The sequence below is a fragment of the Meleagris gallopavo genome, chromosome 3, assembly GCF_905368555.1.
Source record: "Meleagris gallopavo chromosome 3, MGAL_WU_HG_1.1, whole genome shotgun sequence".
In the NCBI taxonomy this organism is placed as follows: domain Eukaryota; kingdom Metazoa; phylum Chordata; class Aves; order Galliformes; family Phasianidae; genus Meleagris; species Meleagris gallopavo.
Window position 1 is genome coordinate 62,384,645 of NC_139406.1, and position 288,358 is coordinate 62,673,002.

The 288,358-nt window shown below is 39.2% G+C and overlaps 1 protein-coding gene and 1 pseudogene across 21 annotated transcripts; both read right to left on the reverse strand.

The window, feature by feature from the left end:
* Nucleotides 1–22,873: 22,873 nt before the first annotated feature.
* On the reverse strand, nucleotides 22,874–52,380 carry LOC146544747 (uncharacterized; annotated as a pseudogene).
* A 774-nt stretch (nucleotides 52,381–53,154) lies between these two features.
* On the reverse strand, nucleotides 53,155–213,121 carry EYA1 (EYA transcriptional coactivator and phosphatase 1). Of its 21 annotated transcripts, none has more exons than XM_085221271.1 (19): nucleotides 212,897–213,121; nucleotides 135,555–135,604; nucleotides 134,032–134,159; nucleotides 132,121–132,183; nucleotides 120,064–120,147; nucleotides 118,129–118,198; nucleotides 117,608–117,753; nucleotides 113,335–113,472; nucleotides 106,860–106,942; nucleotides 106,246–106,432; nucleotides 96,235–96,377; nucleotides 94,980–95,063; nucleotides 88,388–88,477; nucleotides 66,243–66,301; nucleotides 65,890–66,050; nucleotides 65,601–65,715; nucleotides 65,188–65,309; nucleotides 63,163–63,263; nucleotides 53,155–55,345 (listed from the first exon to the last, which is right to left on the reverse strand). In XM_085221271.1, the coding sequence occupies exons 3-19, from the start codon at nucleotides 134,153–134,155 to the stop codon at nucleotides 55,265–55,267; spliced, it is 1,851 nt and encodes a 616-aa protein (XP_085077397.1). In that variant the 5' UTR covers nucleotides 134,156–134,159; nucleotides 135,555–135,604; nucleotides 212,897–213,121; the 3' UTR covers nucleotides 53,155–55,264. The 21 variants fall into 21 exon arrangements, with proteins under 21 accessions (XP_085077397.1, XP_085077377.1, XP_085077378.1 ...); XM_085221251.1 differs by lacking the exon at nucleotides 212,897–213,121 and adding an exon at nucleotides 141,299–141,361 and having other exon boundaries at nucleotides 96,235–96,374; XM_085221252.1 differs by lacking the exon at nucleotides 212,897–213,121 and adding an exon at nucleotides 141,299–141,359 and having other exon boundaries at nucleotides 117,608–117,750.
* Nucleotides 213,122–288,358: the final 75,237 nt, after the last annotated feature.

Here is a 288,358-nt window from a genome sequence, read left to right on the forward strand (position 1 = left end):
CTTTAAGTTACCAACACGTAACAGAATTTTGTAATAGCATTGACATGATCAACATTTTATCACTTGCTTATTTACTTATTACAGTTATAGTTAGAAAAATTTCATCCTGCTTTATCCCAATCCACAACAGCTTTCTTTCCTCACTTGTTCCCACCTCATCTTGCTGCATCATGGAAACAATATGGTTAAAATTCAAATCACATGTAAAAATATAGAATTATTTAATTTGTTTGTTTATTTATTTATTTATTAATTGTCCAAGAAGCATTTCACAAAAACAGCAAAAGAAACACTGAACAAAAATGGTTAAAGGGTCCTTTCCTGGCTTGAGAATTTGGTTGAGATTTCTGAGTTAATAGCTCACAGTGATTGAGCTATAACAAAACCACTTCATCCCCAAGACAACAGAAATTATGAGATAAACTCTGGAATAAAATCAAGGATTTTTGTGGGGAAACTCACGTGGTCCTGTGGAGCAAGAAGATTTGTAAGAAATGTCTTTGAAATCAAAGTTTATAAATCACTAGCGTCTATAAAATTTGTCTGCAGATGTTATAAAATGCCCCTTCTGTTTGATTGCCAAGAAGGTAAACTGGAAACACAGTAGATGTATAATGAAGGCATGCAAGGATTATCAGTGTTATGTACGTGGAGGAGAAAACCTTCTGTTGATCCAACTTCTGCTGCTGGTATCAAAGTACAGACATTAAAAATTACCTCTGACTCAGATTAGTCCTTCTGCATATGTGTTGTGCTCTACTATTTGCTTCTAAACGTAATTTAAGAATTCTCATCAGAATTTCCGATCCTTTTCTAATCTGCAATCTGCAATCTACTTTGTTAGAGCACCATTCAAACCTCTTCTCAAATTCTTGCACCACTGCTTCATGACTTTCTTGATTTTCTTTTCCTCCTTCATTTTATCTAGTGTCCTATGCTTGGGAAAGACTGCATCACCTCACTTCCACCCTTTTTTCCTGTGAACAATAGCTAAGTGTTAAAACTTACAAAAAGGTATTATAGGTGCCAAGGATGACGCCTGTTTTCCAGCCATTATCCTACCACTTATGCAGAGTTTCACACAGACTGGAAAAGTCCTTATCTAGATGTAGTAATACAAAAAACAAGTTAGCTGGTGACATGAGCCTTGAGAGTGCTGAAGCAGAGCAAAGTGTTTGTAACACATACCAGGATTTCCGTCTATGGCCATTTCTTAGCCTAGCTAGCTGTTGTTGAGTGCCACGTCCACTGATATTATCCATAACTGTTACAAAGTATTCTCTTCTCATTACGAAGAAGCTGGTCAAGCATCCCTACCTGAGTTCTTTCAGCAAGTTTAAAGACATGCCTTCACTTGGCTGTCATAGATCTTTGCTTTTCTCAGTTTTCTTGGTCACATATTTAAGAGATAGGAGTAATCCAGAGACCTTGACTTTGGTTTCAGTTAAACAAACTAGGTGGGTATATTTTTTGCAACAAAGATCCACAGTTCCACAGTTATAAAACAATTTTATTTTTTTTTTTCTCTGTAGAATGGAGGATGGGGAAGTGACACGTGCTTCCTTTGCTTTCTTTGCCTCTCATATGGATGGTTGGGCACATGTGAAAATAAAATCTGGCTGGGAAATAATTCACTGAGTTTAAGTAAGTGATGAAACAGCATGATGTATAGACTTAAACAAATTGTTCAGGCATGTGCACATAATGGCTCAGATATGTAACAGGGCATTAAGAAATCTGGACTTCTTACCATATAAAAATGTGGTATATATTACTGAACCACTCCCCTGAGCATCTGTATCAAAGACAATGCTTTAAGACTCTCATTTTCACTTATGCCACTGAATGTTTTGTGATAGAGAGGGAAAGAATTCAAGCTCAGCATTTCCTGCTTTTGCTTATTTTTAGAATACAGAAGTACTGTATACATTTGTGAAACTGCTGCATCAGTACAAAGGAACTTATGCCAGGCTGCTGTAATATTGCAGCAGAAAGAACTGAAGGCAAGGATCAAAGCAGGTGGTCGCCTGAGAGAGCCTCCATCTGGCTGCAAGTGTGAATGAAGAGGGCATGGGGTGATAGCGGAGATGGTGATTATGCAGAGCCCAGGAACATAACCTCTTTCTCATTTTTTTACTTTGTTTGCTTCCATTTCCATTGGCTGGAGAGACAGTTTGGAGCAGTCTGTTGGGTTTTCCAAGATGTTTTTAGTGATTGAAACAATAATTTCTAATTTTCCTTACTTGCACTGTCTACTTCAGCTTCCCAGTGCCAAAATATCATACTCAGTTTGGAAATAAGAGAAGGGGCAATGGTGGAACAAGTCAAATTAGAACAAATTGATTTAGCATTAAAAAAAAGTCATCTGCTATATAAAGTTTGTAATTATTTTAGAAGGAAATCATTTACAGAGCTGCAAATGAAACAAAAACATTTGGGGCAAAGTAGCTTGACATCTAAAGAGAGATGCCTCTTGCAATGAGGAACAGCAGCTCCCCTACAGCTGCAGAAATAGAGTGCCATAAAACATACAGTTTGAAGTACTCATAGGTTTAGTTTTCGTCTCACTGAATATGTTTCCTCCCGTGTTCTCAAAGATCATTATCCAAAACTCTACAGAACCAAAAAGAACTTTTCAAGCTCTGTGAATCTTCACCGTTGATCTTGAAGTTTGTGATTCTTTTCAGCCATACTCCACAACCAATCCATCATAAAGTCCCTGAAATGAAGTTCTCCCACAGTAGAGCACAACCAACTCCCATTTGTACTCAAGCCATAATGCTTCTCCCACTCTTAGGGAGAGTCAGATTTTCCATTTATCATGGAAGATAACTTCTAATCCAACAGACATAAGAACCTCTACACTGTACATGTGCTAAAGGAACTCATGTTTTTCTCTTTACTTTACTGTAGTTCATACTTTATTTCCAAAAAAATTGTCAAAATATTCCAGCAATCCTATTCATTTTGCATAATACAGTTTTCATTTCCTTATTTCACTCTTTATGGTTGCTTCCTCTAGTTCAAATCTTTTTACGTTCCCAAAACTACATGTACACTTTTACACGCTTAAGGTCTGTCTGAATCCTGACTGTGTAAGAGGTATCAGTATATTCACATGTGTATATGTTCAACACAGGTCTTCTGATGACATATATCTTTCTGCTAACTCTTTTGATTTCTTTTGTTGTGACCATATCCCAAGAATTAATTTCTGCTCTTGTCAGGTGTGCGATTCAACTACAGCATGAATTCACTGAAAGGCTCTATAGCACTTCAAAATGTACCACAAAGTGATTTTCCTTCCACAGAGGAAAAAGGTAAGTCGTTCCTAAAACCATTGCTAAATTATCTGATGTTGGCAGTGATTCAGAGACTATCTACAAACAAAATTATAATCATTATGCCTCCAGTTTCCACAGGTCTGGCCAGAAAACATTTCTCTCCCAGACTATATCTCATTTCATCTTGTTTCCTTTGTCCCTCTCACTCTCTTCTTCATATTTAATTTCTCACACTTCTCCCTGAATCATTTTCTCAGTCTTCACTTTGGCTTCCTATTCTAATTATACATCCATCTGTTAATAACAGTCAGTGCAAGAAAATTCCAAATCAACCTGATTTGGCTCAAGATACTGGGTTGTTTTTTTTTCCTTTTCTGAATAAATCTCAGGTAGCTACTGAATTCCTAAATATGGATACTAAAACCTGTGTGTATGAACTTTTGTTCCTAAAATAAGTATCTTTGTGTACAAATATAAGTGGTTATTCAATGGTTTTGAAAATCTGCAGATGCCTCTGAAGTGCCAAGTGTTGCATTTAGACACTGACCTATTCAATAATTTTAACTGCAGAATTTAAACATTTACAATATCCTCAGTCTTCCATAAGGGATTCACAATCTTGTGTAGAAATAGATGCTTCACACCAGTAAAGTTTTAAATTACTACATTCCAGCTTAGGGGAGACAGGGAACAAATCTGGCTGAGTGGGGATCTTCTAGTCAAGGAAAGGGATAATAAGGAAATGTGCTGTTAGTGGAAGCAGAGATGTGTGGTCTGGGAAGAGAACAAGCATGCCTGTAGAAGTGAGATTAAAAAAGCTAAAACTCAGATGAAATTGAACTTGTCAAGGGATGTTAAAAATAACAAAAAATTATTCTGTGGGTACACTGGTCAGAAGAGAAAGGCCAATGACAGTGCAACCCTCTGATAAGGGAGAAGAAGGGAGAACTGGCAACAACAGTTACGGGGAAGGCTGAGGTATTCAACAAGTTCTTTGCTTCAGTATTCACTGGCAGTCAGGCTTCTCATGTCTCTGAAACTCCAGGCAGGGACTGGGAGAGTAAAATCCCTCTCAGTGTAAGCAAAGAGCAAGTCTGAGAACACGTGAGAGTGACCACATACAAATCTATGGAGTTTGATAACATGCATCCCAGGATTGTGAGGAAACCGGCTGATGTGGTTGCCAAGCCAGTCACCATCATGTTCAAAAAGTCATGGATGTCAAGTGAAGTTTCTGGTGACTTGAAAAAGGGAAATATAATTCCCATTTTTATGAAAGGCAGAAAGGAAGACCTGCCTGGGGAACTGCAGGCTGGTGAGTGTCACAACTATGCCTGGGAATATCATTGAGCAGATCCTCCTTGGAGAGATGTTAAGGCACATTTGAGATAAGGTGATCTGAGACAGTTGTACTGGCTTCACCAAGGACAGATTGTGACTGATCAATCTGGTGGCCTTCTGTGATGGAGTAGGGGCAGCAATGGATGAAGGAAGAAAACTAATGTCACCTACTTGGACATGTGCAAAGCCTTTGACATGGTCCCACATGAACCCTTTCCACAAGGGTTCTAATGATAGAGTGGAAAGGTTACAATAAATATACAATTTGTATTTTTGTATTTCTTAAGGACTTCAGCATAGGTAAACATATGCAGCCATAGCCTGAAGAGTAAACTGAATGATGTCATGTTTCTTATAACATGTTTAATAGAGTTGTTTCTTAGCCAAGTTAATGACATAAGAGTTCAAAAGGAGCTGAAAGTCCCTAATTATTAACAATCCCCTTTCTAAATAGTATATAGAAATTTGAGAAATCACTCTGAAGAGAATTATTGGTCTCTCTAATCCATTCTTCTTCTTTGTCCTGCTATTCATTAACCATGCCCCAAAATGCTCTGCACTCACTGCTGTTAAACTCCATGCCATTTGAATCTTCATCTTTTGTTAGACTTCAATATCCTAATTATGATTTTAAGTGAGAAATCTCTCAGTAAACCCCAACTTAAATCTACTTCTCACTTCTAATTTCATGTCACAGTGTAAAGAAGACATTGGCCATGACAAAGTCAGCCTTTTTTATATTATATTTGTTACATTTAAATTGTCCTGTCAACACCATTTTTCAGACCAAGGACATTCGAGCTCTGCAAAACAAGAAACGGCTATAATACAGCCAAAAGCAAAACCAGTAAGGAATTTTCAGAAAGGATCTTTTGGGAAGATTTTACAATGTTAATTTCTTTAGTTTGATGTTCATTATTTAATTATTAATGATTTTATTTTTTTAGACCAGCCAGAGAAATATGAACAAGAAAAACCACAGCTAGTACCAATTGCTATGTGGGTTTTATTGTGCTATTTGTAAATAGAGTTTTGGTTTTTAGATTCAATCTCTTTCTCTAGAATAGGGGTCAAATGTAAGTTGGGAAGATGTAGGTAAATTGCTTTTTTTCCCCATTAAAAGTGATGAAGAACTTCCTTATACAATTTAAAAGACATGCTTGTGGTGGTATGTGACAGATTGTCTCCCCACAATGCATTTTTCTTTCTAAACATCCTGCCTGTTTGCTTCAACGAGTTCTGAATTGTCTTATTTGTGCCCCAAGGGAAAAAAGTCAGTTGTCTTAATAATTCTGTGTTTTAGGATGTTTTAAAAGACTGGTGTAGTCTATGAGGAAGATGCACTCTGTGGCGCATTCATTAGTTCCGGTCCTAGTTGTGGCTGCATTCAGAGAAGACGCTGGAAAATTATAGAGGCCCCTAGTGGGCTCAACACCTGTGAAAAGTAGAGAAGAATACAAAAGTCTGCTTAGGTCTTCTCCTGAAATGGATCTGCATCATGTAGGCCAAACCCTTCAGGCTACAGAAGTGTTCACTGGTTCTCCCAAAGTAGTCATAATTGAAGAACAACGTTTAAAAGTGTTAATCAGCTGCAAGTAAGAATGTTAAACACTTCCAAAAACCATGATGTTTTTGAAACAAAGAAGTGCCTCTCTACACCCATACTGGCAAATAGCTTCTCTCTTATGTGCATGACAGCAGATGCAAAGTCTATAAAAGGGATTAGCGGATGAAAGCCTCAGGAATTTTGAAATGAAGTAGTGAGGGAGGAAATTAAACTCAAAAATTGAGATGCCAATTTAATCAGTTCCTTCAGAACTGATATGAAATGCTAAAACCAAATCAGTTGTTTACCAGTACTATCAGTATTTTGACAGCTGTAATCCACTAGATTCTCAGGACTTAGTGCAGCTGTCAGCCCAACATGATCCCTACTCTTAATGAAGTAAATATATTACCATATGCTGTAAAAACCTGACCATTCTGTATGTTTAAATAAAATGCTTGTCAATGTAGTCAGTGCCGCTTTTTGTGCATAGACCCTTGAATTCAATTGTGATTGTACTGTATTTTTGCTTTTGTAGTAACCATGGTTTCTTTAACTGCAGATATAAGCTGGCAGGCATATTCCCCAGCTGATATACCTCGACGTGGTTCCAGCTCACAAGTTCATGTTAGGACCAGCTTTAATAACTAATAGTACAAAAATCTGAGAATACCGCACAAAGCTAGATGACAGATGCTTGGCTTTCTTCCATGAGTTGGTAAATGAAAAGATACAGCTTTCTGAACAATCTTTCTCAGATACCTCACCATGCTGAACGTTCCCCAAGAATTCAATCTCGGCTGAAAACATTTGTTTTTCGCTTTGTTCTGATCCCTATGACATAAATATACCTTATTAAGTCCCAAGAGTGAAACGCTTTCCTTTCTCAAAGCTGGGATAGAAGCCACTCTTTAAGGAGCAGCCAGCAGACAACCACATAGGACTTGAGAAGGTGACCTTTCATGTGCTTTGGCAAATAAAGCCTCTTAGCATCGTTTTCTATACAGGACTAAAATCTGTTAGGATAATTAGCTAACTTAAAAGACATATCTGTGACTTTCTCTGCCTTAACAAGAGGCAAGAGTGAAGTAATTCAGGATGACTCAGGATGATTCACTTTGATTAACTGCATCCCTAGAAACTTGCACTCATATTTTGTGGATTGCTACTAAAAAGTGCAATAGGAAATAGGCTCAGTAAGGCAATAAAACAAGGTGGGAGATAGGCCACTGCCAAAGGATTATGTGCATTTCTGCCAATGTCAAATTTTGACAGCAAGTGAAAGAAAAGGAATCAAATGTGTTCTATAACTAGGTTGCAAGATAACGATGCTGGCTTTGAGCAAAGAGATTTTTACAACACAGCAGGTGATGCTGGCTATATGCAAAATATAATAGGCAGGTGGATATGACTAATATTATTGTCAATTTATTTTTTCTTAATACTTAAAATAAGAAATGTTCTCACTTTTTGTTATTTTGGAGAATGGAATTACAAAGGTTCTTATGAAACACAGGCTTTCTGAAAAACCCCCAAATGTCTGGGCCCAATATTTCCTCAGTGTTTGAGTATATCCAGGTCTTCTTCTGAAACACTTTTCTGCCTTTCTGAGTGTCAAAAGTGATCTCGACAGCTCTCTTTGATACCAGAAAATATTCCATGTGGGTGCAGCTTGTCACTGGCAAAGATGATGCAACCAGCACAAACTGACTTAAGGAGGTGACTGGAGGCAATGGCTGCTCCACATGACAGGGCTGCTGTGGCCTTCTTACCTGCACGAGTGTGGTTATCCCCATTGTGCTGTGTAACAACAAAAAGGCACACTGTGCCCTGTCAGCTCAGGTGCCGCATGGCCAATAGGACATGCACAGGCTTGGGCTGCAGCTGACAGCCTCAGTGGCCCCCTGCACCTGGCACCCACACAGTGCGGCTGGTGCAAATAAGGGCCAGATGGGTGAGGCGGACGCACAAAGTCTGTGAACCCACATGTCAGTGTCTTCTGCCCATTCATCCACACTATGTAAATCTCTCAGTAAATCCAAAGCATCTTCCATCAATACTAATCTTACCTGAGCCCACTGCCTTGGCCATGCAGACAAACCTATGGGCATCTACCTGTGTGCAGAGGGAATACCACAATCTTTAAGCATCAACATACCTTGAACCTTGTTTTTGGACTGCTGAGCTGCCCCTGTAGGCAGCCCTGGCTGAACTTGTTCTTTATTTGGGCCTAAGGATAGCTCACTCTGGTTAAGCAGAGGACCCACTTGTGATCTTGGATAAGGGAACCTGAGCATCTCTTGTGGTGAGCACAGAGCTGCATGTCTCTACAGCAGAACATGAGCATAACTTCTGCCCACCTTCACCTCCTGATACTCATCCTAGACTGAAACACTATTCTAATAGTATTCTGAGACTGGCTTAGCAACCAGCAAACCCTGTAATTTAATCCTACTCTCCTCTCAATTCACTATGTGACTTTGTTACAATCCATTCATAACATGCACAAAAAACATTTTTAAAATTTTTCTAGCTATTAAAATCACAAGGACTATTTTTTAAATGTTTATGAACTATTTTGAAAATATTAGATGCTAATGATTAAGCACTTACACTTTTGCCTCTCCTGGAATTCAGTTTTGTTGCTAATTCAGATGGAGGATTGGGCCCTAATGAAAATTTGTTTTCTGCATTTAGATAATCACCAGATACATAATTATATCTACTTAGTTTATATTTTAATATGTTTTATTTTTTAAATGTTATTTGAAAAAAAGTAACTATTTTAAATATAATTTAATTCAATTATTTAAATTATTAAAATATGCAGATTGGAAAATTAGAAAATTAGAAATTACTATTGAAGTCTTCATTACCTTCCCTGGCACTGGTCTCTTTTGCTATTTTGTATGTAGCAGTAGCCATACTGCCACATATGGAAAGCACAATATACATTTTTCTTTCTGTTAGTGTGCATTATATTCTCTTCATTATAACAAAACATCTCTTCATCAAATGACTCCCAAGATAACATGAACTCTGTGTTGTGATCTAAAGGGATTGCATTATATGTTTGCCTGAAGCTTTCATTATTAATAGACCTTCCTTAGCTAACTGACATTCATTTGAGACCACTGGATTCCTAAACTTCCCTGTCCCTGCAGTGTTAACTCGAGATTCATGGTCTCAAGTAGAATGGATAAATCAAATAAAATATTTTCATTATGGGATCTCAAATGCTGCTAAGCTGACAGTAAAATAGACACAATAAAATTATATTGAAATATGTTTCTGTAGAACAATATGGTTTTATTCCCCAGTTTATTATATTTCCCTATTACTTCAATTTAAGCAAAACAATCATTTATTCACTACACTTGGTTCTAGTATTTTAAAGTAAAAAATAGTAGTAACATCATTATGTTGTATTTGTAATCAAATTTGCATGGAAAGATCTTTCAAAAATTATTTTCATGAATCTTTGAACAGTGTAATTAACATGACAGGTTTTTATACAGTAGTGTTAGACTGCACCAGCTATACTATGTCAGTCAGTACAGACGTAATATGATTCTCTGGTAGGGACAGGTATGAGATTAGTTTTATGTCAAGGCTTCCTTTAGATTTTTCCATAGACTGTGATGAATGGCTTCTCTTTTTAACCTGTCTTGAATCCCTCCTGTGTTTTGAGTCACTTTGAGGTCTTTTCCTTTGTTTTCAGCACTTTGAGAAGCAGAGATTGAGAGGACACTCACAGAAAAATCCCGACCCTATGCAGGCAATGCCAAAAGCTCTGATTTCTGGGCACCAAAACGTCCTGAAATTCATCAAGGTGCAGCAGACAGCTAGCAGCAACAGTGTAAATCTGCCCTTTGATACTCTTTCCACCTCTGAAGCTGATTTTTGTACCACAAACCATGACCATTTCTTGAACCTTCATAAAATACCTGGGTGTTTATAGTGCACAGTATGTAGCAGAGTACCCAGGATTCACTCCTAGCACAGCTCAAGTATCTAAGGGAATACTCACCACAGCTTTTCCCTCTGTTCCTGCTAGTTCAGGGGAACATGGAATCCCACTCGGGGCATGTGCCAGCAGGTGATCTAACCCTTAGCAATGTCCCAGCTTCATGGCTGGTCCTGAAATCCTCACAATTGTGTCATATTGCCCTCTGTGGGATATTTCTACCAGAGGAAAGTGGTGTGGCATGTTTTCAGAAATACAAGTCCATCATTTTATTTTCTATACACTCAGTGCATTCTTTTTTATTACATTAGGCAAAGACTACCATGCTTGTACTTAACACTTAACGCACTTTAAAAAGAGTGATGATAAGATATGTGCAAGGCTATTTCTGTACACAAGCTTTCTGAATTTCCCTTTGAAAGCAAATCACTCTGCCCAAATGCAAATAAGAAGATTGCATCTGATGTGTCACCTTAGGAACTTAATTGAAGAGATTTGAATATATGCCTGGAAGTATCTTTTTCCACTGACTACAGGAAAAGTCCAGGTTAATTGTCTGGGATAAATTATTCACTCAAACAAGGTTCCTGAACTTAAGACAGTATGAATGTCTCTATTGCCCAATTGAGGAAACTGGGTGCCAAGGGCAATGGCACCTAAGTGGAGGTCTTGAATCGCTTCCTTACATTTTGTGTATATCCAGCTACTACTTAATTGCCAGGATACATGGGCAGAGGGCATAGAAACTTAGAAATATCTAACTGTGAGTAAGAAACAAATCAACAATGAGTAAATCTAGAAGAGGATATATTGAGGTAGATTACTAAATGTGGGCAACCAGCAGCTGGGGACACAAAGGCATTAGCAACCAACATTTGGAGAAAGAGTGAAGAAAAAATAAGTCAATATTTGCAGAGGAATGTGTTTTTATTTTCTCTATTTTCAATAAAGATTATTTTGCTGTTTCAGACTTTTCCTCCTGGGAACAACTTTTCCATACTCCATAGAGAGGGACACTTCTGAAAGTTGTACTTCTTTTTGATTAACTCAAAACAAAATATTGCTTTCATCTAGAGGCTTGAGACATATGTGAGCCGTGCTTGTGTTTCATGATGCCATCCCCTCAACGAACCAGGCTGGGCGTTCACAATAGCACTGCATCCACTTATACTGTGGGATCCACTAGCCACACACCAATGGACAAACACACTACTCTGTGGAGGAGCTCAAAGACAATCAAATATATAACATTAATTGCGCTTGGGATTTAACCAATGCAGGACAATATCTCACAAAGCTTCATGTGTTTTTGAATGTTCTGAAGCACTTAAAAGGTTGTAGCAACTCACGGAGAGTTAGGCTAACACTAAAACAACATGAGAATACTGCGCAAGAATAATATGAGCTCTTTTCCCATAGATGTCTGCAGCAACTGACATGTCTGCATGCAGAGCTTGGTGGTCTCTCTTCCGTAGTGTTTCAGACAGCACAGCAGCAGCTGGTGAGGGCACTCAGGCTAAGTATCAAGGGTGCAAAGCAAAAGAGAGGAAGAGGTATCCTTTGCTGTCTTGTGCACAGGAGAAACTGGGAAATGTCACAGCAACAGCAATCTGCAGGCTGCAGGACAGACCTGAAAGGGCTGGTGGTGACATTCCCCAATGGAGAATAAAGTACTCGCACTGTTTGCCTGACTTGAGAGGGAAGCCAAGGATTTAATCCATGGGGAATAAATTATACTCATAAAATATGAGGCATCAACTAATGTAATTAGCTCAATTTAGATGCACTATTGACATGACACTAGCGCTTATTACTAATGAATACACTACTAATGAATCATTAATGATGGGAGTATCTAGCTACCATGCTTATGAATGCTTTAGTAGGGAAAGGTGGAAAGTTCATTTAAGCTGCTGGATTTTGTAGGCCAGTTTATTGTCTTACTCTCAAGCTTTCTGTTCTGCTATTCTGAATTAGGTTTTTGAACAAAAGGAAAAACATGTGTGGATGTTTGAGGAAATTGGGTGCCAAGGGCAATGGCACCTAAGTGGAGGTCTTGAATCGCTTCCTTACATTTTGTGTATATCCAGCTACTACTTAATTGCCAGGATACATGGGCAGAGGGCATAGAAACTTAGAAATATCTAACTGTGAGTAAGAAACAAATCAACAATGAGTAAATCTAGAAGAGGATATATTGGGAAAAGAACATTTAAACATTCAGAGGCAGAAGAGACATTCTCAGAAGGTGTTTGCAAAAAGAAACAGCTGCAGAAGTGTGGAATTGTGAAGAATAATGGCTGTAGGAATCTCTGTTGCTGAGTGGGCCCTATCCTGAACCTCAGCCCTGATCTCAAAAACTGGACCTACTCAAGCAGGTGCACTGGTAGGAGCAGAGATTCTGTGAGCAGAGACATGCCACCAGTGTACCACATGACCTGAGTTGTAAGGAAGGGAAGGTTCTTATGAAGCCTTGTGCAAGGTTGTTAAAGTTCAGCTGTGACTTTTGGTACAACAGAGTTAATTACAAGCCCTAGTGTGGCAAATTGATGTTTTTAGAGTGTCAACTCTACTTGATACAGGGAGAGTTGGATAGGAAATAACATTGTTATATAAAGACCTCAACTCCACCTTTCCCATTCTCCACTTTTTCCTCCATGTTGAGTGTTTTTCTGTTGCATGCTACCTGCTGCTTAATGAAAACATGAAGTTTCAAGTCTGCTTTGAGATCTTTGTCATTTATACCAGTAAATGCCTCATTAATACTCCTCCCATTCTGTTCTTCACTCTGCCACCCCTTTTCACAACTGATTTAACTCTGGAAGGTGGGCAAGAAAAGTGCAAAAGCCACCACCACATTTTAGAGGCAGCTTTCAACGCTATCCTGGAGGCCACCTTGGAGTGAACTCATCATTTATGCTGTAACATTTCTCTGCTAATCAGAGAGCAAGTGTACTTACAGAGATGGATCTAGGAGGGCTTTCAAGCCTTTCTCAGAACTTGTTAGCTACACCAAAGGAGAGATGCTACTCAATGAAATAGAACAGGAGACTACTGATCCTGAAGGCATGTCATACTTTGTATTAGCAAGACTAACCGGAGCCTCACCAAAACCAACATATTTTACAACCTGTTTGCAATATGAGCAGCAGGATGTGTAGATGTGGCTTCTTCTGATAAGCTGGCTTAGTTTCAGTTGGAAACTATTCAACTGATGGGATTTTGCAAGCACAGTGTTACTGCTCGTTATGTCCTTGTTAGTTGTTTGAAGTTTCTCTAACATCAAAAATTGTCCATTCAGGATGGGGCACCTTCTAGAAAATAAAGTTTTCAGTTGAAAATGATAATTTCTTTAAATTTTGAGATATTCAAATTACTTTATCAGTCCAGAGCCCAGGCAACCATGTTGGCACCTTCATAGAGATCCTCTCCATGTAATCCCAGTGTAACCTCCATTATTCATTTTCAGAACCAAAACCCATCCTGGATTTCTTGGTTACATTCTACTGTGTAATACCATGGTACTTAAGACAAAGTCATGTGTAGGAAGGAAGGACACTGTTGGATGTCAGACGAATAGAAATTGCATAAATATTGTCTTAAAAAGAAGAGTTGTCTACAGTAGTTATCTGCAACAGTACTTAATTAATGCAAAATCTCCCTTTGATGGCAATGACCCGGGCACAAAATGAATAGTTTTGAGTAAGATGACTTGTAGAAGGCTTTGTTTTACATAAACCCACAGCTTTTTTAAATTTCCACTTGACAAGCAAACAACTCTGTCATGAAGGCAAAATTTAATCTTCTGTTTCAGCTTGTGCATTGTTTCTCCCCCTCAGATTCACTAATTCAAAACCAAATTACATTTATTCGGGGGTAAACTTTTTATGAGCCTAAATCATATTTTGTTCTGAATTCATAAGCTACTATCTGATCTTTCAGGGCAGAAGTGCATCTCCATTGCAACCCCACCAGCCAATGAAACACAACTGGTCAGGATGTTTCTTATTTCCTTGAAACAGCCCCTTTTGCATCAGTTCTCCTCCTCTTTCTTAGCCCAGATTTCTTAGTCACGTAAGCCATAGGAGTCCACAAATCCTCTCTGTACCAGATTGTTTCAAACTATTTTGCCACATATCAAGTTCTTAAAAACAGTGAACTGCAAAAGTCACACAGTATTTACAATTTATGAACCGAAACAGTTTCTTATTTAGATGTCATTTGATTCTGAGTAAAACAGTAACTTGTAGAAAGACCATCCTCTGATAAAAAACAAGAACAGAACAATAGTTGAACATGTGGTGCAATAGTGCATAGATTTTGTAGTAATTCAGCATGGTATATGGATTTGCAAAGGAAAACAAATAAACATCAGGAAATATTTCTTGTAAACTAGATGGTTTCTCTGTGCAGTCTCCTGGCTTCTCTTTCTTTCTTGAATTACAGTATCTTGGAGGAGATCGTAAGTGATTCTCAGTTCAAAAGAGAGTACAATAATTCCCCTGGAAGTCAGACTTCCAATTTTTTGTGTTGTGCCATATGTCAGGCAGAGTGTTACAATCTAGGCTAGAGCAGATAAGAACTCTCAAAATTGGAGTCTTCCCCTCTTTATAAAACATATAAGCATTTGCTAGCATTTGCTGCAATTTTCCCCAGCAGAATTTTTCAGTACGAATATGCAATAAAATGCCATACATCTCCAGTAAGAAATGAGTGTATGGAGATTGTAAACCATTAAGGATTGCACACATTGCAGTCTTGAATCCATACCATGATGACTCAGGTTTCAGGATCAATGCTCTAATTATCCCAAACTTAAAAAGTATGCTAAAAAATAGTTTTATGCCAAATAAAGGAGAAGAAAATGGAAAAGACATTTGCAGCGTGAACAGGCATGCCTGTGCCATAAAGACTGGGTTAGTTTCAACAGAGTTATCAACTGTCACTGTCAACCCTGGGAGAGTTTAATCATTGTGGTACTGATATGTTCTTAAGTAAGAGAGGTGCCATTACTGTGTTGTATTTCTTTCAAAAAGCTTCAAAAAACTCCTTTCTTGGAATGACTGCCCTAGTTTTAGGTAGCTGATCCTTGAGAACAAGCACAGCATTTGTTGCCCAGTACAATTTAGTGGACAATGTGGTGATGGGTTGATGACTGAACTAGATGATCACAGTGGCCTTTCCCAACCTTAATGATTCTGTGACTTCATATTTAAATTCTGCGTGGGTATTTTGTGCCATTTGAGTCATGCACAGTGTTAAAACCTTTGGAAGGATATAGCATATAAGGAAGGCTGTATGTCCTTGTTTATCTGAGTTCTGCTCCCCAAATGCCAAATATTGACAGTACATACACACAGATGAGCAATCTTTGTGTCAGGTTAGACCTACTGCACATGTGTGTGGACAATGTGAATAGTAAATGTATGGAGAGTCTGATACTGATTTAAAGCATTGTGCTCCTGTACATAAACTTCACAGTCTGCATACATGTACTTCTAGAAGGCAAATTCTCAGTTACTTTTGCCTTCTCCAAGGGGCCATTCTCAAAAAGTTATTTTCATTTTAGATGCCTCATGGAGGATGATGTGTTGTGTGCTGAGTTCCTCTGATAGCCTGGCCATAAACACAGTATGGTCAGACTTTAGGATAGTCTGAGCATTTGTTAGAACTTGGTGTCTGAGCAGAGCTTCAGAAAAATCTGGGCCCACCAGCAAATGCTGAAATATTCGAAAACCTGGTTCACGGTAGGCATTTTTCCATGTGTTTAGCGATGTGCTTTGAACAGAAAATGAAACAGCAATATTGAGAAGACTGACTTCAGGATGGATTTCAGCTTCCAGTGGCTGAGCTTCTGGCTAGCATCTCCCAGCTGAAGGGTGACCATGCCATGCCCCCTGCCCAGCACAGCTGCGAGTGCAGCTCACACATTCCAGTGCTACCCATGGACAGGTGATGCTGCATAGCTGGAAAGCCTGTGGCTCCAGCCACCCGCTCTGCCCAAAGACAAGCTCAACTAGCCCCAGAGCTCAGCTTAATGCATCTGAGAAAGGATTCCTTGCATTGCGATTTTGGCCATGTTATTTCAGTGCAGGGCACACGTATGTACAGTTCTACATAAAACTCTGGTGTTTATAGTTGTGCACTGAAAAGTGGACTGTGGTACTGAAAGCAGAGTTTGGTTGCAGCAGTAAATAGTCCTAAGAAGTCTCATATAAGAAACAGTTTAAGGCTTGTAGTGCCTGTACAAAGATGTGCATATCTTTCAGTCATTCCCTGAGTATCTCACATGCTGCAGAAGCCAGTGTCTGAAGTATGGATAGAGTAAATTATCAATTAGTACATTACAATTCACTGAGAAGAGAAACATATCTCTCCTACCTCTGATATTTGAGTAGTCTTTTATAGTTATTACTCTAGTGGTGATTAAATACAGTTCTGTGTATGTATATGAACATGTTCATATATTTCGAGAAGCCACTGCAATTATTCAGTAGTGTTCTCATCTATATTTGAGCTAGTGAATATTCTTCATGTTAATTTATTTATGTGTGAAAGATCAATATTAAATCTGAGTTTTATATTTGAGACCTTTTGTATATTTTCTTCTGTCTTCAAAAACGGATAAAATTTTAGGAAACTTCCATCCTCCCAACATCTTGCAGATATGTCAGCATTTTTTGCCGTTTGTTGCTGATGGAGATTTGCTTCAAGAGAACAAAATGGATTGCCAGTGATGATGAAATTTATGTGGTGGTTTTGTGATAAAATAACATCCTTCTAAGTCTTCACAAAACCCACAGGTGAGCTCACACATATCAATGAACACTTCTATTGCAGTTATACATTACTGTAATGACTCTAAATTTTTTTTGTGGTAGAACTTAGCACTATCGAAAACACATTTTTTAGTCAACTGAAGCTGATTTACAGCATAGTTTATAGCAAATTTCTGATCAACACTCTTCACTATTCCGTCTAATCTTGTTCTTCCCTCTGTTCCTTTAATCAGTCCTCACCGTCATAAAACTGGGCCAATATCTGACTTTAAGGTGACCTCTCAAGTGCTTGGTGTTCACATTGGCTTGAATCTGGGGAAAAAGAGTTCACGCAGGCCAGCAAACATGAGTACCCCACATAAGTTCCCGAAATAGCCATGATAATTGTTTTCATATTATCTGTGGTGTAACTCCACTATGATGTATTTACTGCCTGCTCTGGCAGAGATGCAGCGGTGTTATTTGGGCAAGTACATGTCAGACATTCCTGTGTTTGTAATTATGGTTCCTTGCACATACCAGATGAGCTGAAGCGTGGCACAAGTGTCTGTGTGTTTCTTCAGCCTAAATCTGTACAGTTGCTCCAAGCTTTCACCAGTCTGGCAGAAGAATCTCTTGTATTCAGCCTTTCCTCTTCAGCATGTAGACATTTTTATTAAATTACGAGAGTGCTGAAATGTTGAGACCATCTTCTATACACCTGATACAAATCAAAAGGCCAAGTTTTTACTCATAGGAGTAGTTTAATTAATTTCAATGATATCTTTTTTTGTTGTTGTTGTTGTCATATTATTCCTGCCGTGTACGGGCAAACATTAGGAAGAAATAAGACTTTTGGTTTCTGTTATATTTTCTGTGAACGAATGTGACATAGCTGCAAAACTGGGAAGTGAACCTTGTGAAACTGCTGTGTACCACAAAGGGTACTGCCAGGGAAAGCCTCATTCCAGTCACATTAAGGGGAAACCTGAAGTATAGGTCAAGCATCAGAAATATGGTGTATAACCACAAGAATTCCCAGGCATATGCTGCTAGTTAAATGGTTTAGAAATTTTACTTCTTACATAAAATCTAATATTAACAATATATATTTTTTAACTTCAGAACTCAAAACACTGGAAGAGCTCTTTATTTCAGCAGATCACCATTCACATGCTGTTTTTTTTTTTAATTTGTGATGGAAGACTGAAATTTATTTCCATTGCAGAACTTAATTGTGTTCTGTGTGAAGAACCACAGATGAGTTGGGAGTGTAAGGTATTTTTTCTAATTAAAGCCAGGACTTTTGCCTAATTAGATCTGAGTAAGGATTTCAAAACTTGGGTCTGACAGCTTTTGCGTGTGTGATAATTTTATTGTGGCAAATAAATTAGATTCAGCCTTATGAAGTTACATTCATTGCAAGATGGAAAAACAGGATAAGGCCAAGACAACTTCATCGTTGCAATTGGTTGAGCCCTCTTGAGAAATTTAGCAGTCTTGGGAATATTTTGCAATAAGAGCCCATGTCCAGGCTGCAGTGAGGCTGTGATGGTGGATAAGGGCTCTTTCCAGATATTATAGCCATGTTCCTTTTCCTCTGCTGGAACTTACCAAAAAAAAATCCCTGGGGATGGAAAAAAACACACTGTATGATATATATGATGTATGCTGGAGGCTAAAGAAAATAAAAAGACTGCTATGATTGTTGTATGTCAACTCATTCTGAGTAGTCCTTGAGTCGTCTTTTTAAAAACAAACTACCCAGAAAATATTTACAGTTATTTAAGTTCCCCATTGTCTAAACAAATTTACTCATTAAAAACAACTAAGTACTAAAAACAAATGTACCCAAGCATGTAAACTGAATGCAAAAATCTGCCAGTCATTTGTGAAAATGGTTTTGATTTGACTATATCTAAATTGGTAGGGATATTATTTTCTCTCAGAACTACTGATGTGGTTTTACATAAGGGGTTTAATAAAATAGGTGGCATTAGCAAAATGCAAAAAATCTGTCAGGGATGTTATCACATAATGCTGAGAGGAAGAAGCAATAAGCACTGCACGTTTCTTTGAGTCAAATGTACCCCCTGTCCTTTCTTATGAGAGAGAATCCAGGGCTAGTCTGATAAATGTTCTGTTGTTTATGAAAATAAGTAACATAAATGGTACTCTTATAATTCTATTTATCCTATAACACACATGCAGGTCTCTCAGAATGAGACCAGGGAAGCAGTCCCCAGCAGTTCCTATAGCACTGCGAGTGCCCTTGTGCATAATGATAAGCAGTGCCTACAGACCTTGTTTGTCTCATTACTGAAATGTAGCATCTGTTGCCCAAAGTCACAATGTAAATAAAGATCTCTTCCATTTGTAGGTGGGAGAAGAAGCAAAATGGTGAACTGAGGCAACAGGGGTTCTTAAAATCAAACCTGGCCTGACCAAACCCTGCCCCTGCCGAGAGATGTCTGAGTCCACATGTGTTATGGTCAGACTATGAGAGCTTCCAATGATGCACTGGAACAGGTTGCCCAAGGAGGTTGTGGATGCCCCATCCCTGGAGGCATTCAAGGCCAGGCTGGATGTGGCTCTGGGCAGCCTGGTCTGGTGGTTGGCGACCCTGCACATAGCAGGGAGGTTGAAACTCGATGATCATTGTGATCCTTTTCTACCCAAGCCATTCTATGATTCTATAATTCTGTAAAGCACAGGAAAAAAAAAATAAAAATCATCTCCTGTAAGAATCTCTCCAGGAATAAATATCTGTTTATTTCTTACAGAACCACTGGCACTTTCATCTGTGTGTGACTTGCAATATGCTTCTCTGATTCACAGCAAAGAAAGATGTTTGTGATTCCAACTGGTTTATAAGTGTCATCTCATTATTTGTTATTGGATCAAAAGTGACAATACCTAAAATCTGTAGAGGTATGAGAAGTGCTGGCTGCTTCCTGACTGTTCTGTCCAACAAGAAGGCTGATGTTTTTTGTAAATACAGATATCTCAATTTTATGTCAAACCTCATTTTGGGCAGTATCAATTAAAAACATTACAGATCTTTAGTGAAAAACAGAATGTACTGCTTCCAATTTGCTCAATAAAAATACCATTTAAATGCAGTGAGAGTCAGTCAATATTTCACAGACAAAATTTTTCATTTCAGCAAAATATTGTATTCTGTGGAGCAAAAGTATTGGTCAAAATCCTGGAGCTTAGCACATTTCCCACAAGAAGAAATGACAATCAGGGCTCATTCTGTGCATAGTAATTGCATTGCTAAATCTTTGTGGGTAGCTTTCATTATACCTTTCATTATACCTTTCCTGTGCAGTATGTTAGTTAAATTAGGGCAGTATTTACTTAAACAGTTAAACACAGTAATATACATATTGGCACAAATCTGGAACAAGACTCACTGGCTTCCAGAGATTTTGTTAAGGATTCATAGTGTTACTAACAGAGGACAATACTGGGCGCTTCTTCTTTGCTCTATCTGCAGATATAAATTATAAATCCCCAATTTGGGCTCTTCCAACCTCACCATATATTAATCTATTTCCCTAATTGAAAAGCTTTAAGACGCATGCTGAAATTTCTGGCACTGGGGTTTAGTATCTCCTTGGATTCTACAGGGAGATACTAAAGGATTCTGAAGGGTCATTCACCCTTCAGAGACTGGGAGCAGCTTTGTAGCAGCAGTTCATCACTGACTGCTCTGAATAATCAGTGCCCACTCCACTCTGCAGTAATTTTAATTCTTCCATGTCATTTTGCATCGCCACTGCTGTCCTTGGACAAAATCTCCACCCCTCACCTCCATGCCGACCCATTGTGTAAGCAGCTCAGTGGCTCTTCTTCACCTATGAGACATGCACATGGTGACAGAGTAGTAGTTATGTAAATCACAAAGCACTCTGTTGTCCTATTTTGTTTGTTTTCCAGACATCTTGAGTGTTAAACTATTGTTTGCAAATAAGGGGTTGCTTTTTTTTCTCTCCCAGAACTGCACTGTACCGGCTGCACTTGCAAGGAACCAGTTGTGATAATGATGAAATCTGGACTCAGCATTACAGAAGCAGAGGAGAGCTGTCAGCCTACTTTCAGACCTCATCCCTCCCTGGCCAAATACATCCTCTTGCCACACAGGAGCTTCTCGCACAGGCACCAAGTGGGAAGCATGCAGGGTTTGCCTCCCTTATAGGCTTAAATGGATTTGGCTGCAATTATGTTTATCATTTTTTGAAGAAATTTACATGTGGTTTTCTGCTGTGAAGTACACTGGAAAATGTGTAAAATACCATAGCCTGTGAGATGAGCAAACCCTTTCTCCTTCAACAACATCAATGATTTCCAGCAAAGGTAGTGCCTAGCTGCATATGTTTGCAATAAATCTTCACCTTCTCCACATGATTTGCTGTCTGTAGGAATACTGACGCCTTTTCTCAGTAAGAACTTTATGGTTTGATAGCCATAAAGAAAAAGCTGGCCTGCTAGAGTGGTTACTGCATACTCTTACCTCCTGGTTAGGCAGAATTTAAATGTGTAGAAATGCACATACAGTTCTTGTCTGTAACTCAATCTACAGGAAATGTTTATTTATAAGCTTATTACTGTGAAGATATGTATCTTAGATCAGCAGTGCTTTAGAAGTCCCTTTTAATAGTACAGCAATTAGTAACAGCCTCTGGATCCAATCCTCAACCAGAACCAACAGCTCAGGACCATTTCTGTTCTTGAGTACCTCTCTGCACACTGTTCACAAAAATCAAAGACATGGGTATGTGCTATTTAGGAGAAAGATTTAGTAAAGAATTTAGTAAGAGACCAAACACTTCTGTAATATCCCTTGCAATCAGGAAAAATGTATGTTTAAAATCATAGTATCACTGAATCATTAAGGTTGGAAAAGACCATTGAGTCCATCGGCCCATCACCACCATACTCCTCAGACACACGTCCTTCAGTGCCATAGCTCCACATTTCTTGAGCGCCTCCAGGGATGGCTGCAGGTTTCTTGAGTACGTTCCTGGGCAGTCTGTTCCAATGCCTTACCACTCTTTCTGAAAAGAAATTGTTCCTAATATCTAACCTCAACCTCTCCTGGTGAGACTTGAGGCCATTACCTCTTATCCTATCACTGTTACCTGAGAGAAAAGGCCAACTCCAACCTCGCTACTACCTCCTTTCAGGCAGTTGTAGACAGCAATAAGGTTTCCCCCAAGCCTCTCTTTCTCAAGAGATTTAAAAAGGGAAGGCAGAAGAGATTTAAAATCACTACATTTAATTTCAACAGAAAAATTCTGACAGGAAACCATAACTATGAAAGCAGGGGCCTTAGCTTGAGACACCTGTGCTGCAAGTACAAGATTGCTATGGATAAACAGGGAACTTTTCCTGAGGCTCCAGCAGAACAAGAGAATCTACCTCCTCTGGAAGAGAGGACAAGCAAATTAGGGAGAGTACAAAGAAGTTGTTAAGATGTGCAGGGAGAAAAGACAAAAGTCCAGCTTGAATTCAAGTTGGCTGTTGGGGTAAAAGAGAATAAAAAACTCTTTTACAAATATATTAACATTAAGAGGAGCGCTAAGGAGAATCTCCATCCTTTACTGGATATGGCAGGAAATGTGATCACTGAGGATAAAGAAAAGGCTGAGATTCTCAGTGTCTTCTTTACATCTATCATATTTGAAAGTCAGACCACTTATCCTCAGGGTACTCTACCCTCTGTACTGGAAGTCTCAGATGGAGAGCAGATCAACCTGCCATGATTCAGGTGGAAACAGTTAAGAGACTTACTACTCCACCTGGACTGCCACAAGTCCATGGGGCCAGATGGGATCCACATGAAGGTTCTAAGGGAGCTAGTGAAGGTGATTGCCAACTAACTTTCCAATATCTATCAGTTTTCCTGGTCAACCAGAGAGATCCCAGAGGATTGGAGGCTTGCCAGCGTGACTCTCGTCTACAAGAAGGGTTATAAGGAGGATCTGAGGAACAGGACTGCCAGTCTGACCTCAGTGCCTGGTCAGGTTATGGAGCAGATCATCTTGAGGAAGATTACATAGCATTTGTGGGACAAAGGAGGGATCAGGCCCAGATACCATGGGTTCACGAAAGGCAGATCCTGTTTTACCAACATGACCTCCTACGGTTGAGTGACCTGCTTAGAGAATGAGGGAAATACTGTTGACATAGTCTACCTTCAGCAAAGCCTTCAACACTGTCTCCCATAGTATTCTTCTGTAGAAGCTGGCAGTCTATGGCTTGGACAGGTACACTCTTTATTGAGTAAAGAACTGGTTGGAAGAATGGGCCCAGAGAGTGGTGGTGAATGGAGTTAAATCCAGCTGGCAAATGGACATGAGTGATGCTTCCCAGGGGTTGGTACTGGAGCCTGTTCTGTTCAGTACCTTTATTGATAATCTGGATGAGGGCATTGAGTGCACCCTCAATAAGTTTGCAGATGACACCAAGTTGGGAGGAAGTGTTAATCTGCCAGGGAGTAGGAAGGCCGTACAGAGGGATCTGTTCAGGCTGGATTGCTGGGCTGAGGCTGATGGGATGAAGTTCAACAAGACCAAGTGCTGGGTCCTGCACTTTGGCTACAACAACCAGAGACAATGATATAGGTTTGGGGCAGAGTGGCTGGAAAACTGTGTAGAAGAAATGGACCTGGGGGTGTTGGTTAATGCTCAGCTGGACATGAGCCAGCAGTGTGATCAGGTGGCAAAAAATGCAAATGGCATCCTGGCTTGTGTCAGAAATAGTGTTGCCATCAGGAGCAGGTAATTGATCATCCCTCTTGGCACTGGTGAAGCCATACCTCGAGTACTGTGTTCAATTTTGGGTCCCTCACTACAAGAATGACATTGAGGCTGTGGAGTGTGTTCAGAGGACAATAAAGCTGTGAGGAGTCTGGAGTACAAGTCTTAGGAGTGTGAGGAAACAGGGATTATTCAGTCTGGAGAAGAGGAGACACGGGGGAGACCTTATATTTCTCTGCAATTACCTGAAGGGAGCTTGTGGGAGCTGGGCAAGGTGGGAGTCGGTCTCTTCTCCCATGTAACTAGTGATAGGATGGAATGGCATCATGTTGATCATGTTGTGCCAGTGGAGATTGAAGTTGGATGTTAGGATACACTTCTCCAAAAGAGTGGTCTGGCACTGGAATGGGCTGCCCAGAGAGGTGTTGGGATCACCGTCCCTGGAGATGTTCAAGAAATGTTTATATGTTGTACTAAGGGACATAGTTTAGTGGAAAATATTGGTAGTAGGTAAATGGTTGGACTAGATGATCTTAGAGGTCTTTTCCAACCTTGGTAATTCTATGATTCTATCTAATGTATAGCTGGGGAGTCTGTCACTCATTCTCTGTACCGTTAACATGAACCTTTTCTCCCTGAAATCCTATATGATTTCAGCACAAAAATCTTATTCATGGAAAGATGTCAGTTTTTGGCAAGAAAATGAAACCATAAAATGTAAGTTTTTCCAATTGAAATATTCCAGAAGAGAAAAAAATCAATAAAATTAAGTATTGTTTAGACAGTGATTCTGTTTTCCTATTTGATACATTCTTGGAATGGAAAATGTAGAATTCACTCACTTACTTAAGATCCAAAATTTCATTCATTTAGTGTTCTAGTTCTTCATTAAACATATTTCAGCCAGATCAGTAGCATTGTACTATGGTTTTGCTAGTCATATGCTGTAGGGTAGTTTGTTACCTCAGTTACATATTTTGAATACCACACACATGCATTACTGTACAATGGGCAGGAACTTTTCTTCTGGATATTCCCTTACACTTACGATTGACATCCTTAAATGCTTACTCCATTTGTTAAATACTTGTTTATAATTTAATAATGCATTCCAAGAAAATTGCTTAGAGCATCAGGTACTTGGAAAGTCTGCAGAGCAAAGCCAACACATACTTGTACATACTTCATGGCCATTTTCCAGCACATTGCATATTTTCCTTGTCCTATTCCTTGCTTTTGCAGCTTATTAAAGTAGAGCTTTCCTAAAATAAATGTTTCTTTTAAGGACTGTAATCTCTTGAGCTGCAGATATAATTTCTGTCCTATTTGAGGTCTGCACCTACAGTAAGAAACATAGTCCAGTCAAGAATCAGAGCTCATGACCATAAAATCATAGAATCACACAATCATACAATCATAGAGTTACAAACTCATGGAGACACAGAATAACAGAATCATAGAAAGGCTTGGGTTGGAAGGGACCTTGAAGATCATCGAGTTCGAACTCCCCTGCTGCAGGTAAGATTACCACCCACCAGATCAGGCTGCCCAGGGCCCTAATCTAACCTGGCCTTAAATGCCTCGAAGGATGGGGCATCCACAACTTCTCTGGGCAGCCTGTGCCCGGGCCTCACCATCATCTCAGTGAAAAATGTCACCCTGACATCTAATGTAAATTTTCTCTTTTTTAGTTTAAAGCCGTTCCCTTTTTTTTCTATCACTGTTAGACCATGTAAAAAGTTCATTTCCTACTGTTGATAAATTCTCTTTAAGTATTGGAAGGCCATTATCAGGTCTCCTCTAAGCCATCTTTTCTCTAGGATGAACAAGCCCAGCTCCCTCAGCCTTTCTTCATTGGAGGTATTTTTCCAGTCCTCTTATCATCTTTGGGGTCCTCCTCTGGACCCACTCCAAAAGCTCCATTTCCTTCTTAGCTGGGGACTCCAGGCCTGGACACAGGACTCCAGATGGAGCCTCATGAAGTCATGAGAGATTACCACTTCCCTCAGCCTGCTGGCCGCCCCTTTTGATACAGCCCAGGAAACTGTTGGCCTTCCTGGCTTTAAGTGTTTAACATGAGTTGGCTCATGTTAAATTTGCCATCTACCAGGACCTCCCAGTTTTTCTTGGCAGGGTTGTACAAATATCTGGAATTGTTTCAACCCAAGTACAACACCGTGCACTTGGCCTTGTTGAAACTCATTAGGTTCTGGTGGGCCCACTTTTCATGCCTGTCCAGGTCCCTCTGGATGGCATAACTTCCTTTTGCCATCTCAGCTGCACCACTCCGCTTAGTGTACTCGATCTGATCATTTGTGTAATTGACAAAGGTGTTAAAGAGTACCAGACCCAAGACTGGCCTCTGGGGAACAACATCATCACCAGCTTTCACCTGGAATCACTGATAACAACCTTCTGACTGTGACCATTCAACCAATTTCTTATCCACCAAATAATTTACCTGTATCAAACCTGTATCTCCCCAGTTTAGAGATAAGGATGTAGTGTGGTACCACCTCAGAAGCCTTGCACAAGTCCAGGTAGATGACATCCATTGCCTTCCCTTTGTCCACCAATGCTGTCACTCTATCATAGGAGGCTACCAGATGGTCAGACACAGTCTGCCCTTGGTGAAGTCATGCTGGCTACATCAGACCACCTCCTTGTTTTGCATGTGCCTTAGCATAGCTTCCAGGAGGATATGCCCTATGATCTATGAGGTGAGGCTGAGGTTTATTTCCCAATAACTTTTGTTCTTGCACCTTGCTGATTTTCTCTTCACAGAGAGGATAAGAAATGATTGTGTCAATACTGTGCTATATTCCGTAGTAATTTTTCTAATGCAATGGAATTTCTATTAAGGCTCTATAGTGAGGCTAGAGGAGCTTTTTTTCTGCAGGTGGACATTGTCTGCAAAGCAAAGACAATCATCCCTGCTGCAGAACCCTGCCAGGCAGAGAGAAAGTGCAGTCTCCTGACCTCCTCCGTGTTTGCTACATGTCTGAAGCAATGATGGCTGGCATGGTACTGCCCATACAGCACAGGGAATGGCACGAGGGGCAGGAAGGAGTGTGAGAAGGCATCAGGCAGTGCCTGCTTGGACCAGGATGCAGCCCGAGATGCAGCCAATGGCACAGTTCTGGCTGGCAGTGAGGCCAAGGATCATGGACACAAGGAGAAAAATCAATAACTGCCTGCAAACATCCCTGGTTGATAGGTGAGCTATCCCAAAAGCACTTGTCGAATGAAAAAATCACAGCTACTGAGGAACTCTGTTGTAATTACAGTGTGAAAAATAAGCAGAGACTTTATGACTGACTTCACCATTTTAACATTGCCAAGCAGCCCCAGAAAATTAAATTGGTTTGACCTGACTCTATGACCTGTGTTATTTTTCAAACATATCTTACTCTTGCCAAGAACATTCCTTCAGGAGTTTGTTTATCAAATGGCAATTATTTTAACATTATGAGCCACGAGCCGTCACTAGGCTAACCACAGATTTATTACTGCGATAGGCAAAGAAAGCAGCCCACCAGTTTCCAGTGGGTGTTGGATTGTTCTGTCCCTGGAGCCAGCTTGCATCTGGGCTGCTCCCCTCACGTGATCAAGTAACACCACAGAAGACTCAACAGGCCCTTGCCCATGCCTCTGTGACTTTATGGATCCCCATCAATGCAGTGAGGCTCTGTCTCTGCTCACAGCGAGCTACTCCTGTGGGAGGAAGAACTTCAAGCAGAGTAAATACAAATCCTTGGAAGAGTTCTCTGCATTGCTTTATTTTCCTGTGGACTGTCTGAAGGGTCACTGAAGACTTGAAGCTGGAAGGGACCTCTGGAGGTCACCTACTCCAATCTCCTAGCTCCAGCAAGGCAAATGGCACACTCACTCAACTTTGCTGTTCCCTTCTCTAGGACTTTTTCCATCCTATTTTAATACAAAGAACCTCAAAGCAGTTATTTAACAGTTTGGGTTTTCCAGGTGAATAGCTTACCTGTTAGAAACAATTTGAGCACTCGTAGTAACCTGAATGACTTGACTTTTGGCTGGTGCAAGTGTGGAGAGTGTATTTCCTCAAAAGGCAGAATGCTGGCTTTTCTGTTGGTGGAAGGTTGCTGAGGCAGAGGTTGGCAAGACATCACATGTACAACCACAGCCGTTGACTTCAGTGGAACTGCTCCCGAGCTGAGGGTTAAAGAAACTAAGCCAGCTCTCCTGGCTTTCTGCTTCACTCTGCACAGACTTTTAAGGCACAATTTCAAAAATATGGTTAATTTTTTCTTAAGCATTAAACAATACTTCATCCTGCTGCAGGCTGATATAGCGAGACAGGTTCACTTTTTACGCCAAATTAAAAAATAAATCTGTCCCCAGTTTTCACCTGAAGCTGACATTTCCCTTGCTCTCTTTGTGTATAAATTGCAAAGTGGTAGCCTAAGGGAAGACGTTTGAAGAGCTCAATGTTTATAAATGGTCTATATTATATTTTATATATATAGGCAGCAGCTATAGTCTCTGCCTTTTGGCCTGAGGGGAAGGCAATGGTTTCCTGCATTGTGGAGCTGCAGCTCCTGTCTGTAAGCAGGTACACAAAGCTCCCTTTAACTGCCTCAAAATGAGCAGTGAGATGAAACATGCCCGCTGATGGTTAACAGATCTGTCCCTGAAGGCTGCTTTCCTCAGAACATGGCATTTGTTTACACTCAGCTAAAGCTTTTAGCATTTTCGGGCCTATAAGGGGATTTGGCTGGTAGCCCTGCTGCTGATTGTCATATTCCCTAGCTAGAAATGTCAGTTACCACTTTCCTTTCTTCTTCCGTTCATTACACTTTTTTGTATATTTTCTCTCTCGTTCCCAAGAATTAGTGATGACATGTGCCATTTGCATATTACTGTAGTCCTTCCAAGGGATGTGAGCACATACACAGCTTGCAGCTTTTAAGCCTCTGGGGATTCAGGGGACCAGGGCTACATAATGTCATCTGAATACTATTTGTAGCATCTTGCTTATAGAGAAACCTACTGAAAAAGAAGAACTGTTCAGCTGGAACTGATTATGCACAGATATTTCTTTTCTTTCTGATCTACCACTGAGCATTTTCTCTGAGGATGACAGGAAGGCATTTTTGGAAATCTATCACAGTATAACTAACTGGAAGGGTCTCGGAGCTAAAACTATTTAACTTACTCTTTTATTACCACACAGCACTGAGTTGCCACACAGCTGATTTCTCAGGTTTCCCCTTGGCGAGCCCTTGTGGGGTCATTGCTCCACAGGGCCTGCCTGAGAGCCACCATAGGCTTTCTCTGCTCTCCTTCTGTCTTAACCCCTAATGTACAGGGGAGAAACACTCTCAGAAAATAAGATCCCCTAACATGCAGAATGTACCATGGTGCCAGGCTGAGGCTCAAGCCCACAGAACAGAATCTTTCATCTTAGTCAGATGATGCAACCCAGTTGCTGCTGACACACCTTTGGGATTTCCTAGCCTAGTTCCAGCTGCTCATTCCAAGATCCTAGCTAGACAAGACCTCCATTACCTATTAAAGTTCTTCCCAGGGTTCATTCACAAAGTGCTCTGACAATGATGTAAGCTAGGACTGAGGAGCCAATGACCTGGGGGAGGCAGGTAGGAACAAGCAGCCGGGAATCAGTGGCAGTTGACTTCATTTGCCTACCACAGCTTTTTGCAACACCAATCTGGAAGGTTTTAACTACGCTGGAGTTGTTTTACTTTTGTCAACCTAGCTAAAAGTTAGAAGCTTGTCCTAAATCATGAGCTAAGGTCCTTTCTCTAGAAAAGGGACAGGCACTACCAGAAGAAAGTTCATGTCTCAGGTATGTGTCTTATGTACTTTCAGAACAACTCAATTAGATCACCTGGTTGATGGTGATGCACAGGTTGGGGCAATTAGGCTATATGGATTGGTCATTTAGGGATCTGTGGAGGCTGTCAAGTTACTGTCTTGTCCAGATTTTAATGCCACTGCCAGACCAGTGAACATTCTGCAAGGGATTTATCTAGGATGTGTCCTCCTCCTTGATATGAGTTAGAATTTCTGCAGTGAGATAGGAGACTTTCCGTCACTCCCATGCCACCTGTCATGCATACCATTGCCATTATTGCCATTATTTCTGTGCTGACAGTCAAGCTGCCCTATCCCAGATAGTTACATTAGACTATCTTTCTGATCTCAGGTGGCTAAAATCTAGGGAAATTAATTGCATTTTAAAAGGATAAATATGTTCTAGTCATGAGCATGCTGGCTATGAACAGTTAGATCAGAGAACATTAGTAAGTAGCTACAGCAGCAGGAAACTCAGCTCAGGCTACCAAACCTGTCCTTACCAAAACTTTATCAAATACTCAGATCAGCACTCCTTTTAAGCAGGGTTGCATCCACAGCAGTATCCGGTAGTTACTCAAAAACTAAGGCTGCATCACACAAATAATCTATGTAGTAACGAAATGTGAACGATCCTGTTCCCCTAGTCAGCCCCCAGATGAGGCTCCAGATTCTCTTTTACAAAGATTCTGACCTAGACGGACTGACATTTATTAAAAGACCCACAGTAATCCCAGCTCAATTTGTGGCCAGGCACTTAGCTTTTATGTATGATGTATTAGAAAATGAGGTTGTTCCTCCTCACACTACAGGTTTCATTTTACTCTTCTTTGTGAGACATTCCTCCTTTTCAACCTACAGTCCTGGAAAGCATTTCAGAGTCTGCCCTGTTCATGTGATAGTTTGGTAATTCTTCAAGAACCAGAGAATTAAAAAAAGTGACACTGTTCTGCACTTTGAATTCCTGAGGTGTATGTCAGGGCCACTTGGGTTGTTTCTATTTTGTGCCAATGCAGAAATTTCAGAGGTAGCTTATTTGATCTTAGTTGGTAACTAACAATGCAACTACCTTTCTAATAATTCAGCTGGAACAGCTGAATGTCTGTGTCAGTATGAATACTGCAAAAGGAGAACCTTCCTGACAAAATCTTTGTTGCAAATGCCCTGCAGGAACTTGCACAAATTGTGCGTACAGATGGCTACTTTTTTCAAAGACACTTCTTTGGATTAAAGCTCTTATGCATATATTCACTCATTATAAAGTATAATGGCCCTGCCATTCAGATAAGACATACAGAGATTTCAGTAGGCACTTGGCGCCTTTGAAAATTCACTTCTGTATCTCAGAGAGAATCAAGGCATGTATACTTTGTGCAATGGAGACTTCTGGTGTAGCAGCAATTTGAGCTAATGCCATGGGTGTTATGCAGGGGACTGTGCCTAAGCTTACTGTTACTGCTGAATGACAAGTGCTTTCGGAGGAAATTGTGAAGGAGGTAATATTCTCTCTGTTTCAAATAACCTATCAAGATATAGATATTTTTAGTACAATCTGTTAAAAAAATATCTATATCTGTTTTTTAATTGTAAATTACAATGTACTTGCTAGGCTTCATATCCTCCTGCTATCCTCTGGACAGTCCAGAGAAATCTCTGCTAGACACCTCATGCTACACAGCCCAGCTGCTGTCGGATTCAGTTTCATTAGCCACTTCCTGCCTGTTCTGTGCTATTACTGGGACTCTTAGTTATGCTCTGTCTCTTCTTCCAGTCCACTCTGCCTCCCCCCGCTCCCTCCCCGCGCCATTTATTCTCAATAGAGTCATATAGTGCAAGGTACATCAACTCCGGTGTCTTTTCTGAGCAGTTTTCAAAAGAACTGATGCTCTTAAATCATGCACAGATGAACATATCCAGTTTCACAAAAGTATACATAAATTATTAGGAAAGAAGGAAAATTCAGGCAATGACCTTAGAACCAGCAATAGCAGGTCTGCGTTTGTAGGCTGTACTTCACAGTGCCTGACAGTGCAGTGGAAGCATTGATAGAGAAGGGAAAAGACTGCCACACTTTTGGAGAATGGATGCTGAGCAGGAGATTAAGGTTGCATAGGATTTTTCTCCCTTTACTTCATTACTACTTTTCTTAAAATGTCACATTTCAAGATTGATTTGACTTCCAAATGATTGATTCATTTGTCCTTTTTGTTAATAAAACACAGACCAGTCATTTTTAAGTGCACAAAATAATTTTTGATTTTGCAAAAGAAAAAAAACAACCCTCACACACATATATACATTTTTAGAATAGATGTATATCCTGGCTATCCTTGAATTTGGCATACAAACAGTCCCATGGTCTGAAATATTCTTGCATCTCAACAACCCAGTGAAAAGTCTGCTTTCTGTTGTCCAGATTATCACAGCTAAGTATATGTGGCTTTTAAAAAAGCACAAAGTAATTGTTTTCCTATCTGCCTCTCAGTTTTCTTCTGCCTTGGTGCATGGTTGTGTAAGTAATCTGAGATGAATGTTCAGCCTCTGAGGGTACAACTCTTCTAGAAAATTAAAAAGTGGGAAGGAATGTTCCAGGTATCAAACTTCAATTGCTCGTAATGTTACATTTTTAAAAAGGTCCCAGAGACGTACCGAGGCATGGTTCGAGGGCTAGCAAGGAACAAGAACCCTTCCCAGAGGGTCATCTGAATGCGGGAGGGCAAGAGTGTGATAATGTGAGCACAAGTGTAAGTTGTTCTCAGTGCCTGAGAGTGGTTTCAAGAATATTTAGTTTATTAATGGAGGTACAGTTTGAGTGGTGGTAGGAGATATCTACCACTTTAATACATGAAGGACATATTAAACACTCATCTCATTTCAAAGGAACAGTTAATGGACCCACAGAAACTTTGATGTGCCAAGATACTTAACCAAGTAAATAGCCACCATGGCAGGCAGCAGTGTAACTCATACGCTTGAGGTTAGCATTTTCCTTTCTGGACTGAAGCTAAAATGTGAAAGCTTTGGGCTATCTGGTCTCTCTGAACTTGGGTCTTCACAGGACGGTGTTTAGTTACATTATGAAAAGTATCCAAGGAGAAACAAACTCAGCCCCAATTCAGAAAGGAGCCCTTTTGTAGTACATCCACTCACTCTATCTGTTCCGACAGGTTCAGCTTCTGGACAGTGGTGTTGTTACTCTAGATCTGACTTGTATAGCTTAGAAACACGAAAAGTCACCAATGAAACCTCACCTTTCCTGCCTCAGCAGTCTGATGATAAGACCTGCATTGTCATACAAATTTGCATCTTTGAAATTGCACAGTTGAGGGACAAAGCCCATACAGATGAGGGCCACAGTGACTGACTCAAAACTGACAGCTGTCATTCATATATTAGTTGTAAAGCAGACAAGTTGATGAAAAGGGGAAAGTTTCACTGAATTTTAACCATCTGAAAGCTATATTTTCGATACAATCTTAATTATGTTTTCTTTGAAGGAGGAACTTCTCTAAAGGTAAATTTTAGTACCTCAAAGAGTGGGCTTAAAATGGATGACTTTTGAAAGTCCCTTGATGTACACTAGGCACCTTTTATGTAGCTACAAGTGAATCCTGCTTTAAATCCTTACACTGGGATTTGAATATCTTTCTAGAAGTTATATTCTGTTTCATTTAGATATAGCAGACCTGGTGTTGCTCAATAAAATTGTGTGGTCTGTGATCACATAAGAGGGACTTCACAGCGCCTCTGGGTTTAAAAGCTACCGGTAAATGAAATTTTGTGAAGAGATAGCATACATTAAATGAAAGAAGCATGACATATAAATAAATATATATCTATACATATAGATGTCTTGGCATGCCCAGGGCCTACCACAATCCAAAGCCACATACTTGGCATGAGTTTTGACATGGCATCATTTAATATTGGATAGTCTTTGCAGAAGCAGCCAAAACAACAGTGTTGGTTTGAATGTGGGTTTTGGTTGCCCTTGTTGACTATAAGAAGTGTCAGCAGAAACACTGACATAACACAAAGAGATTCTGATGGAGACAACTGAGCTGTGATGATTGTTTTTTCATATGAAACTGTGGATGTGGTGACAACTCTGGCAGACTCAGGGCAGCCAAGCACTCACTGCAGTTGACTGAGAAATAAGATCATTCTGCCAGGATAGATCAGAAGGGCATCTGTTAAAGCTGACAGAGGTTTAGAAAAGACAAACATTTCCTCACCACCTTTACCATTATTTATCAGTGATGACAATTGTCCCACTCTTTCACTCTCCCCTTGATTCCGTGCCCCCAGCAAAGCAAACCGTACATCTGGATTTCCCAAAACTAGGGAAACAAAATCTCTGTAAATTTCAGGGAAGTCTGCTGATCAGGGCCAAAGGCAAGAGGCTGCAGACAGGGAAGGCAGGATAAGCAGCCAGGAAAAGAGCAGTTTTGCTATTTATTCAGACCACAGAAAGCTCAAAATGATGAGAGCAAACGTGGCATCCCAGTGAGGACCAGTTTGGAGATGTAACCTCAGCACTGTGCACCTTGTCTGTTGGTGTTCTGCTGTGGCGTGCATGCATAGCACCAGTTTCAAGAGGAACAGAATAAGTGGGATGCACAGAGGTTCCAGGGAGTGTCTGTTAGAATGACACGATGATCAGTTCAGCCTGATATAGTAACAAGTAGAGAGCAAGCAGCCTGAGTGTGAAAAGACAGCCCTGTCAGAGCTGTACAGCTTGATTATAAATAGCTGGGCACGTGGTCTTCTACTACTTATTAAAGACAATTTACCTCTCCTTCTACTGCAGATTAAAATGCAGCAACTTTTTAGAAAGAAGTCAAGCAACTCAGTCAGACGAGGATTTTCCAGGTCCAGAGAGCACACGAATCTCGAAGTGGGAAACACAAAAGTTAATTGCTGTTTCTCTTCTCCTGCCCCTTTCCCTTGACCAATTTGTCATATCTGATTGAGGCTGGTTGATTTTATAGTGCAGATGACAGATCTAGGCAGGCAGCACTACTTATACAGTAGAACTAGCAGGGAAGCCCAAGCAAATCTGTGCCAGCTCATGAAGTTAAAACAATTTTGCATATAAAAAGGAAACCATAGCTAATTAACACCAAGCAGGTGGTCTAGTTGGAAATCTAAAATCCAGACTGGGTCACAAGGGAATATGGGACTTGGCAGATGAAACTGTAACTAAAATCATCTCCCAAGACCAGCCAAGTGAGAGCAGAGCCAATTACCCTTACGAAAAAATATGCCTGTGCCAGTCATTTCTGGGAAAAACAAGCCAAGGACAAATGACTGCAACTCTCAGAATGAGCATGATTACATTTAGTCTTCAGGGCTTTGTTTCTAAAAGGGTTTTTCGTTAAATGCCAATCTTATTTGGTCAGATTGATGGTGAGATCAACATCAGTCTTCATGGTGCTTTAAGGAAATCTGCAGGGAAGAAGATGGCGGTGTCCATATGAAAGCAAAGAGGAGGGTGTGAAAATTTATGTTAAATTTAGGTGAGGCTTGAAGGAGGCAATAGACCCTGCTGAGTTACAAAAGTAAAAGCAGATACCAACAAAGCTGGCTGTGTATCAACTGCAGTATCAGAGACTGTAGCTGTTACCAAAAGGGGGGAGGACTTTTTGTCCAGAGGAAAGAAATGGAGAAAGTGAGATTTGTGAGGTGAAAGGCTCCGCTGTTATACTGAAAATAAGGACTGATCAAATACAAGTATGGTGTCTTAAACCTTACCATGAGTAGTGTTCATGCTCTTGGAAACTGAACACCCAGATCGTGTTTTCAATTGGTGGTCCTCGGGGATACAGAAATTATTCCCTCCCCTCAAACTCCTGAAATGTAATCTCATGACATACTGAAATGAGAGAGCAGGCTGATGGGGACTTACCCACAAGTTAGAGAAAGAGCTGATAGATTTGGACTTTTAAAAGCTTATGAAGAGCTTGCAAATGTGTAATGTAACAGTACGTACAAAGCCCCAGCTTTTTCTTTTACTGAAGGTACATTCTTCCATTCATCTCACTATTCCCATGGTAGAGTTCTCTGTGTGAAAAAATTTAACTGTGCATATAATGCATACTGAGAATACAGCCTGTAGGGTCAATTGCCTGCAGTTTAGTGGAGTCCTTTGGCAAGCAGTTCAGTGAAGCGCTAATTGTAATCAGTGAGCAGGAAAGTAGATCTTTAGCTTTAATCAGCCTCATGGTACCATTTATTCCCACTAATATAAATGCTATTATGGTAATTCTATAACAATTCATGTTTATATTTTACTAAGATTATGATTGCTCTCCTTTGCATTGCAGTGCTCACATGCAGTCGCTCATACCATTACATACATATGCCTCAAACACAAAAGGTTCTTAGCTGGTCCCCACTTGCATGACCTACTGATACCAACCAGCTGGAGCCTATGTACTGCGTGGAAGGCTTGCCTTGCAAATATTACTTAGTCCAATTTAGACATGTACAATGCAAGGCCTAAAATTCAAAGGGATCGGGATTTGTTGGTGAAGAAATTTTGCGCCACGGAGCAAGGTTTTTTGCCAGATCCAGCTGGACTACTTGAAGATCTCCTGTCCCCATTTTCCACTCCTGTCTCTCCAAGCTTTTTCCCAGCCATTAATTCCACATCATGCAGGCCACTCAGGGTCAACACAGCCAGATAAAATGCAAAACTTGTCAACATGGTAGCATGGTTTGACCTAATCCCCTAGCCCCGTGCTGAAATCAATTATGAAACATTCACCATGCTTACTGCAGAGGCTGTATTGGCATAGCAAACATTTGTCACAGTGAGTAACATCTTCTGGCACCACAAAGTTTGCAAGGTAAATGTGTCATGCACAGATGAGAAATGAGCCTGATCACAACACCTTACTCCAGGGACACAGAAGAGAGAAGTGATGTGTCACAAATGGCACTGAAAGCTATTTCCTCTGGAAAATAATAAGAAGGAGGGGGAAAAAAAACAGAATGAGAGGACAAGAAAAGGGAAATGTTAATGCTGGTAGTTGAAGTAGCAGTATGAGAACATATTTTATAGCACTGAATATATGAGAAGAGCTGTCAAACTTCTCTATCAGACTAGGAATGGACCATAGAGAGCTATATCTATTTCATCAATAGAAAGGGAAAGTTTATTCCCCTTTTTCATATCATATTCTCACTAACATACTTTTCCCAAGACATGGTCCCCTGTAACTGCTTCTCTTATGTCCTCAGTTCATAAAACAACATACATATATATACTTTTAAAAGAAGTGCAATCTGATAGCTGTGCAGGCTGTATCTCTTTTCTTAACATGTTCTACTTTAAGGAAAATGCTGTTGCTGTTTGTTATAGACACAGTCTCTGATAATCTAGCTCAGCACCATCATTTTACAAATCTATACCATTGCTGACCTGCTGCAGGAAGTTATGCAATAAAATCATTTGGGATTCTGGTGTAGTTTGTGCACAGTGTAATGGTGGGCTAATTATGTAGTTGTTATAATCTCTATAGAAATACTTTTCATTTCCTTGAGGGAAATATATCTGAATCTTTAAGAAGCTCTGTTGCTTTTATTAAAATTATTCTCTTGGACCATAATCATACTTGTTGACTCAGGCATTCCACTGAAACTGAACTATTATAAAACCACCCTGTGGTGATCTTTGTGAAACTTTTAATTATTGAGTTAAATAAAACATCCATTGTCTTTTAATGATTAAAATATATCTCTGCACTCAGACTTTCCCCAGAGTTTACCAGGTGCATTCAAATAAACACTGAAAGACAGCTCTGTTATTATCATTATTACATTTATAGTGCCAGATAAGTGCCTCTTGTATTCTAGAGAGAGATAAATAGAAGTCTAAGTATGCTTGGGCTACTTAGCAATGTAAATGAAAATCACAGGAAAAGCGATTCTAGCAGAATGAAACAGAAGAAGGTCAGTGTTCGACTCCCATGGAACAGAGCTGATAGCAGTGCATAGCTACTGTGCTCCAGTTAGAATGTTAATTAATGTGTTCAGCATAGGTGACACAGCCAAATGCCATCTCTCCCCAATTTTACAAAGGTGCCATTCCTGAAGCACAGAAAAGCAATGCCCAGGGCTGGACTATTCCTCTGCAGAATACAACTGCTGTTCATATGGCTCCAAGCCCAAGCACACTGCAAATCCCATTATGGCTCTGTTGTGCCTGAAGCCCAAAGGAAGAAAGGGTCCAAAACGGCCTGGGAATCACATTATGGAACTTTTTGAGTTTTGCCCAGAGGCCTTAGATGCTCCCGTCCCCTCATGGCATGTGCCAGCTGCATGCGTTCAGGGTCCCAACTCCTGGCAGGGGCACTGGAGCTACTGATGCTTTGTGAAGCAGGAGTGGTCCTCAGCAGGGTGAAATGCCTCACTGAAGCAAATTCTCTTCTCCAAGTCTAGCTAGAAGCATGAAAACATCATTAATGTCTTCGCCATCGGTGTTGCTGCTTTGCAAAAATTGGAAGTTAAAACAATTAACCATGTGATACATGCTTTGATGATACAGATGCTAGTGCTGAGCAGGACCAAAAACAGCCTTTGGTTGAAGTCAGACTCATCCCATTGGCCTCTCTGTGGTTCAGATGATGCCAGCTTTGCTGCTCCCTGACAACCGTCAGGGACAACAGTCCATGCAGATGATAGTGTTACTTTCTCCAATTTGATCACATGTGCCAAAAAGATGGAAGCTTGAAGGCTGTTCTCCTTTAGAAGAGAAATTGAAGAAGGAATAAGGTAGCTTGTATGAGCCCTACACTAAGCAAAGGGAGATACACTTGTTTCTACCAGCACCTATTTTAGTGCAGTTTTCCCCAAAAGCACTCCTTTTCCTCATGATCACTCTACTGAATCAGGCTATTCTTCATCTTTCTCTCTGCTTCTCAGCTTTCTGTCTCTGCCTTTTGTGCAGATTTTTGTACAAGAAAAACCCACAAACACGTGGAAACACATATACACAAATCCAGCTACATCCTGCATAATGTAGGGCCAAAGCCCAAACTGTTTATTTACATGTTTATTTACATTTTGGAGAAGGATTTTACATCCTTTGACCGGAGCACAGGTCTATGCTCTGGGTTGGTAGGCTGTTAATACTGGAGCCATGAAGTTCCACGTAGCTGCTTAATGGTTTCTCCCATTGCTGGGTATCACCTTAGCCTACTTCCTTCAGTAAATTCATACCCAGCCTGTTCCACACTGCCTGCTTCAGTGTAGCCCTTTCTTGGCCAGCACGATTCCTTCTGCACATTGCTCTTTCATTTCGTATCAGATTTGCTGCACATTTTGTATATGCTATGCACTATGAAAATCAATAGAACAGGTTGAACAATCAAATGCTAATGAATAACAACCGAGACTGCAGCTGTTTCACTTTAAGATGCTTTTAATCTCCACTAGCGAAGCTAACATCATGCTTCTGAATGACAGCAGACACCAAGTCAGTGCCATCACCACTGGCAAAAAATTGCTGAGCAATCTGCATGGCTACAAGATTGCAGTGAGTGATGCAAGTCTATTCAGAGAAACTCCTGCACCAAAACCAAGGAGTCCCTGTACAATATCATTTTCAAACACCCAGATTCATGGAATCATTCCACAAAGTGACTACACCAATGCAGCCCAGACTCTTTCCATGTCTGCCTATTTGCCTAGGGACACGCAGGAAAGTGCAGGGAAACCAGCTCGAGGTGGGAAGTCACTGCACATAAATTACAGCACACTAATCCCTTCCACAGATGCTCTCATTTGGGTGTAAAACGGTTATTGAAGTTCCATGCCACCCTTGGCAGGATTTATTTACATTTCCTGTGTGAGCCTGTGGTTTGATGTTTCAAAATGGTCAGCAGCAATAGTAGCTTAAGAGAAACTTTCTCAGTTAAAAAAATAGAACAAAACACCTTTTTTTTCTTTTTTTTTTCTTTTTTTTTTCCCTTAACTGATTTTTCAGCCGGATCAGTTCCCCAATCTTATTGACAGTGAAGCTGCATAAATGTCTGGTAGCATGTTGGAAGCTCTCCTTTTTTATTTAAAAAAACTTTATTTTGAATACACTGAGATTTTGTGCCCAAATTTAATTTTGAGCAGTTCAGGGTGATCCCATTGTAATTAATGGCCAGTTCTGCCCCACTTACTAGCATACTAAATGCAAAAGTAATTTCCAACGAATGTCCTAATTAGCTAGCTACATATGCACATGAATCTTAAGACATAAACAAAACTGTACATTCAGAAGCTTTCTTCTTTGTCCTATGCTTCATCAAACCCATTAAGTACTTTCACAGTGGAAGCAAAGCCCAGTGCAGGATCAGTGAAAGAATATGAAGTCATTGCAGTCACTCTTTGGTTAGTAAAGCATAGTTCAAGAAGTATAAAGCTTACCTCCCTGAGGTGAGTAGGTACGTTGGATTCAAAGCACCTCAGAAAGGCAGGCTGCCTAAACCACACATACCTTTACTGAGAAGGTTGGCTAGAGAAGTCAGGAGGTGCCTGGAAATAAGACTGAAAGCAATAGCAAGTCTGGGAACTCATACTGAGAGTAACACATAGAATTGCAAGTCTCTCTTATCAGTCTTCTACCTCCGAGGGCTATGTGGAGATAAAAGAGTTCAGGAAAGGAAGAGAGGATTTGGAACTAGAAGTGTGAATGAACGTGTACAAAGTGGAAGGAAAGTATACTGTAATACCAACTTGGAGTAGTACCTGCTTCCAAGATCCCCAGGAAATGGCCCAGGATTTGGCCATGTCAGGAATTAAACATGGAGGTGATTCAATCCCTGTCATGGAGATAGACTGAAGAGTCTTCCTATAGTAGGGAAAGCCTGATTAACTCTCCAGCTACTGAACTGGGACTGCCTAACTGAAGAAGCAATGACATTTATTCCACAATTAGCTGTGGTTGGGCACACTGGACAAATACTGGGAGAAATTTCACGATAGTACCTAGGACTGTCCAAGAATATTAATCTCCAATATCTCTGTTGCTAAAGAATGAGAATATATCATTCAGGTGCATTTGAAAATGTTTGAATTTAAGAATTCTCTTTCACTAAATCTATTATCAATTTAGGATTATTTCAACATTAGTCAGTAACATTCTTTGAATAATGGACTAGTTTCCAGCTCCCTGGCAAAACTCACCTTGATCTGTGTTATCATTTAGACTCCATCTGAAAACACCATTAATTTAAATAAGCAATAGAGACTGAAATAAAATTCCATTCATGCTTAACTCTCCAGTGTGGTTTTGAAAAACCTTTCTTCTTTAGCCAGTCTTATGTTACATGCTGGATGGTCTTTGCTTTGACCACCTCATAAAAAAAGGCTCATAAATACTTTTCATGTGTTATTTAAACTAGCAGTACTCCCTGAGGCACCATGCTTTTATTTTTAAAAAATCCTTTGTGTATTCCGAAAGCATTTCTCAACCAGTAGCAGAGGTAAATGTATCTTTTAACCCAGGAAAGCCATGTTCTGTCAATATCAGACCACAAATTTTCTTTTTCCATGCTGATAAGGACAAAACATTTCCAGCAACTTCCACCTGATTTATGTGCTTTCCTTCTAAAAATCATCAATTTTTGAGCGTAAGTGAAAATAATGGGAATGGTTCTGCTTAACTTGATGCTTTCCAAAATGAAAGGTGCATTCCAAGTTCCCTACCTGAGGCACGAGGAATGGGAGCCCCCCACTGCAGTTGCCTGGCAGCTATGGGGGAAGGCATGAAAGCAGCACCTGGGCTGGCTGGGTGGGAGCCTGCCTGGAGCAGAGTGGTGCTCGTACAGGTGTGGTGGGCACTGAGAAGGGAGCAGGTGGGTAAGTGGGAATGCAAAGTTGCACCTGGCATAAGGCATGTTTTGTTCTCCTCACCTGACAAGCATAGATATCAGTGGAATTAAGACCTATTGCAAGCGGAAGGACCTGTTCACGGTAAGAATGGAAACAAAAAATACACAGCAATATTTATGGGATATTACATTCAACCAAATCAGATGTAAAGGAGAATTAAAACCAGAATGGTTAGAAACCAGATAGCCCATGGCAGGGTGTTGGGCTAGATGACCTTAAAGGTCCCTTCCAACCACTCTACGAATTGTTATTATACAATTGGATAAACACAGATACCCCAGAAAATCTAATGTGGTTCTTCCACATTCTGTTCTCCTCACGATTGACTTCCTGGCAAAGTCAAAAAACCCAACCACTCTTTTTGGATCACAGCCCAAGAGTTTTCTTCTCATCAATTTACAATCTGTGACTTTCTTTGTATTATCATGAACTGGGGAAGAAATGACATCACTCGAGTGAAGCAGGTGTTCTCATCCCAGCCTCTTTGAATGACGCAGGCTGCTGTGCTACAAAAAAGGGCTGGTGATAAAACCAAGAGACAGGGCAAGATTTCTAAGCTAAATCTTTTCCTCAGACACTGACACGTGTCTCTTTCAAGACATGCTGGCAGAAAGCGTAACATCTTCCTAGTGCTCGTGAAGCTTACAACCTCTGCCAGGACCTGACAGGCCTTTAAAGGTTCATGTTTGTTTAGTAGATAAATGCCTATGTAACGATTTTGCATCCTTCAGAAGAACCTGCAAAAGCACTAATTCTTGCTGAGATAAATCACTAAGATCCACTTACGGCTGACTTGGTAGATATTTTAGAATTAATTTTAAGGAAACTGTTTACATATTATTTTTAACACTTGCTCAGTCAAATGCTCTTATTGTCAAGGCTTCTTCTCCATTTCTCTTCAGAGTTTTGTAAAAACAAATACAGAGGGAAAGAAAATATCAACTCCCCAACTTCTTCCTCAGCAAATCAGATAGTAAAAAGTATGAGGAAGTTTAAGATTATATTTGATGAGAGAGAGAGAAAAGTGACTTCAGAGCTGGTCTAATAATGCTGGAACTGAAAGAGCCTTTTCTGTGTAATGATTTCTCTCTCCCTCTCTCTCTCTCTCTCTCTCTCTCTCTCTCATATTTGGACTGTACCCGTCAGACAAAAGCAAACCTTTCCCAACACCAGTACCATTCAGTGGACACGGTAGCTCTAGGATTCATTTTCAGCTCAAATTTCATAAAGTGTGAAAGGCTGCTGAGCTGTAATCATCTGGCACACACTTTGAGGATAGCCAGTGAGGGAGGCATGGCCAGGGCAGCTGTGGAGGTACAAGCATTGCTTGTAGGAGGACTTCTCCTCCAAACATCCTACCAAATTTAGCAGGAGGCAAGGTTCCTCTCTGTTGAGCTACCAACCTTAATTTTGGAGAAGTGGGAAAGCAGGAAGTGTCATCGCCATATGCTTTTGCTGTGTGATCATCAAGGATAATTGTTTTCTCTGTTCTGTATTGCGTTCTACATAGGACAAGAAGCAAGAGCTGGGACATAATGATGCCCTCTTAAGGGACACAGAAGTTCAGCAGGAGAAGAACTGTCAGCAAAAAAATCAAGGCATCTGGCTGACCTATGGAGATCTTGGGGAGTGCATGCTGTTCAACTCTACACTGTGTTTGGTAGTCTAGCTCTAACTCTGAAAGTGCCCAGGTGCCCCTGCAAGCATAGCAGAAGTGGAGCAAAGATCCAGTATTCAGGAGTGGCCGTTCTGCAGCCAGATCAGCCCAGCTGCTCTGGCCATGGAGCACAGCTTGCACTCCTTCCAGCTTTGGAGACAGATGGGTTAAGCCCCAGACAAGCTATTACAAGATTTTTCAGCTAACATGGACTTTAAAATTAACCGCAGGTGCTGGCATGGCACACAACATGCTCTTGAAGCCAAGTCTTTTCCCCAGCCTGGCCAATCCTTTCTCCTAGGCTGCTGCCCACTATTTAGTTTAAGGAAGATAAGTAATAATTGCTGTCCTTCCAGAAGCTGTGTTATTCAACCAAAGCCATTTATTTTGCTGTTTTTTATTCTTTCCTATCCTTTTATTTTATTTTTAAAGATCCGAATTGTTGTTATTTACCCAGCAACCTCAACAATGCTTACACGAAGGATTAGTAGAATATTCACAGACTGAAGCAGTCAGCATCTGGCAAGCTGGGTGCCATGGCAAAGTCACGGAGACCACAACCTAGGTTTCTGGGCAGAGACTTTAACCATTATCCTATTTGTTTTTCTGGGGTCTTTGGTCTTTTTCAGCAGCTATGCCAATTAGTGTTATTAAAACACGGTTCCTTAGGATTTACAGTCTGTGCCAGAGCTGGGGAGCTCTGGCAGAGCAAAATATCAGTGCTGATGGATAAATAAGATGACAGTTGCACAGGTTCAACTTTTGGCTGAGTAATTTCAAGTCACAGCAGTGCCTTTCAATTGTCATTTGTTTACCTTCTTCTGTGCAGCTAAGAAAACTACAAACCACTGTAGGTTTACAGAAAAATATAAGATGTCAGAGTTGGTTATAGTCTGACCACTAGGACTCTGTAGCTTATTTTTCATGGGCTATATTGCCAACACCATGCATAATAAATGTGTAGAGAACCAACTTTATTAATAAAACTAATGCAATTGCTTCCTCCTGTCATTGTTTAGACAGGCTTAGATTTTGCATACTGTTGTAATGAGTGTTGTAAAAAGTTTGAAACATGGACTTTCTTCTAGCCATAAACATAAATACATGCTAGCCATAAACATAAATACATGCTATTTTGTTTATCTCAGGCCACTTTTGGTACACTCTGTATGTATTTGAGCATCAGCTTGGGTCTTCATCACCCTCCGTCAATCAATGATTTTCCTTTCTAATAGTGATATATTCAGAAAAAAAAAAAAATGCCCATGTTTACTATCTCCACAATAATCCATCTTCTGCGAACTGAAGAAATTTTCTGAAGCTTAAGAGATACACATGTTTGCCTGTTCTGGTTTGGGTGCAATACAAGTTGGTGGCAATCTCTATGTCAGATTTGGTCTTTACACCAAATACTCATATCACAGCAGGTTGTTTGCTAACACTTTCCTCTGCAACCTACTGTATGGGACTTTCCTTAGCAAGGAGTTGGACAAGATGATCTCCAAAGGTCCCTTCCAACCCCTATGATTCTATGATTCTATGTGGTACTGTGAACAGAAAAGTTGTGGATGCTCCAACCTTAGAAGTGTTCAGGACCACACTAGATGGGGCTTTGGGCAACCTTGTCTACTGGGAAGTGTCCAGCCCATGGCAGGGGAGTTAGAACTAAATGGTCTTTAATGTCTCTTCCAACCAAACCTTTCTAAGATTCTGTGATTGTATGAATACTGACAGATCAGAACCAATGGATTTGAGGAGTATACTCTGGAGATATATTGAATAGGACTGTACATGGAATAGCTTGAATTCAGCTGTTACAGAGCACTTTTTGTATATTGCATTGAAGTAGTTAATGAGTAAGATGAGCATGGATCTGGAGACTACTACTTCTGCCTCCTAATACATCATGTCACACACTGGATAGAACAAAAAATAACTGATGGCTAAAATACTGATTTCTGCATAAACATTGATTCACAGCCAACTTTATCAGAAGACGAGTGTGAAGTAAGGCATGGTAACCCCAGTCCCTTTGGGAATTTATTCTCCCTCACAGTGATATTGATATTACCTGTGCAGCTGATGCTGGAAGTGAAATTCAAGTGACTGGGGACTCGCACTGATCAGAGAACTAGAGTATGCTTCTTAAGTATGTGTCAGCATATTTGTATTCTAGCTCAACCATGAATTTACTGCATCATGGTTAGCTTATCTCATTTAGTGAGATAAATTATTGTAGATTAGAAACAATGCCATTTGGTTATTTAGGGGGATTAGTAAAGCAAACGGCCAAAATCCAAATCTCAGTCTTTCTACCGAACTGTGGGAATAATTGGGTTGAACATAGAGACTGCAGCTGCCCCTCATTTTTGCTTCCAAGTATGATTGAAGGGGACCTAGTTTCCATTTCCTGTTAGAAAAGAGTGGATTAAAGTACTTTTTCCATCTAGGAGAGCCAAAGTCTCCCTACATTTTATGCTGCTAAATTAGAACACAAACCCCTGAATCTCACCTACAAGTCTAATAAAACCCAATCAACTGGTTGATTTGAAAGCAGCATTCATAGTTCATCTTTAGACTTAAGTTACATTATTAACCATTTACAGTAGTCTATTCCTCTTTTACAAAACAATTAAGTCATTTAAAATAAGATGTTTATTTCCATGAAATTATTGGCAATTAGTTTGTCATCTGGATAGTAAAATCATCTGTCCAGAACCATTCCCGCCAGGAAACTGAGGGTTTAGAAATTCCATGTACTTCCATGCTTTACAATGATACCACAAATATTCAGCAGAAAGCCACTGTCTAAGAATTAAACCGGTGTCTTGTGGAACAGACTCTATTTGCCAGCATGTTTTCAAAATTACTAGAATGGTTTTAGAAACCTGACCAGAGACAACATAAGCATTCAAAATCCTGCCAGAGATCTACACAAGGTTTGAACATCAGTCTATATTTGGTACAGATGAAAGAGTAATTAGAAGCCTGTAGAAAATATTAGTATCTGAGCTGTAACTTTTTTTGCACGTTTCAGGTACAGTACTCTCCATCTCAGAACAGAAGGAAATGTATTATACACTATTATGGAAGTATTAAAGAGATTCTGTCTCAGATGTCAATGTTTAAAACATTGGGGTATCATAGAATATGGAGGAGGATATTGTACCCAGCAGGGAGACGTTAAAATGGCAAGAACAGTATCGGAGAAGATCAGTTCTTCATAGGAAAAATCTAGGAGACAAGACGGTAAAAAAAAAAAAAAAAAAAAAAAAAAAATAGCAGCATGAAATCAGTATTTTCTCTCATCACCCAGTGGCCCAGCTCAGGACTTGGACTGCTCAACAGGAAGGAGGAAATAACATCAAACCACGTTCTCAAGAAAAAACAAGGTTCAGGAACCAAAAAAAAATCTTCAGAAAAATCTCTGGCTCAGGAATGCCATAGCAATGGTCAGGCTTGTCTAGCTTCTATTTCTAGTGGTTAAAAAAGGCCAATTATTAAGGAAAAATGCCAGTCAACTTTCATGATCTGGTAGTTAAAAATCTACACAGATGCCCATAACTTTTATGGACACTAGCGGATGTCCTAATGTTTTGTAGTAAGCAATTTATATTCAAGTTTTGGTGGAAATTTTGTCTTTGGATTTAATGGAAGTAAATTTTAGCCATCATAAATGAATTCCAGCCCTGCACATCTGCAAGAAAGAAAATTATCAAAAATATTTCAAGAACTTTGATTGTCAAAACTTCTCAGTTGTCATTTAACAAGCACATATGTTAGCCCATTTCCTATGTTAAGCAAGGACAGCCAATGGCAGCAAGCACCTTTCCTCCTAAGAAGATGCTAATATTGTCTCTGTCACCTGTTATTTGCATCCATCTCCTGACTGGGGCTGGGGTTGAATCTGGGCAATTAGAATTGCAAACTCTCATTTCATAAGAATACTGCAGAAGCAGTCCTATGGAACTTACCCATGATGTAGCAGCTGTACTACTGCACTAACCCCTCACGACCCCAAATTAATGACAAGCACCAAATGGCATGGATGTAGATCTTCAATATCTATGACATAGGTGCTCTACTGAATGATTAATGAGAAACATATAGATAATGAATACATAGATAGATTTAAGAGCTGGAACACAAATTAGAGCAAGGTTAATAATCCCTTCTGGGACTATAGCATTTACTGAGGTAAAAGGAAATTATATGATTTTGTTTCTATTCATTTGCTCATCTCTGTACATAGAACTACATTTATTTATTCTGGAGAGGACAAAAAATATTGTTGCATCTGTTTTAGTTCATCCAATGAATTTTGCTGAGAGCAATGAGCACAGCTGTAATTCAACAGCAGGAGTGCATGCTGCAGAGGCAGGAGCCTGGAATTTAATACCAGCTTCTAGGATCCTCTGAATTTTGCATTAAGCAGCTGTACAGAAGCAGAGCATTCTTGCCCCACGAAAACTGTATTGTTCCCTCCCTTCTTTCTTTCACTTTGTATTTAGTTTACATGGCCTTCACATCTCTCCATGGAGAACACACATGCCCACCTGAAAGTTGGGGAGCTGCCACGTACAATACTTAGCTTTGCTGAGCACGAGGCTTTCTGGGGCCAGAGCCCAAGTGATGGTTGGACTGGATAATCTTGAAGGTATTTTCCAACCTTGGTGATTCTATAATTCTATGATTCTATGTGCCTGGGTCATTCTGGGTCAGTTCTTAAACTGGAAGCACTCTATGTTGGGCAGCTCTTCATTCTTTCCTATACCTTGTTTGGGTTATTTTTCCCCAGATTCATTATATAACATTTTAAAGACAAATTCATTCTCTTTCCAGTTGCTGCACATCTCCCCTGTATCGCATCTCCTGTCTCTGCAGTCTCAGTCACCCAGTCCAGCACCATTTCTAGCTTTCATTCATTTCCACATTAGATCTGGCATAGGTTGGCAATGAAGAAAATGAAGTAGTCAAGTTGATCCCTTTGCAAATGCTTCGATTCCTACTTTGGAAAAATAATGCTGCATCTATACATAAGACTGGAAAAACCACAGTGTCAAAGGCCAGTCCAACCCCTCAGGGAGCAGCTGTCAGTGGCCCATGCAGAGGATTTCAAAGAGTGGGTGAAAAATACAAACCAAGCCATGAATAACATCTTGCCATCAAGTAACTGCCAGCAGCGGTGAAACAAAGGAAAGGACAGATTGCATACAACACACTCATGCACTGGGCAGAATTCCACAAGGTGTTAGCTGGCAACATCAGGTGGCTTCTGTTGGAGCTGGCAGTCACATACTTTCCCTTTGGATAAATCCAGATTTTTATTTTTCTTCTGCTGTTATTCTAACACTGTTAACAAGAATTAATACCTAGAAACCAGAAATGGCAATGTAGAATATTAGTACAAGCTGAAAAGTATATTTTTTCCTGTGTATGAGAATATGAAAGCTTTTTTGCACAACTATGAAATGAAACGATGCACAGTTATAAAGATGGACGATTTGGTTGGGCAAATGTAAGAGTTTTATTTATCTCATAGCTCTGCTGGAGAACAAGAGTGAAGGGCTTCTTCTTTCGCAAACCATTTGCTATGAAGTTGGTGGGACAGCAGACTCAGTAACTCACCATTCTAATTTCATGGACATAACCCAGCTTGGAAACATCTGTATTTGTTAAGGAGAGGTTCATGCAATTAGTATACGTTACAAAAGGTTCACACAGTAAGTTATGAATATTAAGGAAAGGTTCACACAGTAGATAGGCTGTGGAGGGGCTTCAGGATACAAACGCACAGATTTCCACATCCTGCTGGGGACTTCCTGGTGAGATTGCACAAGAGCTGAACAGAGGTTACAAGGGACATTGCGAGAGAGAAGTCAGGAGAAGAGTAGAAGTGGCAGCTGTTCAGCCTACCCATCTACAAAGAACGTGGGAAGAGTGGTGCAGGAGTATACCTGTCCCCTATGTGACACAGAGCAACATGTCTCTTTACAACCATTCTCTGCTCACACTGCAGGGCAGAATTCAAGACCCACATGACACAGAGAAGCAGGAATTTGAAGGAAAATGCAAAGGAGAATTTCTAACAGTAATTTTTTGGCTTGCATTTTTGGGTCCTAAGCATGCTTTCCGGACACAAGACATACATCATAATTACTATACTTAATTTCATTTTTTTTTTTTTTGGCACTCACTTACATAGTTTTAATGATTTCGCAGTGTTTTATGCTTAGAACTAAAGCAATTGCAGCGGAACATTTTATCAGTGATCTAAGAAATGGAAACTTCAAGCAGTAATGACATTCCAAAAAGCAGACTCTGATCTTACACTTAACTGCATAATGCAATATCCTTCTACTCTACAGGAATCTCACCTTTTTTGTTAGTTAGCTTGTTTTGTTAAGATTTAAATTGTCTTCATATGGAATTCCTTAAAAATCATTAATTTTCTGAGTGTTGGGAGGCTCAGAAAGCAAAGCCATCAACTTCAGAGGGGTGTTAGCTGCCTATTTCAGTACACTGATTCCCAGAATAATTGAAAACTTGTAGACAGAATTTAACTGTGACCATCCAACTTCCATGGTGGTGCCAAATATATAGAAGCAATTTCTAGCTGATCAGTTTAAGATATTAAGATAAAACATTTAGGCTACACAGCCTTCACTGGTAATGTCAGGTAGTGTTTAACGACAGGCCTCAAAGAGTTTTGGAAGCAAATGTTGGGAGCTAAGCTACACTTGCAATTGCACATTCTTGGCTTAAGATTAATCTGAAATGAGAAGCAGTGACGAAAGGGGATGTCTTTAAAACACTGTGACCATCCACCAGCCTAAACACCAAAACAGAAAGCACATTTTCAGGGGCAGTGCAGGAGCACACCTGAGCAGTGCATCCAGAGAATTGTGGGCTGGACACTGCTTTAAAGACAGCATCCTAATGCCTGACTCTCCGGCAAGGGGGTTTCAGTTTCCAAAATGGTAATGGTAATCACAGAAGATGTCAAATCTAAGAGGATTAACCAAGTTGCAAACTCATCAAATTACAAACACTATTTGTGTTCTCAACTTTTATGTAGCAGAGAAAACTTCTTGAGCCTCCTAAGGACAAACAACTTCCTAAGTAGCAATTTCTGATACCTGGTTAACATAATGGAATGGAGTCCCTCACGTGTGATGGGACTGTAGATCTTGCACTGCCAAAGAACAAGCCACACTGCAGCAAAACCCAAGTAAACATTTATTGTAGGAAAGGAAAAAGATACAAGAAAGGAAAGGAACATGGAGACTGGTAATACTACAGACTTGCTTGTAGCCCATAATCTTTATTTTCAGGCTATTTTCCCCTTCTACAGGATGGAGGAAGTTGCTAAAGGCTAGACACGGAAATAATTTATGTAATTTAAGGTGGGACATAGACAAATGCTGCAATGCAACTCTTCCTTCCAAAATTATCAGATCTATCAGTTCAAGTTCCTTGTAGTTAGTTGTCAGATCTCTTTACAGATGCTCAGTCATAGTTCCCAGCTTGCTCCCATGGCCATTAGAGAGCTTGAAAGTAGTAATTTCTTCTAAATATTCTAAGGGCCCGACCAGGTAATTCCATTTCCTCAGACACCGGTAGGATCAAGTGTCACAGAATCACAGAATCATAAGTGTTGGAAAGGACCTTTGGAGATCATTCAGTCCATCCACCCTACTAAAGCAGGCTGCCTACAGTTGGTTTGAGCAGAAAAGCATCCAGGTGGGTTTTAAATATTTCCAGAGAAGGAGGCTTCACAGCCTCTCTGGGCAGCTTGTTCTAATGCTCTGTCATCTGCAAAGTAAAGCAGTTTTTCCTCATGTTCATACAGAACTTCTTATGTTCAAGTTTCTGCCCACTGACACTTGTCCTGCCACTGAATATTGTCGTAAGAAGCCTTGCCATATCCACCCGATTCCCACGCTTTAGATATTTATAAGCATTGGTAAGACTCCCTCTCAGTCTTCTCTTCTCCAGGCTGACCAGTTCCAGGTCTCTCATACAAGAGATGCTTTGGGACCCTAATATTTCTGTGACCATCCCCTGGACTCTCTCTAGAAGTTCTCTGTCTTTCTTGAACTGAGAAAATCAGAACTGGACCCAGCACTCCAGATGTGGCCTCCCAGGTCAGAGCAGAGGGGGAGAATCACCTCCCTTAACCTGCTGGCCACATTCTTTTTAATGCACTCTAGGGTACCATTGGCCTTCTTGGTCACAAGGGCACACTGCTGGCTTATGGCTGACCTGTTGACCACTACAACACTCCGCTCCTTCTCTGCAGAGCTCCTTTCCAGCATGTCAGGCTTTAACCTTTACTGATGTGTGTGGTCATTCTTCTCCAGATGTAAGACTTGTTCTTGCTGAACCTCATAGAATTTCTTTCTGCCAAGCTCTCCAGGCTGTCCAGCTCTTGCTGAATGGCAGCACACCCTTCTGGTGCATCAGCCACTCCTCCCAGCTTTGTTTCATCAGCAAATTTGCTGAGGGCATTCTATCCCTTCATCCAGGTCACTGATGAAGATTTTGAATATTAAGATGCTGAACCCAGTACCACCCCTGGGGAACACCGATAGCTACAGCCTCCAACTAGACTCTGTGCTGCTGATTACAACTCTCTGAGTTTTGCCAGTCTTCCAGTTATTAATCCACCTCACTGTCCATTCATCTATCCCACACTTTTTAAGCTTACCTACAAGGATGTTATGAGAGACAGTGTCAAAAGCCTTGCTGAAGACAAAGTAGAAAACACCTGCTCGCCCTTCAGCTACCCAGCCAGTCATGACATCACAGAAAACTACAAGATTGGTCAAACATGATTTCCCCTTGGCGAATCTACACTGACTACTCCTGATAACTTTTTTCTCTTCCACATGCTCAGACATGAAATCCAGAATAAGATGTGCCATCACCTTCCTGAGGATGGAGGTGAGGCTGACTGGCTTATAGCTTCCCAGGCACTTGTTCTTGTCCTTTCTGAAGGCAGGAGTGACATAGGCTTTCCTCCAGTCTTCAGGCACCTCTCCCATTCTCCACGACCTTTCAAAGATAACAGCAGTTTACCAATCACTTCTGCCATTTCTCTCAGCACTCGTGGGTGCATCCTGTTAGGGCCTATGGATCTGTGTGGATCTGAATTAGCCTGAACAATCTCTGACATCTCACATCCTCATCAACAAAGAGGAAGTCTTCCTTTTTCCACACTCTCGCTCTTAACTCCACAGACTGGGATTCCCGAGGGTTAGCATTAGTAGTAAAGACCGAAGCAGTGGCATTGAGTAACTCCACCTTTTCAGTATACTTCATGGCAAGGCACATTCAGCAGTGGGCCCACATTTTTCCTAGTGCCCCAGATAACATGGCAGACATCAGTTAATTCTGCAACATGCTGGGAATTGGTGCAAAGAACACCTTTTGGTCACTGCTATTGTAATTAGACAATCAGTTCAAAAAGAAAGTTCTGCAGACTTAATCCCCTTTCTCTCTGGAAAGACACAAACCCTGTCTTAACTAAGCCTTGTATTTTCCAGCTTGTGACACTGTCCATCTTTCCCTTTGAAGTTATATTTCAATGTGGCAACAAAACCCAGATCTCATTAGGCAAGAAAGTGGGCACCATTGTCCATCAGCTTCCTTTCAAGTCTCAAATCTTGAATTCCAAAAGATGTACAGGCCTGTAGATTCTCAGAGAGTAGAGACTTGCTACAGCCCTGAGTGCAATGTCTGAATGATCACACTAATTCATTCACGATATGTGAGATCTAGATGACCTAAACAGGCACCGTAGCACCTAACATTCAGGCACTTTCTTTTTGCCAGTCACTTAGGCACATGTTTCCAGGACAGCATGCACCAAGTCTGAGTCCTACTACATGTTTCTGACCTTCTTTAGCTCCTCCTCCTGCTGCCCATCAAACTTAGCCTTTTGTAAACTAGAAGCACATATTTTTACACTATTTAGCATCTCAGGTGGGCATAAACAGGTGAAAAACTTGTGTCTTAGGACAGTGAAAAGATGAGAGATGTCTCCTCATTCCAGACCTAGAGACGAGAAATATAATAGATCTGCATACAAGAGAGTTATTTAATATGTTCACAAATCAATTTTATTAATTTAAAACAAAATTAATGAAGAAAAATACTGTACACAATTGTGGACACAACACACTTTTTGTACAATAAGGCCCAGATAAACTGTTTTTTTCAGTCTGCAAGTGACTAAATATAGAAAAGAGATGGGAAAAAAAAAGACAACCAACCTCCATTAATGTCTACTTTGAAGATGCTTACTCGAAGAAAGATCTAGTTACAGTCTTGGTTTTAAAAACTATCCACAATGTGCTTCATGTATATATGTGAGTACTGTGTGAATTCCAGTACTCATACTGGGTAAAGTAAAGCACATGTGAAAGTCTTGGTTGGATAAAAACCTCTTTGTTGGTAATAAAACAATCCACAAACATTTAATTCTAGCAGCAACATGATTCCTCCAATAAGGAATGGTGTTTCTTTGCAGCTACATTGGTGCTTTGTAGCTTTACAGGTAGTTGTTTCAAGGCTGGTGTTTTTAGCAAAAAAAAAAAAAAAAGGAAAAAAAAAAAGAAAAAAAAGAAAGCAAAGCTGGAGAATGAAACAACAAATCCAATGTTTCTTTTCATGAAGAGATTTGAATCAAGCAAAGGGAATTGGTACAATTCATGTCAAATAGTAAGACTAACAGTTTATCTGATCAAGTACCTCATGGCCTTCAAGATTAGAAAAGTCACAAGTCACAGACAGACACGGTCTAGGTTTGTCCTGTAAATGGATATAGACAAAAGCAAATTTTAACTCCTTGGCAATAACTATTTCTGTATTTCCATTGCCGGCAATGGATGTTATATCTTAGGAAAATCTGACTCCTGGTGGAAGAGGATTAAAAACCTTAAATGTATATGAGTATCTTGTTCAATTTCTCCAAAATATTACCATTTCTAATTTCTAAAAATAATGATCACAATAATTTCCTTTATTTTTGGATGAGACATAAACTAGTTGGTACTCAGATTCCAGTTTAAGTCATGTCTTAAAATATATTTGTGTTCTCTATTTCTTCATGGAATCTGCTAATTCATTTGTCAGTACTCTAAAAAAGTGTTAAGAGAGCAAACAGAAGACAGCAAAGTACTCCTCTTCGGTTGTGTTTTATCTATACTTCCTTAATGGGGGGAAAGAAAATCTTTTCATAATCAGAATAGATGAGAGAGAAAAAAGGTAGAGAAATAGCTGAAAAGAACAAAACCCAATTCCTATTGACACTTGACATCCATGCTTTTGGTCTTGACAAATTTATCTAAAAAAATCCATTATCTACATATTTATATCCAACGTGTTGACAAGGCACTGCACAACATTTTGTGCACACGTAGCCTCATTCTTCACCAACAAGGCATTACTATCTTTCAATAGCATTTACCTTAACAATATGTAAAAGAATCATTCATTATTACAAATTTACACAAAAATTCTTCCTGTACATGATTGTCTCAGTGATGTACCTATTAGTTTAAATTAGACATATTTTAAACTACTCTGTAATGTGCTAAAATCAAAAGTAGTTGCTGTATCGTAAGGCAAAGGCTTATAATAGCCTTTATTCCTATTACACATATCCTCAGTTATATGATGTCAAAATACAGTCTGTTCATAAATAAGTAAAGATGTACAGAGTACCCTGGGTATGAGAAACCAAAAAGTAAACCTTCTTTAGAAGAAAATTACTCCACTGGTATTTTGAAAAATCTCAGTCTTCATTGTGCAATCAAGTTTGCTGTGTTGAAGAAACGGCGTGTGTCACATTGAAGAGTTTAAAAACTACAAAGCACTTGCAGGTCCTTTTTTCACAGGTATGAACCTTTATTTCCTTTTTCTTCCTTCTCCATTTCTTTTTGGTAGCAAATATAGTAAAGATGAGCTGCTAAAACAGTTGCATGGCTTATTTTTGTTGGACTCGCAGTACCAGAGTCAACAGCTGTTCTGAAGAAAAAGACATGCTCCTCCGTTTACTGAAAGGGCAAGGGTTAAGACCAATTGCAGCTGTACGTCAACATGTTGAAATCACAAAGTTCTGTAGTCCAATGCTGACACAAGACACAGGCATACCGTCCATGGGCAGAAGGAGGCTCTGGGGTTTCAAAGTGCTGCTGAGCTGCTACAAGTACTCCAGTTCCAAGGCATGGTGAAGGGCCATAAGGTCAGAGTGGCTTGAGATCCTCCAAAATGGCATAGCATGCTGTGAACAGCACAGACAACATGTAAAAATAACCCCAAGCAATTTGGTATTCAGACTCACCCATTGTCTTCTGCAAGAACAAGGTAACAGTGTGAGGAGAGAGCAACTCAGAGCTGTTAAAACCTCGAGCTCTTCACACTTATTTCTGATTTCTCTGACACTCGAGCACAAATTGTCAATAATATCAATAATAGCAAACTGATTTGCCAATGGGAAAGACAGGAGATCTTAAGGATCTTAAGAAAAACAGACTGCAACATTTTGAGAAAGAAACTGCTTTTTTTCTAGGAAAAAAAAATTAAGAAAACTGTTCCATACATGAAGCAGGTGGGTAGTTTGAGGAAAAGAATAGAACTTAGTTAAAAATATATTAAAAAAAAAAAAAAAAGGAAGTAATATTTACCATCAAAACATATTTGTTATTTGGAAAACTTTCCCTGGCAGGTGAGTTACAAACAAAGGAAAGATGATTCAGAATAGCTCATATGTTGCTCACATCACTTTGAAAGGAATTTTATCCTGGTGGTTTGTATAACATTGCTCATTGTTAGCACTGATCTTAAAACGTATTTTCCATATGGGACAATTTTAAAATAAAATCATATTTTTTCCTATTAACTGTAATAAGATCTCAGTCTGGAGCACAAGCATACATGCAAAGAACCTGAAGGAACCTAAAAACCACAACTACCAGGAAAAAGTACACATTACCTCATCCATGAAGGGTAAAAATCTGATTAAGAATACTTGCTATCTCTATAATGTAAAACAACAATTAAACTGTCAGCAAGACTTTTCACACAAATACAAATAGATAACCATCAGCTTTCTTCAGGAAATTTTCTGTCAATTTCATGGGAAAATAGTTTCAACGCAACAATATTTTGAAGGCTAAACATGACCGTGTTCATCATCTCATTGGGTCAGCTTGTGTCTGACATCTTTAGGAGGCAATTTACTATCACAATAGCTTCTGGAATCCCCAAGCATTTTATTAACAGCTTCTCAGGAACTGTTTTCTTTATTCTACTTCAGTACTTCCTGCGCAAATTCCTAATTCTATTTAAATCGGCAGCAAAACTACATCTCTTCTGATCATCATTGCTATGCTGAGCCCCCTTTTTCATTCAGGCCTTCATTCTCAAGGAGTTAGAGAACAATTCTGAAAACAATATAAAAGCACAATGTGAAACCCTCTGTTTCCAGGTACACATTTACTGTAAACCCTGCATATCTGTGTAATACCTATTCCATCAATCCAACACCTTAGCACAGAGCTGGCGATAAATTCATCCCGAGAGCTCAGGTAAACCGGTCTGTATATAAATAATAATTATTTTTAGGAGGACAACGCTGCAATCCAGATAACACTGTGATGATGAACTGAGTTTGACGTGGGGAATAAAGCACAGATTTTAGAAGAAATGGAAGTGGCTAAGTAGTGGCAAGTCTCTCTGATGTCAAAAAGCAGCCATTAAGGACGAATCAACTGCTGCACTTGTAAGAGGCAGAGGAGATGAGGCTGGAATAGTATTAATCAGCTAGACTTGGCTAAAAAGTGGTGCAGGACACACACAGTAGCACAGCAAGGAATCTGGAAAATGCACACCAAATAAAGGACAGACGTTAGCAAAAAGAGCTGCACAATAAGAGGGACTGCAGAGTGATGGAGGTGTCCATATTTCAGTGTTTTCATTTCAGAACAGCTTTAGTCCACTGTTATGGAAAATATACCTACTAGCAGTTGGAGAGCATTTGGTAAGCACCTCTTGTTTAGTTCTGTCCAAAAGAGATCAATTTTTTGTCCTAAAACAGATTTTAGCCAAAGCAGAGTAAAGGGGACAGTCTCCTTCCTTCAGGTCAGGTATTACTACTTTCCAGCTCAAATCTTTCCTAAAAAATTCATTTCTTGCATCGTGCTCAGTAAATGTATGAACAATTTCAAATAGAAATAAAATCTCCTGTTTTCATTTTGTTTTCTGGGCTCTCCTAAAGCTTCTGTGTTCCTATCTGTTCTTTAGGCTGCAAGATCAGAATTTAACATCTGACAGGGACATTACATCAAGGACAAACAGGCACGGTTTCTGCTTGCGGCTGATCCAAGCTGTGCTTGCCAACTGAGAGCACTCAGTTTTGCTGTCTCCATTTTTGCGTGGTTGCAGCTTCCCTCTCCTTGCCCAGGTGCAAAGCAGCAGCTATCTGCTCTTTCTGTCAGCTTGGAATCAGCTCTGCCTCAACCACCGGCTCAGAGAGGAGTAAACAGCATACCTAAGTGTGGTGCAGGGTTTGGTGGACACCTGCCCTTGAGTAGTGTCTCTGCAGAAGCCAAGAGTCAATGACATGGAAGCCCTCCAAGGACATACAGCAAACTAATGAATAGGGAGAATTGTAGTAATAAATTCTTGGCTTCCAGCTCCCCACCTCATGCAGCTCCTCCAGCATTATACTGCTTCCCTAGTAACAACCTCAGCACCACAGAGCGTACACACACCAGGCGTCAGGGTTAGTTAAAGACCCTGATTGTTTTCACAGAAGGTTTGCTTCTGCTAAATCAAATCACAGTGATTCTTGCTATGATGCCCATATGCAATATCAAGTTTTGGATTACTCTCAGCTGTTTATGGTCAGAGTTTAAAACAAAAACTTTAAATGATCATTATATTGGCTGTATCTTTGCAACTCTGAAATTCACTTAAGAGTCCTCTGCTTTATTTATATCTGTTAAAGGAATATACCTCCACTTAATCTATTCGGTTATAGCAGCGAGACGTGGAATGAGAGCCTGGAGAGTCCCATGAAAACAAAGAGGTTGTGTAACTCTCAGGATTATAATTATTTTAATTTCTCCTGCGTATAGGTCAAAGGACCAGCCGTACACTCCCAAGAAATGAAACACGCCAGGAACGCAGCGGCTGCATGGGGACTGGAATCTGCATAGGCGCTCCGTGCATGGGGCCCATGTGGCTGATTCAGATCTCTATCAGTCTGACCCTACGGCACAGACTTCATAGCTAAGAGGAGGGGAAACAAACCTGATACAGATCTATATATAGCTACATGCATGCATTTGTGTGTGTATATGCAGCCTCACACACGTATGTGTCCATATATATGCATGTTTGTTTACTGGGCATATACAATAGTTTTCACTTTATCTGATGTAATAAATGACTGTACAAAATGGTCAAGCAAAACCTTATACATAATTCCTGTTTTGGCGTTGCCCTGCTTATCCACAAGCAATGTCAACAGTGAGACAGAGACTCATTTTTTTTCTTACAAAATGATCAGACAAGAGTTTCAATGGATATACATTTACTAAAAATTGCCTTTAGAAAGCCCTCACTGCCAACACTTAGCACACACATCCTAATATGTGTCTTCTACTCTGAGCACACCAAAAAATGCTAATATATCATAGACTGATGCTCGAGAACAGATGACCAACACTAACCACTAACAAACAGCAGCCTAGCTGGATGCATTATGAACTAAAGAAACTGTCAGAGAGCTTTTCTTATTGCTTATAGGGGGAATGAATGGCTAGGCTGGCAGTAAAGCAAGGCTTTTGTGCACTATTTCACTGTGTTCCAAGTAAATACCAAACTTTTGTCTATTAAAAAGCATGAATTGTGTTGTAGGTGTTTAATAATGTGACACTTGGCAATAAATAAAGCTATGAACATTTCAATTCTATTTTTAAATTAAGTACGGTGGCAGAAGGTTCACTTTGCGCTTGTTTGGCTTAAGCAAGAAAAGTTAAATTATTCACTTAGTATATCTAGTAATTATAAAATTATTCAATAACCTAAAATACTAAGGTATCTAAATTTTGAACTAGAGGCAGTATTATTTTCGCTAAAAGAACAAAACTCCAAGTATTCACCAAAATAAACAGAGCACTTCAATAAATGCAGAAAACAAAATCATTTTTTGACTAAGTAACACTGGAAACTGCAGGCTATCCTTCCCTTAAATGAATTCATATTTCTAGAGAAATCTCACTCCTGAGATTTGCGACATATTTGAACTGAAAACTCATAAGTTTCTGTCATCTTTCACAGTATTTTTGTTGTGTTTCTGCCAGATTTTGCTAAGTGGTCGCCTTTACTTCCTACCCAAACCTAAGCAGCACAGTGTGACTGCGAGCTTTAAAGCAGTTGCAGACTGGATAGCCATTTATATTCTATTTATTGCTCTGTGAAGATTTATGATTTTTCCTCACAATTTCCCTCCAAAGCTGAATGACCATTTCTCCCGACAAAGGGAGAAACTGATTTGCCCAGGCTCTCCTGAATCACCTGATGTAAAATCCATCTCCTCCACGAAGAGACGCTCCTCCTTTTGTCTCATCTTGCAAATCAGAAATACTTTGCAAGATTCTCCCAAGTAGGAAACCTCAGGAGTTTGTTTTTTTTTTTCCTGCCTTATGAATATTTCCCAACAAAAAACTCAAGACAATGGAGTTTCTGGCAAAGAAACCCAGGAACTGATTCTGCATATGTCACCACAGAGGCATGCAGACACACAGGGAAGGAGGCAGCCCCATGCCCGGGCTTGCTGCAGGCACGTGCCCCCACAGCACCCAGCCCTGAGCACTCCTTGCCTCTCCTCTCTTTTCCCTCTCCCCTCCTCTCCCTCTTCTCTAAAGGTAGCAACCTCGACATGAACTCTGCTGCTGTGGCTGCCCTGCCTCCTGAAACCATCCAGAAGGGTACGATTTCTCCTCAGCCTGTAATGCAAACGGCCTAAGGATTTTAATTGTCTTATATTCTGCAGGAAGTGACAGCTAAGGCAAGGTGTTGATACCATGGCTTGTCCCGTGTTACATGAAACATAAGAGTGTGCTGTTTCCTGAGTGTGCTGTATTTATTTCCATCGATCAGGAGAGGCATTTTACAAAATACCAATCTCTCCTCAACACATTTTTGAAAAGAGCAGTGACCTTTTAACCTGTATGGAAAAGAATGTATCATCGAATTTTTACTATAATGATAATAAAAAAAAGACTTAAAACACATCTTTTTTCTTCTGTTGTATTGACTCAGGCTTTTCAACAGTAAAAAACCTTGTCTCGTGATGAAGCAACTGGCTAAATTATTAGTAAGTTATTTTAATAACGAATCTCAACTTTATGATCTCCTAGGCTTGAAGTTCAGCTCTTTTCACTGAAGGAGTAGAAAAAAATGAATTAGATTTGAATTTATACAGTCATTTAAATATACTTTTTACGAACTGTACTTAAGCAGTGAAGGGCTATTTAAATTTTAAAGAAGGGTGTACTGTCCATGTTCTATGTAAAAAAAAGTACATACACTAAGGGCTTCTCCACAAGTCAACCTTCTGCAGCAAAGTACAGTACAAAGGAATGACATAAACACTGTCCCTGCCTTGACAATACCACAGAATCACAAAATTGTAAAGGTTGAAAAGATCACTAAGATCACCTAGTCCAACCGTTAGCCTATCACCACCATGCCAGTAAACCATGCCCCTCAGTGCCACATCTATACTCTTCTTGAACACCTTCAGAGACGATGGCTCCATCACTTCCTTGGGCAGCCTGTTCCAATGCCTCACTACTCTGTCTGAGAAGAAAGTTTTGCTAATATCCAACCTGAATCTCCCCTGGTACAAGCTGAGGTCATTACCTCTTGTTCTGTCACTAGGTATCTGGAAGAAGAGTCCAACCCCCAGTGCACTGCAGCCTTCTTTCAGGCAGTTGTAAAGAGTGACAAGGTCTCCCTGAGCCTCTTCTTCTCCACACCTAAGCCACTCCCCTTAAGACTCGCATTGCAGACCCTTCACCAACTTTGTTGCCCTTCCCTGGGCACACTCCAGAGCCTCAATGTCTTTCCAGTAATGAGGGGCCCAAAACTGAATATGCTGATAGGAAGGAAGCTATTATGTGAGAGGATAAGCAAGGCAATGAGACACTTAAGACAGTTTTGGCTGATGGGCTTCACATTTTCTGTGGGAATAGTCTCAATTTTGCTTGTAAACACTCTACAAAAGGTATATGCTTGTACAGTTTTCTAATACAGCAGTACTACTCATGCATTAGACAGGGCATATGTCTTTGAAGTGAAGTACAATATACTCTATGGCACACTCCTGTGCCTATTCCTCCCTATAATGCTAAAAAAACAACCTGAGGAGCAGTCAAACAACAATGCACCATCTGAACTGAGATTAGCTCCAAGTACTCTGTGATTTTCGCTCTGACACTATGCAAGGACAAAACCAAGGATCAAGTCCCGCTTTCACAGCTTGCAATGGGGGAGCTCTTTTTAGGAGGAGCAAGGAGCAGGACAAGAGTCACAGAGACATTTCCTTTAATCAAATTAATAGTTTTTGCAGAAAGGCGAGGTTGCTGGTGTACTTAACTGACTTCTCTGGAATTGTTTTAAAGAACAGTTTAATCCAGAGCCTAATCTAGCATGCTTTAAATCTACATTTCTTCAAATAAGAAAGAATATACAGAAGCAATGGCACAAAGGAACTTTCTGTGCTGCTACACCTCTTAGCAGCTGGAAGGGCTTTCTCCTATGCTTTTCTGAATCGTGTTTCCTGTTGAAAAAACGCAGTGAATTAGATAATGTTACCAAAAGGACCAGCCCTGCCATTATCACATATGACACTATTTCACCAAGCAACAGAAAAGGAACAAAGAAGATTTTTTTTTTTTTTCCCCTCCTGATCTTAAATGCAGCTTTTAAAATGTAATCATTTACAGTGGGAAAACATTTCTCTGCAAAGATGAAAGGCATTTCTGAAGGAAAAAGAAGCAAACTGTTCCCGTCCGCCTGCCAAAGGGAATATGAAACTGATGCTCTGCAAAGTGCTGGGATGAGCCGGGAACCTGCCTGAAGTGCTTCAGGGGCACAAACCCCTGCTTTCAGAAGCAAAACCAGTTGGTAGTGCATCTGGTAAAATGTCATCTGAGCTAATTAGTTTTAGCCAATCTAGTAACAGTGGAAACAGATATAGAAGCACCACAGAGATATTTCTGTACTAAAAGTGAACTTGTGTCAAAGCTATTTACCTTTAAAGGGAAGAAGTAAGTGAAATGCTCATTTTCCTGCTCTTTCTCTGATTGCTCAAATAGCCAAAATTATGCCTTTTTCCTTCGAGTAAAGACTCTGTATCTGCCTCTCTTCTGGTAGATGAGCAAGGCTATTATTTGCCAGCGGGAAGTTTTGCTTTCTATGGATCTTACTCCACACTGGAAAAAAAAATTATTTTTCCCCCTCTCTCCCGGAGGCAGGGAAAAAAATAATAAATAGACATGCAAATTGCATCCTCTGCTCAATTTACTGAGGTTATAAATGCAGGATAAGACATGAGTATTTACCTGAATACAGAGTCCAAGTTATGGTCCCACAAGAAAACTGTTAAACTACTCCAGACCTACATGCATATTCAAGGTGTGACATATATGTATTTCATCCGGTCAAATTTCACACTGCCTTTGATCAGTAAGAATCACCATTTTTTGCTTATATTCATAACATCCGATGTGGTATTTTGGGATGCCAATGAAAACAGAACTATTAGTTCTTGGCACAAAATCCAGGACCCATTTTCTGGCTCCTTTCTGAAATAAGCCAAATATACATAGCTAGCATAATGTGTCTTTTGGAGAACAGCAGGGCACATCATTATCTAGTTTTATGCAGCTTTCTACCAGATATGATCAAAACATTATATTTCATAAAGCAAAAATACTAAAATCAAATGCCAGTACACACTGTTGCATATGTAAGAAAGGACAATTTTACTTTCAGAGTCTTGAAATCTTGAAAAAGGGCCATTACCTTTTTAGCGCCTTGCTCTTCTTCGACACCATCTCCTATAACCACATACACTACTTTTCTTCCAAATCTTTGAATTATTCGCTCAAAACAACTTTCCTTTCCTGAAAAAAAAACAAAACAAAACAAACAAAAAAAAAACTAAAAAGGGTAAGTAGTGAGGAGATATCACCAAATTACTTATTATATTAGCCTGGACCTCCCCAACACTTCAATACATAATTATTTCAAGAGAACAAAGAGCCTCTCCTGCAGGATGGTGCACCCAGGCTTATTGCAGCTTTCTTCCTGCCAGAACAGCTGACAGGCAGCCTTCAAATCTGCTCTGAAAGGTCATTTAATGCACACGACATGGTAGATGTAGCGTACCACAGGTCTGCAGTATCACCTTTCTCGTCTCCTACACTAATCTGAGACATGTTTTGGAGGGGATTCCCCCACCAGGAGAACTCTGAGTAGAAATTCTAGCTTTTTCTCTGCAACCTGTGACAAGATTAATCACAGCTCCTGAAACAGTAGTATCCTGACTTAGGAGGTCACAAAAAAGATTTAGGTTTAAATGCCTGTAATCCAATACGTGGTCAAGGTCCTTGATCCTGCACTGGGATCCATTAACGTAGCTCATTACTTCAGTGCACAGACCTATGGAAATGATCCCAGTTCTGTACAGTGTTTCAGGCATCGATACTGGGAAGCCAGAATGTAAGTAAATGCCTACAAGTCGAGTTTCCTTAAATGCTATCAATCTGAAAGATCACATCAGCCTAGCCAAAATGCACGCTTACCTGTGTACCTACTGCATGTCTAGACCAAAAACAGGAAAAGTTGTGTTTTTCGAAGTAATTATTTCAGCTACAGGACAATACCAGCATAAGAGCAAATAGATTGGAAATATTAAAAAGATTTCTGGTCAGCAGAGAAACCACACTACTCAATGACACCCTTTAACATTAGCGCCAGGCATAAAGAACCTGCAACACTAACTAGGTTAAAACAGTGCTGGAAAATCATGGATCGTGCCACATTACAAAAATCTCCTGATTTCCTGTGACAGTCAGTGACTGAAGAACAGTATTCCAAAAGTACTCATTGCTCTGTATACTTAAAGTTATAAGTGAATATTTACTACAATGCTTCAGTTAAAATGTGTATTTGAAGTATTAAAAGCTCTAACTCACAAAGTTTCAATAGTCAGGTAGAGCGATATTTCCATCCCAGAAATGGTTTTAAATCTTTTACAGTAATGCTTTCAAATTTCTATATAAAATGCTCAACCAAGGTATTTAAAAAAAAAACCAAACCAAAACAACAACAAAACCGAACAAAAATAACCCACCATTATTTCTTGGCCATTTGAGCTTCCTGTATTACAGATACTTAAGAACACATGAAAAATGTTTTCATGTTGCCAACAATTTTGAGGGAATCTGAGACAGAACAGATACGTCATAATCATGTTAAAAATTACAAGCACCATTGCCATCTGGTACCATGTATTTCTACATATTCAGAATAACATCTTTTATATTGAACCAGAAAACAGAAATAAACATTTGCCTGGCTGAAGCTTATTGCAGTCAGTATGAATAAACTTAAATAATTACATTCTGCAGCAAAACATTCTTGTTTCTGGTAAGCTGTTTACCAAAATTTGCTCCAGAACACATGAAAATGAATGCAGCCAGGTCTGCCTTTACAGAATTACTTGTGTTAACCCGAGGTGACTGCATGGGTCTCTACTGACAGCCTACCACAAAAACCTACATTGCTACATACGCTCACAGTTTTGAGAAAATGTGTCACAAAATGATTATATTTCCTCCTAACAGAGGCTGCATCTGTGTTTATGGAGCTATATGAGGTTCTTTGCAAAGCGCTTTTATGATGTCTTAGCATGAAATGTCCTGAGATACAACATTAACCTGTATGCTTCTAAATATATATTCAAGAATGTGGACTACAATTGCTTTTTATTTAGACTTACTTTTATTGTTTCAAATATAGCACAACATTATAAAAATAGCTCACCTATTTTAGTTGCACTGTAAATATTCTCTATGGGAAATACAACCCCTAATCCATACAACAAGACTTTTGCCAGAGCTGGAATTAGCTGTGTAGTTGTTACAAGGATATTCACACAATTTGTCCTGTGGAACAGAAAACAGAAAACAGAAATATCCTTTTTAACAAACCAAAGCAAAACAAGAAAAATCTTATCCCTCCCATCAGAACCCTTCACTATTATTATTGACACTTCTCAAAGAAAGTTACTACTCTCTGCATTACAGGAGAGCAAGGTACAGAACATCATGGTCAGATCAGAACAGGGAATGAAAAGAAGGTCTCCCATAGCAGCATTATGTCCACGAGACCAGGAAACCTCTTCTAAATCAAGAGCAAACATCCTTACGTTCTGTAACTACCCCGTCCATACTCACCTTGAATGAATAAGGGTGAGTGCTTTCAGTGCAAGTGTTAACCAAGAATCCGTCAAAGCTTCAATTTCTGCTCTTAGTTGTAGCCAAGCCTCTCTTTTTGCTGGACCAAGAAGACCTGCAGAGTAGATAAGGGCATGTCTGCACCGAAATTAAGTGACATTCGGTTGTTTTCCTTTGCTTTCATTAGTCCAGATACAACTTCCCATACAGTGCAAAAAACAACAACATAAAACTCCTTCCTTTTTACTGGTTCTCATTTATATCTGTTATATGCTTTATAGTCACTTGCCTCCAACATTGTTTTTGTAGGTATTATATATTTCTTTTACTCGTCTGTAGCGGAATGCCAATTTTCTCATCCAATCCACTCCTCCACGCACCCCTGTCGCGAGGCACAAATTAGCGCTGGTGGCAGCTGCGGGAAAGCCATCCGTTCCAAAGTTATAGGTGCTATTTGGAGATAAGAAAACCCCCAAATTAACAAAAAACAACAGGCTACATTCAGCCACCAGCTACTCACTGCTAGGTTGGAAAGGCTAAAATAGCTAAGACAACAATGTGCTACATAGCACTACAGCAGTTATCGCTTTCCCAGGGAGAAGCATGCAAAGCAACATTTTATCTTTTTCAGTTCTCTCGTACCTTAAGTCTTGACCATTGTCATCCGAAGACACGTCATCAATGTGAACCTGGTCGCATTCCTAAGGCGACAGAAAGACTTTAGGATTTTCTTGATCTTGCAAATCTTAAAAAAAAAATCTATTAAAAAAATGTGAACGGTCTATTCATCAGGGATATTTTTAATTGTGGAAATCAGTAGATGGCAGTCTTGTTAAAACAACTATTTTACCTATTCCTTGCACTCATTTCTTAGTATGAACGCATACCATCATTAGCTACTACTGTTAAACGGCTTTCCAAAAACACGTTTTTGTGTTTAGAAAGGAAAGTGGTTAAAAACAATTAGCATATGTGTTCTATAAACGTTCTTGTAGCCTTTCAGGTACCTTAAAACATCATGCTGCTCAAAGCTGATTCAGTCAGTGCATAAGTGTAACTGAAACCAGACATTTTGGTAAATGTAACATATTAGAAAAATTAAACCTGATGCTAACCGCCAATGAAATTATGACCTCTGATTGCTGTTGAGCCACACACCAACACAGCCTGAGGCCAGTGTTTCAGAGGAGCGCAGACGAAAAATCTGTTCCTAGTTTGCCATTCATTTGAGAGTTGTGAGTTTCCTTCTCTCTCTTTGGTCTTAGTGCATGAAAGCAGTATGCAAAGATGAAGAAAATCCAAACAGAAATAGAGAGATCAAACTATCTTTCTTCAGTGACTTGTATGCAAACTAACACGGTACATTTATAATTAGCTTTGTCCATCACTAAATTAAAAATCATAATGTATATTGTTTATGCAATAAAAACATAGCTATTAACGGTTTCAACATTTGGCAGGAAAACAAACAGACTTCTGGCACTGTAGATCAATCTCAATTCAATGCTTGAAACAATAATGGATTTGAGTTACTTTAATAATTTCCTCTTCTCTCACTTAATGTGAAATCCTATAACAAACATAATCTATTTTAAATATGAAAATATTGCAATCCTTTATTTTTGTGTTACTGCTTTCCTCTGAACAAATTTTTCTCTCTCTATGGATTTGTGAGGAAGGGAGGGAAGACAGAAGTGGAAAGAAACTCAAACCAGCTGTTCCCTAACAGAATTAAAATCATGACCCTCAACCCTTTTTTTAAAACATCTATTTTCCAGCCAACCCTCTCCCAGCAAGCAGCAAGCTCCAAGGAGGAAAAGACTTTGACCTTGTAACCTTCTCCTCCTCTCCTGAGGTCAACAACCTCAGATAAGAAAAAAGCTGAAGAAATCTATTTAGCCTCACATGATGGCTGTGATTTCTAGATTTTTAAAAACATGGGTTTAGGAAAAATACACCAGAAACTTTTCAAATGATTTAGAAGAGCCATGTGTGGTCTTTTGCACATCTACAACTTATTCTAATGCACACTCTTGGGTACTTTATGCATAAATAGCTCATGCCAGATAAAGAGGTAAAAGCAACCATCACAGGAAAGACAGCAGCACATTTGGTCATATTTAACCACCATACCATGAATTTCCTTCAAAGGCAGACCAAATGCACTAGATGCACAGATACAGCTGAAATTACAAGTGTGAACATATGTTGCAAGCTTTGAAAAGCAACTTAGCTACAGAAATTCAAAAGCTTCTTCAGCAAGCTCTCAAATTCACAGAAACTACTTTTTTAAAATTTAAAACTGAAAGGAGTTTCCCATTGAAATGCTTGTGAAGAATTCAAGTGTGAACTGAGAATAAGCAAATGAAGACACACCTTCCTGAGTCTGTGAGTTTTCCATTTTAGTTTCTCTTCCTCTGCTCACTGACTAATCTATGGCTCCATGCATAGTTGTCAATGTGGCAGTGAAAATTATCAAGTCAATAGCCTCCTCTCTCAGTATGGAAATGAATGACAACTGGAAAAAGTTGCTGGAGGATTCAAAATAGAAATTTTGGAAAAAGAGACAATTTCTTTTTTTAGCAACCACAAAACGAAAGGAAGAAGATCATCTTAAAAGCAAATCTGAAAGAAGGAATAATTCTACAAACTCAACTATCTAAGGTAAAGATAGGAGAAGAAAGGATGAAACCATTATATCTTAGATCCCACAGTCAGAGGTGGCCTGAGGACCTGGATACAAGGTCACGGGACCATCACAAACACTTGGACACCTTTCTCCTTTCATCTAACCATCTACTCAGCAGGTAGAAAATGAGAACTAAAATGATCCATTAAAAACAGAAATCATAGTGAAAGAAAGAGGGATTTTGGAGAGACAAACCTGGAAAAGAAATCAAAACCAAAAAATGGTGGTGTAAAAGCAAAGAAACTATCAAGAAAGTAAGCAAAGTGAAGAAAAGGTCATAAACATCACAAATTTCAGGTGAAACATTGCATATAATGGAAAGGAATAGTATCCTCCTGTCAATAGTCAAAGAAGAAGAAAAGTCAAGCCTTGCAGGGAAAGAATACAAAGCACAAGAGATAAGCATTATAATTTGGACAAGACCGAAGACAAATCTGACTGACACTATGTTACAACTAAAGGATGGTCAAAAACAATGCGCAACTGGTTTTGCTCCTCTTGAATGGCAGGACACAGCTTTCAGGCTGTGAGATCTGAGTGCCAGGTATTTTTTCCACTCTGTCTAGCTGACTTGGACTTTGGGTTGGTGAGTGATGAATGCATTTCTAAACCCCTGAGCACAGGAAGGAAAAAACTACCATTTAATAACTATTCTTTTAGCAGGGAAGTTATTTAGCAATAACTCTTCAAATTAGCCAATTACTTGTCCGTTGTTAATTGATCTGTCCCATCTTTCCTTTTCAACACCTTGTGTTTGCTTTCATCTGCTTTCTTTGTTCAGAGCATTTTGTTCTTGAGCAAAAACAACTACCTGAGACACTGTCCAATTCTCTGGTTAGGTGCAAATGTTACTCCTGCATCCAACATTTTAAAACAGTAGTTCACTCAATATGCATCATAATCAGGGGTATGCTAAAATGAAGTTTTACACTGACCAACAGATAAAAAAAATTCCAAAAAGTTCGTTTTTGCAAAAATCTATCATTCTACATGTGAGATAATAAAAATAAAAAGACTCACAAAATCTTTGTTTACTACCTCCAAAACCTTCTTTGATGGGAACCAGTTTAGGACTAAACTAGGTCTACCATTTTAAACTTTTACAGATATACTTAATATTTTTGTAAGATTTTCATAGGAAATATAGTACTGGTATTCGCCCTTCAGTTTCTCTGGCAAAGTTATTTCTGAAATTAATATCCAAAGTCCCTGTAGAAACATCATTAATTCATATTGTTCATGCAGATGTATTTTATTATGTATTTTATTATGATATAATCAGTTTAGCAGTCAGATCTAAAGTAGAACATTAAAATTGCTGCACTTTTAAAATTGCACCACTTTTAAAAAATAGGCTGAATTGGCATGTGAGGAGCAAAATATCCTCTGTCTTATTTATAAAGATTATGCAGCAAGCTGTTTTGCTCCTAAAGGTATTGACTTTGCAATTTCAATGCATCCAATCTGAAATCTTCATGAGGGACTACAAATGATGGTGTTTTTACACTGAACATTTGCCCTTCTAGCCAGCAGAGACAGATCTGCCCATGGCGTGCCTCTGACAGCCCAGTTGAGACCCCTGTGCTTTCATGACTCCCACTGAAAGGAGGTTATTCCCTTACAACAATGGTAATAGAAGATGGGAAATTTGCATTAGAGAACACCATCCTAGAAAGCCAAGAAGGCTCATGCCACAATGTTTGCACAGTGTTGAAATCACGCTCTGTGAAGAGGAGCAGTGCTGCCCTTTATAGAGATACATGTGAGACAGTGTGCAGAGCCAAGTTGCGCAGGCTAGGAACATCAAACTAGGAACAGCAAATTGTTGTCCCACGGATAAGCTTCCCCCTCCTTTACAACCAAGGCCAGAAATCACAGAGCTCACACCTGGATCAATTCTTCTTGGTCGGTTTTCTGAGAAATCAGAACACTGACTTGCTGGCTCTGCAGGGATGGGCAAGAGCCTGATGCCTGGGACAGCAGCCAGACTGCATGACAGCCCAGGGCTGCCTCAAGTAAGCACTCCCTGGAAACTGGAGCACCTTGATCAAAAGGCTTCATGGAAGAACTGTGCTTTATTACATTTGCATTTATTTGTAAAGAGAGACAACAGAGCTTTTCAGTACAGGAATGGCAGCATGAAAGACAACAAGCTGTGAAATACAGGTGGATTTAAAAGCCTTCAGGGAGACCCCCAAAAAATTAATTGTCATGGAACAGAAAGGAAATAGTTCATACACATATTTAAAGTATGGATGAGGGAGAACACAAGGTAAGTGACACAGAAACATTAGATACTTGCTTACAGCATGTTCAAAGCATGCATGCAGATTAGCCTAGGGGAAAATGAGAGTGTCAGCTCATACAACTTCACAATGTACCCACAACAGTTCAGGAAGTTACTTTCTATGTTGCCCTTCTCTCACACAGCTGCTTGTCTTCCTCAGAACTTCCAATGCTATAATGGATAGCTTAGCTTGAAACACATCTCCTGCAGCAGCTAAGTTAAACCAACAGAAGTTGCACAGAATAACCAAGACTTGTTTCTACATTCCCTTTCATCAGCTCTGCTCTGATGCTTGGGAATGTGCAGATGTGCTTGCAGGAGCTCCTTAAAACAGCAGCAGTTGCTTGCTAAGTTAAAATACATCTCCATTGAAATGCACTAAGCCAAAGAAAAACAACAGTTGAAAATTAACAACCAGATGAGTTTAGCCTAAATCTTGTATATGGAAGCTTTTGTCTTCTCCCTCCTCCCTTCCCAAGGCATTTGCTAACTAGTTCCTGCTCACTTTCTTCTCTTTTTTGTTTTCACATGATGAGCCAAAGACTTTTAGAGATGCTCCAGTCATCATTTACAGCTTTCAAAATGCCTGAACCTACACAGCCTGCTGTAACTGTTACTTTAAACTAACAGGATCTTTATAAAGATTCATATGCAAAGCATTAAGTTATGGCAGAAATGTTCTGCAAATATTTATATTACTTTGCTCCTTCTCTACCACCCATCAAGTTGTGCACTTCTGCCATAACTGTGTAAAATATACCTTACTACTCAATTTACTGTAGGAAAATTAATAATAATAATAAAAAAGAGATTAAGGCTGTTACAGGAGTTCCTCTTATCTCTGCCAATACTGCATGCCAAGTGCAGTGACGCAATGGCTAGAATGCTGAGCCTTTACATTTTCGTGTTACAAAACTAATAAAATAAATCTAGTAATTTTGCTGTCTTTGAATAAACAGTATGTAGGATAACCCTGGACAAGTTTGCACATTATGAAAAGGAATAATGTGAATAATATTATGAACATAACCTCAAAGGATGCCAAAGTATTACTGTTCCTAATCTGCTGACTATAGCTGAAACACATTTCCATATTTGCTTAATATTCCTAATTTACCGTGAGAAAACCAACACCATACTGTCAAATAATTGTTTCAATACTTCAGTGGGCAAAGTAAAATGACAGGCAAAAAAAAAAACAAAAACCAAAAAAGTCCCAAAACAACAACAACAAAAGCCTCAAACATTCAGAACAAGCTATTTTCATTTTGCCTTTACATCAGCATGTCCATTGAGACAACCTGGAAGCTGGCCAACTCACAGGAAATGACTCTGGATTCTCTGTTCCTCTCATATCTGTCATTATGCAATTATATACACTGCTTCATTTTCCCTACTGAACGGTAGAGAAATTTGGTCATGTACATGTGAGAACAGATCTGGCATAACAAATTAAAGCTGCAATCCTTTATAAACGTAGAGCATCTGAAAAACCCTCAATTAGAAGAAAAAAATCCTCAAGTGTATGTTGTGGTGTGTAATGCAGCTTCCTATGACATCTCTGTGTATGTCTCTTCCTGAGGTCAGAAATATGCCTTTAAGGTTAGTATCGGCCCCACAAATACTCCTCACCTCTACAAACCATCACAATGCACTTCTCTGGGAAACAGGCTTACAGATCATCAGGGAATATTTTTCTAAGCAACAATTGCTTATTCCAAAGCTATACAGTGAATGACATTTTTAATCACAAATTAATTGATTTCTACTTACAGCTGATTACTCCAACTAATCTCTGTTCTACTTTCAGCATTCAAGGATGACAACATAATTTAACTGCAGCCATTAAACTCACCAAGTAAATCTCAATTTTTTGCTTGACTAGAAGGACAGCAAGATCTCTAATACATGCGCAAGTCAGAAAATCAAAGTAATACATCATACCTGTACACCTACATATGCCCAGCCAGTGCCAAATGCCCTTCTACTGTACTTGCTAAACATAAAAAGAACACTATGCTTCCTTTCAAGCTGAGGTAATAAAGGCTTAAGTGCTGAACTTCCTAACCCATCATCCTGGAATGCCTGCTAACGCACAACATAAATCCATGTGAAAAAGCAGAGACTACGGTTCGCAGGTTCTCAATGCTGGCACTCAATTGGCAGGACCTGTCATCTCTGTCTAGCCTGCACTTTGTGACCCTAACATTTTCTCTTCTTTCCCACCACAATTATTCTGCACTGAAGAAAAAAGGTGCAGATTACCTGTGGGCCGGGCACAGGATATGAAGAACAAAGAGTTCTTGAAATACACTTCATTCTGTCCAACAGTTTGTGGATGAACAGTCAAGGAATTAAATCAGGCTGTGAAGAATTTCAAAACACTCCCATTTTAAACTTAGAACTATAAAGAGACAAAACACAACAACCAAAACTCCCTGAAATCACAAACCGCCTTTCACAGTTACGATACCACATTAAAACAAAGAAATAAAGTTATTAGCTATAAAAAAATGTAAAATTAATATTATAAACAGACTGAGAACTGAAAGACTGAGAACTTAACAAACTCGTTGAAGGAGATGATTCAGAAGTTCTCTTGTGCACTGGACACACAATTGTGGAACACAACAGAGCCCATTCTTTTCTAATAGAAATTGATTAAAATCCAATTTTTCTTGGTCACATGAACAACCGTGTTGGGATTAAATATGATACTCCTAAAGTAAACAGTATTTGCTTCAAAATAAATACAGATTTCATTATGCAACTTTATTGCAGTAGCTACACTAAAATCAAGGTTTACATTTTCATTTCAACTGCACCTTGTAACTGGGAGAATCCAATTTAAAATAAAACATGATCTAAAGAAATACTTTTACAGCAACCACGATGTGCCAGTTACATTCCCACAGCTAAAGAAAACTGTATTTTGCTAGTTTTCTTTAGCTCACATATGTAAAGAAGTACTTCGAGAACTGACATCACTTTGTATACAATTAGAATACTTCTCAGTATACCCAACATTAAGCATTTTCTGTTGAAGACACATATCAAACTTCAAAATCATACCTCAGGACAATCACAGTAAGTGTGATTGTCTCTATGATGCAGAGTGTCAGTCCAACACTCGTCAAACAATTTTTGCTAGAACTCTGACAGAAAAATCTGTTATTCTATTTCCATATATTTTGTAGGGTAATACAAGGCAAGAGGAGTGTGTCAGAGGAAAAATTTTACCAGACAGAAAAGGCTAAATATGACTCGAGATTATCTGTTTAAAGAGCCTGAGTCACTCCCGGAAAGGACAGCATTAGGTTCAAAATGTCAAATTTACTTTATTTTCAAAGTTCAATACTTCACATTGTAAATACCTTCTTTATAACATGACTCATGTTATCTACAGATATATACTTCTGCAAAAAAAAAAAAAAAAAAAAAAAAAGACCAACTACCTATGACTAATGAAAGCCACTGAAAATAAAATATGGACGTATTTAAAGAAGTAACAACAGTCATGAACCTGGTCAGCATGCCATAAATTATTTCCAAATGTACCAACTTGAAAGTACACTTTCAGGAGCACATACCTTTTTTTTTTTTTTTTTTTGAACTATGTGCTGAAGTTTTTTCAAATGTATTTAAATTTCAAACAATTACAAAATTAAACTTACAAAATGACTGAAGTTTTCATGACTGCCTGAAAGCAATGCCACTCCTCTCAGGAAATGAGAGTTTTCTTGCAGTTCACGTGGAAGCTCTTTACAAGAAGATGTGAGCTCTCTCTCAGTTCTGTGTGACCATTTCAACACACAGTGCCTTGGTGCTGTTGATTGTACTTGTGTTTAAATGAAAGCTACAATACTTTGGGCTAGTGAGTCTCCCAGCCTTGTAATTCTCTGCTAACGGGCCAAGACTGGAATTAAAGTTCTCTGCAATAACCTTTTGAGCAGAGGCAGATAAAAGTTTTGTTCTGATGGACAGCCTGAAGAGCTTTGCACAACACTGCATTTTTCTCTCTCCTTTTCTTTTCCTCCCCAGATGCTGCTGGGCAGATGTTGATCCCTATGCTATTGCTCAGCACAAGAAGCAGGGAGTCAGCTGAAACAACGCTGTCTTACCCAGCTGAGGTAACAGATGAGGATGACATCTGTTTTGCCAAAGCTCTGGGGATGCTAGCTGGCTGGGCAGGATCTTTAGGGCTCCTGTACAGCATTTACACTTACACAAAGGGGGAAGCAACAGGGAGGTAAACTAGGTGGTAACTAATGCTATAAACTTGGTAGGCTGTCATGCATTTCAGCAGAGCTACATGTGAGTGAAGATCACTCCATCTGATTCTCTTGAGATAGGAAATCATTTTCAGTAAAGCTAATTTTCAGTAGCACTTAGTGTGAAGGTGCTCATCTCCGATCCCATGAAAGGAAAGAACTTATGTGGTTAATAACTGCATATGCCTGTAGGAATGATTTTCTCACAAAACCTATGGAGGTGGTTTTATTCCTAATACTCATACTCATGAACCACAGCAGTGCATTCCACAAGAGCCAGGCGTCACGCATTTCAGATGGGCTTTGCACTCATCAGCAATGCCACAGTTCTGCCTACAAATACTTTGTCTCCCTTTTCCGTTCATTTACCTACAGCTACAGGAACAGTCTAATTTAGCTCAACACTCATGAAGCAGAACTTCATGAGCTTTCTGCAAGTCACCCATGGTTGCAGTATCATGTACTCAAAAAAATGTTTCCAGTCATTCCCTCACTTACATATCAGGAAAAATTCCTTACCTTAGTTTGTATTTCCTTTCTTTTCTTTACTTCCTTCCCGCAGTGAAACTGAGCTTTTCTTGGATTGCTACTGTGGAAAACCAAATGCAAATGGGCTTTGTGTCTCAGCTCGAATGTGCTAAGATAACTTTACTGCTGTGCCTGCTAGAAGGGAGTTTGCAGTCATTGGTTCATTAGAAAATGAAAATTCTGACCCTTCAAAGGACTTCAAATACCTTAAAAATTAGTTTTGTATCTAAACAGAAATACAGCGCTGTAAAACAAACAAACAAACAAAAACCTCTTTACTGAAGTTCTTGAAATTATCACATTGTGTTTTCCTAGAAATCTCTATTGCTGGAAGCAACCTGTCGAAAGTTAAATCATGGAATCCTCACGAAGGACATCTAGCCACACACTGGTCAGGAAGTTCCTGTTGCAGACATTGCAAACATGAGGATGCGCTCTTTATTTCAGTCAAAACGAGACAAGGCGTTTTTGAACAGATATTCTCCTCTAGGCTCCTGAGTGACTCAGGCTCTATTCTTAATGACCAGGAATTAGGTCAGCTGCCATCCTTAAAAGTATTTGGGAGTGAGAGGGAGATAATTCAGCCAGTTCTATTTGAAGTGTTCTCTGCAACCATCCATTATATCTCATCAGCAATAAACTGTTTTCAACAGCCTGTCCTGTAATCCAACTATTTTTTCAGTCTGACTGCCCAGAAATCTATTTTCAGCATGCTCTACATTCCTTCCTACCTATTTTTGTAATAGCTGGCTACAGTTGTTTCTTATTCAACATCCAGGTAACCACTTGGAAAGTAAAGTGTTCACCAAGACTTGCTAGGATCCATCTTCCAAGCCAGACTAACTTTGCCAAAATCAGACAGATGCCTCAAGGAAACCAACTATTTGTTGCAGAAGAAGACCTAGCGATCCAAATATGAACTGTCCTAGTCTTCATTACTAAATGAAAACCATACTGCAAAACCTATCACTTTATGACAAGCTGGACTGTTATATTCTTAACACTGGCATTGTTAGCAATAAATATTCACATGACCAACATGAATGACTACATTCAACAGTCATCAAGAGCTGATTCTGTTCTTCTCAGCTGCATTGCTATCATGGTCTCTTGAAATCTACTTTCATACAAAAATATTTCTTTCACAGACTGGCTTCTAAACATTTCTGAGGAAGCCATTTACATTATGAAGAAATGAACCTGACATGTTTCCAACCTGAGAGAAAATTCAATGTAATGTTCTTCAGAAATATATTTTCTTTTGGCATCATCTTAGTCAATATTTACTTCTTAGTCAGTAAATCCACCTGTTTACTTCAAGAGATGTTAATCTCCACCCGTCAACAGCACTGTCTCTCTGTGCTAGATAAATATTTTTTTATCTGACTTTGACACAGCCTGGTTAATTTTCTTTGCTGGTACATCACTGGTGATCTCAGCACAACAAAGCAAATTCATCTCATAGTGTTACACTGAGGTCTTGTATTGTTCTGAGTATAGTTTGCAAACAAAATGTTTCAAATAGAACAGAGGCAATTGTACTGGAGAGAAACAAAAGAGCAGGAAGCACTCTAAGATGCCATGTTTACATCTTAAACAGCTCCAAATAAAAAACATCCGAACCCAAGCCGTAACATTCCCCTCCATCTTTCAACAAGTTTCTTTATGAATGACTGAACAATTTAAACCCATAAAGTTACTGCATGGCTTTTGCATTTATTTCTATACAACTTCACTACTCATCTCAAAGGGGTGACGATACCTGTTCTAAGCGAGGTGCTGCAGATGGAACCAATGATTTTATCACTGAAGCATTCTGAAAGACTGTCGCAAACAATCTAAGTGCAGTAACTGTTGATGGCAATTAAGTTAATTAATATGTTAACTCATCCTCCATCACATTTTCCTTCTAATAATATTGTTTCAAAAATCAAAGAGGTTAATAAAAAGGGATACTGGGAAATACTAATTTTAAACATTATGAATATGATTAACTAAGAATTATAATATTAAACATCTAATCAAAGGAAAAATTTCTCTTTTCTCTTGAATTATTCTAATTCATACATACAAATATTTTATGTTATCACAAGGACAATGCTATAAATCTGCAATAAATTTACTGATCTCAGAAGAATTATTTTACACCCCTGCAACTGAAAACCAAGAAGTCTCATTTGCTTTATGAGCAAGAGAAATGGGAGCTATTAAACAATACACACACACTATCAAAAGTAGTTTGCTTTGGAACAGCAGCACTTAAAGGAGCAAGGCTCTGATTTACTGTTGTTCTGATTTTTTCTTTTATAATGGGTTATCCCGTTTTGTAAACACAATTTGTCACCAACACCAGCCAGAGTTCTCTGTAACTACTTTTTGCCTTTCTTTCAGATCTGTTATTCCTGCTGAGAGAATCTACTAAAGAAGAATTTTTCATACTGACACCAACTGTAGTCTTGCTGTGAATAACCACATTCCCATAAAAATCATTCCATTTATTGCAAAGTTGTTGGCAGACCATAGGAATAATAGTCAACTCAGGAAACCTTTTATCCTGAAATCACATAGTTTAACCCCTTACGTGATCATATGAAGTTTATATATAAAAGCTGTATTACCAAAGTGCTTGTTTAATGCTCTAGCCAAACCATTTTTGTTGCTGGCAAGCTTTTAAAATAATGTTTTCACAGTATTTTTTTAATTAAAAAAAAAAAGACATGCAGAATAAACCAAGCAGTATTCATTTTTTTCTTAATATACAAGGTTATATTTAAAATTATAGAGTCTTTCCACCCTTTTTCAACTCTTACTTGTAAATAATTAGAGCTGAATTTTTACTTCATTCGTTTGGACAAGTCCAATGGGACAAATCCATAATGGGATTTTTGGATCTGTAAACCTATTTTTAAGAAATATATACACCTTTTTTTCCCCAATAAACAAGTATTGGAATATTTTAAACTCTTCAGTTAGAGAAAATTCTTAGAAAATTGTAATTGTTGCTGCAGTTGGCTCTCCTCCATTCCCAGCAAAGTTAGGGAACAAGTTATTCCCCTGTGTATCCAGACTTTACATTTGCAATGCGAATATGTAAAATATGTGAAAGAAAAAGAGGAGATCCTTTAACTGATTGAAAAGATTTTCTACAGTTCAGAAAGGATCATTTGCTTAGCTATATCTAATCTTTCTTGTGGCAAGAGTATTTCAGCTAAGCTTAGCATTCATGTCAGCAGTCAGCATGTCAGTATTCTGCTGTCATTGAACATTTAAGAGCTATAACTTCACAGCTGCACAGTACTTCGGGTAACGTTCAGAAACATAGCAGTGACTGCCTGGGCTGTTCAGGTCTGACTGAGCAAGGATCATGGAAAAAATAAAGCAAAAACTTTGTTACCTCAATAACTTACTGTTTCTTTTGTTAAGCTTTCCATTTACATTTCTGAAATCCTCTTTAAATACTCACACTTTAACACATTACAGCCGTGTTAGCTCATTTCAGAACTGCCCAGCTTCCTGACCATATCTAAAGACAAACTTTCAAAATAAAATTAACAGAAGTCAAACTTTATTTTAAAACACAGAAAAATAGAAGTGATACTGCAGTAAGTGAAGGGAGCGTTCTCCTCCCCCCTTTCTTTAAAGTTTCATTAGACCATTGAACTGGATGAAATTCAGATAGAGGCCTTATTGTAACCACACTGAAACAGTAGAAATCTCCTGAGACCATGAAACTCAAACATTTTGGGAACCGACTTCAAGCACTCCTTTCGTGCTTTTTAAAAGAAAATGAATGAAAGACGTTTCTTAATTTTTATCCCTGTAACAACATTTGAATATGATTTAAAAAAAAAAAAAAGCACAAACAAATCTGTTTAAAATACACACGTGCAGATCTTCTTACAATTTCAACTACAGTCATAGTTGTCATAAGTAAACAGCCCAGCACAAACTGCATGATATCTCTCAAGACACCAGACGACTGCAGTGGTTACATTACAAATTCATGCTAAAACTACACTGAGGTTGATAGAAACAACCTCCCATGCAAACTGCTGATACGGTTTCAAATATTTGTATTTATGTGAAGATTGGCTACTGTGCTCTCAGTCTGAAAAATGGCATGTAAAACCAGCTTTCCTAAAATTCTTCAGAGACTAAGCCACTTAAAACATCAACTCAAATAATGCAAACCTGAGGTTTGCTGTTTTAGATGGTACCCAAATCAACAAGGAGATAATTTTTTGAAAGAAACTACTATGTACTTTCTCTAGTTTATCTTCTGTGCACTTTAAAAGTTCACTTATGGTTGGGGAAGAAAAGAAAAAAAGAAAAAGGTTTGCTTGCAAGTGGTGGAATCAGCATAAATTAACTGTATTACATGATCAGAAAGTGTGGACTGGGAAAGATATTTGAGTGTAAATTAATATTGAAATTCTCTAGAATAATTTTCTCTACAGTGTTTGCAGCTGCACCAGGGATGTGACTGGCTGTATGAGATTTTACACATCTGTCAGCTAAACCAGAAATCCAAACACAGAAACTACTGGTCAGGAGTATCATTTGTATTTGTGAGATTTTATTTAGATTTTTTGCTTATTAAGCAATAATGGATTACTTCAGGAGCTTATGAACGTGTTATGAATCAGTCATAACTAGAGAATGTACAGCTATAGTAGTAGACAGATTTTTGTTCCAGTGATATGCATAATGTTTAGAGAAAATGTAAAAAACATTTTATTCACATCAGTTCTCTGAAATACTAGAAGCTGAAAAGTGTCCACAAAAGTCTAAGTGGAAATCAATATATTAATTAATAGCAACATTAACTGCTTTTACCATTAGCAGCAACTATGTACTCATTCATTTGGCATCAATTTCTATTATTTCAGACTTCTGGGATGTGTTAGATAATAAAAAGAGCCTATAAAAATCTGAAATGACACTTCTAGCACTAAAAGGCCTTCTGGATGAATCCCCGAAGAACTATTACCTGGTTTTGGAACCAACATGCTGAACCATCACACAGCGTATCATGTTTGTGCTTATGGCAAGGTCTGCTTTGGCAGAAGAAGCTCTGTAGCAAGTAGCAGGGATGCTGCAATCTTTCAAAAGGAAGAATTCGCTAAAGGCAAGAGTTTATATGGGTCAACAATGTAGCAAGTCAGTGTTTTGAAATCTGATAATGGATTATCTACAAAAGCAAGTTGTTGACTGAACAGTCGCTTCATTGCCTTTGAGCCTTAGGCTTTTTTAGAAAAATTTGTTCCGTTATTTATTATAGGAGAATTTTTAAAGTACTGTGACATCATTATTAGATAAGAAATTGTACGTTGTCCTTCAGAGGACAGAAACTAATGTTTCTAATGCTTTTCTTGCAATGAAAGTTGCCAAACCCAGGGCTGGTCTGTGATTCCAGTAACGGACCCTGCCTATACACTGCTTTAACGCTGATAATCACATTGACTTCCAGGTACCTTACTGCTGCCCTTCAGTACAAAATCTCCTGGCAAGTGCTTGCAACTGTTTCCTCAGAACCAAGCTATCATGGGCAGGCACTACTGCAGCCACAAAAAGCAGGTCAAAATTAGACATTTTGTTTCCTGAAAGGGCACAAGAAATTTAATTCTTTTACTTGAAGGAAGACATCTGAATATGCAATTTGGGCAAAACATTTTGTTATCTGGTAAAAATTACTTAATACTACTAAGAATTAATTTGTTGCCACTCACAAATCTAATCAGCACGTACGCCACCAAAATATGCTATACTGGGCAATTTGCATACCAATGCATTTCATCTCTATACGTGTCTAACTAATGTTTAGCTCATTTGTATTGCAGCAGTACCTAGACATCACAAACAGAAGCTGCGCTACAAGATGGTAGAGTACATGGATTTCATTCTGATTACCAGTCCACAAACAGAGACACTAAAACACTGCAGTCATTGGTGAAAACAGATAGCCTTCTACTCTAAACACATTTTTGTCCCTCTTGCTTAAAGAAATGAACTTGAATTTGAAATGTATGATAGCTTGAACTTGAACAACTGCAATTTACCAAAATAACAAATAAATAATTAAAAAAAAAATACAACCAAAACCAAATCCACTGGAAAAGTTTTCTTGGAAAACTATCTGCTATTCCCCCCACCTCCCCCCTTTTTTTTTTTTTTTAACATCATTTGAATACATTCATTTTTCTCACCATATCAGCAGAGAGTATGTGTTTGCTGGAGTATTTCTAGTAAGACATTAAAGAGACCAAGCAGAAGGATTGTTAGAGAGTCAGCAACAACTGATACAATGCAACAATACAATAAGCAGCAAATACTGCAACCACCAGACTCAGCTGTGCCCTTTTCCTGTGTCCTTTCCCTCTTGAGTTCTTTCTGATAGAATAATCACCCTTGTATCTGTAGATTCCATCCTTATCATCCTCCTTATCTTCAGACAAAGAGATTCACGCATGCAAAGTAGTGGCAACCACAAAAACAAACCTCATGCTGCTGCATTCTACACAAAAATGTATGCAAAATAAGAACAACCAAAAGCTGCTTTTTAATAATATCAGCAAAAGCTTATCTTCTAAACATACAGTATAAAGCATCGCTTCAACCACAAAACAATTTTGATCTGATTTCTTTTATGCAGGGGAGCTGAGCAAGTTTTTCCATGATGATCATGCCTTGCCAATCCTCCTTCTCCACTTCTTCACTCTGCCTGCTTCTGCCAACTCCCACCTCTGCCTAACTTTATCATGTTTCAACCTAGGCAACATCAGACCTGACACACTTGTTCAAAGCTGGCTTTGTGATTTGGTCACAAGGTATGAGGGATTAAATGATGGACTCTGCTGGACTTTCCTGAAAAGAGTGCAGCGGAAAGCCACAAAGATGATAAAGGGCCTACAGCATCTCTCCTGTGAGGAAAGGCTGAGTGACCTGGGTTTGTTCAGTCTTAAGGAAAGAAGACTGAGAGATGATCTTATTAATGTTTACAAATACCTTAAGTGTGGGAGTCAAAGGGACATGGCCAACCTCTTTTCAGCAGTCTGTGGGGATGGGACAAGGGGAAATGGCCATAAACTGGAGCATAGGAAGTTCTGTACCAACATGCAAAGGAACTTCTTCACAGTAAGGCTGATGGAGCACTGGAACAGGCTGCCCAGGGAGGTTGTGTAGTCTCCTCTGGAGACATTCAGGACTCTCCTGGATGCCTACCTGCGCAGCCTGCTGTAGAGGGACTGCTTTGCAGGGGGGTTGGAATTAATGATCTCTAGAGGTCCCTTCCAGCCCCTATAATTTTGTGATTCTGTGGATTTTGTGACTTCCAACTGCTAATCATGGGCAACCTGTCTTCTCAGCTTGCTCTGGAGCTCACTCAAAGCCTGCACTTGAAGGCTGGCTTGCATCCAAGCAGTTCTCTTCCTTGACTCTAGGAACAGATGTGCTAAAAATGTCTTGAGAAAAAACAGTGTTTTACCCTCCAGTCGTCATGGTTCTTTCAGATGTGCAGTAACCTGCACACAATAAGTCTGATGAATGTTATTATTCAATAATGTGTATTATCATAATGTCTACAATCCCAAATTATGCTTCAGAGTGCTACTGTGATAAGTTACCAGCCTGGATCTGTGGTATATTAAAGTCTCAGGTCTGAGGGGAAGTAGTTTCCCTTTCTCCTTCAGATTAAAGAACCACAACATATGGCATTATTGCTTCAAAGGCATTCCTGCAGGGCACTGCATGGTACGCTGGGGACATATCTGTATGCATGGTCACTGAAGGACCTGGGAGCAAAGTCACTTAGTCTCCCGTGGTGTTACTGAAAGACCTACAAAGGAGAAAATTCTCAGATCGAAGAAGAATATACATCCCTGTCATGAAGAAAAGGTCTCCTTGAAGCTCAGAAATGATTTATATAGTGCATATGTTTCCAACAGCAGGGAGGCAGCCTCGTTTCACCTGTAAGAACTGAAGGCAAGGGCCAAAGAGGGACTAATTTTTGGAGAAGTTTTATTCTGGGATTGCACTTCATGTTTGCTGTGAGAGATTTTACCTGTTCGCTTTCTTAGGCCTGAGCTCTTGTAATTCTTCAGGGTTTAGTGTCAGCACAATCTATAATTATTTTTTGCTTCTAATTGGGAAAAGCATCTATGCAATTAAGTCTCAGTGTTTCAGGAGAGCTGGGTATGCTATCTTATGTTTAAAACGTAGGATCTGTAAAATGTTCAATTCAACTTTATTAAAGCCTAACAGGGACCGATGAAGTAGTAGAGCCTGGGGGACTTCCTAAAGCATGCGACTGCAGCAGAAAAGAGGCCAGAGAGGAGCTGGGGGCTGCCTGACACAGATGGGGGAAGGCAGCACTGCAGATCCAACAGCCTTGGCTCTGAGCACATCATAGAAACCCCATGCAAAACCAACGTGGGCAACTTTCTGGAGGGTCAGTGCACAGTAATATGACTTAAACTTTCCTTAATCTGAAGTAGTGAAAAATTTGTATTGTAACCATAAAAAGATTACACTGCTCTTTTTGTCACACAGAAAGGACTATGCTCTCAATATGAGTCAGAAAGACAATAATTAATATCCAGGAACCGAGAAGTTAAAATAAATCCCCATTGCAGTGACAAGCTTTCACCTATCCCACGGTCCTTACTTATTCTTTCTTTTTATTGTCATAGTGGCAAATGTAAGGAAAAAAAAGGAAACAAATAATAGTCATTGAACAACAGTATTGCCTGACAGCATTCTCTTTTATTAGTAAGAAAAATACGTCAACTAAAATTGCTTAGAATCTTGTAACATACTGCCACTCATCATAAATGGCAGTTATGCATATATCATCACTTTGCATACAGAGCCTTCACAAACAAAAGTGAATTGTGAGGCCAGGAGTGTGCAGGACGTGTTCTTCACTGATGAAAAAAAAAGGATGCTAACCATCATTACTGTGCCCTTATACATGCATTCATTTCTTAGGGCACCAAAATATTTTTTTAATAGTTTCATAACTTATAAAACCTTATTTTGAGTTCACCCACAAAACCTGAAATGAACAAACAGTAATAAAAAGCCTACAATAGAAGAACAAATAATCCTGACAAAAATCTCCAAATAATTGGACTTTATTTTAATAAAATGTAACACTTAAAAAAATTATCTTACGTATAAGAAGCATTAGATAAGATTAAAAAATAAGGCTTCAAGTGCTCGTAGAACGAATAAATTGACATTTCCAGATTCAATAAATAGAATTATAACTCTCTAAATCTACAGATCTAATGAGATAGAATCATCTTAGAATCAAGTTTGCAAAACCTGAATTCACTTTTTGAAATAGGACATTCATAATCAGTCACAACCACCAATTTTTCAGCATACCTAGCTATAATGTGCACTTAATATGTCAAAGAAATGAAAAATCTAATCTTTTAAGAGGATCAGCATACATACAGAAATGTATACAATCTTTAAAGATGTGATAGGTAGATGTCACATTTCAGTCCTATCATCAGCTTCTTAATTTCCCTAAAACACTTGAGCATACATTCTAAAATACCTAATATGCGTAATTGCTCCATACATGCCATTAAAATATTATACCTTATTATCCCTATCACAACATAATCAGCATGTAAAAATCAGACATTCTTTCCTGATGAGATAATTTTGGTTCTCTTGAGAGCTCTACATCAATGTATTTTTTCCCTCCTGTGCACAATTAAAATTCTACTATGGAATAGAATATTACATGCTTAAATAATGATTTTCAATACTGAAAACTCGAACTTTTATTATGGAGCCTAAATGCAGACTTCAAAATATAAATTTTGGAAATACTGCACTTATTTTCTAATGTTTGGCCTTGTATGGTTCTATAATACCACCACAAAATTACTGTTAATTCAGTAAATCATTGCTTTTGATGGTCCTTAGATCAAATTATACATTAGTAACAATATTTTATTTTCAATGTGTTAAAATACTTGTCATATATCTTTAATATTAGATTTTATAAATGTTCAAATTATCTGTATCAGTTTGGAAGCAATTACAAAAAATGTTTGCATATAGTGAAGCAAATGAGCCATCTCTCTTTCTGAAGAAATGATCTAAGAACAAAGACAGCAATCACTAATTGTAAATCCAAGTACAACTCACACACTAATAAGAAGAATATTGTCTTTAGAGCTAGACAGTGCAATCACAAAGAACCTTTTCATTGAATTTAAAAAAAATACCAATAACAAACGGTATTATTAATATTGTTGTTATTACCTAAAAACCAATATATAGGAAACTAGCTGACTCATTTACCTCTCTGAATTCCATACTGAATTAGAGTGATTACGCTGAAGTTTTCAATGTTACTAGTACACATTGGCATTGATTCACTTCATACAAACTAAAAAAATTGCTGAGATTTAGAGCTTCACCTAATAAAATCATGGAAATCTCTAGGCTTAGATTTGAAAAGTCAGTTAGGTAACACAAATCAAGTGCTCCTTTGGAAATCATGACTGCAACTATGTCCTTTGCATTTAAAATGTAAATCATGCCTGATGCAGTTTTCAATAAGAAATACATTCCCCTCAACTTGGATGACAAGAGAACTGTTCTGATTAGAGCTTTCTGGAAAGCACTGGATGAACTTGTGGTATCTGGAAAAATGTGCATCATAGGCCAAAGTTATGATAGATGATTGCCTGCCTGAAAACCCAGCCTTTCTGTATGTCAGGAACAGCTCTCTCTGAGTCTGGGTGAGGAAAGCATGAGCTTTCAGGTTCCAGCTTTGGATTATGTCTAGACCCAAAGATGTTTCTCTGCTGTGAGTCAGGCATGCTCCAGATCCCAGTTTGCCTTTCTTCATACTCTTTTCAGTCGAGAATGCCCGGTTTCTGTGGCTCACCGTAGCTGCTTACAGACCTCTCAATCAAAGCCCAGTCTCACATACATGAACTAGAAGCCTTAGCCCTGAGCAAGGACACCAAGAGACATTCCAAACTCATTCCTTCGACAGCAAGAACAGATGCTTTAAGTCTGGGCACAGCCAAGCCAAAACACTTTTGATGGAATACTATCAAAGTATTGGGAGCCTGAACTTCCAGACCACCAAGCCTGAGGCCACAGACCTTGGGAGCCACAGAGACCCTGCTAATAATGGAGACACTCAATGACAAACTGAAGGTCCTGGAGGAAATGCCCCTTCATGGACAACATTCGCATATGGAATTTTAAGAGAAACCACTTTTCTACAGGGAAGTCCAAAGAACAAAGTTCATCCTCTAAGCTTCTTGCTTCTGTGAGTTATCTGATTCAACTGTTTTTTTCATATTTCAAAATTCTTCAGTGAATAAACTGTTGTATTGTACTGTCAAGAGTAACTTGCCAACTATCAGAAGATAATCTGCTATCCCTAATATTTAGTTGGTTAACTTCCATTAAAGTCACTGACACATACCAAGCTGAGACTATTAAGCATCTGGCTATGTATAGCAAATGAAACACTGAACTTTATTAAATATGCTGCTAAGATATAGCAGTACTTCAATTTTCTGCTCTGGATAAATTGAAATATATCTAGAAATCAGAAACAGATTTGGAAAACAAGTAGCATTGTTATACTTTTCAACAAATCTGAAAAATTAATCCTATGCATGTAACTCACTAATTACATTTCTTGTATCCAAAACAGTATCATCTTTACATAAAGTTACCTCAATGAAAGAAATCAATACTTGAAAATGTAAAGAAATCATCTATTTTATCACAAGTATAAAAATAAATACTCCACTAAGGAATGGAAGAAGGAATAAAACACATTTAAATAATTTCATTACATTGAAAGATGCCAAATCATCTGTGAGTGGTTTCTTTTTAGATGAAAAGAAATCAAAATATAGGACAGATGTTGGACAAACCACATTTGAGGTCTATCACACACTGGCATTTTTCAAATGATTTTGGCTCATCTATTAAATAAGGTGTATTTTGCTTGATTTTGAAAAGGGAAACATCAGGAAATATTTAAAGGCCAATTGCTGCCAATTAACTTTGATCAGCAAATGTTGCATTTGAATCCTTTAGATTCTTTTGCCTGTCTGGAATAACACACTATTCTAAAATCTAGCAAAACAACAACCTGATGATTAATGTGTGTTGGCAGCCCCACCACAAGCTTGCTTAACAGTTGGATTTTAAATAAACAGCTGTCTTCATTATGATGGGAAAGAAATCTGACTGTTTTCATGTTTTCTTGTTATTAAAATATGATCAGAAATGGCTTTTTCCCTTTTAAGACGAAACAGCCAGGCACTATGGTGACAGTCTCTTTCAGCAGTTTGGATAGTTTCAGAGCAATTTCACAAGAATTGCCAAACCAGACTCTATATAGGCTGAAAAAGCCCTTGGCATGTTGACACCAACTCCTCACAGCACACTGCAAGGGGGGGGCATGAGCGGCAGAGAAACCCTAGCACATAACAAATGGACCTGCCACTGGGAAGGATTGAAACCCAGAGCGATAGGCCACTGAGATGGACAACATATGCAACATTAATGATTTCCCTCGGGTTTAAGGTAATCCTTTCCCACAGTAAGATATAAGTAAGAAATCTTTACCCAGCCATTAATTGTTTATAGAAGCTGAAGTTTAATATTTAATGATCTACGTAGCCTATTGCATTCTAGTATTTATAGATGCTTTCTGTGCATCTATAAATCCTAGAAGTGTGCATCCACTTCTAGAACTAGTCTACTGTGGTCATAAATACAAAGACCTGTGAGGGAAAAAAAAGTGCCTAGAACTTCTACTACTGCAACCTTTGAATGCCAGCACATTTAGTGTAGATATCTTCGTAAGTTTCAATGACTAAACTATGCAGATTTTTCTAAGTGGTTCCATACTAAAACTCTGAAGCCAAAAATAATTGCCAAGCCATCTAATAACAAGTAAAAGTAGACAAATGTTAACAAACCTCTGTGTTTTAAAATAACGAACACTTACTTCTAAATCATTAAAGAATAGATGCGTGTCTGCCAAATTGAAAATCATCTCTTCCATTCGAAGTCCAAGAGACACTGAGGTGGGTGGATCCTTAAAGAAGAAATTAAGAGTGTACTGTCAATACCATGCATAACATGGTACATGCTACATTCTACGTAGTAGAATACAAATGACAAGAACTGTTTTTCAAGATTATCTAATGCATGAAATGTAATATCCATGTGTTTGATTTCATTTCAACTACTATTTAATCCCATAGCCAGGATTAAAGTAATCCTCAAACTATGTCTTTAACGTGACTAATACCATGATTCTGCAGTAAGACTTCTGTGGCCACAATTGTGTTCACACACTCTTATGTCACCCTTGCACATCCATACATGGACTTATGCTGGATTCCACCAGTAGCAAATGCATTTTTCCCTACAATTCTACAGACTTTGCTACTGCTTACAAATTTTACAATAACTGAGGACAAGATAATGTTATCATTGTTGAAAATAAACAGACACCAGTCACGAATGAAAGGATTTGGTCCTTGGAATACCTAGTGACTTTAAAGCAGATCACTATTAATATTTTATTTACAAATGGCAGATTTATTTAAAATCACTCCTTGATTCTCCACAAAAGCACACTTTGATTATGCTCTCTGTTGGGCCCACCCATACTGAGTGAACAAATCTATTGTTTGTTATTAATACATAACACACTTTAACTTCTCTACTGAAATTACCATAACAACTTATTCCTTACTGAGCTAATAAACTCAAAAAGCATGTTCAGCACTGTGGTTATCAAATGCATTACAGATGTTTGTCTTGTTTTGATTTTTTTTTTGTATGTTTTATGTATTTTCAATCTGAAAAATTTGAGAAGAATGTCTAATACATGTATTTGATACACAATTTCTCATTTATAGTGCCAAGTATATCCAACCACACAGAAGCACAAGTTTGAAAGAACATGTATTATCTCACAACACCTTCTTTTATTTTATTTATTTTATTTTATTATTACCAATATTAGTTTGTTAGGAATTTATTTTAAATAAAACTACAGAAGTGACAGAACAAACTTTACTTAAAATAAGTTAATGTTCTAAAACTGATGACAACTCGAGTTAATACCAAAAGATGTGGTCCCTACTTTCTTTTTCCACCTCTCAATCAAATTAATAGATGTTTCAACGTGATCTCTGAACTTTCAAACATTTTTCTGTAACTGCTGGTCAAAAGGTAAAATGTGTCAGTAGCAAACAGTTGGAAAAGAATGGCAGTCTATCAGCCTGTCTACCTTCTGGAAAAACCAAAACAACTAAAACAACCAGCAGAAAGAAATGAGTTTTTTGGAAAGAAGCATTTAGAAACTAAGCTATATGGAATACACAAAACATCTGAAAATTCTGAATTTCCATAGGCTAAGAGTAAATAAGTTTTCTAGCATCAAAAAAATAGCCCTCAAAAATGGAACACCAGAAAATGCATTATGCCATTTTGATCATTATAATGACATTGTCCTTAAAATTAGTCTTCTATTAAAAAAAAAAAGAGTATTTGGTTTCCTAATTAAAAATGGAACTACTTGAAAAAATAAGCAAACTTATTCTGCCTTTTTATTTTACTACTGCCCCACAAGTCTTCTCTTATTTTATTTCTGGAGCAGGAAAGGTGGAAGGCAGGTTATGTGCTCTCCCTAGATAGGCCTGAGGCTACATTTACCTCTCACATTCCTGCCTATCTTTGAGTCTAACTACAACACTGCTTTTCTTCACAGCTCCTCATCCCCTTTTTAAACCAAGCAAGTATTTCCGTTCTTCCTGAGCACAACTAGAAGTCATACCACAGAATGCTTTTCTCTAATTAACAGAAGGAGTTAAATGCATTACTAAGGGGTCTAGCATGCAAATAAAGATTGCTAGCTACATCTTAATTATCAAGTGATAATGTAACATTTTACAATTAAACCCACGTGGAGCTTCCATTCATAAAAAGGGATACAATTTTGAAAAGCTGGATACATCAGCAGATATATCCAATTAATTTTAAATAAATGGCTGTGAATAAAGTCTTTCAGCTTTAATTTATTTGTGACTTAATTATTTGTATTAGTTTCTCCTTACACATTTGAGTCTGAAAAGAATGGCTTTTGGTAAAAATATCTCCATGCCATTTAACTCAAAGGTGTTTTAAAATGGTAGACAAAACAGAAGGTGGATTTCTTTAAAGTAATATTAAAAGAATGTCATTTACTAAGTTAATTTAATTAGGAGAAAAACATAAGAAAATCATTGGCACATACTGAAAATGTCAGATTAAATACCATAAAAAAGAAGAGAAGAAACAAAACAGGTTTCTTTTCAAAGTAACCTTAATTCCTTGATTAAACAAAATCTTGTTCTATAGAAAGTCCCACATCGCACAGAAACTGAGTTAAGCTGCAGCTCTGGGTAGCCACATATTTTAATAGATGCAAAAGCCTTACCTACATTAGGGTTTTAAATGTCTGCGTAGTTACAATCTTGCAGCAGTTCTAGCAAAAAGCACAAAAGCTCTGGTTTAAGGCTCTGCAGTAGATTAAATGCTGATGCCAGTCATTAAAGTGATGTCTGAAAACGTTTTAAAAAGACAAGGCTAGAATAAGGTTTTAAAAAAATCTCATACCAAGCCTTCTTTTGCAATCTTAAGCCACTAATTGCAAACTAATTATTGTGAGGTGTCACACAATGAGCAGGAAAGCTAACAATCTGTTCTTAGTTATCGGGATTTGCAGGTTCAGTCGGAGTGTCTTTTCAGGTATGGTCAAAATCAGGTACAAATCTCTGGGGGAGGTACAGTTTAGCTAAAGAAAAGAAATACCAACGTCAAGCTGCTTAAGCAGGCCTCTTGTTTTTGAATACTGGTATTGGAGCCAAAACATTGTCTGTATGTCATTTCTAAATTCTACCCACTTGATTTCTTTGTTTTGTGGAGAAACAAGAAGCTGAAAAACAGGAAAGTTCACTTTAGGTACAAGGCTTATTTTCCACTTAAGCCTACAGGTCACAAATGAAGGGTTAAGTGAAACCAGGCTTTGCTTTTCTCTACCTCTAAAACGTAATAAACCATATTAAAATAACTTAAAACTTAAAGGAAAAAATGTTTCTAAGCATCTGAATCTATATGCTTTCATGGAAAATTGAAATGTAAAGACCACAGTAGACTACTGCAAGTACAAAGATGTATTTCCACCTGCTTCTAGACACTAAAGAAGGGTCTCAAATTCTTTCTGAACTCCAAAATTCACCAGTTGTCATCTGGCTCAAAACTAAGTGTTTGTAGGTCAACGTCAATCAAAGTAACTGATAACCTGATATTTGATCAACGCATCTTTTTCAAAAGCAAATGGAAATGTATTTTTTTCCTTTTCCCCTTTCCCCATCCTTCCACTCTGGACATACAACTCACTTCCTCCACTAGTTTCATACATTTCTGTGAAACCCACAGTATTCAAATCCTTAAATAAAAAAGTGTCTACCATAATTGCACAAACTGCAAAACAAGCATATTATTTTGTTTCAACGCTGCAGAACAGGAGGATGGAGAAAGTAGAGCACAACAGCAGCACAAGGAGAGCAGGTGATAAAAAGAGATGAATACGTATGAACATACAGAAAAGGGTGGCATAAACAAGAAGTTATGAGGAATGAGGAAGAGAATAAGGAAAAGAAAACCTATCCCTTCAGCAACAGGACTGCTCATCATTCATAGTCATTCACCATGAAACTCACTCATGCATTATGAGAAGAGCTGAATGCCAAGTTGCCAAATCCTCTATTTAATTAAGACATTTTTGTTCGTTTGAAGTTCCAGCTTTTGTATTTTAATGATTATGTGAGCAGCTTAAATTTAATTTTTAAAAGAACATTTCTAGTTCTAACCACAGTGAAGAAACACATTAGGGGTGAAGTTAAATAGCTCAAAAAGCAGTTGTAAACAACAAAATATCCCCCCGGCATTCTGATTTTAAAGGCCAGAAATCAATAGGAAACACTTTAAAAACTGCACACCTCACACTGCTGTAAATAACTCTAAAATTCTTCTATGACACTTAATAACCCAAGAAAAATTGTGATATGAATGAAACTTTGTGAAAACAAAGCAATAATAGCACACTTGCACAACTGCCTCATAGTGGATGTGCGCACTGCAACCTTTCACCAAAACATTCTAATATTTATCCACAGTGCATAATGCATTAATTCTTAGCATAAACACTAATGCTATCATCTCTCTTAACATCAAGCATTGTTGTTTTTTTTTCCATCATAGATGATGCCCTGTATCTCTTTGTATACATGTGTATGCATGTGCTATAGCATAGCAACAAGTATAATGAAAAAAACTCAGTCTGACCAATGTTTGGCAGGTGATTTAGCTTAGCGATTGACAAATCATAAAATCAGTCATCATTTAGTGACGACTATGTATTTTGCCACATGCCATGCAATAAGAGGCAGCCAAGCAAAAGCTACATCAAGAAAACAATGTCAACAATGATGGAACCGCTATCAGGAGGCAGCTGCCTCCTCGCAGCACACGTATCTGTATCTCTTAGGAGCTGAAAGCCAGCCACTTTCCTCAGCCTCAAGTAGACAACAAAAAAAGGTGTTTATGTTCGGGCCCTAATTATTGAAAAACACTACAGGAAACTAGAAAAAGAAAAAATATGCTCACACAAGTACTTCTCAGCAACAACAAATCAGTTCTTTTTCCAGCAGAACTCTGGCCCCAAAAAGTAAGTGGTGATATTCTGTTGATGTTGAACATTTTTCCTGTGAACTCTAGGGCTTGTTGACCTGTCACTGATTTGGTGATTTTGTAGTATAAAATCGCAATGTTTAAGAAATCAAGGCCGTTGAGTATCCTTGCTTTTTGTACACATAATGAAAATAACTAAGTATAGTCTTCAAACAAGCAGGTTGCTATTATACAAAACACTCATGAAAATATACCACACCACCTTGAACTACTTTTGGCTGGGATAGAGTTAATATTTTTCACAGTAGCTGGTATAATGCTGTGTTTTGGACTTAGGAGAAAAACAGTGCTGATAACACAGCAATCTTTTAGCTGTTGAGCAATACGAAGTCAAAGACTTTTCAGCATCTCACACAGCTCTGTCAGATGGAGGCTGTGTGTACACAAAGAGCTGTGTGTACACAAGGCAATGAAACCAGAACAGCTGACTCAAACTGTCCAAAGCCATATCCCATGATACATATCCCATGAGATACATATCTCACGATCCCATGACCATACTGTGCCATGCTGAATAATAAAACTCAGGGAGTTGGCTGAAGGATCTGCCACTGCCTGAGAACTCTTTGGAGATCCATGAAAAGGTAGTGAACAACTGCACTGTGCCTCACTTTTTTTTTTTTGGTGTGTGTGTGTATACATATGTTATTATTTATTATCACCGTTCCTTCCTTTTCTGTCCTATAAGACCGTCTTCATCTCAACCAAACCATTTTACCTTTTTCCAATTCTCTCCCTCATAATCACTGGGAGGGAATAAGCCAATGGCTGTGTGGTGCTCGGCTGGGTTAAATCACAATACCTGAACATGCCAGATAAGTTATGCAGAAGTGTTGCTTTAGATTTCTATGATGCAGAAAGCCATTAGGAAGAATGCAGAACCTTAGCCAGGCATGATCTGAACTGAAGCAGAAGCTTTACCCTTCCCTCAACTGGCTCTATCATAAAACTTTTTAGTGATGAATATAAGCTTTATGAAAAGACTATGTGATTACATTAAGTCAGACAGAACTATCTGCTTATTCTGTATGTGAAATATTTTGGAAAATTAACAAAAAAACCTCATGTTCTAGTTATATTTCACTTGAGGTGAGCATGAGAGGACATAACACAGATTTTGGCACAAGCCTAGCCGTTAACTTTCAAATACAATTCTGAAAAACAAAGTTTGATCTCACAAGGGCATTCCAATCGTAAATTGCTCTTATTCACTTAAGACAGCATTTCTCTTTTGAGAATTACCTGGGAAACCCACAGTCTGCAGGCATAACCATAAGTTCAGTTACGATTTATAGACTGTGCATAATAGAAAGATTTGACTCGTAACCAGACTTTCAAAAACATCAATCAAACAGAGATTAAAAAAATGTGAGGTAAAAAAGTTTAGATTATTACAGCCATATATATCCATAAACATACTCTTGCCTTCTCAGTACAGAGTACAGATCACTGGTGACTGCTCAGGACTAAAACGTTATTTTAGTGCTCAGTCCTGGAAGTTCTTCACTAGCTGGGAGGAGCTAAATATTTGCAGATTTTGATGGTATCAACAAGTATCACACACTCTATATTAACAAAAAAACCTCAAGTGGTCAAAGTATTACTCCCAATGGTGTTTAATTATTTAATGACACAAAGAATAGACATATGAAAGAACTTTACTCCTTGAATTTTTATGTCTTGAAACATCAGTAGTGCTTGGTCTCTGGAAAACAATGTTCTTGTTTTTCTTACATATCAATCACAAAACAATAAATATTAATGAAAATTTCCATCAGTTTCTTGACACTTACCCTTCCATATCTGTTAGCATAGGACCCTGTAAGCAAGGAATGGAAAATGATGATTGTCTCATCCAAATCCCAAATGAATACTCTCTGTAAAAAGAGAATCAAATCAATGTGTTCCTCTGTGAAGCTGATACTTGAAATGGAAAGTTTAAATTTGAATCAGTAAGCGCACAAATGACAAAATTGTATTGAAATGGTTATATATTAGAACCCTAGCTTCCTTGCGATTTCTTTTCAGAACTAACGTTTTTCCAGAAGAGGGTAATACAATCGGTTAGCTTTTTACTACAATTGCTATTATATCAAATTATTCTATTAGAATAAAATGATAGTCACAGTCCAATACACACAGAAAATGAGATTGTACAATACATTATTTTAAAGCCAGATGTAAGATAGAAACTGAAAGAAATTAAGAGAAGCCTCTCAGAATTAAATATTCTGCATTTGAATTCTATATTTCTGCAAGTCTTCATATATTTGCTCTTGACAATAATGTCTAAAACCAAATAAAACTAGTGAATTGTTGACAAGCAGTTAAATCCTCTCAGCCTATATCTAATAGAATTTATGTATCTGAAGAATTAAAATTGTGACTTTAGATTTTGCCGATGTAAGAAAGTATTGTGTCAGTAAGTAATTCTTTTGCTTACAGATGGTAGAAAAAATGTGTTTTAAATTTGCCCTCTGACCATTAATAAAATGATGTTAATGAAAAATATAGTGTTCAAATATAAGTATTTTAAATCCTGGTAGGATTGTATTTTCCACAATAACCAATGGGCTAAACTTTCAGAAGGGAAAAGTAATGCAGCATGGACACTCATAGCTGTGACGAGTCATTGGAGATGTGCTCTCAACATATAGCATAGGCCACTGAGAAAAATGTGAACATAGCAAGAGAGAATAAAAACTGGTATTGTGCCAAAAGTTTCTCCTGCCCAAAGAGAAACCTTACTTCAATTTGGGAAAAGCTTTATTCTTACTGTTCTCTTTTTCTTTTCTCTAATTATTTTTTTTTAAGGAGAAAGAGAATGCTGTTATTTTTCTGAGAAATTAGGTGCTCTTCACAAAGAAAGTTCTTTAGAATAAAAGTTTCAAGATCTTCAACAAAAAAGAACAAATACAAAGCAAACAAAAGAAAAAAAAAAGGGCTCAAATGCTATTTTATTTTTGATTTGTAATTGATATTTCTCTCTGCAAAATAATTATAAAAAGAGAAGCTATGACACGTCAAAAAACATCTAGCATAATATACCTCTAGGTCAGAATCAGGTGGTGGTGAAGGATTGTTGTTTCTTCTGCCACGTCCACGTGATTTCCCATCTGAACTACGACGCAATCTATCTGAATCTGAATCTTTTATGGGTGTTGATGGACTGTGAATTGTACTGTATTCTGCTGTAGTAAAGAAATAACATTTTTACCTTTCAGCTTAAATCCAAAACATTCACATTTCTTTCTAGATATGACACTGAAAACAGGATCTTTTCTAAAGAGTTCTAACAAAAATAATTAAAACTACAATAAGTGGTAATGCTAATGCATAAATTAATTCAATCGGTTACATACAATAACAAAGATATAATAATTTAGTTCAGTGAATAAATAAATAATAAAATGATCTTCATTTCTTCAAATGATAGAGAAGATCGCATGACTTCAAAGAAAAGATCATACTGTAAAAGGAAACTTTTGATTGATTTAATGCTAAGTTTTCAAACATGCTTTAAGATAATCATCACAGTGACCAGCAGACATTTTACTTTTTGATGACTACATTTATGCCTGATTAATACAATACCTTCTAAAGGTAGCACACAACTTTATTCAATCTTTGTAGGATAAGTTCTTACAGTCGAACAACTTTCAAATATACATCAAATATGGAGATGAAATTTAAAGTATTTTTCAAAGGTCTATTCAATGAGTATCTTTAACAACAGTATTGTACACCAAATACTATGTATCAGTAAAATATTAACTGCCATTTAGTAGGTAAAAACAAAGAAAGATGATTTACTTATGTAAGAAGAAAATATGCCAGTTGGAAGATGTTTTGCTATCTCTAACATCCATTAACAGTGCAGTGCTTGAACATTCAGAGAGCAAATACCCCACTTAAATTATCCTCCCTAATTCATATAAGTAGAAGTGCTATTGCCCTTCAGAAGTTTTTACATCTCTTTCAAGACTTCTTTTTGCAGCCTTAAGATCACACAGAAAATATTTTATTTTTATATTATTTTTTTCCTAAAAATAAAATCTTTTTTCTTTAAAGCCAGCCAGAATTTTCAATGTACAATGTATTTATCAACTTTAGTTCTCAGTTAGCATTGACTCTTTACAGAGTTCGGGAGATGAGTATATTTTTATCAATATTAATTTACTTTTTAATCAGCCTAGGTCATAGCATTCCAATTTGAACAGACAGGTATAATTCTTACACAAATGATCCTTTTTCCTAAAAAAACATCCTGTTGAGGTCAAAGGTTAGATTAAGGAAGAAACTCTGGACATCTGTGTAGCAGCACATACTCACAATTACTCAAAATAATTGTTGCTTGTACTCAGTTTAAAGAATAAGGTCTTGAAGTCCTCACATTCAGCCTCTAAATCTACACATAACTAAAATTCATATATATTATGTATTTTGTACTATACTTTTAGCTAAGTATCTCAGTCTCTACTAAACAAAGCAGAATAACAAATTAGTAAGTAACATAAAACAGAGTCCTCAAAAGAGACAATCTATACCAAAACCAGTGATTCTGTGCATGCCAAACAACAAAAAGTCAACATAGCCATATCAGACTAGATAACGAAAGGCAGAAAATGAAACTTGGAATATGATGCACATTCCAATAATTTATTTCTTCCATGATAATGTGCTCTCCACATTATTTAGATTAATACATCGAATACTGATTGCTCTTTCACATAGTGTCCTAAAATATAAATAAGAAATAAAAATAATTCAACTAATTCCAATCTTTTAAATATAAATGAGTCATCTTCTAGACATTATTTTACTTGGTTATAACTCACTTAAAAGCTTTTGTGCATTGTTTTCTTTCATTTGTATTTTTTCTTAAGGTTTTTGATAACAAACAGACCAGAATTCATTCAGCAGGTAGACTGGCCTATAAAGCTCTAAATATCTGCTCTAAAATTCAGATTAATAGAAAATTGCACTTCCTACTGAAATTAGGGATGCTCTGGGCCTCTGACAATGTTTTTGGGACTGTAGCTTTAGATCACAGTTTTTGAATTTCTCACAGACATGAGGTGCCAAAAATTTAGTTATTAAACTCAGGGTGGTTTTAATAATACCAAATAAATAAAAAAGAATGGAGAGCATGGAAAAATTATACGCTAAGCTTCATGACAAACAAAAACAAATAAACTTAACAGAGTGCACAGAGCACAGTGTAGTGAGGGCAGGGAAGAAAGCCTGTCAGAGTAGAAAGAGCCTTACGGCTTTCTACTTTCACAAACGCCTGTATTTAAATACACTACATTCAAAGTTTCAAACACTCAACTGCAGCTATAAGATTCGTATTCAGTGTAAATCCTGAATGGGGCAGACCCTCACCAGCCAGCTCAAGCTGGGGATCCCAAGGTTGGCTGAGCACCCAGTGGCCTGCCGTTCTTGAACCTACTGTACCTGCACTGGTGTAAGCAGAGAAGTGCCTCTCTTGTTCTTACAGATCTCTCCAGGCAATCTACTCTGCTGCTTTCACAGCCATATCATTAGAAACAAAACATAAAACTTCGGCATTTCTTTACAGCATTTTAAGTTCAATCTGTGAAAAGGGAGAAAAAAAAAACATTCCCTTCACTGAATTTGTGTGTATTTGAAATCTGTTCTCATTTCCTCTCAGTTCCAATGTTTATCTTAGAGAAAAATAATCAGATCCTCTACTCAAGGTCCTACCGTTTCTCTGATCTGGATGCAGTAATCCAAAGCAAAGTAGATAAAAGCTTCCCTTGCATGCTACCTTTCCATGGATACCACTCAGCAGTGGAAAATTTACATCTGCAGAAATATTTTCATTTAACGTTAACTTCACCATTCTCAGACCAACTCTGGTGGAAGAAGTGGCACCTAACTGATGTTACTCAAAGATTTGGCCAAACACTGCACATAAACTGCTAATATGTCGTTAACACTCTGCTTTACTGCTGATAACCAGAGCTCCTGCTCCTACTTAGGGGACAGCCACAGAGACCATTCTGCTATAGCAGCATGACAGATGGCAGCAACCAAAGGGTGAAAACGTAACAGTGTGTGAGAGAAGCTTGTCCATGTATGTAAAGGGAAACCACAGCATGTATTCTCTGGATTAAGGCTGCTCGATCATGTGCACGACTGGGTTACCAGCTCACTGGCCAATAGTCATTCTCAGGTTCCTATAAGGAAAGTCAATTAAAGAATCCAGTACCCAACTGAACTCTGAGCCTCTAAGAGCCTAAGCCCCGACAAATTCTAAAGCAAGAAAAACAACAGTGGCTGAGGGTACTCTGTGTACCACCAGTATGTGGAGTACTGAGAGTGGTCTGCAGGGAAAGGTAGAGCCTGGAAGGAGCTGCCAACATTCCCCATCCCACATTTGTGCAGTTCATCATTCCTGCCTAAATGTATACCTCACACCTGCTCCTATTGAGATCACATCTCCATTTTTTGAGTTCTCACCCTGTCTCCAGAGAACTCACAGCCCCTCTCAGCATGGTGTCTTCTACATATTTAATAGGCAAACACATTCTGTTCCGTCATTTAAATGATTAATGAAAATGCGGTCTGGTCCTGGGCCCAAGACAGACACTGAGGAATGCTGCTGTAGCCATCCTTCTATTTTAACAGCAAACTCTTACTGGCTTCTCTCCTGACATGGTTTCCTAAACAGCTTTATATCATTCTGTTGTAATTTTGGCTAGATTATTTTATTCCAGTTTGCTTATAAGATTGTTAAATAAAAAGGCGTAATTGCTCAGGTAGTAAAAGCCTGGCTGAAGTCAAGCTGTATAACTACAATACATGTCACTGTTATGTCCATTATTCTATGTTCCCGGATATGAGTGTTTAATTTGTTCAGTCTTAGTTGAATTCATAGTAGCATACTGCAGCACTAGCCAAGGGAAATTACTATGTTCATAAAGCACTGAATTTAATTTTATCCCGTTCTTGAGCACCACAAGCACAGGGAAGTGCTGGAGGAAATCCAGCCCTCTACAGTACCATGAGAGGAAAAAGGAGAAAAGATCAGCTCTTCGCTGCCTGTCCCAGTACTCAGAGTACATGAACAACAAAGCAAGCTGGCAGAAACTAGGTTAAACAAAAGAAAGGGGAGGTCATATCACAGGAAGGAGACCTGTGACACCATTTCCCCACAAATGCTTGTCTCCCAAAAGATTACAAGTGTTCAAGAGGAACCCGGAGACATCCTTGGAAGAGAAACGCTGAGGGATGTGATGGCCACGTCCACATTAGCAGGTAGAACCATTGGGTTTGTGGGACTAAACAAATGGTGGCAACAACCCCAAGGCCTCAGCCTGAGAGGTCATTCCAGGCAAGGTCCAGCCTGGTCTGGTGTCATAAGCACCCTTGTTAGAAGGATGATGGAGGACACTTTCCAGGTTACTTTTGGCAGGTTCCAGGACTGCTCTGCTGAGACAAAACGTTCCACTTCAAAACAGACTTCTCTAGTCAGTAAGAAAAACATTTAAGATTCAGATTCAAATGAATATAACTTTTTTTAATCCATACAAAAACTATGCAAAACTGTGAAAAACATGCTTTCATTCTATTCTACCTAAAATACATCAACTATACTATAGCAGACCTCCCCCTGGGCCACGAGGCAACATACTATTGCAACGTGACATGAACTGTCATAAACATACATTTGTGTTATACATCAGTGCGTGTAGCTTTGATGGTTATATGTCACAAAGGAAAATCTTCCATCACCTCATCAATTAGAAAATTTTGATTACTTTTGAATAGACAATAGAGCCACATAGATGATATTTACAACACTGTATTTTGTGCTTTTTGTTTGTTATAGAAATTCCCCCCACCCCCCAGATAATTGCTGTATTTTCTTACTATCAATTTCACTATATAGGAGTAATATCAAGTGATAATATAAGGAAAACTATCTGTTCCAGAAGTAAAATATATATATATATATATATTATATATATATTTATCTAGGTAAATCTCACTGGAGTTTGTGTAAGTAGACTTGTTGACAAAGGCATTGCAAATTTCATCAGACAGTTTCCCTACTAAAGAGTATGCAAAAATGAGCAAATTCACATAATCAAAGTAATTCTATCTTATGTCACAATGCAAATTACATTGATGAGATGGGCTTAGAATTGCTAGTATAATCAAATGTCTCTCCAAGCAAGTACATGCAAGTATTTTTTGTTTTAACTGTGCCTAGATTTCCTCCAAATTTCACATTTAATTTTGAGTAAAAATCTTAAGTCCTCAGTCCAGCATTATTTCGGCTTCTACACAGAAATTGAATATATTTATACTTTTGCAAAAATAAAGCTAAACACAAGATCTGTAAGCGCTACAAAACTTCTTCCTTTGCAGCTCTGAACATAAAATTTGACCAGGATTAAACAATACAGTGGAATCACAAAGGTATTGAGGGATGTTTTTCTGTATAGAAAAATATGACTACTACATGAGTGGTAAGTTAAAGTACTAAATATTGCAAGACATACCATAATGCCTGCTGACAGGATTATAGGAGGAATCTTTAGTGCCGTTCTGACCAAAAGCCATTATCTTATCTACCTGGAAAATAAATCTGAAATCTGTCTATTGAGGACTATTAGCATATAATTTTAAACTTGACAGAAGCCCTAAATAATCCTTGGGAAAAAAAAAGCTGTTAGAAGTATAGGCAAAAAGGCCTATTTATTTTGAGGTTTGACTGATCTTTTCATTATTAATAATAATGATAAAAAAATCTTAATATTAATAAATAATCTTAATGCAACATTACACAGTATGTATAACAGTAGACATCATGTATGATTATGTATAACAACAACTTTCTTAATGGCACCTGAAGTACAGTTTTTTTTTTTCTCCAAATTTCAATGCTGAAGGAAAAAAAAGAAGATGAAGTAGTCCCATAATGAACAGGCAATACCTCTCTCCAGTATAGGCATTTCTTCCTCACTCATTATTTATGGTTTCAAACAACTTGAAGTAATTATTACTTTTAATTCTACTAAAAGTATTCTATTTATTTATTAAAATATATATTGCAAGGTACATCAATTCTTAGCCTTAACATATCATGTGATGGCAAGTCACCCTTGAATGCAATACGGGAATTAAAAATTGAACACTCTCAACACAAGACTCAGGAGAATAACCAATATCAGAAAAGCAAAAGCAGTGTTGTACTTTACTATTCATTAATGTATTCTGTTTTTACAGAAGTTTCATTGCTTCCTTCCTATATAGACTCTAGATTTACTCTTCACTTTTATTTATGAAAAAGAGCAAATGTTAAAACACCAATAATGTACTGTTAGCACAGTGCTGGATGTTTCTGCATAGGTATTAGTGAAAAGTTGCCAATAAAGTATCTTAGCTCTGTGTTGTTTTACAATCTTTAATTTATTGTTATGAAACTTAGTAAGGGGAAACTCTAAAAGTGGCTTACTCTTTTGCAATACTAAATGTGATACAGTGTTTGAGGAAAAAGCAGTCTAGCTTTAAAGAGCAAAATGGTGACCCACGACTGAGAACAATTTTTGTTGGCTAGCATAGAACTTGTGGTTTTTTAAATCTGCATTGTAAACTACATGAGTAATTTGAAAAAAAGAAATCCTCCAGTAATATTTTAAACAGACTTACTGCAGAAAGAAAAAAAAATACACCAACTGAAACTGAAAGAGATCAAATCTTAAGAACTGCGCAACTCAGAGAAATATTATTTAATACATTACAAATACAGCTTTTTGTGAAATAAAGGACTGCACAAATCAAAACTTGCAAATCAAGAAATTTCTGTTACCAGATACAATATTGAAGCTGAAATACTGCAAAAGAAAATAAAGTTTTAGAAAAAGTAGTTGTGAACTACATAATTCCTAGAAATAAATGTTCTTATTGTTCTGCTAATTTGAGAACACTGGGTCGGGCATCAAGGATTGAGACAAAATGTCTTCTAGACCGGTATAAATAGCAGGTGATAAAATAAAAGAAAGTCAGAAATGCATTCACACACTGTCTCCAGAATTTTTTATTTTTTTTTTACAAAGCATTTCTTGAAACCAAGCTTGCATCTGTATAAGTCTGATCTATGAGCTTGTCTAAGGTTGACAGTGGTGCGCAGCTTATACAACACAAAGAAATACTTTCTTTTGTTTGCTCATTCATACTTTAATGAATGTGAGTCTTGGGAGGGACAGTGAGTAATTGCTCACAAATCTTGTATTAATTTTATCATAACATGAATTAGTATGTTTGATTTGGAGACAGGGAATATCAGGGTTCGTGCAATTAAAAGGTCTTACAATTAACACAAGAAATTTTTCAGATCCACAAAGGCTTCCCTTTGTGGAAAGAATTAACACTGAGTATGAGGAATCTCAGGCTCTTTTGCAAGCACCCCTCAATGTCCTTGACTGAATGTGAAAAACCTGCATATTTAACTAAAGACTGTGGGAAACCATAAAAGGATTATTTTATGTTTGGACAAGGAATTAAATATATTTTAAGTGAAATTATCTGAGCTTTCTGAGTCTGCAAAACTCTCCTAAAAATGTCACAAGAACACATAATTACTTTCTCTATTTTCACATTTCTTACCAAACTGCCCTGTTTCACTTACTGGCCCAAATTCATAGGAATCGTATATGTCTGTCAAATGATTCTGGTGCCTCTGTGAAGTCTGAATGCTGTTCCATGCTTGTCCTGGCATAGATCAGAACCGCAAAGATTATATATGTATTTTTTTAATGCACAAGATGTCTAGGGATATCAGCGTCCACAAAGAACAGCTGAATTCAGCAGCTGCTGCCCATCCTAATAAAGGGGAATAGCAACATAACACAATGACTCCCCTTTGCTCCCTAACAGACATACAGCATGCCAATCGTTGCACAGACTCAGCAGTCTAACATGAGCAGATGAGGTAAAATATTCTACAGTAATTTGTGATGCTTTTGCCCACTGTTAAAATTCAGTTTGTTTGCTTCTTTGTTTTTTTTTTTTGTGATACAGATCCAACTGTGAATTTCCTTCTAACACACTTTTCACTTACCCCCACTCAACCATAATTCCCCTCCTCCATGCTGTTCTCTCTTTACTTTGACCCCATTCTTGCTTTACCCCAAACCTGCTGTGTATGAGTTCACCTGAGGCTGAGGAACATAAAAATCTGCACTGTCCAAGGAAAAATGCCAGACATAGAACTGGATTGACTGAGTGGTTCTTGCTTCTTCCAGGGTTGGAGGTCTGTGAAGCAGTGAAATGATCCCACCTGATTTTAATATAGGAAGTGAACACTGGTAGTCAGCCAACTTAAACTTCTTTCACACCAATGGAGAGACTTTGGTACCTCTGGATGATGATTACAGTTAAACTGAATGCTAAATATAGCTCTGGAGCTGCTAATTTCTCTCCACTGACTAACTTAAATGCCTCAGTTAAAGTGCATACAGACAGATGGACAAGTTTGAGTCCAGCCCTATACTTTATGCCAACTGCGACCATGTGGTGAAGAAGAACATGGCTTCATTCCTGCCCTGCTCCTGCTAACAGAGAGTAGTCCACAGCAGGTGCCTTCCTAAATGTGTCCCTAAATACAGGCAGCCAGTCCAAGAAAACCCATGGTTACTTCAAGACTTGTTATTTGCAAACCACTTGAAAGAACTTTTTTTGGAATTACTGTATCACTATTGTAAAGGGAAAAGAATGACACTGCCATCAGTATCGGACTAAGTGTGCATCCAGATGACGCAATGATTCAACATAAATATATTCATAAAAGCTATAGCTTAATCACATTTGGCTTTGGGGTAAGAGAAACTTACTGCTACCAACTTCAAAAGAAAAACAAATAAAACCACAAAAAAAAAAAAACAAAAAAATTAAAAACAGTGTGAAAAGCAAAATAATTAGGCAGACTCCAATATGCATCCACACATTTGAAAATTGCAGACTACAACACACATTCATACCTTTAGAAAGATTTATCTCTCAAATACATTGATGCACATACATTATGAATATATACATGAATATAAACCCACACAAAATGTATTTCCTTCTCAACTTGTTTTCAGTGAATGTGTGAAAAGGCACAACAATGCATACATTTTCTTCAGTGAGATTTACAGAAAAAGAGCAGAATGCTAGCAAACTATATCAGTGGTCATGCTGCACATGCAAGATTGGTCCTGTAAAGTACTTCAAGAAAACAATCTTCCCCGCCAAAACTCCAAAACAAAACCTCAAAATAGCATTCCAAATCAGAGCTGCTTTTTACCACACGGCTGAGAAACACATCTGCAAACTTGGACTTCCTCTCTGACACATTTCAAACTTCTGCCATCTACTAACTACTGACATGCTCAAACTGTTGAAAAATGTATTTTTTTTAGTAATGGGAAAAGTATTTTTCACCCCTCATTTCCAAAAACAGCTGGAGCAGTTTGGCATAAAAAATACCTCAACTAGTAAAGGACTGCCAAATTCCAAAAGAAAGGTAAAACGACTGGGAAAAAGGACAAGCCACTGAAAATCTTTCCTTAAAATGGAAACACTTGTGCAATTTCAACTACCTAATACAAGTATTATTATGTCCTCTGAAAGTGAAAAATTCAAAAGCTCTCTTTCAAGTGGACACTCAGGCTACAGTCTGAAGGCCTCTCCATTTCAGTCTTAGGAAAAATCAGAGGAGTTTATCTTAACAAAGACAGAGCTTAAAAGCAGCAGGTTCTGCTTTAGCATAAAGACTTTCCCATATCCTGCAATTTTTCACACAAGCATTTTACAAATAATATAGAACTCTGTATTTTGTACAAGCCTTAAACTTTTACTGATCTCCATTTCTCTTTAGCCTCTGTTTTGTTAGAGTCTGTGCAAGACGTGCCACAGGCTCAGGATTAAGAAATAACAACAACAACAAAAGACAGCGACTACACAGAAAAAGAATCCAATTCAACCCCCCCTTTCAACTTACAGAAATGTGCCTCATAGGGACCATAAAATCCATGTAATTACCTGCTGCAGGATCTGTAACTGCTTGACTGGTGATGCCAGATGGTGGTTCTTGAAGCTGGTATGTTGCGTTTGTGGAGGGTGTCGTTGGGCTTGCGTTGCTGTTTGTCATGTAATGTGAGGGATATGGTGAGCTATTATAATACTGTGCATATTGGCCTTGGCCAAAGCTGGGATAAGAGGGATATTCCTGAAAGACAAAAAAGCAACTGAATCGTCTATCAAAGTTTTGCTACTTTTTAGTATAAATTCCAAAATATAACTGCAAACACATGTCAGGCTTTCAGCACGTATGCTTCTTGGACTGGATGCTATAGGACCTAAGACAGTGAGGCAGTAAAACAAAATCTACATTACACATAATTTAGTTTGTCTTCTCATACAAATATTTTATTATGTACACACTACTGAAGATGTGCGAATAAAAACACTCTAAACCAGACCATTAGTTCTATTATTGGAGGATGACAATTTGAGGAAAAACATTCATAAACGTTAATTTAACTTGAAAGAATAGTAATTTCTTTCAAAGAGATATTTAAGAGCTATTTTTCAGTTTTAGTGGATGAGAATTTTAAGTTTGTTGATGTTTCCTCAATTCATATTTACAAAATTACCTGCTGTGAACTATTAAATCCAGTAGAATTTGTGAGCGAATTATTTCCTGCATATATTCCTGATGATGTTGTGAAACTGCTGCCTGAAATAAAATGAAAAATCATGTGAATTACTAAAACACAGTATTGGAAAATAACTTCCATCTTGCGATTATATCATAAAGCTATGGCATATTTGTAATACTTCCCATATGCTGACCGATTTGCTTGTCATCAGCTCTGTAACATGTTAATAGACAGAAAGTGATAACTCATTGTTCTTATACCCTATGTTTCATTCTGAAATTAAGAAAACCCTGCCTTGATGGAAACTATATTTTGACAGGAAGCCAGAGCCACCTCAGATTGATAACTTGTGAAAGTAATCAAGGTTTATTCCATATCATTTTTGTCAAACAGTAACTGCAAGCCTCCAATGAATCCCTAGGGCTCAGTTTCTTTTGCTGTCTTGAGTACAGCATCTTCTCTTATCCTTAAATCTCAGTGCCTTGAAGGAATAAAAAAAAAAAGCCCTAACACCCTGCTTGAAACAGCTCAGCCTGCCTGTAAAGCCATTAGAATTCACTAATCGATGATAGACAGCCTTGGGCCGCAAACCTACTTTTTTGATAGAGCCTATGAGGCATGACACAAGGGAAAAAAGTACCTCTCTTAGAGGAGAGGCTGAAGATTGAATTTAGCCCAGAGACTGAATTACTGCCTTCACCTCCCTCCTCCTCTCAGATCCCCCTTGTGAGCCACCAAAAATAGACAGATGGGTCTCTTGTTTAATACCTAACCTGAGAAGCCATTCCACTAAAAGGGCAGCAACCCCCTTTCAGCTGTTTTGCTCTTGCTGGTTATAACCCGGCAATGACATAGCCACCAGCTGAGACATATGGATGCACGGAGAAGCTCCATAAGCCACCAGAAAGTCCATAATGAGGCAACCTATTGAACTCATACAGTAGGAGAGAACCAGTGTGCAAGGAACTCGCATCAAAGTCACAAGCTGTTTGCAGCCTCCCTCACCACTGAAACCTGCCTTAGAGAAGAGGCATACTGAGATCTTGGAAGGAAATGAGGCTCGGAGGATAGAAGGGATGAAAACCAACAGGGACCCAGGTGTACAACATGTACTGTGTCCAACACGATTCAAAAAACTGCATCTTACACAAACCGTTAGAAAAAGCAACAATTCCTGCAAATCAAAACAGTAAGAAATGCAGGCAGGGCTGCACGCTTACCACAACCTCTAAAGACACAGACAGGTATCCTTGCTATAACAAGTCAGAAGGAAAAAATATTTAAATGCTTCTGCTGCAAAAGGTAGTAAAAAAGTACACAATTTAAGTCTTGGAAATGTGAAGTACATGCAACAGCAGTGGGAGTAAAAAAAAAAAAGTGTAAATCCAATGTGAGATAATGACTGCAAACATTTTCTGTTGTATTTGCTGTGCACACTAAAGCTCTAAAGTTGTTGATAGATGCTACCAATCCTGTGAACTAAAATCAGATTACTTCAGCAGAAGAGTTGACATCCAAGTTTAGCAGATAGCACAGATAAACAGTACTAATGAGAAAAACATGTTGTTTTAAATTTAATTTAAAATTGGAAAACAGATGTTATTTTTTATTATAACAAACCCCAGAGCCAAAATACAGCTGAAAAATATTTTAAATTGCAGAACTTTGAAATGCTATTTTATTTCTAAGAGTGTTTTGGCTGGAAGAATGTAAGTTACTGTGTCTCTTTTATTCCTACAGTTACTTCTGAGTGATGCAGTAATACACTCAAACACCAGTTTTATAGGTGTGTAGTTTGAACCACTCTTAAAGGATACAAAAGCCCTCTATGGTTGTAAGGAAAAAAAAAAAAAAAAAACAGAAAAAAAACTTTTTGGGATGAAGATATACTCTTTCTGCAGAATATCTGGCAAATAATTTGCAAGAGCAAATGAGAAAAGTAATTACATGGTAGTCAGCATCTCTGCCCTCAGACAAAGACACACATACTAACACACAGATCTCTCCCTTTCATCTTATGGTCAGTGTTGGCTCCTATGGAGGAGGGGTGGGGGTCTCCTAGACCGTAACAAACATGAAGCAGGTTTCACAGAAACAGCTCCATGGGCCACCCAGAACTACCAGCCTTAAGTTGCTTCTAAAATAACTTGATTTTGCTTTTTGTCTTTTAAATAACCAGCCGCAGCACCACACAGAGCTGCTACCTCTGCACTAGCTGGAAAAACGCAAAAATAAGAACCTCCACAAAATGTGCAAGATTTACTGAGGTAAGCTGGCCAACTAGGCAGCTTTAAAATGTGATAAAAGCTGTCAGCTGCGGGTCAAAGGTCTATTTGGCCAAGGGCGAAGGCCCACATGAAAGCTGGGAAGCCCAGGCAGCGTCAGAAGGCTGCCGGCCCTGCTGGGCCCAATGCGATGGCTGTGGGCAGGCATTGCACCGTGCTGCTGCCGCTGCAGGCAGGATGCACACCTCCCCTGGGTATTTTCTACAAGGTCCATTTGCTTTCCTAGCTTGGTCTCTTTGCCATGGGCTACGTCTATCATCAGAGTACAATATATGTGGCAGAAGTTTACTACAGCTCTCTTGGGAAAGCCGAGGACGGCCAGATGGGCTATTTAAGCTCAAGGTTTCTTCCGTTTGCTTACAGTGTTTAAAAATCTTTGGCAAACTCCCCCTTGTTGTCCTAGTAACTGCTTAGCCATCCAGCACAATATTTTTATACTGTATAATAATAACCAAATACCTTAACGTTTACTTTTTATGGATGAATTCCCAAACCAATTGGTTAGCATAGTCTGAGAGACCACAGTTATCATAACTAAAACAATGCTGGTGCTCATCACAGGTTCCTCACCTTCCAGCAATAGGCTACCTCAGTTTATGATAAACCCTGGATCATTATCACAGCAAAGAGGATACTCAATAAGACAGCTGCAAGTGAAGCTCTCTCCTTGGCCTTTCCCCCAACTCCTTTCTGCTCCATTTATTTTCACTGAGCAACCCTCGAAACTGTGCCAATATAGGAAGAGTGGCCCATTCGCACAGCCATTAATCGTGTAAGTGGTCTTTCAACATCTATGAAGCAGTTCGTATGAAAAACAGCTTAAGGAACAAATTCATTAACGTAAGGGCAGGGGCACAGACAGGCAGGCAGAACAGTGTAGGTGCTCTCTTCACTCTCTCCCTTCTCATACCCATTACAGGGATAACAAATTCCCAACAAACAAAAATCCAATTACCAGAATAACTTTAGTGAGGAGTTGCACAGAGCGATTTTCCTTGTCATTTCTGTAAGTTGGCAGTCTCTCCTCCTGCTATTGTTCAGTGACTAATCATGCTGTAATTTTAGCAGGGTCAGGAAAAGCACTGGGTTAAATTGGCCGCACACGCACCGCGATGCAGCACCGTGATGTTTTGGGGAGACATTTGCCCCAGGGAGACAAACTAGAATAACTCCAAAGCTTTCAAGCGCGAGGTAACCCCAACCAGGGAACACAAACAGAGCAACTGCTAGGCTGCTAGGAAATCCCATTTACCACAGCAAGGATGCCAGCAGAGCCCCAAGCACACTGTCATGTAACACTTGTTTATGAAGGAGGTTGTGGGATCCATTATCTTCATTTAGCAGCTCAGCAGCCACACACAGGAGATGAAGAACGGCTATAGCTGACTATGACAAGGCTGAGGGCTGCAGCCTGCCTGTAGACTGCTTGAGGGGAAAGCAAGAATAAACTTATTTCCCTCTCTGGAGGTTTCTGCATAAACAACCAAAACAGCAGCAGCAATACCCCAGTATTCTGTCAAGAGAATCAATTCTATCCTTACATAACAGTTGAAACTATGAATAATTTCTCCATCCAAAACTAAATAAGGAAAGGGAAACAAATGTTCCTGCTTACTTTTAACATCTGGTCAATCAAAAGGAAGAATAAAATCAATTTAAAGTAGTTCAAAATACAAAAGTCAGCCTAATGAAAATATTTAAAAAGCATACATTCAAAAGTACAGTATAGATACATACTGCCAACATTTAACAGCAAGAAAGATCTAGTTAACAGTGAGATTTTTTTTCATCTTGAGCTTCTAATACTTCTATCAACATGCATTTCAAACCTACTCTTTATTTTCATTCTTATGAAAGGTTTCTGAAAGGTTTTTGCAGGGGACTATTCTTTCCCTATCCATATGCTGTGCTGTTCATAAGCACAACAGAACTGACATGCTCATTAACTCCCAGACTCTCCCACTCCAACCTGTGGTTCTTCTTCCCAGACCAAGCTCCCAGCCATCTGTTGCCTCCTACACATGTGCAGCTCTTTAGCCCAAGCACAGCCTGGCTGGAGAAGGACCCAGACTCAGTCCATCTCCTCTCTCAGCTCTGTAAACAATACTGTCATGAAATCAATGCCTTTGTCCCTCCTCCCTTTTGAGCTTCACAATCAGGTCATCTTTAATACATTTCTGCTGCAAAATATTTTTAGATCCTGGCCTTTCAATATATATAGCTGAAATGCTTTCCAAGATCTTCATGTTCTATCTCTTGGCAGGCACCACTCTTTTAAGACCTTGACAATTTTGTTCTTATACACATTTTGCATATTGCATAAAGCAAAACAACGCCCTTTATGACAGATCTCCACGTAGTTCACTGACTGTGAACTAGCTTTGCTCTACTGATGCCAGAATTCACTGCTTATTGTTAAGAATTTCCAACAATCAGTCCTTCACGTTATCCCACGCTGCTTCCCCCTTCCTCCATCAAATGAGCTTCCCACAGACATCTGTAAAACCACTTCATTGTCCTCCTTAAAATCCCTTTATATTGACATCCCTCTGCTCTATATCCTACAAAATAAACCTACAGAGTTGTTAGACAACCAATATGGGGTGATGACTATTTATTTTGCCTGAGCAGTGTTTGCTTTATTGTTACATTATGTCCTGCTAGCCTGTGTGTTTTACTTTAGCCTCCAACTTATATGGGAACTCTATTTTCATTTTTCTACATAAAGTTAGCACAACAGGAATCCAACACATGACTGTGGCAGGAAGTCAGAACTGCAATAGAAATTATAGGTAACAGAGACATGATTTTTCAATAACTGTATTTCCTAGTGACCATGAATTATCAGTTCCTTAAAAGCTGGAATGTCTATGCAGCAGTTCCTCATAGCTGCTGGCAAGCATTCTGAGCTCTTACAGAGAGGTGTTTTGTTTAAAATAGTGAGGCTATCTGCAGGAAGCAAAACCAGTGACCTGGTTATGGATATACCTACTCATAGGAGTAAAAGTTCACTCCAAATCGGTGTGTAGAGGAAAGCTAGCACACTAATCTTACACCATCTTCCTCTTCCTCCTCCTTGCCAGAGAGCACTGTGAGTAAGAAATGTTTCAGATGTAAGAAGGTTGCTTCTGCCCCATTGAGCTGCCCAATCACAATTCAGAAAGGGACTTAGAAAAAAAAAAAAAGAAACAAAAAAATCTAACAACCTCTGTCTGAGCAAAGTATAACCTCAAAGCCAGAGAACAAAAGCAAAACCTAATTCACGTGGTTTCTGAATGCACTTCTGCCTGAAGAAGTACATTTCAGGGAGTGTTTACATGATGGCATGCAGTTTGAAATGTGCACAATACTGAAGAGAGATGCTAAACTTAAAAAATGTGGTCCAGTTCTGTCAGTGACATGCAGAATACCTATTACAGCAGAGCCAAAACCTGCAAGGGTCACTGAATTCAACTGTCACATTCAGGAGTGAAAAGCCCCGATGCAAACATCCCCAAAGTAGTTATTTGTAAATAATAATAAAAAAAGATTTAAAAAATATTCCTCAATGTGGATCCAGAGCCAGGCACACCAAGAGCTTTCCCAATACGGTAAGGGAAAAGTGAGTCGGGAGGAACAAATTGCAGAGATGCTAAGTGAACTAAATGGGCAAGTAAGGCTACAAAATATAATCGATAATAATAGCCCACACGCACAAAGACTTACAGCTTTTAAATAGACTTCAAAGAAACAGACTTCAATCGTTACTTAGCTACCTCCACAGCTGCAGTAGGTATTTTTATCTTCTTTTCTCTCCCTGAACACACTCAGGTGTCAAATTATATTTGGCACTTCCTAAATTCATAATCCTGACACGTTTTGCAGCACTCACTTTGTCACATCCACTATTTCTTCAATTATTGCCATTCAGAGACAACATTTTTACTGTAGTAACACTACAACACTTTGCCATTTAAAAATTAATGAAGTCACTAAGTGAAGGATCTTCCAAACTGCTGAGAGCTGGCCCATTGCTGCTCTCAGCAAAGCCAATCATCATTCCAGCTCCAACTGCAAAAACAACACAGGCAGTGCTCAAGCAAACATTATTTTGTATCCCAAGAATGTTAAGAAACAAGGAACAAAAAACCAAACACTATAGCATTAACTGCATCTAATTAGTGGTAGTATCTATTTATACAGACCTTGCATCTGGTAGCTATAAGGAGCTTGTCCAGGTTGAGGTGTGCTAAAGCTGGCACTGTAGCTTAGAAATCCTGTCTGTCCAGGTGATTGGGACTGTGACAATCCACCTTCTGTCTTGATGCCTGCCCACAATGCACCTAAATCAGTTAGTGACAGCAAATCTATTTGTTCATATTCAAACAGGGATGGATAATATAATCATTTAATTGATAGCATTTTTAACACATTCCCACTGTTGCATGCATGAGAGAAAGAGTACTGAGAGTATGCACAAATGAAAAGGGTAGGGGCAGTTTAAAAGAACATATAAAACTGAAGTTCACCAGGGAGAGGTTAAATTCAAAACTGTGTTTCCAATAACTGCAAAAGAAATTTATACATGAACAGGAAGTTGCATTATTCCTTTTTTCCTTTCCTGCCAGAGGCTAGCTTTTCCATATATTCATGACATTTCACAGAGGCAGATTAGCAACTTTATATGATTTTAATGAACCATAGCATAGCCAAGCTCTCCCGCTATCCGCCCCTTTAATGACATATCTGAGATTTGCACTGGAGAATATTCCTACACGAAAACTACATGGCTTCAAGTGCATTCTAAGGAATTAAGCACCCTTTAAACAGTGGAAAAAGAGAGCTATCAGCATAAAGTACAATGCGGATTTCAAAGCTAATTAAAAAATAGAGTGCATTCAGTCTTTTAACAAATAAACACCTAACAGACAGGAAGTATTCCTGAAGTAACCTCCCAAACTGGGAAAAACACAACAGAGAGTCATTAATCTGCTCTGACAGGGAAATCCATTACACATCACCTCCTCATTACCAAATTCAGTAATAAAAGAATCCAAAATTCAATTAAAGGAATAACTTGCCTCCCAACTTTAGTGATTCTTGTACAGATTTGTAAGGTAATAAGCAAGTAAATATCAGCAAATGAAATACTCAGGAAATGCACACAATTCAGCTTCTGTCTCTTAGTTTTAATTAGAAGGTTGTCCTGACATGAACTACCATTTAAAAATAATTATAGCCAAAGCAATGGAAAAGTAATACAATACTCTTACATTTCACTATGGCATTCAGTGATACTTCATTGCTCAAAAGCCACAGTTATTTGAACTGAATTAGCTGAGTGAGAATTAGTAACATTCTTTTGAAAATAACTCTTAATCTAAGCCCATTTCCTGGTGCAAAACTTAATAAAAAAAAAAAAAATAGTAATATTCAACAATGTTTGAAGCTGGGAAAGAACTGAAAAGCTGTGGTGTTTATAAAACTTCAGTATCTCCCTATGTACAAATGGAAAGATATTTCCCTGTGTCAATTGAATCATTTTTCAGCTAGTGCCATTAATTATCCTTAATTCCTTCTGCGACACTCGTTAGCTGCCAGACTAACCCTGTTTGCTTGTTTTCCCCTGATGCTTGCTTCCTCTGTTTCACGTTACAAACAAACAATCCCAATGATGAATCTGACACCTCGTTTCCAAAAGGAAACTCCTGCTACGGATGCCTTGGTATCAACGATCTGTGTGTTTAAGGACTTCTGAAACACTGATTGAATACTACTTAGAGAAAGTTTAACTAAGCATTATATTTCTAGACTTCTCTCTTTAGCAGCCTGATTCAACTCCCAATCTCAGACAAAGCAGGAGGAGGTGATCAAAGGCAGTGGTTGGAACATGCCACTTGAGTGAAGACAGCTTGGCACTGGTGTGCCCTTTTGCAAAACCTCCATGCTATGAAGAGCCTTTCGTCTTCTGAGACCTTCTCTTCTCATCTTCTGTTATCTAGGCCTTCACTCACCAAACCCTGGTGCTCCCTTCTCCTTAGTACTCCTGAGTCCCACAAGGGACAGTGAAAAAACAAAAGCGAACTTCTGGAAGTGAGACCTTTGCTAAAAGCTGGTACCAGGGCATGTAGGAGGAGGGAGCCTCAGGAAATTCTCCAGCCTCCTCAGTGGCTTTGCAGATGAACCAGAGCCAGGAGTGGCGGGAGGCAGCTGTCACTGGCATTCCTCCACCCCCCTTCCTGCCTTCAGGGCTGCACCATGGTGGAGATGTGGGAGTGGAAAAATGCCCAGAGTAGAGGTGTATTCAAGGCAGCACCTTCCCAAATTCTGCTCTGAAGAGAAAAGCTGAGGGGGAAGGGCACTGGCATGTGAATTTGTGAACGCTTTTTGCCCCCCCTGTTAAGTCCCAGTCCTAAGAAATAAAAGCAGAGAATCTCCCCACTGCAACCCAAAGTTTTTCACATCTGTCAAAAGTCTCCTCTCTTTATACCTGCTGGAAACTCTTTAGCTGGAAGAAAGAAAGGCAAAGCATAGGATACATGATCTATGCCGCAGAGCCAAGAGGAGAATTTTGGCCCCAAATGAGTTCTTGCCTGCTGCAAATCAGCATCCCAGGGTTCTTCATGTAATTTATTCTGGGAACAAGGATTATACAGTGTGCCTTGAATATGCAAAGCTGTGGTCTTAGCTCCCAAAACTTTGCTACAGTTATTTGCTGTTAAATATTTCTGCTAGTTGATCAAGTACATCAGCAAGAAAAACCTTCACCCCAGTCAGAAGACACTGCCTGAAAAGAGCATCAAAGCTCACTTGGCTCAGGAGCTGGAGGTTTCAGTGGTAAAAGATCTCCAACGTAAAACATTAAGATAAAATTATTCAAAGCCCTAGGCACAGGGGATGGACTGCGCAATAAAAACCCAAAACAAAACAGAAGAGCAGGCAGGCATGTTAACCCCCAGGGAGCAGCTGCCAAGTAAAGCAACTCTCAATTATAGCTGCGACAACAGTAAGACAGCTCAACTCAAGTTGTGAAATGATGGTACTGCTGAAGTTGGTGGGAGTTTTACAGTTGACTTCAGTGAGGTCAGGATTTCATCCAGAGGAATGATCCAAAACCAAAAAGGTCACTGTTTGGGCTGCCCAAGCTGCCATAGATAACAAAGTACGGATGCAAGGTGTGCAAAAGAGAAACGTGTCAAGGAAAACGCAGTGGGGAAAGGGATCATCTGTTATCACACCACCTGATCCAGCTGCAAATAGCAGACAAACTCTCAGCAGGGACACAAGCTTTTCTTCTTTGCAGAAGGAAGACTACCCATCTCTCGAAAACGTGAGGAGGAGGGGGAAGGGAGTGTTGTTTGTTTTGGTTGTTTGTTTAATATCGTCAGTATAAGTTTAAAATACATGGTGCTGAAACTGAAACATCCAACTTATGTTTATAAACTGGTTTTTTGGCATTAAGTAATCAAGATTCTAATCACAGGAAAAAATGCTTCCTTGGATCATAATCACTGATGATATATTAATGAAATACTTTTTTCTTCAAAAGTGAAAATAACCTACTTGCACCCACAGTCCACAGCAGTCTCACATAGGATTTACTTAAGACCTGGTGGATTTCAGCTTGCAGATTTCAGGATTCACCAGCGTTCCACCGAAAAATTTTAATAATTTTATGGGGCACAGCTTGCACTATAAGTTCTTTCCTCTTGGTATAAAACCTGTATTACCTGAATGTATTTTTACAAAATGTACTGCTAAAAGCATATGGATCATATATTTTCAATATATTCCCCAAGAGATTCCTGGACCTATTTTCTAATAATGCATCTTTGCTGCTGAACTGCTATGTGGTCTGCCAGCAGACAGTCTGGCAACAAAATGGTCTCACCCGCAGCAGCTTGTTTTTAAATTAAATTTTTTAGGGGAAATATTTGCTTCTTAGTACTATCTTCTTCATCAGGCACACAGAGGTCTGGTGGCAAATAACCTCAATTTTCACTTCCAAGAGTGACAATGAAAGGGAGATTTTTGGTAGGGGTCTTTTTGAATCAGTCCTTTCCCTGACAGAAATCACTGACTCGTTTGGGTTCCAGTAACGTGTATCAGCCAAAATCCAGACCTTTATTTACCAACTTCCCCTATTACATTGCTGGAGAGCACAACTCCTCAGCAAGTTACCAGGAGCTGAGCCTGTGTAATGGAAGTCCCTAGATCTCCCTGCTTCAGTGCTGTATTTTCATATCACTACTAAAAGCCTAATGAATCTCTCCTTGATCTCAAAACACAGACATACTCTTGAGCAACTTCTTAGCTCTTTAATACATAAATTAAGCTGCACAACAGGGAAATTACCATTCTTTCATAAGATGCACTCAAGAGCATGGCTGTCCCACTAAGCACTGATGCAGTCATCTAATCTTGCTCAAAAAAAAACATTCACCTTGGGAACAAAAGCATAGCAATGTGGTTTCTTACCATATGAAGGGATTCCATAGGGCTGGCCAGGCTGTGGGTAGGTGGCGTAAGCTGTAGCTTGTTGCATCCCTGTTGTAAACTGCGTCTGCCCATATGCAGCCATCGTTTGCGAAGAAGGGGTGGGAAGAATATGTGGGTATGGTCTGCTATTGATTACAAATGACAGAAAATAGGACAGACTGCATTAGACTGACGTACATGTACTTATTTTTAGCCGTATTATAATCCTGCTATCTTCATTAACACTTAATCATAGGCTGCGCTAGGCAAAAGAAACTCTAAGATAGAGAGAAAACAACAATAATAAATCAGTAATAAAAGAATAAGTAAAATAAGAACTTTTCAAATATTTTTCAAATACATTCTTAGCATTAAATATATATTTTTTTTCCTAGAAGCTGCTGTGGTTTAAATTATGACTTAACAGATGGATCCAATTATTATTTTAAATGAGGTTAAAATCTGCCTTTTTCAGTTATTATTATTACTACTACTATTATTATTTTTAAAAGATATCATACTTGGAAGGGTAAATCTGTGGTGGGGAGAACTGGTGTGTTTGTCTTGGGCTGAAACCACTGCTTCCAATTGCTGCACCAAGGAGAAAAGAAAGCACACAGAAGTGTAAATATACACACCAAAGATAAATATTATTTTTCCTAATAGAATTTCAGAGTATTAACAAGATTTTAATTAAATTCAAATATCATCGATATCTTTGGTAGAAAATAATATTTTATCAGCAACTACACAGGAATGCATAACAGTAAAATCTTGATTACAATTTCAAGTACTAAAATGCTCCTTTGTAGAACTCCTGGCCAATTTATTCTTTGCTTGCACACAGACAACATTTTCAATGCAAACAATCTATTTCCTATTGGAAACATTTTCCTTCATATTTTCAAAGGATTACTGCTATCTCAAGTACAACATTTATTAACTTTTAGAATTTTTAAGACCTACATTTTATGAAGGAGCTTTATGCACGTCTCTATTGAAAACACATGGCCAGCTTCAGAGCACGTGCCTTTTAAAAATCATTCCAATAACGCATAAGGATGTACTACCATATTACACCTCCTTCTCTTTTACCTCGTGTTACCTGCTTTTTAAAACGCTCTCAACACCTTCAGAACACAAAGACGTCATGATCAACGTACAAATTGTCTTAGGGAAACACTTAAGCTTAAGTGAGTTTCTTCTCCCGCAGCTCAGCCCTGCAGAGTTCCCCAGACCAGTCACTGCTAACTCAAAGATTTTTGTCAATTCCCATGAAACTGCTGCAGTGTTTTGGGTGCTGTCGGGAGCATGCCAGATGCACCCATGTGCTCTGTTCCTGGAGCTCTCTACAGAAGCACTGGGCAGATAGTGCTTCCCTCTCTGGTTACCATTTGGGTGCCACTTCTCCACATCCCAAAGTCGATTTTGAAGCCTTTGCCAGGAAGAGGTCAGCTGCAGGTTATGAGACTACTGTAAAATCAGACAGCCAGAGAAACAACAGACCCTATTGCTAAGTACTTGGAAATAAACAAGGCATGGATAATTACCCTTTGCCAGCTACCCCTTTCCTGGCCAACTACAGGAAAAATCCATCATCTTTACGCTCTCAGAGCCTTTGTGAAGTGTGGAGCAAAGCAGCGAATCTCTTTCTGTTCCTTCCACACCTGATATTTTCCTTTTCTGTGGTTACAATCCCACCTGGAACCAGATCTCCACAGATTAATGAGCTACCATTAGATGTGCTACCTTTCCTTCCATCAGAGATTTAATATATTCTAGAAACTTTTTTTTTTTTTTCCCTTTAAAGATCGATATTTTTATAAGCTGCAGCATGCACAGAAAATGGAAGGTGTTGCAAGATCAAAAAAGGGCTGGCTACTTAGATCCTAACTGGTGGCGAGCTGGTAGATTTTGCTATTCTGTAACTCTATGATCTTTTTTCATTTGATTTGCACTATAAAAATGATGTGCTAGAAATACCAGGGTTAATCCATAGGTATAAAAAACTGTGCAAACATTTTAGGATTTTCTCACATATTTTATCTCCTGTGTAGTAGCAGCTAAGAAGGATTTGACTTCGAGGAAGACTAAGAGACTGACAAAAGAATGCCTTGATAATATAAATACAAACAAATTACCCATCCCTCAGTTATATCACAAATTACAGAAGCAGTTATATTTACACCCTGAAAAGTAAAAAAACTAATCCCTTTGGGCCAGAATGCTTCTCAGATCCCTTGTGAAGACACCAGTGGACGTCAATAAAAGTGATGTTGTATTGCTACTTCCTTAAGGAAAGCTCCTACTTCCTTATACCGCCTGAATAAAATGAACAGAAATCATCTGCAAAGTGTACAAAAACTTTCCAGCAGCCATGCAGAGGTTTAGATTGCATAGGGAAACAACGTAGTGAATGAAAAATTGCTGAGCTTAAGCCTTTGTTTGTTCCTTACCTGATCCTGAGAAATTGTCTAAAGACCCGTCTGTGGTAGTAGTAGTAGTAGCAATCTCACTGCTGCTCATTGGTTCTGTTTTAACTATAGAAATATAAATAAAATATATTCTATATGCGCCTAATATTCTTGCACACGCATGCACACACATTCACTACAGTCACAAATTCAATGAAACAGAAATCTGCCCAAAAGTTTTAAATCATGGTTATCAATAATTTGCATGTTGTGCATTTGTGTATACAAACAATGCAAAGTACTGGTAGCTATGATTTGCACATTCAAATAAAATGACCACAAGGGTTATTTCTGTCCGCAAGGAATAAGAACTACTGTAATAATCCAGAAGTCCCCATGCAACTCTCTGCACCTGTCCTGACTCCTCTTAATCCTGCAAACCCAACAATCAGGGTCCACATTTAGATCAGGTCATAGTCATTTACAGGCTTGAAAGACAGCAATTTGGATAAGACAAAAAAAGGAAGTAATCTTTAAATTGGGTTCTCTGAGGGCTGTTCCAAACTTTTTCCATCCTAACAACTTTTCAGAAGAAAAATGAGAATTTCCAATAAAGCAAAACATTTTCCTCATGGTGGATTTCTCCTTGCAAAATGAAAACCAATTTAATAGTCAGAAACCTTGAATGAACAAAGATCAAAAATATACTTTATGGAATGCTTTACATTTTATTCCCTTTGCGCTCCAGACCCAAAGTGGCTGTCAGAGAATAAGAAAGAATGAGAAGATGAGAGATACCCTCTTGCTACTCCATACTCAAGTATGGATTCATGGTTTTCAATAAAGCCTCAGGAGAATAAGCGTATTTCCCTTGGTGTTAGTGCAGTGTTATCTCAGCACTGATGGCACTCCAATACATAGATCTACAACAGGGCTGACCTGGTGTGAACGTAGACAGGCACTGTGCCCACTCCCAGAAAGTTATCACATCAGCACAGCAACCTCTCAAATCCGTTCTACATTCCTAGCTTTTGGAATTACAAGCACATCAAAAGCACCTGAGGTTTCACGAAATGACAGAGCTGACCTTACTACTAACATCTTACTGTTTTTGCTCCTGTTGACACAGCCACTGCTTCCAGGCACCAGAGCTGGTGCCTATCATCTCACCTTCCAGGGAGGCAATTCAGTACTACTGCAGAAAATAAATCCACAAAAAAAAAAAAAAAAAAAAAGATAAACTGTGTTCTATTTGATTCATAAAACCACTTGTGTGAACTCTCTGTGAACATCTCTCTCTCTGTCTACGAATTACAACCATCATTAGCAGGTGCCCTTTGGGTGCGAGGTTTCCAAGGAACGAGGGAGGTGGAACCTTCCCCTTCTGACGAAGGACCTTTTCTTTCCTTGCCAAACAAAATCCTTATTTTCACATGGCTACTTCCTACACTTGATCTCTTCCGAAGGATTTACGAACGATCTCTCGAGCTTTTATTAATCAACAACTATTTCCTTTTCTCCCTCACAGAGGATGTTTTGTTTGCACACGCTAACTCGAAGATCACTATTAGCAGAATTCTGCTCCATCTACATTAACAGCCTAACAAAGTAAAATGATTGGTGAAGTGGGTCCAGTATCACAATTTAGGCATTTAAGAGGGATTACTTCATTCAAGTGTAGGCTTTTCCCAAGAAGCAAGGGCCCAGATGCACCTGGATCTCACTGGCTGCACTCCACAGAACACTTTTTTTTAAAGGGGTGGAGTCCAAGAACTCTCCAGAAGGTGACCTAACCTGTGCTAAGAAGTGATGGCCAAGAGGTTCTTTTCAAGAGGATGCACTTATCACCCAAACCACAGTGCTAATGTTGGAATATCTCTCAGAAATACAACACATAACGTATCTGGCACCCATTTCACACTTAAATACTGAAAATCTGATAGACAGATGCAACAAAATATTTGAAATGTCTACCCCGAGGCATTTGCTGGAAACTACTAGATAATATGTGACAAGGTTTGTCATTTAGATATCAAGAATTGAAACTATGTTATCCCTTGCTTTTTTCTAGAAGTTCATAATAACATTTTACTCTCTGGCTAATATATTCTTTATAGATTACTCCAACTTTCTCCAAACATTGCAAGTGTTCCTCATCTAATTTCCATAATCCAATTATATCTTTGGAGATAACAATATGCTTTTCTCAATTGCTGACAGCTGTGGAGGAGGAAAAGAAAGAATGATGAGACAGAACAGCCTAACTTGGGCTGAAAGGATGGAAAGCTTCAGTATCCGATTTCTCCAAGCTCCTCTATCAGAGGAAGAATTCTTCTACTTCTTATAAAATAAAACATAATTCTTTTCAGTAAGTTTGGCTCACTGCAAACTAACAGTCTAAGGGCAACAATGAGGCACATATTTGGCACCATTTGTTCTAAATAACGTTTTCCAGGATAATTTCTTTCTAAGTGGATGCACCTGCCTCTCCTGTCACTGGTTTAAAAGCCTACTTCACATGCACCACTGGCCTCTCTTCTTGTATTCAGAACCTTGTGAAAAAAAACAGCATTTTGAGAAAAATCTCCTGAAGATGGGATTTGTGTCTCTGACTTGGTGTGACAGCGTTTGTAACTGAACATCATTTAGTAAGTACACTACTTTTGAAGATACAGGAAAGGAAAAAATAAAATGAAAAAAGCACTGCAGTGGATTTCATATATGGGGGCCAATTCTATTTGCTGACTGAGATGCTCTCAAATTCTACATCACAACTGTTCCATCTGTCTCCTGTCTCAAGTATATGAAAAATGAGTGAAGAAAGGCTGTTCACATTGTTCCTGGATACCTATTTGTAGGGTCATAATAAATTAGCCCTATCAGGTCTTCTTTAAGAATAGCCATGACCTTGCACAGACCTTTGTTGCTGGTGCTGGTTGGGAACTGAATAAAGAGAGTAGGAACTGAAAAAGCCTTAATTCCCCAAGCATTTTAACCAACATGGCTGTAAATGTCAGTGTATTTTCTTCTATCTGAGCTTAAAAACATTTCAAGAGGATTAAATCTCGCTATACAAAAAAACTGAGACAATACAACCAGAGTTTTACCAGTCAAAATGTTTACTTCATGGACTCTCACAGCAAAGGAAGCCACTCATTTGCTCAAGACAAAATGTGACCTGCAAACAAAGCACATTTCCCCCCACAACCAAGGGGAAGCGAGCTGTGAGAGGTTTCCCAAGGTCACAAGTCTGCTACTCTGTCCCAGAAGTGCTTCAGCACCTGCATCTGTTAGGAGGATGCATGGAGCTGCTCAAGAGGCACAGATCAGACAGGGCACAGGTACGGCCACGCTGCATGTTCTGCATGCACACTCTGAATTTCAGCTGTCCGTGTTTTTCTCTGACCAGAGCATTTCTGCCATGTCTTATGCTTTTGTGGGACAGCACTTGTGTGGGAATATTGCCTCAACTGTTAGACTGAACACATTGTAAATATCCCTTTCCAATCACTTCTAACAGCATTCTCCATTGTGGTAGAGACCAGAGAGAGCAAAACAAGAGTTCCCGTTTCTGCTCCATTATCAAAACAGAATTTTCAGGGGTGCAGAATTATCAGACTTGCACTACAGAGACAGGCTTTGATTTAGTAATTTCCACTAAGTTTTGACACCTGCAGAATCACTCTTCTAATAAGTGATTGAATCACAGAATGATTTGGGATGGAAGGGACCTTAAAGATCATCTTGTTCCAACCCCCTGCTATAGTAGGGACACCTCCCAGTAGACCAGGTTGCTCACAGACCCATCCAGCCTTGTCTTGAATGCTTCCAGAGAGGGGGCATCCACAACCTCACTGGGCAACCTGTTGCAGTGTCTCACCACCCTCACAGTAAAGAATTTCTTCCTAATATCTAAATCATCTACAAGAATTTAAAGTATAAATATATTCCTAATCTACTGAAAAAAAAATAAATCAACAGTTACTTAAAATTAACAGGTAGGAATTTTTATACTGAGAACTCTAAAAATCTGTATCAATGGAAAACATTTTTCCTCCTTATTTTCTAGTAACTTATGGGATTCTAAAAATAAGATTTAAAAAGAAACCATCTAAGAAAACAACAGACTAGAATAACAGGAAAACAAAACAGGACTAGCACATAATCAATAACACACACGCTAACCCTGAGAAAAAAAGCATAAAATTTCTGAGATAGCATAACTGCTGATCCAACATCCTATTGATTGTCAAGGTGTTTCATCTTAGGTCATTCACAGATTGCAAATGCAACATGTAGTTTGGTCAGCGCTATTACAGAAGGTGGCTGATAATGACCACACAGCAGTTTCTGACCCACGCTGAAAAAAAGAAATTCAGACCAGCACCCTTATGTTCACTTATTTGCCATGTAACAACTTTCTGAGCTGACAGCTTGTCATGAAGTCACTGGCATATAAAACAGTAAAGACTGCTTCAAGGAATGTGATGTTGGCTGTTTTAAAGATGGATTTAGAAGCCTAACGTTTGGCCATTTCTAACACAAAATTCATACGGATATATTACAAAGATTGCACCTTTAAGCATGCAAAAATATGATCTAAAAATATTATTCGAAATATTTTGATTATTTAAAATACATCCAAGGCTTGCTTTACTGAACTAGGCATAGTGTGTTAGCTGCAATATTACAGATATTAAACCAGAACAGAAATACTGTAAACATCACTGAACTATTAAATCAGCGTCGGTGTTACAGTTTTAAGACTGCATTAATAAGTAAGTCACTTCAAAAGTAATGCCTCCTCTCTATTTCCACAGAAACTGCAACAGATACTAAGCATAAAATAACACTATCCAAGAGAGCAAACTCTCAACTACAAAATACTATGTTTCAACACAGTCAGCATAATTAGCTGTGCCTTTTCACCAGCGATGAGAAAGAGCCTTCATGCAAACTCGTAGCTATCTGCACCAGTGGAGGTGACCCACTGTTGCTCTCACCACTGCTGAAACACACCACCCACCACCCCACTGTGCTCGCATCCACTATTTGGTCTGCAGAAATGTTCAGCAAGCATTAGTGGGTGCCGTTTTTTCAACATGAAGGAATTAAATTCCACACCATTTCTCCATACACAATTCCATGTCAGACATCATTTTGTCAGACTTCCCTTCTGCTGCCATCTGTCACACAGCAACAAAATGTAACAGAATATTGGCAGGAGGGCTCAAGCAACCTCTACTACCATACCACCAACATCCACCTCTGATATCATGGAACATCATAAAATAGGAGGCATTGCTTTTAGAGCAACCCTTGTACTATAAGTTATATTCTTTGTATTACATGGACAAGTGGACAGAGTGAACTAACTCCTGGCTGACAACTCCCAATGTTTATGAAGTATAGGAGTCTCAACAAAGTAAATGAGACTGTTGGTTTGTTTACTGACATACATGTAAGTGCAATTTCTAGCTCTATTTTGTTTTCTCTGAATGTGATATTTTCAAATAATGGTAGCAGCTAAATACTATGTTGATATGAATTTTCACTACAGTTACTGCTCTGCTCTACCTTAAGTATTTCATGTAGCCATTACTATTTATGTATTATTTTGCTTGATGCCATTCTTTCTGTGCCCAATACAAGCCCAAAGCTCCCCTGAAAGCTCAAAGATAATTATTAGCCACTAAAAACAGCACAAAAATTTTACTTTAAATCTCTAAACTGATTACATTTTTTACTACTTAAATTCTAAACTGAAGGATCTAGCAATTATAAAGAGGTTTAGCAATTAAAGCAAGGTTACAGGTTACTTACAAAGAGTCTATGAAATTATATCAATTCCTATCCAGGACATTATTCTCTTTTTGTCACAGTATCAAATCATCAGCTCCTGACCATGAAGCCTAATAGATCCACATTGCTGCTGCTTCTCAAATTTGAAGACTCATCCTGAATCACACTTGTCTGGAAATTACCAGATGATAATTACTACAAGGTAATTTCCAGCCTAAATTTATGTTCAGTTTTCAGAGAAAGTCCCTGCTCAAAGAAGCACATTCTAATTCAAGCCCAGACTGTTTCCTGCTCTACCCTTTTCTGATGTCAGGAGTCTAGAAAACTTGTGTGGTATTCCGGCTGCGACTGACAGACGGCTTTCATTGCATGCATGGCTCCTCAAGAGCCCTACATTTCTCCTACATTGCACTTTATAACCAAAAGAACTTTAACTTCACTGTGCCCACCCATCTAGCAGTACAATCATTGAATTTACAAAGAAATGGCATCATCACGACAGTACAAAATCAGACAAAAAACTCAAAACCAAAACTACCTGGGTAGAGACAAGTTTTTTATCAGAATATTACAGAACATACTGAATTGAAAAGGACCCACAAAGGTCACTGAGTCCAATGCCTGGCTCCATAGATGACCACCCAAAAATTAAACCCTATGACTAAGAGCACTCTCCAACTGCTCCTTGAGCTCCAGCAGCTTGGGGCCATTCCCACTGCCCTGGGCAGCCCGTTCTATGCCCACCACCCTGTTGTGCAGAACCTGTCCCTAACACCCAGTCGCCCCTCCCCTGACACAGCTCCATACTGTTCCCTCAGGCCCTATCGCTGTCACAGAGAGCAGAGCTCAGTGCTGTCCCTCTGCTCAGCAGCTGCCATGAGGGCCCCCGCTCATCCTCTTCAGCCCTGGGCTGAATAATCCAAGGCACCTCAGCCGCTTCTCACATAGCTTGCCCTCTAGATATCTTCACCGTCTTCACAGCCCTCTTAAAAGTTTTATGTCCCTCTAATAGTGTGGTACTCAAATCTGCACACAATACTCAAGGTGAGGCCACACCAGCACTGAACAGAGCAGGACAACCCCTCCCTTCACCCAACAGGCAGTGCTGGGCCTGATGCACCCCAGGGTATAGTTGGCTCTTTGACTGCCATATCATAGTGCTGACTCAGATACAGCTTGCTGTCACCAGAACCTCCAGACCCCTTTATGCAACTCTGCTCTCCAGCATCTTGTTCCCTAATCTGCACACGTATCTGGGGCCAAATCATCTCAGATGCAGAATCCAGCACTTGCTCTTGTTAAATTTTGTATGGTTTGATAGGTTAAATCTTGATTAGCAGCTACAAATGCTAACTATTCATCGGAGAAGCACAGCCATGGGTTAAAATTATTCCATTTACTACATTTAGGAGATGACACCATCTAAACCTAATGTTCTTATCCCTTAACACCCACACATCAATTTATACCAAATACTTCCTGCCCAATTCAGGTCAGATAGTGAAAGTAGTATATTATCTAGAAACAATCCTTTTAGAGATATTAGGGACTTTTTCTTTTTTTTCCTTCTTAAACCCTCCACTGGGAATCTGGCCATTGAAACTCCCCTACCCTCATAGCAATTTGCACGGTGTGTGCAAAATATCTGAACTTTTAATCAAAGACAGATGTAATGACCACGTGATGCTACAATTACAGCCATTAATGGCAAGGAAGACCATCTTCAACTATCTTTTCAACACACAAGAGGGCTTCAAGGGAAGACAGTATCAAAAGAAATCAAGGTTCTTTGGTCATTGTACATTGGTGTACAGGATGTTTATCTAAAACACAAAGACAGAAGCAGAGTGACAAAGCACACAGGGCCTTTTATTATGGGAAATAATATCTTCTAATTCAGCCAGGGCTGCAAGACTTAAAGTCAAATTCACTCAAAGAGAGATAGCACCAGCTTGTGTTCCTCCCCTCTCAGCAGAAGCAGGAGCCTTTCTAGCTTGTCTAATCAAACCAGGTGGCACGAGAACTTCTCTCCAAGTTCCTGTACTCACTGGCCAAGGGCCAGATGATGGCTAACCCTGAAGTGTGACCAAGTTTCATGCTTCTTTATCTTCTATGATAAGCAAAACCCCTCAGGACTACAAGATGCAAATAGAAATGCTAAATCATCTGTAGTGTCACAGGTCTTTTAAGTTACTAATGCTTTTCAAACACTATCCTATTAAGGTGTGAGACTAGGCTCAGATGTCCTACTCCTGTTCCCCAGAGCGCACACCAACAAAATGGAATGGATTTTCTTCTGTATTACTGACCTTAAACATGATATTTCTAACTAAAGCTGTGTAATCACACAATTGTGGATGCGTTCAATTATAGTTTTTGGAGAAGCAGTGATAGATTTCTGACATCCTGCAACCTATGCAAATTCAGTGTGGTAGGGGGGCTTTGGCCTTCAAGAACATTAAGGGTGCTCTCACATCACCATGCTCTTTTCTGCAGTCCAGAACAGCATGGGGTATGGATGTTTTTACAAGAAACTTGCATAAAGAAATGATGTTAAAATTAAAGTGCCCCCACTTCCCCCCCCCCCCACTCCCCTCCTCTTTTTGGATGAGGAGTGGGGAGTAGAGTATTTTATTTCCCTCAAATGGATCTGGAAACCAGCTTTGCTAGAGCCTGTTCATTCAAGAGGTTCTTTCTTTCAGGAAAACGTTACGGGGGAATGGTGAAGTCTTCAAAACAAGATGCACACAGATGCAGAAAAGACAATAAATACACAAATATTTATTTATGCTGCTCTCCTTCTCACTCAAGATTCGCACAGGAGTTATTGGCCGGAGCCAACAAGTGAGTAGAAAAATTGTTTCCCTGTCCAAAGAGCTAAGAAAGAGGAATAATAGAGCATTATGCTACAAGTGCTCAGAACAGACGGGAGGACTCCTGGTGAAGCAGGGGAACAAAAGCACAGATAAGACAAAGTCTGGAAGGAAGCCAGCATAAAACCGCAAGGAAAAAAAGGTAAAGAGCAGGGAAGAAAAGGTAGTCCAAATCACTCCCTTGCCTCCACATAAACAGGCAATGTGATGCATATCTGGGTTTTATCCTCAAGAAGAGGCAGCAGGTTAAAGAATATCATTAGCCCCTAGAGCCATCCAGGTTACTTCTACCAGTCTGACAGGCCTAAGACCGCTGTACTGTTTTCCTCTGGACACACAGCTGTCCTCTTGTGATCTTACAAGGCTCAGTAAAGGAATTTGTATCAATAGTTCTTAATACTAACATTCCACAGAAATGCAAAGATTAGATTCACCTTTATAGGACTATTATTATTTCATCATGACCAAATGTGGTGATACCTCTGCAACACTTACAGATTTCATACCATCACGCTTTTCATCACAGACACACGCAAAAATTTCAGCATATATAATTGGCAGTAACTCTAGAAATGAGGGTATAGGATATCAGAAACCAAGCATCTCTCACAGGACAATCATTTATTTGATTGCCATCCCCCACCAGAACTTTGCACCCTAGAGTAATAAAAAATGATGAGTAACTAATATTTTCTTAAAAAAAGAAAATTTTTAAAATTACTGCCAAAGCTACATCAGTATGTCCATTTCAACTACAACTTCTATCAATTTTAACATTTTACTACATCATAAGAAAATGATGAAAAACATTTTTCTCCATTCAACAGTACTGCAACTAGCCAGCAATCATACTACTCTCTGCTTCTGAAACCATTGAGATGGATTTCCATTCACTTAGACCTAAGACAACATTTCTAATAGCCAGTTGTCTGACAGTTACATAGCAGGGAGCTTTGAATGTCTTTGTGTGGAGTCTCAATCTCATGTTGCAGCAGTTACTTTAAGAGCAAAACTCCTTTTTTCCCCAACCGAATTTTGACATCCAATTCCCTTTGAAAGCTCCCTTCTTATGTATCTTTGAAAATCTGATCTTCAATTTGTTAGCCATTTCCCCCTCCCATTTGATACAAAATTCCTTTTCTTCCTTCTGAACAGTCAGTAAAATGAGGGTAGAAGCAGCTCCATAGTCACAATGTGAATGATGTGTAGTCGCTTGGCAAACCAGGGCTTCTCCCAATCTTCATTTACTTCTTTCCATCCCAGTTGCATAAAGCAGCTTCATAACAGAGCAGATGTTTCTATGTGTAATCCATCAGAACTGATTTAGATTCTTAAGATAAAAGTAAATATCACTGTAGGTAGGAACTAGATTCAGTTGTCCAGTTTTGCAATTCCCTACAAATTTCTACGTTACTCTCAGCCTGTCCCCTTCATCCAAGTGGACACTATTATTTAAAGAACCACTAGCTATCTGATAAAAATAACTAATTGCAGGGTTTTTTTTTGTTTTTCTTACTATTGTCTCCGAGTCCTTCAGTATCAATCTTCTACAGCAATTCGCTGATGAAGCAAGCCTAGAGATAAGCTCTGACTACAGATATTTTGAGCCCTCAATTCTCTACTTTGTTACAGATTTTCTCAGTCAAGTCATGCAGGGCTGAAGTTTTAATAGTGTCAAGTGTCTGCTCTTCCCTATGACAGAGGGTATTCTGGGGAAAAACAATTAGGGAGATCGTGGAAAACCCAAATACTGCATTATTTATATCATCAAAATCCATGGTGAAGGCCAGGACTGCTTCTGCTGAGTACCCTTCACCAAACATTTTACTGTTACTCTCCTGCTTTTGTACTGAGAAATTTGTGCCTGGTTAGGATCTATAATATCCTTCTAACCTCCCTATCACTGGTTTGAAAACCATGCTGCCTGAACTGGCCCAGAGAAAAGAAGGAAAAAAACATCCCAGCCAAGCACTGGCAAATCTACTCATTATTACTTATGGCTTTTTTACTCAAGATAGTAAGGGGATTTATTTTCTCCTCACCATGTATATATCCAGAGTTAAGAAGATCTCACAATCTGTAACTAACTTAAATGAATAGTGTGTGATTTACAGAAAGCACTATATTCTAAAGTGTGCCTGATGAGGAATTGATATCTAAAGCATAGACTTGTAAAACTGACTTGTTTAAAAACCTTCAGATAGAATGAATTATATAGCATTCACAAAATAAATAAATAATACCCTGCAGTGACTCTCAGCCACACACTACCTGGTCAGTTCCTCACCACAGCAATTTTGTTCTACCAATGAGAAATTAAGCACACAAGCAGTTGTGATATAAAAGCGGCACTCAGAATAAATTCAGAGTCAATCACAGAAGTAAATCCTCATTCAGTGCTTTGAAAATTTACCACTAAAGCTAAAGTGAAGCTAAAAATATTAGCTCATAACAGTGAGCTATCTTCCAACCACATCCTCTTGTAGAACAACATCAATAAGAGACAAAGTCTGAAAATGTGCCTTAGAGGAATTAATGAATGTTTGTTTGAAATGAGGCCATTTCACTTTGGGACATTTTTTTGGGTGTTTATTTTTTGTTTTCCAGATTTATAGAACATATCCTGCACTTGGGGTATGGAAACCAGCCTAAGTCACACCCACAGTCAATTTAACATATCTTTATATCAAATTTAACATATCTTAACAACACGTTTGTAACATGCAAATAGCTGGAGGCCCTGCTTCTCACTCACATAATCTTCGTTTGCACCAGAGAAGGATAGCCCTTTCAAGCTAGCAAGAATGAGTTTGTAGTACATCAGAAACTGGTTTCACATACTGTATTCAACATGTGAAGCTTCAGCAATCTACACCTTCACTCCACGTGCATCAAAGAAGCAAACCACACAGCAGCATTGTAAAAAGGTGCTTGGCAAGCCCATAGGGCTGCGTCCCTACAGTCTGTCATTTCTTTTCCAGGGTTCTGCTTGAAGGATCTCAGAAAAATTTGTTTTACATCTCTTTCATTAAAAAAAAAAAAAAAAAGTAAGAAACCCTGTCTGCATTCACTCATTTTTTTCTTAAGCTTGTATAGCAGCTCAAAGAACCCAAAACAAACATTTTCTCAAGATACAACTGATTAACAGCAAAATTCCACCTTCAGATTCTTAGGCATCCACCTCACTCACAAATTTTGTCTCTTGATACACATCTGATTCAGAAATAAACAATTTGATTAAGTTTCTTTCCAAAACGTTTCATTATTGTGTCACTTAAGAGCAATCAGAGACAGGAACTTTAACATTTGGAACATTTTGACCCAAATCCCCACAAACAAGCTACTTCTCAGGACACTTTCTGGACAACATCTCACAACGCATGCTGACTGCACACTCCTGGTGTGGCCACCACAGCTCACAAACCTGCAGCGGTCTGTGTGCTAGCACTGAGCAACCAGTCTGCAGTGCTGAGGAGAGTCATGTCACCTGGAGGAAAACGGCAAACAAAAAAAAAGCAGTTGGCTTTGTCTCAGAAGGTAAACATGTATTTCATGCTTAAGCTTTGCTGGTAGAACTCACCCCCAAATGAACGAGCCTGGGCTTTAAAATTCCAACATTGGGAAAAATAAAGCTGCTGGGCTCTAAATTACTTTCCTTAGTAAACTGCAACACCTACTGAAAAACTGGGATATAATTTTCAGAATTAGTTTCTACATGAGGTCAATGTATGAATAGATAAAATACCTAACTAATTTCCTCACAAAGCGCTACTGGGCCCCCAATTTTTCTGAGTATACTTCTGCACTCAACAGCTACTTGGAACAAAAAGTCCAGCCACGGGGTAGGTGCCTCTGTGTTTCAAGGAGCACATTATTCTTTTTGTTTGTTTGTTTGCTACTGAAAACTCCACAAATTAAGCAGAAGGTACAAGTTTACTGCTGAGGCTTTAGCAAGAGTGGTTTTAATTTCAAATGGTTGAGCTACTTTATCATGTACCAAAGCTGGTATACACATGATAATATGTAAAAAATATATATATATATATACACACACACATATATATATGGTATTAAAAGCAAGGGCGAGTCATAGAATCATAGAAAAGAACCACAATGACCATCTAGTTTCACAAGAAATATTCTTCTGCTTAAACTACATTAACACATTAAGTGCATTATTTATTCTTTTAAAAAACCTTCTTAGTTGTTGTTTTTAATGGCTTAAAATTTGATTGCAGCAATATTTTTACTGCAATAGTAAAAAGTAAATTATACACAATTCTGGCACAAAAGCCTGCCAATCTGATAACCCATAAACCTTCCCCACTACTGAGGACTCCAATTAGAATGAATAACAGAGATGTTTGGGGAATTGAGGGGGGACGACATCTGTTTGACTGACATGTGCCTTTCCTGGAAGAATGCAATTCATGTCCATAAACTTCAACAGTCTGACAGCACTAACATGACTCAGTTTTTAGGAAGCAAATTTAAAAAGGCATTTCTTTGCTACAACACTTATTTCACCTTAAATTTTTATTGAAAAGTTTCATTTAAAGATGCGTGACTATAATTTTCAGAAATGCGTTAAAAACTCCGCCCACAAAGCTAGCTAAACATCATTTATGATCCTTCTTACCATTGCCATAGAAATGCTACAGGAAAGAGTATTTCCACCGCTTATATAAATCCTTCTGTACTTCATTATACGTCACTACTGGCAAAGCAGTTTGGTTGTTCTGCTGTTAGTATTCTACCGAGAACAAACATAACTTATCAACTGCCTGATTGCTGCTTGAAAATTAGGTATCAGCTTACCCCATTCAATTACTACACCTGTTTGAATTTTGGCTACTTTGTCAGAGCAGCAAGCTAGCCCTAGGAAATTTCAACACTCCGTTTTATTAGTCTATTTGACAAAACTTTCATAGCCTTAGGAGCTTGCAAAAAAAGTGAACATAACGAAATACTGAAATGGGGAGAACAACTGAAAGACTGCATTTTGTGGTTTGACCACTGTAAACACTTCCTCTCTCCTCATTACTAAACCAGCCTTTCGGGTTCTTTGGATGTTTTTCTAAGCTCTGCACACACTACCTGCTCAGTACATTCAAACTACCTGAAAGGAACATAAAACTGGAAGGAAAGCTGTTGCTGAAACTTGATAATAATAACTGCTGATAAAACACTGATCGTAAGATTCATGCGCTGCGATATAGAAACATATAGCTCTTCACACAGTGAAACCTTTTCCTCTACATATCTTACTGACTGTAAGAGGACTGATGCAACAAGAAGAAACAAGCAACAAAATACTAAAACAATGGTAGCTCACCTTCTGTGCCATTGGGTGTCATGGAATTGGTATTTATGTGAGAGTTATCAAGCTTCGGACCACTGGGGGATTCACTACTACCACTTAGTCGGCTGTGTGGGCTGGCTAGATCCTGCATTTCCATAGACCTGAAAGCAAGATACAGCCAGTTTTAGTGACACGTTCAACAAAGATTACGGAGGAGTTACTGATACAATGTGCAGCCTGTGAATCGAAATCCTCAACATAATTAGCAAAAAATGAACACCTTCTTCCAGAGGGATTTTTTCTAATTTCAAACTTCTATCATGCTACACACAACTAGCGATTGCATTATTTCTGTGGCTTAAAAGAATAAAATCTAGATCTGAAGTACCACACTTGAAACACTCACATCCCCTTGTATTTTAAAGATATGTATGAAGGCAGAATCCCCGCTATATGAAGACATATATTCTCTTAAACCAATTAACACTGCTTTTTCAAGATTTACCACTTAGTGGCAATATAATGAGCCTCTAAACCAAATAAAATACTTGAAGCAATTGTTGAAACCCATCATCTACTGACAGGGAATGAGATATTCATGATGTATGTGTTTACTCTGGCAAACTACTTAATTGTTCCTCTGTTTCCGCTGAAACAAATGCAGCATTAAAACAGTATTATGTCTGCTCACTTGTTTGCTTTGTGGATTACATAAAGCGTACCCAATTGGAAAGGGATATGACCAACATACAGTGAATCCATACATGTGTTAGTATGCCTTAGCACTCTGCAGTATCTCAGCAGCTGTCGTTTAGTCAAAATAATAAGAGAGCAATTCAGATTCAACGTAAAACTTAAACGTTTACAGAGTACTCAAGCAGCTGATATGTCTGATTTGTGTTGTTAACAGCCTTATATAAAAAGGACAATAGTCATCACCAACATGATATATACCAAGGTATACATTGGAAAACTTGGAAATTCAGTGCCCCTTATTCATTTCTTTATACCCCAAAATTTAGATGATGCTATTTAACGTACCTAACACAAGTAATTGCTCTCAGCAGAAATATCATCACTCCAAGGCACTTGAGGCAGTAACTTTTCTCCTTAAAATAAATGCTTGGGCTCTTACAGAGACCTTATTAAAATTATATAAAATAATCCCTCCACAGCAATGGTATAAACATCCTTAAACATAAGTGCCGTTACTGCTATGAAGCTTCCACATTTTGACTGAGATCTTATCGCAAGTTCTGAACACAAACCCTCCATTTTGTATTTTATTGCTTAAAATCAAGTTCACATAAAAAAGGACGGCCCCACAACGAGTTAACCAAGCCAGTATCCAGTACAAGGTAAATGATTTGGTGAAAAAGCATACGTGCCTGCAGCTGGCAAACTTAGGGGCACACACATAGAAGCAGAGCTCTCGCACTTATTGATCTGTTTCATGTGGAAAACAGGGATAATTATTTACTTATCACGTGAGGAAGGGGAGGAGAGGGAAGGAAAAAAGCTTGCCAAAAAACAGCGGTTTTCAGTCATATCCTTACCTGCAACTGGAGGAAACAGCAACATCTGAACTGGTTTGGGACTTCGGCACCTGTAAACCAGGGAGACAAACAGAAGCCTCTATTACTCCGCTTTCATGCGAGGCCTTAATTTAAACAAAAGATCATCACCGCAGATGACGATTCTGTCCTTTAAACCAAAACGGAGAGGAGGAGGGCACGGTGCCGGTGAAAGACATATTGTCTTTAAATTGAAGGCTCGCCTGTTGTTTCCTCGCAGGTCCCTCTCCCTCCTCCTCGCGCAGGGACGGCGGCCAAGTGCCGGGACAGTGATTCATCAGGGGCCCGTGACAGCTGCAGAGGGGCTCCCTCCTCCCCAGCCCCACTGCTGCACACCCCGCTGAGGGCAGGACCCCAATGGTGACAGTGGGAGCGCTCCCCCTGAGCCCCCCGGACCTCCGCAATGCTCGCCCTTTCCCACTGCCGCCCCACGACCCTCTCCCTCCCAGCCCCCCAATCTTGGCAGCATCTTGCCCTCCTCGCCTTGGCTGTCCTCTCCCTCGGCTCTCCGCCACCCAGCCGTCCTTCTGGGAGCCACCTCACCCCACACGCGAGGGGCAAGGCAAGGCTGTCTCTACGCTTTGTCCTTTCCAAGGAGGTCTGCCTGTTGTATAAATCTTCAGTATCTCAACAACAGCATTACACGACCCTCCCCAAAAAAGCCCATCTCTAAACACAGCAAATTAACATAAAGCACACAGCACTGCACAAGGTCTTACTCGTAAAAATTCTGCTCGCTAATGAGATTTCTGATAAAATGACTTAAAAGAGCACTTCTAGCTAAACAAATGGTAGGAAGTTGCAACGTTTACCTTTGAGCTCACTCATCAAAAGAGGAATTTGGTTCCACTGGGAAGCCAGCAATAATTTTCCAGTTTAATAAAACGACTCCTTGTATAACTAGGTGAGTAATAGATTTTCATATCCTATAAGGAGAACGCTCCTGCCCCACTAACAGGAGCTGCTCTGTGGCCAGCTCAGAGCGTCAGCAGGTGATAAGCTCAGGTGGAGGGACGCCGATGGCCTCTGTTAGCCCAAAGCACACAAAGGCTGAACTGGGAAAGGTAGAGACCGCCCCAATGTCTGCACTGAGACTTTTTCATGTGCGCCTCCATTCAACCTGAACTGACATCTCTTAACTGATCACAGAGCAGAGGCTCTGTGAGATGAGGCATTTTAAGTGCCATAAAAATCATCCAAGCAAATCCTACTTCTGTGTCCATAGTTTTTTTGTTGTTTTTAATCACGGGCAGAATTACTACCAGCAAAAGTAAACAACGGTTGGAGCGGTTGGGCAGCACCAAACATTACAAGTGATGGCAAGAAACATGCAATAAAGCACATGGAAAACACCAATATCTTTATAACTGGGTACTTATAGTTCTGCATAACGTAATTCTCAGTACATCGCTGCCTGCAAAGTCCAACGAGACAAGCAGATGCATTCAGAACTGTGCACTTTGTTTGAAAAATCTCTTTTTGCAATCTTTTACCCCAGAAAACACAGCAGAGAGCCTTAGGATACATTTCTGCTGTTACTTCTAAACACCTGGAAAAAATTATAGGTGAGAACTAAGTTTGTTTACAGAGCTATCTTCACTCCCTCTTGCACAGGGTCTTTTAAAACGTACCTTTTATGATAGAAAAAAATTTCCTTTTTCAAATGGATGTTTTAATTAACTGATATTTTCTTAAGTGCCCTACAGGATTATTCATACTTCACTGAATTCCAAAATGCACTTAATCCTCACTGTTTCACTGACTCAAATTAAAAATAAAACAAAACTTCTGTGCACTTCTAAATATGTACGTCTGTTTATGGTGAGAGAGATTTCATTTAAGGTTTCATGGGAGAGGGTAGGAAAAAACCCCAGTTCGTTGAGAGCAAATTGAATATATACCTTAATATATACCTTCTACATCCTCTTACGCTCTATGATTTGTGAAAGTTCATATCCACAATCTTCATTTTCATTAGACATACTTTGGATATATTCTTTGTGTCTCAAGGATTATTTAAACCATGTGTTGCACGTTACTGTATTTAAAAATGACTCTTTAATCAAAATAACTTTAAAACAACTAATCCTCACTTAGGCTGGTCAGCTGAATCCACAGAGCGGTCCAGGAAAAATAAATCTACTCTCAAGAATGCGAATGCAGACAACAATTAGACACAGATGTGAGCGAAATTAGTTACAGTTTACAAAATGCTACACTTCACATGCTTTCAGTTTTTTATGCGTAGGACACAATTACAACATAGTAAAGGAACCACACTTAGGATGACGAGCTCACAGAATGAAAACATTTCTGGGTGGCATTCGCCAGCTCTCAGGCATTCTCTCGCTTTGGCCAGCAGATTCGCGGAGAAGCGGAGCGCTGCGACATAACTCACATATCAAACAAAAAGTGCGGAAACCCCGCGACGGCCTTCCCCGTCCGGCCAAAGAAAAAGGAGCTGTCAGTCAGCCTCCTGCCCTGCGCTCTGCCCAGCTCCAAGTGCCCCCCGTGATAAATGACACGCACATTCTGCTTAATGCATGAAAAATAGCGCTGCGGATAATTCGATTGCGGGAAGCAACGTTCACATCTCTCTCTCTCGAGCGCGGGCTGCGCTACGTGGGCAGACGGCGGGAGAGAAAGGACGAGGATAGCAAAGCCGCTTCAAATTCATCCGTTTAAGGATCTTAAATCAGGAACATCGAATTCTGATTAGTTAATGAGGTCTTTTAAGTTTGCCTTTTTTTCTAATTAAATTTATAATTCTTCACAGATGGAGGTTTTGTTGATGTTCAATTTGTCTCTCTCATTTTGTTAAACCTCACATAGTACTCCACCAATCCACTGAATAGCCACATTAAATCTGTTAATACCATGCTCTTCAACCCCAGAAATTATTTCCAGAAGGCAAACTTGCTTTGAGAGATCATCAAACAAGACTTAAGGTACACATTTTATCACAGTTTCCCTACCACAGAGCTCAGGATGCGGAGGAAAATTCATGACTTTTGCAATGTTTATTATACTTTGCTAAATTACAAATCAAAAGCATCTGACAGAAGATCGCGTACGAAGCCAAAAAGTTAATAATGTTCTGCGAAAAGTAAACTGTAAATGGGAAGGGATTCTAAATTTCAGCAGCACAGAGCAAATAAAACATAGGTACTTGTCTAAATTACAGGTTTTCCACACTATTTTTACTTGCTAGAAGCAATTTTTTTTTTTTAAATGGCTATAATTTAAAACATTTTTCTAGCTGAAAAGAAATTTAAGTGAAAATAAGACATTACCCCACAGAACAATCACCAGCACACAGACCTTCTCTTAAAGCATATTTCTACAAAGAAATTTCATGGACAACGGAAATTTTCAAATCAGACCATTCCCTTGTAGGAAAAAAGAAAATCGTTTTTAGCAGAGGGTGAAGGGAGGGAGAAGGGAGACTTATCCCCACACAGCCCTCTTTTCCTCCTGTAAATGCTCTACGATCTCTATGTACACACACACTGGTTTCAGCAGCCAAAAAGCTCCAAACCCCAAATACAAACCGGCCACAAACCGGCACCTTGCTGACAACACACACAACTGGAGCAGCCCTCCCTTCCTATTGCTGGGCTGCGAACGAAGAGGTAGAGCTTGTTGTGCTGGATACTCAAAGACAAATTGCACTTCTTAAAACAGAAGCAGATAATTACAGCCATTTAATTTTTAATTGCTAGTTTAAATTCTTCTGGAAGCGCCAGGCTGCGTGTTCAGCTCACACACTTATGAATGAAGTGCTAGGAAGCACAGCAAGCTCTCCCTGCTAAGAACGAAGCGCCGCAGCGTGACAGCGCTCCCATTATAACCAGACATTTCAGAAAAGCCTCTCCTGTCCTCCAACACTTTTTTTGGCTCTCGAGAAATATCTCATACTTATTGCCATTGATCACTCATTCTTCTCGCTGCTCTCCTTCCGAGGCTGCAGCGTGGCTCCGGCCATGTCACCTCGCGGGGCTGCAGGAAGGGAGCTGCACCCTGAACAGGCCCTGGGAGCGCTCCGGCAGTGAGCAGCGTGTCAAGTGAGCTGTGCATACATGCTGATGTATGGCCGGAGTACGTCATGTGTGCTCCATGTACATACGGAGAGGTGTTGGTTGACATGTCAGCAGCCTGTGCCCTGGCAGATGCTCTGCACTGTCTCAGCATGGGATGGAAAATAAGATTCCCCCTACGCGCTATCCAGTGTTCAAAACTTCCAGCGATGCACCGAACGTTTCCACAACTTTCCTGAATTTCTTTCTGCTTTAAGCAGAAATACACTATTTTTACCCTCTGAAAACTATGAACTCTTCCGCTTGCATGTTTCTAACAAAACGACTACCACACAACCCAAATTCCTCCAACCCTTCTGAAAAACGCTATAAAACGCACTGACACCTTTAACTTTTCCAGCACAACCCTTGCACTGCCAAAGGCTGTCCTGCCCTCACTGCTGTTTGCCCCAAACACCCACGGAAATACAGACCAGGGAGTGCTGTGTGGGTCCCATCGCTAAAGAGCACAACACAAGTTTTGCAGCACTTCTGCAGCTCTTTGCCTTCCTACTTCTGAGCTTGGAGCCACCACGAAACATCAACACGCGTCAGATATTCCGGCGCTGCACATTTATTCTGTCATCTCAAAAAGTTCTCCTGGGGAAGTGGAAGGGGGGGCTCTGTGTTTTCCTCGGTGTTTGGGAAATTCAAACACATTAGGCAAAAGGATTTCCTGCTTCAGAAAGCGCTGTCAAAAATCTCTGTCATGCATTCTTACTTCCTTTTTTTTTTTTTTTTTTTTTTAACTTTTTTTCTCACGCTCTCGTGTCACTTTTAGGAAGGACTGCAGAGTCCCCGTATTGCCACGGAACCATCCCGTACCGGTGTTGGGGAAATCTCACAGGAGGACCCCCGAACTTGGCCGGGCACAGCAAGCAGACCCACAGACAAACTCCAGCCTGAACCCCAGCCAAAATCAACCGCTTTACGCGGTGCTCTATCACCGACCGCTGAGGCGGACAGCATCCCCGGCACTCCGCGCAAGCTGGAGCGCAGCCCGCTCAACAACCGCGCGCTGTTTCGCAATTCGCCTCTCTTTTTTTTCCCCCTCTTTTCCTCCCCGTTGCCATCTCCCGCCGCTGTCAACGCCCGCCCCGACGCTACTCACGGTGCTCCGGGGCGCGCAGGGTGCGCGGCGCCCCGCGGTGCCTCCGCGCCGCCGGGCCGGGGACGCGCAGACAAAGCCGGGCGGAGGCGGGCGGCAGCCCCCGCCTGTTCGCTGCGCCGCGGAGGTCTGCCCAGCAGTGCCTGGGGGCACGCTGCCGCTCGCCGCCTCGCTCCCCCCCCCCTTTTTTTTTTTTTTTTTTTTTTTTCTTTCCTCTCTTCTCCCCCCCCCCCCTTCCCCCTTTTCGGGTCGTGTTTTTGTTTTTGTAATGCAAACCGCAGCTCTCCTCTCTCTCGGTTTTAAAAGCAGTGCCCGAAGCCGCCCGCCCCGGCCGCGCTCCTCTCCGCAGCGCGCACGCTGCGCGCCCCGCACCGCCCCGAGCGCCGCGCCGCGCCCCCCCCCACCCCCCGCTCTGAAACGCTTTAATTGCGTGTGGACGCGTCCCCTCCCGTAAGCTGGCTTTAAACAAAAGCCGTCCTAATAGAACAACTGGAATTAAACCAACATTATATCAATGAGAGGAGCTAAATCAGGATACTCACAGCGGCTCTCAAGCGCAGCCCGCCTGCACGCCCGGACATGCCGTTTTGATTGGATATGTAACAGATTTGTTCTCAAATATCTGAGATTCTTGCAACCTTGTAAAGAAAGGGTCTGCTAAAACTATTGAAGCCAGCCTTCTCCCATTTAGAGGTATTTATTAAACGAAGTCTCTGGAACTTTAAAAATAGTCTGAACCACGCAGACGTGTGAAGAAATCAGTACTTCTAATAATGATTGTAAACACGGTCAAACTTGTATTTTAAATTACTGCTGCTCACTTACTAAATTTTTAATATTTACAGCCGTGCAAAGGCCTTTTCCACTGACCTGAGCAGTATTTCCAAAGAGGAGTGCTTTAAACAGAGTTAAATGGGAGCGTTAAGTAACGGTAACTCTCTAAAGCTTAGCTTTTACCAATCAATAAGTAATTAAATAATTCAATTAGCAAGCCATTAAACTGTAATGGCTTTACGATACATTCCTATTACAGCACTTTTAGTAGCTCGTAATTAAAAAAAATGGTTTTAAAATATATACGTTATAGTAAGAACCATTAGGGCAAACACAGTAACTACATTTGACCGGGGCTCTCTGAAGCGCTCCCACTGTGCAGACAGCATCTTTCAGTTTGTGTCACTCTTATTTTTCCACGGTTTTTCAGTATGCTTAGTCCAGATACGACGAGGGAAACAGCCTTTGCAGTACCAAAGGAAAAAGATATTTAACGCTATGCCAGGTCTAAAGTACTAAGAAAAAAAAAAACTACCCACACACATTATTTTGTAAAAATAGATTCAGACAGAACATTTTTTTCTTTTAAAAAAATCTATGGTTATTCAGTGCTTGTATCTCCTTACCTTCAGTTAACTACTCTGTGAATGAGAGCAATACTTCCAGAGAACGAAAGTCTTCTGGCTACTACATCCCAGTAAGCGATACATTATTTTGTAGGAAGTACATTGGGAATACTTCAGGAAAGCAGATGGTTTTGCAAAGCTACAAGTCAACCTCTGGCTGCAATCGCACCTAGGATTTCATTTTGTTTAGTGGGGAAAAGGGATCTGGGGATAGACCCATACCATATATGGGAACCCATGTCAAAATAAGCCGGTTTCTATTGGGCCCGTCAGCACAGCCAGCACAAACAGAATCCGTTTACTTCTTTATATTCACAAAACAGATCCCTTGCCAAGAAAACTATTTATGATGTTCTATATTAAACTGTGAAAGAACGGCAAGTTACTCATCCCAGAGACAGGCAGCTTTGTCAGGTAAAATTCACTCAGGTAACCAAATGCAGAGAAGTGCACTACAGTTCTGAGTCCTCAGAAAATGCTCACACTGAATTCCTTGGAACTGTTCAGGGGATCATTTTAAAATAGAAACTGACCCAGTCCCGTAAGAGTTAAAGACACACGTCCTGCCTCACTGTCTCTAGAATCTCTACCTACTTAGATGAGAAAGGTCAGGGACGTGCTCACAGGGAGCAGAAGCTCTGCTTTCTCTGGAAAATTCTCAAAAAAATTCATATTGTTGTTACGAGGCACTAACTGACACTGGGAGATGCAACTCAACACCCTCATTCCAAACTAGTGATATTTAAATGATGCTACGGAAATCCAGAAATGATTTTTTTTTTTTAAACTACAGCTGTGACTTCTATTGATGCACGTGATTTTTTGCATAAACACACTTTATCCTCTATTCAAAAATAAAATGAACAAATAGAGCAAATATACAAATAAATGTTATTGTTGAGAAGCTTGCTGAAAAAGGTTTGCTATTGGAGTCTGCAGTCCCTAATGGGAGTTTTGTCTAAGTAATAACTTTAGGAGTGTGCCCAGTCTCTGCATTTAATTAAAACTAAGACAGATTCCTCCCCTTCCCCCAACATACACACACGTACAGAGCTTGATGATGTGATGATAAAGTGGGGATAAATTACTCTGGGACTAAGATGATCAGAAAAATTGTATTGACAATTCACTGCGAGAAAGTATCAGCTTTGAATTTTTTAATGTCTCCTGTAGTAAGGCATGTAGATGGTACGGGAACAGAAGCTACATAAGTGAGGCTCATAGAAAAAGGATGTAAGATGAAGTAGCGTCCTTTGTATTTATCTAGCCATTAAACAGTGCCTTTAAAGGTCTTTATCTGATGTCTAAAGATCGGATTTTAGATTGGCATTTATCATTACCTCATGGCATGTTTTAACCCATGAACTTACTATACAGTTGATACCATGGACCAGATCTTCATTTGGCTTAAGAGTGTGTGGATTATTTTTTTAATTTTTATTCTTTCAATAACAAATTAATTATGCCAGAGTACTTCACCTATTAGAAACAAGGATACATTCGTCCTGCATAAAGCAGAATTTTGTATGCTTGGTTTTTGGTTTTATTCTTCCAACCAACCGCTTGACAAATCAGTGCCGACTGGGCTGTTGGTCACTGACACCCAACATCAATTTTAAACCACAGTTACACGAATATGAGGTTTGGGATAGAGATTTCAGGGGTATTTGTATCTGCTTATATCGAGCCTGAATTTGCTCTGATTCTGCATTCCCGTTGACTCAGCTCCGATCTCAAGAGTAATAGGGAAGACCGGGCCTGTTACCTAATAATCAAGTGTTCAACAAGCTATTGGGAATATTGTTACCCCTATTTCTCATGCAATATGCTTTTCACACCATAGGCAGCATCACACACTTGCTTTAAGATAAGTAAAATGGTCCATTCTGATTGCAGTATTGACTGCTGCTTAAACACCAGAATTACAGGCATCCAAATAATTAAGAAAAAATAAGATTGATATGAAACAGTGTTTTAATGTTTGCCTTTAAGTAGGAAATGCCGCTGAAATATTTAACATTGTAAATACACACAGAAAGACCATACTAAAGCAAAAAGTGCATCCTATTACTCTCGAAGGCTTCATGCCTCTCTGCTCATAACAACTGCAACGCAACGTCAGAGCCCTCCGACACAGGCAATATCTGTCCTATGTCTCCATACAAGTTTTATCTTACACATAGCAGCTGTTGCCTAGAGACGTCCCTGGCTGCAGCAGGAGTTTGCAGCATTTGACAGGAGCCCTTATTGTCTCACGCTACTCATGTGATCAAAAGTAGGAAGAGCTCAGTAATTACAAGCAAAAAAAAAAAAGTGACAGAAATGAACCGCATTAGCTGTTCTGTCCAGAAACCATCAGGGTGACCAATAAGAACAATTTCATTAGATTCCTCAGAGATACACGACATAAAGTTAATGAATTAGGCTTAAGTGCCATTCGTTGTAAGAAAAGGTGCGTGCTGCTAACCTTTGTCAAAGTGTGCATGAACTGCTAGCCTAGAGGACATTTCTTGCATGGGATTAAAAATATAGACTCATTCTGTGTAATTTCAAAGAGGAAACAGTAGGTTTATTAACCTGAAATAGGTACTGCTTCAGCTTTTTTAAAACAAATTCATGACTTTCTATGATTCTGAAATCATTCGTGACAACAGTGATACAAACAAATGCAGAGATTTTCCTGGAAGTGGTCAGACTCGAGGGTGATAGCAATTGCATTAGTCTTTTTCAATTTCTCACTTTCCAAAATCTCAATTCAATTTTTTTTCAAAAGGTTGATTATATTTTAAAACATATAAATGTTTATATAATAATATAAACATATAAAAATTTTCATTATATTAAACATTTTATATCTTAAAACATAAAAATATAGATATCATATATATATATATATATATTTGTAGACACAAACAGTGTAATTACACTCAAAACTAAAAAAAATTACCTGAAAATAAATAAGCAGTTTGGCAGGAGAAGGTTTCCTATGTGAGGGTAAGTTAAAAAGTTTTAAACACTTCTAATGCTGTCATTTTTTGGTACTTAAGTGTACACCCCCCCCATCCCTTTTTTCTTCTACAAGTCACACCAAAGCAATTGCAATCACCATGCAAAGATACTGATAAATGTTAGTCTCCAGATCATCTGAAGTAGATGCTTTGCTCAAAAGCAATGGCACTGCTTTTCCCCAATGACTGGGAAAAAAAAATCAGACTCAACGCCACTCTGGGGCAGAGCTCTGAGATCTGCTCCTGATTTAAGAGTAATGCAGCTTTTCCAGTTACACAGCAGTCTTAATTGAGGCAATGCCTTATCTATTAAATGGATCTACTGAAAATTAGTTTCTGTTTTTCAGTAAAGTTCAATAGCTTTACAGGGATATTTTCAGTACTCTCTGTGGTACCTAAGAATCAGTGAGCACATCGCCTTGCACAAAACTTTGGTTTGAAAGATGCATAAACATGTTAGTAACTGTTTATAAAAGCAGTCCCACTGAAGACTACGTAAAGAACAACGCTGTATGGAGGATTAGGTGTTTGCAGGAGAGGGGATGAAAGAAGTAAATTATGACCTGTGAGCGTCTCAGGGAAAGGGTAGATTTATTTATTTTTTTTTAAACTTATATTCAAGCTTTTGTGCCAGCTCAGCATGGAAACAGAGCTGCCTGGAAATTGAAAATGATCATCCTTCACTATGATGTGTGAATAATAATTTGATTACAAAAATGAACACGTTGAACCAAATGCACCAGAGATTGTGAGGAGCAGCTTGCTCTCAAACAGGCAATAAAGCCAGACTCAGTAGCTCCTTGGAAGACTGAGACACATGAAGAATGCAGTACAAATGAGAGATTACCAGAGAGCTGACAAAACAATCAAGTACCGTTGTTCTGTAAAGACTATAAAACACATCATTTCACACACACGCAGTTTTTCCATACTTCAAACTCCCACAACTATTTAAGCCTTCCTCATCTTTCAGTGAGTGCTTATAGAAAAAGTTAGAATTCACAAATCACTGCAAGGTTTTTTTCACAGCAATAATGTACATTTTGCCATTGACATAAATACAGCACATTGTATAACATGAGTCAGCTCAGTAATGCTAGACCGTCTCTTCTCTAACTAATTTCCATTAACATGAACAAAACCAGCGTTGTCAGCAACTCCTATAAGGTGAAAAGGGAGATGGAAAGTTTCTCTTTGCTTTTCAGGTCTGATTTGAAGTGGTACTCAGAATTCTTAATTCTGCAAGAAAAATATATGTTTGTCCTCCGAAGACAGAAACAATAGGTTTACTTGTTGCAAATTCCATTTTGTTATTATTTCCTTAATGCATTCCGTGCTTTTTTTTTCCTGAAGCACTATAAATGTCACTGTTCAACAGTAGATGGAGCAGTGGATCATTACAGTCTTAGTTATCTGTGCCAATTACTGCATAATTTTTCAGCTGCTGACATGTAAGCAAATGCCAAAAAGATATAGAAAAGTAATTGTTAAAGAATTTAGAACTGTGAAGACGACAATAAAATAATCCAAGCAAGAGTCTGCCAAATGGCAAAGAAAAGCCCGCATTTATGACTTAATAAATTTAGAAACACACATTCACAAAATCACAAACCTTATGTTAGCTGAATATAGTAAATCTGAACTTCTTAACCTTAAAATGCTCAGTCACAAATATTTTCTAACCATTGACAGGAATGGTGAAGTGTCTTCTAAAAGTGAAGTTCAAAAATATTCCACATTTTGGGCCTTGTAACGAAAAGGTAAAAGTGGAAGTCTAAGTTAAAATAGTAACTACAAGGACAATTTATTTTACATTTTCATCAGTTACTTTTCCTTTAAACTGTTTGTATGAAATTTACTACAATAAATTGCTTTGAACTTAACAGTAATTATATCATGACCCCTGTTTGTTCACCAGGGATTAAAATCCTCTCACCAAATGGAAGCCACATGAAACGACGCATTTAATTTAAAATGGTCACCCCAACCCTCATCTTCTGTGGAGACGAGAGACACTACCCTTGATGTGTAGGGAAGGTCCCAGTTTTGAGGCTTTCTCCTCCCAGTCAACATAGAAGATGGTCTGAAACCAGATTTCAAGACTGGACGGCTATGCCTCCTCCAAGACTTTGTGTAATTTCCCTCAAAATCAACTGGGTCTTAGCAGAAATTTATTCACAAAAATTGCAATTGCTGCATGTGCTATTTTGAAACTTCATATAATTACTTAGTCATACAGTCAATATTTATTGTTACAAATCAAGGCCAGAGGAAAACTTCTCCATTGCCTTCAAAGTACCAGTTCTCAATGGCAAGCCCACTGCCCTCCCCCGCTTCCTTCCAGCAGCATTAACTTTTTCACTGCAATCTCACAAATCGGAAAAAGAGTAACCTCTAAAGCTGTTTTAGACTGAAGGTCAGAATTCAAAGGATTGGTAACTCTATCCACAGAGCTCAGCAATGATATTGCTATTGGAAACACGCTCAGAAGTGCCAGCATTCAAGATGTTTTTATTAAGCAATATCAATTAGTACAAAATTTGAAGGTTTTTTTTTCCCCCACATTGTGAGTTTATCAAGACAAGTATTTGCTTTCTGTCACTGAATTTTATTTAATGTTCTCTGAAGTAACAAAACTAGGCTCTATGTTACATGCTAATGAAAACAGCAGCTTTGGTTTGTTTATCTAAATACTTAAAGAGAAGGCACCTCTTGCAGGCAAAATGTAAACAAAGCTTAAACTCCTTTTACTGCTTAGATACTTCCAGGCTGCTAATAAGGATTTTTTATTTTTTTTTTATTTTTTTTTTAATTAAGTGCATTTTGCAATTTTCTGTATTTCCTGCTTGACAATCTATCTTCCCAAAGAAATATTTAATTCCTAAACCCATTATTCATGATTACTACTATATTTTAAGTCTATGAACATAATATAACAGATCCCTGTCAGACTTAGGCTCAGAGGAAAAAGAAGACAAGGGCAGTCAGTACTTTTGTTTCTGCAAATCTGACATTAATTTAGAGGGAAATAGGTTAGAATAAGGATGGTTTCAAAAGAGCTAAGAAGCAAAAGTTTGATTTGGTATCAAAAAAAACCCAACATATCATATACCTTGCCCTTTTGTCTCATACCAACCACACTGCATATAGAAGAAGCTGAAGCAGCCTTATCTACCCTGGAGATTTGCCCTACCAAGTTTAGAAATCCTGTCTTCAAGGATCTTTCCTTTTACAGTACAGGAATTTCTACACATAACACAGTCTGCTAAATAACATTGCTAAATGACTATTTCACAAAGACACAGACAAACGAAAACACACCTTATGCTGGATGCCAGTTCCTATGTTGAAAGGTACAACACATACTGTACACTAAGCAGAGCAGAAGGCTTTCCCAACAAGCAATACCAGGAGCATACAATAACGTAATCAAGGAGAAGAGCACACAAAGATGCACACAACTGAACAAAAGTGTATGAAACAAAGCAGGATGGTTAGAGATAAGTGGTTTGTACTTGTTATAATCTGATTTTAAAACAGAATTAGGAACTAGAACCACATGGAATACGCCGAGTGCAACTCAAAAATGCTTAATCTTCAGTGTATCTAGCGGCAGTTTCCTTATATGTACGAGTAGGGCACCTTTGCATACAGAGGCTGATTTTTAGCAGCTCTTCTGAAAAGCAGCAAAATCTTAATTAGACACACCTAGGAAAATTCAGTAGATTTAGCAGCTTAAAATTCAGTAGCCTGAAATGTTCTCCACCAATGTATTCCACTTCAGACAACTACTTCATTAAAATAAGTCATAATTCTATTGCTAGAGACTGAATACTTTCCATTTATGGTGCAAGGGAGCAATGCTCCATTGCCCCAGGTGAGGACTCCATTGGTGCTGCTCTCACATCAGTCCTGTGGCTGGCCCCACCAGGACAGCATGCCCATCCTCAGCAGACACTGATAAATTGCTTCCCTACCCCTCACTGTGAGGAAAAACAAGTGTCCAGAATGCTCCCCTTCCAGAACCTAACGCACATGAGAAAGGGTTTTGAATTCAGGAAGCATCTCAGCAACTACGTGGTGCCTAAATTTGGAAGGGGAATATCAAAGGGACTCAGCCCCACAGCTGGGTACTGCTCAGGCACTATAAAGCTCCCATCCCTCTCTGAGATCTGTAGGAGCTGCTGCAAACCAGCAATGATATCCCTACAACACATTTCTCTTCCTGCCTGTTTCTCCCCTCTCATAAATTCTCATTATTATTTATAGTTGTAATATTTTTATTAAATAAGAAAACACTATCAATATTTTCACCTCCAGAATGCCATAAAATATTATAAATCTTAAAGCCTAAATTAAAATAGGATTGATGTTATGAGTTTCTTTTTATGGGACTGGTCTCAAACATATGTGGTGTACCAAACACAGCTGGAGACTTATAGAAATCTTTCTCTATTATTTGATGAGTTCCAGGACTTGCCTTTTATTTTTCTGTCAGGAAATAAATAAAATACAAGTTAAACAGCATGCATCATAAGGTAACAACTGGTAGATCAAGTATTTCTTAGTCTAATTTAAGATGGACTTGCCTAAAATTCTTTTTACTATCTCCTGAATATGTGGGATGTAAGTTTCAGCAGACCCTACACTGGGATGTTCCTATCAGCCAGCGTTGGAGTCTTTAACAGGGTTTGAGCCTCAGCTACTTCAAGTCTCATTGAAAGTTTGGGCTCTGGTACCCATTAAAAGCGCTTTTGAGATCAGAAGAGCTGTGTACTGATGTTCAGAGCCTACAGCTCAGCTTGCAGGATACAGGTCTAGTTATCTATGTCTGGATGTACTGAAGACTCCATTTTCTCAAAATTTGAATGGGTACCATAAATTACTTGATGTGAAAAATCAATTAAAAAAATAACTGGAAGTTAATATGCAATAAAAGTGCCGCCCACTAATTTAGTAAGATAATTAGACTTCAGAAACCCTGAATAAGAGGTTTGAAGACTGCTGCTTAAGTTTGATTTACAAATTCATGTCTATGTATAAAAAAGAATCCATTGTAGTGATTTAAGAGATTGGTTTAAGATACTGCTTTGCTAAATTTTTATGCTCACCTTAACATCACTGTAACTTTGTAAGATGTAAGTTCCTTTGTTTTAGTAAAATCGTGCAACACAGTTTAAAAGTACTTCAACTTTAGATCTGTTTGAGCACACGCAAGTCCCCTGCTAGAAATGTCCATGCGTAACACCAATAAACCTTCCATCAAACACCTGAGAGCCAACTGTAATGGAAACTATTAGTAATCAGAAAGCAATGATATCATTTAACTGTCAACAAACATGAAGTACGTGTGCAGACATCAATAGGAATGTGATAACCTAATAAATAATAAAAATGACAACATACAGACTTCGCAAGATTTCTACAGCTCAATGTGATGTAAGAACACAGGTGTAATTTGCTCAAGGAAACTCATTTAATATCTCCTTCAGCATGCAAAAAGGTGTTTCTTTCTTCATAAACTAAAAACCAAGAAGCCACAGCAACCTTCCCCACCATCAAATGTAACAAAGTCCAAAGTAACATCTCTGTAAGATGATGTCTACTCAAAACACTGGTAAACCCTAAACCTTGGATTCAATCCGTGATTTGGGAAACCCCAATGACGGATTTATTCCTTATACTGTTTATTTTCTGAAATATGACAATGGATTCACCAGGATGCAGAAGATACTGAGACAGTATCCAGATTGTCAAGCAAATGCCTTTTTTTTTTTTTTTTTTTTTTTTTTTTTTTAGGGACAGGAGGGGTGGAGAAGGCCCCTCAATGGAATGTGGGTAGCACCGTAGTGAGTGGTCCCTCCTGTACCTCAAGACCTACCTGAAGGATCAAGCTGAGCAGCCTATAACCCTTCAACTCTCACTATCTAACTCAACTCTCTCATTTCTTAGATGGCAATCGAATGATTCACTTATTTGGAGAAGTAGCACGAGGCACCTACAGGAAGGTCTGGGGTTTAAGTGTGAAGCCCACTTCACAGAGAGGCACATCTGCAGCTCTCAGATTAGAAGGTGGCAAAGAAACCCACAACTGCATGTTACCTCCACAGTGCAGATGGACTTCTCGGATTGAAGAGGTATGTAGAACTAGGCTCAACTAGAATTTCCTCCATCTTCTTTTATATGGGTAAAACCTATGTGTAATCTAGCTTTTAATAAACACAGCTAAACTACTGCTGCAGAAGCAGCATTTCCTAAAAAGACTCATCAAATCAATGTTTTTCACACCTGCCATATTCACACATTTCTACAAGACCTTATCAATATGAACATTATCAATGTGTTTACTAAAATAATTCTTCTGTTTTTCAGATTTATTGGAGTCACTGGGTGAGATGGTAGTGAAAATAAAGCAGTATTTAATGAAGAAAAAAATCAATACACAAAAGAGCGATTGCTAAAAACAACATTTTCAACCTTTTTTGTTCAACCTCTTAGAACTGAACCCTTGATTTCATGCAAGTCTAAATAAAATAGATAATATAAATACTAATTTACTGCTTGAAATTTGTTTGTTTTCCTCACCAGCCTGCAATCACAGCTCTGACTTCATTAGCTGAAACTCGCTAAAAGCATCCTCATCATCTTCTCATAACTGCATCCTGAAAGAGTGCCTAATTTCTCCAATCTTGATCAGCTTATCTGATTACTTCTCCATTTACATAATTCCTTGTTAGCTCCGGAAATTACTTTTCAGAAAGCGTTATCAGAAAGGTCAATGTCCTGTTGAAGATGGTGGTGCTTAGCCCCAACCACATTATAAATACTTTCTCAGGAGTCAGTCCTCCCAAGCAGGAGTGACAGTCTTACTGCACATCGGAAGCTTATTGCTCTCCTCTTAACTTTGAAGATGTGAGAAAGGAATGGACATTTTCACTAAATCTCTTCTGTGTTCACTCTCACAACTCTCTTCATCAGAACTACCAAAAGGCTGATTGCAGATACACTGACTTATATTCAGAGGACACAACCCCTTGGCAATACAGGACACCTGGCATTTTTCCACAGTAGGTTCTACTATCCAGCTGTTCACGAGTCACTCTGAATGGCTAATGATACCCACATTTACCTAGCATGATTTTCCAGCCATTTCTCATTTTATTCTTTGGTTAATCAATTTACACGATTTCTATACATAAACTCGTTCTTCTCTGGAGAAGAATTTAACCAAATGTATTTCCCAAGGCAATATATTGTCTTAGATTTTCCACAGAATAGAGAGGGAGCTTATATTTTGCTTGTGACATTTAAGAGTTCACTCTACTACTTAATACTATTTATTACTGCTATACTAAACACAGTAATGAATTGATTTATTGTACATACAAAATATGCTTTATTATTATTTACACATTTCTGTTCAGCTCTTTAACCATTGCTACACTGAGCCTTGCTGGAGTTTGAGCAGTTTGGTCCTACTGGAGATACAACTGTTTTGTTTCCCAGTTCAGGGTCTTGTGGAGGAATTTCACTGCTTCTCAACTTCAGGAAGGGAGGATGTTTGGGTTAAGGCAGTGTTATCCAGAGAGAAAGCATAACATTTCTTTTCTCTTGATCTTTATTTGGTATCCAGCATTCAGTCCATAGGGCAGAGAAGTTAAGATAAACTGACAAAGACTATGACAGAATAATTGGCAACAGAATTATTTAGCAGGAGATTGCTGCTTGGTTTGACAGGACTTCAAGATGTAGCTGGCAGACAGAGATGCACAGAGAAAGCTTTGAAATAGCTAGTTCTCCTCACTGTGGTTTGTTTGTTTGTTGGTTTTTTTTTTTTTTAACGTTATACTGATTGAGAAATATTCTTATTTTGCAGGCACTAACGTTATTTCACCCAGCTGCAGTTATCTCAGGAAAGCAAAGGTACAATCATACTACTTTTTTTCAGGGAGTCTTGAATTTTGGCTGAAGTACAGGCAGCATTCCATAATTTTTTGTCAGACATAACTACTCCATCTTTTCTTTCTTTCCTAAACTGATGCTCAGGAACCTGGCACCTTCCTACTTACCTGGCTTTGGATTTGCGATGCAGAACAAGAGATCATTGTGTAATCAAATTAAAATTATTCATGACTCAACTAAGTACCAGCAACCTCTCTTTTGGTACACCAGTGACAGCTGCTCAGAGAACAATGTAGATATGTGGATTCTTAGTCAAGTGCATAACCCTTTTCTTTCACCTCCTGCACCTTTCTGATACAGTCTTACAGGGTTGTCTTCAGAATACAAAGAGCTAGTTTAACCCAACACTGAGATTCACCACCATCTGATTGACATACATAACTCCTCAACTGATGCAATCATCTGCCTTTTATTCTTTGAAAGCTAACTTTGGACAATAACTTTTAAATACATTTGTTAAAATTGCAAGCAGGTCTAGTGACTTCTTTTCAAACTATTCTGGAAAAGTATTCTGTGTTTTAATAATTGCTGAAATTGTTTTCCTTTGTGTTTAAGCACTTTATTCAACCACATGCATTTTTTATTATTGGACAGAAGGAGCTTATGTCAATAATTAAAAACATGTAAATTATGTGATCACTTTGTATTTACACTGGCTTTTGCTTCATTGTCTGCATTTTATTTCTGATTGCATAAATATTCATAGAGAAACACCTAGGGAAATTTTCAAAGTGGTGCAGAGAGACCGAGCTATGCAGTTCCTATTAATTTTAATAACAGTCACATGGTTTTATTCTCATACTCTAATTTGAAAATTTCCCTCCTGTTTTCCACCATCTAAAATAACAGTATAATTCCAAGTATGCCCTGTCTGCGTCTCCCTCTCTGCAATCTATACACGGGAGGAGCATGCAATATTTTCAGACAGATACTTTGGTATGCCTTGGTGGCACTTTTTACCTAGAACAGAAGTCCCCAGCCTAATCTGAGTTACAAAACTCCTCCTGCTGCCCCTAATCTCCATCTTTACAAATATTTCCATTCATTCTTTTGCTGAAATGCCTGTTTAAATGCACTATTGTGGGAACCTCTTGCATGATTAGAAGTACAATTACCAAAAAAAATATGATCACTAAAACTGGAATGAGACATAATCAACCTAGTAACCCATCAAACAGTCCCAGAAACCATGCTTTGACATTCCTCCCCCAAAAGCTAATGATGACAAGCTACAAATGAAAGATTTTTGTCATTTGACTACATTTGTACTTTCCTCACAACGTGCCAGGAAGGTCAGCCAGGGTATTTTAGAGCAAGGCTTAGAGTTACTTAGTGCCTTGCCAGAGATTCCCTCTGTTTTACAAATCATAGGCAGCAGTTTTCCTCTGTTGTTTCTTCTAAACAGCTTTTTTTTTTATATCTCCTGGAAACAAAAAGTGGGTGAAGAAAAGAAGGGGAGGTCTGCTATGAGGATAATGCAACTCCCAGGAGGGAAGGGTAGGGCTTCTGGGATGCAAGCTGCTTAGGAACGCTCTCTGGGCTGGGAAGTATTGAGAGCGTACGGTTTAGTGTTGATAGAAATCAACTCTGTGATGCACCTCTTACTAAGACCCACACGCCTCCAGACTGTCTGTGGTCAGTAAGCTGCCTTATTCTATGAATTTTCAGATATCTATTGAAAGATACATTAACTTCTAGCTTTCACCAGCAAGGATGTATATTTACAATCTCCACAATCCAATAGTCCTCTCTATTTTCATAAAACTTCAAGGAGCATGGTATCTCTGAGACTGGTAGCTCTCCATCAGGCTCAGTTGAGACTTTCCAACAAATTGAGAAGCTAATATTAAAAGATGTACAGCTAGGCAGACATGTCCAAAGAATGTGATTGCAAAAGCCTTTTTTCTTTAGGAAAGCAAGCTGTAACAAGAAACTGCCTAACCTCCATTCACAATTCTGTTCAGTTAATTTAATGAACTTTTTCATCTTGCTGACATCCATTTTGCTTACATAGCAACTTTGTTTTATGTAGAAAGACAGTTTCCCAGAGGGTGAGATCTGTCAGATGTCACAGGAAATCCTGTCAGTCCCTACTTATATAAGCAGAGCAGTACCCCAAGAAATCAGGTTCATTCTCTAGAGGAAAACAACGCTACAGACAAAATCCTTCCTAGATTTGGTTGGTCTTCTCTTGCTGTCAGAGCCCAACTACAGCTACAGTCAATAAGTCTTTTCTTCCACATCACACTACCACCTGAGTCTTCTTCAGCCAGTGTCTCAGGCTGAAAGCTATACACAGCTGGAGTGCCCTGCCTCATATGCCTGACCTTCTCTTCTTCACTGCTTAGCAGCTGCTCCTAAGTGCGACATCAGTGGAGAGGATCTTCCCTTTTTACCCACTATTCAGCCTACTATGTCAAGCACTGGAAAACACTAATACTGAGGATAGCATATGCATATAGAGAAGGATTATATCGCTAGAATAAAATAAGCTGAAAGCTCTTCGTATTTAGTGTCCTAAAAACTTTACTGCATTCTGCAATTTTCTAAAATCCACATTCTTCTCCATTTTAACAAGTTTTTCCTTTTTAACATCTTTTCCATAATGTAATATTACTTCTGGGTCTTAATCCCTCTGCAGAAACCAATTTCCAATTAGTTACAGGAGAAAGCAATAAACACAGAAACTAATTGTCATTAAGCTTTATATCCAAATTTTTAATTATTTTAAATTATTTTTAAATAACATTAAATGCAGAACCATACTAAGCCTATACTGTAGCTGTCCTATAATAAAAAACCAAAGGCTACAAGCTAAACAGGGCCATTTTGTGTGTTTTCACCATAACTGTAAAAAATACAATACTGGAAAAAGTCAAGAGCCAAAATTGACAGCATTATAAAATATTGATGGCTACACAGTATCCTATTTATGTTTTTCTTTCAAAAATATAAAAGCAAAAGGATGTTAATGAAAGTTTTTATACCTTACTCTAGCAAGCTATAAAGGAAAGGCTTACCTATAGTTTTTTTGATACCAATGACAAAATTCATCATCGCCATTTGATTTTTCCCCATACCTCATGCCTTTGCCCATGGGAAACTGATCAAATGCTTACCAAAAGCGCTGTAAAGCCGTATGCAAAAAACCCTGCTCCTTGTTGCAAACTCGATCTGCAGTTTCTTTCCTCCTTCAGCATTTGAAAATCTAAGAAAGCTTGCCTCTCTTGAACCACTTGAAAACCAATATACCATCCCACATAAAAGGATGAGAGAAGTATAAAGACTTGCAAAGCCGCAGCCAACTTGCAAACACTTTATATGCAGTATGTTGGGCACACTTAACAGCACATCAGACCTGATCAGACAGCCATCATTTATGCAAGTAGCTAAGCACAGCAATTTTGATGTCTTAAGTACACATTCAAAATTATAACATACTTCAGTGTGTAGCCTACGTGATCCTTAAAAGATGTTCCAAAGTAAGGTTCAAAGCCACCAATTAATTTCACAATGGGAAAAAATGAGAATAGGTGGTACCAACTTCTCAGCCCTCAAGAGAAAGGTGGACTGTTCCACAACTGAAGCACCAAGGCTTCAGAACGCAAAATAGAGCAATCATCACATTTTGTCTGTTTCTGACTTTAAAAATACTAGTTATAAAATAACTAAAATGTATCAATAGGTACTTTTGTTTTAAATTAACTGTTAACAATACAAACACTCATACCATATCAATGCTTCTACACAGACTACAGAAGAAAGCCTCACAGTATTTACTGGACTGTCACTTCTCACAATCTCTTGTTATGCTTTAGGGAACTAGATTTATGGATAGAGTATCCTACCCTTTCCATAGGCCAGAAACATTTTAAAGGATGTCTACTGCAATGTTTCCCGACATCCACTCCACTGAGCCAGTCGGTCTCATTAACAACTGTCTGTGTACTCTCAGATTGACTTGTGCTGTACTATTAACTAAGATCAGAGGTAGAAGGAAATTTTTGTTGTAACTCACTGAATATATTATTAAAATACTGCTTCGAAGCTGAAAAGATGTCAAGTGTAACTTATCCTTTCACCTTTCAAATGTTTTTAACTGGTAATGTCATTTACATGTAATGTTGGAATGGCTTTGGTCTAGTTCCCACTTTTTAGCTTCACATAGAGGTCTGGATCTGTGGAGAAAACATCAGAGGCCAAAATTACTAGTTATGGCACAGCCACTCACGACATGTATGATCTCAGGACCTTAAATGAAGAAACATACTTGTTTGTGAGTACTTCTTAGCCTTCGTGTATGCGCAAGATCTGGACTTACATGTGAGAGTATCTATTCAAATGTAAGACCGTATACTTTGGCAAATTAGAGCTAGATCCTCAGCAGACATGAACAATACACCAAGAAGTGAACTTTGGTTACGAGTGTCATCTGGAGACCCATCTAATTAATGTGACTACTCTCACAGGAATAGAATTATCCTACCAAGCACATCGGGATACATTGAGACTTAACAGACCCAACAAAGTGCCAAATAATAAAAAATTGCGATGCTGATAAACTCAAGTACAAGAAATGATCTTTCTGTGAAAAAGGGCATTACTTGTTTTCATTAACAGATGCATTGTGCCTCGTTCCTTCAAGATGAGGACTGTAATATTCTACAGTCATCTGTCAGACTTTGGAGCACATTTACTTAAATCTTTTAAAATATGCCATCTATTTGGCCAGTGAATTTTGAAGTTAATGAAGCAAACATCCTCTTACATATGCAAGTGAGGAAAAAAAGGGCATAATTCTTTGTTTGACCTCTATTCACATCTGAACATGAAACACGAGCACTCTCAAAGTGAGATAGAATTTTGTAATGTATTAAAACATCTGCTAAAGCCTCCCGCTCCAAAAAAGCCTCCTGCTCCTAACTTTACCTATGCACTATGTGTCTCACCAAGTAGGTATCTATGAACTTTGATATATTTGCTTCTTCAAAATGTGAAAAAAAAAAGAAAAAAGTAGAAACAACCTAATGATGACTTGGCAGTTTGCAGAGGAAAGCTCTTTGAAACCCTGCCTTGAGCCACACAGAACTCCAGCTGAATAATTAATTACATATTGACAAGGTCTTATAAAAGAAAAGCTGAGCTGTATTGACATTTACATCTTCTTAACATTCATCAGAAAATGTCATTCTGCTTGAAACAGTTATTGGTAGCTTTAATGTTTTTGACTTCTTATCCAAGTTCTTAGCAAGAAAATATGTGATGATACATAGTAGAAACTTCCCTAAGATTTAATCTTTATGATGAACTAGTTTGCACTAACAGAATCTTAATGTGCATATGTACATACAAGAATGAACTACAGTGTGCTAAAAACATTTCTGAACTATTCTAATTAGGTATTACATCTGAATTTTCATTTAATTGGAAACTATTAACACAAAAGAACACCAAAGTGAATTAAACTGTCCATAAATTTTACACAGTAGGGTGCAAAAAAGCAGATGCAAATAACTATAAAACGCACAATTCTGTCTGTATTTCAGAAGGAGAGGGAATACATTTTTATATCTGAGTTTTTCTATTTCATTTGCAATTAATTGAAGTAGAATGGCGTGCACATTTCTACTAGAGTTCCTCTGTTACAGTACTTCAGATGCACTTAATAAATTGCACCTTCCATGAAAAGAAAAGGTGATGGATTGAAAAATGTTTAGCACAACCATGCATAATTGATAGGTTCCCTAGTGCAAATAAGTGTCTAATAAATAATTAAATTTAATCTCATTATAAGAGTTTTCATAATGGGATAATTTAATTAAATGAAAGCCAAAGGGTTTCTAGGGGTTGAAAGATGCTGCTGTTGCTATATTTGGCTAATGGTCTGGGGATAGCATAGTGAAGAAGGGTAATTCGCATGGGTGCATGCATTATTTAATGAATCCCTCTGAGATGCAGGAAAGGACAGATCAATGATAACTTGTCATTTTATCATTGCTTACAATGCACATTTAAACAACCTGGGAAACGTTAAAAACAGAGACAGAATCTTGAAACCCCTTGAAATGCATCAGGCCCCTTTCTGCCAGATGAATAGTGAGCACTTCCTTTCGTAATACACATTTTCATGTTCATCTAACGTTAATCTTTTTCTTTCCTTCAGACCAAAAATAAGAGGAAAGCCTTATAAGCTACCGTATAGTTAGGGCAAGTCTGCCCCTAAGTGAAAGTTATAATGGATACAGCATGTATATCTGATACTAAAAAATTGATAGCTGTGTCATGTGGGACCCATTAACAAGCTTTTTGAGTGGGCTGAGTTTTGAGCTTTAAGTCTCCAGAAGCACTTAGCTAGGCTGGGATACTAAAACCATACAAGTCTAAGTAGCTAGCTCATTTGCAGGTAATCAGTTATGAATTAATATGAACAGTGAAGGTTATATCTTTTCAGATAAGACAAGTGTCATCTTGCACACAGCAAATGTGCAAGACCCAAAAGCTAAATGGAGTTGGTTTGCAGTCAGAACATCCATTTTCTAATGACCTGCACAGGCATAAACATTTCCTCATTTAGGAACTTTTATCTTTATTGATTAACTCTGAACACAAGGCCTGCAGTCTTGTGGTCTGTCCATCCAGAGGGTCTCACCCATCTGATTGTACCAAACACTTTTACCAGAGATGCAAATCGCAACAGTAGGACACAATTGCCCTTGGATTCATCTTCTGAAACATGAAAGTTAAGTAACACCAACAAAAAAAAAATATCTTGTTTGATTGCTCATGTTATCTGAGTTACTCTTTTTAATATCCTTTTAGATCCTTCTGATTTTGTCTCATATGGGTAACACAGGCTTATTCTTTATAGAAATAAACCATTTGCCTGCATCAGTGTAACCACTTTGATTCTTGACTGGTGCCCTGCTGAGCTGGAGCAACAAGGAGCCACACAAAAGGATGCCTGAATTCCTCCAGGAGCTCTGACTGCTGTAGCTCACACAATTCATCCAAATAGTTTACGGTGCTATCACCAGTTATATCACATTCCATAGGAGTTCCTCTGCCTTTCCCAATCTTCTTCTCTAACTAAAACTGTCATGAATTTACCTCTTCTCCACCGACTGTATATATAATTAATAAATGTAGTTAGCAAAATATTTGTAGCATATAGATGCAGAAGGTTTTGCAGATGAATGCCAGTCTCTCTTTCTACTTGTTCTCTATTCTTTCTGTTGCTTTTTCAGAACCCACAGAAGTTTAGCATTAATATGCTTCTTGAATTACTTCCTGCACGAATCCAAGGTGTTTCTGCAAATCCAAATACACTGTACGCATCTGTTTTTTGTTTGCCCATGAAAAATGCACTGTCTCTATGTTCTCCAAGGGATTTACACCTCTATAATCTGTTTACCTCAAACAAAAATATGACTTACTGGTTTCTAGGATGGTTGCTCGATTTTTTTTTTTTAACCAGCTCCTTACAATGAACAAACACTGCACAGTTTGGTTTTCTTTGTTGTTCAGTTCTTTGGGTTAGCAGCTCCTTCAGCATTGTAAAAGAAAGTGGTTCCTCAACTTTTTATACAGAGTGTTTAATTTTACGCTAACATAAATAAATCATTCATATCACTATATGGGAGATACAATTCCTCATCCCGTCTCAACCACAAAATTTAGTTTCTTCCAGTGCAGCAGACTTGCTGAATATTATCATGTTGGGGATGAAATGAATAATCAGATGTTTTTTATTTCAGTGTCAGTTAGCAAAAGATTCCTAAGAAAATATCAGATTTTTCTGTTATTTTTAAGTTCACCTCTTCTATCTGTTACTCCACATGTAAAAATTTATTCACGGCCTGGGGAAACATCAGGGGCTGTATTTTCTGAATTGGGCATCCAGAACTGAGTAGCTTGATTTCTATGGAAGTTCAATATTCTCAGTGCTTATGAAATGAGTTTGAGACAGCGAGTTGAAATTAAGATGTTCTTTTCTATAGCTTCCTTGGGCACAGTCCTCTCCTTAAATCTCTGGGAGGATTTGTGTATGTTTTATTACATCTTATTTAATTCAAACAGCTGGGAGGTGGAATCTATGCTGATGATTCAATAATGTGTCCTATCCTTCAAGAATTAATGCAGTCCTCCACCTATTTCCCCTCTTTTCTAAGACGACCGCCAGTAAGCAGGCTAAAAATATATGCAGCATTATAAAATGAAGATTTTTTTCCTTGCCCTGTATAAAATACAGACTAATAAAATGGCACTTATTTCTTCCTTTTACAGATTGTGTTTCCAAAACTGCCTCTTAGAATATGACCTTAATTCTGAACTACTCTGAAAAGCATTCAAACTTTAATCAGTTATGGGTGGAAGGATTTTGTTTGCTTAAGAGTGGCACATTCTACTTATTTTTCCTATTAAGTAACAAACTATTTTACCCCCAGAAAGTAGCACTCCTATAGCAAAAGCTCAGCAGACAGATATAGCCAGTGCTGCTATAACTATCATAATATAGACTTAAATTATAATCTGTGATTTTTACTCCCTGTTGAAATGCTTCCCAAACAGCAAGACAGAATTCCAACCAGTCATAAAAGGGAAAAGTGAGAAATGAACATGGAGAAATTTTGGTGGGAAATCAAGTTGTAAGTATATACAGTAAGAAACCATGAAAAGGGGACTCTGTGGAAATTCATCTTTCATGCTTTTTCTCCTTACAAAAATTCTCATCAGTTACCTTAAACTCCAAATACAAGCAGGCAGAGGTTTCATGCAATACTGCCCTATATTCAAGATTTAACATTGTTATGTGGCTGAACAGTGGCTACACCTATTCTGAAACAGCAAAAAAAAAAATAATCAAAGAACAGCATGGAAATATTGCAACTTCTGCTTGCAAATCCACTTTATCCTAACTGGTGAATCTAGATAATGTTTCCTATTAAAGAGTCAGTACTGGCACTAATGACTATGTCAATAAATGCTTTCATAAAGCTCCACTTTTTACATGCATGTGTTACTAGAGATCGGTGCACAGGCTAGGGGAAGAAACAGAAGAAATGGATGCAATATTTTTTCCTGTTAAATGTATTCCAAAACTCCCCCTGAAAACTGAAGCTGTACCAAAGTTATTGTATTTGGGGCACATTTGGTTTACTTAATTTTTAATTATTTTTCATCTACCTCTGTAGACAGTTGTTGCACTTCTTTCACTTAAAATAGTAGTGGGTCTACTTCATGACGACACTGAGATGTACCTTGGGTGAACTATTAAAAAAATGCATTAAACTTGACATGAGTTGATATTTTATTATTTCTGTAACTTACATGATTTAGCACTCCACATTAACTTTCATATTAAAAAACAATAAACAAAAAAATCAAGCAACAGCACAGAATTTACACTTCATTGCTGAAGTTTGAAATACAGGAAAGATCCCCAGATAATTTTCTTTTCCTCTGTGTATTAATATCTCATAAGTGTTCTCACCTAAACATAACTTCAGTAGACCTCAACAACCAATGAAACACCACCAGTTTTGCTGCCATTTTTAGACTCCTTCCTGCTGCTGTGAAATCCTCCCCCTGCAGATTTCCATGACCTCAGTTCTCTATGAGGCATACTAGCTGGCATAATGAACAACAGAACTTCAGTTACACTGGAGACAAAGTCTACTTAAAACCTATAGGAGTTGGATTGGGTGCTTCTTTCTAACTGAAACCTTCCCAATGGGCTACTGGGAAGCTATGAGATCAAACTCTGCTATCTGTTCAAAGAGCTAGCTCCCCTTCTGTCTTTATGAGCATACTGTTCTACCACCAAATCCAATAATCCTGATTTCTGTTATTCAGAAGAGCCTGGTGATCTGCTCTCTTCCCATCCTTTTCTGTCCATCTACCTGATACAATTCTCTGCTGATCTGCAGGAGCTTCAGTGCCTTGTGAACTTTCTGAGGATGAATGCAAAACACTAAACTGCCACTCACTGTCATAAATGCAGAAAACAAAAAGAAACTATTTCAACTTCCAGCTAAAGGAAATCATGTCTTTAGAACAGGAATACTAGATATTGTGGGGGAAAATACCCTAAATACCAAACAAAACTACCAGATAATCTCATGGAATTCCTCGTGTTTCTTGCCAACAGCTTATGCTAAATGATCTGCTGGATATGCCTCAGTAGGGCTTTATGAAAGTTTCACCTTCATGCAGCCCAGCTACAAATCCACAGTTCCCTTGCATGGATAAAAACACTGATAGGGAAGTATCAAGTGACAAGATGACCGAGGCTCTGTAAATATCTGTGAATCTGGTCTCCCCAACATTCCACAGACACTGGTGTGTTACAACTACTATATGCAAACCTAGTTAAGAAAGCTAAGCAAAGTAGCTGTGTTTTCAAACTGCTGGCCAATACATTGCAGATTTTCACTTGTGTATGCTTGGAGATACAAGAACTCTTCTTTCAAATGGAAAACATTAACAACATCATTGATGCAAACAATGCTCCTTTTTGGTAACTTCTGGCACTTTACTTTGCAAAAAATGTAAGACATCCTTGAGTTCCTTTGGGAACATACAAGAACATTCCCATGTACTCTCCCCAGTTCCTCAATCCAGTCAGGGAAGCAAAATAATTTTGAATGGAAACTAGTGAAGACAACTAAGGGCAACTTTGAAATACATTCTCAGAAAGCCAAGATTCATTTGTTTGTATATAAACACATGTTCACAACAGATCAAGCACTCTTCATAGTATGAAAATTTACAACACCTTGCAATGAAAACTAAATGGTAATGAAAAAATGTCTAGCAAATCAGATAAGAACCTAAAAAAAAACACCTAAGAGTTTTACTACTTAGTAAAGCAAATGGTTAAATCTGGTGAAGACAAACTAAAGAGAAGTTCTCTGAAGATCCTGTGTTCCAACTACACCTTTTTGGATTTGGCTTTCAGTTTTTCCACACTTAATCTCTAAACTTAAATTTTAAATCCCCACAGAAGGGCAGCAAGCAAGAATAATGCAAAGAAGAGAGACTATCTTCCTCTACAATTAAGTGGAAACAGCACAAGAGAGAAGCAATCCACTGACCTTTGGAGGAACCTTGCATGACTAATGTAAATAGCAGATTACTCTTACTATGTGAAGAGCCACTCAAAACCAAAACCCCATCTGGCAGTGAACAGAAAGCACTAAGTGTCCACAACCAACCTCTGGGCACAATGCTCACAACAACTCACTGATTTCAGACCAACACTCAAGCAGTGCAGTGGCAATGCATTAACAAAAAAGCAAAAAGATTGGAAGGATCTAAACACGCAAAAAGTGAGCTGCTGTGAGCTGTTTAAGGGAAAAAACATGGCCTTCACTTCTCATAAAAAACTGTGGCTCAGCCAATGCGCTAAATCTGGCAAATTCGACCAAGTTTAGCAGGCTTGAAGTGTACTAACAATATATGTCCAATACTCATAATCAAGACAAGATTCAACCTGGTCTCATCTCGCTTAAAGCAGGAAGTTGGACTAGGGACCTCCTGAGGTGCCTTCTAAACTGAATTTTCCTATAATCCAAACATCCTAAGCTGTTAACTGTCTAAACAGATAAATGGTTCAGTATCTGAATGCTAATTAGAGAAGAACTCATGGCTCAGAGAACTTGCACCTGTAGCACATTGCCTAGCATTAGCCACAGCATGCTGGTCTTTCAGATCCATTACATCACTTACTACAGAGCAAGTACCTTGCTAAGCCTTTAGTAGCATATATTAAAAAACTCAGAAGAAAACTGCCACAATTTTTAGTTAATTATTCATAAATTAAATATTTTCATACATAGATTTTAGCATAATACATTACATTCTCTTCAGTGAGCCCTGACATGGCAAGTTACAATGATTCATCTGAGATAGTGATTCATGAAATAATACAATATACATAATCCCAAATCTGTGCTCAGGAATAGCAGACGGGGCAAGACAAGCTTATCCTCCTTATCTAGACCTCCTATTGACACAGCCCAACAATTGACAAAGCACGGATAACTTTGCCCAACATTACATGTCTCTGCCTTTAGGGAGCTTACAAGCAGGAGAGGGACTGACTTTTTACATGGTCTGATAGTGACAGGAGAAGCAGAATGGCTTTAAACTAAAATAAAGGAAATTTAGATTAGGTGTTAGGGAGAAATATTTTACTCAAGAGCGGTGATGCACTGGAACAGGTTGCCCATAGAGGTTGTGGATGCCCCATCTCTGGAGATTTTCAAAGCCAGGTTGGATGGGGCCCTCAGCAGCCTGATCTGGTGTGTGACAGCCCTGCCCATAGCAGATGGTGTGGGACTAGATGATATTCAAGGTTCCCCCCAACCTAAATCATCTGATGATTTAGTCAGCAAAGGCAATTGATTGTGTCAATTACTCACTTGGAAATTGGTTAGGTTCTTCTAACTTGTCTTCAAAGACTTGATGCTCTTTGAACACCTGTGATAAAGCCTCTCCTTAAGGTCTGAACAAACATTTGCTGTTGTTTCACTCCAGCGATGTCTGTACAGTTGCACCTGCAGGAGGACTGCAGGGGTAACTGGAGCATCTAGTACTTGACTTCTCTGCTGTAGGTCTTCCACAAGCCAATATGTTTTTAATGTCTACAGTTCATGCACAATACTATATATCTCTGTATGTCTAGGCTTATATTCATACAGATACTCATATGCACATAAATACCACACCTAATTCTTCCAGGAATTTTTAGTTTCCTGTCAGCAGTTGATTTGCCAAACCTAGGCAGTCCCACTAGAACTTGGAGAATGGATAGCTAAAAAATGGTATTTACGACCCATTAAATCAAAAGTATGCGGAAAAATCAAATTCTATTTAGAGCCTCACTTTATTTGCAGTATTCCTCCTGGTGCAGTGAAAGCTTAGGAAGTGGGTCTTTTTTTAGTTTTTCAGTAGTTATTTTGCAGAAGTATTTTTCACTTACCATGCAAATTGCGTTGCAGAGCTTTCTTAAATAAAGAATTGTATTATTCAAATAATAAAATTACTGCACCACAGGTTATTTGTATCAGTGTTGCTAAATGCACTATAAAGGTTCAGAAAGGTACGAAAAATACCTTTACAGTGATATATCTATTAAATGTACAAAAAAGTATGGTGCCACTGTGGGAAAGAGTTATTCTTCTTCTCTTGTCCTTCATGAAGGTACAGCTTCCACAATCTGAAGAGAAGACTTACTACTGAAGTTAACACAGAACATCTGTTTTTCATTTGGGGTGCATTCAAGTGTTCATTAAAGTGTCCTTACTAGTCATTTGCAGCATTTTTTCCCTGCTTCACAATGGTTTTTATCCTAACATCATGGCAATTTCTACACACTACTAAAAATGGTCATTGTACCATTTCCTCTGAAAAACAGTAAAAGAAACAAAAGAAAACCAAGCATGGGCCTCATCTAATTTCTTTGTAAAGTGTAAGAGCAGCTTCTATAGATCAGCTTTTTCATCCTTCCTAGGGGTGTTTATTGTCTGCAATTATTCATCTAGGCTTCACTTGAATACTAATAAATTTGAAGAAATGAATCAAGTCTACTTACTATCTTTAGGGAGACCAACTTTGTTTTTTTTTTTTCCTGAATACATGGTTATCTCCAAATCCATGCTCAATTTAAAATGGAAGGGTTCATCATAATCTATATACATATTCTTCAAATTTGTTCTGTGGCACTCTTATTAGATGCATTTTCATAGAATCATAGAATGGTTTGGGTTGGAAGGGACCTTTAAGATCATCTAGTCCCAACCCCCTGCTATGGGCAGGGACACCTTCCTCTATACCATATTGCTCAGAGCCCCATCCAACCTCCATTCCAGGGAAGGGGCATCCACCACCTCTCTGGACAACTTGTTCCAGTGTCTTACCACCCTCACAGTAAAGAATTTCTAGCTAATATCTAAAATAAATCTACCATCTTTCAATTTAAAGCCATTTCCCCTTGGTCCTGCCACCACATGTCCTCATAAAAATTTTTCCTCCAGCTTTCCTGTAGGCCCCCTTCAGGTACAGGAAACAGTTTTTTTTTTTAAATATATATAAATATTAACTTCATTAGTAGTCTATAACTAAATTTTGGGAAAATTACAAGTTACTAGCTATTTAATTACACAAAGCTTTCTACATTACTTATGTTCACAGTTCAAATTAAAGCACAGCACTATTTAGTCTCCTTAAAGTTTCCATCTCAATGTCTTACTAGTCAGATAAAAAAATAAATCAGCAGCACTGAGTAAATCCAGCTTCATTAAATAAACATTGGTATGGATAACAAAACTATGAGCATCCATGGCACTTGACAGGCAAGTAAAAAGAGAAGATTACCTTTAAGCATTCATATACCTGAATTAGGCTGTCATGACTTTGAAACATGCAAGAAAAAAATGACGAAAAGTAACAGTGTAAAAGGAGGCATTAAAAATGATTAGAACACACGTTTTTACTGTTCGGTTTTGTATAATCAATGGATATACAGATGGTATAATATATCCAGGAGCTTGGCTGATGTAATTATTATATTGGAGTAAGAAAAGAAAGACACTCACCCTTATCCTGGGCTTGTGAAATAGACTCCGGTGGAGCAGATCTCCAGAGAGATCCTTCCCCACTGGCAGTCAGCTCTTAAATGGGTCTAGGAGAGGTGGAGCCAGGCTCCACCCCTTCCAGCAGGGCAGGTGAATTGCCTTCACCTGTGCTCCCATGGCTGACTCATTGCTCACCTCAGGTGATCAATCAGAGGTTCAGGCCATGATTCAACAGCCCCATACAGGTTTGTTTTCTGAAACTTAAAGTAGTATTTTAATAATTGCATAAGTTATACAAAGACAGTTCCAGTAACCAGTAAGCATAATCCAAGCACTGTCTGACTGACCTAGACTATGAGAACACTTAGCAGCCTTACAGCCTGCAAAAGGGTCACAGAATAGTTGCAGAAGAAAAAGGTTTTCAACTTATTTTTCATCTTGGCTAGCAGAGGCATAGAAAACTTAAACATACATGGTCTTTAGCTACTAGGGAAGCAAACTCCACAGTAAATCCCAAATAAAGATCTGAATAAACAGAGCTGGATTTGTTAAAAATAATAATGAAACTCAGTAAACCACAGCTTGTGGAAATCTTGACAACAGATTACATTTTAACAGGTCAATCCTGTGGATGATTCTGTTCACTCCTGGCATGCTTTAGGGTGGGTTATTGCCTGAAATTAAGGAAGATCTGGGTTTTTAACTTTTTTTTAAAAAAATAAAGATTTGTTGTTATCTTTATCATTCTCTGCATTGTATCCAGAAAGAGAGGTGGGAAGGCCCTCTGAATGAACATGAGCTGAGCAGGAGAAAGAAATGCAACCAGGAGGACCCACTCAGGAAGAAACATCAGAACCACAGTGCTGAGACCCTGGAAAACAAAGAACAAGGGATACCCAGAAGAACAGTCCACCACAGCCATTCCCAGCAGCAGATAGCTGATGTGACTCCCATTCATGAGTTCTGGCCAGTCTGGTGACAGCGATACACACTAAGGACAGACAGGGAGCAATTATTTGATAAGCCAGTGCTACTACAGCTACATAAATATAACCCAACAGCTAAGGAAAGAAAACAAACACACAGTGGATAGAAAGTGTTAGAAAAGGTTACAGGCAATACATGGCACAAGTAGGTGTCCAGATGTGTCTTGAACATCTCCGTAGGAAGGAACTCAACCTGTATGAACAACCTGTTCCAGTGCTCCTCACCATGAAGTTATACCACATATTAGTACTGAACTTTGTATACTCAAGTTTTAGGCTATTACTTCTTGTCCTATTGCTATGCACCACAGAGAAGAGCCTGGCCTTGTTTGTTTGCCTCCACTTCCCTCTGGATATTTATAGACATTAATTAGATCCCCCCCAGCCTTATTTTTTCCCCAGGTTGTTAACAGTAATATTGCTAAATAGAGAAAATAGTTTATTCTAAGCACTATTGTTCATAGGCATTTACATTCATGCCACCCAGTCTTGTTTTGCAGTTTACTTTTTTCCTACTGTTTACTTGAACTGACATCACCTCAAACATCCTAAAAATATTACTAAACAACCATCCTGAAAACTCCATTCCTTTAAAGTTTTTGATAGCCCTTGCCTACAACATTTGTTTGCTGAACGCATCACTTAGGATCTCTTCACATACTAAAGATTAGCATATTATCATTCAGCATTTTTCACTGTAATTACCTTATCTAAGTTAAGTATCCAAGAAAATACTGTTGTTAAAGAAGACCCCAAACTAGCTGAATTTTCTGTGCCCCTAGCAAAACTATAACAGCCATGGACACTAAGCACATCACAAAATCATGCTCATGATTAAACAAACTTCTATAAACCCCATCACTCACTTTTCAATGTGATATCTTTTAAATAAGCCAAATTTCAAGACGTGTTTTTACTGAGATTTTAGTTCTTATAAATTTTACAAATCCAAATATTTCATTTTTATCCTACATGCAATCTGTGTAATAAGCCACAGCGCCGTCTGCATAAACACTCCAATTTACTACAAACAGAAGAATAATTTGCTTAAGCTCTATAATCAGCAGAGAGGCAGAACACAATAAAAGAAAGCATTCTAGCTTTAAAATGAATAAAAATTGATTGTGTCCCTATAAAAACTAAATTGGCAGAGTGTTAATTGCATTTCACATAAACATCTGTAGCAGTCGGTGACTCGTTACTGTCCTGTAATGCAATACAGGACACTTAGGAATAAATGCATCCTCTAGATGAGTTCATAGAGATTTTCTAAAAGCGCCTGATGAGATTGTGAAAATCTAATTAGTCAGAACTGCTAATGACACATAAAACAAAGGGAAATCTTTAAATACAATTATTTTGCTTTCCTTTTCTCTTGATAAATTATATTCAAATTACTGTTGATTGAAAAATGCCTGCCTTGAAGGCAAATTCATACTAATGAAGGAAAGGTCATCGGACTACAGAAGTATTTGCTAAAGAAAACTGCAGGCACATGAAAATTTGAAAGAACCTAGTTTTCCTCTGAGAACAGCAGTATGATAGAAAAACCAAGTATAGCTGTCCTTACTATTGTTTATTGTTACCATAATGCATTAGGCACTCTCCTGGGAACAAAGCAGGTTAAGTTGCTTCCCTGAAGGCCTCAAAATAAAGACTTGGTACCTAAAAGATGTAAATACATGTTTAAATGCATTCACTGCAAGCATGTTCCTCAAATTCAGCCACATTAATTACCTGAAATTGTACATCTAGAGGAAAACAGTATAGAAAAGCAATGCTTTGGGACATCATCAAAATAGTTCACGTCTAGCATAAAACTACTAATTAATTCACAGAATTTACTGACAAAAACAAGTGTTTCTCCAAGACTTCAACTAAAAATTCAAGAAAAAAAATTGATAATGTTATAATTACAGGACCAACAACCAAAAGTATGTAGGTATTTAAGTAGTTTAAATATATACCAATTTCACTCTGCTGGGGTATACTTGTAAACTCAGTGCTTCAAAACTGGCAACGTTCAGTTCAAGATCAGCAAAGTTAAGAAAGATAAGTCAAATGAAAGAAAAAGATGAAATTAAAGACACGTACTGATAAGCAGTTTGGATTTCCTTCACTTTCAGGTCAGAAAACAGTCTGTGTTTTTTAGCTCCTTTTAATCATAATAAACTAGAGTTATCTATGCATATGTAATGCTGTAAAAGGATGGAAAGCACGGCAATAATAGCAGGATGGCAAAGTCCTAAGATGCAGCAAGCAAGGATAAGGCTAAATGCAGCAGCCAGGGAGTCAAAAACAAAGTTAAAAATCTGCTTACCCTTAGAAGGCCTCAGGTCCACAGACATCTCCAGCAAAATCCCCTTGCCTCCCCTACCAGCCCTTAAATGAGGTCTGGAAAGGGATGGATCCTGGCTCCACCCCTTTGAGTCACTCAGGTACACTGCATGCACCTGAGCTTCCCTGGGTGGGCCCTGCCTTCCCACCAGGTGCTTAATCACTGCTTCAAGCACTGACTTAGCATTTCTGCTGTGGTACAATATGTAAAACAACTGAAATGTCTAAAGAGACAGCTGGGCAGAGACAAGAAAGAAAATACTGGATGGGCAGCAGTTCTGGAGCAGATCACAAATTTAGTCTAAATAATGTGTGAAAAAGAGCTCATTCAGATGACATCCTCCCACTCACCTCCACTCCAATACAGCCCCAGCTTGTGTTGAGTAACACATGCCAGTAAAAATGTGAGACAAGAGCAGTGAGAAAAACAACCAAGTTCAGGTTATCAGGGATGACTGAGTCTGGGAAACATAGAGAGGAGAAAACTGAGAAGAGGTAGGAAAATCTCTGCTAATTCCTAAAAGTCTATAACAAAGAAGGCAGTAAACTATTAGTGGGAACTGGGAACGGCGCAAACTCCAGTATTATAGGTTTCAAAGTGCATATTAGATAAGCATCCACTGATAAAAGGTAATGTTTGATAGAACAAGAGGAAATGGCTTCAAGCTCAAAGAGTTTTAGGTTGGATACAAGGAAGAAATCTTACAGTGAGAGTGGTGGGGCACTGGAACAGGTTGCCCCCTGATGTGGTTTACATCCCGTCCTTAGAAACTCTCGAGGCGAGGCTGGATGAGGCCCTGGGCAACCTGATCTGGCTGTGGTGTCCCTGTTCATTGCAGGGGAGTTGGACTTGATAGCCTTTACAGGTCCCTTCCATTCTAAGGGTTCTATGGTTCTAATTAAGGTGTTCAGTCCTGCTTCAGAGTGGCAGGTAGTTGAAACGATCCACTGAAGTAAGTTCTCTCTCATTTATGTCTGTCTTAATGTTACAGTTTACAGCCAGCATATTTAGAATATTATGGTGATATGTAATGTAGTAAAAAATGTTATTAGGAAAGAAAAAGTCCATTAGAAGTTTTAAAAGTCTGATTTTATTCTTGTTCATGTTTTAGTGAAAATTAGTTTCAAACAGGCCTCAAATACGTGTATTTAAGAAAGATCTTTTTTAGATAAATGGTAAAACAACTATTGTTAACAAGGTTAGGAGTTGTCTTGTATCAGTTTTAATATTACCATTTAGACTAACATATCAGAATAGACTTTATCTTCCTTGGATTTCTATAAAGAAGAGTCCCACTCCTGACAAAATCCTCTGGAAAACGCTCTTCCACAGCTCTAAAAATAGCAACTCTAATCTTCAAGCAACGGCTTTAATAGATTAAGCTCTCAGAAAATTAGTAAAAGAAATAAGCTGTGATCCTTGAAAAGAGAATAGCAGGAGTTTCAAATGAAATAGACGTTTTCACTTCAGCATTACATGGAGCATGCTTTTCTAAATGAACAAGGCTTAGTGTCATACCACACTGCACTCTGTATATTCCTATCTCTAACAAATTATAATAGTATGCTGTAAAACAGCTTGGTCTGAACTGGGGCTGGTGCAGCACCTCTCAATAAATGAAGGAAGAGTGGACATATGGAACCACTAGAGTCTGTTCTATTCATCTATTAATGGAGGGCCCTAAATCAAGAACCATACGTTGAGCATGTTGGTAGCTGCACTGATTATAATGAGAGCATTTACTCCCGAGGTTAATGCTTAAACTGATTCAGATTCTTAAAGCAATCAGATATTGCTGGCCAAAAATGTGGTGGAAGGCATAAGTGGATGTTCAGAGCAGTTCAAAAGGATTTCCCTACAGTGAACCTAAATAGAAAGGCCAGCAGCAAGGTTTTTAATCGGGCTGCCAGGTAATGCGCATTGCCAGCAAGCTTCAGCCTGCAGAAGCTGATGTCTCTTAGCCCCACTGAGCAGCTGGGAGTCTTCCACCATTCATTTGGAAATCACGCTCCTTCCCTGACTTTCTGAAATATGCAATGAACACAGCTTTTTATTGGCAAGGAATTTAGGATGGGGCTTCTACAGTAAAGAAGTTTGGTTACCCCTGGTCAAAAATCTGAATCCCTGTGAAGTGAACTTGTCAAGTTCTTCCCCTGAGATCTCAGCACAAGACCCTTGCTTTTATTTAAATCTTAAATCATGCTTAGAAAGCATGCCAGAAAATGTAATGTAGCCCTATCAATTAATACTAATTTTTATGCACTTTTCTCCTGAAGAAGTAAATATAGGGCACTGTTAATTTGATTTTGCTTTGTTTTCTAGCAGAAGTTTTATGTATCACCAATTTACATGACTGATTACATGCATCTTGATGAGTTCACTCTGCACAAATGGACAATACCTTGAACTGAACAATTCTAGGTGCAAGAATGAAATATTAATGTTTTTAGAACCAGTCCCATATATTCATATACTATGTTTGTTTCTTTCTCTATCAGAGTAAAAATTGCTTTTGCAGCAACCACAACAGGAATATCACTAGAAGGTAGCTCTGGCAAGTAATCTTTCAGAAGAAGACAAACAGTTGCTTCTCAGCACAATATCCACAGTAATTTGATCAGATATACAGGAAAGTATTTTTCAAATTCAGATATTTAAGAAGTCAAAAAAGCACCCTGATGAGATATCGCAAATATTTCTAGATTTACTGATAGCAGATAATCTGTTCTTTAAAATCTATCATACAGGCAACCCATAAAATACCCTTTTAAGATTGTGTGCTGTAGCAGTCTGGTATGAATACATACTGAAATATTTTCAGTGCATCATAAAATTAAATTATGTGTTCCAGCCCACTGGCTGCTAATTAAGATAGCACAGTAAGATCTGAGTTCAAAATGCTGGTTAGTCTGTAAGGGCCTCCTGTAGAAGATTGTATATTAGGCTATTAACTTAATTTTAGCTGGCCTGTAGTTATGTCATGTACTTGAATTGAAAATAAGATTGAACATATTGAGAGAAAACTGGTCAACGAGGCGCTTATATGAGTGTTCATGGGGAAAACATTTAGACCCAATCTTCGTGCAGAATACAATTTCTAGTAGCATCCGCAATGTCTTCGCTAAGAATAGCTCACACTTCCTTCTTTTTATAGACAAGCATTTAGATAAGAGAGACAGAATTAGTTCTGGGTTAAACATCATTGCAAATAAGCATCAGATTTAAACTAAAAGATACAGTTAATTGCTTCTCCCTTGCGCGTAACTGAATCATCATCATCTCCTCTAGAAGGAATAACCAAAAGTATCTCTTCCATGCCAGCAATGTTCCATTTTGTCAAACCATTCACTCCTCTCTGTTACATTTTAAATAAGTTCAGTGAGGGAAGAGTCTACCACAGAGAGTTCATTTTTGCAGAGTGTTAGTTCAGCTGCAACTTCTTTTGAGTGATTTAATACACATAACTATTATGTAACTAAGATTGTCTTCCAATGTTTTAATTTATTCAGTCATTTCCTTTTCAAAACATGTGCTATAGGGTACAGCATACTTCCTGGTGTGATTCTGAAAGCTCTTATTTTATTAGTTACACTTCTGACACTAAAATATCTAGTTATAAAAATGTAAAGACTTAGAGGAGTTGGAAACAATTGTTTTCATATTTTACATAGGCTTTTGTCCCAAGGTAAATGTGGTAATGAAGTAGATGGGATTTGGATAAGCTCTAGATAAGGTATTTTGTTCCAGAAACACTCAGAAATAAGTCTGTCAGGAGAAAAAGCTATGAGAATCAGAGCAACCCACCAAGGATTAAAGGAAGGAAACTTGGAGCTACCTTTCTTCTGGTGTTCAAGTATGAGGTAGTCCAACTCATTAGTTATCTTATTCAACCTTGACATTCATTTATATGGAGGAAAAGGCTACAAATGACTTTAGCAGGCATGCAGAGTCTCTTCCTGAAAGGAATATAGCTAGGAAGAAAACACAGTAGTCATTTTACAGTAACTTGCAAAAGGAATGCAGTCAACGCTAGGAGCTTATCTCAAGACATGAATTATTTGTCTCCCCTAATAAGCATCCTTTTACGCTGGCTACTATGTTTAAGCTCAAGATTGACATGGAGGCCTTGCATAGCAAAGGTTTAGCTACTGTCTCGTGGTGCTGCAGACCAGATGCTGAAAAAACTTACCTCATTCAGTGCTGTTTTAATATTTGTGTAGCAGCCAAGCAGGCAAGCTTCCCATATAAAAAGAACATTTGAACTTTAGGCGTCAACAATAGAAGAATTCGTGTTCCTTAATTAGGTTGCTGATCCCTCCACATTTCCATGTCTTGACTAGTCCAACTTTTTCTGGTCCTCAAGACAGTCAGTCTGTCCCCTCTAGTTCATTTGAAATAGGATGGTTATAACTATCATTTTGGTACGTTCCTCCAAATACCCTGCACTTTGCATTGTCATTTACATACACATTAACTGTTTTTAAAGGAACATAAAACCCTATCAAATAAAATCAATAATATTTTATACTCCTTTCCAGGGATATATGTGATGAAACATGAAATCTGGCAAGTGAGAATATGACCCACAAATCTCTAGATGAGGTATGATTACTTTTAATTATCAGAGAGCTACAGACAGTACAGATGACTTTTAAAAGTCCATTGACCTACTAGCATTGTTTAAGATAAGAAAAAGGGAAATAAATATTAAAAGATGTATTCAAATTTACCCCTCATCATTTTTGCATCAGCTAGAAACTGTTGGTTGCTGTAATTTTGGGGGTTTCTTGGTTTGATTTTTTTTATTATTATTATAAGTTTTTTTGCTCTTAGTCTCTTTACAGCCATTAAACACCAAGAAGTGTCATCTACTATTAAGAACAGCTATTACATAAATAATTCACTTCTGAGGAATAATATGGTACCTATTAGAGAGCTACATGTGTTCCTACTAAAACATTAGGACAAAAAAGTCAAATAGAGGAGGTTACATTTCCCTGTTAAGCTTCTTCATGCTCCTCATCTCACTTCTTCATGCATCTTAGATAAACACCTATATTTCCCTGAGATGTTTTATAACCAAACTCTCTAAAAGATCTGAAATGCTATTCAGGCGTGTGGTCTGTTTTTTAAAATGAGCCAACAGAGTGCTAAAAGACATATAACTTCTTTTATTAGAAAGTGTATTTCAGTACAGGATGAAGTTGAAGGATTTACCTTACACAATTATTTGTATTTTCCCATTATTTGTATTTTCCATTTACATTTGAGAACATTGTTTTTTGTTTGTTTGTTTGTTTTTAATTCAATGGTAAACAAAAATACAATTTCACATAAGAAGAAAAAGCAGTGAACATTTCACTGTAGGCCATGTGTATCTCATTCTTTGCTCGGTAGACAGAGGACTGCTTCTACAGCACTAGGGGAAGGAGATGCCCAGCTGGTAGGAGATCCTGATTAGTTCTTCTCCATAAAAGGAGAGACTTCTCCATAACCTCAATCAGGTTTTTAGATACCAGAAAATCCACGCAGGAGACAGCTACTGAAAACTGAACTTCATAAAATTTACCATTCAAAAGTCTATCAACTGACAGAAACTGGCAGGCTAGTGGGATTCTGGCAGTTAAAAAGATAAAGAAGGCATTTGGGTCATTTCATCATTTCAAGTAAGAAAAAGATGATAATTGCAAAAAATTGTGAGTACGGTCCCTCTGAAATCACTGGAAATCCTCTTGCTGATTCAAATGTAGTCACAATTTCTCTCATGATATTTGTGTTAGCAATCACTACAAGCAATTACATATTTTGTCATTCATGTAGGAATACATTGTCTGCAATGCTAGACATTACAGTGAAGTATTTATATGTTGCTAGTGTTACAACAAACTAATAATAATTCATAAATGTAGAAACAGAAAGACTGCAAAAGCACTATTTGTGGTAAGGCTAACCATAGTATGACTGAAATGTTCCACTTGGTTCATAGGAAGGTCTTTCCTGTAAAAATTAAAGCACACAACCACAAATCAACCAACAATGGAAAATCAAACAGCATGATGAACGACCTGCTTAATCATTACTTTGGCTCTGTTTCAGAAGTGTCAGTCAGATACCTTGAAAAGTATAAAATTCCCTCTTATTAGTAGCCTTCAGGGAGATGCAATTGCTAAATCAAGACTTTTGAGATTTTTAGTGATTGTAATACTTTGTTCCCACAAAGACTAGAAGATAAAAAAAGAAGGAATGAAAGCAAATGATTCAGTATAAACATTTATAAAATTTAATTAGCATTTAGAACCAAATTTCCTTTAATAAATCGGTTTTAAAACTTGAGATCCATTCACAACAGATGATAGTTATACTTTCAGTACTATTGTGAAGATTTCTACATCTTTTTGGTTCATTTAATACATGACTTATTTATATGTGTATTTACACAATACATAGAACCATAAAATCAGTAAGGTTGGAAAAGACCACCAAGATCACCAAGTCCAACCATCAACCCATCCCCACCATGCCCACTAATTGGGTGTGTTGTACAGAAAAAGACAAGTCACTGATATGAAATGCTTAAAATTAGTGGTATCCTCATGGCTGAAAACAACTGCTCTACCATTCAACTATGCTTCACTTGTACCTTTTTGAATACTTGTACAACTCTCATTAATAAAACTCACAGCTGTAAGGGATGCAAAAATACTATCAACTTAAAATTATTTAATAAAAAAACTCCTTTGTACCATAAGCAGTCTCTAAAAAACTGTCCTTTATTAAGGTCTTAGAGTTGCTCAACAGTTTCAACAGCGTTAAGTATTTCAGAAACCACTGAGAAAGTCTACCTCCTACTGCTAAAGGATTATGCAGAGAAGAAACTTCATGTCCTTTTGGAACTATTTTACTATTTCATGCATGTTTTAGAAAATAAGGAAAAGTTATTTTGATGTTTAACACCCTGTGTCCTAGGTTCAAAAAACGTAGGACCTGAAGGGAAGCATCTGTGATGATTCTGGTTTAATCCCTAAGTAATGCAAGCTATGTTATAAAACTAAGATTTCATAATTTCGTAGTATAGAGGAGCATTTTGTGTTAATATTGTCTCCAGGCTTGAGGTCACCAGGGCAGTAGTTTACTCATGCAAGTAGGAAGGGATTACAGAATTTAGACTAGTTTTTGGTAATTGTTCTTGAAATCTCCCTAGTAATTTGTAAATTAAGTGTGTTGCCTCCAGCATTCAGTAACATAAAAATGGCCAAGGTGCAAGAGGCACAGGAACTGCTAACATTTTAACATCTGTATTTATATAACTCAATCTCTTCAACAGTTTAACTTCTTCACATCTCAACCATGAACCCAGCACTGTATTCCTGATTATACCTTACCTCACATAAAAAGATTGCTCACCACTACCAAGGAGTTATTACACTGTCAACTTAGCAGCAAATTTATAAGACAGTCGATGGCATAGTTATAAAAAAAAATCTCCAACATAAAAATCGTAGAACTGTAAGCATCCCAGGAAAAATGGAAAAGCTTTTTTTTTTTTTTTTTTTTTTAACATTGTTGATCTTGAATTTGTTTTCTGCACTGCATAATGGAAAATATTCAGGCCCTGGAGTTTAGCTGCATTAAATAGTTCTTGTGGTTATCAAATTTTGTAACCTATTTTCAGCTTTTAAAAGTTGCCACAAAAATAGTCTACTGTTTTGTACACTGTATGGGCATAAACAGTATCAATTAGATAAAATGACGTAGAAATTACCGCTCTTTGAAAAGCAGGAGCTTCCCCCAGGAATTGATAAAATTCTATCAGGATCTCAGAAGTCAAAGGCTCTGCTTATGAAATAAACATTGTGCAGAAACAATGATCATCCAAGATGTAATAATTACTCTGCATTCTTCTGTAAAGAAATAAAAACATAATTTCCTCTTTCAAGCCACAGTTTATATCCACAATCTGCACTCATGTTTTATTGTTTGATTTATTTTTTCACCTAAATGGGCCTTCAGACAGCTTTGAATTTTGCCAACTTCTAGGCAAATGCCCACTTATTTAAAGCAATTTCCTTTGAAGTCTATGGATAGAAATAGCCATGAAAAAAATGGTTCCCTCATCTTGACATGAGAGTTTGCTTCAAATCCAGCAGCATGGCAGAGATGACGCTGCCATAAGGAGCATTCTTCCAGTTCAAATGCAGCCTTGGAAAAGCTAGCAACAGGTAGCATACTATTATGGATGAGATGAAGGATACAGCAAAGCCACAGCACTACTCTGATGACTGTTTGGGAGATCTGAGTCTCACAGCTCTGCCTCTAGCTCCTTAGCCCCTCCAAATTGCAGTGACACTCAACTGCTCCCTTCCAATCTTACCTTTCTGGCAGAAAGGTGCAGGGTGCTCCCTGGAGGGCTCCAGTTTGTTTTATTACCCCAATGACTATTTTCAAATAAAATCTTGCTGCTGTCAATAAATCTGCATTTATCCTAGCTTCTAGAATGTTTGATAACTTATTATAAATACAACCTGTAGGGTGCCTTTTCCTTCCTCAGCACGGATCTCAGTCTACGGACTCAAGAGATGCTTAGCTACGCATTCAGGAATGACATCGGAATCAAGCCTTACACATGCAGTACACCAGCACATTAAACAAAGAATATGGACATTTTCCATAATTTTCTTTTTGATTTAATAATTCAACAGCAATAATTAAAACACAAACTCCACTGTTTTCTCCCTTCTTGTCATCAGGACTATTTGTGATATGTTTTCCTCATCAGTTTACACTAGATAAACAAACCGATTTCCCTGAAAAACTGAGAGAAACAAATCAATTATATTCTAAGGTTTTAAAATGCCTCCTGACTCAATCAGTAAATTAAAGTTATGTAAGGTCCCACTTATTTGCAAAATTTAGAGCTTTCCACCCTATCTTGGCTCTGTAAAAAAAAACAAAAACAAACGAACAACAAATATGCATTTGGATTCAGCTTCATATTTAATGAGGATAAATCATATATATGTCACTCCAGAAAAACTGTGAGAGCAAGCTTAAGATCTATTTACTCTACTGGTTTTAATTTTAGTGGCCTTGTAATGTGAGTGAATTATTGATTTATTACAAATATTAATTGATGTTGGGGTCTAACATCTGCCGTTGGTGTATAAGGAAATTAACACAGTGACAGAAACATAGGTATTGCCATATACAACATGCAATTCCCCCTTAGCTATACACAGTTTAATAACAATCCTACTGATAGCCTGGAGAAATAGGCCTAGAGAACCTCATAAAGTTCAACAAACAATAAAGCCAAGTCCCAGGTCAGGAGCAGACTGGATAAAAGTACAGAAAAAGATGGTATAGAATTTGACACGAGCTAGCAGTAGCAAATAGGGACAAAAGGATATGAGACTGCACTGGTAAAAGTGCAGACAGCAGATCAGAGAGTATGATCTCCTTTGTTTTTTTCCCCTCTATTTGGTATTTGGAGCTTTGCATTTAGTTTTGGAATTTCCACTATAATAGAGGCATGGTCATACTGGAGTGAGGCCAACAGAAGGCTAGTGAGAAGATTAGAAGGAATATATCATATGAGAAGAGGCTGAGGGAGTTGGATTTGATCGCTCTGGAGAAGGCTAATAGAAAATTGTATTACTGTTTACAACTAGTTAGAGGGAAGATAAGGAGATGAATTTTGACTTTTCTTAGAGATGTGCAGCAACGGGACAAGAGGCAACAAACATCAGGTTCTTTGTGGGAAATTTACATTAACCATAAGAAAAAAATGATCTCCATATGAGTAGCCAAACGCTGGGATAGGTTTCCCGTACAGGTTGTGGGAACTCCATCTTTACACATGTTCTAACCTTACCAGATGCATCCATGATCAACCTGGTGTAGCTGGACTCACTCTTGGCAGAGTTGATTTACTTCAAAGATCCCTTCCAGCCTATATTACCTGAACAAAACAGTATCTGACTGGAAGGAAACATTCATGTAATGACATGCTCACCTCTGCTTTGAAAGGTAACAATAATAATCCACTTTTTTTTTTTTTTTTTTTTTTCCCCTAACATGAGAGACTGCTTCACTCACTTTCAGAGAACGTCTGCATTCTCTTCCCTACTTCTTAAGTGCAAGAGCACCATCAGTTTTCGGTATGCTAAATGTATCACAGAATGAAGAAACTAACTCCATAAAATCTGATGTTCAAGTTGTTCGTGCCAGTAGTCATCTACGGCTAGTCGAAAACACTAGAAAGGCTAAGAAAAGGTGAACGTTATTGAAACTGAAAGCAACAATATAAGGTATTTCCACAGGCTGTCACTCTGCTCTTTTGAAAAATCAAACTCAGTTAATTGGTGATACGAACGAATGCTGCATGGCAAAAGAAGGCCTTCTAAAGGGATACAGGCACTATGGAGGAATAGTAGATAACAAAGAAGGAAAATTCACTCATTTCCTTCCAGCAACCAGCAACTCAAGAGAAGCGCAATCTTTACTCCTCTCTCCCCTGTTAGCCCTTAAATAAGGATGAGGAGGTGCACTGCTTGCACCTGAGCTCCCTGGGTTAGCCATATCTTCTCACCTGGTGCTCAACCAGTGGTTCAGGCCATTACCTGGCAATTCCACTGCGAATGTCAATACCGTTTTTTTCTTTTGTGGTAAATGGGGAATTCTTTATTGTTCTGCACTAGAATTCACTGTGACTGAATGGAAACTGCTATTGGGACTACTTACACTATATATAACAAGACTGACATAGCAAATGTTGGTCCTATCCTGTAAACATTTTTTATGTGCATGAAGATCGCTGCCCCAACAAAACATCTCTTTCTTCTTAGCTTAATTACTGGACATAAATCATACAGTAGAAGAAATAACTTTCAATGGGAACATCAAACTATGACAACTGGCTATACAACCAGACGTTTCTATACAACACATCTGATGTAAGGAAGCTATTAATTTTCTAAATGCATGGCCAAACTTCTTCATAACACCTGACACAGCATTTTGCTAGGGTAATAAAAGAAACCCTGACAGCTGCAATTTTCTAGAAATATGGATTAAGCCTTGCACTATGCTCTTGGGAAAGTTTTCTCTTCTGTAAGCTCCTATAATTTGTTTTCAGAGGGCTTGCTTCTGATCATTCAGATCCAGAGTCCTTCTGTATCCACTCCAGCTACAATTTATTTTTTTGGCATGCATGCACATATCAAAGCATTAGAAAAACAAACGTATATTCTTCTAAATATCCTCTCTGACATTGCTTTAAAAAATATTTTGTTTAAAACATTTCTTTCAGGTATGCTTAACCACCAAGACAGTAAGAAAAATCATGCTGATAGTCCTGACTAATGCTTCCTTGAAAAAAAAAAACAAATTATATTAATTGAAGGGGAACATCGCAGTGCAAGTAGCTGGCACCCCCCTCTGAGAACGAGACGCACTGGTGCCTTGTGCTGTCTGGTGACAGGAACTAAATATATTATCTGCATTCTCCATGACATTCCACTTTGAACTTAACATGCCAGTAGCTATAGTACAAGTGAATAGACAGCTGCCATGAGGAAGGCATTTAATGTTTGAAACATAGATTAATAGAGGAACCATAGCTAAGTATAAGAAAAATGTACGATAAATAGAACAAGTACATGTGACGACTAATTTTATATTTATCATTTTAAGATATTTGTTATAAAATTTACATTTTTAAAAAAGCCACCAACTTATAAGATAATAGACCCTTCTACTATTAAAAATGCATCACGTAGGCCTCTGTTCCTGCAGTATTATTTGCGCATAGTAGCCACAGCAGATGACTAAAAGCAAAACAAAGCAGCTTGCGTCCTATTTTAGAAAGAACTAAAGAACAAATTTAAATTTTCCTTTATTTATCCTGGCATTCTCTTCATTCGCCTCTCAGTACCATTTTGCATTAACTACTATTAACTACTATTAACATGAACAAACTACTCAACAGTCTAAAAAACTATTAAACATATCCTATAATATTATCAGAAAATATTCCCATATCCTATTCTGTCCAGATAAGAGCAAAGAAATGAGTAAGAACTGAACAGTGTCAATTAAATATGTTCTCCATATTAAAAATGTCAGTATGCTAGAGAAAATAAGTGTTCTGAAAATTAAATAGTTTACAAACATACAATCTTCACAGACTATATAGCAGACAATGTAAAATGTGTGTGTACTCACAAAGAGGTAGAAACTGTACAAAACAATATGTTTTAAGGGAAAATTACTATATAAATTACTGTATAAAATTGCTACAGGACAAAAGTCTGGATCAAATTCACAGCTTTCACTGTGTTCACATAACTCCCACTCTCTCCCACAGGGACACATTATACAGCATCCAAATTTAGACTTCAGATACTTATCACTGCACAGCATATGGGTGAGTCCGTTCTGTGCTTTGGATTCATCTACCGCAATACAGCCACTACGACCAAAGATTTTCACAGGAAAAATATTTTGAGTTGCTTCATTTTTATTACTGTAGGCAGAAGCTTAGAGCAGTTCAGTGCTCCCATTTGGCACTCCCTCACTCCGCTTTCAGGAGGAAGCAGGATTTCAAGACTTAGGGCTGTTAAGAAAGTGATTAGTGTAATATGTTTACATAACAAAGTTCACTGCAAGTCAAATGAGTTAGAATAACCTGACAGGAGGGAAAGCATTATTCCCCTTTTTATTTTGTACCCCATTTTTTAGACAAAGAACAGGCAGAGCCAGACAACATGGCATCACTGTTGTCCTCTAAGTTAGCACGGCAGCCTTGGAAAGGATTAACATAACCCAAATCTCAAGTTAGTGTCTTAATTACAAAAGCCTCCTTGCACCTAACATTACCTTCAATTGGACAAGTACATCTCAAAGCAGAGAAAGCTAGTTTCTTCCTCACTAAAGTTTCAGATCTTTGAAAAGCATCAGCAGACAACTAGGATATCTCCAGTGAAAGCTAGGGCATGCCAGGATAACACAAAGATTTTGCTTGAAAGACGTCAGAGTTTACAGCCAGTTAACCCAGTCCTTCAGTTCTGACACATTCAAGACTGTTAAAAATAAGAAAGTTTTAAAAGTCCTTTGTGAACATTAAACAAAGTCTGCACTGAAAGAAGATAATCTCTGGTTCAGAGTTCCAGTGCCTGCACTCTGCATGATCAGCCTGTTCACAATCCTAGTGATACTGTTCCATGTGCCTCTTAGAGCCTCTGCAGCTCCCCCAGCACCACCACTGGCACACACATCATCACAGACACTGCTTATGTTGGCAGACCCACATTAAGTCCTGTGCAACACTTTCTAGTACTTAGTTCACTCAAATCTTACTGTTATATACACAAATGACTTGCAGAAAACAAACGTGAAATTACAAAATACACCACGTTAGTCAGCACCATCGGCCCTCTGATGTTGTGGGCCAGCTTAATAAAACAGAGGCACTGCTTTCAGAGCAGCTTTCATAGAAGATCTTCAAGGTCCTTTCCAACCCAAGATATTCTATGATTCTGTTTGACTTGCAAGGGCAACTCACAATTCCTCAATGGGGCATAAGGTTTATAGACAGAATAAAAGAAACTTCTGAACTCCTATCTCACCGGAGTTGGGGTTAAAGGTGCTTAAATATGGAACATTTGCCAAATAACCCTATATTAAGAAATAATACTAAGACACGAGTTCTGCAATAGCAAATCCCATTTGTAAAAGAGAGTATGGCAAGAGTTTATAATCTTCTCTACATAACAGCATTAACAACTGTGTAAAGTCTTGCATCTAGGAGTTCAGTTTGACATGAACTATCAACAACTGCTCAGCAAAATCATGAAGGACACAACTTCTATTTTTAGCAGTTGTCTCTAAAGCCAAGTTCCCCAGCATGGTTGGGAGGAAATAATGTTTATCTACTTACCCATTGACAATGAGAAACTAGAATGGCAGAAAACATCAGTGCATGAATATGATGAGTACAGGAAAAAAAATCCCAAGAGGAGCATTGGCCTTTGGTCAAAATCAGCTGAGATTCACAGATTATTATTAGCACAAGCTGACTGTGAGTGGGAGGAAAGCCAAAACTTTACCACTACTGAAGGAAAGGACTCAAGATGACTTAAAAAGTTTAAGTGTAAATTTGGAATGAGTGTGACTATGAGCAGATAGTCACAATCACAAAGATAATCTGCAGAAGATAGGTATGTAACAAATATATTTCAAAGACATGCTGGGAAAATGTCTAACAAGCATTTTTTCATTGTATTTTCATTTTCATACAAGACCTGAGAGCTCAAAGGCATAAATCATTCTTCAGGCATGACTCTGCATGATCCTTTGATCCTTCTTGGTCATCTCAAATAACTGTGCAGGGAGATGTGAAAACAAAGGGTAGAGCTCTCCCAAAATTTATCCAGCCATTTTGAATCAGCCCAAAAATCAGAATTTTCCAGAAATTTCACTTGCAAGGGGAGAAGAAGGTTTTGGAGAAAGAGTTTTTAACAAAAACATGACATAATGGAAGAAAAGCAGGGACAGAGAACTAGAGGTGGTATTTCCTACTCCCCTGGCTATCCTGCAGTCCGAACAATTAAAAATGGAGTTTAATCCCAATTCTGACTGACTAGATCTGGAATTTAAACTTCTCCACCAGAAAAACATCTTCGCTCTTGTTCTTCTGGATCAGGCTGCTCTCAAATCTTTCCTTCTGAATACTCGTGCTCAGAGGTGTAGGATGCCTAGAAAGCATGAGGTGTTCGTTCCTCGCCCTGCTCTGACCCAAGCTGTCAATCATGGCCGCATGTACCACAGCACCACCATCAGGGAACAAAGAAGGGTGTGGGCAATGATATCTTCCCAGCTTGCTACTGATGCCAATGCCCCATGTTTCTGCCTTTTTGGTCAAAACTATTAATTCCAATTGAACACAAATTCACAAAGAGTTTGAGTTTCAAAGCTGTTTTTTAAACTGAGTAACATTCAGTGATAAAGGTTCTGAATGTTCTGGTATCTCAAATCAATTTTACTTTTCCTCCCTCTTATTCCATCACTTTGATCTTACAAAATTACATGGCTTTTTTCCTGCAAATCTTGCCTCATGTACCCTTCAGTTCATCACTGCTGTACCAACACTAGTACTCTCTGTCATGAGCTCTACTATTCTACTCATGAATAAGATTTGCTGCATACTGTGTGAAAGACAAAATTCTGTAACCTCAGTTCTCAGTTGCAGAAGGGACCAACCTCTTTGGGGGACAGTCTATTCAGCTTAACTGTTCAAACAACTCTTTCTAACAATAGAAAGCTTTACTCAGATCTATCACCAGTGCTCCACCGTCACATCTGTGAGGATTATAAAAACTCCCACTGTAGGAGTTAGTGTGGGATAGTAAGTTCTGTTCTAAGTCATTGGCACATAATACAAAAGCTTTACACATCATTACAGGGTGCTCTTGTCTCATGCAGAAGACTTTTGAGAAAAAAAAAACTGAAACAAAAAACTGGAAAATCTCACACGGTTACAGGAGATTCATAAAGAGAACTGGTTGCCTCATACAATAGCAAAATGTATACTTTGCTTGTTTTGCAGTTTCATTTCAGTGGTCATTTTTGCTGTAAGGGAATGGTCTCAAAAATGCTGTTTTTGGAGAGCTCAGCTTCAACAACAACAAAAAAAAAGGCAGGAGGATGAAATGCAAAAAATGGGATTTTAAAATTATTCAGTGATATTAAAATACTTCATTGTTTTTGCTTGGAGAGAAGTGCGTGACCCAGTTTTTCGAGTTTAGATGAGCCCTCCAGCCCTGAGAATGCCTTGGCAGAGCATCTGGATGGACACGAGTATCTGCTACCCCCTCAATCTGGGACACAGATAAGGCTGTAGCCCACCTACCAAAACACCTACCAAAATCTTTCAAATTGGACCAACCAAAGAGGTTTGCAGACCTCGAGTTAAAATTCTGGCTAGGACTGCATGGGTGGTGACTTTCTGAAACATAACTAAACAAAAAAGAATTAGACCAATAGTTCCAAAAGGAGGTTATGGAACACCTGGACTCCCATAGTGTATAAACCAGGAGAAGTTAATAACCAACTATTGCATTTCATTACCACAAATATTTCTTTCATTTTCGAAGAAATACGATGAGGTTCCAAAGGTGCAAACATGCATTTAGTTATGTCAGCAGACAAAGTTCACATCACTGTCAACTGACATAGTAGGAATGCTTCATATACAGCTTCTTGGAACAGCCTGTAATTCATAATTGCACCTCCTGGAAGTTGGGATGCAATTAATTCCCCCCTTTTTCTTGTTTTGTATTTTTATATGCAATGCATGACAGTGTTGCTAAATCAAAGGTTTATAGAATCATAGAATTGCTCAGGTTGGAAAAGATCCTCAAGATCAAGTCCAACCTACCCTAACTCTAACAACCCTCTGCTAAATCATGTCCCTGAGCACCATATCCAAACGGTTTTTAAACACATGCTGGAATGGTGACTCAATCACCTCCCTGGGGAGCCTATTCCAGTGCTTAACCACCCTTTCTGTAAAGAAGTGTTTCCTGATATCCAACATAAACTTCCCCTGGTACAACTTGAGGGCATTTCCCTTGTCCTGTCATCTGTCACCAGTAAGGAGATATATTTTACATATACAAAATAGTGAACAACACTCTTAAGAGGTGAATGGTCTGTAACATACATCACTCTGTATTATCCAAAGGTAACAAGACAACATGACTGAATAATGGGATAAAAGACTAATAAAATAAAAAGACTGGGAACAACCTCAGTGTTGAAACAAGGCCCTTTAATATTATTTTAGACATCCCAGACACCTGTACAAGGTTAGATGACCTGCACAAAGAAGGCTCAAGCTTTCCCAGGGAAGATACTGAAGATTCAGAGACGCATACAGTGTGTCACATACATTATGGCTAAATATCTGAAACTAGGAAAGGACTTGAACTTTGTAGATTTAAATGCAAACCCAGGATAAACCCGGCTAGGGGAAAAAAAATGAAAGAAAAAGAAATGGAAAGGAAAACAAAACAAAAAACTCAGTCAAGACAAACCGCAGAAAAGCTAAATGAATTATCTTCATGGTACTATGTAAGAAGAGAAGACCTTGACAGCTCTAAACCAAGGTATTAGCAGAGGAAGCTTTGAAGCAGACTGACAAAATGAAGAGGCACAAAACACCCAGACTCAAGAGTTCACCCAAGAGGTCTAAAACAATGGAAGCATGATCAAATCAGCTGCTATAATAAACAAGAGAATTGGTTGGCACATGGGAACATGATGTAATGTGGAAGAGAAGGCATTGCTTTATAAAGGGAAGTAATAGCTTCAAGATTGCTAACATTTCTATAAGGAGTTAATGATTATTTGGATAAGGATGATTTGGTTAATGTAGTATATTTAGATTTCTGAAAATCTCCCATAAGCCAAAAGCTCTTAAATAATTTGTCACAAGGTAAAATAAAAGGTCTGTCATGACATACTATTTAAAGGATGGAACAGAAAAAGTGAGAAGTTTTCACAAAGTTACCAGTCAGATTCCCAAATGACCTGCTCTGTTAAACATATCCATAAATGCGCTGGAAAGAAATGGCACACAGCAAGATAATAAACTTACTAAACTACTTGGGCCGGATAAAGTAAAGCTGCCTGCAAAGAACTGCCAGGATGGCAACTACATACTACAACCAGAGGTGAAATTCTGTATTGATAAATGAAAACTAAAACACTCAAACTGAGAATGAGCAAAGGTAAGTTCTATATTAAACATCATTCCCAAGAATGAAATCTTGAAGTTGCCAATAATTTACTGAAAACAACAGTTCAGTGGCCAATGGCAGTCAAAAGAGTTAAAATATACAGTGTTTAATATATGTATGTAAAATATATTGTGTTAGAAATCGGGATCGGGAAAGAAAGACAGAGTAAAACAGAAAACATGATAGAGTCAGAATGCTCACATCTTGTCTCATCACCAGCCCTGTGAGAAACCCTGTTCAACTTGCAAGAGACAGCTCGGCGCCGTGAGTACAGGAGCAGTCTGCAGAATCAGGAATGATTCCGCAGAAAAGGAACAGAAAGTGGCATTTCATTGTTTATCACCTCAGGAACACTTAACACCCCAATGTCTTTTTAAGCACTTATTAGGCAGCAAGCTTAAAACGACGACAAGAAACTGTATAATTAACTTGTAGAACTCAGTGCTGCGGAGGCTGAAGGTATAAGCATGTTCAGATAAAAGCAACTTCAGGAGGGACAGCAATAGATACAATGGTTTGAATATAACTGCCATACAGCAAGTCCCCTAAATGCCCATTTCCAGAAACTAAGAGATATCAAAAGTAAGATTTCCTCTATTTTCCTACTCTCATTGAACTCTGCTCTGGACCCTGTTAGATGCATAACAGCAAGCTGATTTATCACGTCTAACCCAACGCAGTGGCACTTACATACCTCTCTGTCTTCTCAGCTGGTCCAAACCTGAGTGCTCTTCAAGCTGCAACAAAAGGCTCCTCTTCTCCTGCCCCCAACGAGTTTGTTTCTGAGCAGCTTCTCAGTAGCTAGTTAATAGCTTCTGAGGAGCTCTTTAACTATCCTTAGTCAGACCAAAATACTGTCAAATTAATCAGAGACAATGTTCTTATTTAAAATTGCAGATGGAGAGGAGATGGAGAAGATGGAGCGTCCACCAAGGGCAAGATACATTTTACTCCTCATGATTAAAAGCAGTTCCATACTGGCAAATAGAAGGCAATCTTTGAGCAACAACAAACAAGACAAGCTAAGAACACAGTGAGCTGGTATCCAGCGCTGCAAGATTTGGCAGCGTGCTTCTCTTCTGTTTATAGAAAGCATAATGGCGGTACACAGCCATTCCAGGGAAGGCACAGAGGATTTATGCAGTGTGTGCACTATATAAACCTGCCTGATGTGCCACTCAGCTTTTACAGCACCTTGCTAAAAACGGAGGAAATTAAAACATAGATCTGGCACTTTCTCCCTTTCCAAAATATTGCTGCAAATCATACAAATCTGATGTACCTATCAGCACGCCACTAAATACACCTTGTTCTAAACAAAAAAATATGCTTCAGACCAGAGCAAAAAAATAGAAGCGAGACAGGCAGATTTAAAAATTTAGATTTTTTTTCATGTGCAAATAACTGAAGGTGAAAGCAAGGCATAGAAGCCTTTAACTAGTTGATTCTGAATACAGAGATACTTTTAGATCTTTTAAATTATTTACAGGCTTAAAAGGGTGGTCAAACATGAAAAATATGTCCAGTTATTAAGAATAAAAATAAAATAAATATAGATCATGCTTACTTTCCTAAAAATATCTAAAGTACTAAACCCACAGTATCTCAGTAAGAGCAAACGTCTGAATCTACAAGCACACAGGTAGTGCTTAGCTGAAAGGTCTCTTTCTTTCACCCTGTTTGTTTTGCCCAAATGTAAGAGACTGTACCAGGGCTGCTCCGAATGTAATGCTTCCTATTTTCCGATGTCGGCATCAGAAGCAAATGTTGGTGGTATGGCAATAGAGGTTGAACCTGCCCCCCAGTATTCCATTACCTGTTGCTGCTGTGTGACAGATGGCAGCAGAGGGGCAGTCTGACAAAATGGCGTCTGACATAGAAGACCATGTGAAGCAAAGATGTGTCACAGAATTCCACCATACAGAAAAAATGGCACTCATTGACATTTGTCAATGCTTGCTGTATGTTTGTGGAGACCAAACAATGGATGTGCACACAGTGAGGCGGTGGGTGGTATGACAGCAACATGAAAGACAAAGCACATTTCAGATGACTATGCGCAGATGTCACACCACAAAATGATGATCATCTCGATCAGTTCATTCACACAAATTGGCAAATTATGACCAGGGATCTGAATGTCAGCTTTGATCATGACATTGACTAAGCTGAAGGCTTAAACTTGCGGAGTCAGGCCAGAGGAGCACAACCTTTCCCTTGCAATACAATAATACCAGGCCCCATACCAGTTTGAAAACCATAGAGCACCCTGCCAGTCTTGGGTTGACTGTCCTAACACCTGCACCATATTGTCTAGATTTGGCACCTTCTGACTTCCAGTGAAAAATCAGCTGCATGGGCAACATCTTCCTAGCAACTATGCCATCATAGCAGTGCGTCATCTGTGCTGGTGCAAATTTTTAAGAGTGCAGCATGAAGGCTCTTGTTCATTGCTGGTGAAAATGCATAGCAGTGGTGGTGACTATGTTGAAAAATAGTGTTTGGTACCTGAGAATTTGCTCATCAAATAGTGGTGCTGTTCTCTTTGTATCTTTTATAGTTTTCATAGACATAAATACAAGGCATTACTTTCAGAACAACCTATATACTTAAAAAATTATTACATGAAACTAGCATAAAAGGGTGCCTGAAATTTCTTACTCCGCTACTTACTCGTTTTAAAACAGATTGAGAAAAATAAGCCATTTTTATTATCAAGCAATTTAATACATTGACTCATGACCATTAACAACATTTATAGCTCTGTAAATTATAATCAGCATAATCAAACCCTTCTCTTTGGGGCATAAGCTGATCTCCACAGGAGACAGGAAGAAATTTTCTCCCATCTGCTGCACTGCACGGTTATATAGGTGCGTTGCTGGTATGATGTAAAGTTCTTGAATCCTACTTGAATGCTGGTGGCAGAATATAAGGCTTTGAATAACAAAATGTGACAGTGACAAATTCTGTACGATTGATGAGAAACCCCTGTGAAGCCCCCCCACTTGCAGACAGACTCTGCTGTTGTGCTATATACACAGACACAAGACTGGTGAGTGTGCAGCTTCCAAGCCAGACAACACAGCTACTACTAGGCAGAAAGAAACAGAGAAGCATCTCTTTCCTACAGACTCTGAATTTTAATTTCTCCTGTTGTAAACAGGTCCTTGACTGAATAATCTTACCCCCAGCAAATATAATTTGATTTTACTTTAGCCACATATGTAAATATAATATGAGAAAATCTTGGCATTAACATTATTAACGACTAACAAAATTATATTCCTCAAGTAAAAGCTGGAACATAACCTAATTTAATCTAATACATTCCATACACACGGACACACACAGACACACATATATACACTCACACCAAATAACATTAATTTAAACATCATGTTTCTGAAATCCACTCATCTGAGATCAGTGTGTATAGGATGGAAAACTGCATTTAATCAGGATTTCTCTGTCATTCTACCACATTTGTCTGTTACCCCATCACAATGCTAAGCGCAAATATTTCAGAGAAATCTGGAATCTAGAGAGACTTAAATTTAAATATCCCATGTAAAATAAGTCCAGTTTTTCATCCCTTGTAAAATAATTAGGTCTTTGCTGTATGCGTAGGAGCGATACCAGCAAAAGCTGTGTTTCAGTCAAATACCATTGGGTCCCAACTTTAAAATGCCAGCTTAAAATTGCTACCTGCAAAGTTACTGGCACACATTGAGGAGCCTCGCAGCAATGTTTTGCAGATCTCTAAGCCTGCAGCTGATGGCACAGGAAATGGTGTTCACTCTATACCTTATCTGTGAGTGTCGTATTCTGAACAGTTCCCAAGTGCTGTCAGAAGGAAAAGGGTGAGCTGGTGACCAGTATCCTTGTCAAAATACTATTGTAAGGAAACATATTTCTGTCAATCCTCAGTAATCACAGAATCATAGAATGGCTTAGGTCAGAAGGGACATTAAAGATCATCGAGCTCCAATCCCCTGCTGCGGGCAGGGTAGCCAACCGCTAGGTCTGCCAGCCCAGATGTAGTGATTCCTCCGTACAGACAATACTTTTTCTACCAGAAAGCCCCATTATAGGTATGAGTCAATGTCATGGGGACAAAGCTCACAGCTGGAGATGGTCAGTGTCATTAGTTGCTGCTAAGTATCAGACTGGCCATATCAATTAAATCCACAGGGTAGATTTGATAATCAGTGCCTCCAATGAAGTTGTTGAAATCCAGGCGATTGCTTCACATTTTCTTTAACATTCAAACAGCTATTCAAACAGTTGGACATGAAGTGTCTGATCTGTAATGTTTTAATTTTCTTTATTTATCTCTTTCTCTCTCTGTTCACAGAAAATTGCAGTTTTACAAAATATATACGTAAACGCCCTTTGTGTCTGTGAGCCTACTTCAGACTAGAAATCTTAAAAATTAACAGAATATTTGCATTTATTTCAATAGCACTAAACAGGGGGTGTGAGAAAAGAGGTATGGCAGAGGAACCTTTGCAGCTGAGTGGATGGCTCAGATTTTTAAGCAGCAACAGGAACACATCCTTCTAATTAAAAATTATTGTTTCAAGAAACAAAAGAAAATACATACTTAGGCATTTCAGGTAGCTCATTTAATAGCGCAGAGGTATACTCCGTAGAGAAGTTTTGTTATAAAAGTGAAATTCAAGACGTAGTTTAGGTGTATCTGTGTGTAAGTAAAGCAGCGTGTGTGCACATGTAAATACTATACACACAGACACAAGCCCTTGATGCACCGCGTAAACTTCAGCTGTATACCTCAGCACTCCGCTCTGAGTCTGGTTACCTTCCGGATTGCTAAGTCTTTCTAAATTAGAACAAGCAATTTCTCTTTGTTTTACCTAATATTTGAAAATGGCAAAAAAGTCCCATGGGTCACTGAAAATTATCCCTTCATTCCTGCCGCCTGTTTCAAGTCAGTCAAAACATTCCAGACTTCAAAAGGGGGCTTTGCCTACTTAGGCCATTTTGGTGTCCTTCTATGGTTGGCCTATGAGGGATTGGTTATTTGGATAAATTAGTTTGTGGAGCCTGCTGGCCTTCTAGAGGACCTCAGTGTCTGACTGCAAATTAGTTCTACTGAACATGTAGAAATCCCTGGGCAGACGAGAAGAAATAAATGGTGATAAAATCTAATACTATAATGTTTGTAATGCGATTTTATTCTGCTCTGTGTCTTGTAAGCAAAGCTAATGTTGAATTAAAAATTTTTAAATATAAAAATGTCCATGAAAGCACAAAATCAGATCAGTATCCGAGTCACAGCAAAGAAGGCTGAATGCCAACTTAAGAGTTAAGCTTCCAGCAGGAATCTTTTACAAGAACAAACACAAAACCTCCCGGTTTTCCACAAAATCAAGTAGGTATTTACATTACGGATGCACCCCCGCTCAAGCCAGGAAGTCACACAGTTGAATTCTGCTGAGCTTAGGCAGTGAATAAACTGCTATGCAGCCTTCTAGTGCATAGTTGTACAACTGCCTAAGGAGAGTTTATCCTTAAGGAAGAAAAGTCAGAGAGCCAAAACTAACAAACATGGCTCCTCAAGTGGAACAATGGTCCAGAAAATGTTGTAAAAAAGAAAATAAACTTCGCTGACAGTTTGCTTTTTACTGGTAAGGGCTAAACTACAGCTTCATCAAGACTTTCAAGAGGAGACCTCATGCAGAACATATGTGTATAGCACATACACAGTGTCTGGAAGGAGCCAGATGAGCTGTATACTTTTTATATACCTATATATATATAATCATTTTTAACAAGGCCATCTACAATTCTATTATTTTATGATAATATAAAAATATGTCCGACTATAAAAAAGAACTAAGATCCACCTCTCTGAATCAGTGCATCCAAAACTAGCACTGATATCTGTTGACTGATCCCAGTTGAACCCCTACAAGGCTGCTCTCCTACCCCTGAAGTTTTGACAGTCAAATCACTTCTGGTGTGTGTGGGAAGTGTGCTAAGAATTAGCTAGTTTTTCACAGGCAAAAAATTGCAAGAGTTATGACGACTGCTGCATTTCAGCTCTGCTTGAATGAGGACTTATGAATATATGCAACACTACGAACTGCAGGTACACAGCGTCTTTCAGTGATACAAGAACTGCTGCCTACAACACTGTAGGATCTATGCCACAAGTTACAGAAAATGTGTTTTAAGTAACAGGAATTCCTCTGTGCTGTTATCCCCAGACACAGAATGGTTTGCAGTGAATAAGGTACGCTCATCTGTCTGCAGGCTATCCACAATTACAATTTCCATGACTATTTTCATGAGTATTTTCATTAAAAGATTTTTAGGGAAAACATCTACTAATAGTTCCAGATCGAATGCTTATCATAAGCTACCTAACAGCTGCTTGTTTCAATTTTGGAAATTTATGCACCTCACCTAGTTCTGGCTGTTCATTATTTTTGACCCTTAGTGAGTGTTGGAAGTTGGTTTTGTGGCTTATGTCTCCAATATCCGACCAATTTCAGATAGCAAGGGGAAGGGGAGTGGGAAAGGTGCAGGCGGTCACATTTTTATGGGATCAGTTACAGAATGCAATTGTACGGTGCTTGTTGTTTCAGCCTCGAAGAGCTTTCCAAAAAGAAAGCATGTTACATTTCTTCAGAATAGCATGGAAAGGCAGAAGGAACACAGTGCTGTGTCAGCCTTTGGGAGAAAGTGAGGTATGCAATCTTCACTGGTGACCACACTGTGAGTTTTCAAAAGTTAAAATACTTGTATTTCACCTGTTTTCCTAACAGACATCATCCCCCAAGGTGACAAACAGGTAACTGGAGTAGGTCTGCAGTCGATGTTGTCATTCCAAGCTGGGAGTCATGTTTGGGTGTCACCCATCACTGCAGCTGGCCTCTGCACTGCTCTGGGCTGCAGAGCAGTCCTCCTAGACCCCAGCTCTCCTCCAAACAGAATGAACTTTCTAGCCTTCCTGGTAGCGAAGATAACCTTGAAAACGTGAAGGGAGTGTAATCTGATGCCTCAGTAAGACTGCAAAGAGCTTGAAACAAAGAGGAGATGTGAACTGCCCCAGCCATCTCTCTCTGGGCCCCATGGACTCAGCATTTCTGTGGTCGTGGAGTCTGGCCTTGTTCCAAGATTCCACAGAATCTCGCATGTTTGCTGCAAAATTCATTATTTTGCAGCAGCCAGGTGCTGGATGTTGGTTTTTGTGTTGTTTTTTTTTTTTTCCCTTTTTTTTTTTTCTTTTTTTTTTTTTTTTTTTTTTTTCCTCTGAAACCAGCTACTTGGTCAGCATCTTTCCATTAGCAGAGGAACAAAGGGAAATTTTGGTGTGATTCCGTCACACATGGCACCTCCATGCAGCCTGGGGCACCCAGGAGCAGTGTCCGGGAGGAGCCAGAAGTTGGAAGTATGCAGTCAGGCTGTCCAGAGAGCCAACAGAAAGCTGAGGTTTGGGGGCTGTGGGGGGAATCGGAGAAGATTAACAGCTGCAGCAGACTATGAGCACCTCCTTTCTTGGCTCGCTGGATATGCACTGTTTGGAACTAACCTGAATGCTAAGGGCCTCAGTCTCTTCTCTCTGTTTTCCAGATGGGCAAAGCCCATCATGAGACAAATTCAGTGCTGAAATCACTTCTTGATATACCATTTTGCAATGAGATTTTTCAACTATAAGCCTGGATAGTGTAAGAGGGAGAGATATTTTATGCTATATAATACCCTAACATTATCAAAGACATACAGAGAAGCAGTACACTCTAAAACATCCCCATGGGGTTTGGTATTCTAGTATATTTATGAAAACTTCCTTGCCCTGAATCTTAGAAATTAGTAAAAAAAATATGTATTATTAGAAATTACTAGGCAAATAAAATGAATTAAAATCACAGAATCATAGAATCATAGAATGGCCTGGGTTGAAAAGGAGCTCAAAGACCATCTAGTTTCAAATCCCCTGCTGTGGGCAGGGTCACCAACCACCAGACCAAAAAATACCTACTTATTTCTACAGTGTCTTTCTGGAGTTTTTTGAAAGGTTGTTATCAAGGCACCTCTAATAGAGGTGTGTATCTATCTCAAGTGTATCAAATCAGAATCTTCTGATGTCAGTGTCTGTCATGTTTATGAGGCTTCTACAGTTTCTAGGGCACAGACTCAATAAGAAATTTTGAATTAGTAGAGATATAGTATACCACAAATGTATGTCACAACATTTTAGATCAGTTTTTTGAAATGAATTTGTTGTATAGTGTACCATGATCCATTCTCAGTTTCCCTACAATTGGAATTTCTCTACCAACAAAACTGGCATTTTCACCTCAAAAGCACTTAAAAGAGCATACACTCTTTTCTTCTCAGGTTTGTGTGAGCAGAGGGACTCATTGCAAGTAACTGGCAGGCAGATGTGAGTCCCCTTGAAGAACAAGGCTTACAAACTCAAGCAGGTTGGAGCTGTACCACATCACACTTGGCATGGGATGCATCCCTATGCATGGCACTGCACAGTTTAACCATGTTGAGTGCATACCTGACATTCAGATTTCAGCAGCAAGCCAAATAACATTACTTTGCTCCAGAGTCAATCAGCTGAAGAGGCAGATGCAGAAAAAGATCAGTGAGGTGAGCAGCACAGTACTCTGACAGACTTTGAGATCAAACAATCCAGCCATCGAGAGGAACTGGTAAGACCTCTGCTTCCATTGAGATCTCTGCCTCACTGACAAGTTGGATGGAAATTAATGACTATTTTATTAATACAGAGATGCTGATAAAAAAATAATCCAGAATTACAAGATTCAAGAGCTCTTCTTTTAGCTTGATAAAACAAGAGTGGAATATCCACCCTTAACAGATGCATATATCATCAGCAAATGAGCCTCCCTGCATTAATAAAGCCATCAGAGCACCTTCCTTTCATATATCAGAGATTGGCATCAAGATCATCTGGGAAAGAAATAAAAATGCTGCACCTTGCTAAGTATTTTGATCTAAATTTCAGTAAGCCTGCTCCTCTCCTCCCGAAAGAGCAATGCCAGCCAGTCCATGACTGTTTCTTGACATAAAAGAGAAGTTATGTGAAACAGATAAAAGTGAGCAATCCACCATGTGGTGTTTCTCCCACAGGAGCCCTTAGGAAGAACAGGTATAGCCATAGTGTGAATGGCGGAGCTTCTTCATTCATACGTAATTCCAGTCAATAAGGTGTATCCTTAAGAACATCCTCTTTCTGTACCTTTTCAATTCCTAATGAATCTTTTGGACATAAACTATCTATATCGACAGAAATGCTTCAGAACATCTGGTTTTGCTGTTATTTTCTGTCTTACACAATCACACTGTGGACCATGGGCAATAACCACAAAGAAAACAGCCTTCCCTTCCATTAGAGTAATTAAAGTTTTTGTTTCAATGCCTTCTCTTTCTTGGAAAGAAAGAAACTGAACATTGGTGACCTTTTCAGGTAGGATAATGCACTGATATCCTCTGTCTAGTCAGCATCAGATTTGTGTTGTATGTCTTACACACCTAGTAAAAGACAGGCAGGAGCAGATGCAGTGTTCAGGTTTGCAAGCACTTCATGAAGCACAAGCCAGGCACTTCCTACAGAACGTGAACCAAATGCATTACAGCACCATTAGGACCATTTCTACAGGTGATGAGACTGTTGCTTAGATACTAAAATCCCTTCTCAGCTGTATGAAAGCAACAGGGAGCAGAATTTAGCCTACTGGGCTTACTCTTGTGCACGTTAACACCGACAGGCATTCCCATGTGAAACACCATCCTGCTTCTCATCTAGCAGAGATCTTGGCCAAAGAAAGCGGCGAAGTATCTACTCATCTACTTTTTCATAGTGCTGCCAGATAAACTTTTTTCCTTTTCTTTTTCCTTCTCCTGCTACTTCCTCCATTGTCCATCTAGCTCTGGTTTCCTAAGACATTATACATTATTATCTCAGCTGCAGAATAAAGGTCCTCCCTTTACTTATGTGTACTTGAAATTGCTTCCCCAGAATAATTTGCACTGTAATTTGCATTGCCCAGTTCCAAAATCAAAGTATCTTTCAATTGGCACACGCAGAAAACTTTCCCTGTAGATTACCAAGAGGCTTTAGCAATGGCTCTATGTGTTAGGGATCTTAAGTCACAAACAGCTTTTGGTTTTGTATTGTAATTGCAGTATTTTTCTCTCTCTCTTTCTCTTCTTCTTTCATGTGTAAACACACAAGCAAAGCAAAATAAACAAAAACACTGTTCACACCATTGTCTTCGTTTTCAGAGAGACTATTTTAACTTAGGACTGCTGCTTTTAAGAAGTCTCCACGATCTCCAACCAACTGCTGCATAAGTAGTAGCCTGTCCAATTAGGAGTGAATTAAAGAGAGGCTTAATTGCAGGATTTGATCCACCAGTGTACTACCCCAGTTTTAAACCCATCTAATGACATGGCAGCCAGAAGAGTCACAGTGGCCCACAGGCGAAATACCACAGTAATCCTGCCCTGGGTCATATACCTTTGGGCTGTCTGGCTCTTGCAGTTACAGAAGCCTAAGTGCTTTTCGATGTGGCAAGTCTATTCAGCAGTCACTGTTTTAGATTTTGATAATCCTGATAGCATCCATGACTACCACCCACTTGGGTAATGGGAAGGGAAATTCTGAGCACGATGAAGTGTTTTACAGGCTCTCTGGGCTAAGTGGTGAAAAGAAGGAATGGAATGAATAACCCCAACAGGAGCACTGGTGGTGCCAAACCATGAACAAATATTTCCCTTAATACTCCCGTTATGTGAAGTGACAGTTACATTTGTCATTACGTACGACTCCCGCGTACAATTACCAGACTCAAGCCCATGGCAGCACACGAAGCACAGGCTCTGCTGGCCAGCAGAGAGGAGAACAGCAGCGGGAGCTGCAGGCAGTCCGAATGGCTTCAGAGAAAGGCTTCTCATGCACAGAGAAAATGCTGATCCAGCCTACAGCAAGGGTCGGGCTTGGGTGGTGCTGAGAGCTCCATGCCTACAACAGCAACAAGGGCCATCCCTGTCTAGCAGCACTCAGTAACCACGGCCACTCCTTTCTCTGGGGCTGAATTGCTCCTTTTCATGCATTGCTGTAGCAGCGATGGATAAATACCCAAACCTACACATAGAGACAGACTGTGGAATAAATGAACATCGGAAAATAATCAAAGCCATATTGCTTCAGACTGTAAAAATGACACTGGATGAGACGTGTAACAAAAACACAACGCAGCAGGCTTGCTATTAGGTGGCTGATTTCTTCCCACTCTGTTGCTATGTGAAAAACTAACACAAGTGTTGGGAAAACTGGTTATACAAGGGAAACAGTGAGAGATGGTACAGAGCACTGTCAAATGTAGAAAACAAGCCAGAAAAAGAAATACAGGAAATAAATTTAATCAAATTTACTAAATAGTAGTTTTTGGAGTTATTTTACAACTCGTAAAAACAAGGCAGTCTTAATGTACGCTGTTTCTGTTAAAACAATCCTGAATAAAGCCATTTCACGGCATTATGGTGCTCACTGAGTGCCAGCAATGATATCACGAACAAAACTAACAAGTCCGTAGCGTACACCGGTCATTTCACAGAGCATGAAGGGCTACTTTAAAACAGCATTAACCAGGTCTGATAGTTTTCAAACTCTTTATCATTGCGACTTTCTAAACAGCATTTACAAGAAACACCAAAGCAGCCAGCGACATTTCTTTTTAAGAAGACCACATTTTTTTCCCAGTCCCTAAGGCAGCATGGAATCGCATCGGCTTCTACAAAAGTAACTTTTGCACAAATTCACACAGGCAAAAAGAATTAACTTCAGACAGTGGAAAGAAATCTCTGTAACAGATCCAAATGTTAATAATGATACAAATGCAGGAACCTGAATATGTCTTCAGAGAAAGCAGCAATCACCATCAGGTAATCAGTGAATTATTGCAGATAAGCACTTCTAAATCAATACGTACTTCCTTATCCAATGTAGCTTTCACATAAGCCTCCACCTCTGAAGCAATTTCATAATCTGCTGCTTACAGTCATTAAAAGTGTGTGTGGCTTCCTAAAGCCATCCAACCACTTGGTTCCAACAAAAATAATTACTACTTTAAAAGCAATCACTTTTTTCCTTAGGACTGACACGTTGTTTACTTACAGCCTTCCCATTTATTCCCTGGGGGTCTTCCATTGAAGATTTCTTCTTCCCAATTACATATGGGCTATTAGTTACAGTGGGGTTCAAACACTCCTAGTACACACACACCTGTGGAGAAGACAGTACCACAGAGCTGTATTAATCTGTTGGAACAAAATTAAGAGCTGATGCCTCCATCTGCAAGTTTCCACTAACTATCACGCATTCACAGGTTGGGAACAGCTACCTTCAGCGAATCAAATTAATCTGTAGAATAAATATATGCTTGAGCTGTTTATCACGGACCCACAGGAGCCAGAAGCAAGCAGCCAGAGCCCCGCTGCACTCGCTGTCAGCAGACAAATAAAGGCAGCCAGGAACTCCTCCACGGCTGTTATTTCTGTGCCAACAACACAAGAAGGCTTTCTTCTCCCCCTTTCTCCTGAAGTTCGGCTTCTCCCTGATATCTATCAATGTCAACTGTACTATAATGCTAAGAGGAAATAATAACAAAGAAGTATGATTCCAGATTGAGCCCGGATAAAAGAGAAAATCCGCAACGTTTTCAAAATGTTGCCCTCAAGCTAAGGATATACTAAATCTCTTTGAGTTTACATTAGGTCATAGTTCTGGCCCCTATAAATCATAAATATGGGATGCTTTGTGTTCCCTCACCTTTGGAAACCATGTTCTTTGATGTCAGAAATAACAGCAAAGCACTGAGGTGAATTAATGAAGGCTCATCTCCCCCCCACAACAGACATCAGCTCATAACACCGTTTCCTTACAGAGACTGTTTTCTTTACAACACATGTGGTGACATTCTTAGAATTCGAAATTAATTGTTCATATAACTGAACCAAGCCAACTAATACATCCATTAGAAGAAAATGGTGTTTTTTAAATAGACATGGAGTAAGTTTAGCCTGCTAAATGATAATAAAAATGTAAAATTGAATTTTTAGAAGCATGTCTATCTCTCTGTGTCTCATACTCAGAGGTGTGACTAGCACTTTGCTCATCTGTGATGAGAGAAGATCCACCAGCCTGCAGATATTCAATTTCTCCTAATTATCCCCTGCATTTTAAAGATAGATGTACATTTCAGGATCAAAAATCTTATTTCTATCTAAATGGGACTTTGGCAAAAAAGAAACTCCCTTCAAGTTCAGTGCTTCTGTGCATAACAAATCCATACTAGGCACTACTTATTGCAGAAATTTGGCTACTTTTGTAAAATTTAAACATTAAGAAAGTGTTAACAGGTCCAATCCACACCCTAAGGAAGATGCTAATATGAAACATGTTTCTGTGGTGCGTCCACTCCCCTGCTTCTGGTTTCAAATTGAGAGACTAATCCAGTCCTGCTCCTGCTGAGAACAATGGCAATATGAAATACTTCTCTGAGATTGGGGTTTGGTGCTCACATTTGCTCTGACAGGTTTTAAAAAAGGCTTTTAAAAGTGACAATTTAATCGAGAGGGGGAAAGAAGAATTTATTTTAACTTAAAAAACAAATAGCAAAGAGCAGAAGAAAACAGATCTCTAACAATGCCCCGCTCCTAAGCAATGACTGACATCTGTTTCAAAAACTCCTTTATTGCAAAATTCAATAAATGGAAAAACCGCACAAGCTGAAAGTCTGCCATTTCAGCGAGAGAATAAAATGGAGCCTTTTCTAATGGAAAAATATTCAGAAGTCAATTGATGTAATGCTGGTATGTGGATGACCTGACAGATTCTCAGACCAGCAGTGCTCTCTTTACTAATGGAAAGGAAACTTTACCAAGACTGGTAATCGTCTACATTTAAAATGCACTTCTATTAAAGTCCATAAGGAAAAAGCATATACGCTTTAGTGTGTACTGTAGTCCAAGTGTAATTAAGCAACCAAACTTGCAGAAGCTGCTGTAGGAAACATAGTCTCTCTCCAGGAGAAGTTCCTATGACACATCAGCGTCAAAAGAGCCCACGGTTGCTTATTCTGCTCTGGCATATTCTCCAATACATTACAAAGGAGACTTAAGAAACGGTCCTATATGTACCCTCCCCACTTTAGGGGCAACAACTTGTCTTCTTCAGCAAACCCAGAGACCGCTGACAGCAGAATCAAACCAGTACTAACGTGTGGGCTTAGACGTTAATGCAGAACAGCTGATCTTCAATGTAATTAAGTCATTTTAATTTAAAGGATTCAACTTTTAAACTTAAACTTGGTTACTCTTATTATGATTGTCATTTGAGGTTATTTTTAACTTTTCGTAAAGCTTTATGAAAACTAATTAAATTCCCCTGAGTTGTTAATGTGTCAAAAATTACATCTAAATTACATAGAGTATCTATTACAGAGAAGTTGTTATATGCAAAATGTGCCATCCAATATGAGGGAAAATACATTAAATTATAGAGAAAGACAAGATCTAAATCGAGGGGAAGTCATGAAAGTGTATATCCCCTTTTATTTTTCTCAACTACTTTTGAAGTCATTTGCTTGGTTAAATATTATTACTAAATACATGATGGTAGCAGTTGGAGTCCAACCAGATAGCGAAACCTTAGCACAACAGGCGTGATAAGTGGCAGCCCCCTCCTCCAGGCAGCTCTTCCTATTTCCAAGGGAATAAGAACACAGAGAGCAGAGGAGCTGCCTGTTGCACACCCAGCTGCAGACCTCAGGACACACTGAGATCGCCTCCGAGGACCAGGCAGTGCTGGTGGAGGGTGATGTCTTACAGAGAGGTCATTAAATACAAGACTTTTACCAAAAAGTATCTGCTCACAGCTGACTCCCAGCACTTGCCAACACCGATGTTTTTGACGCTGAACATGATTTCTTATGCTTGCTGAGCTGTTCTCCATAAAAGCTTAGCATTCCCATTGCAAGACCTATTCTGCCACAAATGCAAGCATCTCAGAGCTGTCCCAGGACTGCTGTAACATACATGCAGCTGCACTGCACCTCTGCTGAAACTGTGAGCAGGAACAGCAGGGACACAACCGCACCCTGTGCTGCCTGCTGATTCTCCATCACCCAGAACGTCTGAAGGAGAAAGGATTTGACTTTTTCCCCTTTCCCGTGCTAGTGGTGGGGCTGCTCAGACGCAGATGTCCCATGTAACCACACCACTGCAAAGTCTCCAAGATGAGGTCACTTTCAGTCTCAGTGCTGGATACCACTTTGCTTTTTCTTTATTTTTTTTTTTTAATTGACACACTGATCATGCATTCTTTTAAACCAGAACTGCTTTCTAATAATGCCTTGATAAAAATCTGTCCTCCAACGGTACTCATCTGTTGAAAGAAAACAATAAAATAAAAGCCACACATGCTTTATCATCAGGTATCGAGAAAGAGAAGGAAGTTGTGAGGCTGGGTGAAATGGTATTTTTTTACCATCTTGCCTGTATTGCTTTATAGCTATTGTTAGGGAACTTGGTGGTTTTGATTGTAGGTGCTATATTTGGGAAGTTTCCTTTTTAGCACTTGGTAAAGGACCACTACATTCATTTCATTCCCAGGTAGGTCTCTCGCCCCCGCTTCCTTTTAAGGTGTTAAATTTGGCAGATATCCTGCATAGCATTTAGAAAACAATTACTTCCAAATGCTAGGAAAGAAACTTGCCAAGTGTAACAACCAAAAAAACCCCAGAAAAAGAAGAAAAAGAGAAAGGAAATAAGAAGGAAAAGGGAAAGATATTAAAAAAAAACAACAACAAAAACCAACAACGAAATTTAGTAAGGACCTTTGTGCAGCTTTATAAGCAATTAAATCCAGTGCTCAGACTGAAGACCACCTCTGATTCAGCCTGGAACTCCTTCGGATGCAATACGGCATTCTCCCTCCCGGTACGCCTTGGGGACAGGGAGGTGCCCAGATGTGCAGGACCTTACATGCATGTCTGCAGAAAGACACCATGCACTGTCTTCAACACTGACACCAACTTCAGTGCAGAGCCTGGGCCAGTGACAGAGCTCTCCGGGAAACATGGCTTGCAGGCACCTCACCCTGCCTCAGCATGCAAGGTTGGTCACCGCTTCTGCATGCTGTGTCCTTTGCAATGCACCTTTTTTCCAATAGCACTGGCCAGAAATGTATGGGGCATCAGGACTTGTGGAATGGGCAAACTTGCAGTTTAAATTTGCAGGAAGAGTGTTGAAAAAAAAAAATCAGCTTTACAGTTTTATTGGTTGATTAGCAAGCTTTCCTTTCTAAATGAAGAATAAAGAATCCCAGTGTCCCTGGCACGCATGCGTAAAATTCACAGAATCATAGAATCAATCATAGACTGGCTTCAGTTGCAGAGGACCATAATGATCATCTAGTTTCAACCCCCCCTGCTATGTGCATTCACAGAATTCACAGCACTGATACTCACTGTGAAGTTTAGGTTAGCACCAAAGTAAGCTCACTCTTTGTAAATAGGTATTATAAATTAAACATCTAGATTTTTTTGTCTACCTGGATGAATCATTTACAAGTTTAAAATAAAGAGAAAGAAAATCAATTAAAAACTAAAATTATGACGTCTCCTTAATATCTAGAACCTCACTGAAAACTAACATTTCTGCTGAAGATACATGAATGAAGTCTCATCAACTTACAGAGAAAACTCCTGCTTCTGGGCCAGGTTAACAGTCAGAGAAGAGATGAGAGCACAAGGAAGAAAGAGAAAAGGGAAAGAAGAATGATAAAAACAAAAAATACAGCCCAGGCAAATGATACTAGTGACAGCCTGGAAAATCGATCTGTACTACTTTTCACATTCTACTTACATTTATAAAATGACTACAGCACAGTAGCCTAAGTGTTTGTTGAAAATGTTTGACAATAGATTATGTGTCACATTTGTCCCACATCACAGAATGTTTTAGGTTGGAAGGGACTACTCAGGATATCGGTCCTACCCCCTGCTTCTAGTAGGATCCCCTACAGCACATCGCCCAGGATCTCATCCAGGTAGGGTTTGAGTATCTCTATAGAAGGAGACCTCACAACCTCTCTGGGCAGCGTGTTCCAGTGCTCTGTCACCTCACAGAGGAAGTGAAGAAGTTCAAAGCTAACAAGAAAAATTGGGCAGTGAGAAAACAAGGACAACGATATTGGTTCAGTCCAACAATCCTTCTGGTCACATCTGCAATAACAGCCATAATTGAGCACAGAAGAGCCATTTCCCCAATATTTTCCCAGCCTCTTGCTAGTTGAGGACTTCCTGAGTGCCTGATACCCTCAACAGAGCTCACAAGTAGTTGTTCATCTTCTTCTTGAACTCATGCAAACTTTTTGGGTTCCTAACAAATTTGGACATTCATTTTTGGGGGGACAGAAGCAATACTGAGCACTGAACTTATTTTCTTGGAATTATCTTTGATGCTCAGATCTCATTTCACTAGCCACACACAACTGTAATTGTTTTGCCCAAGGTCTAGCAGTTCACATTTATCTACAAGGAATTTTATTCATCTTTCTATTATTTAGTGGCTTGTCTCATAAGGTCCTTGCACAGTTCTTCACAGTCTGCCCTTGCTGCTATTCGGCTCATTCTCTGCGTCATTTATGAATAATTTGCTAATTTAAATCGCTAATCTGAAATATCTTCCATTCAAATGGAAACCACCTAGGAAAATGATTCTGCAGAGTTATTCCAATGAAGCTATTTGAAGAAAGTGAGGTTAGAATAATGGAAAATTCCTAGAAGAAAATCCTTCTATTGCAGAAGAAATAAGCAGACAGGAGATGTTGGCATGCTTATCAAAGAAGGAGATTCTGCTGACTGCTAATTTCAGCAAGCTCAGAAGAGCTCTCCAGTCTCCGAAGGTGGAAGGGACTCTGTCACATACAAAGAAACTGCTCCTGAGGAGGAGAAAATAAGCTGACAAAGGAGTTAGCATAACTGTCAGAGAGAGGGGCAAAACAAGGGGCAAAACTCCAAAAGTGAAGTTATTATTTTACCATTATAATTACGAGTTCAAAAACTCGAACGCAGCTGCTTCAGAAAACATCTTGATAATGTTTTTGTGCTGCTTGCTTCATCTGCCGTGTCTGGGAATGGTTTAAATTGCCAGGGGGAATGAGGCCCTGGTGAGAACGCGCATCGGGTATCAGAAGCGGTGCCAGCGACGGCAGGACGGCCTCGTGCATCTCCCTGGAAGAGGCACCAAACAGGCAGGCTGTGTTAGGAAGTTCTACAAAGAGCCAAAGTGAGAGACACACACATATATAATTTTAAAGCAATAATGTTATTCTAAAAGCAGAGCTCTCCAAACATAGCAAAAGATCATATTTTTCATTGAATACTAAATACACATGAAAGTCAAACTGTAAAACAATGTTAAAATTATACTGGCAACTTGCTTGCCAGACTTCTTTTTTTAATAACTTACAAAATTAATACGATGTTTAAACTACCAGTGGGATCAACTTTATTTGTATCTGAAATGTAGTTTGAGACTGTTCAGCAAAGAAACACGTTAACAGTTTAGAGTGGGAAATAAAGAATATTTCTTAAGGTGAAAAAATTAATAAAATCACCATTTACAACCCAAATTCTGCACCTCAAACTAATATTAATTAGCTTTGTTCTGAGCATCCCGTGGGATCTTCTCAAGAAGTGGCAAGGACCCCCACTTTCCTTGGATTTTTCAACATGTTAGTAGCAAACAGAACAAAAAGAGAATGTGATAGCCAACTCCTTTGCTTGTGAGTTTTTTGAGCAATAAATCCATTTTCTGCTTTTTTATGTGCCAGATGTACTGAAAAAGGCCTGAGGATCCACACAGATTAACACCGACTATTAGACTAAACATCATAGTTAATAAAGAATACAAAATACATATATAATAAATCTTGAGCTATGAAGCATAACGTGCAACAGGAATACCTGCCTAGCTCAGGAACAAAGTGCAAGATGCTTTGAATACAAAGCTAATGTGTGGTTCTGTACATCATTTCTAATGAGTAATATTATATATGCGCTCTATGAAGCCTTTCCACACCTATTATAAATTTAGATTAAAGGTAGAGCATTGCTTATTATATTACATGGGCTTTTAAAATAGTTTGTAAAATACATGCAGTCCATAAAAATGTGTGGCCTAACAACAAACAACTGCGCTGCTTCTGCACAATTCAGTGCAAACAAGTAAGGGTTTGTTAATTATAGGTAATACAAGTCAGATGTAAACACTGTGAAGCTTACATAAAGCAATTAAATCTAATTTTCTTCTTGTTGAAATAGTGGTTTATTTTCATCAGTTTTTTTTTTTTTTTTAACTTCTATTCATTTCTTCAAATAAATCAGATTAATTTGGTTTGAAATTCCAATAACCTACACCCAAGCCTCCACCATTCTAGTGAAAGCATTTAAGCAGGAAACACTATCAGAATTAATTTCAGCAGTGGAAGCCACAGTAGAAAAAATATGCCAAGAAAGCAGAAAAATATGCCCAAATAGAATGGCTTATAGAAAGCAGGTGTAAGTGGACCTTGCTGGTTCTGGAAAGCTAAGACTCAACTGAAGAATGTACAGGGAGAGTGGTCCTGCCCCTGTCACTGCATCTTTTTCTGCAGGGGTGGGTACCCAATGGTATGTTAGAGCCAGATTGGAGAAAGATGGCCACAGGACTCACACTGGCCATAGCCACATGTATATGGCATGGAACCTGGGCTTCCCAGTCTGGTGACAGCCCTGCTGCTCCCATGGACCAGCATAGCAATTCAGTGTCCGTCCCAGACCAGCCATCAGCTGAAGCTCAGCTGAACGTGAGTGTCGTAGCCTTCCTCGTCTTTACATGAGTAAGGCTAAGGATGCTGCTTTCTTATTTACCCACCTACGTGTTCTGCATGATGGGAAATGTCCCCTGCCTCTCTAGGTCAAACAAAATGTTCATTGATAAATTACAACTTTCACATACTGCCAGAAGCATCTTATTTGCAACCTGCATAACAGACCAAATGCCAGAATTTGTGCTTTCCAACTACAAAAACTTCTACTCATCATCATGCAGTAAAGTTCTCACTTTACTTGCAGAAGGTGTGAGTTACACTAGCGGGTGGAAGAAGTCTATTTTCTCAATTTGGTCACATCTATAAGGTCTCTTTCAATCTCTGTTAAAGTCCGACTGAAAGTGTATGACCAGCTCTAAGCCCATGAAAACCAAAACGGTCAAAGTTGCCAATGTGAGTTCCAGTTGGACATTTAAAGCACATTATGAGGTTAAACATCTAGAGTCATTTCCACCCATTTCTTTATTTGCACCATGAGCACCTTATGAATGACATCAAGCATGCAGCTGTGCCTTCAGCCACCTAAATACTTTGGAAGTCTGACCCATGGTGACCAGAGATATCAACAGCCTACTAACTGTAAGTTCACTTCAAACCACGTGTGATGCTGTATTTACCTACCAGCGATGCCAGCTTTTTTTCCAATTCCTCTGCTACATCCTTTGCCTCTCACCTCTCCACAGGTGACCATGGGCCCCATTCCATCCCCTGTGCAGCTCCGTGTCCCTGTCCAGTGCCAGAGGCAGAAGGCACTGCCTGTGGGATGTCACCACCCATGCTGGGCATGGGGCGGAGGCTCCGATCAGAACCTCTGCTTCAGCCCACAGTCACTTCTTACGAAACTGAAAGCTCACTAATCAGTCTTTGCCAGATTTGGACAATTGGTGTGAATGTTACAGGGGAAGAGAAAGCCATTATTGTGAGACCGTCTGTAGAACTCCCATTTCACTGGGAAACAATGCTAAAAAATGTTTGTAAACGATGGTTTGTTCAACTTTGTCATATTTCTTGCTTGACAGATAATATTCCGTTCCTCTATTTCTGCCAAACTGTTTCCATGAAAATGAATTCAGTAACTCAGCATTTTTAACATCATAAAAAACTGAAAACTTAGGGCTTAGAAACCATAGTAAATAGGTTCTGCTCTCAGAACTACACAAAGATGCATTATGTGCTTCTGGTGAGCAAAAATATACCAAGTTCAGCCAAACAGCAGTATTCAGTTTCCATTCTCCATGTTTCAAAACTGTATTGGCTAATGAGAGTAGCTTCTACGGACTTATATGAAAAATAGAACAAAACAAAACAAGCAAAGAACACAGCTGAAGTTACTTAAGCCATTAAGTTGTCCTGGACCTGTCCTTTGTCAAAAGCCACAGTTCTTACCAATTTGCTTATCCAAATGCCTTGCAAACTTCTTCACTGTCACCGTTAGAATAAAACTGTAGTAAAGTTGCGCTGGCTGCAGTAACACCAAGCATGAAAAAACATAGAATCATAGAATGGCCTGGGTTGAAAATGACTACGATGATCATCTAAATTCAAACCCTCTGCCATGAGAAGAGTCACCAACCACTAGACCAGGCTGCCCAGAGCCACAACCAGCCTGGATGAGGCAGACAGTAGATAGTTTTCACTGCTATAGCATTATTTTCATAATTTGCTATAAAATATGATTTGCTGTTACATTTATCCAATAATGTTACAAATAAATTGCAATAAATATTTCAGACTAAAGGAAAAAGTAAAGAATGTACTGTGTTAAGGTCCTGAACACAGTGCTTCTCTTTCCTTTGAGAACCACATAACCTAGAAGCTAAAAGCAATAAGTTCATTCACATGACATCACACAGTCCTTCTCAACGTGTGGATGATAAAAATCTCAAGCCTCAGTAATTGAAGCGAGAAACTTCAGGAATGAGGCCAGCTGCCCTAAGCGGCAGTAGGTGTGACTTGCTATGGAAACAACACAGGAAGGACAGAGAAACAACCTGGAGCTGGAAAAGCTTTAAAAAGAGTACAAAGTACCCAGCTCTGGCCTCCTTGATTTTAAGGACTTTACACAGAGTTTCCTTTCTTGTAATTACAAAGGGCTTCCTCCTAGCTCACTGTGTTATATGGGGAGCTGTGGACACGCACACCCACCTCACTGGCCAGGAGCTCACCATAGTGATTTTTCCGGGGTGTTGGCATGGGGCAGCCTTCAACCTTCACTGCCCACGCAGGAGATCGCCCTACACGCCATAGGATGGCTCAAGAGCTCTCACACCATCAGATCTGGTCACACCTCGGTCTAAAGCCTTTTCCGTCCTGAGAAAGATATCTTGTCCTGATTCATAGAAACTGAAGGTAAACTTCTTGCTAAAGTTCCCATGGTCGTGAAGTGGGGTTAGCACTTGGAGACAGTGGGAAAGGATGCTGTGCCACAAAGAGTTTAAAAAATATGAAATAGCATGAAAAGCATGCAGACATTTGAGAAATCAGTGTTAAGTGATGATTGCTGTTTCCGAACGCACACCAAAAGATGAAAAGTAGAAAAGAAAGGAAGGAAAACTCAAGCCTCTTAATCCTGCTTTATCTCTTAATTTTATACCTCTCCCTCTCTCTAAATCTAGAAGAAAAGTTTATTTTGAGCAATAACATTATGGATACTGTACCTAAATCATTGAATGAAAGACACAGAGAAAATAGCAGAGGACACAGGAGGCCCCCAGCTTACAGCTGATTCAAAGAACTTTTCCAATGACCTCCAAAGAAGTACAAACTCTGATGCCGAGGAGCCTTCCCCTTACTTTGCACACAGTGATGGGAGTTGCAAGGCAGAGCCTTACAGTGAGCCACTTCCTATTCCTTCCTAAACTTTTCATGACTCAGTTTACATGCAGATAATGAAGTAAATCAGAAGCGAAACATCGAGCCTGGAATAAATAACACAGCTGATGGGAACCAGTGATTTAGTCTATGCTTCCAAGACTTGTAAACATTGCTATCGATGCTATTACGCATTCTGTAAGAGGGTATTGCCTGGGAGCTGAAGATTGCTGAACCATTCACAAAGAGTAATCTGTATTTTTTCCAAGTTTGTTCAAGGGTACAAAGAGTTTTGTGTTTTACTTCACACTGAAATTTAGAGTAGGACAAGAAATATGGTCTGGGGGTATCCAGAGCAGCTTTCAGAAGGCAGCTGCCCCTATGAGCTGCAGCCCTTGTGTAGAGGCATTTCCATGTACATTGCCCTCCCGCCCCATGTTTTCTGCTGCAGACAGCCTACCTGCTCCGTGGCTGCTCTGTGATCCTATAGCTACACTCATTATGGTTCATGCTTACACAGCCTTTGGCAGAGAACAAACAGCTCTAATCTGGAAATTGTTTCGTAGGGACTTTCCACACACCACATTCTCTTTTTAGAAAGAGAGGAGAATTATACTTCTCATGGCGCTGAATGACTGATTGCTCTCCTTACAGCCTTAGTTTTGTTTTATAAAAAGACTATGGAAAGTGTGAGCATTCCAAGGCAGCAACTGTCCAGCGCTGCTCCTAATGCATTTTGCTAGTGCATATGTAATCATGAAAGTGTTTTGCAGCTCAAAGTCAATGCGAACGACTCCAATTTAAACACAACACCACGTTCCTTAGAGCCTAAAAGAAAACCGCCTTAACGATATATTTTAATAATTAAAGAAAACTTTGTGATAGAAGGAGTCTATAGAATAGTTGATTTAAAGAACACGGTTTTTGCATCAGAAAATAATCTGGGCTCCAAACAGCGATCACCTCGCTATCAGCCCCTTCCTCGGAAAAGCTCAGGTGTGCGGGTCAGCGGGCCGGACGTGCGGACGCCTGCGAAGCGCCCAGCCCCGCCGCCTCGCTCGGAGGGAAAGGAGCCGAGAGGATGCTCCTCGCACCCTTCCTTCTCCGGCCCACCTGGAGGCGGGCGGCGGCGCCGGGGCCGTGCCGGGATACCTCGGCAGCTCCGAGCCGAGCTCCCGAGCCCCGACACCCCCCCGCACCCTCCCGCGGTCGCCCCTCCCCGCCGCGCTGCGCACCCGCGGAGCCGCCGCCTCCCGCCCGCACCTGAGTGCGGGCAGCACCGGGCCCCGGCTCGACGCGGCGCGGTTCTCACTTACTCCGCGGGGCCTCCGTGGCGGCGGCGCGGGCCCGGCGGTGCCCCGGGCGCGGCGGTGAGTAGCGAGGAGCCGCGCTGGGCGGGCGGGGAGGGGTTTGGGGGAGGCGGCGGTGGGGAAACTTCCCCGAGCGGAGCGGAGCGCAGCGCAGCTCGGTCGCCCGCCTCCTCTCCTCCTCCCGCTGCCGCCGCCGCCTCGCCCGGCGGCAGCACCGCGCCTGCCCGGCTGCCTGCGGCTCGTCCGGCGCACCCAGAGCGCCGTGCGCCTGGCCGCGCTTTTTGTTATTATTTGATTTTTTATTTTTAAAAGGGACGTGAGGGTTTTTCTGTTTGGTTTGTTTTGTTTGTTTGTTGTGGGGTTTTTTTTCTTTTTTGTTTGTGTTTTTTGAGGCGGGGGAGGATAGGCACGAAAAGATCTCGGCTTCCTGCAGTGTTTAGCAGGGAAAAAAAGGGCTGCTTGGCCAAGCTGGGCAATCCAGCTGTGCCCTTGGTCCAGCAAGGAGAGGGGTTCTAGGGGAGCTGCGCGGTGCTGCGTGCCCCACCTAACCCGGGGACCTCGCGTTAGGTCTGAATTGAGCGCATCGTCATCCCCTCCTCGTTACCTGTGAGGGGAGAAAGCATGGCTCCGGGGTGTTGTGTCATGTGCTTCAGGTCGGGAGTTGGTGCAGGGCAGCCGTAAAGCGTTCTCTTTACTTGTTCTATCCCAAGGGTATGAACAGAAAGCTTTTAGCAGGGTCCGTTGTGATAGCATTAGGGGAAATTGGTTTCAAACTAAAAGAGGAAGATTTAGGCTGGACATAAGGAAGAAATTTTTCTCAACATGGGTGGTGAAGCACTGGAGCAGGTTGCACAGAGAGGTGTGGGTGGTGAGCCGTCCCCTGGGGACACTCAAGGCCAGGCTGAGCAGTGCTCTGAGCAATCTGATGTAGCTGTAGGTGTCCCTGTTCACTACAGGGGAGTTGGACTAGATGGACTTTAAGGGTCCCTACAAGCTCAAACGACTCCGTGACTGTACAATTCTAAACTCTAAAGAAGCATGAAGCACTGGGACCTGAGTCTAAAGCAAATGAATGCCCTCTTCAGTTTGATAAGTTTGTCACTAGAGAAGAGCACAACTGCTGCCAGTCTGTACTGTAAATATGAACACTGCAGCCCAGGCTTTATTCTCCTTTTCTTCATTCTTAAACCAGAAGGTGTGCTCCCCTAGACAAGCTAACAACAACAATAATAAAGTTGCCATTGCTTCAAGCTCCTCCACTTAATTCAAACACTTCCTTGCCTTCCATACCTACCCTTTATCTATTTTCCTTTTTCAGCTCTTCACACCCATAGACCAAATTCAGAAAGTACAAAGCATCTCTCTACTTGTAGAGGAAGTAAGGTGCTGTCCCCGCAGTGATCTTCCTTCACCACAGGTGCACCAGCATTGCCACTGAAATCAAAAGAGTATTTTACTGTGTGTCCCGAAGGACCTCAATCAATTGAAATCAATTATTTCTTCTTAACAAAGATATAGTTTTCCCCCAGTTGTTTCTTCTTTGATGTAGCAATCCTGGGCTATACCAACAGAGACAAAGTGCAGATTTTTTTTTTTAAAGTAAGTAGACCCACTAGGCCATGTTATTATTTATACGAGCATAGACTTTTAATTTTCATGAAACTATTTCTAGTTCACCACAATTTTAAGATATTAAAGAAAGGTTACACTAATTCCCATTAAATTGAGTAATCAGACTCACCTTGGCCCATGACAATAGGCTATAGTAAGAAGCAGCAGATTGTGCTGCCTCAGGTGAGCTTTTTCTTGCTGTGGTCAAGCAGATTAGTTTGCCCTAACGCACCTGCGGGGAGGATGTAATCTGTGGGTAGTAAAAGAGTGGTCCATAGACTAGAAGACACTTAAGTGAGGATGAAGTCATAGGTCCACCTGCTCCCTTCTGGTGGAGTGTGAAATGGATAAGAGCACAAACGGGTCAATAGAAATCTCAGAAGCAAGAAAGAGAATGGGACGTGTAACATAATTTCTCCTGTGCTCATGAAGCAGCCTAAATTCCACACTGTACAGAGAAGTCTCTTGAGAACCTTTGACAACCTTTGACTGAGGTTGAGTACTTACACTGTGATCGTTACAGGTATAAGCCCATTTATTAAAGTGAAGGAATGGACCTCCTTCCAGCTGCCCCAGACAATATGGTGATGAGAATTTCACATTTGCTAAGAACTGACTAGCAGTGTTTCTGTTGGCCTTCTGTAGGTTTTTGAATTGTTCATGTAAGAAGGGTCAAGTGAAACCTATATAATTTTTAGGCTCAGAGTAGAAGAACCATCATAAATAGCATTCATAGTAGGTGATCGATAAATGTGGGCTATGGGCTAAAATGTTTAAGACAAGATGTTTAAAATAGCATTCGCATTGCCATCCTGTTTCCTAGAGTCCAATCTCAGGAGCTTCCAGCATCTACCGCTTCCACTGGGGTAGCAATGAGTTGTGCTCTCCCGTGCCCAAAGCTGTCAGCTCACCTGCTGAAGTCATCCCCTTATCTGTGGCAGAAACCTCCAAATCATTACATGGCTTATACAGCTCTATCTAAAAACGGTTCAGGGCTTTCTCATGCAGCTAAAGAATTTCAGGAGGAATAGTAAGAAAACATATTTGAACTGACTAACTCCAAGTCCTGAAGCTGCAATATCTTTGAGAACTGACAGGAGCTCCAAGGTGAACGGTTCTCTCTCTGTTGTTCTTTCACTCCTCAAAGCAACCGCCTCTCCAGACCCAAGAGCTCCTGGCAGGTATGATGAATGGCAAACCCTAATGAAGGGTCTGGTTTGGCTGGAAGCGTCAGGACTTAGCACGCTGTACAAATTCTCATCTGAAATGGGAGAATCAGGAGCCAATTTCTGAAACATAATTTATTCCAGACACTAGCTGGAATAAACAGCATTCTGTAACCTCCTCAGATATTTTGCCAGTAGGGAGCTGTCTTTACACTTCTTTCAACCGAGTCAGTGATCCAAATACAAAATTCATCACTCAAGAACACAATGTGGTTTTACAGACTCGAGGATTTGAGTTCATTACCACGGACATTACTGTGCCCTATCTGGATGTTTTTTCTTCTGTATTAGACCCACAGCATCACGCTGCTTGCCTTGCCCTGAGCAGTAAAACCAGCAGCCCTCGGTCCATCGTGTGGTTTAACTTTCTAGAAGCAACTTGAGCATGTGCTCAGTTTCTAAAATATTCATTGTTTTACTTCAGTGAAGTTTTATCCTGGAAAAGAAGTATAAAAATAGGACCTCTTCACTCAGTAAGTGCTCTCTTGTCTGCCTCAGAGTCTGTTGGTGTCCTTCAGTAACAGAAAGAAAACAGTAATGCCTTTGCCCCCAGACCCCTGCAGCAGCACGTATGCAGCTGTGGCTGGGGATGAGCTGGATTCCAGCTGCCCTGGTGTTGCCGTTCAGAACAAAGGCACTGCCACGAGTGCAAACCTGGGTGCCCATGCCAACACAGCCTGGTGAAATGGAGCTTTCCAGCCCCAAAGATACATGTCATCCTCAGCTTGGTGCCACTAAAAGCAAAGTCCCGCACTGAATTTTTATTAATAGAAAAAATGCAAAGGGAAAACTTTCTGGAGTAGTTTCTGATGAAAGATTTTGGAGGCAGATGCTGCTCTCTCTGAATTCCAATGGATTTGGAGCAATTTTTTCAGTGTCTGTGAAATCATCAACTGCTTTCTAAGATCCAACGTTGCAAACAGCTGCGCTTGTGATTATAATGAGCCTGCTTGTGGAGCTAGGTACAAGTGAGTACACATGAAGTTTCTTTCATGAAACAAACACCTCAAATCAGATTATAGATTATTGTAGAAATCCTATTTTATTGCCTTTTTATAATTTCAGCTCCCTGCTGCTTTTAGTTGTCCCCGCTCTTCTTGATACTCATGAAGACCTTCAAACTGAGCGCTGCATGTGAAATGAAACAGTATCATTTGCTTTGGTCTCTTTAAGAACACAATTCCAGACGAGGTTCTTCAACAGCAAAGGCCTGAAGTTGGAAACCTGCGTGCTTAACAACCACACTGATGGGGCTGAACGGTTTTGAGTGACAACCCGCGTGTTTAAGGTCCTGCAAACACAGCTTTGTGCATCACTCCTGGAAGCTGCCTGGCACAGAGCAGCTACTGCAAATTTGAAACAGCAGTTTCCCAAATTCAGTTTAGTCAAAGGTGCCTTATCTGGAATCTCGGGAAACTTCTTTGTAAATGTGCCTCATTTTCCTGAGAAGGTTATGGCTCCGTTTAACTCCTAGCAGTCCAAGAGGCTGGTCTGTGTAACTTAATCATCTTGTTTACGATCTAAGCCTTGCTTATCTATCATTATTCTATCCTCAGGAAGGTCATAAAAGAAAATTACTCGGTATATTTGAGAAAACTGTGTTCATAAGGAGATGTTCAAATGGTTTTACCATTTTCACCCTCGGATCTCCTTGTAAATATTAACCCACAAGACACGGACGTGTTACAATGATCAGAAAATAAAAGAGTAATGTTGTTCTAATGAACGAAAGGATATAAAGGCATTGCAGCACTCTCACACATCAAGAAGAAAAAAATATATATACATGTCCTCAGCTGGGGAAAAGTTCTTTATCACCTTCTGTGGGTTTGTTTGGGCCTTTTCTGCGCACACTTCTGGGGTTACTCCAGACAGCGAAATCATCGGGAATAAGTTGAAGGAAATGCTGAAGGTTTTCAGGAAATATTCTCCTACAATCTAAGCGAAACTTGTGGGGCAGAGGCAAAAAGTGGTGTTTGTGACACAGAGCTCCGGCGGTACTGCGGGGCCGGGGCTGCTCCATCCGTGCCCTCGGGGTGCGCGAATCCGGCTGTGCTGTGCCCCGATGCTGAGTTGGGCGCTGAGTGCTTTGACGGGACTTCCCGGCCTGAGGCCCTTCAGTTGTTTTAATTGGGATTTGGGGTTGTGTTTTGTTTTGTTGTTGTTTTTTGTTTTTGTTTTTGTTTTTTTTTGCATAGAGGACACGAGGTGGGGCTGGGCCAATCCGGGGTGTTGCAGCGGTGATCTCCTGCAGCACCTCGAGGGTGCCGCGGGAAGGCTCTCGGGGCTGTTCCTTGAGCGCTGCCATCGGGGGGTTTTGATGCCCAGGAGAAAACTGGGACGTCAAAAAGGATGGGGAAAAAAAAAACAAAAAGAAACAAAAAAAAGACGCACCCTCCCAACAAAACAAATACAACAAAACCAGGCAAACAACAACAAAACACCCCGCAACCTTTCGTCTATAAACCGACTCATTGCTGCTGCGTAATAGCCTCTTAAATACATGCAGCTGACGTGACTTTGTCCCTTTCACTGTTTGCAGTGTCTAAATGTAGCAATTGCCGATGGACGCGTTCGGGCTTTGAAGTTATGGAAATGGCTTCGCAGACATCAGTCGGTACGATAATAGGTTTCATTCTGGCTCGCTCGCTACAAGATGGGAAAATGCCAAAAAACGCAGCTCTCTTCCGGGGTATCTGAAATGTTCGGTCCCTCCTCCGAGAGGCATTTCTGTGGGAGGCCAAGCTCGGAGAGATGAAGGAGTGCATATGTTCAAAATTACGTTTTCGACAGAAATTCAGATCTACCGCTTCGTGTTTAAATGTGAAGTGGGACAGAAGCGAGGGGCGAAGGGGGGTGGGGGGCTCAGCGTGCAGGAAACATCACTGGGAAACCTGGAATGTAGCAGCAAGGATCAAAAGTTAATGGCCTATTTGATGTGAAAAGTGAGCTGGGGATGCCTGAGAGCGAAAAGAGCCGGCGGGACGCACGGCGTCGCCGGTCGGCCCCCGCCCTGCGCAAATTAAGCCAAAAATAGCGCGCAGGTAGGAGCGGCTATCCGCGCTTTGCTCCGGCTGTTTCCCGCGGAGTGGCACCGCGGGTCCCGTAGCACCAGCGGCGATGAGTTGCGCGCAGTGCGCAGAGCGGGGCGGTGCGCGGGGCGGAGCAGCGAGCGCAAACAGCGTGCAGGGGCTGCGCGGCCGTGGGCGGGCAGCGAGCGCAGGAGACGTCAGTCCTGTCCGCACACCGCGTGTGTGAGCTCCTGCCAGCGCCTGATGGAAACGAAGGGTTCAAATGACGCGCAAATAGCGCGGAATTTGAGAGAACTGGGAAAACTCTTGAGGAGGAGACCGTTTGCTTCACACTGTGGACATTGCACCGAGCCATCTTGCTGCTAATAAGGCTGGTCAGAAAATATCAACCGCTGGTTCAACCCAAAGATTTCAGCCACCCCAGTGGGCTTAATGATATTTTTCTAAAAATAACGCGTTCCCTTGTGCCGTTTAATTTTTCCTGCTTTAGCATACGCTTTGAATTAAAACTGTTGACAAGATTGTAACGAAAATACTGATTGATGTAAACATGGCCTGAAACAAATCCACACTTGATTGTTTCTCTGACGATGCTGATTAAAGCCAACCCGCGCCCGGCCGAGGTCTCCGATTTGTCGGGCTGCGGCGGTGCCAGAGTGCGAGGGCCCGCGGTGATGCGCAGAAATGCGGCATATGTTGGAAATGCGGCATTTGTTGGGCTTCCCGAGCGGACTGGAGGAGGCATTAAGACAAGTACACGAGCGCAGTCATTTTCTCCCTCGTTGGTCCCATCCCAGCCTCCAGATTTATTCAACTGTTGAGAGAAGTCTGAAGTCAGCCCATTGCCAGCACTAGAATGAAAAGGCGAAGGAAAGCCAAAGAATGCCTGTGGTCTCTGTAAACTACATTAAATCGCGGGGGTTTTCTATTTAGGTGGATAATGAAGCGCGTAAAACGGTAGATAAAAATCAGTTGCTATGGACTGTCTAGGATTTCGTCTGTTTTTATTAATTTTCATAGGAGATTTGAAGATTTAAGGGATATCTGCGCTACGAGCGGGCGCTGCGGCTGAGCTCACCCTCCGGGGACAGCCTCGGAGGCAGCCTTGTGCCACCGCCCCGCCGCCGGGAGCGCTCAGCCCGCGTCCCCCCGGCCCCTTCCCTCGCCACGCTTTGCCACCGGGGCCGGGTAGGAAGGGAAAAGTGCCTCTGCGCTCCGTGCAGAACTCCTCGACCCCCGGCTCTGGCGAGCATTTGGGTTGGGGTCCCTCTGGGAATTCTGACTTTTTGGCAGCGGCGCTGCGCGGTCTTTAAATATATTCGCAGAGATACATCTATCATCAGAAATAAGCAAATATAGAGAAGGGGAGGAGGCTGCGTTTTCATTTGGGCACATTCCCGCAACGGCGTCAGCCGAATCCCGGAGCAAAAGCCTCGATCCCCGAGCGACCTCAGCGCTGAAGTCTCTCCGGGCAGCGCTCCTCCTCGGCCGGACCCGTGCGGGATTGCGCGGTTCCGGCTATGCGGGAGCGGGGGGGCAGCGGCCCGGCGGAGCGAGCAGGTGCTCCCGGCTCGCAGGCGCTGCTGTGCCGGCGGGGCTGTGCGGGCTTCGGTGCATTTATTTATTCACTATTTATTTATTTATTTATTTATTTATTTTGCCTTCAGCTGCGTACCGCCCGCAGCCTGAATTCCTCTGCGCAGAACGCAGATTCTTGCTCGTATTCCACTTACCGTGGGGAATACAAACACGAAGATGCATACCTGGTCTAGTGGGAGGTGTCCCTGCCTATAGCAGGAAGCTAGAACTAGATGATCTGAAAGGTCTCTTCCAACCCAAACCAGTCTATGTTTCTATGCGTACGGTTATTTCCAGGCAGCCAATGAATAGGGCTTCAAACCGGGAAGCCTCCTTTGTTCAGCGGAGCGGCTCCCTCAGCTCCCCGTTAGAGGGCTGAGCATCACGGGCACGTCAGCAGCGCAGCTCACGGCGCTCGCATTCTCCGCGCACAATGCGGGCATGGCGTCGGCTGCGGGGTTCTCCTTCAGGTGCCCCTCGGACATGAGAAGCGGCAGCGCAGCGCTCAGCGCACTGTCGGCATCCACTGTCACACCGCTGGCTGGTGGTGGAGGTACCTGCCGGATCAGCGAAGAGGGGGGCTGGGATCCCAACCCACCCTACTAAACTGGCAATCCACAAGCAGTCCAGGTGGCTCCTAGGCTGCGATCTTTATTTAGTTCTTTTTAATTTAATGTTATTTTTATCGCTGTAAATTGTAGTCAGGATCTCAATGGCAGACCCCATTCTTTCATGCAAACGTTGTTTTCTGTTACACTGTGAATAACAGAAGGGACAGTCTCTGTGTTAGGGTGTAAGAATAATATCAAGTCATCATTTGGGGCAACGACCGTGTAACTGTTCAGGGATGGGAGATTTGCGCGGCAGCGTGCAAAGAAAACTAAATCCAACAACAAACAAACAAACAAACAGCAAAACCCCAAAATAAATAAAATGAAGCATCAGTAACAACCAAAGGCAAATATCAATAAACTTTGGAAGGGGGAAGGGGGGGAGGGGGGAGAAGAAGAAGAAGGAAATGCATTTTAAGATCAATCTCGGAGCACTGAGGCATTGTGATGGTACACAGAAAGGGGAACTGTCCCCATCTTTGGGGCACCATCAAACGTTTAAAGAACGGGGGGGGCAGAGGGAACTGAGCGGAGAGAACACCTGTCTGATGCTCATCCGCCACCGCGTCCCGTCCCGTTGTTCGGGATAACAACAAATGTCCCTCCGAAAGCTGCCGAACGCTGCCCTCCCGTGTCCCAACGGTGCGGGCAGAGGTGTAGAACGTTTTACCGTCGCAATTTATTCCCATGTAAGCACCGAGAAATTCAGGGGGGTTCCCGCAGCCGGGATTTGCGGAGCAGTGAGTTTCTCTTTCCCGGCTGCGGGGTGAAACCCACGTGTGATTCGGGGCTGTGCGTGCGTGTCACCGTAGGACTCGACGACGCGGAAAATGCATTGTTTGCTGGGATAATAAACAAGCGTCCTGTGCCAACAGTGCTGGGGGTGCTGCGCTGTGCGTGCGGGGGGGATGCTCGCCTCGGAGCTGCTCAGGTTTCCCGAGCACAGAAAGTCAGTCTGTGTACACTGGGAATCGTCTTGGATAGGAGTTGGGTTGAATTATGTGAATCTAGAGAAGAAGATTAGCGGGACACGCTGTTGAAGGAAAATATAGTGATGCGGAATATAATGGAGGAAGAAAAAAAAACAACCAAACAACAACAACAAAAAAACAACGCCCTGAAATAGTAGTGGCAACGTCTTGGCTCGGGTAAGCAAGGAAACGATTTATCTTCTCCCAGCATCACTTGATGAGCCCATAAAGAGAGCGACCTCGTGCCTTTTCTCGGAGTTTTCCAGCATGCCGCACACACGTCACAGCAGCAAGTTTCGGCAGCTATTGCCAGCGCTCGCCTTGGTTTCCCTCAAGTGAAAAAACGCGTCTTGAAGTGGGAAATGTGCCATTGGCTAACCACAGTCAGAGATGTCAGCTGGGATAAACGGCATTGTTAATTCCTTCAAGCTCCATCTGTGGAAATGATAAAGTGCAGCCATTATGGAAGACTGCGAGGTTAAATTAATTAGGTCCCTCCATTATGCTGCAGCCTTCTGAAGATGATTGCTATTTCCCTCTTTAATGCCATTATTCCTAGATGTCTCTGGCAGCTGATGCAATTAAAGCGGGCATAATGCAGATTTAACCTCACAAATGACACTTTGCCCCACGCGCGCTTGGATGGCGCACGCAAGGGCTCGAGCTGCGCCCAGTAAACATCTGATGGAACCTTAAAAAAAAACAAAAAACAACCCACCGAACGAACCCGTGCGCATTTGGATCCTTTTCTTCTGCGAATTCTTGGATCAATACTTTTGTTTCGTGTTTTCATGTTCTCAGCAATGTTCAGGGATCCAGTTACAAACCCTTGCCAGTAAGAAAGAAAATATGCCCCGCTGCGCGCCCTCCTAAACACTTCTTAGAAATCGTGTTTTCTTTTCGTTTGGAATGACAATTCGCTCTGCCAGCCCTGCCCCGTCGAGGGAGCCCACGGACCGAGAGCTGAGCGTTCCGTTCCTCCCCGCCCCGCCCCTCCCCGCCGCTCCGCACCGCTCCCGGCCGCGCTCCCGGAGACGCACGGCGGGGTCGGGGCCGCAGGCGCGGGGTCGGGGCTCCGCTCCCACCGTGCGCCCTCCGGGAGCGCCTCCGCCGCGCTGCGGTCTTTTGGTTTTTTATTGTTTGCGTTTTATTTTTAAGGAAGAAGCGTGGTTGGTTTTTTTTTCTTTTTTTTTTTTCCTTTTTTTTTTCTTTTCCTTGGAGCCTTTGCAGTCCTTCATGGGTCATTATGGCTTAATGCAATTAACGTAACCTTTTGTAACCCAATCGCGAGTACTTCCAGGACAAATCTTTAAACAGATCGCTAGTCGTAAAACAAGTTACAGTGTCTGGAACTCGGACGGTGCTCTTCGCGCCGATGCTTTCAGCTTCTCCTCCTCCCTTCCTCCTCCCCTCCCTCTGTCCTTTGCCTCTCGCATCTCGGGTTTATGGGGTTTGTTGAAGCGCTGCCTGGCGTTACTCTTCCCCATCCCCAACGGCCCTGCGTCGGGGCCGCGGAGGCCTCCTGGTGCTGCAGGACCACCGTCGGCAGCAGCCCGCGGGCGGCTCACGGCTCTCATTGCTGCGCTGCCCCCAGGCGCGATGGGGCGGGGAAGCTCTGTGCTGCTGGGGGCCAAAGAGTGACTGGAAAACAGGCCGAACAGCCCTTGCGGCTATAATATTTGTTTGTTTCCTTGTCTGTTGTTTGTTTTGCTTTTCCCCTTGGGATAAAATGCCTTTTTAATTTTTTTTCTTTCCTCCTTCTCCTCCCCCACCCCTTCCCCCCCCTCTCTTTGGGAAGTAAATCCAGGAGGTGTATTGAGATTTGGCCAAGTATCATGCAAATAACGTATAGGTTGATCAAGGATGAAGTGGATCCTACCCCCAGTCCTTGACATATCTCTGTAGGTCTCTGCTATGTAGATTGAAGCCACACAACCTATACCAAAAGAGGCCCGGCTCACTGCTCTGGTACCCAGTAAATATAAATGGAATGAAAAAGGTTGGAAATAAATCATATAAGAGCTCTGCATTCAGGGAATGATATCTCAATACTTCTAACTATCAGATTCTGCTTGGATAGATTATTTAATCTACCTCCATAATTTCCCCAATTGTATGTGTAAAATGGGTCTTGTCCTGACTGCAGTTTTACAGCCAAGTTGTAACTTGTGTCCCTACAGTTAACCCTGAGAAACTATGGTCCCTCCCTGGGTGTGACAGCACAGGACAGTGAGTTGCAATGTCACCAGGTGCTTGTGCCACATCTTGGGCAGAAAGCCCTTACAAAGTGTCATTTTTATTGTCCTGCATTGAACTTTTTTACGGAGCAGGAGGTGCGCTTGCAGGTGAGTGTTACGAAGATGTATTTTCCTAAGAGTCTGTAACAGAGATTGCTTAAAAGATCCCAGCTGCATGGGTTTGAGGGAAAACGGAATCGCTGTGCTTGGTCTGTCTTTGAAGGGACCGGCAGCTTTCTAAGCAATCCTGCGGAACGCACAATGTGTTCACCTTGTCTGCTTTAATAGAGGCAGAAAATGATGAGCGTGTGTTTTACTACTTGCTGTACACGTGACGTAAGAAACTGAGCCTCAGAGCAGTTCAAATATTGATACACCCAGCCTGAAGAAGCTTGTCAAATAAATCAAGCCGTTCTGGGGGCAAACCCATGTTGTTTTTGAACCACAGAGTGGGGCGGTGGGCGGGGACACTCGCATGGCTGAACGGTGAATGTAGAGATCTAAAATACATTTTGCCACACTGGTTTCCAGAGGATTGTTTTGGCCTCCCGTTCCAATACCATGAGCCAAAACTCTGGTCAGTGTTTTGACAACAGAGCCAGGAAAAACAAAAAAGGCTTAGCCTGTGAAAAAGAAATGAAGATGTAGTGAAGGAAAACAGTAGTCTCCCTGCCACCGCCTTACTCGATCCATATGTGGACTTAAACACAGGAAATACCCACCATTCACCGCAATCAAGGCAGGGGCTTGTGCATCACAGAGTGCCTTGTGGAACTAATTGGGCTCTATTAAGATTGTCACTGACATAGGAACGCGTTTTGAGATTTTAAGTTAGGATGTTTAAATAATACAGAAGAACGATAACCACCGTAAGAGTGACAATTTTTAGCAAGTATGCTTTCAACAGCTCTAAAATCTTACAATGGGCTTCTGTTGTGTTTCTTTTTGCATAGATTAATTATCTATTTGTGATGTCTGTGTTCTGAAGCTCTTTACATTAACTTTCCATCTGAAGTCTTTCTGACACAGAAATTACTGAGTGTGCTCCAGCATCGCTGCGGAGTGGAAGAAAATCTGGATTTCTCCAAATTAAAGTGATAATCAGTGTTGTACCTTTGGACAGGCAAAGTCTGCAGAGAAAGCACAGCTACAAAGAATAGGACCTGAGGTTGATTTTTTTTTTTCTTCCTTTTTCCCCTTCATTTTATAGACTTGAGCGAAAACAGCATTTGTCCTTTCCAGCAAGTGTTTGGCAAAGTACTTTTTTTAACACTACCATGCCAGAGATCTCTGTGTGAGGTTTTGGTGATGCATCTCCTGACTATGTTGGTTTTAAGGCTTTTTTTTTTTTTTTACACTGTAGCGTTGCGTTTGGATTTTTAGCATGGCAAGGCACTATTAGACTGGAAAATACAATGTTAAAATTTCCAATTAAATTCAACCTCTGGGTAACTTTCACTAAATTCACAATTTTGAACTCCCATGATCTTTGCCTGTTCATATTTTTTTCTTCCTAGTGCTTTCTATCTAATCAGTGGAACCACTTGTACTTAAAACAACACGGGCTCTTTAGTACACTACTGAAATCACTACCGAGTCAGATCTCTTGGCTTCCTTGATAGATGAAGAAGTGTTTGGTGGGGTGATGTGAGTGTTCCCCAGCTTTGAAGTCATCATATAGTGCTGCTATTTAACAAAATATCTATTCCTCCATGCCACACAGTACTGCAGCAGAAATAGGAGTGCAGAATGTGTTTTATCTGCTGTACCTAAAAGGGTTTTTTTTTTTTCCATTTAATTTGCATCTTCGACCTTTTTTTTTTTTTTTTTTTAAATCCAAATGTTACTTCATTCAAATTTCATGAAAAATTCCTGATAAAAAATTCTTATTTTTGAAAGATTTGCAAGAGCAAATGTGTTGATGCAGAGCAAGGGCTACAGTTGTAGTTTCCGTGTGCTGAAACCGAGCTTGCAGATATTTGTCATACAGGTAGCAGAACCTCTTCTCCCAGAGCTGCACATTCAAGCTTCATGTTTGTCTGAGGAGGTGTTAACTCACTGTCAGTGTAAAACATAATGGCAGCGGACACTTGCTCTCTTTTGCCATCTCTAGAAAATGAAAGACCCAATTTTCCTTGCCTGGTAGAGAGCTTGGAATGAAATTCTTGAGGCTCACTGTCCTATTTCTTTTCCTGCCTGTTAGCAGCACCCAAAGGCAGAATATACCAGCTCTTCCTCCGGAGCCAGCCCACAGGTGAACACCTCTTCAATCCAGTTATGATTTCTTCTCCAAACTCAGGCAGCAGCCTTATCCTGATGTTTTCAATCTTGTGCAGATTTGTCTTCAGGACTGAGGAACCATTCCTTGAGTTTTACGCGGTCTGCCAGGGGCAAGAGAAAGTCTGTAAATACATAAAATGTGATGACTTTACAGACATGAGTTAGGCCTGATTGTAACGTAAACAAAACTGATTATTGTGTTGGTAGATGCCTTCAAAGTATGTTTTGAGTACAGTAGTCCATATGATATATTCAGAAAGTAATCAAATGTATAATAAATTAAGAGCAGACAAAACAGTTATTTTGCTATGAAGTTGTTCATTCTCTATACATATCATTCTTAATTTCTTTGCAATGTGAAATGTATATACACAAAAAACTCATCTGAACAAAACTCTCAGCCCTATCCATGCATCCACCCAAATTCTTGTGAGAACAAAAAAGAAGAAAAATATAGTTTGACATCTCAATACCTGGACAGATGCACTATCATTAATTTTTGAAAATGAGAACGAGGGACTATGGGCACCAATGTAGTGTATTTTTGTATTTTGTTTTGTATATACAAACTTTTGTATTGCTGGCTTTGGAGTGGCAGCAAGTGAATATCACCTCTGAAAGCCAGCGTAATTAGATTTCTAAGTTATCCATATCTTAGCTCGTGAGGTGGACATTGGGCTGACATGCACTGGGGGCAAAGAAATTTATGTTGTGGCTTCTTCAGTGACTTTGGAAGAGAATTTCCTCAGCCATTACCCATTACAGTTCTCTGCAAAACCAATATTTACACTGATTCATTTTCTCTCTCTTTTTTCTTTTTTTTTTTCTTTTTCTTTTCACTATGGATACTAAATATAGAATGATTTCATTCCTTAAGAAAGCAAGAACAAAAGAACAGATGAGATACATTCAGACAGACAAAAAAAAAAAAAAAAAAAAAGAAAGAAAAATGAGTGAGATGAGAGGAAAATCAGAGATAAATGTACCTGTATGTAAATGCATTTCCTTAGAGTGGCATTTGATGAAAACTCTACGACACAAGTTGTAAAAGCAAGGCCTTTGGTAGGCATATCTGCATCTCAGACACTAGAGATAGTCTTGCACCCTCAGTAGATTGGCTGCCATGATATGACAACCAGACGAGGAGACTGGCAATTAAGATGCAGTAATCCAAACTGAAACCAGTGTGAAAGTATGAAAAAGAATAATATTCTCAAAAATAATAATCGATACTTATCTGTGACATCAGAATACTGAAAGCAGTGGGAGCTGTCCTGGACCTTCTGCATCTTGATGCTGGCATTAGCACGTCATAGAACTCAAATTTCACTCCACCCCCTGTACCACCAGCTATATCTATGGACTGTTCTCCTGAGTCCAGTTACCTCAAAGAAAGGTTTAGAACTCCCCAAAATTATAAACAACTTTGCTGATTAGCAGCATGAAAACAGCAGTACAGACCACTGAAAACATTCAATTTAGTTTGTTAATATGTAGTATCAACCATAGTTGTGGGACCTAGAGTATATATTAGATAAGTCTACTGAAGACAGTAAGATTTCTCTTATGAGCAATTGTAGAGTTCTTGTAATAACCATGTAATCAAGTATTAAGTCCAGATCAGTTAAGCTGTCTTGGGAAACATATTACTGCAGATAAGTGGGAGATCTTCAGCTGATGTAAATAGATGTAATTTTATCAATGTACTCCTCACACAGCTGTGGGTTTATCTCCATAGTAATCTCTATGCTGGAAAGTTTTCTTACCCCCCACTGGCCAAATGACTCCTTGGTGTGTTGCCTGCTCTTCTGGGAGAACAAAAATGCAGAGCTGAAAGTATATGTATTCTGAACTGAAGAAAATGCAGCTGTTGGTGTGTATGAAAGCATGTTACCATATCAAAATAAAAATAATCAATTTATGTCTGCTACTCCGTGTCTTTAGTGAACAACAACAACAAAAAAAGATATTGTTTTACGCATCACATTTGCTAATATTCCAGGACAACGAGCCTGGAAAAATCCAAATGGTATTTTTAGCCCTGTTTTCTCTCTCTTTCTTTTTCTTTCTTCCCCATCCTTTCCTGCAATCCCCCCCCCACCCTCATTCCCCCCCCCCCCCGAAAGAAAATTGAGCAATTTGACACATAATTGAGAGAGGATGAGAACTCCCAAACACTGTTAAGTTCCAGTAACTACCATGAAATTCTATGGTTGGAGGGAGGAGAGAAAACATGTTTGTTCTTCCAGGTAACCTGGCCTCCATTCGGTTGAATTCAGCCTTGCTTTTGCTTGGCAGCATCTGGGTGCATGATGAATGCTCCTGGCCATGTACTGGCCAGCAAATCAGTAACCCCATAGCTCGGGGCTGGCTTCAGGCTGTGTTTTCTCTTGCCAAAAGGGATTACCAGGTAGAGATGTCAGAGATGAATAGGGTCAATGCAGTAATAACGTATAGAGGTTATTTCTGAGACAAAAAATACACTCTCAGATGAAGTTCTGTTAGCTACTCACAGAACACCTTGTTTTTTAAATATATCTAAGGCAGTTTTTTCCTAGACATGGAGTCTCATGTTTATGAACTATAATCCTTGGATAATTTATTACTTTCTGTACATAGTGGTAGTCAATCTTCATGCTATGGTTTCTTCAATGAAGGCATTTAATTGAAACAGGATCTGAGGTATTTACACACCAATGCATACAACATTAGCTTCTTTCTAAGGACAAAACATTGCACTTTTTGTACAAATTTTTCATCACATAACATGATTTACAATACTTCCTATTATTTTGCATGTGCATTTTAGGCATTACTCAACTTTATAAGCTCTTGACATATAAGCCATTTTTAATCAGAATGAAAAGCTTTTAAGAAATGACCCATTTGAAAAAAAAGAGGGAAAAGATGTATTCCTGGTAGACAAGCAGGGCTAAGCTTTTAAACTATCTTTGCCAGTATATCATTGTTTTTAGCAGAAGAAATCTGGGGCTAGCTTGGGAGGGATGGTGGTGGAGCTCTGCCCAGTTGTGCATTGAATTCCTTAGGCCCTTGTACAGACCAGGGAGAGAAAAAATGCATCTTCCATAGGGAAGGCAAGAAAAAGAGCCTGTGCTGACCTGTGCAGCCTCTCTGCTGGTGCTATGGGAGGCTGGAGAGACTCTAGCCTTGGCTCAGGCACTACATTCAGATGCCTTCAAATAGATGATGTAAATAGTTTAAGTGATGAAGGAACTAGGCTGCCATTTTCCTCCTCCTCTTTGCTGCCTGCCTCAGGCATTGCCCTTTGATAGGCTTTCCCCTGCATCAGTTGTCCTGCAGTTCTTTCACTGAGGTAACTGCCACCTTCTCCAACAGAATTTATCTTACTGCTTCCGCATCACCTCTCTTCTAAGTTCACCACCTCCTTTGGATAGATGAATGGCTTCCATCTCTGATCTCTTAATGCTTCTGGAGCTGCCCTGTACATCCTCTTTTCTTACATTCTCTCCTCCTTTTATTGCCTCCTCTTCCTCCGCCTTTTTAAGGCTTTATTTTTTCTTTGCTCCCTTTCTCCCTTTTCAGCTCATCCCTTGGCAACTTTGTCCCTCCTTACAGCTTTGTTTTCACCATCTCTGTGAGGGTGGCTACCAAATCTGAGTTTCTGTTCCTGAAGCATCCTTCTTTTTTGCCTCTGGATTTCTCAGATTTCACCTCTCCAGTCTATCCAGTGTGCAATTGCCAACATTTTCTGGCTAGGACTCATTACAATTTTCTCACTGTTCAAATGAAAGGAAAAAAAAAAAAAAAAAAAAAAGATAGAAAAGCAAACTTTGGTTCTCTTTTCTCAAGAATACAGGGATGTTTCTATTCTTGGTAGTCTACCAGGTAATAAAGATAAACCTCTCTTTATCCTGAAGTGCAGACTAGACTGCATATATTTATATGTAGCTGCTATGGTGATATTTACAACAAATCATTATCATTCACATGGAATAATCTGTCAAATATGCAGGGATTTAAATATTTTACCACTAAAAATTGCCTATGCTTTTCTTAGTTTTATATTGAAAATTCCACATAGCTCTTAAAACAACTCTTTCTCCTCCAATATATATTTTCCAAAGCTGTATTATTGTAAATTGCTATAAATGATCATCATTTGTGTGGGAGAGAAGGATGGCAACAGGAATGCTCATTCCACCCAGACAGTCTTTGTTTGAACTGGCAGAAGACAATCAAGATCCTTCTGCCTTGTGTGTTGCATAGAAGGATAGAAAAGAGAGAGCGGAAACATTTTCCAGTGGTGATTTGGCTTCAACTGAAGAGATTTGCAAGGCTGAAACTGGGAAGGTGATTTCTCTCCAGAGAATAACTGAAAATAATTCCATCAAGTTTCATAGATAGTGAAGAGCCGTGGACAGGACATATAGGTCAGGGTTAGGAAAAAGGAGGGACACGTAGGGAGGGCAAGCAGATAGAATAGATCAAACAGTTGTCTTTGCTACTGATGATGGGAATTGTCTACTGGCTCCAAAACGAAGCAGCTGCATTTATTTCTACAGTATGCTGGACACCAAACTAGGTAATGGAAGCTGTCCCTCTAATATGAAAGTGTTTGGATTTCTGCACAAAGATCATACTAATTTATAGGTCTGATGACCTTTTTGCTGCAGTATCAATTCCTGAATGCATTTGGCCAAATGTGAGTGATGGGATGCCACACACCATGCCCTCTTGTGCTGCAGAGAAAAGGACCAAAGAAGGGAAATACAGTGGAGGAGGAGGAGGACAAAATTAGTGTACACACACACACTTCATTGTCATTAAAGTATAGACAGAAGTATATTACTTTTTATGTTGTATTAATTCTTTGGACTAATACCAGAAACAACAATTCTTTTGTCTGAATTGAAAGCTCTTATTTTCAGCTGCCAAAAATCCAAGATTTTCTTTTTAAAATTGTGGTGAACTGAAAACAATAAATGTTCTGTTGCTTCAGATCTACTGATGGAGAGCTGACATGCCAAAGTCATCCTTCTTTTCAGTAAGGATTTTTGCAATGTTTGTCTTTCCATTAGGGAGGTCAGTAAAACTGAAAACGCATTATAGTATGTACTTCACAGAACTGACATATTTAACATCTTCTGAAAAATCTGGAAGAATATGTTGGGCTAAACTCTGGCCATGCATACAAATTCTGTACCTAACTTAGCAATGTAGAAATTGTTTTTTTATCATTCCATATAGCCAGAAGACTACATTTCTGCATGTCCTATGTGAAGGAGACCCAAGGGCAGCTGGAAGAGAGGATGGACAGAGGACTGTGGTTTTGCAATATGTACACATTGCCCCTACATTTAGCCAGGGTCTCTGAACACAATGACTTAATGCTGGCGTGCCTGAAGCGTGACCTCAGCTCACTTTGGCTTCAGTTTGTGTTGAAGGTTCTTAGCAGGTGCTGGCAGCTCTATGGATGTGACACAACATATATAGCTCTCTTTTCATCCAAGATCCAGGATCAGTTTCATGCTGACCCTGCAAATTACATTTGCACTATGCGAAGTTTGTCCTGTTGTTGTTGTAGCTTGGATGATCTAAGTTTACAACCAAGTCAAGGCTTGTAAGAAGAGGTGATATCTTTTACTGGACAAAACCACAGCAATGAAACACAAAAGCAACCCATGAGCTTCCAGGCACAGAAGTTTGCCTGGGCCATCTCTAACAGCAAACCAGAAGTGCTGAAGATCCAGTGTATATACAGAAATGAACCATCACTTGCTACTTTGTCATTATACATGCATTTTTAAGAGATATTTCCCTGTAAAGGACATTCTCAAGAAAATGATACTGATTTTTCATATAAACTCTTTCTTCTTGTTCAGTTTTGCTCTCAAAACTCTGTTGTAAAGGTAATTGGTGGGATTTGGTGGAAAGAAGTAGCATGTGACAAAGCACGTTGTATAGAAGTGCCAGGGCTTTCTCCATACTGTTTCCAAGATGCTTTGCTTCAGCAGAAGCCTCACCTCTCAACAAATCACCCATTCAGCATGCAACACTTCTTTGTGAGCCAGGCACTGATCTGGAGCTGTCTCAAACCCAAGTAAGAGCTGTTACAAATATTGTGATGAATTTGCACTAATTCCAACCAAATTCTGAAGGTCTTCCCTCACACTCCTCAGTTTCAGCTGCACACTAACTAGTCTGAAGTGCAGCACTTGGCTTTAACAACAACTTGAACTATAGGAAGGTTTGGAGCAGACAGCAAAAAGTACGATGTGTGCCTGAACACATTGTAAAATAAGTAATGTAAACTATGAGTATGGAAGAAGAAAACAGAAAGTAGATTTCCAATGTCTTCATAAACCATAAAATATGTCCTACAAGTAAAATAAAGTCCTTTGTCTATGCCAAGTATTACTCCATGGTAATTTTTCATTACACTGTATCCCTTTGCATGAGCCACTAACTCTCATTTGTAGCAGTCCACTGGTCTAGACAGACAAATCTTTGGAGATCTATTCTTTTTGATGGATTTATCAGATTTCCAGTCCCATTTCCCTCTTCTTTGTAATGTTGTTTCCTACCTCACTGTTGTGCTTGCTGCAGCTAAGTCCTGAGGTAGGTCCCCATAACTAATTCTGTGGCACTGGATATTGCAGACTGCTTTCTTATCTTCCTTTTCTTTCGACCTGGTTTGAAGCAGCTCTCCACCTCTTATTTATCCTAGGATGGAAACTGGCTGCCTCTACTAAATTTGAAGCCTGTTTTGTACAACATGCTACTGCCTAGGAGCGCAACAAAACAACCCCTCAAACTCCTGTGCTTTAAGAGCTTCAGCTTTGCTTGTACGATGCACTCTCCTTCTGTGCACGCTTTTGTGTCAGACATACCATGCACCTAGCAAGTTTAATGCTCAGCTCTGTGAAAAACTTTGTTGGTTCAGGATCGCCTAAAAGGACTCTAATAAAACTGTTTTCTAACATGGTAGTTTTTGTTTATTTTCAGAGTTCAAGAACACAGTGCTTTGGTAGTTCTGCAGTCCTGGATGTGTAAGGTATTTAAAAACCAATTCCAGAAACCAAAGCAGTTCTATCCAACGTACATCAAGGGCTAGATTCCAGCCACACATTCAGTATAAATAATGTAGAGCCATCAGTCACATTTTATAGTAAGCAAAGTAAAATTGAAGAAGTAAAGACAAGCTAATAAAATAATTAATATTAGTGGAAAATAACCGGTATACAGTAACAAATACGTTTCTGTAGACATAACACTTAACTCTAAAAAAATATATACATACATATATGATGGCTACAAATGACCTTGTGATTTTCTTCCAAAAGTATTTGAGCAGGAAGTAAAACATTTTCCCGGTGGATGAAATAACATTCATTTTTGCCAATCTAAGCAAGGCAGATTTAAATTTTATGTGTGTCCAACTGCTTGTTCCCCCTCAGCTAATAACCTGCCTGCTGGAAATGTTTCAAATGAAAAGGAGTTCACAGTTCCTAAGCCCAGCTCTGAATATATCTGCCATGCATGTAAACAAGTAAACCATTATGTTTCTTTTTGAGATAAAGAATACCATGATAAGTGGGGACTTTCACAAAACAAAGGGCTTCCTATTGCGAGTGTGGATAATCTTCCAGAAAACCCTGTGTTTTGGCAAATCACACCAGATTAATCTATTAGGCATCTCCTTTCATCATCAAATTTCCGCTGCCTATCACAGTGGCTGCCTTATCAAGCCCCCTGTTTTCAATAGCGGGACCATTCCTAAGATTTCAGGTGCTGGCCTTCCCTGCTCAGAAAACAGGTGTCCCCACTGTTTTCAGGCAGGAAAGGTCCCTGCACAGAAGCCTGGGAAAGGGCAGGGGTATCAGCCGCTGTTCTACCTGAAGGAACAGGTAACAGGAAACTGTTGATTCAATGGGCTGAACTTAATTGGCACGCATTAGTCAGCAGCGAGTTGCTTTTTTGAATTACAAATCCTAAAACTTTGTAAGGAGGAATGCTCTTAAGAATGAGATCTGTGTCCAGAGGCATCCTCTCAGAAGTTACCAACTCTTGAAGCTATTTTGAATATGTTTGCCAGCATACATGGGTTCAGGGTTGAGGATGGTGTGTCAAGCTTTGCATGGTTACATGTATGGCCTGAGCTGTCAGCAAATTGCCTGCATTCAGGAGGAAATGGATTTCCAATCTAAACTAAAGGCTAATATTCCAAACCAATTAGTACGATGGATCAGATTTTCAAGCACACATTGCCTCCTCTGGCTCAGCCTTTTTTTCTCTAGTTAATGAAACCGGGCATATGGTTTCTGACCAGACTATTCAACTACAAACCAGGGTCAGCCACTTGGTCACCCAGAAATGCCACAATATGGAGTGGAGGCAAAACTGTGGACATGGAGGAAGTCCTTTTAACATCGACAGAGAAATCTGTTTCACAGGAGCCAGTAAGTCTCTGCATTGTCTCCCAGTTCCCCTCTCTTCCTGCTAAGGCTGCACCCAGTGCTTCTCAGGGCGAGTGATTCCAGGCCTGTCAGCAGCCTGCTGCACAAAGCCTTTCCTCCCCACTCTGAGCTCAGCTCCCAAAGCACCACTTGTGCACGCTCCGATGTAAGAAAACAAAGGCACTCAGGAGGAGCAACAGCAGTCCTCTGCTCTGCTCTTTGCTCTGACAGCAGGGACACTCTGAAACACAGGGATATGGGGATGAGCCTGAACCCGTGCCCACTCATGGGCAGGAAGCATCTGATAAGTGCATTCCTCCACATCCGGTGTTCACAGCGCGGCCTTTGTGTCATCCGCGGATGATTAAATGGTCTATGGGGCCATTATGAACTAAAGCAAGGAGTAGCCAGCTCTCCCCAGGTTCCCTCAGTCAGCACGATTGAATTTCTCAAAGGCAGGCAGGCAGGCAGCAGTAGCAGTGGCAGCCCCAATGACTTTTCCTGAAAAATGTTCTCCCGTTTAGGATCGAGCTTTCGTTTAACTGCTTGCTGTTTCGTTTTATTAAGTGCAAATTGTGGCTTAATAGATTTACAGTTGCCATAAACTCTGGCATGATGAAAGCTGTCAGAGTGGCCAGTTGCACAGCACAGGACCAGTGCGATGTTAGAAGGAGCGAGCGGGACAAGCCAGGCATTAGGAGATACTGCAGAGCACTCTGGGGGGTCTCTGTGTGTCCTCAGAGGCAGATGTCATCCTATGGAACTGAGGTACAAGCAGCAAGTCAAGGCAGTTTACTTTTGCTCCTCTCTTTTCTAGGAATTAGAGGTGGAAGATTTCAGACTTTTATCTGCAAATGAATAACAGCACATTTTGCTTTTTCAGATAAACTTTGTAAATCAACCACTACACAGTGGTTACCAAAGTCCAAAGACTGAGGTTTTTTATGTTTTCTGAGTGTCCATTACACCATAGCTCTGTTCTGCACTCTTTACACTGTATTTAGCTCCTCATACATACCAATAAAGAATGTGGACATGCTGGAGGAAGTTCAGAGAGGATTAGGGATGATTAAAGGGCAGGAGGGACAGACTTCTGTGAGACAACTGAAAAAAAAAAAAAAAGAAAAGAAAAAGAAAAGAGGTTTGGTTTGGTTAAGCAATGATGGGGTGATGGACATGACACTTACGGATGACTTCCTACAGAAGGAGGTAGGACAAAAAGTACAGGCTGTGCAATTTTTAGTAGTGCATATCCAAATAACCTCCCCCTTCTCCAGGTGATCATAGAGTATGGTGGTTACTTTTCTCAAAAGAGACTGAAAGAGAATGGTTAGAGAGGGGAAGAGAAGATATGAATTCATTTTGTGTTGTTTTTTTTTTTTTCTTTCTTTCTTTCCCTTGTTAATAAAATCTCTTTCAGAATTCAGCTCGATATCTCACTAATCATACTTTCTGACAAATACCTGGAGCACCTCTGTGCAACTTTAACAGTTACATGATTACCAAAGAGTAGGCTCATTTACTCAAGCTAGATGCATTGCAAAGCACACATAGCAACCTGGATCACTCCTCATCCTGCTGGGTACAGAGAGGTCTTGGTTCTTCAGGTGGGTTTGGCACAAGAACAAAGAAAGAATACTACAGCTCTGTCCCATCCCCTGAGCAATGTGCTCTCCAGTGTAAGAATACCGTGGAGTGAAAAATAAAAATCTGGTATTCTACAAAGCACAAACATTTTCCCTTTGCATACACACAGAAGAATTTCAGATCCTTGACCTCATACATCATGCCTCCATTTGCAAAGATGCCTCCATTTGCAAAGATGCCTCCATTTGCAAAGATGCATCCCAAGTATGATATGATAGAAAGGAAAACTAGAAGTTAGGGGGGAAACCCATCTTTTGCTGCCACAACATTTGAAAAACATTTGTTTTTGTAGCCAAATATTGTGAGAAGCACTGAAAAGTATGCTAAGCGGCAACTGTACCAGAGGAAAATACATCAGAGGACCTAATAATTATCTGAGTTGTCTCTCAGTGTCATGATTTTGCCTGAAATGACAAATTATTTAAAACAATTTTTCAGACAAATAACTGCAGTGATTGTACCGGGCGAGTTAAATTTCTCACAGAGTGTGCATTCAGGCTATTAATACTGATGTGTAGGCAAGCATGGACTACCAACAGACAGCAGTGAGACTTTTGCCCTTCTATGATGCCAGCAGAGGCAGCCTGCTCCCCTCCTCTCCTGCCAACAGCTCTGCCCAGACCAGGGCGCAGAGCACAGTGCTGGGACAGAACTACAATGCATTAGGGTATGCTCAGAGGTGAACAGATCTTTCTAGGACTTGTTAGGGTTTTATTGGTAACAAAGTAAAGGTAGTTAGTTTACAGACCACAAGCAGGTCCAAGCAGTTAAACTATACTTTAAAGGAACAAAATTATGTTCCTAAGGCAATTTGACAGTACCGCAAAGTTAACTATAGTCTGTGAAATGCAACCTATTCCATCCAAAGAAAGCCAAACTGTGTGCCTTTGGACCAGACAACACAGCTTAATAGACACTTCTTAATAAATCAACAATAATTTTTTCCACAGTGACTTCACAAGTAAATACAATTTTTTTATTTCCGCAAACCAGACTTTCCCATATGAATAAGAAGAGAACAATTTTAAGGCTCTCAGTCCACTCAGCTAACTGTAGCATAAAAGATGATGTATGTTTGTTGCAAAAGACAGTTTTGGAAAGGCTCAAATATCTCAGAAAATTGCCTAAATCTTTTACACATCATTAGCAAATTTTATGTTTACAAATGGCCAGAGCGCCCAATGGTGACCATGCTAATAGACAGCTGCCAGCGTGCTGTGGTGAGTGAGGCCATTTGTAATTCTCATCAACAATTCCACCATTTTTGGTTGTATGAAAAGTGATAACACACTGATCTAGCAGTCATTAAGAACTTTTTCTTACTCCTTTAGGATTAATTTGCACTGACCCAGAATTCTGTATTTGCTTAACACAAGCAGTGAGCCACTTTGATGTTATCTGCTTCTATAAACAATAACGTACAGTTCTCTCCTGGGCTAAAACAGCTCTTATTCTACTGAGAATTAGCTATATTAATCATTCTGAAGTCCAAGAGTGCATGATCATAAATTGTGTGCAGGGACCTCACTTAGCAACTCCCAAGACTCTCATTTATCAACATTTTTTTCCCTTCCTGGATACTTAGTATGTAGGGAGTAATTTATTTCTGAGCCGGTGCTTTGTGATGTCTTTAATGTTGAAGTAAAGTTGGAAAACGTTCTGCAAAAAATATAATTTTTCTTACTTCCTTAGTGTAGAAGCAAAAATTGCGGACCACCGCTACAGACTGATTCCCTCAAGTGGCCAGAACAGAGAACACAAGCCGAGCTTCCAGCTGCTGAGCTCCAAATTACACGAAGTAGATGGTGGTGACTGAAAATGAGGAGAACTGCACAGTAAACATGCCTTCTCTCAGTTATTTGGTTAGTTTTAAAAAATGTGGGGCATCTCCAACTAACTTTTCTCACCTTTCTCAAACTAAGTTGTTAAAACACAGTTAAGGTAGAATTGAAGTGAGACAAAATGTTTATAGAACACTGGTCTAGTTTATATTTTCCAGAAAAGACCTGGCTTGATAAAGGATATTTTTCTCCTTACTATTCTTTGGTCAGAAATGTAAGGAGGAAAAATGCTGTTTCTTATCATCTCAGCATTGATCCCATATCATCTATTTCCTGTTTTGCATGCAGCCAGTGAGACACTTCTATCAAATCTTTCCTCGCTTACAGAAAGGATACAAAGTCAAAGCATACAGAAATTAAGAATAGAGACAGTGAAAACTGGCTGAAGGGATGGAACGAATGGATGAAAACCTTCAGTCACAGATGGCTATCTTTGATCCAAGTGGCCCAGCTTCTTCAGCATTTGAAACTTTCCATTGTATAAACCAGAAGTGGAAACAGAGGCCCCAATTCTACTTTTCTTGAGACGAGCATACGTGAAGTATCTCCACTGACTTGCTGGGGAAAGTCCAGATTTAAGTCATTTTTGATGAGAGTAGAATTTTGGCCCAACTTGGACAGAATCAAACTCATGAGCACACAGACTTCTAAATTTTTTCCCCTAGTTTAATCTTGAGCTTTACTTTGATTTCAAAGCTCTCACTGTGTTATTGTAAACATGTGTTTTTTTAAAATACTGCACTGCTCCAAAGTTATCTGCATGAGAGTTTATTTTACATTAAGTACTCAAAAATGTCTGAACACAAAATGCCAACAGAAACAACAAAAATATAAACAAATCACTACCTTCAGCAGAAACACTTTAATTCAGAATGTAATAAAAGTAGTCGAGGTTTAAAACGTTTATGCCAGAGTGTAAACTGAAGGAGTTAGTAACTTTTTTCCCCCTGTATGCAGCTTTGCTACTGCAGCCAATATATTCTCACAAGTTGTGAAAGGAAGGGAGAAAGGAAGGGAGAAAGGAAGGGAGAAAGGAAGGGAGAAAGGAAGGGAGAAAGGAAGGGAGAAAAACATTGTAAAAATGCTTATTTCTCTTTAAGAAATTCTGGCTTTTGTGATTTAGCATCATTCTCAGCCATTTGGAACACTTGTGTTAGTGGAGGCCAAGCACTGCTTTTATATTCACAGATTCTCCCTTTCTTCTCATAAATAAGTTTTCAAGAGCTGTGATCTTTCCTCACCTAGGGCCATGCAGTCTCTCTGATGTCCATAAAGGCTTGAGGGCAGCAGCTGTGGAAGCTCCTCATTCTTCAGAGCCTTACCTAACTCTCCCTGGCTTTCTAAATGAAAAAGAGTTGGCTTATAGATTCAGGTGAAAAATTCTGCCAGCAGTGATATGCAGGCTCATTCTGACCCAGTAAGACTACTACTGACTATCTGGGGAAGAATCATAGAATCCTTAGAGTTGAAAGGGACCTTTAAAGGTGACCTAGTCCAATTCCTCTGCAGTGTTCACTCTGCAGTGAACAGGGACATGCACAGCTAGATCAGGTTGCCCAGAACCTGGTCCAGTCTGGCCTTGAAAGTCTCCAGGGATGGAGTATCCACCACCTCTCTGGGCAACATGTTCCAGTGCCTCACAGCTCTCACTCTAAAAGACTTTTTCCTTATATCTAACCTAAATATCACCTCTTTAAGCTTGAAACTATATTTCCCCTTGTTCTGTCACCACAGTCCTTGCTAAGGAGTCTGTCCCCTTCTTTCCTGTAGCTCCCCTTTAGATACTGAAAGAATTTACCTCTTGGACTACAGACACATGTTAAACATGCAGAGCAGCTAATGCCTACACAGCATGACGTAGACATGTCAGAGCCAGACCTACCTCAATGATATGAAATTTTGGGCATCCTGATTTGCTGGACTAAGTGATGTGTCCTTTTGCTAGAATTGTTACTCCCCCCCCTTGTCCTTTTTCTCCCTTGCACCTCATTCTGCTGAGCACTGCAGGCATACTTACAGTGCAGTTAATCTCCATCACGTCAGCTCATCTTTATTTATATTGCTGTGGATGGATGCTTGATGCAATCCTCCAGTTATTTTTGCATTACTCATGCACTGAGAACTGTACTCGTGCCTGAAACAAGGGTAAATAGGGGCTTTCGAGTGCCTTCTCTTCAATGCACGGTCAGCATGCTTATTCTCTACTCCTTTGTATACTGCTGCAGCAGCGAGATTTGATCTGGGTTTATGCTTTGAGCATTATGTACTGGATCCTGTATCTGTAGCCTGAGAGAATAAAACTATCTGCTTAATTTAAGATCTGTTTCAAGAAGTTACAGCACTTCCACCGTCCTTGTCACTCGTGCGTGCAGTAACATCTCTGCAGAATTGCTCAATTTGAGTACAAAGTCTTGCTATTGCTATCAACTTTCCTGAGACTTAATTCCTTATTTCAACTTTGCACCTTCCATTAGCTGCCACAAGATATTCATTTGTATTTACAGGGAATCCATCTTTTGTTCTGAAATCATGTTCCCAAAATTTGCAATGATGAAGTATATACTCATGTATGAAAGCCTAAGGCTCACATTAAAGCATCATCTAAACGTAAATCAACATAAAATTATATTCACTGGTGACTTTGCAAATAAAAAGCAATACATTTCAGAGTTCATTTTAGCCCTTTAATTTTATGGCTGTATCTGGTGTGTTGCATGCGTTAATAATTTCATGCTATGATGAGAAAGACTATATAGGCTCATGGATGCCCTTACCTCTAGTCCCTAGATATCTCCATCAAGGCCATCATGCTGACAGACAAGATAAAAAGGTCTACCAGCAAAATACTATATTGAGATCATGTCATACCTATAAAAGTCTTGTTCATACATGTTATACCACTAGCAAAACCATTTTATACCTCCATTCAAGAGAACAGAAGGCTATCTCACCTGGTGAAGACCATCTTTTTAAGAAACTCTATCTACTACTTAAAGAAACATTAGGTATCTACTTAGACTCTAAAAGACAGGCAATGAAATCATATTTTCCTGTAATACCATACCTACGTTCTCTGCAGTGATTTAAGAATGTATCATACAGCATCTGGCCTTTGGAGGCAAAGGAAAGCCTTCCAGTTGTCCTTCCCTCATCCCTGCTGAAGGCATTGACATCTCCCGGAGCAGGGATTTCCTTCAAAAGCTAAAGGGCCAGAAAGGAAAGCAGCTGCATTCAATTACTAAAAGCATGTATCTGCTAGTCAGAAAGAAAGAGTGGCTGCTCCTGCTCAGACAGAACAGCTCCCTGTTCTTTAGGAGTAAACTCTGGCAGATCAAAAATACGTAGTAGTTGATTTTGGTAAGAATGCTGGTTTGAATAAGCAAAGCAGAAACTGGAGGGGCCTCTGCAGAACTTCTGTTTTGTAGCGGTCCCTCTAAAATAAACAAGCAGAATTCCTTAAAAAAATCAGTTTCTCTTTATAAATTGCTGCTGTTGGAGGGGTGGGGGAAGGGAAGGACTCTTTGATCAAGGTTTGTCTTGAACCTATAAAAATGAATAGATGAAATTTGATGGTCTGTGTGGATAATTTGCTCCCCAAACATCCCCTCCTAATGGTTCCCTTCTGGTCCTTTGGTCCCTGGAAGTTTGGTTTCTTTCAAAGTGGAATATCAAAGTGGTAAATGAGGACTTAAGAGATCATTTGATGGGAGTATATAGCCAGATTTTAGAGACAGTGTCAAAAGCTTAATTTAGCAGCCAGTTGTATGTTGAACAGTAGGAAATAAGGAATCTGCTCCCTATTAGCAAGTACTCTACATCCCAAACTGATAACTCAGATGAAACCATTTGATCAGATGCTTTATTCTACAAACCTTGGCTCCGCTTATGACAAGATGCATCAGGTTGTTCAAGTGGGTGGAAAGAAGTTGATTGTGGGAAAGCTTCAAGAGCAGTCCATAAATACGGTGCTTATGACATAAAATTAATAAGCATCTCTGCTTCACATTGTTTTTTGAAAAATATGCAATCTACTGAAAAATGGAATTGCGTAAGACCACCAAAACACTGAATTTAATAGATCTCCAGAAGGAAATTGGAAATATTAGAGATTATATGCTGCTTAGTGGGCAAATGGCAGACGTTCTCTGTCATAATTCTGGTGATCTTGGTTACTAGTGTTAATATTTGATTTGTGTACAGTCTCCAATTTATTCACTGTGGGATTTAAAAAAGTAAAAAGAAATCCAGAATGCAGAGTTCAAAGATTTTATAAGTGGAGGGAGGAGAAGATTATGAAATGATTTACCGTTTCCTTACTCTTAATGAGTTATGGGAGGATACACGGTTGTTCTAGCTTCTGAAATGCAAAAGGCAAACAAGAATTCTGTTGCCCTAAAGTAAAATCTGGTAATTATATCCTTAGAACATTCCTTCTGAAGCACCTTCTAGTGAGTAGTTCAATAAGCACCTCTGTTCCAGAAACTGTGAAGGCTTTCTAAGTGCTCAATGGGAAAAAGAGGCACCAAAATTTCTGCCGAGTCTCTTGCTGTGTAGTAGTCAGGTAGGCTTTAAGTATTTTGCATTGCTATTTACAGTTAATAAACCCATCACAAGAACAGCGTCAGGCACTCTGGAAAAAAACACAATTGTGTTTGCAGAGGTTCTGTAAGCCTTTCTGGTGGACTGAATAGGACCAGAGGCAAAGTTTGGTGGCACTTGCAGAGGAGTAAAGCTGGGAAAAAAACATCTAGCAGCAGCAACGTCTGGAGCTGAACAACCACATGGGCAGATGGCTTTTTTACCACACAAAGGAGGAGTGGAGTTAAGCTCCAAGGGTTAACGTTGCTTGTATTCAAAGTCTAAGACAAGATAAAGAAGTGGCATATGAACAAAATCTTATACTGGGAGCTTATAATGGAGAAAACTTCTCACTTGCTAGTCCCTTACTATAGGGAGGAGAAAATGGCCGGCACTACTTTGGTGGAAAAGGAAGGAACAGATGAGACAGAAAGCGAAGATCGTGCCCCTTTGGCCAAGAAAAGTCCATGAATGAGATGCTTGTGATAGAAGACAAATCATCATCTTGTTACATTTGTGTCTTCTGCCTTCACTCAGCTTTCCTCAAATGCCAGATTTGGCTTTCTTGGAACTGTCATGCGTAGTTCAATATCTTTTATCACATGAAAGAACTGCAGCTATGCTGTTCAATCATTTAGGACTGTAGGACTGTGTCTACCTCCTGAAAATGTATACAAATAACTATTTTAAGTTTTTCATTGTAAGTAAATTATAATAGTGATTTATAATAGTAATTAGTTCAATGCAACCTTTATTTCTTTTTTAAATCAGCTGCTTGGATCATGCTCTCTACTTCACATCTGTTTCAAGATACAAAGATTCTGTTTTCTTGTTATTCCATCTGCAGTTTCACAGCTGTGTGTGCCTTACATGCTGCTGTTTTGTTCAGTGACAGCATTTAGATTAAGTTATTTCCTCCTATTGTCTCCATTCTGATATATGTACACATCTTCTCACACTCACCTAGGGATTGAAATATATTACCTCAGTGTAATCTACGACCATTAAGGACAGGCAAACCATGCTTTTCAATTGAATTAGTTACTCATTAAATAAAGTTTCAAGCATTTTAATTTTTAAATTAATTCACATTCCTGGAAGATGACAACTGTATCTCATTTTACATATACCAGTGGCCTAAAAACAAAACTAAAAAGGCTTTCAAATTTTCTACATCCAGAATTATCCTCAAGGACTTAGCTAAGACACCGAAATAATGAAGTGCTGAAGTTTTTCTCCACGTACAGATGTTTCAACCATTACAACAGACATGGCAATATCTCAGTCACTATCTGTCATATCACAGCACTTAGTGGAAGTATGCAGTAGGCTCCCAGAACTGAAAAAACAGTATTAGTTATCAGCTCTGGTCTGTGGGAGACATATGCTGTCTTTAATAAAACAAAGAAAAACGAAGAGATTTTATTTTTATCAAACCTCAGGACACTGCTGCTGTTTGAAGTACCAGTTTAACTTTAGGCTTCTCTTTGATATTCTTACTTGAAGAGGGTACATGATGGCCATAAATCTGACCTGGCAATGATTTTCAAGGTCACCTGTGGATATTGTTTTGCATGGTGTTAAATAGACTGTAATGGTGTCATTATTTCTCCAGAAGGACAAGTGAAAGTGCCATTGGTCTTCTTGCTGTCTCATAAATAATTAACAGACTGTTTTAACTGGATCTAACCTTTGTAACAGAGTGATTGAACTACACTGCATAGCAAAGGTAAAAGAGATGCAGAAAAATATCATCCATCATTGGTGTTACTAAAACACTCAGATAATCAAGGAATAAAACCAGAAGATTTAGCACTTAGTCAAACATTCTTAGCAACAAGAATAACTGTCTTTCTATACACGTTAATGCTTTTAGCATCCTTCACCATTGAGATTTTTTTCTTTGAAAATTTTTTTACATCTTTCCACATGACCATCAGCTAACTTCAAACATGTACAATTTAATTAACTGTGGAATATTAATAGGTAAAAGTCCAGCATTTTTATTTTCTCATCTTCCATAAATTAAAGTCTCAAGTAAGAGAGCTAAAATTCTCTTTAATACCAAATAAAAAACTCAAAACTTCCAAGAAATGACTGAAAACAATTCCTAGATTTGGATATTGTAATTATTTCCTGTTTAGATCAGCAACCCACTCCAAAATTCCATATTGAACATCTTCAACAGATCTTTATTAGGGTCTAAAATGTATACTGGAGACAGTATCTAAAACATTGCTGAAATCTGCTATTTCTCACCTGGAAAATTCCCAGTTTCCTTGGTAAAAACAGCTTGTGTTAGCAAGAAAGAGCCAGCTCTGAGCTAATTAAGATGTTTTCTTATGACCAAGTACAGGGGAGAGGAGGGGAATAAAATGTGTTCTTGTTGTGGAATATAGGAAAGATGATCTAGAAAACAAATACTAAATTCTAGCTGTGTAGTTGTAAAAAGGAAAAAAAAAAAAAAAGAAAAGAATTAGGCTGACAGAATCGAGGAGAGAGTGAGAATATAAATCAGTCTCTCAAACACTTCTGTTTCACAGAATAGGTAGTTAGAATTAGCTGATTTAATGAACCTTAAATCTTCAAACATAAACATCTGTACTCTGTCTGGAAACAAATAACCAAACTCTCTGTTGAATTTCAAAGTACTGCCATACTCTTAGGCTTAGGTGATAAGATTGAGAGATGGCTATATCCAAGGTAACTGTTTCCTTTCTTGTCTATTTCTAAACTGTAACTTAAGAAAATGAACTGCACGTTTCCACTACAACCATTCCTCTCGTCTCCTTTGTTCTATGTTTTAGGAAATGAAAATATCTTGAGTGCAAGTCATGGAAAGTTCATAAAGAAAAAAAATGGTTAAATAATTTTGCTTTTCAAGTTCATTTCTGTGTAATTGTATTCTCTCTCTGGGCCCTATAGCCTCAGACTGATGAATACATGATAGCTACCAGAAGAGGAAAGCTCTGAGCGTCCATCACAGGAGGAGATGCTGTGCCCTCTTCCTCAATGCTTTTGGCAGCTCCAGGAAGCACAGAGTGGAGGGAATATTTTAAAGCAGAAGTAGCAGGAGACTCCAACAGCACCTTTGAGACACTTGATGGGAATATCATTTCCTTCTCCAGTAGCTGCTGGTGGCAGCACGTGTCCAAGGAAAACAAGGGGACTCTAGCATCAAGTAGCTCTTTACATGGAGGCCAGAGGACATTCAGAACTTTTTTGCTCCTCAAATTCATGGGTGTTAGAATATTTGCTTCTCTGCCCTTTCTGCCATGAAAACAACCCTTCCCCTTCCAAAAGACGACATTAATATAAAATTCAGATTAAAAATATTTAAAAAAAAATCTCAAAAGGGGAAACTTCCCATGGATCTTCCTGGAAGCTCTTGCAATAGCTGAGGAGAACCCCTACTGTCTTAAAGCCATCCTTAAACTATATTCTTTTTTCATTTTCATCTACCAAATTTTTCAAATAGTTTATGGGAAAACAAGAGAATGCAGAAGGCCTTGTGCAGGCACTTGCAATAAGCAGCTTCAGTGCACAGTGGTCAACTGCTGTTGCATGCTGTAGAAAAAAGAATGCAAACGAAGGCCAAGAATACATCTTCCAGCTTCATGCACACACACACGCTCCTAATAGTGGGGATGTCAACATATGTGAGCCTTTACACCGTCCTTCCTTTTAGCAGCCTTTGGACCAGACAGGTCCAACCCATGGCCTGGCCCCACCTGTTTTGTGGCTATTCCCTGCCCTGCACCATCACAGCAGCAACTCTTCCCTGACAAGAAGCCTCGCCCAGCTCCAGGCACACATCACTCAGTCACAATCAGACATCAGTGTGCAATCAGCACTGTCTGAGCTGAAACCAGGACACAGGGAAGGCTCAGTACAGTGCTAAATCAAGTTATGGCAAATAACGATATGCAGTTTGACACGCTGGCTAAACCTAGTCCCATGAACAGCAAAAAATACACAGCTGTTCTTCCCCTTTTGATAAAATAGAGAAAAGGTTTCAAGATTTCTGAAACAATTACTAATTATTGATATATTTATGACTCCATTTTTTATCAAGATAAATTAATTACTTGCAAGTTTCCAAATGGAATGTATAGAGTTGTAATCAGATATACAACTCAAAGGAAAACTTGATCATGTCATCTTACCAGACTTGTGTAAGCCCTCTCTTAAGAGAGAAAAATAACCCTTTCATCACAGTCAGATCTTATTCACATTATAGGTCTTTAGCAAGACATGCACGCATGAACAACTGCTTTCAAGAATGAAATACAGGAAAAGTAAGATTTCATCAGAAATATCTGATGAACTCCCTAAGAATTGCAATAACTTCCACTGATGCATTAGTTTGGCAAAAACAAGGCCCAGGGTATCACTAATTTTAGATTTTTGTTGTGTTTTTAAATTTATAATAGTCAAAATTAAAGTAAGCATGCTACTTGTATATGTTAACTAGATTATACATTTTATTAGTACTACTCTGAAAGTAATGCCTACTATTTTATTATACTGGCCCACAATGTCAGAGGTGGATGTTTGTGGTATGGCAGTAGAGGTTAAAACTTCCCCACTAGTGCTCCATTACATTTTGTAGCCACATTACAGATGGCAGCAGACGGACAGCTTGACAAGCTAGTATCTGTCGTAGATGTATGGATGAAGGAATGATATCTTAAGGAATTCCTCCATGCAGAAAAAAAGACATCCACTGACATTCCCTGACTTTCACTCAACATTTATGGAGAGCAAACAGCAGATGTGAGCACTGTGAGGCAGTGGGCAGTGCCTTTCAGCAGTGACAACTGCAGTCACTTTCACTGCTGCAGATTCTCCAGAAGCACAGCTTACAGACTCTTGTTCATTGATGGCAAAAATGCATAGCAAATGGTGGGGGGTGGGATGAAAAATACTGGCGTGTAGCTGATAATTGTCTCTATCATATAGGGTTACTGTGTTCTCTGTATTTGTTGCTTCCATGGAAATAAGAGGTGTTACTTTTCAAGCAACCTGTATGCAGCCTGACACAATTGCTCTTCACTCCATACATCCCAGATGAGCAAGAAGGTTGGATACCCATGCCTTACCTAGTAGTAATCTAGTATTCTGCAGTACAGGGGAAGAGACTCAACACCTCTGGAGATACGTAATATGTTTGAGTTTCACAAAAGCCTAGAGGCCTAGTGGCTTTCTAAAACTCAAGCCCACCAAACAAGCCTATCCACACTGTATTTATAGACAAAACTTTTTAAGTCAGTGTTTTCCAATCCCATCCCCTTTATTGTGTTTGGTTATTAAATAATAATTATAATACTCCTGAATTATTCTATTATTATGCTTCTGTTACTATACCTCCTAGGCAAGTTCTTTTTGACCTTCAGGAATGATTTTTAGTATTATAACAAAGGTAATCTAAGAACTTACGGACCTTAAATTTCTTGTCTAGTTAGCAGCATACAGAAAACATCCTGATTGTATTCAAAACTTAGTTGCTTTACCATGTACTCAGTTAAAGGATACTCTGTGCTTGCCACCAAAAACTTGACCATAGATAAGGATAGGAAGATTTAAAACCAAGGCAACCACCAATCACCAATTCACCCATGAGACATTCCCTGATTACAAGAAATAAATCTAGGCAGGCACATACCTGCATCTGCTTACAAGTCACATGTACCAGTGCGTATCCAAACCATAGTTCAGTCTTGGCTGAAACTGTTTAGAACCTCAAGAATAAGAAAATTCTGCCTTATTTAGATAGGCAATCATCAACTAACAAAATAGAACAAGATGTCTGATTGGCAGAGCTCAGAGAACTATGATGAGCAGCACAGCATCTCAGAGTCTTATAACAATCTTTAGTGCTCCCTAAAGGTCAGTGATGGGACTGAGCCTGCTAAATACCTACGATGACCTAAATAAACAAATAAAAATAGACCCTCAATAAGTTTGCTAATAGTATGAATTCAAGAAGACACTAATAACTCAACCCTTTACCCCCAGATCATTCCTCTAAAGGAGCATAGATATATACATATTAGTCTATTTACAAGCCCTCTATTTATGGGGTAGGTGATCAATTGTCTTCAGCTGTTGAAACAGGTGTCTTCTATCATTGATTGAGACAGCTCTGTGTTCTTAATTAGCCTTATTTTAGAGGCTCTTTTATAAGGGTTGTTGCTTTTATATTTACTTATGTATTTATATTTTATATATATATTTATATATATATAAAAAAATATAAACAGGGGTCATTTTTGCAAGGTTGTGGTGGCACTTCTTTTGGTGGCACTTCAATATTTTTTGTTCTGTGTTTTTTTGTTTTTTGTTTTTTTTCCTGTATAAACATTGATGAGTAGGCTTTTAGCTTTGTTAAATTAATTGTTACTGAGTTACTTTATAATACCTTAATGTAAGATATCTGTGCTCCATCTTGCTTCTGTTCTGTTTTTGTTAGGTATTCTGCGTTCCCAACCATTCTACTCAGATTTTGTGATTCAATTTTTTTGATAGATATTAGAATTTCTTTTTCTTTTTCATTCCTAGCTGGAGTAGTCATTCAACATTTGTTGAGTTTGGTAATCATTACATCTTCTCCAGGATTACTTCATTTTGCACATTTCAAACACAGAGGTGTATCAGCACTGTTTTATTCCAGTCATCTTCATGTTATTTCTCATCAAGAAAAATAGAAGTTCAATTTTAATTTAATGCATTTGTAAAACATCTGTGAAATGTTATCCACACCTGAATGACTCCTACAACCAAGTGAATCACCATTTCTTTCAACCAATGCTTAAGACCTATCCTAATAAATAAAAAAATCTTTATTTTTGTACTAGTTCTGTATTGGCCTTCACTGAAAAGTCTGAAGAAGTCCTGATGCTTCTGAGTGAGCAAAGGATTTTTCAGATTCTATATTCTAAAACTTTATCGTAACTTTTATTGGGTTCTTTTCTGCTGAATGGAATAATGTAAACTCATAAGAACCATTTGATCTTCCTTTGTATAGCCAGTCATTCTGTCAAAAAATGCTATACAGATGTATGGCCTCAGCACTGAATAAAGCAAAAACAAAACAACAGTTTTTATAAGCAGAATAAACAGTACATGAGTGTATAGAAACACAGACCTGAGTATGGATATTCACTTACAAGTGGCATAGTTGCACATGACAAAGACTTTCATTCCCTGTGTAACCTCAAACAATCCTGAAGGCTGAAGTAATAACACTAAACAATGTTTAGGTTACCTCAATGCTAAAATATTCAGTAACATCAAAAAATACATATTTGTTACTTATGTACATAGTTCTGAAGTCTATAATTGTGTTTAGTCTTATTAGTTACACTAGAATTAAAAATTAAGATACAGAAGTTTTTGATTTCTTAAGAAAAAAGATAACTTTAAAAACAAAACAGCATCTGCTATATCAGTGTAAAAAATAAGAAACTTCCGTATGGTTAAAATAGTGAAATTTCCAAAACTTATTCAAGTTAGGAGATTAACATTTCATTTTATATTAGACAAAAAATTAGATTTACTTCATTTTATTACTGAAAATCAGAGTGGTGAATCATAGAGTTTACAGAGCTGGGAAAAGGACAGAATAATGTTGCGTGTGTTACAGAATGAGATGGGGATTTTTTTGTAATGATGTGTCTCCAGTGTTTCCTTCATTATATACACTACTACTTGAGTAAAATGAAGATTCCATGACCTACTTTATTTTAAATAGAGATCTGAAAATCACAATGCAATACATAAGCTGTCCATTAGTATATTCGTTTAGTTTTTCAGTGTTCAAATTGTGCAGCAGAAGACATTTTGATATGCTATAGGCCGATTGCTCAAGTGCAGGAAATGCTGTTGCCTTCTGTAGAATTTATTTTTACACAGAATGAGTATTTGCTCTATCCATTGGTGTTACTGTGCTCTTTGTATCTGATGTGGTTTCTGTGGAAATAAGCAGGAGGCATTACTTTCCACACTGTCCAAGATGATTCCTCTTCACTCCATGCAGCCCAGGCAAGCCAAGAGGTTGGACACACATTCCTTGGGTACTGCATGGGCAGATTCAAGGCTTCATAAAAACTGAGGTCTTTTACTGACTTCAGGAGGTCAAACCTCACATGTAAGCAACTTGAGGAAAGAGAAATAAAAACCTATTAGTACTTGCTGATATTTTTTAATGCCCTGAAAAGTTTTGTAATTTCTATTAATTCTGTGTTAAAGCAGGCATACATAAACCTAAAGGTGACAACCTGACTTTCATCAGCAGCCCAGTGGCAAACATCAGCACTTACTGATCACGCCTTGGTGTTAACTCATGCGCTTTCAACGCAACCTGAAGGCATAACTATAGGCTGTTTGCAATATCCCAAATTTCCCCCGTGGTCTCTAATGTTTACTTAAACTCTAGAAACTAAGATGTGGACTTCCATTCATTTTAGCTTAGAAAATATCATGCTTTTACTGACTGTTGCTATTGTCTACTGAATGAGTTCCTGGGTTGGAAAGCAAACAAACCCTGAAGATGCAGGTGTGTGATGTGTTGAAATCTAATACCCCTCACTGCCTGTCAGTAAAATAAACAGAATTGACTTAAATTAACTTAAGCATTGACTGTAACCTCAAAGTCACTTTTTCCTTTTATCTCTTGCATATATATATTTTGGTGACATTTTAAAACCCTAGATCTTAATTAATTTTCTGGAGGAGTTCTTACTAAACACACAGGGCAGATTCTGATTTTCTTTAGTGTTTGGTGGAGTGTAATGGCAGAGAAATGTCGTCCTATTTCAAGAGATTTTACAAATTTTCCGTACGTTATAACAATTGTATAACATGAGACCTGGATCTGTCATCTCAATGCCAGATAGCAACCATCACAGACAGTTTAAAACAAACAGAGTCAGAGGCTACCTGTTCCTATGTGCAGTGACCGCAAACTGCCAAGCCTGCATACTCAGCCCCTGAGCTGAGTTTATATTATCACCAGCAAATAAGGAAAATCAGGTCCTGAAAAAAAGTGTACTACTACAAATGAGAAATGGAAAAAAAAAATCTGATTAGCACATCTGTGATTAATCAAAGCAGTCACAAATGATTCAATGAAATGTAACTCTGCTGAAATGTATTTTGATTCGGTTTACAACAGCCTTAACAATTGTCCTGCTCTTCAGAAAACCAAACAAACAATTTCCCTGGCAAACACAGCAATATTATTTTAACCCTGCTCTCAGTGATGAATTTTCTGTGTACATTTTACTACAAGTCACAGTGCATAGAACGTTGGACTGTATTGCCTAACCAGTAGATTTACGTATTTCGTAAAGATCTGTAACCTCAGAATGATGGACCAGGAGCTAATAAATGATAAAGAAAAGTGTATTTTGTTTGGTGTGCACCTGGAGGAGAGGCTACGAAGGGCATGTTGGAAATGTTGCCCATAGCATAGCATACTTCTGGACTGTGTTTGGTCAAAGCTCCTGCGTCATTTCAGAAGAAGCTGCATACATAAGGAAATCTTTTTTTCATTTCGTTTTTGTTTTGTTTTATTTCATTCAAATGTAAAATTGAAGCTCTGACTTTTTAAACCTTAAAGATTTCTTAAAGTCTTTACAAGAAAGTATAATATCAATAATAACACTGTGGCTTCCTGAGGTTCTGCTTTCTTGGGTTCATTATTTTTGTCTTTGCAAAAGAAGAAAGCTGGCTCACTGGTACAGAATGAGAGCTCCAGAAGCAAACAGGTTTTTGGTAGGAGCAAGCCATTGCTGACAAACCAGAGAGGCCATGATCTTGATACACGTCTCGTGGAAGAAGAAGAAAGCACAGAGCTTTGATAACAGCAATCAGATCCTCATGTGTCAAGCTGCCACCTACAAAGGGAGCATCCGAATGCCATCAAAATTGTTATATGCAGCCCAGTTTTGTTTGTCATGTCTTTCATCGTGGCTACAGTAAGGATCTGCTACTTGGCCACCCTACTTCCACATCAGGTCAGAAACATGCCTGCACCTCCATCTAGAAATTTCTTAGGCGGGAGACCCAAGTAGGAATCCAAAGAAAGGAGGTAGTGAGGATATAGTGGATGTGTTTTATAGCTTTAACTTCACAGAATCCAACTGAATACTCCTATGTTGACTTTAATGTATCATAATAATGCATTTATTTATTCATAGACAAAATGTAAACAAACAAATTATAACAGATCTCTCAGTGTGTTAACTTGATACGATGGAGTGCAGTAGGATTGGTTATAGTGTTCCACTTCTCCACAACTACATCTTTGGACTTTGTACAAGTCTTGGAAATAGCTTTGCTTTATTGATAATAAAGAAATGGGAACAATGAATATCTGATCCAAACGTTAGTGGATAATTATTATTATGTGAATATTCCCAGGAAGGAGGCTTTTATTATTGCTCATGGATACATTCTATTACTTTTATTTTTATTTTTTTCAATATTGCTGGCAAAATATCTAGAGTGGAAAAGCATAGGTAATTCACATGAAGTAAATGTGCAGGCCAGGAGTTTTGCATTAATGTATCCGCTAGGCTGCAGAGAATTTATAACCCCTTAAAGCTGTACAAAGGGTTTTAGTATTGGATATAAATTATGTATAAAACACTCAGCATGAACTGTTGTCCCTGTATTAAGGCAGGTACACCAGGCATAAAAAATAAATGACAAAATTTACATTAATGTTAAGAGGTCAACTTTAAACTGACAAAATCAAGGAAATGCAGAATTACTGCTGAATCCTCACGTCACTCATTTTACCCCCTACTCAGTTCACACGGTCATCCCGTTTCTGTCTGCACCACAGTAAAACCTCTGCTAACACAGAGCAAGGAGTCATCGGCTTGAGTACACATGGGGCAGACGATGACTGAGGACTGTTGCTACTGATCTTCTTGGCTTCTCAAGAAAGAAACTATCCACTGATGTGATACATCCCTTTCCTATCACCCTACCGATGCCTGTTTTACTCAACATTTAGCTCATGAGCCCTCTTTAATTTTTTCTTTTTTTTTCTGTCAAAATGGAACCTCATCACCTCTGGACCCTGAGCTGTGAGTAATAGTATTTCTAATAATTTAGAGACACTGGGAGTTCAGAGAAATACGTCTGTTTCTTCAAATCAGAGGAAAACAAAGCAAAAGAAACAAGCAACTATTGCCAAAAGAGGAAAGATATGGTATTTAATACCAAACCAAAACATCACTTCTAAGTGCAACAGAATAAAGTTGCGAGTTAAACAACAAAAGCATTGTTGGCAGCAACAAATGAAGGGTGAATGCAAAGCAAGATTAGTAAGGAAAAGTAATTACAGGTTGTACCCCAGTAATACAACTAGATCATTGCAGTCACTTGCCTATCAACATTCACATTGGATCAGATAAAACATTATATAAACAGTAGAACTAGAGAGTGACATTGTTTTCGCTTATGCACTCTTAAACCTTCCTAAAAATGAGCCTGCAAACATAAACATACACATAAATTTTAAAAACCCAGGTAGAAAACTTTGTTTCAGACAAGTCATTGGAATATGGGTTGAATCCACAAATTTAAATTTCAGAAAGGTCTGATGTGTTTGAGCAACCTAGCAGGTAGTTCCTTCCAAAAGGCAACATTTTGTTTTTTTTCTTATAAAAAATCACTCTCACTTGTGCTATCCTAATTGGCAATAATTAGATCAGCATCTAAGTTAATGAACATTATCAAACTCATTAACTTATGAGTAAAAAAGAAAGATGTTCAGCTGAAAGGCTTCAAGTGACAAAGACCACATTTGTTGTTTTGCTTCAGGGATCAATTACAGACTTAAAAAGGAGTTTTAGTCCCACCTGTAGTCATTTGATTGCATTATGTTTTAGCTTTGGAGACTAAAGAGGTCCCTATTGCCACGTGTAAGTAATTAGAGATTGTGATCTAGTTGTTTTTGTGAACCTAATAATCCATAACAACCTAGCTGCCAGTTGGAAGGTTTCAGTTGTTTCCTACTGTATCTAAGTCAAACTAGAACCTTGATTTATTGCTGGGACACTGTGTGGACTCACTCAAGATTTCTAAAAGGTTTGCTTTTTTTTCTTTTTCTCCTTTGTAAGGGCAAAGAAAATGTGGGTCTTACTTCACATTTTTACAGACAAAATAATGCTGATATTTGTAGGGTTAGTTGTTGAAATTTCCATGAGAACCTGGGCATGTTGAGATGTGACTACCTGAAGATGCAGTGTTAAGTTGCTGTTTTTCAAATGCTATTTCGGTTTAGTTAAATCCAATGTCTCTTCTTTCCGTCGCATTTCTACATGGACAAATATATGTCTGGTACTACCATCTTTCCTAAAGATCAGTATTCAGAACATGAAGCTCATAGAAATATCAGTAAGTGTCAGATAAACCACTTTGGCCAAAACAAACCCAATTTCATTTTCAACATGATTGTGCACTGAACTGACAGAAGTTGTGTGGGCCATGAAAATGTGCTTCCTTCTATCTTCTGGTTTTAATCGTAGTATTTTCTGTGTGAGATATTTGTACTTCGGCTTTTCAACTCTTTTGCCTCTCATATTGCTGATTGAAAGGTGGGTCCTTTTCAGACCCTAGAGGACAGGATCGGGGTAACCTGGCAACAGCAACATGGAGGATGAGCGCAACTATTTCAGCACATATTTCTACAGTTATTACAGATGTGTTGTCTCACACATTAGGACATACAAATGAAGGGTGCATTGTCTGCCTGAAGAATCATCAGGTCATAAGGGGTGCTGAACCAAAGAATCACACAAGTATGATTTCATCAAATTTACTGGTGATACTCAACAACAGCAAAATCCGCTCTCTTATATTCTTGTGACGTTGTTGGAAATATGTTGCTGAAACTGGAAAGAGACAGTACTGAGTAATAGAACTTATGATAACTACTCTACTTGGCTTTTTCAAGGTAAAAGAAGAAGAAAATTTTTATTTTCAGACTGCTTGTTATGAATATAATATGAGCAGAAATTTCAGTGTTTGCTGAGAACATTTGTGCCTTTCCAAGATTCCCAAGAAGAGTCGCTTGAACTGAAGAGTGTCCTCAAAATAATTAAAATCAATTATCTGAGGCTATGTGGGCCAGTGAATTATGAGGGGTTATGAGCAGGATTAACTCAATGAACATTTTGAACAAAAAATGAAGCTGTGATTTCTATCTAAAAAGAACAGGCAAGGCATAACTTTATCAAAAAGTTATTTGAAAAAGTTTCTAATTAGCTCTTTCTACCAAACCTAGAGGTCATTAATTATTTAGGAAAGGGTAATAATCCCTAATAATAATAGTTATATAGCAAAGATGAAAAAAGCACTGTGGTAGAGGAGGAATTATATGAATACAGAGTTTGCTGACAGTAGGTGATACAAATAGCCAATATGGAAACATTCAAAATTTGTTACTCTGTAAGTTATGAGCGAGCACAAAGATTCAGCTACGCTTTTGACTTTTCTTATTTGAAATGTAATAACACTTTAAATGCTGGAAATCAAAATCTGTTCTACATATGTCTATTTTGTTACAGTCTTTCATGAGGGCATTATGACTTTCAGGTGCAATAAACTACCCCTTTTTGTAACAACACCCCTTTATAAACACAAAGCAAATCATTATGTGGAAAGGGGAGAAGTTAAAAGCCCTAAATCTTCCATTCCCAAGGATAGTGTTACATTCAGTTAGAATGTATTTTTAATGTATGTATTTACTGCTTAAATGTAGTATAATTCCATTGGGCTTAACTGACAAGATTTTAGGGAGTTCTTTATTACTGATTTATATATATAGATATAGACACATATATGTTCAACTACCCATACGCATTTTTGCTCCTGTTTCCTAGCATAAAATTATTACTTTCTCCGGAACAATGAAAATGCAATTGCTTTCTAGTCGAGTGACTATTCCTTCTTTGAAGAGGCTCATAATAGGATGCATGAAACATCTGGAAGAATTAAATCAAAGGGTGATAGAATTCCCACTGGAGAACACATGTCAAACAAGAAAAAGAGTCAAAGAGTCTTGTGGAACAAATGGTATTTTGCCCTTAGAATTAGCAAGTACAACAGCTAGGCTTAGCTTTGGATGGAGACAAAAACTTCTAAAATGCCTGTTGATAGAATTTTAAAACTTTAATTGTATCTAGAACAAAAAAAAAAAAAAAAAAAAAAAAATGTGTAATAGTCTGTAAGCAAAATAGCATAATGTCTATTTTCCTCATCTCCATCCACTATACAGAGCCATTCCTGAGATCCACAATGATCTGCATGTCTCAAAGACAGTCTAGGAGTTGGCTTGCACCTACTAAGCATACCATTCAGTGAGGTCTGTATCTCTACAGCTGCAGTGGTGAAGGGGTCTCCAACTTCAGTAGACATTAGGGTCATACAAGGAAAGAAATAGAGGTTCTAGTAGGAGGACTTATTTTTCATTTCTGTGATGCCTGCTTACCTGTCACAGTATGGAAAGCCACTTTGAGAACAGTTAGAACTAAGAAATAAAGATCCACAACTCACGTTTTGGCACTGGTGCAATTCCAGTTGCCATGCCAAGGCTGAGTTTCTTTCAGTAGTTCTCTCAGGCAGGGAGAAGAATAAAAGCAAGTTAAGAAACTGATAGTTTCACATATGTATCTGTTTGCCTTAAACAATCATATTTGCATCTCGTTATCTGCAGTCTGATGTAGTGAAGTGGAGCATTTTAAGAGAAATTTAATGAGAATCATAATACACTTTTACTTGGGAAAGGAAATACTTCTTCCTCTACATCCCAATATCTCCCTACATCCAAACTTATTCTAACTTTGCATTCCTGTAAACATACAAAAGCCAACTTACAAGGAATGGGCAAAACTATTTCTGATCATATGTGATTTTGGATGAAGCAAGGGAAGATTCTAACCCTTCTATTTCTTTCTGGTCCAAAGGTGGCTCAGGAGAACAGCAATAAGTTTTTGTCCTGCTGCTGAGTTGCTTTCACCCTTACTTAGCAGAGAATGCTCTGTTCATGGAAGAGGAAGCAAGGAGAGATGTGACTACAAAAATCTGAATTTTTGATTAAGTGGATCTTGATCTTGAAAGGATCTTGGGTGACTGGATTACTTGATGGTGTTTTATTAAAATATTTTAGGATTTTTTTGATCTACTGAACATGTAATTCCAAAAAACTGCTGTTTTTTTCAATACAAAGTTTTGTCTTTTCCTTACAGTTGGTCTGGGAAGCTGGTCTGCTACTGAAGAAGGTGGTGGGAGGGCAGATGTTCTAGTCTGGATAACACTGAAGGTATTTGTAATACTACAAAATGTGAAAAATCTCATTTCATCTTTCTGTTTCCTGCTTCTTCACAGAGAATATAGGATTTATAATATAAATGTTTTGATGCATTTCCATCACCTTGATAACATGGGGAGGTCACCAACTGTTGCATTCATTGCAGTCTTTCACTCTTCGGCTTTCACTCACAATCTCTGGATCGGTTATATCAGAGAAAGAAGATGCACAGCAGGGAATACTTCAAAGATCATACTGACTTTTGGAATCTTCTTATATATACATAAGAAAAAAGTTATTTTCACCTCATTTAAATATTGATACCATAAAAATAGAATTCTGAACTGTACTACTACAGTATTATTTAGAAACTTCATCCAACAGCAGTAGTTCCACTGACCACATATAAGTTAGTACACTGTATCCTTACTTCTTTCTTGCACACCATTTTCTTGGAGTTTCATTCCTAAGACAGTTTTTTCTTTTTCCTCAAGAGAAAACATTCCTTTGTCTTCTGCTATTCTTCTTGCAAATTTGAATTATTTTCACTTAGTAGATCTTCACAAGCATGTTGTTACATTTATAAAATTGAGTTTCCAGATATGCTGTTCTTTGCCTGTCTCTCTGCAAGAGCAATTTTTGCCAGAAAGGCACGTGATCACAAAACTAGTTGTATTTTTCTCATTTACTTCTCCAGTTCAAGCCACAAACAGCTAAACAGTGCTAAAAGTGGTGTTTTACAGGTCAGAGTAAATGACATCTTTCACTGATGCTTCATCTCCACAGAATCTTCATGTACTCAAATTGCCATTAATTTCCTTCTGAATTCTTCATACTTTTCTAATAATCTCTTTTCCTCTATGTTTATTGTTCATATTTTTTTCTCTCATGTTAAGGACTCAAAACATTGCTAAGATTAAAAATAATATAATTTATAAAAATGAATTTTTGCCTTCAGTGTCAGCAGACGCTGTGTTTGAATTACGAACGCATGAAGCACAGCAGAAACTCACAGCCACAACTGTGAAGTTTGTGTTTACAGATCCATTGTCTTTGTTACCTGACAGTAATAGAAAGTGTAGAATCATATCATAGAATGTCTTGGGTTGGAAAGGACTTTAAAGATTGTCTAGTTCCAGCCTCCTGCCATAGGCAGAATTGTCCCCACAAGCTCAGGCTGCCCAGGGCCCCATCCAACCTGGCCTTGATCTCCTCAAGGGATGGGGCACCACAGCTTCTCTGGGTAGCCTGTGCCAGTACCTCACCACTCTCTGAGTAAAGAATTTCCTCCTAGCATCTGACCTAAATCTCTCCCTTGCTCTGTCATTATTAGACTGTGTTAGAAGTCCCCCCCCCCCTTTCTTTTAAGTTCCCTTCAAATCCTGGAAGTATACTATAAAACAAATCTTATTTAAACAGTTAAGAATTTTGACTAATTCTGCACATTAAAAATGAAAGGTTACATTTTCTTCTTTGAAAAAAAGAACAGTAATATTCATAATGTCAGCTGCCAACAAGTGAAAGATGTTAATGTGTTTCAGTAACATTTATTTCAACAGAATTTCTGCTTCCTAGTTTTTCTGAGCAAGAAAGTATCTGAGCTACTTCAGCACAGAGCACTTCAAGCTTATTGAATGGCATTTAAAACATGCACATGCACAGCCTATACACTCAACTGTACTTCTTCCCTCGTGTTAAAGGTTCTCCCAGCAATTAAAGGAAAACCTGAAATCTTGACCATTGTGGTTGCTAAAGCTCCTCAGAAGAGGAGGGGCAGTAACCGCAGCTTCCTCAACAAATTCCTCACCAGGTAATTGCTCTCAGCTCGCCTAAGCATCTCCCACCCAACTGCAACCAAGTGAGCTGTTTTCACTTCCCCATTTGCTCGAACTGTCTGTCCTGCAAGTGCAGGACGACAGCTGGGTTCTGTCTTCGGGGTCTTTGCCCCGCTGAATATGAAAACAGAGCTACCAAAACACAATAAAGTGAACCAAGTGAGAGAAATACATTTGCCATAAAGTTTAGGAGCAGCAAGAAATCTAATAACAGCATTTGTAAATCAGGCCATTAATCTCTCCAAAAGATAGCCCCCTGTAATAGGTTATCCCCTGTAGCAGATAACGCAGAGTTGAGGTGAAGAGCTGATGCTCTCTAGTTCACACATTCAACTGTGCACGTGTCATCTGGATTAACTGGGGCAAGAAAAAGAACAGCCTGAACTAATTTCAGATGTCACCTAAACAAGTAAGACAAAGAGTTAGCAAGCAAACTCTGCCATTTACCCAGCTGTATTTTCAAGCTTACTGAAGAAATGGTTTTCTGGTTTCTATCTTTGTGTAACTTAATGGGAGCCTACAGGAGACTGAGATATTCAGACAGAAATTCAATGATAGAGCTCAGAGTAAAGCAACACAGCTTCCCAGATATGCTCCAGAGATATTTAATAGGTTCTGTCATAATCCATATGTTCTCTTCAAAAAATTAGAATAAAAACCAGCTGCCTTACAATAAATTCTAACTGTAGTATGAGTTAATTTTAAACTGATGTAACATTCAGTCAGTTTTCATTGAAAATGACAGTGGATATCTTTGCCAGAGTAAGTGCAGATTTGTAAAAACAGATGAGGAATGGTAAAATGTTTTTCCTTCAAGACAAATGCTTCTTTTTAACATGGAGCTTTTCAGTAATAGAATAAGTGTTCAAGCAAAGAAAGCCTTAACATTCATCGCCATGCCAATGTGTTTCTAAAGTACTATGCACTTGGAGGCTGTCAGTAGCCTTTTGGGAACATGACCGAACAGAGGGAACAGTGCCTGATGCCAACCAACCCTGCTGGCACACTCTGCAGGACAGCTTCCCAGTTCGGTATGCTGCCTGCTAACTTCAAATCCAGATGTCAAAGAAGCCCAGAAAGCAGCAGACTCTATTCTATTTATTTGTTTATCCGTACTCTTTCATACTGAAAGAGTTGCCTCTGTGAGGTTGGGCATTTTCAAGGATCACTCTGTACAAACAGGAAAAAAAAGACCAACAAAATTCCAGATCGAAGTAACCAAGATCCACATTACAAAATAGAACAAGCAGCCCACTAATAGTCCTCATTCCTCTCATTCTAACTGCTCTTGACTTCTCAAAAAGCCACAAATGCCCAAGGAAGAAAATAGGCTTGTAACGTGCCCCAAAGATCAACAGAGTTTGGCTACCCAAGTCCAGGAAAGCAATGTTTGCAGGAAAAAGTCCCAATAATTGCCATATCAGAGATCACTGATTGGGACAGACGTGTAATTTAGGCACATTCTGATTTGATCTAGCATGTAGTTAAATTATCGTGCTCATTGATATAAGATGTTAAAAAAGTCAAACTGGCTCATAAAGAGACCAGACAAGCTCCTAAATGAGTGCTCCATCAGTATAACAGTTTATATTTAACCAGGGAATCAGGAAACCCCTAAACTCTTACTCCTGGTAACCGAAAACATACTAAGGGATGGGTTGCTTCCTGTGAGTTGTATATATATACTCTCCACATACTCTTCCTTACCTATCTGCAACTGACACTGAGTTAAGCAGACCTTCAGTACAAACAATATGGAAAGTCTTAAGCTTTTGAGTGGGTGGTGGAGGTGTAAGAATGAATTGAAGAAACATCTGTTTGTGAGGAGAAAATACAAAACCAATGGCAATTTTTTAAAAATAATTTTCAAGAATAAGGAAAAAGGGGCACGCTACCATGGAGAACCTTGCTGTCCCAAAAATGACATGCAAATTTGGCTTCCTCCCATGACAGGTTAACTTAACCTTGAATGGATGACCTATCTTAACTCTAAAATAATTGTTTTTACTGTGTAAGCTTCTGACTACGCAAAAGTTATACACATGCCTACCACCAACCATTTGAGTGCTCCCTTGAGAGCCATGTATTTTTTTCTCTGCTGTTGATATGATGTCCACTGGTTTCCTGTTCAGAGTTTGGTAAAATGGACACATCTCACACATAGAAGATCATTATGCAACTCTCTTTTGCTGGCTAAGGAATCTACTATAAATCTTTCCAAGCAAAATCTCAAAAAAAAATTATTAGCAGTGCCATGACATTTAATACTGAAGCAGCAGCACTGTATCAATGTCAGACTAGGGTTAACACAAATAGTGTTATTTACTGGATCAGTAAAACAGACAAACAAACAAACAAAAAAAAGTTGGGGAGAGGTAAAGGCAAGCTTTGTTAAGGTATTGTGCTGCTTGGCAATGCAAAAAGACTTATTTCCCACTTCTCCTTTCCTATCTCTTTTATCTCTTTCTGACTTTTCTTTCCCCTGTGCACCACGTGTCCATGCAGCTTTGTATCTTTGGATTACATAGGAGCCTGGGATGACACAGGACACCTGCTGATTCTTTCCGTCTTTGGTAAGAGCTGCAGAAAAATGTGGCTGTTTAAGACATTTTCTTGCTTCTATTCAGTCCTTTTGTCTCACAATAACAGAATGTCTGTATTTTTCATAGAACCATAGAACATTAACATCGTTAATTATTACAAGAATGGAAAATTCTGGGCAAAGGACATCTCAATTCACAGTGAAACTGACACCTTGGCAAATACTCTGGCACTACTCTGTGAGTACTTCTCAGGCCTTTCTAATGGCCTGCTGGATGAATATGATGTACACAGTCAAAATACAAAGGTCAGTGAATTAGCACTATTAGGTTGAAGTAAAGGAATCAGGAAAATAGATTGAACATTACTTGAGTAGGACAAATACTCTTTCCTGCAATTAGATACTTTATGTTGAAGTTACATGGAAGTGACTTGGAAGTGTCATCCTTCAACTATTAGAGGTTTCAGATTTCTTCCAACAGGAAGCCTGCTGAATGAGGTTAGTTTGTGATGAAAGGCACTGTCTGAAAACAAGCGTCCTGTACCTGCCTGGCACCTTCTTTACAAAGTCTGAAATGCACTGTGCAAGTATGCAAGAGCACTGTGATATGGGTAAGAGTTGCAGAGACATGCAGCAGAGACAGAAATGAAGGCTGCACTGGGCATTCAGGGAGTTTTCAGCATCTGGGAGAGGACCTGAGCTCAGGACTGCCGGCTGCTGCATCCATGCTTCAACCAGGAGACTCTCGCTCCTCATCATCTACCATAGGTATTACATTTTTGTATTTATTGAGCACTAACTGTGCAAACAGGGATTCTGTTACTGCCTTCCACTACAGTTAATTAGTTCAGGGGAGGGCTGTAGCCCACGTTGCAGAGGAAGTTGGATAATACCCCTACAATGATTCCTTTTGACCTTAAAAGCTATTAATCTTTGAGAACTGTAAAGAAAGCCCTCCAAACACCATTAGAGAGCTTAGCTAATGCAGGGAACTCTGAATATACAATACTGTTCAGGTTAGAGCTGTCTTGAACTTTGAAACACTTTGGTTTCCAGGGCATGATGGTCGTCACACAGGAAGAAATAGAGTAAGTGACCTTGTGATGCCCACGTCACTGTTTTTCAGACTATATTTGTATCTCGCCCTCTGGCTAGCAATACTTAGCTGTTCTATCTCAGCATAGTAGCAGCACCTACTCTTCCCATTTCTGTAGAGCATGTAATGAATGAGTGGAGCTCAAGTAGATGTGTACATGTGTTGACAGAGTCATGGGTTGATATCATAGTTGATGATAACACTGGAGTTGATAAGAGAAGCTTTCAGTTCTGATTATGGCAAGCCACATACAGAAATGTCAGATGGTATGTGAAACATTGCCTGTGCCTGTTATGAGAACAGACTTCTGTCCTCGAAAATCCAAATGAAAATGTTTACAGGGAAGTTAGTAAGGTAGAATAAATCCCTCTAATTGAGTAACCTAATCCTTCAAACAATCTTTCTGAATGCAATGCTATTTACTTTGGATTCAGAGTCAAAAGGGAGTTAAAGGACTGATGGGGCTTTAGATTTCCCAATAAACTAGTGGCACTGTAGAAAAGGGGCAGAGTATGAGGTGGTATTTATAGAATATAAAACATCTGTTAACAAAGCATGAAAAGACAGATATGCAGCCATGATCACTCTCTCACTGTGGGAATTCCAGTGGATACAGAGTTTAGATGTAAAAACACTAAGTAGATGCTATAGGATGATAGAGTAGAGGGGGCAGTCAGTTTGCAGATGCCCTTACTGAGAAACCCTTTGCAGAGCTCCAGGAGGCAGCCTTGTGTGCCTGTGCTGCTCTGAACTGATGAGCTATCAGCACTAAAATTCATTACTTTTAATTTACTGGTGCTTTCAGATATTCTTTTCATGTCCAAAGGCTGGAGACTCCAGCATCCAACCCCAGCCATGGCCCTGCTGCTCCTTAGTGTCTCCTGCAGCCCCATCCCCTGTTGCTCTTCCTCCTAACTTCTCCCTGCAGCACACACTGCGTGGAGGTTATTGGAAAGAGAGGCAGAACACACATACCCAAACCCAAATGGTGCATTTCTTCTTCCTGTTCATCTACTTTGGCTTTGTTCTGCTACCCTGACACATCACTGCCTTGTTCTCCATTTTTCATTCCACTTTGCATTGCTTAAGAATGTTACTCTCACTGGTTGTATCCCTCTGGAGGCAGCAGTGGCAGTTTATTACCCATTTGTGCGCAGAGAATCAGCAGCTTAAACTTTAATTCTTCAAGATCTCAGGAGGCATCATTTGGGAATGCTTTGTTGTAGAGAGAAGATAAATAACAGATTCTTCCTTCGCTTACAATCAAACCAGGACCACATTCAGCTCCCCTTTCTAGTGCTGTAAATCTGACCCATGCACTTAAACTGGTTGGAACTATTCCAAATTTACACCAGTGCAAGGGTGAGTACCTCGACTTAGCATGTTTATTAGGCACTGTTAGCTGCAGTTTAGCTTTAAGCACATTCATACCACCAAACCTTTTGTTTGACCACCCACTGTTCACAGCAGCATTGAGGCTTATGTAGATAAATACTACCTATTCTCTTTAGTCTGTGTTCCAGTGCTACTTGGTTATTAAATGCATTAATATCAAATAAGATATAAACAATGTGAACAAGAGTGATCTGCGGTTCACAATAAATATCTGCCATGCAGTTATAAGATTAACTGACAATCCAGTGTTTGTTTAAATTGCCTGTCAACAATGTTTTGTTCTTCTTTGAAGGGTCCGGTATGTGTATAGTACCTTCTGTAAAGTCTGGATGACTCTCTTACACTGAAAATCCACCCTTCTGACCTCATTTGAAATAGCTGTTTGGACTAACACAAATTTACTGCAGAACCATTTACATTTCCTAAGCTGCTCTTTCTACACTATGTTTACTCAGTGTGACAACTTTAAGTAGATCTAAAGTGGATAATATTTTTCATCATTTTGTTGCTTTAATTGTTACTTTTCTGACTGCTTCTTCGTTTCCAAAATGAACATGAATGCAATGTTAAAATAACTTGCTGATGTAAAGCTCTCTCAGGCAGCAGTCTCCTTCCTAAGCAATGAGAAACTGTTCATTCACGGCATACATTTTCATATTGGTGTTCATAGATTTCCTGTAAATTTGAGAGGCCCAAATGAACCGTGACAGATACTCTTGTTCAGAACAACAGATGCTACTGTGAGAAGGAGGCTTCACCCGTCTGCTCAGCCTGTGTGCTTTCCTGGTTGCTTTCCTGAGCTTGTTGTATGACAAATCCCCAGAGGACGCACAGAGCTGGTGATATCTTTGCTCTGAGAAAGAATTCATTTCAAGGGAGAAACAGTCCTTCCTTAAAGTAAGAAAGAGTGGTAGATTTGCTGGTCTTAAGAGTTGCGGGAGAGGGCCTCAGAGATGTGGGACCTTCCCCTTACAGCCCTCATCTGCAGTGTCCACCATGGGGTAAAACCTTGCAGAGATATGTCTGAGAAGAGTGACTGGCCTCAGAAGAGAGAGAGAGCACACTTCCAACCTCCTGAAAGACCCCACCCCCCTGGTTTTGTCCCAGAAGTTCCCACTGACATAGAATGGCCTGGGTTGAAAAGGACCACAATGATCATCCAGTTTCAACCCCCCTGCTATGTGCAGGGTCACCAACCACCAGACCAGGCTGCCCAGAGCCACATCCAGCCTGGCCTTGAACCCCTCCAGGGATGGGGCATCCACAACCTCCTTGGGCAACCTGTTCCACATAATAACTTAGTATCTTTGTAAAACTTGCTATGGAAATGACTATACTAGCAATGGAAACCTAGTGGCAGAGATTAACTGCCAATATACAAAACTATTGTGGCTCCACATTCAAGACATCTATTCTTCAGTACAGTTTTTAAACTTCCTAACATTTCTATTTATGTTTTCATGAAATGTTTGAGGCATCACATATGGCATTCATTGTATTTTTTAAAGAAATATGGCTTTATTTCCATTTCAAACATTTTTCTTTCTCTCTAAAATGCAAAATGACTACTCTATTCATTGAAGCCTTTATGAACATTCCAAACATTTAACATAAAAATTTGCGAACAGGCTGATTTTCCAAAGTCTGTCAAACAATGTGAGAATAAAGCCGTCCTATCAACAAATCTGGCTTTCTAAAACCCAGAAGATCAAGTGGTTTTGTTGTCTGACCAGAAAGGGAAGAGGCTCATGATGTGATAAACAATAATAAATTCCACAACTGGAAAAGCCTTGCTGAAAGCTCCTTGTCTTTAACCTGTTAGTTGAATTAGACAGCTGTAACTCTTTGCTGCTATTGCAGCTGTTGTTATGGAAAACGACTTATGTTATCACATCAGTCAGGAACAGTCATCAACTGTGACTTCACCCTTCCTCCTCCACCTGAAATCCAGCCTGTGTCCCAAAGTGCTCACAATCCAATGGCAAGACAGCACTAAGTAAATGAGATCCTACCATACAGCTCATTGGTGGAGCCACTCTGGTGTACAAGATTGCAATTGCATACTACCCAGTGACTGAATTTCGTGATGAATGAGAGGTATAGGTAGGCTGTAGCAGAGAGTATCATGCCCTTGAAACTAAAGGCTAGTATTTTTCATCTGATACATAAAATAGAAGTCAGGGATTCCATAGAGAAGCAGTCAAAGAAACAAACTAAACAGATAATCACACCAAAATATCTAAAAGTAATATGGTACTAAGGGTGGCTTCTCCAGGCTGAGGAAGGAAAAACTGAAGCAACCAAATGGAAAGCTTGAAGGATTTTTTTTTAGCTCATTGGCTAAATTGGAAAGACTACTAGAGCCTACAGAAAACCAGTAGAAAACTTGAGAGAAAATCTCCAGTAGAAAGTGTAACAGCATAAGTCAAGGGGCAGTAGCTGCTAGAGCAATCAAAGGGCATTTCTCTTAACTTCAGTAAATCTGATTAGCTGACAAAATGAAAACCTATTTGTGTTATCAAATCAGTCAGGAACAGTCACCAACTGTGACTACCCCTTACTCTGCAACCTGTGTCCCAGTCCCATGTCACAGTCCCATGGCAACATGATGCCTTTGAAAGCCTCAGGGAAAAAAAAGCAAAACCACAAACAAACAAAACCAACCAACCAACCAAAAAAAAAAAACAACAAAAAAAACCCCAACAACAACAACAAAAAAGAATCAAAAGGTTGTAGATGATATAAACCATACACGCAGGTGAGGCAAATCAGCAAAAATGTATTCTCATGCCTGGGCAGGGCTTTAAAACATTTTCAGATTAGACAGCAGTATTGAGGTAGCAGCAACTCTGCAAGGTGAGAGATTTGAGCAGGACAGATAAACTAAACTGTTCATTTCAAAGAATTCTGATATTTTCCTTAGTTGTTACTAGCTGGGTACTATTGGCCTGATATTTTGGGTTAAAAGGAGATAAACATTTTTTTTGTCTGGTATTTGAACTATTGTGGCAGAAATTGAACTTCTCCAAATAACTAGCTTAGAACTTGATGTGTATGTGCTAGCAGATGGCAAAGAATCTACAGCTTCAGTTTGGTCTTAAGATGTACGATACGTGACTTCTCAGCACAGAGACGAGTGGTACATGTATGATTTATTCTTCCCAAGGGATAAAAGACTCTTCTGTCTTTTCTAAGCTCTTCAATTAGACAGAAAGGAGGTAAGACCTGCTACCTATTTACAGAAATGTGAAAAAGATCAAAACTAATACTAAATCTAATGTAGAATCAAAGTTGTGAGGCTGACTAGTGAGTTCAGCTGAAAGTGGTGAAAAGGCAGCAGGGACTATAGATATGGTTATAATTTGTTTTGGTCTCTGGGAAATCTGCTGAAGCTGGAAAGCATCTGATCTGTGAGACAAATGACAGAAGTAGACTGTAGGGAGGGTGAAGGCTGACTTTTTTGTAGAAGAAATGACTTGATTATTGATGGAGAAAAGTGACATTTGAAAATACAAAACAGTTTTCAGATAGAAATTTGAGTATGTCATTAACATTTAGTTGCCATGGTAAGGTACAACCTCAGTTTCCCAGTCCTGACTGGATCTGAAGTAACATGTTAGAAACAGTTAAAGGAAAAGACCTCTCCATTCCTTTTCTTTGAACCACAACCATGTTCTTCAGCCACAGCATGGCCCAACTTGATGCTGAGATAACCTTATTGCTGAGGCTTCTCTACATTGAGCAAAGGAAGAAAGGGAGATCCTCTGTTTAGTTCAAAGCAAAATCATCAAAACTACAGAAGGAATTTTTATACAGCTTCAAAGCCAAGCTATTGTGTAATACTTGCACTTTGTTCTTTTGATTTCTATCTCCTTAAGTTAAAATCCTTAAGTTCAAAACAGTTGTTTCCAGTGAAGGATCTGGAATCAGAATCAATGGTAACTTTCGGCCAATGACTAATGAAGGCTTAATTAAAATAATAAAAGAATCTTTGCCATCACTTTATGTCATTTAAAGTTTTTTCACCACTCATCCCCAAATTAAATGTGTGTGTTTTGAGGAAAAAAGCCACTTTTTCATCTGCAGATGACCACTGAATGGAGGGATACATTTGTTTGTGATCTGGTGATATAGAGTGCTGAACTCTGTCTACATTTGGGTTTGAAGCTGATGATGTAGAAAAAACATTTTTGTATTTAACTCCAACCTAGAAAGACCAAATATGAGAAAGTATGGCATTATTGCTTGAGAATTTATTGCACCAAGAATATTTGGTGCTATTTCGTGCCCCAGTTAATAAGTCCTCATCTCTGAACCTCTAGAGTTGAATGGCTTCCAAGACTATGTAATCCATCAGATTAATCCCAAACCATAGTTACACAAACTAGTATAATGTAATAACAGCCATACAGTAATTCACTTCTGATGTCACTAACTCGCATCGGCTCTGGCCTTGCCCAAGGAGATGTAAATGAGAAATAAACTCAAATCCAGTGATACACAGTTCTAAAGGGATAAGAGCAAGGCTACTTTTCCTTAGGCATGTCTGCAGATTTATATTAATGTCCTTGCAGTTGAAGCCTGTTTTCCAGATAGGAACTGTCATAAGTTTTTCCTGTTTCACTCCAGTTTTGCCAAGAGAAAACCATCCTCAGATATGCAATGCACAACGACAAGGCAATTGTAAAAGTTTAAATAGCCTCTTTACACTCTTATGAATTATATTTTTGTAGGAACTGGGGCAGAAAGAACTCTTCTGAATACAAAGATATTATACTGTGATTGCACTGCTGGTTTTTTATTTTTTTTGCTGTTGTTGTATGTTTTGTTTTTAATAAAAAACAGCAAACATTTTTTAATAAAAAAAAGCAAAGCAACAAAACTGTCTGTGGAAGACAATGCCCAAAATCGTGAGGTGTTATAAATGATTTGTGTTTATTTGCTTCTCCAAGGAATGAATAAACACCATACTGAGAAAACTGGAAAACTGGAAAAAGTATACATGGTAAAAAGAACAAAAACACATTTCTTGAATAGGCCTATTGTTCTTTAAAGTGAAAGGGAAAAAACCATAGCCATCGTAGCTATTCATTACTCTCTACAAAAACAAAATGTTTCCATTATAAAGAAAATAACTTCAATGACTTCACTTAAAACATTGTAAGTGACAAAGTTAGTCCATTTTTCTACTCCTTGAAATAAAGAATCTTAAAAATTACATAGGGCGTTAATTTTATTATGTGAAAAATCTTGATATTTTTGTCTCTAGAGAGTTCATATTTCTCAGGCAATTGATGCTCTGTTTCGTAGATTCAAAAGAGTGTATATATATGAATAGGTATGTTAACTTTTCAAAGGCGTTTTCTGGAGACAGAAGGTAGGCACACAATGTCTGTATCTTAGAGCAGAACTCTCGTTGGTATCACAGATGAGTTTGTCATAATTTTAGCTCTATAGCCAAGGCTCTCCTTACTACGTTGGGGCTGGATTGTGGGAGTCCACACAAAAGAGGATGAACAAAGGCAGGGAGGAAAAAAGACAGTCCTCTTTGTGTGGCCTGTACAATTGCACTTAGTTTAAGGAAGGAAGTGAGGTCTGTGACCCTGCCTTGCTGCACACAGTAGAGGGAACACCATTCTGAAGGCAAGCATTAATTGGAAGTCTGTTTTAGTTAGAAAAGGAAAGATGCCAAAATCAGTAGTATTTGAAGGAGGCAGAAGGAAAAGCAAAGGGTAAAGCCAGGGGGAGTGAGTAGATTGCTAGGAATCACTGAGCATAATGTCTGTGCTATTCAGGGCTATGGTGAGGGCAGGCTTTGAACGTGATGTGCTGGGACTACATGAAAATATTTAGCAAACTTTCTGAAGGGTTTTCAGTGTGAGATGCTTGGATGCAGATTAATTCTGAACAGGTTTGAAGAGGGAAGAAAGAGGGAAAGAATGGGCTTATGTTCATTAGGGCTCAGGGCACACAAGCTCCCGCTCTTTGATGCTCTTTTAGGTAATGTATCTTTGAAATGGGTACCTGATAGACCCTCCCTGCTGCCCAGCATCCTGACCCCACCATGGATACTCACCAGCTGGCTCTTTGTGCTGGAATCACTATTATATACCTTTTTTCTTTCTTTTTTTTTTTTTTTTTTTTTTGCTATTGGTGGAGAGGAACAGCCATTAAAGTCCTTCTAAAGCATCTGTTTTTGAATCTCTTTCTTGATGGTTCTGGTTTTGCTGCTGCTAGCCTTCCATTCCCTCTGGAAAGAGTTTTTAGACCAAGTGCCTTTCATAAAATGGGATCTCTGAACTGAAATATTGTTTAAAGAAGACAGCCAGTTTATTGTCCTTAGTTCATATACTTGTCCCCAGGTACACTGGCCTATCTGTTACATATTTAAGTTACAATTTTTTCTTTAGCTTGTTGAATTTTGGGATATTCTGCAGGTGAAAAGAAGTTCCCATACTATAAAGACACAATGAGGTGTGAACAGTTCAACTGCAATCAGGAAAGATAAACTATTTTAACTTGCATGGTTTCTAAAGCTTTATATTGGAAAATGATATACTCCAACCTCAGTCTCTCCAGGTAATTAGCTGGGGTACGAAGCCAGTAGAGGAAGTGGATGACTTTTGATACTCATACACTTGAGGCATTTTACTTCCCACATGTTTACATCATAGCCAAAAGCACGTGAACATAAAAGATCCTGCAGCATCTTCAGAAACATCAGCAAGACTCAATAAAATAGCTGAACCTTGACTCAGCCCCTTAGGAGCTGTTATAAAACCATTTTGTGAAGCAAAGTAGAAGGATGGGTGGGAAAAAGAAAAACAGATTTTGTCACTCCCGAAATATGCTCAGATTCAACCTTCACTAACCCCATTGTGTAAAACATACTGAAAATTATTAAGAGAAAGCTTGCAAGTGTAAATATACTTATTCTCAATGAAATCAACACCATCAAACTGATTTGTAACTATTCCCTTAATACTGCTATAAACTTTACTGCAGTGAAAACACTGGCTATACAGATTGCTTTCCTCTTCCTCAGGATGTGTTTCACCTTTGTGGCATTGCCACTATAAATCTCATGGTCCAACAACCCCTTGTCTGCAAGTGATTTCAAGCACTATCATAAAAACGAAACAGACAGACTTAATTTGAGTTCCAGACTTAAGGAAACTCAACTAAAATATTAGCATAATTTCACTGAAGACGGAGGAAATTGTTAAAATATGTGTATTAGAGAGTGTCTGCAATTCAATACGCCCCTTAGCTGGCTCTTGGGTGCCACCCAGTGATTGATTTAACAGCAGGTTTGTAATGGTGGCTGTGGCGCACCACAGGCCATGTTAATAAGCAGAGCTGATCACAGGAGAACAGAAACAAGAATGTTAGGAAGTATAAGGAGATTCATGACATGTTAAATCTGAACCTGTGAATAATAAGCTCTAAATCTGATGGATTTAGTGCTCAGAGAATTTCGATGCAGAGCAGCACTCCTATTTCTGTCACACAGGAACATACTGATTAAACAAGCACTGCGCTTCTTTCTTCGTGGAAGAAATTATGGGAGCTTGTCATCCTTTGATTTTTTTTTTTTTTTGTCCTTCTAAAAATACGCAGTTATTGTTTTAAGATCTTAGCATTGTTCTGCTAATAGCAATAGCAAATAGCAAAGCAATTTTCACACAGAAAGAGAACTTGATTTTCTGCTGATCGTTTGTTAAATAATGTAGAACCACTGAAAAAGTGCTGGTTAAATACTAAAAGAATAGCAGTGGCACTCTGCTAAACCAGCAGGTGCTGATGCTGAGATGTTCTTTCTGGTAGTCCCCAGAATGACAATGCTCTGACCGCTGTGCTGGTTCGCAGGTCTTCACAACAACTTACAGTATTGGCATGAAATAGATTTATTCTGAGGACAGCTATTCAATCCAGCAGAAAAGGCACTGTGACTTCTAATTGTTGAGTTAGGAAGATGAGGTCTATTTTTCGAAGCAGAGGAATCACAGCGGCCTCTCTCACAGCATGGCTGAGTCATCAGTGCTGGGAAGTCTGAATCAAGAGGTAAGATGTAGCATTAAAAGATCAAAATCAGCCCTTTTTTGTCTCAAAATATATTGCTCTTTAGAGTAAAAAGATTAAAAAGTGCCAAAGGAATTTTACCGTATGTGTCAGCACAGTGCCTTGGCTGCTGTACTACATCAGCATCTCTAGAACTCTGTTTCCACAAATAATGGGTAGAAACTTAAATTTTCCCATGCTGCTTCTGATTGGTGCTCTTTCCAACCATAAAATAAAAATCCCTTCCCATTGCTCTTTTTCATACGTTAACTGGACTAAGTAGAAGCTACCAGATTAACGAGTTAGTTAAACACACGTTAACACTACAAAATAAGAGATTATGGCAATAATTTCATATCCTATACTGCAGAACACTGTTTAAAATTTGGTTTAAAATTGGACTGCTTAACAGAGTTTACTGTATAAGGAGACAACTTTATCTAGAGTTTCAGCACTAGATATCATGTTTTTTATGGTATTTTTCATCACAACAGTCAGTCTGGCAGAGGAAATTAGAACTGTGTTTCAAGGTATGTTGGTAAGTGATGTTAGCACCTTCCTCCTCTAAGCAGTGAAGGAGGTTTTGAACTGAATACCTCTCAGCTGTGAGGAGAGAACAGGATTCTGTCAGCCTAATCTCATTATACTTGTAGCCATTACAGTCAAAATGAGTTTCCTCTGCCTTAGTTTGGGTTGGAGTCAAAACCAGTTCTCAGAGGAAAAGGGTCATTACATTAAGGTAGAAAGTTACTAAATTGAGCTTCCTATTATGCTAGGGTATGTGCATTCATGTTTTCTTTAACTGCAGAGAGATGAGGTGAATAATCCAGGTATTGTTCAGCAGCTAGAGTCCTACATGTTATTCTGATGAATGAAATAAGAATAGACAAACAAATAAAATTTATAACATGCTAATTGAGCTAGAAATGGCCTGGAACCAAGATCTTGTTCAGAACACCCCCACTCTTTGAGGAGAAGCAGCATTAGGCCAGCACTTTGTGGCTCAGCTTCGTCTTAAATGAAGTGAAATGAATAAATATATGTCATGGTAATCAATATTCTTTTGGCCACGATCCTGCAAACATATGTGAATAATTTTGTGCATGTGAGTTCAATTAGATTATTCATATGCACAGTGTTAACTCAGATATGCAAGTGTTTGCGTTATTGGAACCTCGGTTTATGGATTTTCATGAAGAGCCAAAATCTACAAGGAAAAGCTCAGATACCACAAATGTTCACACAAGTGAGTATTTACGCAGAGAAATCCAGCCCTGTTGTGCTCATATGCATGAAGTTACACACACGCTTCTATGCACCCCTCCGCAAACAAAGGAGGATGTCTCACCTGTTATGATACTTTACACATTGGAAGGTTTGATTTGATGGAGAACAGTTAAATGTTCATTAATTCTATGGCAAACATAGAAGCTTTTTATTAAACCTGAAATGGATTTGTTATGCCAGTCCTATGTTTGGGGCAATTCACATGAGCTCTGAATATCTTTTTCATTTTTTCCCCTTTGCATCAGACTGTAAGAAATTCTGAGCTGTTTCAGTCTAGACTCAGTGTACAGAACTGTTAGTAAATTAATTTCTAATTTAGATGAATACCATATTACCTAACAGCGTCTGACTACCGCAGTATTCCTTTCCATACTACCTCACAAATGTGCAAACAACTGCAATATCATAAGTAAAGCACGGCACATTTTTATATTGATGAAAATGATATGGAATTAATTATATAAAAGTAGTTCAAAGTACCTATTTATTTAAGGCTTTGTAACACCATCCACAGGTTTAAAATAGAAATCCTCTAGAGAACAGCTGGGGGATAAGGGCACAGCACAAAGAACTTGCAGGCGGAGTTCAGTGGCGTGTTGTAGCTGTGTAGTAACCCTGCACAGAAGTGTCAAACCCCCTGGAACTGGGCAGCCTCATGCTGCCTATGTCTTGTTACTGTGTTGGACCCGTTCAGGTGCAGGGAAGGATGCAGCTTTCACGTATAGAGGGGCTGCATGGTGTGAGATGAGCTGTGCTGAAGTTGAGGGTCCAGCTCTAAGGATAAGCTTCCCAAGGGGCTGGGAGGAAAACAGCTTTCTCTGTTGCCTCTTTCTATGACTGTCGAGAAGTTCAAAGAGGAGGATTTTTTTAGTTAGATGCTGACTAAAAACATACAAGGTTGTGTGTAAAAATTTTTTGCTTTGGTCTTTGACTCTTACATGAAGGATTTTTGATACTCTTTGGAACTGAGCAGACACGACTGAATTTTATCACATTCTTCTTTCCAAGAGAAAAAAAACCAAACAATAAAAATACATAAGGAATTAAATCTGTAGCTACTCCAGAATAAAGCATCACATCAGGCTACAGAGGATGTATTGGATCAGATGCTACAGGGCTGTCAGATACATGGCTGCTTCACTCTTTCAACCATTCCACCACCATTGAGGGCCTTCAGTTACTCTCTCCATGGAGGAGCAGGCTGAAGCTATAAGCAGCTTCAAAAGCAGGACTGCTGTGGGTGTCCTCTGGTTCAGGATATTCTCAAATAGTTCTTGGCCTCAGAGTACTTCACCTCAGATGCGTGTAACTTAAATAGGTGTATTAGAAATACTGTAAATTCTTCTGCAGAAGTGCTTTAGATCAAGTTGTTGTTAAATCATTGTTTATCCTTGAGAAACACTTGGTTAGCAAGAAACTTTCCCTTCTATCTCTCCAACATCTGCTAACTGAAAATGCTGAACTCATTTTTTCCTTTCCCAGTCTTTCAAACTAACATCGATTTTGCTTCAGCTAAAAATAGCTCAGTGGGAAAATGTCATTCAGAGGTGCCAGCTGACTACAGAAGAAAAAGAATAACATCTCATAAAACACAGGCTGGAATTGAAAATTAAATTTTGATACTATTCATCTACTCCCAGTGGATTGTTAAATTTTACATGCAAGGAGGTATGTATGACAAAACGTTGCTATGATTACTTTTAACTCTACAGCACTGCAAAATTTTGTTGAAAAGACTGTTTTTAAAACCGTGATAAAACATAGCAGATTTATTTTAGTTTTGTCTACCAAGTTCCACACACTTCATTGTAACTTTGCAGTGAAGCATACTGAAAAGGCACCAATTTCAACAGAGTCAGACCCTCACTTATACATTTCGGTTTATAGCAACGTATATTTAAACCATACCCATTTTAGTAGAACACAGCGCTGCATCTGTTCCTAGCTCTAGGACAACTGTTAACATACAGGATCATGATTCTCCTGCTATTAAAAATTCCCTGTGTTTTCTACTGAAACCTTCTTGCAAAACAAATAATTGAGAACAATGCTTCTTCACCTAAGTTCATAAAATCATAGAATCACCAAGATTGGAAAAGACCTCCACGATCATCCAGTCCAACTGTTCACCTCCCACCAATATTTCCCCACTGCTGTCCATTAGTACAACATCTAAACATTGCTTGAACACCTCTGCGTTTGGTAACTCCACTACCTTCCTGGGCAGCCCATTCAAGTGCCTGACCACTCCTTCCGAGAAGAAATTTTTCATAATACACAACCTGAACCTGCCCTGGTGCAACTTAAGGCCATTCCCTCTTGTCCTATCACTGCTTATGCAGAACAAGAGGCTGACAACCAACATGCTCCCTTCAGGTAGCTGTAGAGAGTGATAAGGTCATCCCTGAGTCTCTTCTTCTCCAGACTGAAAATCCCAGCTCCCTCAGCTGGTCCTCATAAGACTTGTGCTCCAGACCCCTTACCAGCTTTGTTGCCCTTCTCTGGACATGCTCCAGGGTTGCTGCACTCTGAGTTGCCTCAGGTAGTAACCTTACTGGAAGAAGGACAGAAAGACTTACTCAAACCATTTTCTTTTATCTACTTGGAACACAATCACAATCATGACGAATTTAACTCTGTTCAGGTCATTACAGCAGCAAGTGAAGTAATTCCCAGCAGTATTTTTTGTGTCTCTTGACCGATGTCTCTTAGCTTTCTTTGCTTTTTCAACTTTGTTCCAGAAAGAGAACTGTGAGCACATTGTGGCTTTTGTATAATTTTTTTTCAATATTCACAAAACTGCATTTGTCTGATGTTACCAGTGGTAATGGAGGCAAGGGAGTGAGATGAGAATAGGACTTTGTCTTGTAACCTTGGAAAGAATTCTTCTTTTCTTATAGATGAGTTTTCCGACTATGTAGGAAGTTATGAAGTTATGAGGTATAGCTGTACTGGCAATTACCTTGTTGTGTAAAACACTCCTTAAAAAATGGGGAAATAAACACATTCAAAACCTTAAATACTAACGTAATTTGCTCCAAAAGTAATGCTTCTTATTTATTTCCATAGAAACTGCAACATATCAATATTTGATAAATTCTCAGCCACATAATACTATTTTTCAACACAGTCACCACCACTAGCTGTGCATTTTCAACAGCAATGAACAAGAGTCTGCATGCTCTGCTTGTAAAAATCTGCATCAGTGGTGACCCACTGTTGCCACAGCTGAAATGCACCCCCACCTCCTCACTGTGCTCACATCCACTATTTGTTCTCCATAAATCTTCAGCAAGCATAATGAATGTCAGTGGGTGCCATTGTTTCTGCATGGAGGAATTCAACCACACACCTTTCCATCTCAGACACCATTTTGTCACACTGCCCTCTGCTGCCATCTGTCACATGGCAACAACATGTAATGGCATATTGGAGGGAACCTTCAGCCTCTGCTGCCGTACCACCAACATCCGCCTCTGATATCTGGGCCAACATAAGAATTTAAGAGATGTACTTTCGGAGCAGCCCTCATATGTTGCTGAGAATTTTAAGTTATAAGAACCAATATTTTCCTGGTTGCTTTGTAAGAACTTAGTATCTATATTGGGACATACCAAAGGTATGCTAAATTTACTAGAGTCTATAACTACTGAATCCTCTAGGCTCCTGGAAAATGTCAGGAGATGAATGCTTAGGAATGGCACAGGTATCGAGTGTTATTTCATATCATATCACTCCTTCTCCTATGGTTTCTGGCAATTTATTGCTTGGGGACTTCCTGATCTGGAAGCTGGAGCTCTATCATTATGCTCAGTAGCTGCTGACAGACTTCTGTTACATACATTTGTTCCATCTACTTATTGAAGAAATGATAATTCTCATTCTTACCATGTCCTGAATTAGTTTATTTTTTTTAAAGTACTTTTAAGGTTGTGGCCTTTTTATGTTTAAAAATTTGTGATTTGTCATTTTTCTTGATGTGCTCTAATTTTTTGCATTAAGACACTTTTTATACTAGAATATCAGCCTCGTGCTTATAGCAGTTGGTGTTGATTGAAAGCTGCACTCTGGGGTTCTGCATTTAGTTTTAATTAGCAAATTATTCCCTGTGAATTAGCCGAGAAGAGTCTACAAGCAAAAGAAAGTGAAGGGAGAAATTTATGTTGCTCTGTCTTCAATTTAAAGTAGAACTGAGAGTTGCTTTAAGCAAATCCTTTGTGCTCATAGATGGATTAAATGATCCACCCTTGAACTCACAAGGTCATAATCCTGGTTGCATTTGAAGACATGAGAGAATTCATTTAAAGAAAACTGTATACACAGAATACTGTAAGACAGTATGACTTCTCACCATAATATCAATGAATTGTCCGTATCAGGAGTAAGTCAGGCTATGGAGAAATTAATACTCACTGCACTAAATTTTCCTGCTAAAAGCTACAGCAGACTGTTTTCTATTTGTCCTGATCTCAGTCAGCCAGATTAAATAGCCTCTTGCTTATCTCCTGCTCCAACCAAAGATGCTCCTGTTTCACCTGAAAGTATAAGAGACCAAGTAAAGTTTACAAGGTGTACTGAAAAAGGAGGATTGATATGAAAAAGATGTGAATACTTATATTTATATTTATTGAAACAGTATTGAACTAGATGTATTTACTAGTTTAGTAAACTACACAGGAAATCTGCCCCTTTGAATGCTTTGGCTCTGAGTCCTGAGTGTAGTCATTCTTAGATCCCAAGCACAGATACATGATGGATGGAGAATGACTTGACAGCAGCCTGAGGAGAGAGATTTGGGAGTGTCAGTTGATGAAAGATTCAGCATGAGCTAGTAATATGCACTTGCAGCCCAGAAGGCCAGCCATATCCTGGGTTGCATCAGGAGAAGAGTGACCAGCGGGGTGAGGGAGGTGATTCTGCTCCTTTACTCTGCTCTCATGAGACCCCACCTGGAGTACTGCATCCAGTTCTGGGGCTCCCAACACAAGAAGAACATGGAGCTGTTGGAGTGGGTCCAGAGGAGGGCTGCGAAGATGATCAGATGGCTGCAGCACTGCCTCTACGAAGGCAGGCTGAGAGAACTGGGGCTCTTCAGCATATAGTTTTAATTAGCAAATTAAAGGCAAGAAAAGGGAGAAAATCTTTACTGTGAGGGTGGTGAGACACTGGAACAGGTTGCCCAGTGAGATTGTGGATGCCTACCCTAAAAGCATTCAAGACCAGGCTGGATGGGGCTGTGAGCAACCTGGTTTAGAGAGAGGTGTCCCTGCCTATAGCAGGGAGCTGGAACTAGATGAACTGAAAGGTCCCTTCCAACCCAAAGCATTCTATGATTCTATATCCAACCTTAATTTGTCTGTTTTATAATATGGTGTCACACAACTGGAAGATTCCCTTTAAAAGGAAGCGGAGCATGCTGTAAAGCATAAATTCATTTGCATATGTTTGAAGTCTAAATGTTTGCTCTTAAGACATGCTTAAGAGTGCATTCATCAGTATGAACAAGCATAGGTAAAGTTGGGTTGATTTCTGTTCACTTTTACATTTTTCATAGGAAGAAAAATACTGTCACAAAGTGTATGTCTTTCCGTATTCCCAGACCAGCCCATTGAGCAGACATCAAGAGAACACAGGCTTAACAAGAATTAGCATATTACTGAATAAGCTATGAGAATCTATAAAAATTGACACAACTTTAATGTTTATGAAAACACACAGATGTTTTCGTGCTGAGTGATATTGAAAACTTGCACCTTTGAATGTTTTGGCTGTGAAACCTGACAGTGATAAATCACTTTCCAACAGCTGTGGACAGCTGTTTAAGTCTGGAGTCTAGAGAGCTTAATTGGGGAAGTGTGTTATAAAATTAAAGTGCCAATGACTCATTAAGTTATGTGGCTGTTTTGTGCAGCAGGCCCATAATGCTGCATTCCTGGCTTTGGGAAAGGACATGCCTAACTCTCTGTTAATTAAGGCTTGTCCAAGAATGTAGCTTTGCCACACTCCAGTGTTTTCATAGGAGAGCATCTGTGAAAGAAGACTGGGAGAGGAAAGCTATTTACAAGCAGGAGTTTATTGTGGCTAGAGCAGGTTTCTCACTCTTCATATTTTGATGCCTTGGGCATGTTTACCTTGTTTATGAGCTAGTGTGATGCCTTAGGAGGAGATAGAGGACCATCAAACTTGCAGTTATAAATAGCCTCTTCTCTAGAGAGAATAAATTCCTCCCAAAACAGACACATTTAATACAAAACAAGCAAACAAACAAACAAAAAAACCTCTTAAACAACAACAAATAAATCATAATAAGCTTTAATACAGCATAGGAAAAAGTGAATTTTCCAAGGTGATCCAAGCATTAAAAATTAGAGACACAAGTGAAGCAGAGTGGAGGATGGGAAGCATATTACAGCAGTAAGGATTATCATCAGGAATTGTTGTCATCTTTTAAATACTTTGTTTAAATTCATTTACTTATGTAACAAGTATTATAATTATTTGGCTATTTTAATTCCCAGAGTGCTACAGAACAAGGGTGTGTCGCACTTGCCAGTGTTATTAAGTGTAGGATGGGGATACAGGGGCTGTTGACTCTGAGATCCTCACTCTACAAGGAATGCAGACAGCTTCTAACTCCCTCTTCTTCGCAGGGACTACAGGGCCAACAAACCCAGTTCCTCAGAGTGCCACCAAATCTGGGTTGTTGGAGGGCTGAGAGCACAACCTCAGGTAACAATTTGACTTTGAGAATGGTCATAACATGTTCTCTGTTGGAATGGCCCTGCATGAGTTCAACAGTGGTAAATGAAGAACCAAAATATGTACAGTATGATTAGAGAGATGACCACACTGGATTATTAAGCAGTCTCAGATATCAGTGTGGAAACTTGAGACACTCACCGTTTCTTCCATTAATCTGCATACATATTTTCCTTCAAGTTTTAATTCAAGGTTTATGTAAAATTGTAAAGCATAAAACTCATTCATGCCATCTAGTTCTAACTCTCCTACCACAGGGAGGGTTGCCAATCACAAGTACTAGAGACTAGACAGTATTCCCACTTATGTAATCATAAATATGAAATAATCCACCGATTTCAGTACAGTTCTTTGGATTTGTATCAGCAGAACAGAGTTTGACCTCAGTAAGCAGTAGCAAAAAGGATACCCCAATGTGTTTTAATGAAGATATTTTAAATAGCTTCGGAGCATGGCTGTCATTCTGTCAAACTGTAAGGAAGGATTATTTCTGCGTATACCAAGAGGATGTTCTCTGCAAACTGGTTATCGAGTACGTTGCTAATAGGCTGTACACTAGTTTGATTGTTAAATACAAAACCAGCTCTATTACTGAATTTCAAACATCATGCTCCCAGTAGGGAAATCAGCAGGATTTTTTAATGTTGAATTAGGTATTATTATATTTAATACTGAATTACAATACCTACGGATTGGTTCTAATTTATGTAGCCTTTTCTATAGAACTGTCTAACTCTTCAGAGTCAGTTTCTCCACAAGACCAACTGATCTGTTTGTTCACACGTTGTTGGTATATGAACTATTTATTGCTGCATGTAAAGTGTTTGAAAGGATATAGAGTAAATATTTTCAGAGAAAATAGTCTTTTTACGATATCTAATTAAAGAGTTTTGTTTTCTAAACATCCTTGAGAAAGACACTGTGCAGAATGAACAGTAATGCCAAAGTGTGTATGTTTTATAGAAAGAAAATAAGTATTATCTCACTGAGGGGAGAATAGTTTATTCCACTTTTTCAGTTCTAACATTTCTACATAGTGACAATCATCCTTGTGATTGCTAAGAGCAGGTTGAGTTCCTTCCCTTGCGAATTCATTGATACATCTCATTAATCAACTCGAGATAATGCTGTTAAATAATATTAGAAATATCCATGCCTCTAGCAAACATCTGGCAGAATGATGATTTCCCATGCTGTAGTTACAGAGGTTGGTACTGGAGCAAGAAGCAATTCTTCTCTCCATTCTTTCTGAACAATATTTTCAAGACAGAGATACAATTGTGTTTTTATCTTCACTGCTGTTTAAACTTCGGCCTGGTACCATTGCCTGACATTCCAACATCTGTTCATATTTTTATTTGAAAATATCCTGGGGGACACCTCTGGTCCCTCAAGGAATAACGAGAGCCCTGTCATTTCTCATGTAGCTACCATCAGCTCCAAGGGTACCCAAACTCAAGGAGTCAGAATTTCAATTCTAAAGGTGTGTCAGATCATTCTTCTGCATCCGGTAGCTTAGTGTATTTTCAGGAAAGAAAAGTAAAGACTGCTGTCTGCCTCTCTTTCAGTGCAAGTATCAGTCAGCTCAAATCTCTCTCAGCAATGAATTAACCTAACCTTTTCTATGTTGCGCTGACATAGATGAAGAGCTGCCACAGGGACGTGTACGTTCATCTCAGGTGAAGGATTATAATGAACCGATAAGAGGCAGTAACCTTTTAAAACACTACTGCTGTTTTGCAAGTTAGCATCTGTCTACAGCTTGAGTTTCTATGTGGATCACTCCATTACTTTTTATTTACGCAGTCTTTAAAGAGTGAACACGCATCCCCTCTATGAGTTAGGCAGGTCTGTACAAGCATGGGACTTATGCTTGCAAATAGTTCTGACCTGAGTCAAAATGTATAACAGGTGCAGAAAGGTTTGATGTATAGCCAAGTATATTCTGTAGATGTGTACTATATAACCATTTCTCAATGCTTGGGTCATCAAAAACAACAAAGCACTGGACATCCCTCCGCGTAAAATACTACAAACTATTCTCAGTTATATTTGGGTTTACTAAAGAATCCGTGTTGCATTCCACATAAGTCATGGTTTCTGAGTTCTGTATTTTCCATCTCACTGTAAGCTACCAAGGGGACCTCAATGTTCATTTTCAGAAATACTAAAAAGAAATATACATTCCAGCTATTGCAATGCATTGTTAAAAAAGACCTCAGAACTCTCTATGATTACAACAAAAGAATTTTGCAGGTTCTTGGGCAGCCTGATTATACCCAGGAATATAATAAACTAGATGATCAAATAAATATGTCTGGTGTTCAGAAGTGAGTTTAAATATGTATGTATATATTTTAAAGAAAAATAACGTGAAGATAAAAATACAAGTTGAGAATAACACCGGCAAAATGTATATTAAAAGTAAAAAGTCCAGTAATAAAAGGATCAAATGTATTTTCCAGCTTTGCCAAGTGAATAATAAATTGGAAAGGAAAGTAGGGAAAGCAAAAGAGTTATTTAAAGGTCAAGTTCAACATTAGGTCTGTAACCATATTCACATTTTGTTATGTTTGCCCTTAAAAGAGAGAACTTCAAAAGAGCAGGCTGGTGAATGACATTGTGAAGACAGAGGGGCATTAAGGCTTCTTAAGCAGATTTTGACAATATTCAGCTATTTGACAACATTCTCCTATTAACATACTTTGCAATCAGAACAAAAACAAAGAGGTTTTTTTTTTTCTTTTTTTTTCTTTTTTCCCCCAGCATGGCTTCCTGGGAAAATGCTGCATTTTTAGTTGAATAGAATATTCTACCATATCCACACCACAAGTTGCTGACACATTGCATGTGTTGGCTTGAACAGTAATCCTTTTCACATTTACTTCTTTCATTCTGGACTTGGAGATTTACACAAAGAGATTTTCATGGTCTTTCTGTGAGAATAATATCACTATCCATCCCTACACAGAGATGAAACCTCAAGAGAGACTGGTTAAATGTGTTGGCCATTTGCTTGACCTGGAGCCTCATCCAAGTAAAACCCTTATCAAACTCATCTGTATATGCAGTAGGACACATGTGCCTAATGTGACACTCCTGATAAAATGCCGTGTTGTATTTACAATAATAAAGCTGAATGTCAATCCATGGTCCCAACCACAAAATTACATTTTTTCACAGTGGTTACATTATTTCCTGCTAGAAATGTTCCTTCTGTACTGGAATGAGTAAACTGCATTGAAGGAATGGAGACATCCTAAGCCATGCATGTATTTAAAGGAAAAATATGAACCCACAAAAGGATATACGTGTTGAAACAATAGTTCCATGGGTATGTTAACCTAACAAATTTATAGAGGATATTGACTTTCAAATGTTGGTTTTAACAACCAATTCTTTTTTTACAAGTAAGTCACAATATTTATGTAAGCTGAGAAATTTTCTATAAAGCCAGTATTTGAGTGCTATCGAGTTTTGAAGGACTCTTCTGTAAACTAAAACTAAATCTCTTCTTCATGCTTTTACTGCTATTTCTTCAGCACAATGTCAATCATTCTTCTCTCAGCGGTCACTAACCAGATTATTTGTGTGTTTCCACACTGCTGCATCACAAAACATCATGCTCACTTGCCTCAAAAAGATAATATCTAACACATATGGAGACTGCCTTTGATCTCCACGGTCTATCTAGAGGTCACAGACCTATCTTCTCCTCTCCCTCACTTCAAATAGCCCCTTTCATTTACTGTGAAACTAAACATTGGAAGGACAAAGGCAGGAAAATAAAAGCCTTGATTTACTAGTGCTTACGTGTTTGGCTGTTTCAAGGTAGATTTTACTCTCTTAGGTCACATCATTAATTGCCCTGCATTTCTGCATCATAGCGTATTGTATTTGTTTTCATGCACGCAGCCTTCAAAATTCAAGCTGCTTTTTAAATAAATACTTGTGTTGTTCATAACTAAATAGCCATTAAGAGTCTGCTAATCAATTTGCAATACCCAGCACTGAATCCAACTCTGTGCGAATTGCATGGGAATGTTCGGTAATTTGACTTGGCTGCTGGAAAACTGATTTGTCTTTATTCATGTAAAGTTGTTAATGCATAAGAAGTACATTGGGTAATCTTTTGAACTGTGGTGAAGATAAATCTGGCTGGGAGGGTGAAGGCGGCAAATGATTTAATGGCATTTGACAAAGGAAAAGAATATTTCAGGTGCAAATGCCAGATATGTTTCAGCTACAACCACTTTGCTTTTGCTCAGAAAAACATACGTACCTAAAGAGAAATTTGAGCAATGTGTTGTGAGATCAAGCCTGCAGTCTTGAAAATCACTGCTCAGCTGTGGCTCTGCCTTAAAGGCCCCTCACTATTGATCCTTCAGCTTTACAGGCACCTCAAGTTCTCTGAGATCTCACTGTTATGCTCAAAACCTCCTCCGTTATCACCACTCCAATTACTGACAGCTTGTAGACATTTGTAAACATGGAGTTCACTTGCTGAACTTTCTTCGAGGAGACAAGCCAGTACGGTTTTTCTGAGTATATTTAATGAATGAGAGTTTCACATGAAGTATCAATATACAGTAGCAGTTACTGGTTTTTTTTGTTCATGTGTTTCTTTGTTTTTGAAGAGGTTAGCTGCGAAAGAAGTGATTGACCATTTTTTTTGCTTAAATAGTTAAAAATACTTAAATACTGTCAGAGTAGTCAGCCATCCTCTGCTGTCTTCAACTATGGAAAGATTCAAAGTTCTTCAGAAGAAATCCCTAACATGAGGTCACTGTTTGCACTGTAGGAAGTCATGTGCAATTGGTGTTTCTTTGCCATTAAAACTTTCTAGAGACAAAGAGCTTTGCCTTCTTAGAGGCAAAGAGAACTGCATGACCTCATAGTTTAGTGATTAAGGCATTCAGAGTGTGAACAGGAGAGAAGCCATTGTTCTGTGTCCACTTTCCCCTACAACTTTTCCAGGATTATTTCTGCATGTTAGGCTAAATCTCCATTGAAAGAAAGAATAGTTTCACAAAAAGTCAGGAAAGCAAAGGTTTCCCACTTTTCTTAGGTGATTATGCACTCTTTCTAAACAGAAAGCTGTTTTTTATGTAGTGGGCAGTAGAAACAGGAGAGGTAAGCTCCAGAATAGTCTGCTCATCTTGGGCACTTAACAGAAAGGTGAGAAAGTGAATCTGAGAGTGACCTCTCACACCATGCACGATGATTTCAGTACCTACCATATTCATAGAGAGCTGTAGCCATCTCCTTTTATCCATCTAATCATTTTTCAAAATAGCTATTCTATCATTCTCTTTGACTTTAAAAATACAAGATGTCATCTTTGGGAAAAGATTTTGCATCATTGTCTGAAGTAGAGAGAAAACAATGTTGGAACAGGGTGAGATTTAAGATGACCTTTTCAATACTTTCTCTAATTTGGTACCTGCTCAGAATGATGACTATTTTCAGTTTTTCAGTTTGTCCTCAGGTATCTCCTGTGAAAATTAAGAACTAAGCACAAACAGTTGGAACAACACATTTGGAAGCAGTTGCCTGGAAGCAAGCACAACGCATTCAGCACAGTATTGCCCATGTGACATTCTGCATCCATTTCTAAGGGACCAAAAGAAGGACACAGAATGTTCTGAGGAGAGAGCTCTGTCTGTGTGTGCTCTTTCCAAGAACTTGCCCTATATCGAATAAATGAGGAGATAGTCTCTCAATGAGCAATATGCAATGATACAGCTCTAGCATAGAAAAAAAAAAAGTTAGTGTACATGTAGATATGTGTAAATATACTCCATCCTTTAAGTGGAAATTTCCCCTGTAGAACATTTGCATGCTAAGTTTCCTGCTTCACATACAGCTGGATACAGCTTTACACCTCTTGGCCAACCAAGAGTTACTCATGCCTGTATCTCAGCAATCTGCTAGGAAACATTGTTGGGTGTAATTATAAAGCAAGACAGCTTGCTTCTGTGGTTATCATAAATTTCAGAAGTACTTGCTTCTCATGACAGAACTCATTATTCTTTCTTTAATTTACATCAGGCATCTCTTGTTAACTCCTAATCAATAGTTCTGAGTCCATCACTTCTGAATTAAGTTATGAAAGAGGTGTCAGCTGGTCCTGATGATCTTTCTATACGCTGACAAATTTTGCTGACGAAAGCAAACTCTTAACTAACATCAGTACTTTAAGTGGTATAGATTATTCTCTGTTATATTTAAACACATTAAGGGAATGGCTGAAGAAACAGTTGATGGGTTTAAATGTGAGCAAATGTTAAGCGATGTGTTCAGGAGCTAAAAATACCACTGCTACATTGCTGAGCAAAAAATGGAATGCAGAGATAAAGGGAACTGAGTGGGTTGGAAGAGCACATACATGAGGATGGAGTACTCTGTTCAATCGTAGGAAAAAAAAAAAAAAAGACTAATAAAAAAAGACTAATGAAGAGAAGTTCTGCTTGGATAATCTTCTTTCAAAGATTTTCCTTCCAGAAGTATGAGAAAGCATCTACAGCAAGACTGGAAACTGCATAGAGGTTAGTGAGGCAATGGCCGACTTTGTAGAGTTTAAGCCTAATATGCAGATTACATCCAAAGGAAAAATAACAAAAATAATTAAAGTCATGGGAACTAGGGAGACCTCAATATCAGGAAAGATTAAATATGCTATGACTATTTTGTTTGGAAAGTGAAAGGAAGTAGGATACCAGAATTAAAACTAACAATAGCGAGAAAGCAATGTAGTCCTTCCAAAATTTAAAGAATGATAAATAATTAAAGGTCAGCAGATAAAAAATAGTGAGCTTCATATACTATTCATGCAAAGAGTGAAATCAGCTCCTTACTTCTTAAAGTTAGTTTTTAAAGTTACTCAGTAAAATCAGGAAGAAAAGTAGACATACATGAAGAAAACTTCTGGAACAAAATAGACTAATCTAGAAGGGGAAAGAAAAATATTCTTTTTTCTCCATGCAGGAAAAAATTACATTTAAAGGCAGTTTCAAGCGTGAGATGACATTTTTTTGAAGACAAGAAGGCTGGAGGAAATAAGGCCAACATTCAGACATCAGAAATTAACTTTCCCATGTCTGAGGAAAGGCACC

Excerpts from the sequence above, each read along its gene's own strand:
- EYA1 (XM_085221250.1), bottom strand. The coding sequence starts at position 141,337 with ATGTCCGGGCGTGCAGGCGGGCTGCGCTTGAGAGCCGCT. Across the intron at positions 132,184-134,031 it reads GACACCCAATGGCACAGAAG|GTGACATGACTCTCCTCAGC; the intron begins GTGAGCTACCAT and ends GTTTTCCTCCAG. Across the intron at positions 106,943-113,334 it reads TTATAGCTACCAGATGCAAG|GCAGCAGTTTCACAACATCA; the intron begins GTCTGTATAAAT and ends ATTTTATTTCAG.